Source organism: Pyrus communis, chromosome 17 (genome assembly GCF_041283825.1).
Source record: "Pyrus communis isolate YQ-2024b chromosome 17, ASM4128382v1, whole genome shotgun sequence".
Lineage (NCBI taxonomy): Eukaryota > Viridiplantae > Streptophyta > Magnoliopsida > Rosales > Rosaceae > Pyrus > Pyrus communis.
This window is the reverse complement of record NC_142581.1, coordinates 8426035-8682249: the sequence shown is the minus strand read 5'-3', so window position 1 is coordinate 8682249 and position 256215 is coordinate 8426035. Positions and strand designations below refer to the sequence as shown.

Here is a 256215-nt window from a genome sequence, read left to right as displayed (position 1 = left end):
AAACAGCTTTGACAGATATTGATACGCGAAATGTGATCCACAGCCATCTGAGGGAAACCCGCCATTTTCTCCCCAGCAAATATTAGTATCTCTCCTTTCCTATTTTCAGACATGCAAATGCAATGGTTTCTTTCTTCCTTTCTTTTGTTTTTCTTTCAACTCAATCACTTTAATTTATTCCGTTTTCATAGCAGAAAAAAGGCTGCACCGTTGACACGGACCAATCTCGCCACTCTCAAATTGCCATATTAAGCAGTTTTATTTTATATTTTCTATCAATATACACGATATCTTACATTAACAACTAAAAATTTCTGGCAGAGCCACATAATTAAGCAACCATAATGTTTTGTATTGATCAACTTGTTATTCTTAAGAGTTGAACACATACAACTCACAGATGTAGAAAAATACTATTAAAATGTAATACTATTAACAATTTTAACTTTTCATTTTTCAAGAAAAGTTTATGTACTTCCTAATTGACTATCCATTGTCACCAGCTAGTACTATGGCTAAAATGCAAGTTCCAACTCCAGAGCAAAAAAATGTAGGTTACAACGAATTGAAGATTTGAACTGATATCAGGATTTTTAGTTGTTCGATCTTATTTATACTGGTTCAATAAAATAACTCTTAAACCATTTTCAAAGGAGATGTCAAAAATGCCATATCAACATAATACAGTAACAAATGGCGTACCATTTACTCCAACTGAGATGTCAAAGCTGACATGAAAAATAAAACTAAGCTGACAAAGACAAAGAAATGTCAAAATTGATGTTGCCTTCAAATGTGGTTTTTGTTATTTCCAAAGGCATTCCACTTGTCTTATCTTAACATGTTAGCATATTTAAGTATTATTTTAGTATTTTTAAACCAAAAACAACCCATGTCACATCCCGGCCCGGGCCCCCACCACATCCCGACCTCCCCACAACATCCCGGGCTCGACTCAACTGTAGCACAATATTGTCCGCTTTGGGCCCCGACCATGCTCTCACGATTTTGTTTTTGAGAACTCACACGAGAACTTCCCAAGGGGTCACCCATCCTGGGACTGCTCTCGCACGAACTTGCTTAACTTCCGAGTTCCGATGGAATTCAAAGCTAGTGAGCTCTCAAAAGGCATCGTGCTAGGTAGTGATGGGAATATACATATAAGGCTTACAGGATCCACTCCTCTGGGCGATGTGGGATTTTACAATCCAACCCCCTTAGGGCACCAGCGTCCTCGTCGGCACCCTTGTACCACACGATAGAGTGGCTCTGATACCAAATTGTCACATCTCGGCCCAGGCCCCCACCACATCTTGGGCTTGACTCCACTGTAGCACAATATTGTCTGATTTAGGCCCCGACCACGCCCTCAAGGTTCTGTTTCTGGGAACTCACACGAGAACTTCCCAGTGGGTCACCCATCCTGGGATTGCTCTCGCGTGAACTCGCTTAACTTCGGAGTTTTGATGGAATCTGAAGCCAGTGAGCTCCCAAAATGTCTTGTGCTAGGTAGAGATGGGAATATACATATAAGGCTTATAGGATCCACTCCCCTATGCAATGTGGGATCTTAGAACCCAACTTTTATTATTTTGTTAAAAAAAAAAACATAAATGAAGCAATAAATTTTTGGCATATCAGGTGGAAGGAAATATTGACAATATGTCAAAATACCAAGTCAGCCATCATATTTCAATTTGATGTTTTGAATTTGACATCTCATTTGGAGATGCTCTTATAGAGTTTTATTGTAAGGTTTAAATTGTCTTTTACAAGAGATTCAATTAAATGCATAAAAAACTATGGTCAGTTAAATAGACACAAGGCATGATTCTGGGAGGGTAAGCAACAATGTCTTAAAAACACGTCCGAGGTGTGCCTAGGTGACTTTAGAGGCGGGGCAAAAGTGAAAACGCCTCAGCCCAATGTGCGTAGGCAAAAACTCACCTAGATGTGGTCAAGGCGCACCTTAGGGCCTCCCTTCTCTTATTCGCACGACACCACCAACCGAGCAGCACCGCCACCACCCAACGAAGAGGGAAAGTGAGAGTCATGGAGATTGTACTGAGAGAAAGAGTGTGGGTGGGGATGTAAGTGGACCATATAAATGTCGTAAAATGAGTGGATATTAATGAGAGTGAGAGAGAGTGAGAGAAAGAGAGAGAAAGAAGAGGATAAGTGAGAGTGAGGGAGAGTGTACCAAGAGAGAGTGGGTAAGGGATGTATGTGGACCGTATTAATGTTGTAAAATGAGTGAATATTAATAAAAGAAAGAGAGAAGAGGGAAAGTGAGAGTGAGGGAAAGAGTGGGTGGGGGATGTATGTAGACTATATTAATATGTAAAATAAGTGGATATTAACAAAAGGAGAGAGAAAAAGGAAAGTGAGAGTGAAGGAGAGTGTACCGATAGAAAGAAAGTGAGCAGGGATGTATGGTCGTGTTTGGTACGCGGGACGGGACGGAACAGAGTGGGACAAAGCATTCCGTCCCACGTTTGGTACGCCTAAAATGAGTGGAACGCGCTATTCCACGGAACAAATTTTGGATGTTTTTTTGTTCCATCTCCCCCCCTGGAACGGGTTGTTCCACGCCTGTGGGACAGAAATTTCCAATATTTTTAGACAAAAATGCCCCTGGTCTTTTTCAAAATTTAGAACTTCAAAATCAGTTAACAAACCCTAAAAATTATTTCTCTTCTTCTCAACCGTTTCTCTTCACCTCTGCATCCCTTTCCCCTTCGCAACCTTCTTGCTTATCTTCTTCTGTGCAGCCTCGCAACCTTCCTCCTCGTCCCCTTCGCAACCTTCCTGCTCATCTTCTTCTGTGCTGTGCAGCCTCGCAACCTGCCTCCTCGTCCCCTTCGTAACCTTCATGCTCATCTTCTTCTGTGCAGCCTCGCAACCTTCCTCCTCGTCCCCTTCGCAACCTTCCTCCTCGTCCTCTTCCGTGTAGCAGCTATGCGAACTTGGTGGTCCTTAGGTATCTCTCTCTCTCTCTCTCCTCTGTATTTTTGGGTTACTTGAATGTTTGAATTGGTGATCACAAAATCAAGATTTGTTTGTCAGTTACAGTATTAATAAGTGCCTAATTTCATTTGTAAACTATTTCTGTTTACAATAAATATGGATTGGTAATTATTGGATTTAAATGGATTCGTAGTTTTTGATGAGAGGAATTGTTGAGGTTGTGTGAAGGTTTGTTTTTTCTGGGTTTTATGCTGCAGGGGGTTACAAACACGGAGAGGAGGAGACGAAACATTAGTTTAGATTGTGATTTAAATTTTTTTTTTATATGCTCTTGGTGATATAAACTGTGTGAGTGCAGTTGTTTTAAAATTATTTGCGTGTGGTTTTTTATAGTTTTGCTTTTTTCCAGTTTGGATTAAAATGGATTTTGAATTTTTGAGAAAAAATTAAAAGGGTCGTTGGAATTTTGGAAGCCTTTGTGTTTTTGGTGAACACGCAAACAATCTTGAAAATTTGTGTTAGAAGACTAATGTTTGTATATAAAAATTGCAGCCATGTGGTAAAGAACAATGGTTCATTCTAAATGTCAATGGACTAATCCATGTGTTGACTATGTTGAAAGGCACAAATTTTTTTGACATGTTTGGGTTTGATCTCATGTGGATTATTGGAAAAACAAAATGGTATTGCTCTGACAGATTGTTGGTCGCTTACAGGTCTGAAGACTAATATTACGAATCGTGATTCTAAATCAGCCCAAGATCGTTATTTATCTGTGAGTTTTGCATGTTTATCAGCTTATATGGTTTGGATCTTTTTTTTTTTTGTTGGATCGTTATTGTGCGTGTCTGATGCATTTTGTTTTCCAGATTCGGGAAACCGTCCCTTTCAGATTTTTGGATTTTCGATTCTGATTCTTGGAACTCTCTGTGCTAAAGGTATATAAATGTATTATTTGTTTTCTTTGCAGCTAAATTTTACTTATATAAATTTAGTAATTGATTAGTACAACTAATATAAATTTAGTTGATTTGGTAATTGATTAGTACAACTAATATAAATTTAGTCATTGTCATTATATCTATGTTTATTTGTGTTACTTATGTAATATATGGCTTCTTCGATAGATTATATGGCCACCTCACGTAATTGGATTGATCATGAGGAGGATGTACTACTTACCATCCTCGAGGAGATGGTTGCTGATGGTGTTAGGTGTGAGACCGGCAGTTTTAAGGCTGGTACTTTTGTAACGGTTGCCTCCAAGATGAGGGAACAGATTCCTGGCATTAATATAGAGCCGAAGCATATACAAAACAAATTGAAGCGTCTGAAAGAAAAGTATTCGTCTGCATATGACATGATGAATACATCTGGATTTGGTTGGGATGATGAGAAAAAATGTGTTGTTGTGGATAGTGACGAAATACTATAGGAGTGGGTGAAGGTAAATTTTTTTTTCTTATTCTTTATCAATTAGTTGCTTTGAAAGTCTTAACCTTGATTTCTTTGGGTTCTTATTGTAGAAACATCCCAATGCATCTTGCAAACCAAATAAGCCATTCCCGTTGTATCCACGGCTATGTACGGTGTTTGGGAGAGACCGAGCCACGGGTAGCATTGCTGAATCAGCGGCAGATGCAATTGAAAATATGGGTTTGGAAAGTGAGGATTGTGAGACTTCTGAGATACCTCCGCTTTCACCTACCCCATCTCCTTCTGTTGCTACATCTAGTGCTTCTCAACCTGTTAGGAAGAGGAAGAGGAGCAGGAATGATGGTGATGCAAATATTGTATCTGTTATCAGTGAAGGTTGGAATAAAGCTGTTACTGAAATGAAGAAATTAGGTGAAAGTTTTACTTTTAGAGAAGCAAAAGCTAGACTACCTTCTGAGCTTCAGGCCATGGGTCTCCCATACGATCAGGTGTTAAGAATTTCAATGAAGTTAGTGAAAGATACCGATCTGATGGGTATTTGGACCACCTTAGATGACTCACAGAAGCCAGATTTCATTAAAGTGTTTATGGAGAGCCTTTGAGGTTTTAGTATTTGTGGTTTTAGTATGGGGAACTTTATCAACTTCTAAGTGTTTTCATTATTACTTTAGCAAGACATTATTTGTTTTTTAAGTCAGGATGAATGTTTGATTTCGGATATTTCATGTTTAAGTTATGCATATTTCATTTTCTTTGTTTAAGTTCTAAATGTTTAAACCCTAAAATGTTTACGATATGCATGATCATTAAACTTATATATTTTTCAACATTTGTCATGTGCTCTTATGTGGTTTGCCTTGTTCCTGCAATGGGAAATATTTAGAGGGGTGTCCTTCTAAACAAGGCCAATTCTAATGTTTGTAGAACCTAAACTCCCTGAACAACAACCCACAATTGAAAGGACCAAAATTAGGGACTAAAAATTGAATTGGGGTGTGGGTTTTGCAATTTGCACAATAAAATTTGATGGGTTTGTGGTGAAAATTCGAAGGGAGGTGTAGAAAACGAGAAAAATTACAAATTTTAAAGGGGTTTGCATGTGAGACACAACATATACCTATTAAAATTTGGACCAAGAAAAACAAATAATGGATAATAGTGTTCAAATTTGAACAACTTATTAAAAAAAAAAAAAAAAAAAAAAAAAAAAAGAGTCATGTCCCGTTCCGCCCATAAAATTGTACCAAACAACAGCGAAACATGAGTATTTTAGTCATTTTTATCTTTTGGTTCCGTTCTGTCCATGTGCTACCAAACGCAGGACGGAACAACCGTCTTGTTCCGTCCTGCGCGTACCAAACATAACACATAACATCTGTTCCGTCCCGTCCCGTCCCGTCCCGTCTACGTACCAAACGCTACCTATGTGAACCGTATTAATGTTGTAAAATGAGTGGATATTAACGAGAGAGATGAGGGAAAGTGAGAGTGAGGGCAAGTGTACTGAGGGAAAGAGAGTGGATGGATAATGTTTCTACAACATATTAATGTAATAAAATGAGTAGACATTAACAAGTGAAAGAAACTATTTGTTACTATCTCCTTCCTTTTTTTTTTTTTTTTTTTTTTTAATGTATGTGGACCATATTTGGATGAATGATTTATTTATTGTATGGGAATTAAATTTGTTTATCACTTGTGCACTTTTGAATGACAATGGATATTTGTTTACAAATTATTATATTTTTCATGTGGTAGGCCTATTTGACTGAACTGTATTTAGGACTAGAGAGGGAGAGAGGCCGACGGCAAGAGAGAAAAGAGAGATTTAATTGTGAGATGCTGTTATCCCCCTACGCAATGCCTTTATTTATAGTAATAAGAGGGAGAATAAATCCTTCCCTTCCAAGGAATACAAGTCCTAATAGGGAAGAATAACTATAATCAAATCTAATCTAGGATTTCCACAATCACACTTAAACAAGAAGTTTATAACACTCCCCCTTGAGTGTGTAAATACTCAAGTAGATTCAGCATCATGTAGAGGTTGAGGAAGTGGACTCGTCGACATTGATTCTGGGAAAACTCTATTCTCAATAAGGTAGGAACTTGCATAAGGAAGTGAGTCTCACAAAAAACCATATGGCTATGGTTAAAACCCAAGTAGGGACAAAACCCATAGTCTAAGGAAAAATGCGTGAGTAATGCAAAGTCAAATGAAATGTCTACGGGACATCATCAGGGATATATGATCAACCCAAGGTGGGTGCCTTGTCAAAACCTCGTTAGGTAGCAAAAACCCAGTGGGAAAAATGCTCTTAATCGTAGGAAAAAGAGTGCATTAAGATCAATCATGTATACTTAAGGATACTCCCCCTGAGTTTGACACAATTCCAAAGAGAACTAGAAATGTTATAACTTAGAAAGTTTACGCATACCAGCTCCTTGAACAAGCTTCTGAAACGTAATCTTCGGTAGTGATTTGGCGAAAAGGTTGGCCATATTGTCTTGTGAACGGATTTGCGTGACTTCAATGTTCTGATGCTTTTGCTGTTGATGTGAGAAGAAAAACTTCGGCTCAATGTGTCTGGTGTTGTCTCCTTTGATGTAACTCTTCTTAAGCTGTTTGATGCATGTTACGTTGTCTTCATAAATCATCGTCAAGACAACAGTGACGGGGTAATGATTGCAGGAGCTTTGAATATGGGAGCTTTGAATATGGCCCACAACTGCTCTCAACCAAAAGTATTCCCGAGTTGCTTGGTGTAAGGGAGAATTTCAGCATGGTTAGACGAAGTGGCAACTAAGGTCTGTTTAGTTGACCTCCAAGAGACTGCAGTGCCTCCAACAGTAAAGACATAACCTATTTGAGAGCATAACCAACAAGGCGAGAATTGACATCCGTAGTACCTTTAAGGTAGTAGATTAAACAAGTCCACATCCGTAGTACCCTTAAGGTAGTAGAAGATGTCTTTAACATCAGTCTAGTGTCTGGACGTTGGTGCATTACTGTATTATGCTAAAAGATTAACAACGAAGGAGATGTTGGGTCTAGTGTATTGAGCTAAGTATAATAAAGCACCTATCGTACTTAGATAAGGAACTTCAGGCTCCAAAATCTCTTCATCATCATTCTTCAGACGGAAATGATCTTATTTTGCATCTAGCGATTGAGCGACCATAGGAGTACTCGAAGGATTCGCTTTATCCTCGTTAAAGTAGCGCAACACCTTCTGGGTGTTGTTCGTTTGATGTACTAAGACTCCATCCGAATGGTGCTTTATCTCGAGACCAAGCCAGTATCGAATCTTTCATAGATCTTTCATCTCAAATTCTGACTTCAGGTGCGCGGCAGTTCTCGCAAGTTCTTGAGGAGTTCCAATGAGGTTCATGTCATCGACATATACTACAACTATCGTATTTCGCATAGTTTGTTGTTCACATATCCCTAACTAGTCAAATACTCACTCAAATGATTATACGACATTATTTCAAATTGCTTCAAACCGTAGAGCGAACGCTTCAACCAAATTGAGAGCGTGTTCTGGGGTTTGGAAATATTTGATCCAGTCAATGTAAGTTATTCGGGAACTTTCATATAAATTTTTGTATCAAGATCCCCATAGAGATACACAGTTACTATGTCCATCAATTGCATTCTTAGTTTTTCAGAAACTACCAAACTGATAAGGTAGTGAAAAGTAATCACATCCATAACGGGTGAATAAGTTTCGTCATAGTTAATCTCGGGGTATTATGAGAAGCCTTGCGCAACAAGACGAGCTTTGTAATGCATAATTTCGTTCTTCTCATTACGTTTTCGAATAAAAACCCACTTGGCTACGAGCTTCACATGTGAAGGAATAGGAGCTACATGTCCAAAAACCTTACATTTCGTAAGCGAATTGAGTTCAACTTGGATTGCTTGTTTCCAGTTTAACCAATTAGTTTTACATCAACATTCATTAACGAAAGGGGGTTCAATGTCATCGCTCAACATTATCTCAGTTGCTACTGCATATGCTAATGCATCGTCGACGATCATTTCATTTCTACACCAAACACCAACCAAGCTATCATAATGGATTGAAATCTCACGATTCTCGGGAGGTGGATTCGTCTCTTCAAGGACGTTTTCGTAATCTAGAATTTCCTTATGAGTTGGATAGAATGAGTAGGTGAATTTGGATTCACAGTAGGCTCTTTAGGTGCCTGTTCCGTGGATTTCCTCTTTCGGGGGTATGAATCCTTTAAACCAAGAGGTTTGCCATGCTTTTGTGTAGGGGCAGAAGATTGGCTAACTGATAATGTATGTGGATCGATCAAAGTGGAATCCCAAACTTCCAGGAGGAAAGTTCATCGTACCTTTGGTACATCTATCTTTGCAGGCACATTCGCATCTGGAATATGTGATCTTGTCACTCGCGCTAGATCGGTGAAACATCTAGCATGCTCTAAACTATGATCCGGGGATCTAAATGAGACAAAGTAGGAGTCATCCATGATAATTCGCATTGTTCTTATCTCCCCCTAATGATAGGAAGACTGTCTTATAGAAGTGACAATCCGTGAAACGAATGGTAAACAGATTGCCTGTCAAAGGTTCTAAGTAATGCATGATCAAATGAGAATCGTATTTGACATAAATTCCCATCTTTTGCTAAGGCCCCATTTTTATACGTAAGGACGACGAAATCGACACATAGACAACACAACCAAAAAACACGTAGATGCGATATGTCGGGTTCGTATCCGTTAACCAACTGAAGGGCGATATATGGTTGGGTTGCAACAGGCCTCAAGCGGACCAACATAGCTGCGTGCAATATTGTATGGCCCCAAGCAGCGATCGGGAAGCTTGGTATGTATGACCAATGATCAAGCAATCATTTGTAAGTGCTTAATAAATGCCTCTGCCAGGCTGTTCTAGGTATGAACATGGGGTATTGGATGTTCAAGTTCAACCCCAACTGACATGCAATAGTCATCAAAAGTTTTAGATGTGAATTCTCTAGCATTATCCAATCGAATAGATTTGATAGGATAATTAGGGTAGTGAGTCTTGAGCTTAATAACCTGAGCCAACAGTTTGGAGAATGCAACATTCCTTGTGGACAACAAGTGCACGTGTGACCAACATGTGAAAGTGTAAACCAAAACCATAAAATATCTAAATGGTTCGCAACGAAGGTGAATTAGTCCACAAATGTCCCCCTGAATCCTTTGTAGAACGAATCTTATCATAAGAAGTCTTAATAATAAGATTTCCCATAAAGCAGGTTTAACATGCGATTCCTTGAATTGAACTTGAGCTTTCGGTTAATGGATGCCCGTGTGAAGATTTGGGGATACGACGCATTGCTGTTCGTCCAGAGTGTCCCAAATGATCACGCCAAAGTGTAATTTAGTGCACAGTCCTAAATGTAGGGCCGGCCATAGAGTGGCTTTCTATAGGGCGTATAGTTGTAGTATACAGACCACTCGGGATACGCTTCATCTTCTCTAGAATACGCTTCTAGCCATATTCGTAGGAAATTATGCATATAAATTCAACTTCATTTTCTACATAGGTTTCAGCGTGGTAATTATTATCTCCAATGTCCTCGAAACTCAGCAACGTTCTTTCGAAACGTGGAGAATAAAGTGCCTCATCAATGGTCAAAATTATACCATTGGACAACATTATACGTGTCTTACTGTATCCTTTGATCAAGTTGGATGAGCCTAAGAGGGTTTTCAGAGGTGCATTCTTAGGTATGAAGTTAGTGAAATAGATGTGTTCACGTAAAACGGTGTGTGTGGTTACACTATCTACCAAACAACTAACTTTCCCACTAGTCATACCTAGAATAAAAATTAATTTGAATCTATCACATGCACAAAAGTTCTAAAAACAAATATCCATTCAAAATAATTTAATTATTCAAAGATGGTAATTAATCAACTTAATATCCAAAAACAAATCACCAACAAATAATCCAAATATAAAAGAAAATTGTTCAAAAATTAAACCAAAAAACAAGGAGGGTTCGGCCACTAGGTGGAATTCGGCTCCATTGTCTAAATTTCAACTAGAAAAATAGTTTGTGTCTAAGATTCTAACTTCCATAGGGGTAATAGCCTTTTGAAAGTTAGAAACCTCCATCTTGGTACTCTCCGGTTCATCTACTTGCACAAAGTTTGATTTAAACTTTTTATAACGTGAATGATATTCAGCTACAACCTTCTAGGAAGCACGACAAACACGGGACCAATAGTCCTTTGAACCACAACGATAGCATATGTCTGCATCCATAATTTTAGGTGCATTGCCCTTATTCTTGAAGTATGGGGCCTTATGAGCGAGGTTAGGGCACTTCTGGGCTCGGTCTCCTCCCTTAGATGTGCTTTGGCTTTGCTGACCTTGACGGGATGGCTTATGGCCGCCTCTACCACGCCTATTCTGGTGTTTGTTTGTGTTATAGTGTGTTTCAGGCACAGCAGTCGCCCTAGTAGGTCGAGCTTGATGATTTTTCATCAACAACTGATTCTACTTTTTAGCGAGAAGTAAAACAAAGATCAAATCCGAAAACTTAAAAAACTTATGAGCCCTATATTATTGTTGCATGACAATATTAGTAGCAGAAAAGGTCGTCCAGAAGATCCTCTTCGGTCAAGGTCTTACAAGACTTGAGAAGTGATCGGATTTACCAAAGTTTAGAATTATAGTCATTCACATACTTAAAGTCGTGGAAGCGCAAATGATGCTAGTTATGTCTTGTTTCAAGCAAGAAGATGTCATTTTGGTGATCAAAACAATTAGCCAAAGCGACCTAGAGTTCTCGTGGATTTTCCCTAGCAAGGTACTCGGTTTGCAGTGCGTCATGAATATGTCTTCGGATGAAGATCATGGCAGTGGCTTTCTTAGCTTCGTGAACTGGGTTATCCGTCTCATCTTCAATGGCGAGACGCAAATTCTTTGCAGTGAGGTGGAGCTTCACATCTTGGACCCACTTGAGGTAATTTCTTTCAGAAACCTGCAAAGCTGTAAAGTTGAGTTTGTTCAAATTCGACGTGTTCCTATCACAAAATAATGGACAAGATGTGGTTTGGTAATGGAGAAAAATCAATCCATTCACATAGGAGTAGAACATTCGGGTTCTAATAGACATTTATTGGTTTAAATTCGCATGAAAAAACTTCGGTTTTCATGGGTGTGGTTTTTAAGGAAAACTTTAGGTTTTCAAACAAGGCATGTTTCTAGAAACTTCAGGTTTCAAAATAATTATGAACTTTAGGTTCATATGTTCCTACAAACAAACGCAAATATATATACAGAAATATGCAACAAGAAAATATGCAAAATAGAACTTCAGGTCTATAATTATAATTGAATTAATTATTTGGACTTCAGGCCAAATTTAAAGTGTGGGTGAAAAATTATAAAACCTAAAGTGTCTAAAAATAATAGACAACTAATACTCGAGGTCCAAAAACATGGACCAAAGTCCACGGGTGGGCTGAGCAAAATTGTACTATGGTCTAGGCCCAAAAACTAGGCTTAGATAGACACGGGCTGATAAGCTCCAAACACAATTTAGGCTGCAAGCCCATTAGCAACAACCGGGCTACAAAAACCGGGTCCAAAAAACAATGGCCCAAATGGGCACTGATCAGATGCAGGTACACCAATGTACTAGCTGCAGGCTGGGATCGCGTGTATGCGAAACATGGATACACCAACACGGGGCTGGGATCCGGTGCATCACGGGCATCTGGAATCAAATCTAATCTACAATCACACTTAAACAAGAAGTTTATAACATTTCATATAAAATTATATATAATATATATTTTAAAAAGTTAGGTCTCGTGAGGTTTCACCTCAAGGCTTTCTCCTAGGCGGGGCTATCCATGAAACGCCTTGCCTACGCCTTTGCCTTTTAAAACATTGGTCAACGGTTACCTTGTATTAGGGGGTGAGCAAAAACGTACTCAAAATTCTTAAGCAAGTGCTTAAAAACATTTAACTATGCACTCAAGTTCTTACAATCGATTCTACTCACCCCTAATTTGCATGTAACAGAAAATAATAAAATATCACATCACTCAAAATTTTTACTTAAACATCTTTCAAACAATCCAATGTTTCTTTTTTTTTTTTCAGTGCCTCCAAAAACATTACGTTTTTATAGGGTGAAGTTAATATAATTACCCAGTTTAGGGATAATTTTAAAATGGTGTTAATCTTTTAAAATTTTCCAAATAATTATCTAACATTTTAAAAAATTGAAGCGTTAAGTGAGGAACTTGACAAGTGTTACAGCGAGATTTTACCTTGACGTCATTTATAAAGCTCTAACTCCCCAAATTGATTCCTTTAAACTAGACAAAGTTAGTGTTTAATTTGGCTGAAAGGGCTCAAATTGAGGATTCACAATTCTAAAATATGAAAATTAGCTCAACATTTGTCCATATCATTACTTAAATTTGATGACATTGTCACTTAACAGTAGTGATGTTATCACTTTATGTTGGTGACCTAACGAGTGTCTATATTTATAAATGTTTTGTGGTTATTTGAAATATTTTAGTTATTTGTACTTCCTTGTTTTTTTAACCATAAAGGTTGGGACTAATTTGGAATCACACTAGAGGTTGATTAGTTATTCGTACTTCCCTGTTTTTTAACCATAACAAGCAGTTGCTAGCTATAATTGGTGTATTTGTGTTAAGTTACCAAAAACCGAAAAAAAAAAAAAAAACGAAAAACAAAAAGCAAAAATTGTGTTAATTATGACTGGCCCATCTTTTAGTTTAGAACAAACATAACCCTTAAGAGTAAAATAATGTTGTTAAGAAACAGTAACAATTAAACTCTTATTATTTATTTAAAATATAAATTCATCCGAGTTCATTTTTCATTACATAATAACAGCCAAACTCAATCAAACCAAAGATAACTGATTAATGGACTATACTAATCATTCCATTTATAGCATCTGTCGTAATTGTTGGTGTCCCAGTTCCACAGGCATGGATGGCCTTCAAACACAGCCCAATTACATGTTCCACAATAGTCACCATCTCTAAAGTTATCATATATATCGAACCATTGAAATGCACCTGGCCATTCAAAACTGCAGTAGAATTTTGTTACTGTGATGAAGCTAGGTTTGAAGTGGAATTGAAAGCTGGCGTTCGGTGGAAGCGTTTGGAGACCAAGATCATCGTCCCCGGATTTGCAGTGAAGGTTGAGGGTCTGGCCTTTCTCCAAAGAGTTTGTGATCTTAACATGTTTTCTCTCGACTGCATCACAAATGGTAACTGTGAACAAAACCAGCGTGACTAGCAGCAGTACTGCACTTCCGTTGAACCAACCCATGCTATACATATAGCTTGTTAATTTGAAGAAAATCAAATTTTATTTTGGTGTGAAAACACTAGGATGAACCATGCTTTAATAGTTGCTAGCTAGAGGTACCATCCACAAGGTCTCACATTTGCTTTAGTGCAATTTTTTGGCCGGGTACATTTGCTAGCTAGTTCTTTATTTATAAAATTATGGTAATAGATCGATTCACGTATAAAATTAATTTTGTTAGAATAATTTACAGTTGTGGAAAGACATTTAATTTTTCATAACAATGAATTTAGTTAAAAATGTTGACGAGCTTAGTAGTTGTCATGTAATTGAAGGTCTGAATTCTACTAACAAAATTATCATGCAGTAATTTTTTTTATACAAGCGATATTATTATACTTTAAGCCTATAAAAATTTGATGAATAGAATTCAAACTTAAATGCATACGGTCTAACACATAAGCTCTATGTAATGTGGCTACGCTTAAATATACATTTGGTAATTTAGTAATAGAAGGAGTAATAGTGATTTTGAAAATCATGTACAGCTAGTTGAGAATAATTGGTAATTCTAGGAATGAGGAAATATAAAAGGAAAAATACTAGGTAGATCATCGGTGAACATGTTTGGCAAGGTCCGCTTACATGTAAGAGGTCCTTATTACTGGTAAGGGGATGTCCTATACACCGCTTCATGCCACATCATGTTCTATTCTACTTGGATGTCCCAAGCGTTCGTGGCACAACACGTGTTAGGTGGAGTAAAATTAGTCCAAATGGTACAACTCAACAACAGTGGTAGAGGCACGGATAAGTGCATAACCAATTATTTCTTCCATTAAACAGAAGTAGATTCTACAAGATTGAGGTTCGAGAAAACTATCCCTTATTCTTGTCAACCAAGGAGCTTCAGCCATCAAGGATTTCCTTTTGTACATCACATAGCACCTTTTCACTTCTTGTGTACAAGGTGGGCCGTGAGGATAGCCGAAGTAGGCATCCGCTTAGGGCCTCCACTTCGGAGGCCCTTAATTTATATATAATTTCTTAAAATAGAAACTCAATAAAAATATCAAAAAATAAAATCATAGGGAAATGAAAAAGAATTGGTTGAAAAATTAGATTATGTAAACTTAATTAGCACATTTGCTTCCCAATGACCATCCTAATTAAACTACAATTGAAAAAATGGGTAGACAATTAAAATAATTCTACCGTTTGCATCCCCCAAAGGCCCACGTGATGGCAATTAAATTAATATAATTAATTTAACTGCGTCTTGCTCAGTTTTATTCTAAGGATTTCTCTATAAATGAGTTGGAGATACTTCGGATTCAATTTTAAACTTAACATTGTGGATATGCGATTTAGTATTGAGTTTTCCGGTTTAAAAGGGATTGGATATCTTGCAAAAAAATGGTTCAGTGCAAAAAAGATAAGGTGTATCCGCTAGTTTATTTGCTTGTGACATTAGTACTAACTCTTTCAGTAGCTACTGCCATCGTTGAAATAGCATTTTCAGTCAAGAAATTTTTGAAGAATTAATTAAGAAATCAAATGGGAGATCAATGAATAAATGATAATATAATTATTGTTATAGATAGATATTTGATGGTATTGGTAATAATATTATTATGCAACGTTTTTAAAACTTGAAAATGCGTTAAGATATTGCAATATATTGTATAAAAAATTGTATAAATTAATATATAAGTGTTCAATAAATTCTTAAGTTTTTGAAGTGTAACTTTATTGTTTAATGATACTTTATTCATACAAATCTCTTGACTTCGTCCTTTAACCCTGACAGTGAGAGAAATTCATTATTACTATATGTTTACAAATATCCATTTTGGCATATAGATAACAAAGGAATAGAAATATGTGGAGAATATTCTATCACCAAACCAATGAGTAGGGAAAGGGGCGGATCTATTCGATGGCCAGGGAGGGTGACTGGGGATTGACTGGTTGGGGGAATAAAATGACATACTACCATTGGCTAAATTCCAAATTGTTATGACAACCACAATTTGTATAGACTTGAGTAATATATAAATAGTTTTACAAAGTGCAAGTTGTTGCTTTGCAGTGGACATATTTACTTCCTAGCCATTTTACCGACATCTAAACGTAGATGCTCTTTCATTACCAACTTTTCCACTCAAATTGCAAAAATGGGTCTACTATTTCAGTTGCTATACAGTTAGTATATGTGGGTACATACATCAAATATTCGGTGAGTCATTATATTTTTGGGGTTCATTCTCTGATCTATCAGAGATTTATTTTGTCTCTATATTTATTTTATACTCATTTTATATGGTGATTGTTCCTATTTAAGCACTCCACTTTAGATGTTCTCAGAGCTTCACAAGTTCAAACTAAAAAAATGGATTTGCCTCCTTCCAAACACATAAACCAAACTTTGCATTTATGTTGGGAATATGATACCAATATTCCAGCAGAGGTTGCGTGTCCAGCTGATCCGTAATATTATTCCAGGAAAAGCAGTCCATGCACCTCTTCATTTCTAAGTAGCTTCCCACTTTCCCCCATTTTCTTCTTATTAGTTTGCCAATGCAATCCTTTGTTTTATTTGCATACTTAATAGAGTTTAATAACTAGCTACCTGCAGTTTGTTGGCTTCCATTCCTTCCAATCCGTAAGTAGTAATTAGACTACATTAATTTCATTGCTAAGTTTTTGTTTGTTTAGATACTACATATGATATGCTCCACCGAATCACAGGTGGAACATGGCACAAGGTCTTTGGGAGACCATGGCACAAGGTGTTTCGGCGGCCATGTCACGCGTGTTTCATTCATTAGTGCCCAATACAAGCACAGGTGCGTCTGTCCCTCCTTGCCAAAAGAACAGGGAAAAAATGAAAATCCTTTCCTATTTCATTATCTAATTAAATAATCATCTATACTTTTTTCTTAAGAAAATGCTAAGATACTATGTTTTCATGCCACATTTGTGTGTCATCTAGTATTTAAAATATGGATATAGGTGGAAATATTAAATACAAATTTATAAAAATATTAATATTGGTTGCCTTTAAAGAAAATGTCGAAAATTTGTTAAAAAACGTAAGAATTTAAAATAATACTTTAAGGAATGTCATATCAAATCACAATACATGTATTAATAAAAAAAATTAATGATTACATAACATGTCCATCTTTTGCGCTGATAAGAGATTCAAGGAGTCCTTATCCCACAAATCTTTTTTCTTACCGAATCTTATCCCACTGATGTACAATTCAAACATAATATATAACTTCATTCAAATGAAAACAATATCAATAGAAAAATTCATTCCAACACATTTAATCTTTTTTTGTCAAACAATAGATTTGTTAGATTAGATGTTAGATTATGGAGTCGATGAGGTTCGAACTTACGCCGTAGTGCAAGGGCAACACTCATCTCCACCTCCGTCCGCAGATGTGCGCGATTTTAGTTCCATGTAGAAATATAAATCCTTGAATTAATTTGATACAATGTACAAATCTAACTCCTTGAATTAATTTGGCGATTTTGGTTCTGATTTTGTCTCATTTAGTCTCAGTTCACTCCCATTGATTTCGGTGACCTGAGACTAAATGAGACAAAAAATTGTAGTTTGAGGGGCAAAGCGAGACAAAACCAGTTTCAAAGAGTAAAGTAAGACTAAATGGTAGTTTCAAAGGGGGGGGGGAATCAATTAATAAGCCAATAATTTATTGTTACATATATGGGCTAGCTTTTAGGGATTACGTGACTCTTTTTCCAACGTTACATCTTCAAAATTGGTATGCTCCAATGCTAATGTCGTTTTTTGTATCCATATAACTTTCATTAAGGATATCTAAGTCATTTTATTAAGGGTAAATCTCAGTTTACTACCCTCAAGTTTTGTGGTTTTCAATATTTAGTACATGAAGTTTTTTTCGTCCCAGAGTCATACCTAAAGTGTTAATTTTAGGACAATCTCGTACATCCGTTAGTCTGGTTGTTAAGTCTCCTGTTAACTGATGATGTGGCGCCCATGTGGACAATGACTGACCGTCACGTGTCATTAAGGGGTCCACGTGGAAATTAAAATTTCAAAAAAAAAAATTCTCACCCAAATTTAAAATATTAAAATAATTAATTAAATAAAAGTCTTAAAAAAAAAAAAAAAAAAAAAAAAAAAAAAAAAAAAAAAGAAGAAGAAGAAGAAGAAGAAGAAACCCAGAACCCCTTTCGTCTTCCCCACCCCGTCCATCCCCTCCACCCTGTCCACGGCTCCACCCCTCCATCCCATCCACCCCTCACCCACTGACACCCTTCCCATTCCCTAATACCCACCCTTACCACCAACCCTTTTCTCCTTCCCCAAAAACCTAAAATTCACATCGCCGATATCTCATATCATACGACCTCTAGCGAATGGTAGCACCTACCATATCCTTACTCTCAATCCCTCTAAACCAATCCCAGCTCTTAGATCAGTGATATTCAACACACCTACGCGCAGTTTGCCATCGAGTCTTGGATCTAGATTGGACTGATCCAGATCGGCGTGGGATAACAGTTGCATCGATGGAAAAGGACGACGAGATCTTGTCACTGGCATCACAAAGGCAGAACGGTCGGATTACAGTGACAGTGGTGGTGTCGCCGACTCAGAACAAAACCCTAACCCTAGCTTTCCTGTCATCAGGTAAGCAGCAAGGGCGAAGCAGCGATGGAGGAAGGGAAGATTACTGGAGCAAGGGGCGACAGTGGTGTTGATCAAGGTGTGGGGGGAGAGGTCCTTGGAGCTGAGCGATGAAAGAAGGGAGGGAGGGAGGGGGTCAGGGGTTGAGGTAGGGCCTAAAAACTTTTTTTTTTAATTTTTTAATATTTATGTGGGCCCCTATGACACGTGGCACCTAGTCACTGTCCATGTGAGCGCCAAGTCACCAGTTAATGTTTGATTTAACAACAAACTTAACGGATGTATGAAAGTGTCCAAAATTATGACTTTATATACCACTTTGGGATAACAAAAACTTCATGTATTAAATATTGAAAACAAAAAAAACTCCAAGATAGTAAACTGATATTAACCTTTTTTTTTAAATACACCTTTATTAAGTAATAATCTTCCTATACTTATAAAATTGGTTTTGTCATAACATTTATTTATATCTACTAAAACTCAGCGGATGGGTACTGTTCATTAACAGTGCCCATCCGGTTTTACCCCTTATTCTCTACATGTGTTTTAGGCTTTAGTGGGTTTGTATGATGAATTGGCCACTTTGCCCCTCTCTCATTTTTGTTCCCGTGCGTGCGTTTTGTGTGGGAAGATGCTTCCAGCATCTTTCATTTTTCACTTTCCTCTTTCTTTTCTTCTCTCTGTCTTTCCGTTTCTCTCTATTTCTCCGTTTGTCTTTCGGTTTTGATTCCAATCGGATCGTGTGGAAGGGTGTTTGGCATGTTTTTCTCGCTGTTTTCCACGAACGAATCGCTCTGTTTCAGGTGTGTTTGTTCATGCGTTGCTTTATTTTCTGTTTGGTTAGGAAGAAATTTTTTTAATTGATTGTTCTAAAGTTCGGCTCTTCACCTATTTTGCTCAGCGTTTGTTTCTATTTCTTCGTGTTTTACATCTGGTTCTTTCGTTTGATTTCGTTTTTTGGTTGCAGGAAACATTCGTTTGATTTCGTTTTTTCGTTTGATTTCGTTTATGATTTGATTAAATTGTATTTTTTTTTCCCTGTGTGTTTGTTTTTTAACTTTTGGGTATTTGGTAAAGCTTTCATCTTTTGCGTAGTACACCATTTGTGGACTTAATTTTGGCTATTTGATAATTTCCTTTCCAAAATTCTGATTATGTTTATAGTTCTGTCAGTCATTACATTCTTTATAAGTACACTGAATTCACATTGTATTTCAATAAATTTTAAACGCTTTGTCTACACTCTTTAAAGTTTTTACTTACAATTGTCTTGATATTTGTAATTACTGAATCAAATGATCACCATTCCATTTAGCAGAAAAAAAATGTCCAACATTAATTATTCTTATCATTCACAGATGTGTGTTTCTCAAGCTTTGTTCTATGCAAATTTAAATGTACTTGACACTCACTTCAGGATCATTGGCATTGATCAAATAAGGTGACCAAATTCTTATTATTGGTCATTCAATACCTTTTTTCTTTGCTAAGTTTTTTTTCACCCCTCTTAGAACTTATTAACTTTGATATGCTTCAAATTATTCCTTGCTATAGAACCCACCTCAACTGCTTTCAAAATAATCAGATGCTCTTTTACATAATTATTGAATTTTCACAAGAAATTGATCTATTTATTTTTATATTTAGGCAGGCAAGAGAAAAGGGATTGACAAAGCAGAAAGTTTTAGAGAAAGTTAGAAAGTGTCAAGTAATAATTGTGAATGTATTTTGGGTTATTCTTCTTTTCATAGGCTCAAAATGCAGTGCTTATTTTGTGGTTGATAATTTTTCTGAAAGGTATTAAGATAGCTTCTTTTGTCAAATTTTCCTTCCTTTTTGGTTAATGGTGGGAATAATACGGGTAAAAAAAAACTGCATGTTTCAAAGGAAAAAATACACTAGCGCACACTTGGAAATATCTGGAGGTATTGGCAAATCTCACTTTGTATATAAATGCTTCACAATTCATGGAAAACCACATGACTCCTGAAAATGATAGTAGCAAATATGATGTATTGATACTAATATTTTAATAACATGTTTCTTAGGGTGTAAGAGTTATGCGAGTATGTGTAGTTTACCTTGGGTGTGGGTTGATGGTTGTACACATGTTACGTTTGTGTTACAATACTTAAAAATAACACCTTATTTCGTGGATGAATTTATTTCTACTCTTCATTTAGGCATTGAACCTGGTACAATCTTAACATATTGATAGACTAGAAGTAGATATCTGTTTTGTATTCTCCACACTTCTGTCTAACTTCTTCTTGAGTGATAGTTTAGTTAATTTCTTATTACTTTCTTGCACGTTACATATGGCTCTTATGAAGTAAGAGTTTCTGGTGATAGGAATTATTGGGTATCTGCAATAATGAGAATGCAAAGTAATAGGTTTGTCATTTTTTATTTATATTAATTTCTTATTGTTTTGTAGATTAATAATTATCCATCTGATTATATTTTATTGTGTTAATGTATAGCAAAATAGAGTGAGAGTGAAGAATGAATAAGGGTAAGATTTTCAAACTATCCAAGGGCTTTAGTATAATAAATTGTCTCGACAATTTTACCTTATTTTTTCCTATTTACTTTTAAAAAAATTTAGCCTCTCAAATCCATTTTGTGCATTAGTTTTAAATTTTCACTTTAATCTCATTAGTTTGATTCTAATTCAATAAATTTATGTAACATACAGTTTTCTATTAGAAAAATAATTGACCTTTGAATAGAAGACGTTGTCTTGCTTGATATTACTAGACTAGCAGGTCAAAAGATCAACCTTTTCCTATCTCTAAATGTTGATTCCTCTCTATTCAACAGAGTAATTCCTTTTTATTTTCAAGCCTTGAATTTTATAAACTATTACATTTTAAAAGTGTAAGTTGATGATTACATCTGTCCATTTCTTGAAAAAAATTAAATTATCAAATGATGTCTCATGATACCAACTCCCCTTACTAGGGCATTATGAATCCAGTCAAATGTAACCTTCTCATTCCCTTTTCCCAACATTTAGAATAATTTTTTTATCATGCATATTACCGTTCTTCATTCTAGATTTGATTCGTTTAGTATAAAGCTGATGCAAGGATTAATATCTCATTGTACCACTGCAGCTATTACCACAATTGTCACAATTGCCACAATTGCAGAGATTCTCAAAAACAATAGATTTGCTGTTGAGAAAAGTAAGACATCTACTTTTATTTTCCTCCTTTCAAAATGAGACAATCAAATTAATAAGTGTGGAATATCATGTTTATGACATCTTACTTATTAAGAAAAAACTTTACATGTGCAATTATTAAAAAATATCTAATTGCGTAACAATTAGTTTTTTGGGCTAGAGTTTTTGAGTTATTTCACGATTCTCTCTCTCCTCTTTATTTTTTTTAATTACATGTAATAGTTTATGGTCAATGTGATTCCGTATCTATTTGATTAATTATATTCTTAGATTATGTAGGAAGAGTAGCAAGTAGCAATGATGATGCTTTTTAAGTCAGTTACTCTTCTTATTACAGACAAAGTCATTCGGATAATAGCCTTGCATATAACATCCTTTCAGAAGCAATCCATATGTCCATATTGGTAAGCATCGTTTTCCTATTTTTCTTTTATTATATATTTTCAAAGTGTAGTATTTTGACCAATAATTTGTTATTACAAGGGATTTAGATTTTTTATACGTAAACAATTTTTTTGAAGTGTTAATTAAAATGGTTAATTGATGGGTATTACTTACCTATGCATATTCTTGCTTAGTATTTACTATGCACATGCATATTCATGTTATACTAAGTATAATGTTCACTGTCATTCACTTAATCACTAGATATTTAAAAATATTTTTTTCTTTCCATTTTTTCTTGCTGAAGTGTTAAGCAATATAAACTAATACAAATTTGGTTTTTTCATCGTTAATCTACTCATGCTAGGGATAATTTGAGCTTTTACATTCTTTTGAACATTTTTCATATTTAACTTGCAGGATCAATGTCACTATACACTTTTCTGCAACTGTTTGTTCTGTCTTTCTCCCTTCCTTTGTGTAATTTTAGTCAATTGAATTACTCTTTTTAACTTAAGATTGAACTGAAGTGCTAAGAACTTAGTTAAATAAAAGTTTACATTGGTTTGATGACATTTAGGTGTTCAGTGTTAAGTGCATGATTATTAGCTCCACGACCATTAGATACATGATCTTTCATATGTTTTTACTATAACATATCATAATCCCGCAGCATCGCGCGGGTAGCACTTTCTAGTTATTACTATACAAAGATTTTACTGTAAATGAGTCTCCTGCAATCATATTGGGATCACTTTTCCCTTGCACAATCACACACACTTAATCAATCTTGAGCATTGTAGTAAAATGTAAATGATCTCAAGGACATATAATATCTAATTTTACCATAAATATTATAACCATATTCATATTCATATTCATGTGCATTTAGCATTATTTTTTATTGTTTGAAGGCTTTTTAGCCAAAATGATCTCGGAGATTTGAATGACTCATCACTTTGATCCCTAAGATTTGAAATCGATAGAATTGGTCCCTGAATTTATCTACAAATAATTATTTTGATCATTCCTTGAAAAATCTCCATAAAATAAGGATAAAATGATAAAAATATCCTCAAAATTTGTCAAATCATTTTGGCCTATTATTTATTAAATTGAGGGTATTTTTTTTTTATCATTTTGATCCTTATTTAACATGATTTTTCACCGAATAACCAAAATGATTAATGATGGACAATCTCAGGGACCCACTTTCATTGATTTTAAATCTCAAGGACCAAAGTTTGCAAATCTCAATAACTATTTTGGCTAAAAAGCCTTGTTTGAACATATTTAAACTGTGTATTTAATTAATGGCATGAATGATTTCTTGGTTTTCTTTGTGATTAAATTTCAGTGCTCTATTTTCCTAACACTTTGGAGTGTTAATCACAATGATCCCATATAATTTTTCTAGTTGTCATAATTCCATATAACTTCATTAAAAAGTTAAATAACAAGGAACCCTTAACATTATTATCTTCCATCGTTTCTATGACTGAAGTTTAACTACAGAATAGTTCATGCATCAAAGTAAAGAAGTATGGGGAAATTAACAATAACAAACACGATAAATTTGACAGGATTTGAACGTCAGTGTAAGCCTTTCTTTGAGGCTGTGCAAGCTGGCCGTTGGGAAACTGCAAAGGACTTTTACATCCAACATCCGGAGGCAGTAAGAGTAAGACATACATCTTCTGGGAAGACAGCTCTTCACATTGCAGTTGAAGCTGGGCATGTGGATATTGTGAAAGAATTGGTGTCGTTGATGGAAGAGGGCGACTTGGAAATAAAATCAACACAGGATGGTCGGACAGCTCTTGCTATTGCTGCAATTAAAGGGATTACCGAAATGGCTCAATGCATGGTAACAAAGAACGAAAAATTACTCCGCATTCCCGATTCAAACAACGAACTTCCAATTGTGTTAGCTTATTTGCTTGGGCATTGGCATATGGCTCGATATCTCTACTCCGTCACTCCACTTGAAGATTTAATGCCAGACAAAGGACCTCATAGCGCTACAATAATCTCCAATTGTTTTACATCCAAAGAATTTGGTAAAAGTTTTTAAATATGAGTAATAACATGCTGTTGAGGGTTCGTTTGATAATCATTTTAATTATTTGGTAAACTACTTTCAATTTTCTAAAAAAAAAAAAATGAAAACTGAAATTAAAAGTTTGAAAACTATAAAAAAAATTGCCTTCAATTTTTTTTTTTTTGAAACTTGAAAACTAAATGTAGTTATCAAACAAGTTTTTGGTTTTCAAATTAAAAACGTGATTACAAAAACTAAAAAAGAAATGGTTATCAATTCGCAACTTGAAAAATAAATAGCTTATTCTAGCTACAGTTGACTCTGTTTTCCCATAGCTACAAATTACTATAGCAAACTAATTATTTCTGGAAAATTTGTAACGTTAAAAATCAACAGATATCTCATGGGATTTAATTCATCGTTGCCCAAAATTGGCCGTTACTCGGGACAGCCTACAATTGACCCCTTTAGAATATTTAGCTAGGGACGCTTCTTCATTCCCGAGCAGAGCGAAGCTCAGTTTCTGGCAACAATGGGTTTACAACTGTTAGTGTACCACAGACTCTCTTCTCTTTCTATTAATTATTTTCTTTCACTTTTATATGACATATTTTCTTGTCTTGATAGGTCTATACATACAACCTCCTCCTCGCATCAATCATATCTATGTAACTGTTCAAAATGAAGAAAATCCCCAAGCTAATAACGGAAGGAGTTTAATTCGCTCAGGTCTGCTATCCCCTTCATCTCCCATCATTAACAAGTTAAAAACGTTGTATAAATGGTACGATCTCAAGTATAACTCACATAGATGATAAGTTCAATACTTAATTACTATGACTAATCTCTCCCTACCTTGCTAAATTTGGAGAGATTATTAGGAGAGTTTTCTTCATTTGTGGAGATTAGTGGGAGGATAAGTGCATGTTTGGTAATGTTGCAAAATAATTTTTCATTTTACGGATACAAAACGAGTATAAAATGCGTTTGACATGTTTTTATAGACCCATAAAATGAATAGCATAAAATACAATCATGATTACCCTTTTTGACTTTATAGCACTTACTGACTAGAGAAGATGATTGCATGATTTGGATTCCCCATGCCACAATCATCTTTCGAAAATATTGATCGCACCTGCGACTTTACCAGGTTATATCAATACCTGAGAAGAGAGGCCGATAATAAGCTTCAGGAACCTGTGAAAAAAGGAAAATAACAATAATGAATTTGAATTTACTACAATTTTCTCTAAGACCCTGCTTCCTATAAATAAGTACTCTATTTAAAAATTCAATTCTCATCGTTAGCTGTTTAACCCATTAAAAAAATAACAACACAACAAAACCTTTTCATATTAGGTGGGGTCAGCTGTGGCGTTATGCAACACGATGACTTCCCAGGAGGTCATCATCCTAGTACTATTCTCGTCTAGACTCGCTTAATTTCGGAATTCTTATGAGATCCGATGCATGTGAGTTGGTATGATCGCATCCCAAGGATTCGACATAAGATAGGAGTGCCGGTTGTTAACTACCTGACGCCCTCTTCCTCCTCCTTTATCCGAGCTTGGGACCGGCAAATGTAAGATAAACTTACAGAGGCGGAGTTTAACCCATTGAAAAAATAAAAACTTAAATTAAGAAACAGTTGAAAAGATATGATATCAACACCTTTAGCAAAAGTAAGGCCAAATCCCTTCGAAGAGATATGATATCAACTACCACATATTCCAGTGATGTTCAAGGGCCAAAACAAAAAAAATGCATTACTACCAAAAAAAACTCTATGCATTACTCACAGGCGTTGGACCCCAATTTTTCATGCAATGAAGCTCACTTTACCACATTCCCTTCTTGCCTATAACTTTTAAGTCCCGCAACTTTTTATGAATTGAAAAATAAAGCTTTTACAGGACATATTTGAAAGAAAACGTGATAAGCTAAGAACAATATATTGAAAATAGATAAACAACTTACGTCTCTGTGGAACATCTTTGTTTGCTTTCACCTCCGCTCCACCTGCATATAAATATATATATATATATATATATATATATATATATATGTATGTATGTACACACACACACACACACACAAGCATCAAATCAATGTTCACACTCTTAGCATCTAGGTAGAACAATAATTACACCAAGAAAACTTGACTCTTCAACAATCCAATTGATGTTGTATTGCAATCTATACAACCAGTGACAGATTAAAATAACAAAACAGCAACAAAAAATCCTAATTCAAATTGAAGCAGTGTAAAATCGAGATTGAAAATGCAAAAATACACAAAACTCGCGCTATAACCACCGGCTCGACTTCACCGCCAGCTCCGGCCTCATCACACACGTCGACGCCACTCCAACTGCGTTCTTCGCCGTCCCGCCTATCCCATACCTACAAAACAAACAAAAGCCGATCAAAATCCTTACATTTCTTAGATCTGAAATTGAGGAAATTTGGTTACGAATTTGTAGAAACTAGCCTGGGGTTTGGAAAGTGATATGATCCAAATCTCTAACCCCTTAATCAACCTGCAAGTCACAGAGGATAGAGAGGGATCGAGAGGGAAGGAAGAGAGAGAGAGAGAGCAGAGCTCTTGAATTGTTTTTTGGTTTTGTATTTCTGTTTGTAAATTCTGATCTCCTTACAAGCCAAAGAGCAAGTGCTCTTATACATGAAGTGTGACTACTGCCAGCTGGCATTTCTAATTAATTTCCCTAATAACAAGTAAGACCCTCAATTACAACTAACTTGACTCTTAATTTGTGATTAAGATAATCACAATCCTCAGTTCATAACAGAGAGAGGGCGGGAAAAGGATTCTGGAGGTATAATTTGACGATCATTGGTGACCGGTGGACGACAGCGTTGTTGCATGAAAGAGAAGAGGGAGCTAGGATGCAGGAGGGATTTCTTCGAGGGGGAGAGAGGAGAGAGAGGATTAATAACTTTTTTTCCATAATTTTTTAAAATTTTATTTTGCACAACAGGCACGATATTTTTATACAAAATTTACATAATATTTAAATATACTAAACGCAAGGGCCATGTTTGGTAGCTTCTGTAAAGGCACAAAAGCCATGTTCCGTCAAAAAGTAATCAAGCCAAAGTATACATGTCTCACTTCTCAGTTCTCATGGTTCCCGTGGCCGAGACAATGTACTATCAAGAAATGTAGACTTAAATGTGTGAGGTCTAACGACTCTCATATTTATAACATGTTTACGTATCCATAATTAGAAATAAAATACGAAATTAATTTCTAATTACGAAACACATCTTTGTTTACCAAACATGGAGGAATTAAAATTTATGTGGATCCCATCTAAATTCTGGAATCCAATTCTTGTTTTTGGAGGATTTGGACTCCCTATATGAGGGAGGGATTTTATTGGATGGTTGTTTATTTGAAGTAGGGTTGGAAGTAGGGTTCCTAAGAGTTGGAAGCATCATGGAGTATCATGGAAGAATAGAATAATGGAAAGCTAGCTAATGCATGGATTCAAACTTTCGGCTAAAACTTAAGTGATGCTTTAGTGCATCTTAGTTCAATATCTACTTTAGGCATAATGCAAGCCTTGATGATGTTTAGTTAGGTAGAGTGGAGACCTCATCATCATTGTAAGGATTAATTAGTGGTTTAAGTTAGGTGGAGGTGTCATGGAGGGGTCTTAACTCTCCATTGTTTCCGTAGCTTTCCTCTTAGTTTTCTATAGGTTCCTCTATATATGTTTTGTTGTTCTTGTAACTAAAACAGATGAATGAATGAGATACAATTCATTCCTTGAAAATCAACATGGTATCAGAGCAGGAAAAATAACCTGCTTCTGCTTCATCCAAACGTGATCAATCCTCAAGATGGCTGAAGACAATCCTTTTAGGTCAGATGCTGAAAGTTCACCGGTTCTTTCTTCCGGAAATATATCTGAGGTGGATGTCAATCCAAATCAAAGGTTAAGCTCAGTCTTGTTAAATGAGTTTAATTACTTACCTTGGTCGAGAGCAGTGAGCCTTGCTCTAGGTGGAAGGTCCAAGCTAGGGTTCATAAATGGAAGCATCGAAGTTCCTGATGCTTCCTCACCAACATATGAAAACTGGCTTTGCAAGGATCAGCTAGTTATGTCATGGCTCCTAAATTCCATGGAGCGTAAACTAGCTGAAATATTCAGTTATTCTGAATCATCATTCGAGCTATGGGAGACAGTCAAGGAGATGTATGGCAGTCAAAACAATGCTGCACGTGTGTTTCAACTAAAGAAGGACATTTCCAACCTGCAACAAGAAGGAAAGCCATTTGTTCAACTTCTTGGCAGCATGAAGAGCATGTGGAATGAGTTGGAAATGTATCGGCCTCATACAACTGAAGCGTCCGTGCTACTGAAAAGGGCAGAAGAAGACAAGATATTCCAACTCTTGTCAAGCCTCGATTCAGGATACGAAGACCTACGAAGCCACATACTCATGAACCCCGAACTACCTTCCTTCACCAGTGTATGTGCAACAATCCAACGTGAAGAAGTACGAAGGAAAGTCATGAACATTGGCACAAAGACCAATGTAACTGAAGCAAGGTCTTACCTAACCAACGAAAGAAAATACAAAGTGAAGAATCCACACTCGAAGTGCCAACATTGCAACTATACTGGCCATGTTAAGGAGACATGCTGGATTTTACATCTAGAATTAAAGCCAGAGTTCATGAAAGATAACAAGGGCTCACAAAGACTGAACCGTGCACCACACAGAGCCAACAATGCATCTACCTCAACCTCACATGGGTCTGACGCACTCAAGAGCTTCACAGCAAATCCTGCTGCACTCATAAATGAGTTTGCAGCATATCTTCAAAGCAAGAAAGAAGAGGTTAAGAGTGATCAAACGGTCGTTTTTGAAGATGGAAACTCAACAGCTTTGCTAGGCAAGTTCGCTGGTTTTCTGACAGACACACAACACATGTCCCGAGATGACATGCAAGGTATCATGACTGCTTTCAAAACTGCTCTTAATGTAAATATGATGCATGATTTTTGGATTGTTGATTCGGGTGCCACAGATCATATGACCAATCATGTTTCTAAGTTTCAAAAGTTTGAAAAATTTTCGCAACCTTCTCAAGTCTCAACTGCCAATGGTGAGAGTTCCAAGGTTTTAGGCAAGGGAAATATCCACTTAATGTTGGACAAAATTGAGTCAGTAGCCTTATATGTTCCTTCTTTTCCATTTCAACTTCTATCTGTGGGAAAAATCACCAATACCTTGAATTGTTTAGCCATCTTCTCTCCTCACAATGTCATTTTTCAGGATTGTCTCACCAAGAAGACGATTGGTGAAGGGTTTTATCTAGATGGTCTCTATTACATATCAAAGAGCAGTCCCAGGGGATTTCAAGCCAAGTCCAATCCATCCCAAGATAGTCAATTGTGGCATCAACGTCTAGCTCATCATTCTCAACCTGTTTTGTCATCTTTGTTTCCAAATTTAGGGAATGATTTAATTTCGTGTGAAACCTGTCATTTGTCTAAGGACACTAGATTGCCTTTTAACCCATCCTTATCTAGGACTAGTAAAGTTTTCGAACTAGTTCACTCATATGTATGGGGACCAACGTTTGAATCTTTTGATGGTTATAAGTATTATGTGATCTTTGTTGATGATTTCTCTAGAGCCACTTGGTTGTACCTTTTAAAGTCTAAGAGTGAAGTGATGGAAGTATTTAAGGATTTTCACAACCTTGTTAAAAACCATTTTTCTTCTCAAATTCAAACTTTAAGATCTGACAATGGCACCGAATACACGTCCCATCTCATGTCACAATATTTGAGCAATCATGGTATCATGCATCAAACAAGCTGTGTTGGCACACCTCAACAAAATGGTGTAGCCGAAAGGAAAAATCGTGACATACTGGAAAAAACAAGAGCATTAATGTTACACATGAATGTACCAAAGAGATTTTGGTCCCAAGGAGCCATGGCGGCTGTGTACATCATCAATAGACTTCCTAGCCGAGTCTTGGGGTTTAAATCTCCCTTTGAAGTCATGAAAGGAAGAAAAATCGACCTCTCACATCTTAGAACCTTTGGTTGTGTCTGTTTTGTTCATGTTCAGTCACACCATCGAGATAAATTGGACCCTAGAGCTCTCAAATGCATTTTTCTTGGTTATTCATCAACACAAAAAGGATATAAGTGCTATGATCCCCAACTGAGAAAAATCATTGTATCCAAAGATGTTCGATTCCATGAAGCTAACCCTTTTTTCAGCAAGTCACTTGAAGCCACAGGTCAGGGGGAGTGTATCTTTGATCTGCTTCCTCTACCAAGAATCAGCACTCCAGATGAAATCAGCACTCCAGATGTTTTAAACGAAAGAGGTTCTAACCATGACAACAATGATGAATCTCCTACACCACCACTCACTGAAGTCAACAATGAAGGCACTCATCCTGATGGTTCTGTGGATGATGATAACAGCGGCAACCAAGAAAATCTTCAAAGTGTGGCTGATAATTTGAACGAGGATGAGACAACTCTCCCAGTACCTCGACGCAACCCTCGGCGTGATAGACAACCTCCCACAAGACTTCAAGATTTTGTCACATATAAACCGAGGTATCCAATCTCCAATTGCGTGTCGTATCAAAAGGTGACTCCATCTCATGCTGCTTTTCTTAATACCATTTCAAGTCACAGTGAGCCTCAAAACTTTCATGAGGCTAATAACCAAGTTGTGTGGAAAGAAGCAATGCGAGATGAACTCAAAGCACTGGACCAACATAACACCTGGAGTATCACCAAACTTCCAAAAGGAAAAAGGTCAGTGGGCTGCAAATGGATCTATAAGATCAAGTTTAATTCTGATGGTTCAATTGAAAGACATAAAGCCAGGCTGGTGGCTCGAGGATTCACTCAAACATTTGAGGTAGATTACAAAGAAACATTTGCTCCTGTTGCAAAAATGAACTCAGTTAGGGTCCTATTGTCTGTTACTGTCAATAAGGGTTGGTCCATGTACCAAATGGACGTAAAGAACGCCTTTCTACATGGTGATCTTGAAGAAGAGGTCTATATGAGATTGCCACCAGGACACCCTCAAAGCCAGGAGCCTGATTTGGTGTGTAAGTTGCATAAGTCGATTTATGGATTGAAGCAATCGCCTCGTGCTTGGTATGCAAAACTAAGTTCAGTTCTTCATAGTGTTGGTTTCAAAAGGAGTAATGCAGATTCATCATTATTTGTTCGCACGGGAGCTGCGAGCAAATTAGTTGTGTTGATATACGTGGATGACATAATAATTATAGGTGATAATGCTGCAGAGATCTCCACACTCAAAAAGTCACTTCAACAAAGATTTGCGATTAAAGATCTTAGGGTGCTGAAGTATTTTCTTAGAATCGAAATGACATCTTCTCACAAGGGACTATTTCTTAATCAACGAAAATACGTCATGGACCTACTCAAGGATGCTAATATGAGCGATGCTAAGCCTGCACTTACTCCTCTCGATAGCAAGCTCAAACTTGACTTGGGAGGCACACCACTCTCGGATATCAGCTCCTATCAGAGGCTTGTCGGTAAGCTGATTTACCTAACGATCACCAGACCTGACATCTCATATTCAGTGAGTATAGCCAGTCAATTCATGCATTCCCCCACCATCGAGCATTTGAACCTTGTAAAAAGGATCTTACGTTACTTAAAAGGGTCCGTTGGTCGTGGCATCCTCATGACGAAGAATGACAACACTCAAATCATGGGGTACTGCGATGCAGATTGGGCAGGAAATGCCATCGATCGCAAGTCCACCACTGGTTACTGTACCTTTGTCGGTGGAAATTTGGTCACATGGAATAGCAAAAAACAAACTGTCATCGCAAGATCAAGTGCCGAAGCTGAATATCGTGCAATGGCCTCAACCGCATGTGAGCTGATATGGCTAAAAGGACTTCTATGTGACTTAGGTGTGTTCACGACTCAACCAATGACCTTATTTTGTGACAACCAGGCTGCTATGCACATAGCATCAAATCCAGTCTTTCACGAGAGGACGAAGCACATTGAAGTCGACTGTCACTATATTCGTGAACAAGTACAGTCGCAGGTGATTCAGACACATTATGTAAAAAGCTCCGATCAGCTGGCCGATATATTCACCAAACCTCTGGCCTCTCATCAGTTTCAAAGACTCATCTCCAAGCTTGGATCCATCAACCTTCTGGATCCAGCTTGAGGGGGAGTATTGGATGGTTGTTTATTTGAAGTAGGGTTGGAAGTAGGGTTCCTAAGAGTTGGAAGCATCATGGAGTATCATGGAAGAATAGAATAATGGAAAGCTAGCTAATGCATGGATTCAAACTTTCGGCTAAAACTTAAGTGATGCTTTAGTGCATCTTAGTTTAATATCTACTTTAGGCATAATGCAAGCCTTGATGATGTTTAGTTAGGTAGAGTGGAGACCTCATCATCATTGTAAGGATTAATTAGTGGTTTAAGTTAGGTGGAGGTGTCATGGAGGGGTCTTAACTCTCCATTGTTTCCGTAGCTTTCCTCTTAGTTTTCTATAGGTTCCTCTATATATGTTTTGTTGTTCTTGTAACTAAAACAGATGAATGAATGAGATACAATTCATTCCTTGAAAATCAACAGATTTGGATTTCGAAAGAAGTGGGTAATCGGAATGGACTTGTTTTACCAATTGTGTCATCGGTTGGTTTTTAGTATTCCAACATGGCCCGTCATCTTACCAGAGAGACATTGCTCAGCTCTGCAAATTTTTCATCCCTTCACCACCGCACCCTCCCCCGTCCAGGGCCACATTTCATGCCCACTGCAACCACTCGCAACCATCTCTCTTTGTTTGTCTCTAGAGAATTTTGTAATCAGAACACTGGAAGTGAGTGAAAGAGTTATGGTGTGGTGGTGGCTCAGTTCTTTATCAGGAGTTGCCTGAGATGCATTGGAGATAGAGTGTTACGGTGGGAGAATAGAGAGTGTGGCGGTGGGGAATAGAGAGAGATGGAGAGTGCTACGGTAATAGATAAGTTTGACAAGTTTTTTTTTGTTTTTTATTTTTCTCTTAATAAGAAATTAATTAATGTTTTCTATTAATTAGACTATAAAATAACTTATTTACTAATAAAAAAAGAGTAATAATAATTTATTTGAAATGCATAGGAAAAAATGAATAAAACTAATTAAAGTTTAATTATATGCGAACAATTTAATTAGTATATAAAATAATGGAAAAAAAATAGACCATAAAATAATTTATTATGGAAATGGGCGTTTTAGTAATTATATTAATTTCTATTCCGATTGAGCTAAATTAGTAAACAACTTATATGAACTCAGTTTCAACTTTAGTCTGATTCCACCTAATTTAAGTAAATAGCCTCAACAGGAATCTGATTATGACTTTTTCTCATTCCAACTCCTCATCAATTCAGTTTCTTCTCAATCTGATTCCTTTTATTTTGATTACGGTTACATAAACGAGCCATTAATGGGATCCTAGAATAGGACTTGAGGCATGTTGGTTGAAAAGTCAACTATTGGTCAAAGGGGCACCTCTAGGGTTACGAAACCCTTCTTGGTCTACAAAGTACAAACATTGGATTTCCATTATACAAGTTCCGTTAGGTCGGTCGTACATCTAACAACATGCTCCATAAGTTTCACCAACATTTTTTCCATTGCAGTGGGAGGTTTAGTGGAACAGCTTGTTTCTTATTCAAAAAAACAAGAGGAAGGGCTTGTTTCGAAAATCGTTGAGATACTTGGTATGCTAGTAACAATTTTATTTGTTGTAGATTTGAATTCAAATCAATTATCCAAAACAGTTTATGTCCTCAACATTTGGGTTTTAAATGTCATCTCAGGAATCAAACGTATATATGAAATGAAGATTGTCCATGTCCACTCACTTGCATTTTTAAAGCTCATGTGCGAAGAGATAAATAAAGATTGGGATATGCAACAAATGAGTTCTCCCTATGTGCGTTCAGCAATCTTCCTAGCTATTAGGAGGGGGAACATGGAATTTGTTACTTATATGTGTAAAGCAAATCCTGAACTTCTGTGGGCAACAAATGAGAAGGTAAGGGGCATATTTCACGTTGCCATCGAATGTCGTCAAGAAAAGATTTATAACCTTATATATGGGATCTCTGCGAAAGACTGGGTGACAAATCTTGCCGATAGAGATTTTAATAACAAGCTACATATGGCTGGGTTGTTGTCCCCATCTGCACAAGCACAACTTAATCGTATTCCAGGTGCAGCATTGCAAATGCAGCGTGAACTACAATGGTACAAGGTTAGGATTTCTCACTCGACATAATTCTTGATTACATTGCCTATATGAAATATAAACTGAAAGAATCAAATTAAGTGTTTGGGAGGTTCTGAATTTGTTTTCCCTTTTTGTAATAATCATCCAAATCCATCATCAACTATTAGGTACTGGGGGAGGGAGGGAAGAATTGGACTCGACACTTCGGGAAAATGCTCTTAACCAACTAAACTATAAGTCCCCTTGTCCACGTACCAGATGTCAATCTTAGTTTGTTTTCCTGAAAAGTTTCTTGCATTCAAGGTGCTAGCTGCATTTTGAAAGAGAGTTATTTGCTTTTTCGATTTATTGTAAGCAGATGTTCAACCTAACACAAGTTGTAAAATTAACACAATCTTAAAGCCTTAATGCGTAGAATGTTAAAATTGAACAACGTGATTCGTGGCCAATTGTAGGTGCTCTCATATGTCAGTACAAATGTTTAAATTAACACAACCCAACACAAGTTACAAATCTTGGAATGTAAAATGTAGGTAGTTAATCCTAATATAATAAAGATTATAGAAAATTATATATTATGCTCTCATATTTCAGTACTTGTTCAATGCAATGCAGGAAGTAGCGACTATTTTACCTCCTAAGTGTCGTGAGTATAGGAACAAAGATAAACTTTTGACACCAAGGGAACTATTTACAAAGAATCACAGTGAATTGCTAAAGGAAGGAGAAAAATGGATGAAAGAGACTGCAACTTCTTACACTGTTGTAGGTGCTCTTATTATTACCATTATGTTTGCTGCAGTAATCACAATTCCTGGAGGAAATGGAGATACTGGCTTTCCCACACATTCATCGATGAAAAATTGTTAATGTTATTTATGATTTCAGATGCTATATCACTATTTTCTTCCACGATTGCAACGTTGACGTTTCTCGGAATTCTCACGTCACATTACGCAGAAGATGATTTCCTGAAGTCCTTGCCCACAACGATGATAATTGGTCTTGCCACTCTTTTTTTTGCTATCGCAACCATGATGATTGCATTTTCTGCTGGCCTTCTAATTATAGTTCGTCGAGAGTCCTGGATTGTGATTCCGACCATACTTCTTTCAAGTGTTCCAGTCACTTTATTTGCTTGGATGCAATTCCCCCTCCTAGTTAAAATTACCGTTTCTACTTACGGAAAAGGAATATTTAATAGGAATGTGGAACGTTGGTTGTAAAGTTCTTATTGTATCTGTTTATGTGAGATCCTAAAATTAGGGGTGTAACTGATTCGATGAATTATATATTAAGGAATAAATTGGTGGTTTATGTGAGATCTCTCACTTATAAGTAAAGAGGAACACCACTAGACTGTATTACTAAATGATGTCTTGTTTTAGTGTATTGCCTGATTCGTTTTTATTGTATGATGAATGATTTGATTGTAGTTATTCAAGGAAAGTGGAGATGATGTTGGCAATTAAAATCCACGGTGAAGATTAACCAAGAAAAACTACACCATTCATTTTTTTTTTAAAACAAATAAAAAATGAATTAAATCAGAAAAATTAAAGAACCATGTTGCTGGAACATGTGAGGAGTTGTCCATTTCCTCCAACGTGAAAAAGGGAGTTGATGAAAAACAACCGACTTTCTCACCCCACTCTTCCTGTCACCCTGTCTATAAAAGGGGAGATTGACTGCAAAAGCAGGGGGAGGAATCGACAAAAAAAGACAATAGAGAAGGGCACAGTAGGAGAAGCAAAGCAAGAGAACAAAAGCAAAAGAGAAACAGAGAAAAAAAAGGGAGAGCATATCATGTGCTACACGCAAGAACAAAGAGCAGGAGAAGCTACAGAGCATTTAAAGGTATAAAATCTATCCTTCTAAATCTTTCTTTCTTTGGTTTCTCTCGGCTTTGCAGGAAAACAAAAACACAATTTGTTTCTTCAACCTCTCCCATCCCCGCCGCTGCCGTTAGTCCCATGAATTTCTTCAGGGTGGTCTAAACCACCCCGTGAAGTTCCAATCAATCTAAGTGATCCGCTCCCCACCACTACCGTCAACTCCATGAATTTCTTGTGGGTGGTCTAAACCACCCCGTAAAGTTCCAACCAAGTCTAAGTGATCACTGCACTGCAGCAACCAAACTGCAACACCGCCGCTCTTCAACCGTTGTCTCCGGCAGTCCTCCGGAAGAAGCCCAAGGGCAGTGCAATCCGCAATCCGCAATCCGTGGACGGTGAACCAAGCGATGTAGTTGGGCGCGCGGGTCCAGACCATCAACAAATTCGACGTAAGAAGATGGCAGCGGTGGTCAATGTGAAGAAGTTAAAGAAGGCAAAAAAATGCAACACCAATCATAGCGAGCCATTCCCATCCCATCGACAGTGGCGAGAATAACCCAAAGCCTTCAGAAAATGCGAAAGACATCCGAAGGCAAGAAAGCCGAGAATTTGAGGAAAGAAAAAGTCCCCAGGTCCAAGGATGCTGCGGAAGTGGCTCTAATGTTGCACCGTAAAACAGATTGCAGAAGCTCAAAAGCTCTCTGTGAAGTTCCTGCAGCCATACCCGACAGCCATGCAGTACTATTCAAGACTTCGAAAATTCAAGTCTTCAAATTGGGACAACAAAAGAACAAAGAAAGCTACAGTAGAAAATGGAAAATAGAGAGGGAAAAGAAGAAAACGTATTGTTCATCACGTGGGTGTTGCACCAAGCTTCGGTGGTGAAACCAAAAAGGAAAATGATGTCTTCCTACAATTAGGAAAGTCCCAGCAAAAGCATACTTAAAATAATGAGGCTATTGGCCTACGAAGAAACAAGACAAAAACCTCTGAATTACTACCTCTACGTCTTTTGTCCAAGAAATAAAAAGGATGGAAGGAAGCATCACATGGATAAAAGCAACGGCGAAAAGAGAAGGGGAACAGATGCCAACGTTTTCTTTTCCCTCAAGTACTACTCCAATTTTGACTCTTTGAGTGCATTGTGCAAAGAAAGAAGCTACAGTGGAAAAATAAAAGCACACCTCCATGCCAGTCATGTGGCCTTCATGAATATGGCCTCCATCAAAATTAAAATTATTCATGAAGTCTGAGATGCACGGCACCAAGACAAAGTCAAATACCAAATTATTAGTGGGTTCATCACAAATATAACCATTAATTTTACTTGACGCTCCAATGGCTTAAAGTCCTCGCCCGCACGAGCTAAAACTGCACAAGGCATCAAACACTCCAATGGCTCAAAGTCCTTGCCCGTATGAGCTAAAACTACACAAGGCATCAAATGCTCCTTACCTACACAAGCTGAAACTGTATAAAGCATCAAACCCCAACAAATACATAAGGAACTACGAGTGAAGCATCAAACCCCAACAAATACATAAGGAACTACGAGTGACCTGATCCCTCAATGAGGGTACGTAGGCAACCTAGGGCTCTATCTAGGTGCAGTCACAAAATCAAATAAACACTCAAATCCCCAAGTTACGATTTATTCATATTGGAATCAAAGGGTATTCCTTTTCCAAAAGAAGGGTTGTAATTAATAGGCGTGTAGCCTAGAATGGGTCGAACTCAAATTAATAAAACCCTCTTCGAAAAAATGGACGAGGGTGAAATTGTGTCGAGTGAATTATTTGTTTACATATTGTGTACAATTTTTGCTCAACATATAGGTTCGAATAGGCACCCAACAGGTTAAGCACATGAACTAACCATTCAGATTATCCCATCATCCTTAATATATAATCCATAAATGAAAGTTTAAGCACTATGATGTTGAACATAGATCTACCAATCACAGTATGAACTGAAACTTTTTACAACCTGATGCACCCGATGATAGATCTTGTCTCAACCCTTAATGTCACAGACAGTAGAGGTCTAACCATATAATGCACGCCATGGCTCCCCATCGTCTTTTGATTTTCTTGTTGGATTCCATGTGATCTTGTCTCTTGAAAAGGAAAGGTTCAAAGTGCTTGCTAAAAGTTCTCCAATCTCATAAAGTATCTGAAAAAGAAACCATCTATAGTTAGACGATATACATACACTCGGGAAACAGAAAGATTCATAGAGAACTAAAAGGAAGAGAAAGAAACTGAGCAAACACTAATTTTTTTCCCATTCATTTCTCAAGCAAATCATAGAAATAAAAATTACTATCATATCATGGCCTCCAAACCCAACTTGAATTCAGTCATATGTCACGACAATTCTAGGTAAACTAAATGTTGACAGTTACATTAGATAAAGTAATTAAAAAAAAGAAAAAAACCTGTATACCTGAATCTCTTCTTTATCAGAAATGCGTTGACCTCTTTGCCCGATAAGAACATATGTTGGCAACTTCAAAACACGGACCAACTGAAGAAAGCAAGCCAAAGGTTCATGATGAATTTGCAAGGATGGCGGTGGCTTCTGGGTTTTGGTTGCCATAGCCTTGCTTATGGCTGTTTCTGAACCAATCCCTATACCATAAAGTGAACATTTGCTTTCAAATTTTGTTGCAGATTTACTTTCCCCCTTTAGCTTGGATGACTCTAGGAAAAATGGGGCAACGACTGTAGGAACTGAGGATGAATTCCGCCCTGCTAATTGCGCTAGAACTTCATTAATAGCGCAGGCTAGTATTGGCAGTTCATAGTATTCCATAAGCAGCACAGACACCTGAAAAATACAAAATTGAAGAGAAATTTTTTATAAGGTTCCCCTAATCTGTTATCTTCAAGATATGTTACAATATAAATACAATAGTTATTCACTCTGTCCTAGTAACTCAAGCTGTTGGAAATAGTAATAAACCGACAAACTTCAACATAATATCAGCGCTGTTGGCTCACATCCTAACAACTAAAGCATTTCAGGGCAGTGGTAGATCGATAAACTTTATGAAAAACAGAAAACTGCATAAAAAAATAATGTGGAACCTTCGACTGTTATCGTCACAGCATGAGTTCTGAACCACAAAGGAACAAAACTATTACAAAGTAATTTAATGGGTTTCAACCACTATGGGCATAGAAACCAAACCTACAAGCATTCTTTGAAAAACGCCTGCAATCAAGTCCCTTTAGACCTCACAGATCACTCACAATTCCATAACACCGAGTCGTTTTTATTCCCCACATGGTTTTGAAAAACCAGCATCATGTTCAATTTCAATCACACACAATCTAAACCCCAAATTGTCACAAATTTCACTTTCACCATTAAAAACTAGACACATTCCATTAGAAAATACACGAACCATTTCTCATCACCCAAATCCCACATAGAATCTAATCGATACGAGACAGAATCTATACGAATACAAACCCGTTTCTGGGTCCTAAACAATTCCATGAGAGAGAGAGAGAGGAAGATAGAGAAGGGGAACCTCATATTGGCCCTGGGGATCGAGGAAGTTGTGAAGGATTCCCGAAGCTTTGCAATTTTGGATTCCATAGCGCTCCAATGAAAGCTCGAAACTTTCTTCTCTGCAACAAATTGGCGCATCGAAATAAATCGATATAATATGAATTTGATCTCAAACTTAAAAGGGTTGATAGGAAGAGATCTTACACAGTAGAATTGCTTGGATTTCGGCGGAAAGCAGCTGAGATGGCTTCGCCGAAGCCCTCTGAGTCTCTCAGCAGAAACACTACCTTCGAACCGACCTTCATTTTCTTTCTGCTGTTTCTCCTTGCCAATGTCCGGAGGTGCGCGCACTAGCAATATACAGGAGATCGAGTGCCGCATTTTTTTTTTCTTTTCTTTTTTCTCTGTTTTAATTTTTGGGGATTTTTTTTTTTTTAAGTACCTCGATATTTTTACACGAAAAGAATGAAGAATTCGGCTAAACCACATAACGAGCAGCCTAATTTGGTATCGAATTCGCCATCCACGAGATTCGAATCTAAGACTTCTCACTTCCGAATGAAGAGGAATACCAGCAGACCGTAATACTGACTAGCTAAATCAATGGCATTTGTTTTTTCTTCTTTCTGGGATAAGGTTTATGACATCAAGGTAAAATCTCGCTCTAACATTTTAAAAATTTGTCACTAATCCTTGAAAGTCATAGAACCCAACTTAATTAGATTGTAGATAGAGTAGACGAAAAGAAGACTACATTTCAATTTTAGAAAGTACAATACGATTCAAATCTTGTTTCAAGTGGCAAATGAGTAGAACGGACCAATTTCTCTAACAAATCAAGTGTAGAATTAATGGCACACCTTGTGATATATGCTTGATACTTGAATATTGGCTTGAGAAATTTTTTCCATCTTTTCTTATTCCAAAAAATTAATGGCACACCACGTTTGAACTGATAAATATATTTTGGCCAACCTAGCTTCCTCTGTCCATTGGAGCCAACAAAGAGTACTTCGCTGTGGTGCGGTGATGAGATATGAAAGTACAGTGCTATTTAATATGCATTTTACGATCATACATACATATTTTTATTTTTTAAACAATTTCAAGGAGTAGTTAAATTATACGTTTTTTTTCCCCAAAAAGTGAAAGAATTGTACACTTCTTCAAAGCAACATACAAACGTCACATTATTTATTGATAAAATGAAAATAAGTTAGAATAGGAAATATTCAAATTTAATATAATGGCCGATGTTTTGACATACATCTCTTAAAAATTAAGACAGATGAGGTTTTGTTGAAATTGGAAGCAGCTTAGCTAGTCTGAATTCCAGGTGGTTTCAAAATTTGGATGAACTTTTTGCTAAAATTTCATATATGTAACCCTAATTTGCTAGAATCTCTTGACCATTGATCTTGTTGAACTTTTTCCACTTCAACCAATTTAACACCAGTGAATAAGAAAATCAAAAGTAATTTTACATGACTTTCCTTGGATTAATCTATCGAAACAAGTGTAAAATGAGTCAATTCATCCGTCCTTTTTTCATGGTTTGGGCTACAATTAAATTCTGGAACATGTTCGTTCAATGTCGTAACTTTTGATACTTGAATATTGACTCGAAGCATTTTCTTTTCACTTTCTTATCCTGAAAAATTAACAGCAATATTGGTTCTTAAACCCTAGCCATATCCACATTATACCAACACCCCTCCAATTTTCCACACAGAGAAAATAAAAGTGGCAAGAATATATTATCAATCCACTTGAAAAATTGCAAGAATAAGTAGGAGATCATGGAATAGCATTTCTAGACCTTAATTTTCTTAATTTCCTGCATATATAATCTGAATACAATTATGCATTATTATATATGCCTCCCACCATTCATCATCCTCCAAATACCTGCCCTACCAAAGGCTACCCAGTATAACAGCACTAAACGGGTGACACCAACAATTAAAAAAGTTCAATTTACAAATTATCAAATGAATATTAGAGTACCCTTATATATGAAGTAATGCTACGGCCATAATTTACAATTTTACAACCATTTTCTGTTTTTTTTTCTTTTTTTTCTTTTTTCTATAAGCTAGTTTCCCTTACTCAATCTTAGGCCCTGTTTGGCAGATCGGATAAAGGATCGGATAGGATTAGTTATACGGACTCGGGTGTTTGGCGTTCACTCGTACTAAATAAGCGCCAGATTAATTTAACCGGTCGGATAGGATAACACGGTATACACCCGCTTAATAAAACCAACCAAAACGCCCGGATTATTTAGTCGGGGAAGAAGAATATGGGAGAGAAAGGGAGGGAGTTTGGGGGGTGTGGCGGAGAGAGCTGGGGAACAATTATTTGGGATTCTTCTGCAGTTGAGGAAGAAGAAGGGAGAGAGAGGGAGGGTGTTTGGGGGGTGCGGAGAGATCTGGGAACAAAAAAATGATTTCACTTTTTTAAATTTTTTTTTTTTTAAGTTTGATTCCTCCTATCTAGTATAATACCAAACACAGTATAAATAATACGGTCACTAGTCCGATACTGCACCAAACACCCGACTAATTTAGTCAGTACTATCTAGTGGCTATTTATCCTATCCGACAGAAATAGTCAGTACAGTCCGAACTGCCAAACGAGGCCTTATATGCATGAATAAACGAGCAGAAGTCAGAAGATGTTGAGTTACTAGTCTGAGTTGAATAATAAGGACTGCTATTATCAGTGTCTATGCCGCTGTTGCCATCTCTGACGTGATCGCTCTCTGATTCTAGCGGCCCTGGCTTGAAAATAAGTAGCCCGTGCTAGGCCTAGGCACGAGACGGGCCGGGCCTAATTTTGAAGGAACTGGAACTTAAACGAAATGGGCCGGGGCGGGTACATCATATTTCATTACAGGAATTGAACAGAACCCGGCCCGTTTGAAACGGGCCGGGTCCATGGTTCCCCCTTTTTTTTTTTCTTTTTTTTTTTTTTTGTTTGGGAAAAAACAATTATCGTTTTTTTTAATTTGCTCCAGCAAGTTGCTCATCATATTGTCTGCTTAATTTGTTGTTTATCGTTTTGTTTGCTCTCTACCTGTATCACTATCGACATATTTGGAAAAAAAGAGAGGTGGAGGATGTGTTGATTACTGATTTACTATAGTCGAATCTTAGTAATATATTAGATAAAGAAAAAGATATATCCACTTGGTGAATCTAGTAGAACACGTTCTTGAATGGTTGAAATCATCATTCATTAGCCAAGCTAGGTCTGTGATGACATAAGCAATACGATCATACCATCTTAAAAAAATCTGTTAACACTAAACTATGATAGTAAGTTGAAACAATATTGCAGTAATTGCACATCTGCACAAATTGCAGCAATATTGTAGCAATTGCACAGATTCTATGATTCTACCCTGACACTACCAACGTCCAAAATAACAACATATCCAAATTCCGAGAGTCCAAAATAACAGTATTACATGACATCGTCCAAATACTATTTTGCGTAACAATATTACATGACATCGTCCAAATAACAATATTACATGACATAACAAGCTTACACCTCGCCTTGCAAGAGAGCGAAAGCCCTATACTATTTTGCGTATTAAAACACTGGATGAAACCCACACACTAAAATCTGACTATGAGCAAATAAAATCAGCCAGGTTCACTATCCCACCTATGGCAAGTTTACTTGATTGGAATTGGGTTAGTGAAGAATAGAATGAATCTGGTTGTTTAGGTATGGGATAAACTACCCCCACGTCATATCTGGTTGTGATACACATTACACATAGAATATGTTACGCATTGGAATGATACACATTACACACACATAAGACATACTATATAGCAGAACATCTTCCTCAACCAATAACAGAACATCTTCCATATAATAGAACATCTTCCTCAACCAATTATATATACAAGTATCAACGTATCCTTTCCTCAAGAAAAAGAGGACTGCAACAATATGAGTACGCAAAACTTCGCAAATCTACAGGTAAAATTTCAAAATAAGTGCTTGAAAACTAGGGAGACAGACAAAAACTCCATAACCCCATGAAATTTCTAAAAACAGGGGACAACCCTTTTGACAAAACTGAATTTTGGGGTTTTTCCTGTTCACCTCAGATATCAATACTTGAAAGAATAACCTTACTAACTATTGAGCTGCGCATACAATTCAATCAAAACTCAAACCAAGATATTATACATATCAAATATTTCCAAGTAATCAGCTAGATAATCAAACCCAAATAAAAAATACTAAAAATATAGAGAATACTGAGAGGAAAAAAGAAATAGGAGAAAAAATATCACCTTTCTTGGCTAACAGTGTCCTAAATCTGAGCCTTGATGAGCTTGGAATCAACGGTCAAAGTCATGGTGGCGAACTCGACGCCGATGGTAGACTTGGACTCCAAATTAAACTCGTTCTTGGTGAACCTGGAAAGCATGTTCGACTTTTCCACCCCAGAAAGTCTTGGTTATGTAGATGGTAGTCTTGACGCCAATGGTAGACAGTAGCCGTCGAGGGAGTCGAGTCTCGAGGGAGTGACGGTGGAGACTGGAGAGGTGGGGCGTGGGAGTGAGAGAGTGAGTAGCAGGGTGTATGTGCTTGTCTCTGTGTGTGTGGCTTGTTTGTGGATGGCTAGAGTCATGTCGAAGAAGGTGGACGGAGGAGTGGCGCCGCAGATTTAAGAGAGCTGAGAGAGTTGGGGACTGGGATGTGTTGGAGAGATCGAGATTCGAGAGTTACTGAGACTGATTCATTGAAGTCTGAAACTGATTTGGACTTTGGAAACCTAGGTTACAAATTAACGGTTCAGATTGAATGATAGGTTATCATTCAATCTCCACCGCTGATTATAATTAGAAACAGGCCGGTCAGAGGCCCCATTTTTCTAAGGTTTAGGAACTAGCTTGCCCCGTTTATTCCCAAAAAAGAGAGGACCAGGCCCGTACCCGCGGTTCCTCTACTCGTTTGCCCACCCCTAGCCTGTGCCCTGTCCCAAAAGCCAATTGTGCCCATCCTAGAAAACTTGCATCGGTTGCATGTTCTCTAGCATGGTCTGATTCCTCGTGAATTTCCACTGCTAATTCTTGACATGAATCAACATAATCCCATCTATGCTGATCCACATTTCGGGGTCTTTTGAGCTGGACGTTGAGCTTTCCACGACAATGTCATGCTCTTTTCTAAACTTGTCAAACGTCACGCTTGTGGCAAACACTTTTTCTTTTTTCTAGTATAAAAGTGCCTCCACAAGGGCTGGTCTGGATTTTGTTCTCTTGTATACCTTTTTCTTTTCTTCCTTTTTCTTTTTCTGCCCCTTCTCTTTGCCTTTGGCATAAAGACTTTGAGAGCTTTCAATTATACCATCCAGTTTAGCATATGATTGAAGGGCTTGAATTACGTCTTCATGCTTCAGGGCCTCATTTTCAAAAATTAGAGTTGTTCGAAAGTGCTTGAAAGACAAAGGTGCAAACCTTAGTTAGACGATAGCCATATCATCATCTTTGTATGTTTCTTTGACCTTCTGAAGATTGGCTATACAATTCTAGAACCTGCAATATCACCTCCCTCTTCCAATCAAAGCCCAAATAGTTCATCCTTGAAAAATAGTTTATTGGACACGGTTTTGCCCATATAAATATTCTCCAACTTGTCACATGCTTCCTTAGTAGTCATCTTTTCTATGATGTGGGACCTAACTGATATTGTGAGATGGATCTCGATGGAGTTCTTGGCCTTCTTGAGAACCTTGGCCCAAGCAATGGTTGTAGACTTCTCACCAACGAGTGCATCATCCAAATCATGCTCTATCAATATATTCTTCATCATCCTTTGCCAGTCCGTAAAGTCATATTTGCCATCAAAAGGTTTTAGGTCCTAGGTACGCGGTCGCCTTTCATTTTGACATTGCAAAACACGTTGAACCAAGCTCTTGAATGCCAATTGTCATAAATTTGACTCCCTATGGATCTTGCTTTTTGATGTGTCCAACAATTGACTAAACTTAGGAAATTAGAGAATAACTAGAAACATACAAGATTTATACTAGTTCAGAAGAACTTTTGCATAGGGCCAACTGTGATTTTCCAGGGTAGAGAAATACGACTTCTTTGATTAATAATAGAGTTACAATGCAAAACCCTTAAACTAATTCCTCTTTGTCTCTCTCGGCTGTCTCTAGCTTTTCTCTTTTAATTCCCTAGCCTTGCCGCACCATGCCTATGTAAGGATTAAGTTTCCTATTCTATATGGAATAAGAAAGTAGACTTTCTTTCCTATTCCAATTAGACTTTTAGGATTCCTAATCCATTTGTACGAGGAAACTTTGATTATTTCCTAGTCGTTGCAGGAGAAGAATCGGTGCACCCTTAATTTCCCTAATACAATCCTAAACAAAATAGGACACTATCTTTGACGAGCCAATTCCTAAAAAGCTGCAAGTTTTTCTGAAATTGAAGAGAACACGGGACTAGGATATGACATCATATTGGAACAATTTAGCAAAATGCTGAATTTTTCTATAAAGAGCTTACCTTTATTACACATCCCTCAGACTATCTGTGTTATCAGCATCAAGTATTTTGGATGGAGGTAAATACCGAGGTTGGGTGTAGATTGGGGATGAACGATCATAAAAGCTACAGTATGAAGTTCGAAATGAGGTAGGAATATTAAATTGAGATCAAACTGATAGCATAACATATCAATTGGCCCAACAAAACGGGAATACAAACAAGTTGAAGAATAAAAGGTACATGAAATCTAGAACTGGTTTTTTTTTTTTTTTTTTTTTTTTTTTGGAAAAACTAACGAGAAATCCAAAAAAACTTTAATTTTAATGAAAAATGACAAATAAAGGTGTAGTGAATAGTACTAAGGAAAGGTAAAAATGTGGTTTTTCGTTAAAAGTGAAGTATCAAGAATGTTTCATTAAAACTCCATTTTTTTTGTTATCCCCAAGTTTGCATTGTAGAAAGCCTCAATGGTACCAAATATCAAAATTGCAATTCAACTCGTGAATGAAAATTAATCATCAATCTGAAATCCATGGATCGAACAATTATAAGACTAAAGTAATCATAATTAGGCCTTCCTCTTAACCTTAGCTAAGAGTTTAGAACCCCATGAACAAAGAATTCATAGTAGTCCTACAAAGGAAATTTACATAAAATAAAACAGGAAAAGAGAAACCAAATTGCTGATGCTCTCCCGCAGCCCTGTACCATGCCAGAAGAAGTACTTCTCTGCTGCTTGTATCTTCCCTTTAATATTTGTGCCTCCCGTCCAAGTTTGCTAAAAAATAGGAGTTCCAATCAAATCGATTTGAAATTCTTTCCTAAGATATCTCCACCGCCTCATGTAATCACCTTGTCCATCTTTCTTTAATTCTTTCTTCTTTCCTTTCAATATCAATTGTACATTGCACTATCTCACTTAAAAGCCACTAACTGGAATTTGGTATTGGGCAAGTACATTTCTTGTCCATCATTTCTCAGATGGCTTAATTGGATTATTAGTCCGTGGTGACAAGGTGGTTGAAAGATAGCCCTTGTGGTAAAAAAAATTAGAATTTAAGCCCCTGTGGTAAAGTCTGTTAGGATTTAAGCCTCCGTTAATTGTTATCACATGAGTCTCACATATGAGACTAAAAAGATAAAGTTAGCCTCACATGTAGCCCCACATGCCAACAATTCATGGAGAGTTCCGTTTTATCCTAATATGTGCGACTCGCATGCTAATAATTAACAGATGGCCAAATTTTTTTTCGTGATCCTTGTGGTGACACGCCACTTTCGATGTGAACGTCATGGTGAAAAAGCTTTTAATTAAAACCTCGTGGTGGACCTTGTTAGCAATTAAGATCCAAATCCAAATTTCCGTTAGTCTTTCGTTAAATAAACATACGTGACTATCACATGAAGGGTCAAATTCGTCATTTCAATCCAAATTACATATTATTCAATGGACATCTAGTATAATTTAGGGTTTAACTAAAATTAGATTTTACAGAGAAATAAAAAAAAAAAGAAACTTGAACGCGAAGACTGAAACTAAACCTGTAAAACAATGTCAATGGTTAAGAGAAGAGATGAAGGTGAAGTCGCACCTAATTTCTTAGGTATGATTTAATTTCGATTAGAAATCCTAATACTTCTAATATACTGTATTTTTTTTTTTCCAATGCCAACATGTCTTTGATCATGAGTTAGAGTCTTAGTCTTACTTGAATTTTCATTCTTGTATCAATTTGTACCAATTTGAATGCATACATGCCTTTCAATTTTGTCTTTAATTGGTAATGTGGTTTCATGCAGGCCATGGTCGGCCAGTACACAACCTTTCAATTTTTTTCTTAATCTTCTTTGAATTTTAATTCTTTAACTTTCTTATGCTCTTGAAGTCAGATAATGTATACTCTCCCAGAAAAATAAGGACAAGGCCAGGTCAACCAGGTCCCATGCCAAATTTGTGAAGTAAAAAATAATCAAAAAAATTATAGAGGTGATACATTAATTTTTTGGCAAAAAATATAAAATTACCTTAGAGGCACAACGGGATTCCTACGCACATGCAACGGATAATAACGGCTCAATCAAGTAAGAGTCAAAGGTAATCAAAATGATATTTATTCAAATCCCTACTCATCAAATCCTTATTCAAAAGGTAACTCCCAATTTCCTATTTAATTTAGGATTAATTGCCATGTTAATTGAAAGATATTATTTCACATAATATGTTGCAATTATTCACCCAATTACACCATATATGGCCGGTCACTATTCTCCACATAAGGTCGGCCACTCCCCTATACATAGCTTTATTATCCCACAAAAAAGCGAAGTCATTTGCTATCCACAAACTCCTATACACATTCTTTTTAGAATTCTAACTTTAACATCAGAGATTCTTCGGCCAAAGCCCTCCTCCCGAGGCTTAAACCCAATCCGCGCAAGCCTAGCCCAGCCACAGTCAACATGGGTCAAGTTGACCCGGATCCGTGCTCGCACTCTCATGACTTAGATCCGTGACTCCTTGCACCCATACAAGCCTCTTTTTTGCTATTTCGAACCATTTTTTGACATTTCGGACCCATTGTTGGTGTTTTTTTATTTTTTTATTTTTTTTATGTAGATTTGGCTCATTGAAGCTCAAAATTTTGCATCTAGAGTCTACACCACTTAAGGAGACACACACAGTCCAAGCTCTTCCACCCCAAATGGCGAAAAACACTTGTCTCAACAAGTCAAAGAGTTGACAAGCGCCTTCACACCGCAAACGACCTTGGTTAATCAGCCCTTGCAGCGTACCCCAGATGAGGTGTCCCGATGTAGGACAAGGGTAGACGACGAACCTTTGCAGCAGCATCCTGGTAAACAACTCATCGACCAGCCACGAACTAAGCGCTCTGGCAGTGTATACTCCCCAATTGGACCCCCGAGATAGCGTATACTCTCATCTTATCGTGCAGAGGAATGTGAACTCTCGGTTAGTCCACAAACAAGCATACATTCATGGTTGGGGCCACACTCCGATAATCAACATGAGCAACCTTCCAGGTGAAGTGTTCATTCGCGGCTAGGCCCGCAAGGAGCATTATCCACATCATATCGGAGTAGGAAACATGACAGACGAAGAGAAGCAGTCACTCAATCGACTCAAGTTCAACCGGCAGCCTGTGAATAACCCGCTTGCTTGCTAGGAACGTACCACATGCACCGCAATCGCAACGTAGACGAGCCAAGCACATAAAAAAGTAGTCTAGACCAGCATGTCACGACTGAGGGCAACTAAAAGCTCCGCTACCCCAACAAAGGCAAATTCAGGAAAAAGTAGAGAGGCTCCTGACAGAACGATTGAGCGACTTTGAGTGCAACGAAGCCACTGATGAGGCGCTTTGAAGAGACATGACCAACATAAATATGTCACCATTCACGGAAGGTATCGAAAACCCAAAGAAGTAATAGCAACCCTTTAGCTTCCCTTTAGCACCATAATTAACATTGTTGTAACAAGCCCCATTAGATAGGGAACATTTACCTTGCACACCCATCCTGGGGAAACACCCACCTTACCGCAGCCACCAAAATTCGATGTCACCAACCATGATTGATTTCTTGGGAATGTCCTTAGCCTCTACATATCCCCATCTTCCTTTTTCACGCAACAAAAATCACCTATTTTGAACTAATCATGATTGCTACTTCCAAGTATCTCAAAACAGCAAACACTCAATTCACCCTCAAGCCCTAATTTCCTACTGCACGTGTAACTTAGCTCCAGTTAGAGGAAAGAAAAATTCAAGAAACCACCTAAATGCAATATTAATTGAAGTAATTGGGCAGAACCTTAACCCTAAAAATTTTCCTTTTTTCCCCCTTTTCCCCTTGCCGACTCTCATCCTTTCTCGTTATTGTATTTTAACCGGAGGCCTAATGGCCATTGAAGTCCAACGATTGTCATATTTATTGGTATTCTGGAGTAGGATTGAGGCATGTTGGCAAAAAAAGTCAATTGTTGGTCAAAGTGGCACCTCTAGGATTATGAAACCCTTCTTGGTCTACAAACATTGGATTTCCATTATGCAAGTTCCATTAAGTCGGTCGTACATCTCACGACAGGCACCATAAGTTTCACCAATATTTTTTCCATTGCAGTCGGAGGTTTAGTGGAAAGGCTTGTTGCTCAATCAAAACAAAAAACAAAAGGGCGGGCTTGTTTCGAAAATCATTGAGATACTTGGTATGTTAGTAACAATTTCATTTATTGTAAATTTGAATTCAAATCAATTATTCCAAAGCAGTTTATGTCCTAAACATTGGGTTTTAAATGTCAACTTAGGAATCAAACGCATATATCAAATGACGATTGTCCATGTCCACTCACTTGCATTTCTAAAGCTCATGTGCGAAGAGGTAAATAAAAATTGGGATATGCAACAAATGAGTTTTTGCTCTGTGCGTTCGGCAATCTTCCTTGCTGTTAGGAAGGGGAATGTGGAGCTTATTACTCATATATGTAAAGCAAATCCTGAATTTATGTGGGCAACAAATGATATGACAAGGAGCATATTTGACTTTGCCATCGAATGTCGTCAAGAAAAGATTTATAACCTTATATATGGGATCTCTACGAAAGATTTGATGGCAATTCTTGTCGATTGCAATAATAATAAGAAGCTACATATGGCTGGGTTGTTGTCCGCATCTGCACAACTTAATCGTATTCCATGTGCGCATTGCAGATGCAGCGTGAACTGCAATGATACAAGGTTAGAATTTCTCACTCGACATAATTCTTCTGACAATATAAACTGAAAAAATCAAATTAAGTCTTCGGGAGGTTCTCGATTTGTTTTTCCTTTTTGAAATAATCATCCAAATCCAGTATATATCAACTATTAGTCCACTAGATAGTTTTTTATTGTTTATTCAAACATTACTGGGGGAGGGAAGAATTGGACTCGAAACCTAGGGTGCATGCTTCACTAAGTTACAAGTCCCCTTGTCCACTTACTAGGTTTCAATCTTAGTTTGTTTTCCTAAAAAGTTTCTCGTATTATTGTAAGTAGATGGTCAACCTAACAGAAATTGTAAAATTAACACAACCTTCAAGCCTTAATGCATAAAATTTTAAAATTGAAGCATCGTGACCAATTTTGAATACCATGTCCAAATCTTGGAATGTAAAATGTAGTTAATCCTAATATAATAAAGATTACAGAAAATTATATTTTATGCTCTCATATGTCAGTACTTGTTTGTTCAATGCGAATGAAAATCCTATTCGGATCCTTTTTGTGAGGATCCTGTTCGGATCCTCTTTGTGAGAATCCCGGGAATCCTCCAATCATGTCCGTTCATCGTACATCGTGCTGTCAGAAATCATTGTAAATTTTTTAATTCAAAATTAAATATAAACAATATCTGACGAAAACTGGCCGGTGTACGATGAACGGATGTGATTAAAGGATCCGGAGAGGATCCTTATTCGTTCAATGCAATGTAGGAAGTAGAGGCGATTGTACCTCCTGAGGCTGTTGAGAGTCTGAACAGGAGTGATCGTTTGACACCAAGGGAACTATTCACAAAGAATCATAGTGAATTGCTAAATAAGGGTGGAAAATGGATGAAAGAGACGGCAACTTCTTAGACAATTGTAGGTGCCCTTATTATTACCATCACGTTTGGCGCAATAATCACAGTTCTTGGGGGAAATGGAGATACTGGCTTTCCCGTATTCATCAATGAAAAATTGTTTATGTTGTTTATAGTTTCAGATGCTATATCACTCTTTTCTTCCACAACAGCAACGTTAACGTTTCTCGAAATTCTCACATCATGTTATGCAGAAGATGATTTCCTGAAGTCCTTACCCACAAAGATGATAATTGGTCTTGCCACTCTTTTTTTTCACTATTGCAACCATGATGATTTCATTTTCTGCTGCCCTTCTAATTATAGTTCGTGGACAGTCTTGGATTATGATTCTGGTCATACTTCTATCAAGTGTTCCAGTCACTTTATTTGCTTGGATGCAATTCCCGCTCCTCATTAGAATTATTGTTTCTACTTACGAAAAAGGAATATTTAACAGGAATGTGGGACCTTGGTTGTAAATGTACTTTAGTATGTTATATTTCTTACTATATCTATTTATGTGGGATCCTAAAATTAGTGTTTAAAAAATCGGCCTAAGTGGCCACCTAGGCGCTGGGCGGCGGAGTTTCAACCCGATTTAGACCAAAACGTTCAGTTAGGCGGGGAGGACTTAGGCGGCCGCCTAGGCATTCGCTAGGTGCTTGAGGCTGGCTAGGCATCGGTCTAGGAAATTTGAATCTCACTGCAAATCCCAAACTTGCTGCAACTTTTGCAACGAATCTACAACTTTCGATCTCGTACGTAGCAGCAAAGCCCCAACAAATTCCTCCGGCTCGTCTTTGTGAAGATGAGGGAAGAGAGAGTGCGAAGAGATAGAGAGAGAGATTACTGGCGAATTTATGCAAATCGTCTCTGTGAAGATGAAGGAAGAGAAAGTGCAAAAAGAGACTGAGAGAGAGACAATTAAACATTTCAATCTGTGGTCTGTTCTACAGCTCGTCTGTGAAGATGAGGGAAGAGAGAGTGCAAAGAGAGAAAGAAAGAGAGAGAGAGAGATATATATATATATAGAGAGAGAGAGAGAGACTGAAACATTTCAATATGTGATGGTGAGGACTGGGATCTCAAATCCAAGGAAAAGCTAACGGTTTTAATTATCAAAACCATGGATAGTGATGGTTTTAATTATGAAAACCACCCAATGTGGTGGACGGGTGATGTGAAAAAGGTGAGGTGCTAATGGTTTTAATAATGAAGACCACCCACTATGTGGGCTTTTTATATTTTTAAAAGTTCGGGATATGTATAACATATATATATATATATATGTTATATAAATTATAAATTATTTAGATAATATTTTGTTTGTTTTTTTTCCTAGGCAAGCATATTATACATGTACATAAGACATTCACATATGTATGTTCTTCTATAAGAAATAACATATTATTTAATAATTATTTACATTTGATATAGTAAATTTAATTAATTCATAAAATATATAAGAAATTTACCTAAATCTGCCTAGATCCTGCCTAGCCGTCTAGACGCTAGGCATCAGCCCGCCGCTCGACTAGCGCCTAGCGTTTTTTAGAACTTTGCCTAAAATTGGACGTGTAATTGGTTCGATGGATTGTTATTGTAAAGGTACTACATCATTATCTTTGAGTAACATGTTAATTTAATTATTTCGGTAAATCGTATATTTTGTGCATATGTAATTATTCCAAATGAAATATGGTTTAGGTTGAAGCCTTCAACTCCTTGCAAGGAATTCGTTTTAGTGTAGGTCTTTTCTATAGGACTCGTTTGATAAAATACATCGAATAAGTAGTATTCATATTTGATTCATGAATATTCTAGACTATAAGCTAGTCTCTTCTTTAGATTAACTTGGGGAAAGACCCCACTTTTTAGAGTCTTCTCTCGTGATATATGTTAAGAATTTAATCATTGAGAAATGAATAAAGATAAAAATAGCAAAATAATATGTGTAAATAGTTTGTCATTTAGTATTATGGTTAAGTGGTATTTCTGTTCACTTGTAAGTGAGATTTTAGATTCGATTCTCGGCAGAGTGAATTTGAACCACATCCTCGCGTATATAGGTAAAAGACAGCATGATCCAAGTATAATACCATTAGGATTGGTAAAAGCACAACCCATCAAGTAAGATGTCTATCGTGCAAAGATCCACTGTCAACTACAGTACTATTGACTCTAAAAACTATCTAGCCTATGTGACATGCAGGCCGAGTAACTAATAAGCTAACTACGTCATTCGGTTGAATACGAGGTGTGCCAACTAATCGAACGAGTTCAACCGGGGAGTAAAAATGAATGTTGGTGTGGCATTGGACGCAATATTGACTTCTGCATCTTGCGATTGCGATCGAGGAAAGAACTTGTCTCGGCCTCTGGGTTCTAGAGCCTGAAGACAAGACTGTTAGTTCTACGAAGTTCACGAATCGTTGACGTCGGGTTCGGTCTCAGTAATTATATTTATGCAAATAGAAGTACATCGAACCAGTATCAGATTGTACAGACACAAATACTCAAAAGAGATAAGTGTCTTGATTGTAAACGTGGTTCGGTCGTCTGAATGCCGAGCTCTAAAATGTACTAGCGAGTATCCAATCATAAAATAAACTTAGCTTTCTATGTGCCAAGCCTGGTAACATCTCACTTCGCTGAGAAGGCTGACGAGATAACCTATTCCAACAAGGTCTCAGAAATCCTTGTTAACCAAAACTTGGATAAATAACCAGTCGGTCTCGAAGCAGTGCTCTTTATCCAAACTAGGTGCTCCTCAGTCGGCTGATTCTACAGCTCCAATGCTATTTATTCAAACTGAAGATGTCACCAATTGCCTTCATAGTGCTATTTATCCAAATTGAAGATGTGTTGGCGAAAAAAAAGAAAATAAAAATCTCAAGGTCTTTGAGATGTTGTTTGCCTGGGCAATTATGTGTTGATCTTGGTAGGACCTTTCATATTGCGTGCCGCTTTGTATTTATAGAGCTGAGGTACTTGATTGGCGCGGCCTGGATGATAAACAAAACATTTCAATTGCACCGGAAGACTCTGGAATGGTATATTCTGAGAAATAAAATGTGGTAAATTACATTTTACCTTCTCAGATTTGAGTGCAATTGCAACCTTATACATTTTTAAAACATTTCAATTTCATACCTTAATTATCATTTAATTGCAATTTCATACATCCATTAGCCAAGTGATGATGTGGAAAATATAAGGCCTACATGTTTTTTATGACGTGGAAATTAAAAATAATTAAAATTTTAAAAATCAATTTAAAAATCAAACTAAATTAGTACAAAATTAAAAATTGCAAATCTAACTGCCATTCCTGGCTCGGCTCCGATAACGTAATTTTGGGAGGAGTTGGTAGTTGGACACTGGATCACTTCGGACCTGGAGAACCTATGATGCTAGGTCGGGGTTTGGTGAACCGACTAGGGTGGTTCATAATTGGGCTAATAAAAAGCAGTCTCAAGTAGGGAACCGCGAGATGGAAGGTGAAAAAGGCTTGGCTTTGTTTCACAGAAAAAGACTTGCAAAATGAATCTCTTTATCATAAAGAGATTTGTTGTTCCTGAACCTGCTTCGCCTTAATTTTATTTGAACAAGTAAAAGTTATGTCTTGGTCCGAGTAGGGATATCATTTCTTTATCTTATCTTCCATTTCAGTGGGCTACCCTCTTTCTCCCCACAGCGATCGCAATCTTCTCATCTTCTCTCGATCTCTCTCCGAGAGGAGTGCGGCTTCAATTCCACCATGTGCACATACGTAAGACGATGTCGATGGAAGGGTATGGGGGTTTACAAAGACCATCAACAGAGAAGGTAGGGAATGGAGTTGTGGTGTGATCGACGGAAACCGAAGATCTGAGTCTTTCCGGAGAACTGTCACTGTACAAACTAGGTGAATCGTAAGTGAAGAAGACAATGAATTTTTTTGTCAAGACTTTGAAAGATTCCAATTTCGAGAGCGAAGTGAAACCTGAAGAGACAGCTCCACCGAGGTTAGAAGCAATGCGGACCCCGACAAGAGCACCGCCGCTCTCAACACTCTCACCATCATCAAGAATTTGATGGAAATGAAGCACAAAACTTTCCCCAAATTAAAATTCCTGTGAATTTTGTGGGCGGATGACAAGAATGGAGAACCTTTTACCCTGAAAATTCAAAGGGATCCAAGGCGATGAGACATGCCTAGTTGTTTCCAATTAGGGATTTGACCCCATTTCTTCATCTGGGTTCTGTTTAGAAGACTATTTTCTTATGTGTAGGCTATTCCTAAGCAAAGATAGAGAGAAAGAAAAGCTATTTCAAACCTTTACGCATTGTCAAAGAGTAAGATTCAGACCCTATCCATGTAGCAGGTTATTCTGCAAGAGCAGGGCAAAGTAGGTGAATGTCATTGCCATCTCTCTCCGTGGAGAAGAAGGTGATGGGCCCTTGTAATTTTTAATTTTGTTTTATTTTTAAATGGGCAAATTACATAATACCTCATTAGGTTTGAGGTCTATTATAACCCCATACAACATTTTTAAAACATTTCACTTTCATACCTCATGTACTATTTTATTTCAAAATAATACCTCCGTTAGATTTTCCATCCATTGGCCTGTTAAATGCTGACATGACATTAGTGGACCCCGTTACACGTCAGCCCACTCCCTCCAAAACTTGCACACGTGGATATCCAGCTGCCACGTCATGCCAACTCAGCAAAAGTACCACGTGACCAAAATTTCAAATTTCAAAATTTTCCCGCCATTTTTCTTTTTAATTCCTATTTCTTTATAGGTTTTGGCAGCTAAATTATGAACAATTGCATCAGATGCAATCCAAAATGCAGAAATGCATATTCCCACATAATTGAACCTGGTAATCAATGAATAGGCAAAAATGTATTCCAATATCCAAATAGGCAACTAAAGTAGCAATATATTTCACTTTCTTGGTAGCCAAATAACAAGCATGTTCCATATATTGGCAATCAAAGCTAACATCTAGGGGTTCAACTGGAAATAACAATAAAAAAACCCTAACAAGCTAGCATGTTCCTAGAAGGATATCCAGCCAATAGCAAAATAACAATTCCTAATAAGCTACAAATCCAATTGGGAGCAAAATAACAGTTCCTAGCTAAGCAAAAAAAAGGGTTCCTAGCTGCTCTGCCAACATTCACAAAAAATTCCAGCCACTAGCAAAAAATTCCAACATAAAAAAACCCAGTTTGTTCTTGTAAGGCAACACTTTTCACTTTCTTGGTTGCCTTGTCTTTCTCTTCTTCACTCCTCCATCTGTTTGAACCTCTAAATTACCTTCTCTAGCTGTGCTTTATGCCTACATCCAATGTTCAGTACAACAATATCCAAATCAACAAAAATATAGGCCACAAGTTATCATAAAAGAATATCCACATCCAATGCATACAAAAGAATCCCTAAGTTATCACAATATAGGCCACAAATTCATTTACAAACGCTAACTAAATAAAACAGGTTAAACAATGCTTACCTTAGGTTTCCTTCCCCTCTTCCTTAGTACACCACTTGGATTACTAGATGCTCCATGTGTAGAACTTGATGACTAAAACAAATTAAAAATTTCAGGATTAATAAAGTCTTAAATCAACTTAGAAATCATATACCTTTGTACAAGCTTATACGTCACCGCTTGTCTTATAGGAAGATGCATGTGATGAGTCCTGGTATTGTGGTCATCTTTGTTACATATTCCACATTTGATGGTCCCTTGGCCTTTTTTTGAGAGCTATTGTGGCTGTGGAATATCTCCACTTCTATTAGTGGCCTCATTTTGTGCAGGATTAGTTTTTTTCTCATTTTCTGCAGCCTCTTTGTTTCTCTTCTTCTTGGGTCATCCATGTTGTCTAGTATATAGAGGAGGCTGGATAGGTGGATTTTCAGTGACCTCCCAATTGACATCCCATTCATTGGCTGGATCAAGTGTCCATATATTTCCAAGTATATGACCTTGGAATAACAAACATCCACATAGTATTCTGGCTTCTCCTTCTTGTAATTAATGATAGCAATGACATGGCTGCATGGAAGACCAATGAGGTCAAATCCCCAACATGAACATGTACGTTCAGTCAAGTCAACAACAAATTAGTCACCTCCTCCAGCATCCACTTGTAATTTAGTCCCGCCAGACCATTGAGCAATGCATTGACCACTCTCTATTTTTGCAACCTCCAACTTCTTCTTAATCTTGGGGCACAAATCTCCAGATTGTCTCAGCATAATGTCTCTTCTCATTTGAATCATTCTCATCAACATGGTATGAATGATCTGAAGAATGGTTACAATTGGTTTCAACCTTGCCTTCACTATCACGACATTGAAACTTTCACACAAGTTGTTGAGCAACATTTCACACTTAGTATGCATTTGAAAATAAGACCTACTCCAGTGAATGGCATGTTTCTTCATGAGCCAATCATATACATCTTCGCTTAACAATCTAAGCTCCTTCATGGCTTTTCTAAAGTGTGGAATTGTAGTGGTCTTGGCAACAACCCATAAAGCATCATTCAGTGCCTTACCCTTAAACTGTTCTTTATAGTTTGTGTACAAGTACCGCAAATAAAACCTGTGGTGACAATCGGGAAGAATCGCCAAGAATGCAGGAATTAAACCCTTCTGCTTGTCACTAATGAATGTCCAATGATGCTGATTTATAATCCTAATATCCTTGACCAAAATCTCCAAGAACCAAATCCAGGAATGTTTGTTCTTCATCACGACAACTGCATAAGCTATCACCCAAGTTTTATCATTAGGATTTATCCTCATAGCAACCAACAATTAACCCCCATGCTGAGACTTCAAATGACAACCATCTAAACCAATCAAGGCTCTACAACCATGCTTGAAACCTTCCTTGCATGTACCCAAACACACATACATCCTTTGAAACCTTCATTCATCCAACTTTATCTTCATAGTGCTCCCTGGGTTTGTCTTTTTAATTTCCTTGGCAAAATCCCACAATCTTGTGTATTGCTCAGCATACTTACCCTTTATAATTTTCATAGCAGCAGCCATAGCCTTATAAGCTTTCATCTTAGAGCAACCGTGTTTCCATTCAGCTTCAATGGTGTCCATAAAAGACTCAATAGGTTATGTTGGATTAAGTTGGATCATTTCCAAGTACTACTCAGTTTGCCAAGAATGTTTCATATTCCTATTCATCCATAATCAACCACATGTGTAGTGATCCAAAATCTTCTTTATTTGAATGATATTTGAATTGCACATCTTCCTATACTTGACAAGCCACGAACAACCTTCTTTGCACGCTGCATCAACCTTAAACTTCTCATTTCGTGGAAAATATACATCCTCATACCCATTTATCATAGAATGCATAACTACTGCCTTTTTGAATTGTGCGGCATCCCTAAATATCAACCCTAAAGGAAAGTGTGGGTTCTTCATGTCAATTTTCTCATTAAACTCAGGATAATGCTCATTGTTGCTTGGACCACTGTTTTCATCTTCATGCATACTATGAAGGTCATCCGAATTGTAATCCGGCTCACCAACAAGATCTACATCAATCTCTTCTTCAAATTCTTCCTTTTGTTGCCAAGATCCCTCCCCAGATTGTAGGTTATTTTGTTCCCTAATGCTAGCCAACACTGCATCCTCCTGTGCATCCACATGATCATCTACAAACTTCATAAACTGTATGTGATCTTCATCAGCAAGAAATTCTTCTTCTATGAAGTCACTATCATCTTCTTCTTCCACTCCATTATCCACATCAGCTACTCCTTCATCCTCCGCCCAGTTATCAGTTACTCCTTCATCAGCTACCCTTTCATCAGGCACTCCTTCACCTACTACTCCATCACCAACTACTTGATCACCCATTTCATCAAGCACTTCTTCAATAACTTAAATCACACATTGGGAAGACACACTACATTCACCACCAAGGCCACTAACTGGATATTCTATGGCTAGCTTGGCTTTTCCTCTATTCACTTGCATTAGCCTTTCCTCTATCAAATTGCACTGGTCATCCTTATCACCATCATGTTCTTTAATAATCACCCTCCTCTGAGTAACCGGTTCAAATGACTTTATAAACTTCATTTTTGAGAGACATTCTTTAGGTGTTATCTTCTCAATATACACATCAATAAGAGTGTGGTTTGGCACAAATTTACACATGTTGATAACATCCGAATCTGTCATCAAAGGCTTCAATCCATTTCGAATTTCCATCCCTGGGATCCTATACTGGTAACTCATGAAGACATTCTCATATCCTAGTTCCTCAACCATATTGTCAACATCAAGCAATGACATGAAATCTTTGTCATAGTGGTCAAAGAAATCCACCTTCCCTCCAACATAGAAGTCTTCATTGAGTTGTCCACCGTGATACATTTAGATTGTGAATAGTTCATTGTTCTCTAAAATTACAGCATAAAAAACCCTATTATAAACTGATGAAACCCCAATTTCTGCATAAAAAATTCCTATTTTAAAGTGATGAAACCTAAAATTCAAGACCCAGGACCACAAAACAATTCACAAATAAAGACACACCACAAATGACAATGTGGTGTCCTAGATAAAGGCACAGCTAAAGGCATATATAAAGTCATAAATGAAGCATCATACACACAAGGCACAGATAAAGGTATAAACAAAGCACTGCCAAACATACATAACCCACAAGCTTTTTTCCAACATGATTAAACAAAGACAAAAGTCCTCTATTAACTGACAACACCAAACAATTTTTGGTTCCCCCATCATTTTCGAACAAAGCAATTTAAATTAGGAAATATAGATCCAAAATTACAAAGTACACACAATTTCAGATCCCCAACATTTTCGAACACTTCAACCATTTTCGAACAATCCAAGCATTATTGAACAACACAAAATAAAGGAACCAAAAAGCACTAATCGAATGTTGGGAATGGATTTAATGGATCCTCCCTCATTTCCCAGGTCATTTTCAGTCTTCGACTCCGAATCCTTCACTTCGAAGCACTTGTTTATCGTTGCAATCGGGAGTTGGTTCTGGGTTGTGGATTGTGGGTTGCGGGTCACGGGCTAAGAGTTGTTATGGGTAGTGGGTACGATGCCGATAGGAAATCGACGGATAGAGAGTGATGGAAATAGGGTTTCAGGACAGGGTTTCGCAACAGATTATTACCGAGGCTAGGGTTACCAGAACTTCACCCTTCTCAATTCTAGGTTTGGGAATGGTGGTGTGCTCGATGATAGTGGGGTTGTGTTGGTTACTGGGATGGGAATAGTGGGTTAGAGATTCAAGAAACTTTTTAATTTTAAATTTTCCATGTTGTCAATCCACGTGGCTCCATGTGGACTATAAAATTCCATGTGTGCAAGTTTTGGAGGAAGTGGGCTAACGTGTAATGGGGTCCATTAATGCTACGTTAGCATTTAACGAACCAATGGATGGAAAATCTAACGGAGGTGTTATTTTGAAATAAAATGGTACGAGATGTATGAAGGTGAAATGTTTTAAAGATGTTGAATGAGATTGTAATAGACCTCAAATCTGAGAGGGTATTATGTAATTTACCCTTTTTAAATTGATTTTTAAAAATTTAATTATTTTTGTTTTTCACGTCATCAAAACATGTATGCCTTAGTCATGTCATCATTTAATGGTTAAATTGACAGTTTGATTAACGGATGTATGAAATTGCAAAAAAATGATAATTAAAGTATGAAATTGAAATGTTTTAAAGATATTGTACCTAAATTTAGGAAGATAAAATGTAATTTATCCAATAAAATGGTAACCACATGTGCATCTGGGAGACAAATGGGGACTCTGCATGCTAATCCCATTTTATTCCAACTTTGACTTATCATTTATCCCATTATTGAATTGGTTGTAATATCACACACGGTTCTATTCACTTCCCAAACACAATCACCTTGCTTTTCTCAATGCCCATATGCCCTACATGTTGCAGATGCCTATCTATTTGCTATTGGAGTTCATCCCCTTTGCAAGTTACCTATGCATGCATGAAGACCATGCATCCTAACAATTATGATTAACCCCCATGCTACTCCAATCCGATGACAAGAATCCCAAGCCCATTTGAACCACACTACTTGCTTGGAGATATAATTTGCATCCTATTATCTCGTTTAAATCCTTTATCCAAAGGATAATAATGAATAATGAATAACATCATGTTGGCATGCGTGATCTTAGGCCTGGTTAGGTGATCTTGGCATCACAAATGTGATTGCATTCGAACACCTCTTGATATTTTACTCATGTGACGATCTAGAACTCTGCTCATTCAAAAATTTTGATTACTCGGGTCGATAGTGTAATTTTGGGTCCAAACAAATTACCAACTATGATTCTTCTGACCCACCAAACTACATACTAATTAAACTAATTAGCAAAGTAAAACCATCTTTAGTCTCTAATATCCAAAGCCCGAAAAATGTTGCCCTCCCTTTGTGAACCAAATACAGAAAGAATATAACCCATTTGCTATCAAAATTTTATACAAATATGTACTAACTAAACCAATTATCGAGAGGGTTTAGCTGATGCTAGCATCCAATACTTGATTCACCTATCAATTTAGATGTTTTGCTCTCAATCCTAAAGCATCCGATATCAATGGAGCCCATCACCAATGATGCACATCACACTATAAACTAAAAGGGCGGCAAAGCAAATGACAAAAAAAAATTAATTAAATTAAAATCCCACAAAACCAAAGGAAGAGGCGTGGAGCCTCTCCCCATCTAGAGACTGCAAAATCCAAATTCATCACATATATTTTGCTTCTCACGCATAATAGAATTCTGGCTCTTTGGAATATCTTCACACGAAGAATATGCAACAAATCTACTTAGTTTTAACTTCGAACTCACAGTTGAATTTAAAAGATATTGAATAGAAGGGCAATCAGAAGATCAGAGTAACATGTTGGATTCATCATTTTTGAGAAGAGATAAACCTTTCATTTAAGCTAACACATCAAATTACACTTCACTGGATAAGGAGTACGTTCTAAGAACAGACAGAAAGAAAACAAAAAGAAAGAACACAGAACAAATATAACTATTATACCAAAAAGCCCAAAATATGTTAATCAACAATTAAGTAATAATTCAATTATCAACAACAACATTAATTTGTTTGTAAATTTATTAAAAAAAAATTTAATCTCCCTATTATTATAATTCCATCATTTTTCATGTACTTCTCACTTTTCCCTAAAAATTCCTGACAATTCCAAATCCAACCGAAAAATCCCAGTAACTCCGTCCAAAAGATACCAAAATCATTGGAATGGAATCGGTTTCCATATCTCATTGATCGGTAAATCCCAGAAAGATACCGAAATCTTTATTTTCCTTTAGCAAAGAGCAAAGAGCAAAGAACAAAGAACCCACTAGCAAAAGGTGCCAAAAAAATAAAGGAAAGGCAAGTCATATCTTGTCGGATAAAGCGAAAAGGGGAAAAAAAAATAATAATGAAAAACGATTTGAAACTTTGAATTTTAACAGTAGTGATGTCGTCATTTTGTGCCGGTGGTCAAACGAGTGTCTATATTTACACGTTTTTGGAAGTTACCTTTTGGTCCCTTATCCTAATCTAATCCGGACCCTTTATCTCGATTTCTCTTCTGCCTCACACTGCTACGTGGCAAACACCAACTCCCATTCTCTCTTTTCAAAGAACCCACTAGCAAAAGGCGCCAAAAAATAACGGAAAGGCAAGTCATATCTTGTCGGTTAAAGCGAAAAGGGTAAAAAAATAATAATGAAAAACGATTTGAAACTTTGAATTTTAACAGTAGTGATGTCGTCATTTTGTGCTGGTGGTCAAACGAGTGTCTATATTTACACGTTTTTGGAAGTTACATTTTGGTTCCTTATCCTAATCTAATCCGGACCCTTTATCTCGATTTCTCTTCTGCCTCACGCTGCTACGTGGCAAACACCAACTCCCATTCTCTCTTTTCAAAGAACCCACTAGCAAAAGGCGCCAAAAAATAACGGAAAGGCAAGTCATATCTTGTCGGTTAAAGCGAAAAGGGTAAAAAAATAATAATGAAAAACGATTTGAAACTTTGAATTTTAACAGTAGTGATGTCGTCATTTTGTGCTGGTGGTCAAACGAGTGTCTATATTTACACGTTTTTGGAAGTTACATTTTGGTTCTTTATCCTAATCTAATCCGGACCCTTTATCTCGATTTCTCTTCTACCTCACGCTGCTACGTGGCAAACACCAACTCCCATTCTCTCTTTTCCCGATCTCGCAATCTCTCTCACTCTCGCAGTCTCTCTGTCACTCTCTATCTTAAAGACACACATTATTCTCAGTCAACCCAACAGCCAACAGTGCTAGAGTCCAAGTCATCAATTGCTTAGTCTTTAAGTTTTCTATTGTAACTAATCCATAGATAGCTTAATTAGTTACATTAGTTGTTAACTAAATATTATTAGCTGCTGTGTATAAATACTCCAAATGTAACCAGTTTCATTTAATGAAAATACATTTCTTATATATCTCACCCTCCCTTAACTCTGTCCCTCTCATCCGTGCCCTCCCTCTCTGCAAACCCTCACCTCCCTCACCATCATACCACATAACAACAACTAAACACCATCACCCTTGCGAACTAAGATTCGAAGAAAGAACACCCCAAACCTTATCTTCCTTTCGCCGGTACTGTTCATCATCTTCTCCATCGAGTTTCGTGATTTTCCAACATTGGTAAGCTTCTAAAAACCCTTGGGATGTGTTTTAGGGTTAGATCGAAGCCAATTAACCCCAAAACCCAGCAGCCCAACCAAGGCCTTTGGGCCGAGAAACTAGGGCCCTTAGCCCGCTAAACTCTTAACCCGACCAAAAAGGGCTTCGGCCCATGAGCTTTAAACCCAACCCAAAACCCTTGGAATCTGAACCTTTTGAATTGAGACCTTTGGGCTGTTCACCTAGGGCCTTCGGCCCAATTCACTCAATACCCTTTAAACCCTAAAACCTATTGGACCCAAGACCTGATCAACTGTCAACGTTGACTTTTTCGAGTTTCACCTGGAACCCCTCATAGGCTAATTTCGACGTCCTGAATCCGTTTCTGACATTCATTTTTCCAAATTAAATCATTTGAGTAGAGTTTTATTAATTGTATACTTTATGTGCTTAGGGGCAATTATCTGTGGCGTTTTCATCTTTACTAGTTTGCGTGTCTCTTCGGCAGCAAAGTATCTGTGAGTGGACCCTTTCTAAAAATGCATGTTTTAACAGTAGTAATGCATACATGAAAAACATGATTTACCGATTACGTTTTATGAGACAACATGCTTATTGAGGTTATTTTGAATTATTACTATTTTTCCTATAACTCGTGTTCTTTATAAAATATCTGATGGATGACGATATAATATTTAGAATATGTTTTGAACACCTCTTTATAGTATAGATGATAAATAACTTTATACTATGAAGTTGCTTTTCAAATATCTGTATGTTCAATGGTTTTGTTCTTACCTAGTAAATCCTTTCAATCTGTAAGTAGTAATTAGACTACTTTACTTTGATAGCTAATTTTTTATTTGTTTAAATAATTTATATATGAGATTTGCTACGGACACTCGCTCACAAGTCTCTACCGACTCGCTAGCCACGTAAGGATTGTCTTAGAATGTGTTGTGGTGTATGGGTCCGGAAAAAAATAACACAAGATCTGAAACTTGTGTACTTCAAGTGGAAATGGGAAATTAATGACAAAAAATTAGGAAGAAGAATTTGAGCAATTTGAACTCAAAATTTCTGTATTTTTCAATTCCAATTTCTACCTTAACCAGCATTTTCTAATTTTGCCATCAAGCACGCAAAACAAATCATACTCAAAGACTATATTGAATCTTCATAGGCAGAGCACCCATATTTCTCCCGCTCCAAATGGGGTTTTGAGATGGGTTTGGCAGTGAAGCCTGCCGTAGATGATTTCGCGGTGAAACTGTGAAGAAGATGGAAGAGAGAGGTGTACGTGGCTAGAGAGTCCAGGGAGACTGGCTTTGTATACAAGAGTCAAAATAGGAACAAGAACCCATAGAATTCCATAAACCTAACCCCTCACGTGCGAAATTATAGAAGATCTCCTTTAAGATCAAACAATTCCATCGAATTGAGTATGATTGTATGTGTGATAGCATCTACTATACCAGGAATATCAATGAACCCGATTATTGAAATTGCTCAGGATACCCTTTTTTAGCTTCTAGAATCTATTTCTTAGTTCAAGATCCCTCTTACTAACTGGAATCAAAGAATTTGTAGATCTGTTCCGCCCAAAATGGGAATGGGCTAGGGTTATGAACTTATAATCTATATATTAGAATTAAAAAGTAGTAATTTAATTGGTATAACCCACGGTTTCATTTTATACGTATTATAAAGTCTCACAAATTCTAGTCCTCCTACATATGTGTGTATATGTGATATGCTCCACCGGAATCACAGGTTGAACGTGGCACAAGGTGTGGGTGACCATGGCATCGGCAGGTGTGTCTCTGCTTGCCAAAACAATCATTTATTATTTCTTTATCTAATTAAATAATCGTCTATATCTTTTTAAGAAAATGTTATGATATATTTTTGGGACACTTTGGATGTGATTCCTAATTATTAATATTCTTTGACTGAAATCTTGTTGTTTTCAATTTTTGATCGAAATCTCTAAAATTAATGTGATATCGTATTTCTATGTAGATTACTATATTTTTTAAATTAAAAATTAAAATTTATAGTTTGTATTAATGAGATTTTAAATTAAAAAAACCCATAATTTGTGGATTAAAATTATTAAAATATAAATTATACTATCCAATAGATTGTGTGTGTGTGTGTGTGTGTGTGTATGTATGTATGTAAACATGGGTACATTCATCAAAAATTAACAAAAAAAAATTATTGTACCAAAATATGGGTACATTCTTCAAAACCACACAAAAAAAATAATAGATATTAGGCTGAATAACATTAGTAAATTTCTTTGATTAAAATTGACATGGATACATTCTCAAATCAAGAAAAAGAATGTACCCATATAAGTTTAAAAATGGATTAGAAAAAATTTGAACAGATTTTATATAAAAAAAGGGTACATTTCACTACAACAAATTGGTATATTTAAGAATAGGTACATTTTAAGATTAAAAAATTGAAAAATTACATGAATGGGTACATATAAGATTAAAAAATTGGAAACCTTTTCATAAAAAATTAAGGGGTACAAACTTATTCTAATTTTTTATTTATTTTGGAAATGATTTGAATTGAAAATTAGGTAGAAGTTTAATAAATGTGTGAGTACTAAAATCCTAAATAAATTATTAATTTTTATTTTAAAAATTATGTAACTGATATGGAAATTCATTATTACATTAATGTTAGGGACCTCGATCAAAATCTGAAAACTAATAAGGTTTCAATCAAAGAACATTAGTAACTTAAGGACTGGATACTAATTTTTTCTATATTTTTATACCACAATTGTACAATTGTGTATGGTTTAAAATATCGATATACAAATTTATACAAATATCAATAAATATATCGATATCAGTATAAGTTACCTTAAACGAAGCTCAAAACGTGAAAATTTAAGATGGCACTTTATGGAATGTCATATCAAACTACAATACATATATTGATAAAAAAAAAAAAATTAAATACTAATACTATATATCATTTCAATCTTTTGGGATATGTACAAAACATGCACACAATGTGCACAACAATATGACCAAAATAGGATTTTCTTAATACTTAAAATGACCAAATTCCCTCATATATAAATGGGTTATTTCGATCAATAGGTCTCTCTCTTGTTTCTCCCTCCGGCACTGTTGGCGGTCCAATCGCCCCCAGCTTTACTTTTGCCACCGTGCTACCATACGGTTTCCATCACCCCCTCACCTACCTCCAATCTTGTTTGCCCTCTTTGCGGTCGCGGCTTCCTGGAAGAGATGGAAACCCTTAATCCTAACCCTTAACCCCACCCCAATCCTTTCTTCTCTTTTCCCTCATCTGACGCTCCTCCCTTTGCCTCCAGCAGATGTCCCCTCCTATTCTGTGCCTGCGCGCAAGAATCTCTCAGAATAATCCACTCTTATTTCATTTTTTTTCCTACTATTTTTGATTTGGGTAACCCTTGATTTTAATGGGTAGAGTTGAAGGCAGTTGGGAAGGCAGCTGGGAATAAATTAAGTTGATAAAATGTCATGAGTAGTGAATAAGTGTTTGTTCATCAACTTCAAGCAGATTAATTAAGTCATAACCAATAAGTAATTTTCATTGTTGACACGACATGCACATGATATGATCACAAATCTGAGCTCAACCTCAAAAACCAGAGCTCACTGCCCTTTCTTAGAAATCAATAAAATGATGCTTATGCGCTCTGAGATCATTTCATAGTTTGTCATTTTCTGTGCATGTTCTGTGCATAATGCAAGCATGGTACTAAGTATGTGCATATTATGTGCATGGTAATAGATAAAACTTTCCTTAACTATACCTTTCATTAAAGATAACGAAGTCATTTTCTTAACTATACCTTTATTAAGTAATAACCTTCCTATACTTACAAAATATTTTGGTCATAACATTATTACCATATAGCGATTTTATTGTAAATGAGTCTCCTCCAATCATATTGGATCACTTTTCCCTTGCACAATCACACACTCGTCAACAATCATGAGTATTGTATTAAAATGTAAATTATCTCAAGGACATATATGCTAATTTTATCATATATTTGTAATCATATTCATATTCATGTGCATTTAGCATTATTTTGTTATTATTCGAACAAATTTAAACTGTGTATTTAATAAATGGCATGAATGATTTCTTGGTAGAAATCATGAATGATTTCTAGTTGTCATATAATTCCATATAACTTCATTAAAAAGTTAAATAACAAGGAACCCTTAACATTATCTTCCATCGTTTCTATGATTGAAGTTTAACTACAGAATAGTTCATGCATCAAACTAAACTAGTATGGGGAAATTAACAATAACAAACACGATAAATTTGACAGGATTTGAATATAGTCAGTGTCAACCTTTCTTTGAGGCTGTGCAAGCTGGCCGTTGGGAACCTGCAAAGGACTTTTACATCCAACATCCGGAGGCAGTAAGAGTAAGACATCCATCTTCTGGGAAGACAGCTCTTCACATTGCAGTTGAAGCTGGGCATGTGGATATTGTCAGAAAATTGGTGTCGTTGACAGGATTTGATTATAGTCGGTGTAAACCTTTCTTTGAGGCTGTGCAAGCTGGTCGTTGGGAAACTGCAAGGGACTTTCACATCCAACATCCGGAAGCAGTAAGAGTAAGCCATCCATTCTCCGGGAAGACAGCTCTTCACATTGCAGTTGAGGCTGGGCATGTGGATATTGTCAGAGAATTGGTGTCATTGATGAAAGAGGACGATTTGGAAATAAAATCAACAGAGGATGATCGGACAGCTCTTGATATTGCTGCAATGAAAGGGATTACCGAAATGGCTGAATGCATGGTAACAAAGAACAAAAAATTACTCAGCATTCCCAATGCTTTCAACGAGCTTCCAGTTGAAAACGCTTCTATTTATAATCAATGGCATATGGCTCGATATCTCTACTCCGTCACTCCACTTGAAGATTTAATGCCAGACAAAGCACATCAAGGCGGTCCAATAATCTCCAATTGTTTTTCATCCAAAGAATTTGGTAAAAGTTATTAAATATGAGTACTAACATGCTGTTGAGGACTACAAAAATGAAAATTAAGGGTTATTTTAATAATGATTTCAGTTGTTTAGTAAACTACGTCCAAATTTCCAAATAAAAAAAAAAAAAAAAAAAAAAAACTGAAATTCGAAGTTTGAAAACCGAAAAAATGGCTTTCAGTTTTTTTTTTTTTTTTTTAATGAAACCTGAAAATTAAAAGTATTTATCAAACAAGTTTTTGGTTTTCAAATTAAAATCGTGATTACAAAACTAGCTACAGTTTACTCTTTTTCCCATAGCTACAAATTATTATAGCAAACTAATTATTTTTGAAAAATTCTCAATGTTTAAAATAAACAGATATCTCATGGGATATCTCATGGGATTTAATTAACCGTTGCCCAAAATTGGCCTTTACTTCGAACGACAACATGGCGACCCCCTTAGAAACTTTGGCTCGTATGGCTTCTTCATTCCGGAGTGGAGTGCAGCTCAATTTTTGGCAACAACGGATTTATGACAGTTAGTGTACAACATACTCCCTTCGCTTTCTATTAATTATTTGCTTTCACTTTTATGACATATTTTCTTGTCTTGATAGGCATAGACATACAACCTCCTCGTCGCATCAACCATATTTCTGTAACTGTTCAAAATGAAGAAAATTCCCAAGCTAATAACGGAAGGAGGTCAATTCGCTCAGGTTTGCTATCCCCTTCCTCTCCCATCATTAACAAGTTAGGAAGTGTTGCATAAAAGGTACGATCTAATTTGGGTTATCCACTTCGAATTCCTGATTAACTTTAACCAAGGAAGTACATGATATTTATCTTTACTTGTATGTAGAAGGTCTCAATTATAACTCACATAGATGACAAGTTCGACACTAAATTAGTATCACTAATACCTCCCTACCTTGCTAAATTTGAGAGATTATTAGGAGAGTTTTCTTCATTTGTGGAGATTATTGGGAGCATAAGTGCATGTTTGGTAATGAGAAATACAAAATGCGTTTGTGTTAGTTTTTAAGAATAGACCCATAAAATGAATAACATAAAATACAATATTAGCCTAGATTGTGTAAAACATTAAAGTTATTTTTCATGTGAAATTTAGTAACATAATAAAAAGATAAAAACCACAAACTAAGTATAAAACAAGGTCAGAATTTTAAGAAAAGAGAAAAAATCTTGTACTCCCCCACTACCACCTTACAATGGTCTTCGCAAATAGCATCCATACCGCCATATCTTCACTACCAAGCATCATTGCCACTAGATCCTACACCTATCATCACTAGTATGTCCCATCACCACCCCATCACCGGGCCACCACGATCATAACCACCTCCACCATCTCCGCCATCATCAATCCTACTACCTCATAACCACCATTTCCACCACCCTTATTGTTAACCACACCCTCACCCATGTTACCATCATCATCGCCACTATAGATGCAAATTTCGTATAGTTGAATTGACGAAATTCCACATACAAATCAAGAAACATCGTTAATCTAATTGACAAACACCCAAAAAAGGAGGGAATGTATCCACCAAAGGGCCTCCGATGCCCAAGTCAAAAAAGTAGTTTGAGAGAAACTATGAACTTGAGAGTTCTGAGACGTAAATGACAATTATCATTTTTCCTATTTGACACAACTATTTATAGACATAAACCCTAGTAGGCAACCGGGAGGGAGGTTGTTGTCCATAATAGACAAATCCTAAACCTATCTAAAATAGGACTCCAAGAATATTTATAATTTAGGATATAAGCATTGCTTGAATTCTCGAAAATTCCTTACTTATAAAATTCAAGGTTTGCATAGAGAGTTCACACAATAAAACCCAAGTATGAAAATTTTCCCATATTCTTCTTCCTTCCTCGACCTGGCAGCACTTGGGCTGCTGGCGAATTTATCATGTCATGATTACCCTTTTTGACTTTATAGCACTTACTGACTCGAGAAGATGATTGCACGATTTGGATTCACCATGCCACAATCATCTTTCGAAAATATTGATCGCACATACGACTTTACCAGGTTATGATCCCATTCGTAGTGATCTCTTAATACGAGATCTCTCTTAATGAGATCATGCGGCTGTAATTTAACGAGAAAGAATGGCACGAACAGGAAGGCTGAAACCTGTTTGCCCTCACGAAGGAGAAGAGCGACGTCAGCTCCAACCAGAGCTTCGATCGGTGTTATGTTTTCTTGGTTTTTCTCCCTTCATTCTTGATACATATACCAGTCTTTGATTTTCTTCTTCAAATTAGATTCAAATTTGTAGAATAACCAAGATTTTGAGAAGAAAACAAATCTCAAATTATTGAACCCCAATCTCCAGAACTGTAATTAAAAACAAAAAAAACAAAAAAAAAAAGGAAAAAGAGTTGTGCAATTGAATCAAGGAGGAGGACACTCAAACTGAATCCATTCTCCAAAATGAGACTGAAATTAAACGAATAAGAACTATCAAAACTGAATACATGTCTCACTTCTCATAGTTTCCGTGGCCGAGACAATGTACTATCAAAAAATGAGAACTTAAATGTGTGAGGTCTAATTACTGTCATATTTAGTGGTATCCTAGGATAGGGCTTGAAGCATGTTGGTTAAAAAGTCAACTGTTGGTCAAACTGGCCCCTCTAGGGTTATGAAACCCTTCTTGGTCTACAAACATTGGATTTCCATTATGCAAGTTGCATTAGGTCGGTCGTACATCTAACAACATGCTCCATGAGTTTCACCAACATTTTTTTCCATTGCAGTCGGAGGTTTAGTGGAACAGCTTGTTTCTCATTCAAAAAAGCAGAAGGAAGGGCTTGTTTCAAAAATCGTTGAGATACTTGGTATGCTAGTAACAATTTCATTTGTTGTAAATTGGAATTCAAATCAATTATTCAAAGCAGTTTCAGTTCTAAATATTAGGTTTTAAATGTCGAACTCAGGAATCAAACGCATATATGAAATGAAGATTGTCCACGTCAACTCACTTGCATTTTTAAAGCTCGTGTGCGCAGAGATAAATAAAGATTTGGAAATGCTTCAAATGAGTTATCCCAATGCGAATTATGCAATCTTCGACGCTGTTAGGAATGGGAATGTGGAGTTTATTACTCATATATGTAAAGCAAATCCTCAACTTCTGTGGGCAACAAATGGTGAGGGAAGGGGCATATTTCACTTTGCCATCGAATGTCGTCAAGAAAAGATTTATAACCTTCTATATGGGATCTCTGCGAAAGAGCGGGTGGTGCAGTGTGTCGATAGCAAAAGGAATACCAAGCTACATATGGCTGGGCTGTTGTCCCCATCTGCACAAGCACAACTTAATCGTATTCCAGGGGCAGCATTGCAAATGCAGCGTGAACTGCAATGGTACAAGGTTAGGATTTCTCATTCGACATAATTCTTAATTACGTTGCCTATATGACATATAAACTGAAAGAATCAAATTAAGTATTCGGGAGGTTCTGAATTTGTTTTCCCTTTTTGTAATAATCACCCAAATCAGCATCAACTATTAGGGACTGGGGGAGGGAGGGAAGAATTGGACTCGACGCTTCGGGAAAATGTTCTTAACCAACTGAATTACAAGTCCCCATTATCCACTTCCTAGGTGTCAATCTTAGTTTGTTATCCTAAAACGTTTCTTGCATTAAAGGTGCTGCATTTTGAAAGAGAGTTATTTGCTTTTTCGATTTATTGTAAGCAGATGTTCAACCTAACACAAGTTGTAAATTTAACACAATCTTAAAGCCTTAATGCGTAAAATGTTAAAATTGAACATCGTGACCAATTGTAGGTGCTCTCATATGTCAGTACAAATGTTAAAATTAATACAACCTAACACATGTTACCAACCTTGGAATGTAAAATGTACCTAGTTAATCCTAATATAATAAAGATTATAGAAAATTATGTTTTATGCTCTCATAAGTCAGTACTTCTTGTTCAATGCAATGCAGGAAGTAGAGACTACTGTACCTCCTAGGTTTCTTGAGTGGAGGAACGATGATGAATTTTTGACACCAAGGGAACTATTCACAAAGAGTCACAGTGGATTGCTAAAGGAGGGAGAAAAATGGATGAAAGAGACAGCAACTTCTTACACTGTTGTAGGTGCTCTTATTATTACCATCATGTTTGCTGCAATAATCACAATTCCTGGAGGAAACAAAGATACCGGCTTTCCCGTATTCATCGATGAAAAATTGTTTATGTTATTTATGATTTCAGATGCTATATCACTCTTTTCTTCCACAACTGCTACGCTAACGTTTCTCGGAATTCTCACGTCACGTTACGCAGAAGATGATTTCCTAAAGTCCTTACCCACACAGATGATAATTGGTCTTGCCAGTCTTTTCTTCGCTATTGCAACCATGATGATTGCGTTTTCTGCTGCCCTTCTAATTATAGTTCGTGGACATTCTTGGATTGTGATTCCAACCATACTTCTTTCAAGTGTTCCAGTCAATTTATTTGCTTGGATGCAATTCCCCCTCCTAGTTAGAATTACCATTTCTACTTACGGGAAAGGAATATTTAATAGGAATGCGGAACGTTGGTTGTAAAGCTATTTCATTCTTTTATATTTCTTATTGTATCTGTTTATGTGGGATCCTAAAATTAGAGGTGTAACTGATTTGATGGATTATATATTAAGGAATAAATTGGTGGTTTATGAAGGACCTTTCACTTACAAGTGAAGAGAAACACCACTAGACCGTATTACTAAGTGAAGTCTTTGTTTTTGTGTGTTGACTGATTCGTTTTTGTTGTTTGATGAATGATATGATTGTAGTTACTACATTACAGGTTCGAATAAGAACCCCACAAGGCACCCAACAGGATGAGCACATGAACAACTCATTCAGATTATCGCATCATCTTTAAGACAATAGACCAGTTCACTAATGAAACCAAGAAAGAAAGGAAACGAAAAGCCATAAGTAAATTTAAATTGTAGCAAAAGCTATTTCATTACCTTCATGGCCAGTTCACAAACTGGGAATCCAGATGAAGTAGTTTTACGTCTAAGCACTATGATATTGAACATAGATATATCAATCACAGTAAGAACTGAAAGTTTTTTCAACCTGATGCACCCAACGATAGATCTTGTCCCAACCTCTAATGTTACAGACAGTAGAGGTTTAACCATATAATGCACACCATGGCTCCCGATCGTCTTTTGATTTTCTTATTGGGTTCCATGTGATCTTGTCTCTTGAAAAGGAAAGGTTCAAAGTGCTTGCTAAAAGTTCTTCAATCTCATAAAGTATCTGAAAAAGAAACCATCTAGAGTTAGACAATATACGTACACTCGGGAAACAGACAGATTGATAGAGAACTAAAGGGAAGAGAAAGAAACAAGGCTAAGCGACTTACTTTCAGTAGTGGAACATGGAGAAACTGAGCATACACTATTTTTCCCATTCATCTCTTGAGCAAATCGTAGAAATACAAATTACTATCCTATCATGGCCTCCAAACCCTACTTGAATTCAACCATATGTCACAACAATTCTAGGTAAACTGAATGTTGACAGTTGCATTAGATAAGGTAATAAAAAAGCTGTATACCTGAAACTCTTCTTTATCAGAAATGTGTTGACCTATTTGCCTGATAAGAACATATGTTGGCAACTTCAAAATACGGACCAACTGAAGAAAGCAAGCCAAATGTTCATGATGAATCTGCAAGGATGGCGTTGGCTTCTGGGTTTTGGTTGCCATAGCCTTGCTTATGGCTGTTTCTGAACCAATCTCTATACCATAAAGTGAACATTTGCTTTCAAATTTTGTTGCAGATTTACTTTCCCCCTTTAGCTTGGATGACTCTAGGAAAAACGGGGCAACGACTGTAGAAACTGAGGATGAATTCCGCCCTGCTAATTGTGCTAGAACTTCATTAATACCGCAGGCTAGTATTGGCGGTTCATAGTATTCCATAAGCAGCACAGACACCTGAAAAATATAAAATTGAAGAGAAATTTTTTATAAAGTTCCCCTAATTTGTTATCTTCAAGATATGTTAGAAGATAAATACAATAGTTATTCACTCTGTCCTAGTAACTCAAGCCCAACAGCAATAAATCGACAAACTTCAACACAATATCAAAGCTGTTGGCTCACATCCTAACAACTAAAGCATTTCAGAGCAGTGGTAGATCGATAAACTTTATGAAAAACAGAAAACTGCATAAAAAAATGATGTGGAACCTTCCACTGTTATCGTCACAGCATGAGTTCTGAAACACAAAGGTACAAAACTTTTACAAAGTAATTTAATGGGTTTCTACCAGTATGGGCATAGAAACCAAATCTACAAGCATTCTTTGAAAAACGCCTGCAATCAAGGCCCTTTAGACCTCACAGATCACTCACAATTTCATAAAACCGAGTCGATTTTATACCCCACATTACAGAGCAAACATGTCTGATCCAAGCTGCAGATGAACTATCACTTGTGAGGAACCATTGAAGGAATGAGATCAGAGAAATACCTTGAAGAAAAATCTAGATTAAGTTTGAGAAGAGCAATAATCCCATTGTCATGAAAATTGAAGTAAGCAATGCCTAAACTAGCCTTTCTTGCACCAAATTGCTCCAGGAGAATATTGTTCCTGCTTTTTTGTGGCTAGTCAAGGTCATTGATAGCAATTGAATAAACAACTATTGACTCGGCACCCAAGAGTTGAGGCAAAGTTAGACAAAACTGTAATATCATAGTTTCCAGTGTAGCATTCCAGATTGCTATGAAAATTTTCAATGCATTATCCATGAGCTTAGGATGCTCAGTCTCATTTGGAGGCTGCAACTTTGGAAGAATGATCATCCAATACAAGTTCTCAATCTCAACAAGATTAGGAGAAAAAGAAGAGCAACCAATCTGCTCAGCACCCACTGCTAGAGAAAGAACAATAGAAATCAACATTTGAAAATTAAGAGAAAGTGATTCTGCCATGTTTTTGAGATGATCAGTTATGTATCCACGGATAAGAACTGCAAATGCTTCCTCTTCTTGTCTAAAATTCCCATCAGTATGCCATTTCAAGTTGGCATATTTTTCCAAAAGCCTGATAATGGTTCTAGTAACACCTATGGCAAGTATCACCAGTGGTAGACAAGTAGAATGCACTGCAGGATTGATGGGGTGCAGCTGTGGGATTAATAATTGAGGGTGGTCGTGAAAATGGTTCTCCTGGGACTGGAAACAGAGCTTCACCATTCGTGTTTTAGCTAACCAATCTCCCAGATCCCATCCCGGCCGAAATTCACGCCTAGTAGTGCATAGGTGAATGAATGAAGCATGTAGATCAACATCCAAGGCACCAAAATTGCATTCCAGGTGATTATTGAGAGAACATAAGAAATCCAAATGAGTGTCCAGATTGCCCTCACCACAGCTCTTCAACAATTCATCACACAGGTCAGTTGCACTGAAAATACATTTAAGTAATTTTCCCACAAGATACTTACGAAACCACCCACGGAAATCATTAAAAAAAACAGCACGTGGGAGCCAACGAAGGAAAACCCTCCAAGTTGCAAAACAATCAGGCAAGGGATTAAACACCGTAGGTCCATTTTTCATGGTATCAAGCAAGGACAGCTGACGAAGGCCCATAAGCTGCAACCTGTCATCTGAGATTGTGAGCCAAAAATCCATACACGGTACACCGATGTCGAACCCAATGGGAGAAATATCATGCTTCAGAGACTTACTTAACAAGGAATCACTTGCAATTAAATCACAAGAACTGGGAGCCGGACTAGTGAATACCATCAGTCCTTTGAACTTTAGGATCTCTATGTACAAAGAAGCTCGCAGCAACGATAATGTAGCAAAGAATGAGCATCAGTCCTTTGAAGTAATTAGATGTTCCCTCCGGCAAGTTCAAATGCAATCCATTCATACGCATTATGTATAGGATAAGTAGTCGCTGCAGTGCTGATACAAGGAAACAAATTCATGTCTTTCTATTGCATTTGTGCCACGAAAAGATTTATGGTTTGTTTGAATGACGAACCTGCAGCATGAAGACTACCACCAGAACAGTTATGAAAAGTGTCGCTGTCTCAAACAATTGGAAATCTAAGTCCATAGGGCACCCCATGAACCACCCAACCACCACACAAAACGGAATCTGCAGAAATCCAGGAAAAACGGAAAACTGTTGAGCAAGAAAGAAGAACGGACAAATTATATGAAAGCATGAACAGAATCAACACGACACCACATATATGTACCAAAAAAACAAATCATAGTAAATGTCAGTCTAAATACATATGATATTTGGTACTCACTCCAAACATAGATATCTGGGTTGATGAGCCAATTGCCACTCCTAAAGTTATATCCTGCATGAAACATTGAGGCAAAGTCAACAAGGAATGATAAATCATGAGTGATTCTACCGATTGGACAATCACTTACAAGCTTGTCTTTCATGGCGAACATAACAGCACCAGCATGCTCTGCTGCGTTCCCAACAATTGGGAGCAAAATAACACTAATAAACGCAACTGGGATGCTCATTGCAACAGATGCACCCTGGAAAAAAAAAATATAGAAACACAACACATTCCTCACAACAAACCCCACAAAAATACTATAAAATTTTCAAATCATCTAAAATTGGAGGTATAAATAATAGGATGAAAACTCTAGTACGATAAGACAATGATCTAACAAGATGAATTACCTCTATAGCATTAACTAAATATTCTGAGAGGGCTGAAATCACCACGGTTAGAATTGATAGCCATATTATGGATTCCCACTTAGAGATCTCAGGAGCCTCTTCATCATCTGAATTTTCTTCGGTGTGATTCTCTGACTGGTTTTGTACCAAATTCATATACACCATTAGATCACATATAGGAGAAAGTGCACAAACTCCACTTAATCAAATTCATCACGCACTTGAACAGTGAAAGCAAAAGAATTAGTAACACGGTTTGAGGTCCTTATTGGCAAAGACTTGTACCAACCTGATCAACTGAAATATATAAATTCTGCTGGCTTCTTAATTGAAAAAACAGATATGAAGCATAGGCTACGAGCATAATGCAGCTAGTGAATCTCAAAAGAGATAACTCAGACTTCCCATAGTGCAACTCTGTCCGAGTAGAGTGCAGTACTGCTGGAAAGAGCAGACCCATGACCGCCATCAATAGCAATCCAGAGTTCACTCCAGAAGTTGCCTGAGAATATAGAAACTTTGAACTTCAGTTGCTAGAAAAAGATATGGAAGATCGAATACAAAAAATAAAACCAAATAAACAAAGCACTCTTTTTTCACAGACGAAATATACCTTGTTGAACACTTGCTCCCTCTGTGAATGCACAAGTCCACCAGCAAAGAATGCGCATCCAAGCATGAGCAACATGTTCGATAGGATTGAGCCTAGTAAGGATTGTTGAACAACATGAATCATGCCTCTTTTCAGAGCATAAAATGATATTATCAATTCTGTTGCGTTTCCAAAGGTGGCATTTAAAAGACCTCCAACTGCAGAATTAAGTCATGATTGGAGTTATGGGTAACATTTTTGGATCAACAAAATGGATACTAATTGTAAAGTTAGTGTAACCGCTTTCAAATTTTAGGGTTAAATGTGAAAGGAAACATGTGATGCAGGTGAAGTACCGGTTGGATGAGGAAATTTTAGTGCTCAAACCAAACTTAAAAGCTACATGAAGACTGTGGAATCTGGCATTGATCAGTGACTCAAGCTTCAAGCTTTATGAAGACTTATGAAATGGAAAAAACGGATATTTGCATTAACAACATGCTTACCTGTTAGTCCAGTATAGCAAGCCAGTTGCCTGCACAAAAAGAAGCCAAGCTGTATTAGGAACTCAATAATGCATATTGATTGCAAGGTAAGTTGATATGGACTTCTGTCTCATGTGCTCGCAGATTAAACCCTAATATGCTAAAACACTAACAAATGTTGGATTCCACTCGTAACATTTCTGTTTGTAAACAAAGAGTATACATAGAGAGTGCAAGAAATCTTACTCCGTTGCATATCCTAATCGCTCAGCCAAAGGTATGATTCCCAACAAGCTTGAAAGAAAGACCCAACCCTGAAATGCTTTGAAATAATCAAATAAACTAGGCATACAATCGTGTGATGATCTGAGACCTTCGCACGCAGAAAAAGATAGTGAAAACTCACATGATGGCCGGTTAATTTATCAACCACGATTGCTAAAGGGCCAAAAGGCATGCGCAAAATAATTTTGGCAGAGAAAACTACAATCCTGATGCTATCGACCACACTATTCATGACATGGGGACAACAGTCATTTGCACCACCAGAATAAAGATCCCTGAGGGGAGCCTCATCCAATGAATGTTTCTCACCCCCAACTAGGCTCTGATCCTCGAACTCAAACACTGATTTGGGCTGTGTTGATCCCCATCTGTGGAGCCGAAATCTTGTTACCGAAGATTATCACTGCTACCAAAAGAAAATGCCTTTGATACCATATATAGCTAAAGAATTTATAACTGACCTCAGCATGGGAATTGATTTTTATTGTAGCTGCATCGTTGTTCCTACCATTGTTGTCGTTGTTGTTGTTGTTGTTGTTGTTGTAACGGTTATCAGAATCCATGAGGTGGAAGTAAAAACTCTATGCCAAGAAATCAACAAGAATTCCATCTCCGAACACGGGCATCGCTACTTCATCACATTCTCCACAATCAACACACATACATACAATGATAGAAATCAATTAATTTTATTTTTTTTTTTTTTTATTTTTTGTCAAGAACATGAATTTTACAACCCTAATAAAAAAATATCACGCATCAATATACATACATACATACATACATACATACATACATACATATATATTTGTATATTTATGTATGTATTCTTTACCTGTTTCTAACAAAACCCTAATGAAATTTTGGATAAGAACCCCAACAAACAAAACAAGAACCAGAATTATGGAAAGTAAAGAACTAACCTTGTGGTATAATGGAATTGCATATATAATATATATATTATATATATATATATATATATATATATATATATGCGTGTTTATATATAGATTCTCCAATGTGAACCCTAAAAAATCAGACCCAAAAGAACACATGCATGAGAAATGTACTTTTTGTCTAGAAAAGTTCTGGGATTCCTTCCAAAGTAAACAAAAAGAATGGAAGGCAGAAGATAAAAACAAAGGAGGTAGCTATTAAGTGCAAATTTGCAAATTGATGGTTTTGATAAAAGTGGAAATTAAACAGCTTTGACAGATATTGATACGCGAAATGTGATCCACAAGCATCTGAGGGAAACCCGCCATTTTCTCCCCAGCAAATATTAGTATCTCTCCTTTCCTATTTTCAGACATGCAAATGCAATGGTTTCTTTCTTCCTTTCTTTTGTTTTTCTTTCAACTCAATCACTTTAATTTATTCCGTTTTCATAGCAGAAAAAAGGTTGCACCGTTGACACGGACCAATCTCGCCACTCTCAAATTGCCATATTAAGCAGTTTTATTTTATATTTTCTATCAATATACACGATATCTTACATTAACAGCTAAAAATTTCTGGCAGAGCCACATAATTAAGCAACCATAATGTTTTGTATTGATCAACTCGTTATTCTTAAGAGTCAAACACATACATTTAACTCACAGATGTAAAGAAATACTATTGACAACAATTTTAACTTTTCATTTTTCAAGAAAAGTTTATGTACTTCCTAATTGACTATCCATTGTCACCAGCTAGTACTATGGCTAAAATGCAAGTTCCAACTCCAGATCAAAAAACGTAGGTTACAACGAATTGAAGATTTGAACTGATACATCAAGATTTTTAGTTGTTCGATCTTATTCATACTGGTTCGATAAAAAAACTCTTAAACCATTTTCAAAGGGGATGTCAAAAATGCCATATCGACATAATACAGTAACAAATGGCGTACCATTCACTCCAACTGAGATGTCAAAGCTGACATGAAAAAGAAAACTAAGCTGACAAAGACAAAGAAATGTCAAAATTGATGCTGCCTTCAAATGTGGTTTTTGTTATTTCCAAAGGCATTCCACTTGTCTTATCTTAAAATGTTAGCATATTTAAGTATTATTTTAGTATTTTTAAACTAACAACAACCCATGTCACATCCCGGCCCGGGCCCCCACCACATCCCGGGCTCCTCACCACATTCCGGGCTCGACTCAACTGTAGCACGATATTGTCCGCTTTAGGTCTCGACCATGCCCTCACGATTTTGTTTTTGAGAACTCACACGAGAACTTCTCAGTGGGTCACCCATCCTGGGATTGCTCTCGCACGAACTCGCTTAACTTCGGAGTTCCAATGGAATTCAAAGCTAGTGAGCTCTCAAAATGCCTTGTGCTAGGTAGAGATGGGAATATACATATAAGGCTTACAGGATCCACTCCTCTGGGCGATGCGGGATCTTATAATCCAACCCCTTTAGGGCGTCGACGTCCTCGTCGGCACACTCGCACCACACGACAGAGTTGCTCTGATACCAAATTGTTACATCCCGGCTCGGGCCCCCACCACATCCTGGGCTCGACTCCACTGTAGCACAATATTGTCCGATTTGGGCCCCAACCGCGCCCTCACGGTTTTGTTTCTGGGAACTCACACAAGAACTCCCTAGTGGGTCACCCATCCTGGGATTGATCTTGCGTGAACTCGCTTAACTTCGGAGTTTTGATGGAATCTGAAGCCAGTGAGCTCCCAAAATGCCTCGTGCTAGGTAGAGATGGGAATATACATATAAGGCTTATAGGATCCACTCCCCTGTGCGATGTGGGATGTTACAACCCAAATTTTATTATTTTGTTAAAAAAAAAAAAAACATAAATGAAGCAATAAATTTTTGGCATATCGGGTGGAAGGAAATATTGACAATATGTCAAAATACCAAGTCAGCCATCATATTTCAATTTGATGTTTTGAATTTGACATCTCATTTGGAGATGCTCTTATAGAGTTTTATTGTAAGGTTTAAATTGTCTTTTACAAGAGATTCAATTAAATGCATAAAAAACTATGGTCAGTTAAATAGACACAAGGCATGATTCTGGGAGGGTAAGCAACAATGTCTTAAAAACACGTCTGAGGTGTGCCTCGGCGACTTTAGAGGCTGGGCAGAAGTGAAAACGCCTCAGCCCAGTGTGCGTAGGCAAAAACTCACCTAGATGTGGTCAAGGCGCACCTTAGGGCCTCCATTCTCTTCTTCGCACAACACCACCAACCGAGCAGCACCGCCACCACCCAAAAAAAGGGAAAGTGAGAGTCATGGAGATTGTACTGAGAGAAAGAGAGTGGGTGGGGATGTAAGTGGACCATACAAATGCGATAAAATGAGTGGATATTAATGTGAGAGAGAGAGAGAGAGAAAGGAGAGGGTAAGTGAGAGTAAGGGAGAGTGTACCGAGAGAGAGTGGGTAAGGGATGTATGTGGACCGTATTAATGTCGTAAAATGAGTGAATATTAGTAAAAGAAAGAGAGAAGAGGGAAAGTGAGAGTGAGGGAAAGAGTGGGTGGGGGATGTATGTAGACTATATTAATATGTAAAATAAGTGGATATTAACAAAAGGAGAGAGAAAAGGGAAAGTGAGAGTGTACCGATGGAAAGAAAGTGAGCAGGGATGTATGTGAACCGTATTAATGTTATAAAATGAGTGGATATTAACGAGAGAGAGGAGCGAAAGTGAGAGTGAGGGCAAGTGTACTGAGGGAAAGAGAGTGGATGGATAATGTTTGTACAACATATTAATGTAATAAAATGAGTAGACATTAACAAGTGAAAGAAACTATTTGTTACTATCTCCTTTTTTTTCTTTTTTTTTTTAATTTTTATTTTTTTTTAATGTATGTGGACCATATTTGGATGAATGATTTATTTATTGTATGGGAATTAAATTTGTTTATCACTTGTGCACTTTTGAATGACAATGGATATTTGCTTACAAATTATTATATTTTTCATGTGGTAGGCCTATTTGACTGAACTGTATTTAGGACTAGAGAGGGAGAGAAGCCGACGGCAAGAACGAGAAGAGAGATTTAATTGTGAGATGTTGTTATCCCCCTATGCAATGCCTTTATTTATAGTAATAAGAGGGAGAATAAATCCTTCTTTTCCAAGGAATACAAGTCCTAATAGGGAAGAATAACTAGAATCAAATCTAATCTAGGATTTACACAATCACACTTAAACAAGAAGTTTATAACACTCCCCCTTGAGTGTGTAAATACTCAAGTAGATTCAGCATCATGTAGAGGTTGAGGAAGTTGACTCATCAGCACTGATTCTGGGAACACACTATTCTCAATAAGGTAGGAACTTGCATAAGGAAGTGAGTCTTACAAAAAACCATATGGCTATGGTTAAAACCCAAGTAGGGAAAAAAAACCCATAGTCTAAGGAAAAATGTGTGAGTAATGCAAAGTCAAATGAAATGTCTACGGGACATCATCAGGGATATGATCAACCCAAGGTGGGTGCCTTGTCAAAACCTCGTTAGGTAGCAAAAACCCAGTGGGAAAAATGCTCCTAATCGTAGGAAAAAGAGTACATTAAGATCAATCATGTATACTTAAGGATACTCCCCCTGAATTTGACACAATTCCAAAGAGAACTAGCAATGTTACAACTTAGAAAGTTTACGCATACCAGCTCCTTAAACAAGCTTCTGAAACATAATCTTCGGTAGTGATTTGGTGAAAAGGTTGGCCATATTATCTTGTGAACGGATTTGCATGACTTCAATGTTCTGATGCGTTTGTTGTTGATTTGAGAAAAAGAATTTCGGCTCAATATGCCTGGTGTTGTCTCCTTTGATGTAACTCTTCTTAAGCTGTTTGATGCATGTTGCGTTGTCTTCATAAATCATCGTCAAGACAACAGTGACGGAGTAATGATCGCATGAGCTTTGAATATGGCCCACAACTGCTCTCAACCAAAAGTATTCCCAAGTTGCTTCGTGCAAGGGAGAATTTCAGCATGATTAGACGAAGTGGCAACTAAAGTCTGTTTGGTTGACCTCCAAGAAACTACAGTGCCTCCAACAGTAAAGACATAACCTATTTGAAAGCACGCCTTGTGCGGGTCAGATAAGTATCCTACGTTAGCATAATTAACAAGGCGAGAATCGACATCCGTAGTACCCTTAAGGTAGTAGATTAAACAAGTCCACATCTGTAGCACCCTTAAGGTAGTAGAAGATGTCTTTGACATCAGTCTAATGTCTGGATGTTGGTGCATTACTGTATTATGCTAAAAGATTAACAGCGAATGAGATGTTGGGTCTAGTGTATTGAGCTAAGTATAATAAAACGCCTATCGCACTTAGATAAGGAACTTCAGGCTCCAAAATCTCTTCATCATCCTCATTCAGACAGAAATGATCTTGTTTTGCATCTAGCGATCGAATGACCATATGAGTACTCGAAGGCTTCGCTTTATCCTCATTAAAATGGCACAACACCTTCTGGGTGTTATTCGTTTGATGTACTAAGACTTCATCCGAATGGTGCTTTATCTCGAGACTAAGCCAATATCGAGTTTTTCGTAGATCTTTCATCTCAAATTCTGACTTCAGGTGTGCGGCAGTTCTCACGAGTTCTTGAAGAGTTCCAATGAGGTTCATGTCATCGACATATGCTGCAACTATCGCATTCCGCGTAGTTTGTTGTTCACATATCCCTAACTAGTCAAATACTCACTCAAATGATTATACGACATTCTTTCAAATTGCTTCAAACCGTAGAGTGAACGCTTCAACCGAATTGAGAGCGTGTTCTGGGGTTTGGAAATATTTGATCCAATCAATGTAAGTCATTCGAGAACTTTCATATAAATTTCTGTATCAAGATCCCCATAGAGATACGCAGTTACTACGTCCATCAGTTGCATACTTAGTTTTTCAGAAACTACCAAACTGATAAGGTAGCGAAAAGTAATCACATCCATAACGGGTGAATATGTTCCGTCATAGTCAATCTTGGGGTATTATGAGAAGCCTTGCGCAACAAGACGAGCTTTGTAATGCATAATTTCATTATTCTCATTACGTTTTCAAATGAAAACGCACTTGGCTTATGGGCTACATATGTGAAAGAGTAGGAGCTACATGTCCAAAAACCTTACATTTCGTAAGCGAATCGAGTTTAACTTGGATTGCTTGTTTCCAGTTTAACCAATTAGTTCTACATCGACATTCATTAACGAAAAGGGATTCAATGTCATCGCTCAACATTATCTTAGTAGCTACTGCATATGCTAATGCATCGTCGACGATCATCTCATTTCTACACCAAACATCATCCAAGCTATCATAATGGATTGAAATCTCACGATTCTCGGGAGGTAGATTCGTCTCTTTAAGAACACTTCCATAATCTAGAATTTCCTTATGAGTTGGATAGAATGAGTAGGTGACATTCGGATTCACAGTAGGTTCTTTAGGTGCATGTTCCGTGGATTTCCTCTTTCGGAGGTGTGAATCATTTAAACCAAGAGGTTTGCCACGCTTTTGTGTAAGGGCAGAAGATTGGCTAGCTGATAATGTATGTGGATCAATCAAGGTGGAGTCCCAAGCCTCCAGGAGGAAAGTTCGTCGTACATTTGGTACATCTATCTTTGCAGGCACATTCGCAGCTGGAATATGTGATCTTGTCACTCGCGCTAAATCAGTGAAACATCTGGCATGCTTTAAACTATGATCTGGAGATCTAATATGTGATGCACATAAGTCTCGAACTGAGTGGTGTGGGGATATAAATGAGACAAAGTAGGAGTCATCCACGATAATTCGCATTGTTCTTCAGGAACGTTGACGTTCTTATCTCCCCCTAACGACAGAAAGACTGTCTCATAGAAGTGACAATCCGTGAAACAAATCGTAAACAGATTGCCTGTCAAAGGTTCTAAGTAATGAATGATTGAATGAGAATCGTATCTGACATAAATACCCATCTTTTGCTGAGGCCCCATTTTTGTACGTAAGGACGGCAAAATCGGCACATAGACTGCACAACCAAAAAACAAGTAGATGTGATATGTCGGGTTTGTATCCGTTAACCAACTGAAGGGTGCTATATGGTTGGGTTGCAACAAGCCTTAAGCTGACCAACATAGCTGCGTGCAATATTGTATGGCCCCAAACAGCGATCGGGAAGCTTGGTACGTATGACCAATGATCAAGCAATCATTTGTAAGCACTTAATAAATACCTCTGCCAGGCCGTTTTGGGTATGAACATAGGGTATTGGATGTTCAAGATCAACCCCAACCGACATGCAATAGTCATCAAAAGTTTTAGATGTGAATTCTCTAGCATTATCCAATCGAATAGATTTGATAGGATAATCAGGGTAGTGAGTCATGAGCTTAATAACCTGAGCCAACAGTTTGGAGAATGCAGCATTCCTTGTGGACAACAAGTGCACGTGTGACCAACATGTGAAAGTGTAAACCAAAACCATAAAATATCTAAATGGTCCGCAAGGAGGGTGAATTAGTCCACAAATGTCCCCCTGAATCCTTTGTAGGAAAATATGAGGATTCGAACAAATCTTATCATAAGAAGGCTTAATAATAAGTTTTCCCATAAAGCAGGTTTAACATGCGATTCCTTGAATCGAACTTGAGCTTCCGGTTAATAGATGCCCATGTGAAGATTTGGGGATACGACGCATCGCTGTTCGTCCAGGGGTGTCCCAAATGATCATGCCACAATGTAATTTCATGCGCAGTCCTAAAGGTAGGGCCAGCCATATAATGGCTTTCTATAGGGCGTATAGTTATAGTATACAGACCACTCGGGATATGCTTCATCTTCTCTAGAATACGCTTCTGGCCATATTCGTAGGAAATTATGCATAGAAATTCAACTTCATTTTCTACATAGGTTTCAGCGTGGTAATTATTGTCTCTAATGTCTTTGAAACTCAGCAACGTTCTTTCGAAATGTGGAGAATAAAGTGTCTCATCAATGGTCAAAATTATACCATTGGACAACATTATACGTGTCTTACCGTATCCTTCGATCAAGTTGGATGGGCCTAAGAGGGTTGTCAGAGGTGCATTCTTAGGTATGAAGTTAGTGAAATAGATGCGTTCACGTAAAACGGTGTGTGTGGTTGCACTATCTACCAGACAACTAACTTTCCCACTAGTCATACCTAGAATAAAAATTAATTTGAATCGGTCACATGCATAAAAGTTCTAAAAATAGATATCCATTCAAAATAATTTAAGTATTCAATGATGGTAATTAATAAACTTAATATCCAAAAACAAATCACCAACAAATAATCCAAATATAAAAGAAAATTGTTCAAAAATTAAACCAAAAAACAAGGAGGGTTCGGCCACTAGGTGGAATTCGGCCCCATTCTCTAAATTTCAACTAGAAAAATAGTTTATGTCTAAGATTCTAACTTCCATAGGGGTAATAGCCCCTTGAAAGTTAGAAACCTCCATCTTGGTACTCTCCGGTTCATCCACTTGCACAGAGTTTGATTTAAACTTCTTACAACGTGAATGATATTCAGCTACAACCTTCTGAGAAGCATGACAAACACGGGACCAATAGTCATTTGAACCACAACGATAGCACATGTCCGCATCCATGGTTTCAGGTGCATTGCCCTTATTCTTGAAGTTTGGGGCCTTATGAGCGAGGTTATTGCACTTCTGGGCTCAATCTCCTCCCTTAGATGGGCTTTGGCTCTGCTGACCTTGACAGGATGGCTTCTGGCCGCCTCTACCACACCTATTATGGCGTTTGTTTGTGCTATAGTGTGCTTCAGGAACAGCAGTCGCCCCAGTAGGTCGAGTTTGATGATTTTTCATCAACAACTAATTCTACTTTTTAGCGAGAAGTAAAACAAAGATCAAATCCGAAAACTTAAAGAACTTCTGAGCACTATATTGTTGTTGCATGACAATATTAGTAGCAGAAAAGGTCGTCCAAAAGATCCTCTTCGGTCAAGGTCTTAGAAGACTTGAGAAGTGATCGGATTCAACAAAGTTTAGAATTATATTCATTCACATACTTAAAGTCTTGGAAGCGCAAATGATGCCAGTCATGTCTTGTTTCAAGCAAGAAGATGTCATTTTGGTGATCAAAACAATTAGCCAAAGCGAGCCAGAGTTCTCATGGATCTTCCCTAGCAAGGTACTCGGTTTGCAGTGCATCATGAATATGTCTTCGGATGAAGATCATGGCAGTGGCTTTCTTAGCTTCATGAACTGGGTTATCCATCTCATCCTCAATGGCGGGACACAAATTCTTTGCAATGAGGTGGAGCTTCACATCTTGGACCCATTTGAGGTAATTTCTTTTAGAAACCTCCAAAGCTGTAAAGTTGAGTTTGTTCAAATTCGACATGTTCCTATCACAAAATAATGGACAAGATGTGGTTTGGTAATGGAGAAAAATCAATTCATTCACATAGGAGTAGAACATTCGGGTTCTAATAGACATTTATTGGTTTAAATTCGCATGAAAAAACTTCGGTTTGTCATGGGTGATGTTTTTAAGGAAAACTTTAGGTTTTCAAACAAGGCATGTTTCTAGAAACTTCAGGTTTCGAAATAATTATGAACTTCAGGTTCATATGTTCCTGCAAACAAACGCAAATATATATACAGAAATATGCAACAAGAAAATATGCAAATAGAACTTCAGGTCTATAATTATAATTGAATTAATTATTTGGACTTCGGGCCAAATTTAAAGTGTGGGTGAAAAATTATAAAACCTAAAGTGTCTAAAAATAATAGACAACTAATACTCAGGGTCCAAAAACATGGACCAAAGTCCACGGGTGGGCTGAGCAAAATTGTACTATGGTCTAGGCCCAAAAACTAGGCTTAGATAGACACGGGCTGATCAGGCCCCAAACACAATTTAAGCTGCAAGCCCATTAGCAACAACCGGGCTGCAAAAACCAGGTCCAAAAAACAATGGCCCAAATGGGCACTGATCAGATGCAGGTACACCAATGTACTAGCTGCAGGCTGGGATGGCGTGTATGCGAAACATGGATACACCAGCACGGGACTGGGATCCGGTGCATCGCGGGCATTTGAAATCAAATCTAATCTATGATTTATACAATCACACTTAAACAAGAAGTTTATAACATTTCATATAAAATTATATATAATATATATTTTAAAAATTTAGGTCTCGTGAGGTTTCACCTCAAGGCTTTCTCCTAGGCGGGGCTATCCATGAAACGCCTTGCCTACGCCTTTGCCTTTTAAAACATTGGTCAACGGTTACCTTGTGTTAGGGGGTGAGCAAAAATGTACTCAAAATTCTTAAGCAAGTTCTTAAGAACATTTAACTATGCACTCAAGTTCTTACAATCGATTCTACTCACCCCTAATTTGCATGTAACAGAAAATAATAAAATATCACATCAGCCAAAATTTTTACTTAAACATCTTTCAAACAATCCAATGTTTCATTTTTTTTTTATAGTGCCTCCAAAAACATTACGTTTTTATAGGGTGAAGTTAATATAATTACCCAGTTTAGGGATAATTTAAAATGGTGTTAATCTTTTAAAATTTCCAAATAATTATCTAACATTTTAAAAATTGAAGCGTTAAGTGAGGAACTTGACAAGTGTTACAGTGAGATTTTACCTTGACGTCATTTATAAAGCTCTAACTCCCCAAATTGATTCCTTTAAACTAGACAAAGTTAGCGTTTAATTTGGTTGAAAGGGCTCAAATTGAGGATTCAAAATTCTAAAATATGAAAATTAGCCTCAACATTTGTCCATATCATTACTTAAATTTGATGACATTGTCACTTAACAGTAGTGATGTTATCACTTTACGTTGGTGACCTAACGAGTCTTTATATTTATAAATGTTTTGTGGTTATTTGAAATATTTTAGTTATTCGTACTTCTTTGTTTTTTTAACCATAAAGGTTGGGACTAATTTGAAATCACATTAGAGGTTGGTTAGTTATTCGTACTTCCCTGTTTTTTAACCATAACAAGCAGTTGCTAGCTATAATTGGTGTATTTGTGTTAAGTTACCAAAAACAAAAAACGAAAAACAAAAAACAAAAATTGTGTTAATTATGACTAGCCCATCTTTTAGTTTAGAACAAACATAACCCTTAAGAGTAAAATAATGTTGTTAAGAAACAGTAACAATTAAACTCTTATTATTTATTTAAAATATAAGTTCATCCGAGTTCATTTTTGATTACATAATAACAGCCAAACTCAATCAAACCAAAGATAACTGATTAATGGACTATACTAATCATTCCATTTATAGCATCTGTCGTAATTGTTGGTGTCCCAGTTCCACAGGAATGGATGGCCTTCAAACACAGCCCAATTACATGTTCCACAATAGTCACCATCTCTAAAGTTATCATATATATCGAACCATTGAAATGCACCTGGCCATTCAAAACTGCAGTAGAATTTTGTTACTGTGATGAAGCTAGGTTTGAAGTGGAATTGAAAGCTGGCGTTCGGTGGAAGCGTTTGGAGACCAAGATCATCGTCCCCGGATTTGCAGTGAAGGTTGAGGGTCTGGCCTTTCTCCAAAGAGTTTGTGATCTTAACAGGTTTTGTCTCGACTGCATCACAAATGGTAACTGTGAACAAAACCAGCGTGACTAGCAGCAGTACTGCACTTCCGTTGAACCAACCCATGCTATACATATAGCTTGTTAATTTGAAGAAAATCAAATTTTTTTTGGGTGTGAAAACACTAGGATGAACCATGCTTTAATAGTTGCTAGCTAGAGGTACCATCCACAAGGTCTCACATTTGCTTTAGTGCAATTTTTTGGCCAGGTACATTTGCTAGCTAGTTCTTTATTTATAAAATTATGGTAATAGATCGATTCACGTATAAAATTAATTTTGTTAGACTAATTTACAGTTGTGGAAAGACATTTAGTTTTTCATAACAATGAATTTAGTTAAAAATGTTGACGAGCCTAGTAGTTGTCATGTAATTGAAGGTCTGAATTCTACTAACAAAATTATCTTGCAGTAATTTTTTTTTATACAAGCGATATTATTGTACTTTAAGCCTATATAAATTTGATGAATAGAATTCAAACTCAAATGCATACGATCTAACACATAAGCTCTATGTAATGTGGCTACGATTAAATATACATTTGGTAATTTAGTCATAGGAGTACAAGTGATTTTGAAAATCATGTACAGCTAGCTGAGAATACTTGGTAATTCTAGGAATGAGGAAATATAAAAGGAAAATACTAGGTAGATCATCAGTGAACATGTTTGGCAAGGTCCGCTTACAGGTAAGAGGTCCTTATTGCTGGTAAGGGGATGTCCTATACACCGCTTCATGCCACATCATGTTCTATTCTACTTGGATGTCCCAAGCTTTCGTGGCACAACACGTGTTAAGTGGAGTAAAATTAGTCCAAATGGTACAATTGAACAACATTGGTAGAGGCACGGATAAGTGCATAACCAATGATTTCTTCCATTAAACAGAAGTAGATTCTACAAGATTGAGGTTCGAGAAAACTATCCATTATTCTTGTCAACCAAGAAGCTTTAGCCATCAAGGATTTCCTTTCGTACATCACATTAGCACCTTTTCACTTCTTGTGTACAAGGCGGGCCGTGAGGATAGCCAAAGTAGGCGCCCGCTTAGGGCCTCTACTTCGGAGGCCCTTAATTTATATATAATTTCTTAAAATTGAAACTCAATAAAAATATCAAAAAATAAATCATAGGGAAATGAAAAAGAATTGGTTGAAAAATTAGATTATGTAAACTTAATTAGCACATTGCGTCTAATAATGCAGGTGTGTAATATTGAAGTAACGTTTGTATATATATTTTTTATATTAATTTTTAATAATATTTAATGTAGAAATAGATTTTTTTTCATGTACTTAGCGAATTTTTTAAATATATATCAACGTACAAAGGATCGAGGATCAGAGAACTCTAGTGCCCCACTTCGAAGGCTTGCCTAGGGTCCACAAATTTTCAGGGCTGCTTGTGTAATTTTGTGAAAGGGATGTATCAATGTCATAATCTTGAAGCATGTTAACGTTTCAGATATCGACTCTGTGAACATGGTAAGATGTGAAGTGAACAATTGGCAAAAAAACTTTATTTGAGATAGAAGTTGAGCATCTACAGAGCAAATTCGTCTCTTCCTCATTAACTACATCGTAGTACCGTGAAATGTACATTACATGAACAGTAGACAGAACGGCTCAAAGTACTTGCTAAGTTGCTAGAGCTGCATCTCAGCCCCGTAACTCAAAAGAACCTTCGCTCTTGGCATTAAACGAGTGGAAAAGAAGGAGGCGGCTAGATTACTGTTCCACTAGGAATCAAGGCATCCTTGATCACTGTGACAATCCCGCTCTTTATGAAATATCCGTCTGTTTCTCTTGCTGCTTCTTGCACATTGTCGCTATTGATAATCTGTAGTTCATACTCGTCGATGGTCAGTTTCATAAAGATAAAATGTAAAATGTTTTGAGTGATCAGCTAAGAAGAATAAAGTTCTAATTTGAATGTATGTCGAACCAGACAGTGCATCGAATGTAAGCGGAAAATAGGTAGTACATATAGGAGGCGGTTTTCTGTATCCATTTAAGAAGTTTCAAATTGGCTGTCCATAAAATTTAGACTTAAAATTAATAAAAAAACTGAAAAAAAATCATATTAAGATGATACTATGCTTACCTTAACATTCTCTCCAATTCGCGCATTCTTATCAATCACAACAATTGCATAGAAAGGTCAAACGAACAATGACAGTATTTCTAAGGAAAGTCCATTCATCTCTATAAAACAAACAAAAAATGTTTATACGGTCATGTCTTGACTTGAAATAAAAAGCAGCAAGTGCTAAATCTACAGCAGGTTTTACCTCATAGTAGTCAGCTCCCATCAGTAATGTGTCTTCAATGACAGCACCCTCTGCTATGCAAGACCGAAGTCCAACGACTGAATGGTGAATTTTACAGTTCTGTGTTTATGTAAAAGATAGGATTGGGTTAAAGAGCAGGAATGAAATAGGTTATACTGATCCCCGTTTCTTGCAACGATAGCACATAGATGCAAGTTTTTCTGAAATTGAAGAGAACACGGGACTATGATGTGGCATCATAATGAAACAATTTAGCAAAATGCTGAATGTTTCTACAAAGAACTTACCTTTATTACACATCCCTCGCCAATAACACTATCTGTGACATCAGCATCAAGCATTTTCGATGGAGGTAAATACCGAGGTTGGGTTTAGATAGGGGATGAACGATCATAAAAGCTACAGTATAAAGTTCAAAATTAGGCCAGAATACTAAATCCAGATCAAACTGAGAGCATAACATATGAATTGGCCAAACAAAACAGGAATACAAACAAGTTATAGAATAAAAGGTACCTGAAATATGGAACTGGTTTTTTTGTTATCCCCAAGTTTGCATTGTAGAAAGCCTCAATGGTACCAATATCTTCCCAGTAGCCATCATACAAATAAGCTTGAACCTGTAGGCATTAATAATTAGTATTCCGGGGGCTGAATATCTGGATGAAGGGTAGCAGGGGACAGAAAGTGTGGAACTGGGAAATATTTAGCAGACCATATAAAATCAATTTAGGATACTATCTTTTTCAGTACAAAGGGATTTGTTCAGTTTCGAATGAAAGATATTTGCAATTATGTAATACCAACAACTATTCCAATCTTTTCCACCTCTTTTGATTGATCTTTCGTAGAAATTACAGAACAAAATATATGAATGAAAACTTACTCTCAAACCAATGGAAGTTGCGCCTGGAATAACTTCACTCCGGAAATCATTTGCACCAGGAAACTTGTCTCGAAGTAGATCTAACATGACATTTTTGCTCACAACATATATACCCATGCTGGCAATATAAGGCATCTCTTTAGCTCTCTCATCATCAAGACCCAGGATAGTTGTATCAACCTATATAACAAACAACATTTTGCATCAATAATCAATCACACACCTAAACCCACAAGCGTTTGAAGTTCAAAATGAAACGCATACGTAATGCACTAAATAATGAAAAACAATCTGCAAGTGGATCGTTCACCTTCATAGCTTTGAGTTGCTCCCCTTTTGGTTTCTCAGCAAACTCAATAATCCTTCCCTCTTCATCAATCTTCATCAAACCAAAGGCGGTAGCGCGCTTCTCATCCATGGGCAGAGCAGCCACAGTGATGTCTGCATCAGTTTCTCTATGCGCCTGAATAAACCTCTCATAGTCCATCCTATACAAATGATCCCCAGCAAGAACCAAAAATTCCAACACATTGTGCTCCTCAAACAACCACAAGTACTGTCTCACGGCATCCGCAGTACCCTGTAAAGCACCAAAACCAAATATCCCAACTCAAAAACCAATAAAAACAAAAAATCCAAGCTCAAAAACCAATCAAAACCCGATTTCCAACACAACCCCACATTTGAAACAAGCTTTTTAATCACCTGAAACCAATTGGGATTCTCAGGGCTCTGCTGGGCAGCAAGAACCTCAACAAAGCCTTCATTTTTGTAGCCACCCATATTAGTAGCATAAGCACGAGAAAGATGGCGATTGAGCGAAGCGGAATTGAACTGGGTCAGCACATAGATCTTGGACACGTTGCTGTTGAGGCAATTACTGACTGGGATATCGATCAGCCTGTAGTTTGCTCCCAATGGAACAGCAGGCTTCGCACGCTTCTTGGTCAATGGGTAAAGCCTCGTCCCAGCTCCCCCACCCAGGATAATCCCCAACACACTCTACACATTAACACAAACAAAATTCCCAAAATTTCAATCCAAACAAGAACACATTATGCGAATGCATAGAAACAAAAACACCATATGCGACAGAGAGGGAGAGAAATGAATCACTTACCCGGCTCGCATCGGGATCAAGACACGTCTGGGAGTTCTTGGAATCGGAAACAGCCTTCGGAGAGACAACCAGCGGCGGGACTCTGTGAGTTGGGCATTTCCTCATACAGGTGCTGGGGGCGGGGATTTTGGTCCCGGAGAGATGAGAGCCGCTGAAGGAGAGGCGGCTGATGTTCTGGGTTTGCTTCGAGTTCGGCAATACCGACGATCGCGACGTGAGCACTCCGCTCGCTGCCATTGAAGAGGACGCCATGTAACAAGAAATTTTGAGAGTTGCAGAGGTTGACAGTGGAGTGTTTGGGACTGGCAGCTGAGATTTGATGATATTTCGGGACCCTTTACCCTTTTCATCTTAGTGTTAATTACGCAACCCAACGTCAAATCTGAGAGCATGGGAGTGAGGGTATTATGGACCTTTTACAAGATGTTAAGTTTACTAGTTATTCGACGGTAGTAAAGGAGTAAAAAAAAATCTGCACAAATCGCGAGTATTTAAACAAGTGGACATCATTAAAAGTCAGGTAACGGTGGATGCATCAGCGGAAGTTGCGTGTCCAGCTGATCCGTAATATTATTCCAGGAAAAGCAGCCCATGCACCTCTTCATTTCTAAGTAGCTTCCCACTTTCCCCCATTTTCTTCTTATTAGTTTGCCAATGCAATCCTTTGTTTTATTTGCACACTTAATAGAGTTTAATAACTAGCTACCTGCAGTTTGTTGGCTTCCATTCCTTCCAATCCGTAAGTAGTAATTAGACTACATTAATTTCATTGCTTAGTTTTTGTTTGTTTAGATACTACATATGATATGCTCCACCGAATCACAGGTGGAACATGGCACAAGGTCTTTGGGAGACCATGGCACAAGGTGTTTCGGCGGCCATGTCACGCGTGTTTCATCCATTAGTGCCCAATACAAGCACAGGTGCGTCTGTCCCTCCTTGCCAAAACAACAGGGAAAAAATGAAAAATCCTTTCCTATTTCATTATCTAATTAAATAATTGTCTATACTTTTTTCTTAAGAAAATGCTACGATACTATGTTTTCATGCCACATTTGTGTGTCATCTAGTATTTAAAATATCAATATAGGTGGAAATATTAAATACAAATTTATAAAAATATTAATATCGGTTGCCTTCAAAGAAAATGTCGAAAATTTGTTAAAAAACGTAAGAATTTAAAATAATACTTTAAGGAATGTCATATCAAACCATACTTCGAACTTATAGTGCAAGGGCAACACTCATCTTCACCTCCGTCCGCAGATATGCACGATTTTAGTTCCATGTAGAAATATAAATCCTTGAATTAATTTGATACAATGTACAAATCTAACTCCTTGAATTAATTTGGCGATTTTGGTTCTGATTTTGTCTCATTTAGTCTCAGTTCACTCCCATTGATTTCGATGACCTGAGACTAAATGAGACAAAAAATTGCAATTTCAGGGGCAAAGCGAGACAAAACCAGTTTCAAAGAGTAAAGTAAGACTACATGGTAGTTTCAAAGGGGGGGGGGGGGGGAATTCAATTAATAAGCCAATAATTTATTGTTACATATATGTACTAGCTTTTAGGGATTACGTGACTCTTTGTCCAACGTTACATCTTCAAACTTGGTATGCTCCAATACTAATATCGTTTTTTGTATCCATATAACTTTCATTAAGGATATCTAAGTCATTTTATTAAGGGTAAATCTCAGTTTACTACCCTCAAGTTTTGTGGTTTTCAACATTTAGTACATGAAGTTTTTTTCGTCCCAGAGTCATACCTAAAGTGTTAATTTTAGGACAGTCTCGTACATCCGTTAGTCTGGTTGTTAAGTCTCCTGTTAACTGATGATGTGGCGTCTATGTGGACAATGACTGGCCGTCACGTGTCATTAAGGGGTCCACGTGGAAATTAAATTTTCAAAAAAAAAAATTTTTTTCTCACCCAAATTTAAAATATTAAAATAATTAATTAAATAAAAGTCTTAAAAAAAATAAATAAAAAAAACAAGAAGAAGAAGAAGAAATCCAGAACCCCCTTCGTCTTCCCCACCCCGTCCATCCCCTCCACCCTGTCCACGGCTCCACCCCTCCATCCCATCCACCCCTCCCACCCACTGACACCCTTCCCCTTCCCTAATACCCATCTTTACCACCAAGCCTTTTCTCCTTCCCCAAAAACCTAAAATTTACATCGCTGATATCTCATATCATACGACCTCTAGCGAATGGTAGCACCTACCATATCCTTACTCTCAATCCCTCTAAACCAATCCCAGCTCTTAGATCAATGATATTCAACACACCTCTGCGCAGTTTGCCACCGAGTCTTGGATCTAGATCGAACTGATCCAGATCGGCATGGGATAACAGTTGCATCGATGGAAAAGAACGACGAGATCTTGTCACTGGCATCACAGAGGTAGAACGGTCGGATTACAGTGACAGTGGTGGTGCCGCCGACTCAGAACAAAACCCTAACCCTAGCTTTCCTGTCATCAAGTAAACAGCAAGGGCGAAACAGCGATGGAGGAAGGGAAGATTGCTGGAGCAAGGGGCGACAGTGGTGTTGATCAAGGTGTGGGGGGAGAGGTACTTGGAGCTGAGCGATGAAAGAAGGGAGGGAGGGAGGGACGGGGTCAGGGGTTGAGGTTGGGCCCAAAAACTTTTTTTAAAATTTTTTAATATTTATGTGGGCCCCTATGACACGTGGCACCTAGTCACTGTCCATGTGAGCGCCAAGTCACTAGTTAACGTTTGATTTAACAGTAAACTTAATGGATGTATGAAAGTGTCCAAAATTATGACTTTATATACCACTTTGGGATAACAAAAACTTCATGTATTAAATGTTGAAAACAAAAAAAACTCCAAGGTAGTAAACTGAAATTAACCTTTTTTTTTTAAATACACCTTTATTAAGTAATAATCTTCCTATACTTATAAAATTGGTTTTGTCATAACATTATTACTATACAGAGATTTTACTGTAAATGAGTCTCCTGCAATCATATTGGGATCACTTTTCCCTTGCACAATCCCACACACTTAATCAATCTTGAGCATTGTAGTAAACTGTAAATGATCCCAAGGACATATAATGTGTAATTATACCATAAATTTTATAACCATATTCATATTCATATTCATGTGCATTTAGCATTATTTTTTATTGTTTGAAGGCTTTTTAGCCAAAATAGTCCTGGAGATTTGAATGACTCATCACTTTGGTTCCTAAGATTTGAAATCGATAGATTTGGTCCCTGAATTTATCTACAAATAATTATTTTGATCATTCCTTGAAAAATCTCCATAAAATAAGGATAAAATAAAAAAAATATCCTCAAATTTTGTCAAATCATTTTGGCCTATTATTTATTAAATTGAGGGTATTTTTTTTTTATCATTTTGATTCTTATTTAACATGATTTTTCACCGAATAACCAAAATGATTAATGATGGACAATCTCAGGGACCCACTTCCATTGATTTTAAATCTCAGGGACCAAAGTTTGCAAATCTCAATAACTATTTTGGCTACAAAGCCTTGTTTGAACATATTTAAACTGTGTATTTAATTAATGGCATGAATGATTTCTTGGTTTTCTTTGTGATTAAATTTCAGTGCTCTATTTTCCTAAAACTTTGGAGTGTTAATCACAATGATCCCATATAATTTTTCTAGTTGTCATATAATTCCATATAACTTCATTAAAAAGTTAAATAACAAGGAACCCTTAACATTATCTTCCATCGTTTCTATGATTGAAGTTTAACTACAGAATAGTTCATGCATCAAACTAAACTAGTATGGGGAAATTAACAATAGCAAACACGATAAATTTGACAGGATTTGAACGTCAGTGTAAGCCTTTCTTTGAGGCTGTGCAAGCTGGCCGTTGGGAAACTGCAAAGGACTTTTACATCCAACATCCGGAGGCAGTAAGAGTAAGACATACATCTTCTGAGAAGACAGCTCTTCACATTGCAGTTGAAGCTGGGCATGTGGATATTGTGAAAGAATTGGTGTCGTTGATGGAAGAGGGCGACTTGGAAATAAAATCAACACAGGATGGTCGGACAGCTCTAGCTATTGCTGCAATTAAAGGGATTACCGAAATGGCTCAATGCATGGTAACAAAGAACGAAAAATTACTCCGCATTCCCGATTCAAACAACGAACTTCCAATTGTGTTAGCTTATTTGCTTGGGCATTGGCATATGGCTCGATATCTCTACTCCGTCACTCCACTTGAAGATTTAATGCCAGACAAAGGACCTCATTATTAAGTATACAAGTTAGCAATACAGTTAGTAAGTTGGTTAGAGTAGTTAGGCTCTCCCTTATAAAAACAGTTGTGTAACCTTCATTCTATTAATCAATACAAAAGCATATTTCTCTCTCTAAATCTATCTCTCTGTAAAATTCTCTGTGTTGATCTTTCTTCTCTTCAGCTTTCTTCTTGATTTTCTTTCAATTTCTAAACATTACAATGTAGTTAACACTCATGGCGCTACAATAATCTCCAATTGTTTTACATCCAAAGAATTTGGTAAAAGTTTTTAAATATGAGTAATAACATGCTGTTGAGGGTTCGTTTGATAATCATTTTAATTATTTGGTAAACTACTTTCAATTTTCAAAAAAAAAAATAAAAATGAAAACTGAAATTAAAAGTTTGAAAACTATAAAAAAAATTGCCTTCAATTTTTTTTTTTTTTGAAACTTGAAAACTAAATGTAGTTATCAAACAAGTTTTTGGTTTTCAAATTAAAAACGTGATTACAAAAACTAAAAAAGAAATGGTTATCAATTCGAAACTTGAAAAATAAATAGCTTATTCTAGCTACAGTTGACTCTTTTTTCCCATAGCTACAAATTACTATAGCAAACTAATTATTTCTGGAAAATTTGTAACATTAAAAATCAACAGATATCTCATGGGATTTAATTCATCGTTGCCCAAAATTGGCCGTTACTCGGGACCGCCTACAGTTGACCCCTTTAGAATATTTAGCTAGGGACGCTTCTTCATTCCCGAGCGGAGCGAAGCTCAGTTTCTGGCAACAATGGGTTTACAACTGTTAGTGTACCACAGACTCCCTTCTCTTTCTATTAATTATTTTCTTTCACTTTTATATGACATATTTTCTTGTCTTGATAGGTCTATACATACAACCTCCTCCTCGCATCAATCATATCTATGTAACTGTTCAAAATGAAGAAAATCCCCAAGCTAATAACGGAAGGTGTTTAATTCGCTCAGGTTTGCTATCCCCTTCATCTCCCATCATTAACAAGTTAAAAACGTTGTATAAATGGTACGATCTCAAGTATAACTCACATAGATGATAAGTTCAATACTTAATTACTATGACTAATCTCTCCCTACCTTGCTAAATTTGGAGAGATTATTAGGAGAGTTTTCTTCATTTGTGGAGATTAGTGGGAGGATAAGTGCATGTTTGGTAATGTTGCAAAATAATTTTTCATTTTACGGATACAAAACGAGTATAAAATGCGTTTGACATGTTTTTATAGACCCATAAAATGAATAGCATAAAATACAATCATGATTACCCTTTTTGACTTTATAGCACTTACTGACTAGAGAAGATGATTGCATGATTTGGATTCCCCATGCCACAATCATCTTTCGAAAATATTGATCGCACCTGCGACTTTACCAGGTTATATCAATACCTGAGAAGAGAGGCCGATAATAAGCTTCAGGAACCTGTGAAAAAAGGAAAATAACAATAATGAATTTGAATTTACTACAATTTTCTCTAAGACCCTGCTTCCTATAAATAAGTACTCTATTTAAAAATTCAATTCTCATCGTTAGCTGTTTAACCCATTAAAAAAATAACAACACAACAAAACCTTTTCATATTAGGTGGGGTCAGCTGTGAGGTTATGCAACACGATGACTTCCCAGGAGGTCATCATCCTAGTACTATTCTCGTCTAGACTCGCTTAATATCGGAATTCTTATGAGATCCGATGCATGTGAGTTGGTATGATCGCATCCCAAGGATTCGACATAAGATAGGAGTGCCGGTTGTTAACTACCTGACGCCCTCTTCCTCCTCCTTTATCCGAGCTTGGGACCGGCAAATGTAAGATAAACTTACAGAGGCGGAGTTTAACCCATTGAAAAAATAAAAACTTAAATTAAGAAACAGTTGAAAAGATATGATATCAACACCTTTAGCAAAAGTAAGGCCAAATCCCTTCGAAGAGATATGATATCAACTACCACATATTCCAGTGATGTTCAAGGGCCAAAACAAAAAAAATGCATTACTACCAAAAAAAACTCTATGCATTACTCACAGGCGTTGGACCCCAATTTTTCATGCAATGAAGCTCACTTTACCACATTCCCTTCTTGCCTATAACTTTTAAGTCCCGCAACTTTTTATGAATTGAAAAATAAAGCTTTTACAGGACATATTTGAAAGAAAACGTGATAAGCTAAGAACAATATATTGAAAATAGATAAACAACTTACGTCTCTGTGGAACATCTTTGTTTGCTTTCACCTCCGCTCCACCTGCATATAAATATATATATATATATATATATATATATGTATGTACACACACACACACACACACACAAGCATCAAATCAATGTTCACACTCTTAGCATCTAGGTAGAACAATAATTACACCAAGAAAACTTGACTCTTCAACAATCCAATTGATGTTGTATTGCAATCTATACAACCAGTGACAGATTAAAATAACAAAACAGCAACAAAAAATCCTAATTCAAATTGAAGCAGTGTAAAATCGAGATTGAAAATGCAAAAATACACAAAACGCGCTATAACCACCGGCTCGACTTCACCGCCAGCTCCGGCCTCATCACACACGTCGACGCCACTCCAACTCCGTTCTTCGCCGTCCCGCCTATCCCATACCTACAAAACAAACAAAAGCCGATCAAAATCCTTACATTTCTTAGATCTGAAATTGAGGAAATTTAGTTACGAATTTGTAGAAACTAGCCTGGGGTTTGGAAAGTGATATGATCCAAATCTCTAACCCCTTAATCAACCTGCAAGTCACAGAGGATAGAGAGGGATCGAGAGGGAAGGAAGAGAGAGAGAGAGAGCAGAGCTCTTGAATTGTTTTTTGGTTTTGTATTTCTGTTTGTAAATTCTGATCTCCTTACAAGCCAAAGAGCAAGTGCTCTTATACATGAAGTGTGACTACTGCCAGCTGGCATTTCTAATTAATTTCCCTAATAACAAGTAAGACCCTCAATTACAACTAACTTGACTCTTAATTTGTGATTAAGATAATCACAATCCTCAGTTCATAACAGAGAGAGGGCGGGAAAAGGATTCTGGAGGTATAATTTGACGATCATTGGTGACCGGTGGACGACAGCGTTGTTGCATGAAAGAGAAGAGGGAGCTAGGATGCAGGAGGGATTTCTTCGAGGGGGAGAGAGGAGAGAGAGGATTAATAACTTTTTTTCCATAATTTTTTAAAATTTTATTTTACACAACAGGCACGATATTTTTATGCAAAATTTACATAATATTTAAATATACTAAACGCAAGGGTCATGTTTGGTAGCTTCTGTAAAGGCACAAAAGCCATGTTCCGTCAAAAAGTAATCAAGCCAAAGTATACATGTCTCACTTCTCAGTTCACATGGTTCCCGTGGCCCAGACAATGTACTATCAAGAAATGTAGACTTGAATGTGTGAGGTCTAACGACTCTTATATTTATAACATGTTTACGTACCCATAATCATAAATAAAATACAAAATTAATTTCTAATTACGAAACACTTCTTTGTTGAACAAACATGGAGGAATTAAAATTTATGTGGGTCCCATCTAAATTCTGGAATCCAATTCTTGTTTTTGGAGGATTTGGACTCCCTATATGAGGGAGGGATTTGGATTCCGAAAGAAGTGGGTAATCGGAATGGACTTGTTTTACCAATTGTGTCATCAGTTGGTTTTTAGTATTCCAACATGGCCCGTCATCTCACCAGAGAGACATTGCTCAGCTCTGCAAATTTTTCATCCCTTCACCACCGCACCCTCCCCCGTCCAGGGCCACATCTCATGCCCACTGCAACCACTCGCAACCATCTCTCTTTGTTTGTCTCTAGAGAATTTTGTAATCAGAACACTGGAAGTGAGTGAAAGAGTTATGGTGTGGTGGTGGCTCAGTTCTTTATCAGGAGTTGCCCGAGATGCATTGGAGATAGAGTGTTACGTTGGAAGAATAGAGAGTGTGGCGGTGGGGAATAGAGAGTGATGGAGAGTGCTACGGTAATGGATAAGTTTGACAAGGTTTTTTTTTTGTTTTTTATTTTTCTCTTAATAAGAAATTAATTAATGTTTTCTATTAATTAGACTATAAAATAACTTATTTACTAATAAAAAAAGAGTAATAATAATTTATTTGAAATGCATTTTAGTAATTATATTAATTTCTATTCAGATTGAGGTGAATTCGTAAACAACTTATATGAACTCAGTTTCAACTTTAGTCTGATTCCACCCAATTTAAGTAAATAGCCTCAACAGGAATCTAATTCTGACTTTTTCTCATTCCAACTCCCCATCAATTCAGTTTCTTCTCAATCTGATTCCTTTTATTTTGATTACGGTTACGTAAACGAGCCATTAATGGGATCCTAGAATAGGACTTCAGGCATGTTGGTTGAAAAGTCAACTATTGGTCAAAGGGGCACCTCTAGGGTTATGAAACCCTTCTTGGTCTACAAAGTACAAACATTGGATTTCCATTATACAAGTTCCGTTAGGTCGGTCGTACATCTAACAACATGCTCCATAAGTTTCACCAACATTTTTTCCATTGCAGTGGGAGGTTTAGTGGAACAGCTTGTTTCTTATTCAAAAAAAACAAGAGGAAGGGCTTGTTTCCAAAATCGTTGAGATACTTGGTATGCTAGTAACAATTTTATTTGTTGTAGATTTGAATTCAAATCAATTATCCAAAGCAGTTTACGTCCTCAACATTTGGGTTTTAAATATCATCTCAGGAATCAAACGTATATATGAAATGAAGATTCTCCATGTCCACTCACTTGCATTTTTAAAGCTCATGTGCGAAGAGATAAATAAAGATTGGGATATGCAACAAATGAGTTCTCCCTATGTGCGTTCGGCAATCTTCCTAGTTGTTAGGAGGGGGAACGTGGAATTTGTTACTCATATGTGTAAAGCAAATCCTGAACTTCTGTGGGCAACAAATGAGAAGGTAAGGGGCATATTTCACGTTGCCATCGAATGTCGTCAAGAAAAGATTTATAACCTTATATATGGGATCTCTGCGTAAGACTGGGTGACAAATCTTGCCGACAGAGATTTTAATAACAAGCTACATATGGCTGGGTTGTTGTCCCCATCTGCACAAGCACAACTTAATCGTATTCCAGGTGCAGCATTGCAAATGCAGCGTGAACTACAATGGTACAAGGTTAGGATTTCTCACTCGACATAATTCTTGATTACATTGCCTATATGAAATATAAACTGAAAGAATCAAATTAAGTGTTTGGGAGGTTCTGAATTTGTTTTCCCTTTTTGTAATAATCATCCAAATCCATCATCAACTATTAGGTACTGGGGGAGGGAGGAAAGAATTGGACTCGACACTTCGAGAAAATGCTCTTAACCAACTAAACTATAAGTCCCCTTGTCCACGTACCAGATGTCAATCTTAGTTTGTTTTCCTGAAAAGTTTCTTGCATTCAAGGTGCTAGCTGCATTTTGAAAGAGAGTTACTTGCTTTTTCGATTTATTGTAAGCAGATGTTCAACCTAACACAAGTTGTAAAATTAACACAATCTTAAAGCCTTAATGCGTAGAATGTTAAAATTGAACAACGTGATTCGTGACCAATTGTAGGTGTTCTCATATGTCAGTACAAATGTTTAAATTAACACAACCTAACACAAGTTACAAATCTTGGAATGTAAAATGTAGGTAGTTAATCCTAATATAATAAAGATTATAGAAAATTATATATTATGCTCTCATATGTCAGTACTTGTTTAATGCAATGTAGGAAGTAGCGACTATTTTACCTCCTAAGTGTCGTGAGTATAGGAACAAAGATAAACTTTTGACACCAAGGGAACTATTTACAAAGAATCACAGTGAATTGCTAAAGGAAGGAGAAAAATGGATGAAAGAGACGGCAACTTCTTACACTGTTGTAGGTGCTCTTATTATTACCATCATGTTTGCTGCAGTAATCACAATTCCCGGAGGAAATGGAGATACTGGCTTTCCCACATTCATCGATGAAAAATTGTTAATGTTATTTATGATTTCAGATGCTATATCACTATTTTCTTCCACGACTGCAACGTTGACGTTTCTCGGAATTCTCACGTCACGTTACGAAGAAGATGATTTCCTGAAGTCCTTACCCACAACGATGATAATTGGTCTTGCCACTCTTTTTTTTGCTATCGCAACCATGATGATTGCGTTTTCTGCTGGCCTTCTAATTATAGTTCGTCAAGAGTCCTGGATTGTGATTCCGACCATACTTCTTTCAAGTATTCCAGTCACTTTATTTGCTTGGATGCAATTCCCCCTCCTAGTTAAAATTACCGTTTCTACTTACGGAAAAGGAATATTTAATAGGAATGTGGAACGTTGGTTGTAAAGTTCTTATTGTATCTGTTTATGTGAGATCCTAAAATTAGGGGTGTAACTGATTCGATGAATTATATATTAAGGAATAAATTGGTGGTTTATGTAGGACCTTTCACTTATAAGTAAAGATGAACACCACTACTAAATGATGTCTTGTTTTAGTGTATTGCCTAGTTCGTTTTTATTGTATGATGAATGATTTGATTGTAGTTATTACATTAGAGTGTTGGGGTAAAAAAAATGGTTCCTCAAATCAAGGAAAGTGGAGATGATGTTGGCAATTAAAATCCACGGTGAAGATTAACCAAGAAAATCTACACCATTCATTTTTTTTAAAACAAATAAAAAATGAATTAAATCAGAAAAATTAAAGAACCATGTTGCTGGAACGTGTGAGGAGTTGTCCATTTCCTCCAACGTGCAAAAGGGAGTTGATGAAAAACAACCGACTTTCTCACCCCACTCTTCCTGTGTATAAAAGGGGAGATTGACTGCAAAAGCAGGGGGAGGAATCGACAAAAAAAGACGATAGAGAAGGGCACAGTAGGAGAGGCAAAGCAAGAGAACAAAAGCAAAAGAGAAACAGAGTAAAAAAAGGGACAACATATCATGTGCTACACGCAAGAACAAAGAGCAGGAGAAGCTACAAAGCATTTAAAGGTGTAAAATCTATCCTTCTAAATCTTTCTTTCTTTGGTTTCTCTCGGCTTTGCAGGAAAACAAAAAACACAATTTGTTTCTTCAACCTCTCCCATCCCCGCCGCTGCCGTTAGTCCCATGAATTTCTTCAGGGTGGTCTAAACCACCCCGTGAAGTTCCAATCAATCTAAGTGATCCGCTCCCCGCCACTACCGTCAACTCCATGAATTTCTTGTGGGTGGTCTAAACCACCCCGTAAAGTTCCAACCAAGTCTAAGTGATCACTGCACTGCAGCAACCAAACTGCAACACCGCCGCTCTTCAACCGTTGTCTCCGGCAGTCCTCCGAAAGAAGCCCAAGGGCAGTGCAATCCGCAATCCGCAATCCGAGGACGGTGAACCAAGCGATTTAGTTGGGCGCGCGGGTCCAGACCATCAACAAATACGACTTAAGAAGATGGCAGCGGTGGTCAATGTGAAGAAGTTAAAGAAGGCAAAAAAATGCAACACCAATCATTGCGAGCCATTCCCATCCCATCGACAGTGGCGAGAATAACCCAAAGCCTTCAGAAAATGCGAAAGACATCCGAAGGCAAGAAAGCCGAGAATTTGAGGAAAGAAAAAGTCCCCAGGTCCAAGGATGCTGCGGAAGTGGCTCTAATGTTGCACTGTAAAACAGATTGCAGAAGCTCAAAAGCTCTCTGTGAAGTTCCTGCAGCCATACCCGACAGCCATGCAGTACTATTCGAGACTTGGAAAATTCAAGTCTTCAAAGAGGGGAAAGAAACCACCGACTCTGATGGCTGCAGCAAATGAGAGGAGGGCGACCCCTTACCCACCGTCGTTCATTTATTTTCTTCCCGTGCAAATATGGGAAGTGAAAAGTAATGAAGATGAACAAAGCAATCTCCACTATGATTTCAAGGACCATATCTGCTGGGTTGTTGTATGTCTTTTGTAAGGATCCCATTAAAATTGGGACCACAAAAGAACAAAGAAAGCTACAGTAGAAAATGGAAAATAGCGAGGGAAAAGAAGAAAACGTATTGTTCATCACGTGGGTGTTGCAGCAAGCTTCGGTGGTGAAACCGAAACAGAAAATGATGTCTTCCTACAATTAGGAAAGTCCCAGCAAAAGCATACTTAAAATAATGAGGCTATTGGCCTACGAAGAAACAAAACAAAAACCTCTGAATTACTACCTCTACGTCTTTTGTCCAAGAAATAAAAGGGATGGAAGGAAGCATCACATGGATAAAAGCAACGGCGAAAAGAGAAAGGGAACAGATGCCAATTTTGACTCAGAGTGCATTGTGCCAAGAAAGAAGCTACAGTGGAAAAATAAAAGCACACCTCCATGCCACTCATGTGGCCTTTATGCATATGGCCTCCATCAAAATTAAAATTATTCATGAAGTCTCAGATGCACGGCACCAAGACGAACTCAAATACCAAAGTATTAGTGGGTTCATCACAAATATACCCATTAATTTTACTTGACGCTTCAATAGCTTAAAGTCCTCGCCCGCACGAGCTAAAATTGCACAAGGCATCAAACGCTCCAATGGCTCAAAGTCCTCGCCCGCACGAGCTAAAACTACACAAGGCATCAAATGCTCCTTGCTTGCATGAGCTGAAACTGTATAAGGCATCAAACCGAACAAATACATAAGGAACTACAAGTGACTTGATCCCTCAATGAGGGTACGTAGGCAACCTAGGGCTCTATCTAGGTGCAGTCACAAAATCAAATAAACACCCAAATCCCCAAGTTACGATTTATTCATATTGGAATCAAAGGGTATTCCTTTCCCAAAAGAAGGGTTGTAATTAATAGGCGTGTAGCCTAGAATGGGTCGAACTCAAATTAATAAAACCCTCTTCAAAAAAATGGACAAGGGTGAAATTGTGTCGAGTGAATTATTTGTTTACATATTGTGTACAATTTTTGCTCAACATATAGGTTCGAATAGGCACCCAACAGGATAAGCACATGAACTAATCATTCAAATTATCCCATCATCCTTAATATATAATCCATAAATGAAAGTTTAAGCACTATGATGTTGAACATAGATCTACCAATCATAGTATGAACTGAAACTTTTTTCAACCTGATGCACCCGATGATAGATCTTGTCTCAACCTCTAATGTCACAGACAGTAGAGGTCTAACCATATAATGCACGCCATGGCTCCCCATCGTCTTTTGATTTTCTTGTTGGATTCCATGTGATCTTGTCTCTTGAAAAGGAAAGGTTCAAAGTGCTTGCTAAAAGTTCTCCAATCTCATAAAGTATCTGAAAATAATTATTTTCAGATTATAAAATAACTTATTTACTAATAACAAAAAGAGTAATAATAATTTATTTGAAATGTATAGGAAAAAAATGAATAAAACTAATTAAAGTTTAATTATATACGAACAATTTAATTAGTATATAAAATAATGGATAAAAATTAGACCATAAAATAATTTATTATGGAAATGGGCGTTTTAGTAATTATATTAATTTCTATTCCGATTGAGGTGAATTAGTAAACAACTTATATGAACTCAGTTTCAACTTTAGTCCGATTCCACCCAATTTAAGTAAATAGCATTAACAGGAATCTGATTCTGACTTTTTCTCATTCCAACTCCTCATCAATTTAGTTTCTTCTCAATCTGATTCCTTTTATTTTGATTACGGTTATGTAAACGAGCCATTAATGGGATCCTAGAATAGGACTTGAGGTATGTTGGTTGAAAAGTCAACTATTGGTCAAAGTGGCACCTCTAGGGTTATGAAACCCTTCTTGGTCTACAAAGTACAAACATTGGATTTCCATTATACAAGTTCCGTTTGGTCGGTCGTACATCTAACAACATGCTCCATAAGTTTCACCAACATTTTTTCCATTGCAGTGGGAGGTTTAGTGGAACAGCTTGTTTCTTATTCAAAAAAACAAGAGGAAGGGCTTGTTTCGAAAATCGTTGAGATACTTGGTATGCTAGTAACAATTTTATTTGTTGTAGATTTGAATTCAAATCAATTATCCAAAACAGTTTATGTCCTCAACATTTGGGTTTTAAATGTCATCTCAGGAATCAAACGTATATATGAAATGAAGATTCTCCATGTCCACTCACTTGCATTTTTAAAGCTCATGTGCGAAGAGATAAATAAAGATTGGGATATGCAACAAATGAGTTCTCCCTATGTGCGTTCGGCAATCTTCCTAGCTGTTAGGAGGGGGAACGTGGAATTTGTTACTCATATGTGTAAAGCAAATCCTGAACTTCTGTGGGCAACAAATGAGAAGGTAAGGGGCATATTTCACGTTGCCATCCAATGTCGTCAAGAAAAGATTTATAACCTTATATATGGGATCTCTGCGAAAGACTGGGTGACAAATCTTGCCGATAGAGATTTTAATAACAAGCTACATATGGCTGGGTTGTTGTCCCCATCTGCACAATCACAACTTAATCGTATTCCAGGTGCAGCATTGCAAATGCAGCGTGAACTACAATGGTACAAGGTTAGGATTTCTCACTCGACATAATTCTTGATTACATTGCCTATATGAAATATAAACTGAAAGAATCAAATTAAGTGTTTGGGAGGTTCTGAATTTGTTTTTCCTTTTTGTAATAATCATCCAAATCCATCATCAACTATTAGGTACTGGGGGAGGGAGGGAATAATTGGACTCGACACTTCGGGAAAATGATCTTAACCAACTAAACTATAAGTTCCCTTGTCCACGTACCAGATGTCAATCTTAGTTTGTTTTCCTGAAAAGTTTCTTGCATTCAAGGTGCTAGCTGCATTTTGAAAGAGAGTTACTTGCTTTTTCGATTTATTGTAAGCAGATGTTCAACCTAACACAAGTTGTAAAATTAACACAATCTTAAAGCCTTAATGCGTAGAATGTTAAAATTGAACAACGTGATTCGTGGCCAATTGTAGGTGTTCTCATATGTCAGTACAAATGTTTAAATTAACACAACCTAACACAAGTTACAAATCTTGGAATGTAAAATGTAGGTAGTTAATCCTAATATAATAAAGATTATAGAAAATTATATAGTATGCTCTCATATGTCAGTACTTGTTCAATGCAATGCAGGAAGTAGCGACTATTTTACCTCCTAAGTGTCGTGAGTATAGGAACAAAGATAAACTTTTGACACCAAGGGAACTATTTACAAAGAATCACAGTGAATTGCTAAAGGAAGGAGAAAAATGGATGAAAGAGACGGCAACTTCTTACACTGTTGTAGGTGCTCTTATTATTACCATCATGTTTGCTGCAGTAATCATAATTCCCGGAGGAAATGGAGATACTGGCTTTCCCACATTCATCGATGAAAAATTGTTAATGTTATTTATGATTTCAGATGCTATATCACTATTTTCTTCCACGACTGCAACGTTGACGTTTCTCGAAATTCTCACGTCACGTTACGCAGAAGATGATTTCCTGAAGTCCTTACCCACAACGATGATAATTGGTCTTGCCACTCTTTTTTTTGCTATCGCAACCATGATGATTGCGTTTTCTGCTGGCCTTCTAATTATAGTTCGTCGAGAGTCCTGGATTGTGATTCCGACCATACTTCTTTCAAGTGTTCCAGTCACTTTATTTGCTTGGATGCAATTCCCCCTCCTAGTTAAAATTACCGTTTCTACTTACGGAAAAGGAATATTTAATAGGAATGTGGAACGTTGGTTGTAAAGTTCTTATTGTATCTGTTTATGTGAGATCCTAAAATTAGGGGTGTAACTGATTCGATGAATTATATATTAAGGAATAAATTGGTGGTTTATGTGGGACCTCTCACTTATAAGTAAAGAGGAACACCACTACTAAATGATGTCTTGTTTTAGTGTATTGCCTGGTTCGTTTTTATTGTATGATGAATGATTTGATTGTAGTTATTACATTAGAGTGTTGGGGTTAAAAAAAATGGTTCCTCAATTCAAGGAAAGTGGAGATGATGTTGGCAATTAAAATCTACGGTGAAGATTAACCAAGAAAATCTACACCTTTCATTTTTTTTAAAACAAATAAAAAATGAACTAAATCAGAAAAATTAAAGAACCATGTTGCTGGAACGTGTGAGGAGTTGTCCATTTCCTCCAACGTGCAAATGGGAGTTGATGAAAAACAACCGACTTTCTCACCCCACTCTTCCTGTCACCCTGTCTATAAAAGGGGAGATTGACTGCAAAAGCAGGGGGAGGAATCGACAAAAAAAGACGATAGAGAAGGGCACAGTAGGAGAGGCAAAGCAAGAGAACAAAAGCAAAAGAGAAACAGAGGAAAAAAAGGGACAACATATCATGTGCTACACGCAAGAACAAAGAGCAGGAGAAGCTACAAAGCATTTAAAGGTGTAAAATCTATCCTTCTAAATCTTTCTTTCTTTGGTTTCTCTCGGCTTTGCAGGAAAACAAAAAAACACAATTTGTTTCTTCAACCTCTCCCATCCCCGCCGCTGCCGTTAGTCCCATGAATTTCTTCAGGGTGGTCTAAACCACCCCGTGAAGTTCCAATCAATCTAAGTGATCGGCTCCCCGCCACTACCGTCAACTCCATGAATTTCTTGTGGGTGGTCTAAACCACCCCGTAAAGTTCCAACCAAGTCTACAGTGATCACTGCACTGCAGCAACCAAACTGCAACACCGCCGCTCTTCAACCGTTGTCTCCGGCAGTCCTCCGGAAGAAGCCCAAGGGCAGTGCAATCCGCAATCCGCAATCCGCGGACGGTGAACCAAGCGATGTAGTTGGGCGCGCGGGTCCAGACCATCAACAAATACGACGTAAGAAGATGGCAGCGGTGGTCAATGTGAAGAAGTTAAAGAAGGCAAAAAAATGCAACACCAATCATTGCGAGCCATTCCCATCCCATCGACAGTGGCGAGAATAACCCAAAGCCTTCAGAAAATGCGAAAGACATCCGAAGGCAAGAAAGCCGAGAATTTGAGGAAAGAAAAAGTCCCCAGGTCCAAGGATGCTGCGGAAGTGGCTCTAAAATTGCACTGTAAAACAGATTGCAGAAGCTCAAAAGCTCTCTGTGAAGTTCCTGCAGCCATACCCGACAGCCATGCAGTACTATTCGAGACTTGGAAAATTCAAGTCTTCAAAGAGGGGAAAGAAACCACCGACTCCGATGGCTGCAGCAAATGAGAGGAGGGCGACCCCTTACCCACCGTCGTTCATTTATTTTCTTCCCGTGCAAATATGGGAAGTGAAAAGTAATGAAGATGAACAAAGCAATCTCCACTATGATTTCAAGGACCATATCTGCTGGGTTGTTGTATGTCTTTTGTAAAGATCCCATTAAAATTGGGACAACAAAAGAACAAAGAAAGCTACAGTAGAAAATGGAAAATAGAGAGGGAAAAGAAGAAAACGTATTGTTCATCACGTGGGTGTTGCAGCAAGCTTCGGTGGTGAAACCAAAAAGGAAAATGATGTCTTCCTACAATTAGGAAAGTCCCAGCAAAAGTATACTTAAAATAATGAGGCTATTGGCCTACGAAGAAACAAGACAAAAACCTCTGAATTACTACCTCTACGTCTTTTGTCCAAGAAAGAAAAAGGATGGAAGGAAGCATCACATGGATAAAAGCAACGGCGAAAAGAGAAAGGGAACAGATGCCAACGTTTTCTTTTCCCTCAAGTACTACTCCAATTTTGACTCTTTGAGTGCATTGTGCAAAGAAAGAAGCTACAGTGGAAAAATAAAAGCACACCTCCATGCCAGTCATGTGGCCTTCATGAATATGGCCTCCATCAAAATTAAAATTATTCATGAAGTCTGAGATGCACTGCACCAAGACAAAGTCAAATACCAAATTATTAGTGGGTTCATCACAAATATAACCATTAATTTTACTTGACACTCCAATGGCTTAAAGTTCTCGCCCGCACGAGCTAAAATTGCACAAGGCATCAAACGCTCGAATGACTCAAAGTCCTCGCCCGCACGAGCTAAAACTACACAAGGCATCAAATGCTCCTTGCTTGCATGAGCTGAAACTGTATAAGGCATCAAACCGAACAAATACATAAGGAACTACAAGTGACTCGATCCCTCAATGAGGGTACGTAGGCAACCTAGGGCTCTATCTAGGTGCAGTCACAAAATCAAATAAACACCCAAATCCCCGAGTTACGATTTATTCATATTGGAATCAAAGGGTATTCCTTTCCCAAAAGAAGCGTTGTAATTAATAGGCGCGTAGCCTAGAATGGGTCGAACTCAAATTAATAAAACCCTCTTCAAAAAAATGGACAAGGGTGAAATTGTGTCGAGTGAATTATTTGTTTACATATTATGTACAATTTTTGCTCAACATATAGGTTCGAATAGGCACCCAACAGGATAAGCACATGAACTAATCATTCAGATTATCCCATCATCCTTAATATATAATCCATAAATGAAAGTTTAAGCACTATGATGTTGAACATAGATCTACCAATCACAGTATGAACTGAAACTTTTTTCAACCTGATGCACCCGATGATAGATCTTGTCTCAACCTCTAATGTCACAGACAGTAGAGGTCTAACCATATAATGCACGCCATGGCTCCCCATCGTCTTTTGATTTTCTTGTTGGATTCCATGTGATCTTGTCTCTTGAAAAGGAAAGGTTCAAAGTGCTTGCTAAAAGTTCTCCAATCTCATAAAGTATCTGAAAAAGAAACCATCTATAGTTAGACGATATACATACACTCGGGAAACAGAAAGATTCATAGAGAACTAAAAGGAAGAGAAAGAAACTGAGCAAACACTAATTTTTTTCCCATTCATTTCTCAAGCAAATCATAGAAATAAAAATTACTATCATATCATGGCCTCCAAACCCAACTTGAATTCAGTCATATGTCACGACAATTCTAGGTAAACTGAATGTTGACAGTTACATTAGATAAAGTAATTAAAAAAAAGAAAAAAACCTGTATACCTGAAACTCTTCTTTATCAGAAATGCGTTGACCTCTTTGCCCGATAAGAACATATGTTGGCAACTTCAAAACACAGACCAACTGAAGAAAGCAAGCCAAAGGTTCATGATGAATCTGCAAGGATGGCGGTGGCTTCTGGGTTTTGGTTGCCATAGCCTTGCTTATGGCTGTTTCTGAACCAATCCCTATACCATAAAGTGAACATTTGCTTTCAAATTTTGTTGCAGATTTACTTTCCCCCTTTAGCTTGGATGACTCTAGGAAAAATGGGGCAACGACTGTAGGAACTGAGGATGAATTCCGCCCTGCTAATTGCGCTAGAACTTCATTAATAGCGCAGGCTAGTATTGGCGGTTCATAGTATTCCATAAGCAGCACAGACACCTGAAAAATACAAAATTGAAGAGAAATTTTTTATAAGGTTCCCCTAATCTGTTATCTTCAAGATATGTTACAAGATAAATACAATAGTTATTCACTCTGTCCTAGTAACTCAAGCTGTTGGAAATAGTAATAAACCGACAAACTTCAACACAATATCAGAGCTGTTGGCTCACATCCTAACAACTAAAGCATTTCAGGGCAGTGGTAGATCGATAAACTTTATGAAAAACAGAAAACTGCATAAAAAAATAATGTGGAACCTTCCACTGTTATCGTCACAGCATGAGTTCTGAACCACAAAGGAACAAAACTATTACAAAGTAATTTAATGGGTTTCAACCGCTATGGTCATAGAAACCAAACCTACAAGCATTCTTTGAAAAACGCCTGCAATCAAGTCCCTTTAGACCTCACAGATCACTCACAATTCCATAACACCGAGTCGATTTTATACCCCACATGGTTTTGAAAAACCAGCATCATTTTCAATTTCAATCACACACAATCTAAACCCCAAATTGTCACAAATTTCACTTTCACCATAAAAACTAGAACACATTCCATTAGAAAATACACGAACCATTTCTCAACACCCAAATCCCACATAGAATCTAATCTATACGAGACAGAATCTATACGAATACAAACCCGTTACTGGGTCCTAAACAATTCCATGAGAGAGAGAGGAAGAGAGAGAAGGGGAACCTCATATTGGCCCTGGGGATCGAGGAAGTTGTGAAGGATTCCAGAAGCTTTACAATTTTGGATTCCATAGCGCTCCAATGAAATCTCGAAACTTTCTTCTCTGCAACAAATTGGCGCATCGACATCAATCGATATAATATGAATTTGATCTCAAACTTAAAAGGGTTGATAGGAAGAGATCTTACACAGTAGAATTGCTTGGATTTCGGCGGAAAGCAGCTGAGATGGTTTCGCCGAAGCCCTCTGAGTCTCTCAGCAGAAACACTACCTTCGAACCGACCTTCATTTTCTTTCTGCTGTTTCCCCTAACCAATATCCGGAGGAGCGCGCATTAGCAATATAGGAGGAGATCGAGTGCCGCTTTTTTTTTTTTCTTTCTTTTTTCTCTGTTTTAATTTTTGGGGATTTTTTTGTGTGTGTGTGTGTGTGTGTGGAGTTTAAATAATAAAATCCTACCTAAAAAAAATCAGTGGCATTTTTTTTTTTTTTTGAGTAAATCGATATTTTTACACTAAAGGAAGGGTGAATTCGGTTAAACCACACAACGAGCATGTGACATCCCACATCGCCCAGGGGAGTGATCCTTATATGTATATTCTCATCCCTACCTAGCACGAGGCTTTTTGGGAGCTCATTGGTTTTGGGTTCTGTAGGAACTTCGAAGTTAAGCGAGAAGGGGGCTAGAGCATTCTCAGGATGGGTAGCCCATCAGGAAGTTCTTGTCTGAGTTCCCAGAAACAAAACCGTGAGGGCGTGGTTGGGGCCCAAAGCGGACAATATCGAGCTATGGTGGTGGAGCGGACCCGGGAAGTGATCCGCCCCGGGCCAGGATGTGACAGAGTAGCCTAATTTGGTATCGAATTCGCCATCCACGAGATTCGAATCTAAGACCTCTCACTTTCGAGTTAAGAGGAATACCGACAGACCGTAATACTAACTAACTAAATCAATGGCATTTGTTTTTTCTTCTTTCTGGGATAAGGTTTATGACGTCAAGGTAAAATCTCGCTCTAACATTTTAAAAATTTGTCACTAATCCTTGAAAGTCATAGAACCCAACTTAATTAGATTGTAGATAGAGTAGATGAAAAGAAGACTACTTTTCAATTTTAGAAGGTACAGTACGATTCAAATCTTGCTTCAGGTGGCAAATGAGTAGAACAGGCCAAATTCTCTGACAAATCAAGTGTAGAATTAATGGCACACCTCGTGATATATGCTTGATACTTGAATATTGGCTTGAGAAATTTTTTCCATCTTTTCTTATTCCAAAAAATTAATGGCACACCACGTTTGAACTGATAAATATATTTTGGCCAACCTAGCTTCCTCCGTCCATTGGAGCCAACAAAGAGTACTTCGCTGTGGTGCGGTGATGAGATATGAAAGTACAGTGCTATTTAATACGTATTTTACGATCATACATACATATTTTTATTTTTTCATACAATTTCAAGGAGTAATTAAATTATACTTTTTTTCCCCCAAAAAGCGAAAGAATTGTACACTTTTTCAAAGCAACATACAAACGTCACATATTATTTATTGATAAAATGAAAATAAGTTAGAATAGGAAATATTCAAATTTAATATAATGGCCGATGTTTTGACATACATCTCTTAAAAATTAAGACAGATGAGGTTTTGTTGAAATTGGAAGCAGCTTAGCTAGTCTGAATTCCAGGTGGTTTCAAAATTTGGATGAACTTTTTGCTAAAATTTCATATATGTAACCCTAATTTGCTAGAATCTCTTGACCATTGATCTTGTTGAACTTTTTCCACTTCAACAAATTTAACACCAGTGAATAAGAAAATCAAAAGTAATTTTACATGACTTTCCTTGGATTAATCTATCGAAACTAGTGTAAAATGAGTCAATTCATCCACCCTTTTTTCATGGTTTGGGCTACAATTAAATTCTGGAACATGTTTGTTCAATGTCGTAACTTTTGATACTTGAATATTGACTCAAAGCATTTTCTTTTCACTTTCTTGTCCTGAAAAATTAACAGCAATATTGGTTCTTAAACCCTAGCCATATCCACATTATACCAACACCCCTCCAATTTTCCACACAAAGAAAATAAAAGTGGCAAGAATATAATAATCAATCCACTTGAAAAATTGCAAGAATAAGTAGGAGATCATGGAATAGCATTTCTAGACCTTAATTTTCTTAATTTCCTGCACATATAATCTGAATACAATTTTACATTATTATATATGCCTCCCACCATTCATCATCCTCCAAATACCTGCCCTACCAAAGGCTACCCAGTATAACAGCACTAAACGGGTGACACCAACAATTAAAAAAGTTCAATTTACAAATTATCAAATGAATATTAGAGTACCCTTATATATGAAGTAATGCTACGGCCATAATTTACAATTTTACTACCATTTTCTGTTTTTTTTTTTTTTTCTTTTTTTCTATAAGCTAGTTTCCCTTACTCAATCTTATATGCATGAAGAAACAGGCAGAAGTCAGAAGATGTTGAGTTACTAGTCTGAGTTGAATAATAAGGATTGCTATTATCACTGTCTATGCTGCCGTTGCCATCTCTGACGTGATCGCTCTCTGATTCTGGCGGTCCTGGCTTGAAAATAAGTAGTCCGTGCTAGACACACTATATAGCAGAACATCTTCCTCAACCAATAACAGAACATCTTCCATATAATAGAACATCTTCCTCAACCAATTATATATACAAGTATCAAAGTATCCTTTCCTCAAGAAAAAGAGGACTGCAACAATATGAGTATGCAAAACTTCGCAAATCTACGGGTAAAATTTCAAAATAAGTGCTTGAAAATTAGAGAGACAGACAAAAACTCCATAACTCCACGAAATTTCCAAAAACAGGGGACAACCCTTTTGACAAAACTGAATTTTGGGGTTTTTCCTGTTCACCTCAGATATCAATACTTGAAAGAATAACCCTACTAACTATTAAGATGCGCATACAATTCAATCAAAACTCAAACCAATATATTATATATATCAAATATTTCCAAGTAATCAGCTAGATAATCAAACCCAAATAAAAAAACTAAAAATATAGAGAATACTGAGAGGAAAAAAGAAATAGGAGAAAAAATATCACCTTTCTTGCCCAGCAGTGTCCCAAATCTGAGCCTTGATGACCTTGGAATCAATGGTCAAAGTCTTGGTGGCAAACTCGACGCCGATGGTAGAATTGGACTCCAAATTAAACTCGTTCTTGGTGAACCTAGAAAACAGGTTCGACTTTCCCACCCCAGAAAGTCTTGGTTACGCAGATGGTAGCCTTGACGCCAATGGTAAACAGTAGTCATCGAGGGAGTAGAGGCTCGAGGGATTGACGGTGGAGACTGAAGAGGTGGGGCGTGGGAGTGAGAGAGTGAGTAGCAGGGTGCGTGTGCTTGTCTGTGTCTGTGGCTGGCCAGAGTCATGTCGGAGAAGGTGGATGGAGGAGTGGCGCCGCGGATTCGAGAAAGCTGAGAGGGTTGGGGACTGAGAAGTGTTGGAGAGATCGAGATTCGAGAGTTAATGAGATTGATTCACTGAAGTCTGAAACTGATTTGGATTTTGGAAACCTAGGTTACAAATTAACGGTTCAGATTGAATGATAGGTTATCATTCAATCTCCACCGTTGATTATAATTAGAAACGGTCCGGGGCCCCGTTTTTCTAAGGTTTAGGAACTAGCCTGCCCCGTTTGTTCCTAAAAAAAAAAGGACCCGGTCCGTACTCGCCCCGAACCTACACTAGCCGCCCCTACCCGCGATTCCTCTACTCGTTTGCCCACCCCTAGCCCGTGCCCTGTCCCAAAAGCCAATTGTGCCCATCCTAGAAAGCTTGCACCGGTTGCATGTTCTCCAGCACGATCTGATTCCCCGTGAATTTCCACTACTAATTCTTGACATGAATCAACATAATCCCATCTATGCTGATCCACATTTCGGGGTCTTTTGAGCTGGACGTTGAACTCTCCACGACAATGTCATGCTCTTTTCTATTCTCATCAAACATCACTCTTGTGGCAAACACTTTTTCTTTTTTCTAGTATAAAAGTGCCTCCACAAGGGCTGGTCTGGATTTTGTTCCCTTGTATACCTTTTTCTTTTCTTCCTTTGTCTTTTTCCGCCCCTTCTCTTTGCCTTTGGCATAAAAACTTTAAGAGCTTTCAATTATATCATCTAGTTTAGCATATGACCGAAGGGCTTGAATTACGTCTTCATGCTTCAGGACCTCCTTTTCAAACATTAGAGCTGTTCGAAAGTGCTTGAAAGACAAAGGTACAAACCTTAGTAAAACGATAGCCATATCATCATCTTTGTATGTTTCTTTGACCTTCTGAAGATTGGCTATACAATTCTGGAACCTGCAATATCACCTCCCTCTTCCAATCAAAGCCCAAATAGTTCATCCTTGAAAAATAGTTTATTGGACACGGTTTACCCATATAAATATTCTCTAACTTGTCACATGCTTCCTTAGTAGTCATCTTTTCTGTGATGTGGGACCTAACTGATCTTATGAGATGGATCTCGATGGAGGTCTTGGCCTTTTTAAGAACCTTGGTCCAAGCAATGGTCGTAGACTTCTCACCAATGAGTGCATCAACCAAATCATGCTCTATCAATACATTCTTCATCATCCTTTGCCAGTCCGTGAAGTCATCTTTGCCATCAAAAAGTTTTAGGTCCTAGGTATGCGGTCGCCTTTCATTTTGACATTACAAAACACGTTGAACCAAGCTCTCGAATACCAATTGTCATAAATTTGACTCCCTCTGGATCTTGCTCTTTGATATATCCAACAATTGACTAAACTTAGCAAATTAAAGAATAACTAGAAACATACAAGATTTATACTAGTTCAGAAGAACTTTTGCATATGGCCAGCTGTGATTTTCCTGGGTAGAGAAATCACGACTTCTTTGATTAATAATAGAGTTACAATGCAAAACCCTAAAACTAATTCCTCTTTGTCTCTCTCGGCTGTCTCTGGCTTTTCTCTCTTAATTCCCTAGCCTTGCCGCACCATGCCTATGTATATGGAATAAGAAAGTAAACTTTCTTTCCTATTCCAATTAGGCTTTTAGGATTCCTAATCCATTTGTACGAGGAAACTTTGATTATTTCCTAATTGTTGCAGGAGAAGAATCGGTCCACACTTAATTTCCCTAATACATTCCTAAACAAAATAGGACACTATCTTTGACGAGCCAATTCCTAAAAAGATGCAAGTTTTTTTTTAAATTGAAGAGAACACGGGACTAGGATATGGCATCATATCGGAACAATTTAGCAAAATGCTGAATTTTTCCACAAAGAGCTTACCTTTATTACACATCCCTCAGACTATCTGTGATATCAACATCAAGCATTTTGGATGGAGGTAAATACCGAGGTTGGGTGTAGATTGGGGATGAACGATCATAAAAGCTACAGTATGAAGTTCGAAATTAGGCAGGAATATTAAATTGAGATCAAACTGGTAGCATAACATATCAATTGGCCTAACAAAACAGGAATACAAACAAGTTGAAGAATAAAAGGTACATGAAATCTGGGATTGGTTTTTTTTTTTTTTTTTTTTTTGAAGAAAACTAACGAGAAATCCAAAAAAACTTTAATTTTAATGAAAAATGACAAATAAAGGTGTAGTGAATAGTACTAGGGAAAGGTAAAAATGTGGTTTTTTATTAAAAATGAACAGTACCAAGAATGTTTCGTTAAAACTCCATTTTTTTTGTTATCCCCAAGTTTGCATTTTAGAAAGCCTCAATGGTACCAAATATCAAAATTGCAATTCAACTCGTGAATGAAAATTAATCATCAATCTGAAATCCATGGATTGAACAATTATAAGACCAGAGTAATCATAATTAGGGCTTCCTCTTAGCCTTAGCTAAGAGTTTAGAACCCCATGAACAAAGAATTCATAGTATAAAATAAGACAGGAAAGGAAATTTGCAAAGGAAATTTGCAAATTTGCATAAAATAAAACAGGAAAAGAGAAACCAAATTGCTGATGCTCTCCCACTTCCCTGTACCATGCCAGAAGAAGTACTTCTCTGTTGCTCATATCTTCCCTTTAATATTTGTGCCTCCCGTCCAAGTTTGCTAAAAAATAGGAGTTCCAATCAAATCGATTTGAGATTCTTTCCTAAGATATCTCCACCGCCTCATGTAATCACCTTGTCCATTTTTTTTTAATTCTTTCTTCTTTCCTTTCAATATCAATTGTACATTGCACTATCTCACTTAAAAGCCATTGACTGGAATTTGGTATTGGGCAAGTACATTTCTTGTCCATCATTTCTCAAATGGCTTAATTGGATTATTAGTCCGTTGTGACAAGGTAGTTGGAAGCTAGCCATTGTGGTAAAAAAAAATTAGAATTTAAGTCCCTGTGGTAAAGTTTGTTAGGATTTAGACCCAAAATTAAAAATTTCATCATGTCCGTTAATTGTTATCACATGAGTCTCACATATGAGACTAAAAAGATAAAGTTAGCATCACTTGTAGCCCCACATGCTAACAATTAATGAAGAGTTCCGTTTTATCCTAATATGTGCAGCTCGCATGCTAATAATTAACAGATGGCCAAATTTTTTTGGTGATCCCTGTGTTGACACGCCACTTTCGATGTGAACGTCATGGTGAAAAAGCTTTTAATTAAAACCTCGTGGTGGACCTTGTTAGCAATTAAGATCCAAATCCAAATTTCCGTTAGTCTTTCGTTAAATAAACATACGTGACTATCACATGAAGGGTCAAATTCGTCATTTCAATCCAAATTACATATTATTCAATGGACATCTAGTATAATTTAGGGTTTAACTAAAATTAGATTTTACAGAGAAATAAAAAAAAAAGAAACTTGAACGCGAAGACTGAAACTAAACCTGTAAAACAACGTCAATGGTTAAGAGAAGAGGTGAAGGTGAAGTCGCGCCTAATTTCTTAGGTATGATTTAATTTCGGTTAGAAATCCTAATACTTCTAATATACTGTATTTTTTTTTTCCAATGCCAACATGTCTTTGATCATGAGTTAGAGTCTTAGTCTTACTTGAATTTTCATTCTTGTATCAATTTGTACCAATTTGAATGCATACATGCCTTTCAATTTTGTCTTTAATTGGTAATGTGGTTTCATGCAGGCCTTGGTCGGCCAGTACACAACCTTTCAATTTTTTTCGTAATCTTCTTTGAATTTTAATTCTTTAACTTTCTTATGCTCTTGAAGTCAGATAATGTATACTCTCCCAGAAAAATAAGGACAAGGCCAGGTCAACCAGGTCCCATGCCAAATTTGTGAAGTAAAAAATAATCAAAAAAATTATAGAGGTGATACATGAATTTTTTGGCAAAAAATATAAAATTACCTTAGAGGCACAACAGGATTCCTACGCACATGCAACGGATAATAACGGCTCAATCAAGTAAGAATCAAAGGTGATCAAAATGATATTTATTCAAATCCCTACTCATCAAATCCTTATTCGAAAGGTAACTCCCAATTTCCTATTTAATTTAGGATTAATTGCCATGTTAATTGAAAGATATTATTTCACATAATATGTTGCAATTATTCACCCAATTACACCATATATGGCCGGTCACTATTCTCCACATAAGGTCGGCCACTCCCCTATAAATAGCTTTATTATCCCACAAAAAAGCGAATTCATTTGCTATCCACAAACTCCTATACACATTCTTTTTAGAATTCTAACTTTGGCATCAGAGATTCTTCGGCCAAAGCCCTCCTCCCTAGGCTTAAACCCAATTTGCGCAAGCCTAGCCGAACCGCAGTCAACATGGGTCAAGTTGACCCAGATCCATGCTCACACTCTCATGACTTAGATCTGTGACTCCTTGCACCCATACAAGCCTCTTTTTTGCTATTTCAAACCATTTTTTGACATTTCGAACCCGTTTCGGACCCATTGTTGGTGTTTTTTTTTTTTTTTGTTTTTTTTTTTTTTTTTTTATGCAGATTTGGCTCATTGAAGCTCAAAATTTTGCATCTAGAGTCTACACCACTTAAAGAGACACACACAGTCCAAGCTCTTCCACCCCAAATGGCGAAAAACACTTGTCTCAACAAGTCAAAGAGTTAACAAGCGCCCTCATGCCGTAAACGACCTTGGTTAATCAGCCCTTGCAGCGTACCCCAGATGAGGTGTCCCGATGTAGGACAAGGGCAGACGACGAACCTTTCCAGCAGCATCCTGGTAAACAGCTCATCGACCAGCCACAAACTAAGCGCTCTGGCAGTGTATACTCACCAACTGGACCCTCGAGATAGCATATACTCTCATCTTATCGTGTAGAGGAATGTGAGCTCTCGGTTAGTCCACAAACGAGCATACATTCATGGTTGGGGCCACACTCCGATAATCAACATGAGCAACCTTCCAGGTGAAGTGTTCATTCGCGACTAGGCCCGCAAGGAGCATCATCCACATCATATCGGAGTAGGCAACACGACAGACGAAGAGAAGCAGTCACTCAATCGACTCAAGTTCAACCGGCAGCCTGTGAATAACCTGCTTGCTTGCTAGGAACGTACCACATGCACCGCAATCGCAGCATAGACGAGCCAAGCACATAGAAAAGCAGTCTAGACCAGCATGTCATGACTGAGGGCAACTGAAAGCTCCGCTACCCCAACAAAGGCAAATTCAGGAAAAAGTAGAGAGGCTCCTGACAGAACGATTAAGCGACTTCGAGTGCAACGAAGCCACTGATGAGGCGCTTTGAAGAGACATGACCAACATAAATATGTCACCATTCACGGAAGGTATCGAAAACCCAAACAAGTAATAGCAACCCTTTAGCTTCCCTTTAGCACCATAATTAACATTGTTGTAATAAGCCCCATTAGATAGGGAACACTTACCTTGCACACCCATCCTGGGGAAACACCCACCTTACCGCAGCCATCAAAATTTGATGTCACCAAACATGATTGATTTCTTGGGAATGTCCTCAGCCTCTACATATCCCCATCTTCCTTTTTCACGTGACAAAAATCACCTATTTTGAACTAATCATGATTGCTACTTCCAAGTATCTCAAATCAGCAAACACTCAATTCACCCTCAAGCCCTAATTTCCTACTGCACGTGTAACTTAGCTCCAGTTAGAGGAAAGAAAAATTCAAGAAACCACCTAAATGCAATATTAATTGAAGTAATTGGGCAGAACCTTAAACCTAAAAATTTTCCTTTTTCCCCCCTTTTCCCCTTTTCCCCTTGCCGACTCTCATCCTTTCTCGTTATTGTATTTTAACCGGAGGCCTAATGGCCATTGAAGTCCAACGATTGTCATATTTAATGGTATTCTGGAGTAGGATTGAGGCATGTTGGCAAAAAAAGTCAATTGTTGGTCAAAGTGGCACCTCTAGGATTATGAAACCCTTCTTGGTCTACAAACATTGGATTTCCATTATGCAAGTTCCATTAAGTCGGTCGTACATCTCACGACAGGCACCATAAGTTTCACCAATATTTTTTCCATTGCAGTCGGAGGTTTAGTGGAAGGGCTTGTTTCTCAATCAAAACAAAAAACAAAAGGGCGGGCTTGTTTCGAAAATCGTTGAGATACTTGGTATGTTAGTAACAATTTCATTTATTGTAAATTTGAATTCAAATCAATTATTCCAAAGCAGTTTATGTCCTAAACATTGGGTTTTAAATGTCAACTTAAGAATCAAACGCATATATCAAATGACGATTGTCCATGTCCACTCACTTGCATTTCTAAAGCTCATGTGCGAAGAGGTAAATAAAAATTGGGATATGCAACAAATGAGTTTTTGCTCTGTGCGTTCGGCAATCTTCCTTGCTGTTAGGAAGGGGAATGTGGAGCTTATTACTCATATATGTAAAGAAAATCCTGAATTTATGTGGGCAACAAATGATATGACAAGGAGCATATTTGACTTTGCCATCGAATGTCGTCAAGAAAAGATTTATAACCTTATATATGGGATATCTACGACAGATTTGATGGCAATAATAATAAGAAGCTACATATGGCTGGGTTGTTGTCCCCATCTGCACAACTTAATCGTATTCCATGTGCAGCATTGCAGATGCAGCGTGAACTGCAATGGTACAAGGTTAGAATTTCTCACTCGACATAATTCTTCTGACAATATAAACTGAAAAAATCAAATTAAGTCTTCGGGAGGTTCTCGATTTGTTTTTCCTTTTTGAAATAATCATCCAAATCCAGTATATATCAACTATTAGTCTGCTAAATAGTTTTTTATTGTTTATTCAAACATTATTGGGGGAGGGAAGAATTGGACTCGGAACCTAGGGTGCATGCTCTACTAAGTTACAAGTCCCTTTGTCCACTTACCAGGTTTCAATCTTAGTTTGTTTTCCTAAAAAGTTTCTCGTATTATTGTAAGTAGATGGTCAACCTAACAGAAGTTGTAAAATTAACACAACCTTCAAGCCTTAATGCTTAAAATTTTAAAATTGAAGCATCGTGACCAATTTTGAATACCATGTCCAAATCTTGGAATGTAAAATGTAGTTAATCCTAATATAATAAAGATTACAGAAAATTATATTTTATACTCTCATATGTCAGTACTTGTTTGTTCAATGCGAATGAGAATCCTGTTCGGATCCTCTTTGTGAGAATCCCGGGGATCCTCCAATCATGTCCGTTCATCGTACATCATGTTGTCAGAAATCATTGTAAATTTTTTAATTCAAAATTAAATATAAACAATATCTAACGAAAACTGGCCGGTGTACGATGAACATACGTGATTAAAGGATCCAGAGAGGATCCTCATTCGTTCAATGCAATGTAGGAAGTAGAGGCGATTGTACCTCCTAAGGCTGTTGAGAGTCTGAACAGGAGTGATCGTTTGACACCAAGGGAACTATTCACAAAGAATCATAGTGAATTGCTAAATGAGGGTGGAAAATGGATGAAAGAGACGGCAACTTCTTAGATAGTTGTAGGTGCCCTTATTATTACCATCATGTTTGGTTCAGTAATCACAGTTCTTGGGGGAAATGGAGATACCGGCTTTCCTGTATTCATCAATGAAAAATTGTTTATATTGTTTATAGTTTCAGATGTTATATCACTCTTTTCTTCCACAACAGCAACGTTAACATTTCTCGGAATTCTCACATCACGTTATGCAGAAGACGATTTCTTGAAGTCCTTACCCACAAAGATGATAATTGGTCTTGCTACTCTTTTTTTGGCTATTGCAACCATGATGATTTTTGTTTTCTGCTGCTGTTCTAATTATAGTTCATAGACAGTCTTGGATTGTGATTTTGGTCATACTTCTATCAAGTGTTCCAGTCACTTTATTTGCTGGGATGCAATTCCCGCTCCTCGTTAGAATTATGGTTTCTAGTTACGGAAAAGGAATATATTAACAGGAATGTGGGACCTTGGTTGTAAATGTACTTCAGTATGTTATATTTCTTACTATATCTGTTTATGTGGGATCCTAAAATCAGTGTTTAAAAAATCGGCGTAAGTGACCACCTAGGTGATGAGCGGCAGAGCTTCGACCCGATTTAGACCAAAACGTTCAGTTAGGCGGGGAGGACTTAGGCGGCCGCCTAGGCGCTCGCTAGGCGCCTAAGGCTGGCTATGCATCAGTCTAGGCAATTTGAATCTCACTGCAAATCCCAAACTTGCTACAACTTTCGCAACAGATCTACAACTTCCGATCTGGTACATAGCAGCAGAGCCCTGACAAATTCTTGCAGCTCGTCTCTGTGAAGATGAGGGAAGAGAGAGTGCGAAGAGATAGAGAAAGAAAGATTACCGGTGAATTTCTGCAACTTGTCTCTGTGAAGATGAAGGAAGATAGAGTGCAAAAAGAGACTGAGAGAGAGACAATTAAACATTTCAATATGTGGTCTGTTCTACAGCTCATTTGTGAAGATGAGGGAAGAGAGAGTGCGAAGAGAGAAAGAGAGAGACTGAAACATTTCACTATGTGATGGTGAGGACTGGGATCTCAAATCCAAGGAAAAGCTGATGGTTTTAATTATCAAAACCATGGACAGTGATGGTTTTAATTATGAAAACCACCCAAGGTGGTGGACGGGTGATGTGAAAAAGGTGAGGTGCTAATGGTTTTAATAATGAAGACCACCCACTACTTGGGTTTTTTTATATTTTTAAAAGTTTGGGATATGTATTATATATATATATATATATATGTATGTTATATAAATTATAAATTATTTAGATAATATTTTGTTTTTTTTCCCAGGCAAACATATTATATATGTACAAAAAACATTCACATATATATGTTCTTCTATAAGAAATAAAATATTAGTTAATAATTATTTACATTTGATATAGTAAATTTAATTAATTCATAAAATATATAAGAAATTTACCTAAATCCGCCTAGGCACCTGCCTAGATCCCGCCTAAACGCTAGGCATCAGCCCGCCACCTGACTAGGGCCTAGCGTTTTTTAGAACCTTGCCTAAAATTAGACGTGTAATTGGTTCGATGGATTGTTATTGTAAAGGTACTACATCATTATCTTTGAGTAACATGTTAATTTAATTATTTCGGTAAATCGTATATTTTGTGCATATGTAATTGTTCCAAATGAAATATGGTTTAGGTTGAAGTCTTCAACTCCTTGCAAGGAATTCGTTTTAGTGTAGGTCTTTTCTTTAGGACTCGTTTGATAAAATACATCGAATAAGTAGTATTCATATTTGATTCATGAATATTCTAGACTATAAGCTAGTCTCTTCTTTAGATTAACTTGGGGAAAGACCCCAATTTTTAGAGGCTTCTCTCGTGATATACGTTAAGAATTTAATCATTGGGAAATGAATAAAGATAAAAATAGAAAATAATATGTGTAAATAGTTTGTCATTTAGTATTACGGTCAAGTGGTATTTCTGTTCACTTGTAAGTGAGATTTTAGGTTCAATTATCGGCAGAGTGAATTTTAACCACATTCTTGCGTATATAGGTAAAAGACAGCATGATCCAAGTATAATACCATTAGGATTGGTAAAAGCACAACCCATCAAGCAAGATGTCCATCGTGCAAAGATCCACTGTCGACTATAGTACTATTGACTCTAAAAACTATCTAGCCTACATGACATGCAGGCCGAGTAACTAATAAGCTAACTACGTCATTCGGTTGAATGCGAGGTGTGCCAACTAATCGGACAAGTTCAACCGGGGGAGTAAAAATGAATGTTGGTGTGGTGTTGGACGCAATACTGACTTCTGCATCTTGCGATTGTGGTCGAGGAAAGAACTTGTCTCGGCTTCTGGGTTCTAGAGCCTGAAGACAAGACTGTTAGTTCTACGAAGTTCACGAATCTTTGACGTCGGGTTCGGTCTCAGTAATTATATTTGTGCAAATAGAAGTACACCGAACCAGTATCAGACTGTATAGACACAAATACTCAAAAGAGATAAGTGTCTTGATTGTAAACGTGGTTCGGTCGTCTGAATGCCGAGCTCTAAAATGTACTAGCGAGTATCCAATCATAAAATAAACTTAGCTTTCTATGTGCCGAGCCTGGTAACACCTCACTTCGCCGAGAAGGCTGATGAGATAATCGCTTCCAACAAGGTTTCACAAATCCTTGTTAACCGAAACTTGGATAAATAACCAGTCGGTCTCGAAGCAGTGCTCTTTATCCAAACTAGGTGCTCCTCGGTCGGCTGATTCTACAGCTCCAATGCTATTTATTCAAACTGAAGATATCACCAGTTGCCTCCATAGTGCTATTTATCCAAACTGAAGATGTGTTGACAAAAAAAAAGAAAATAAAAATCTCAAGGTCTTTGAGATGTTGTTTGCTCGGGCAATTGTGTGTTGATTTTGGTGGGACCTTTCACATTGCATGCCGCTTTGTATTTATAGAGCTGAGGTACTTGCTTGGCGCGGCCTGGATGACAAACAAAACATTTCAATTGCACCGGAATACTCTAGAATGGAATATTCTGAGAAATAAAATATGGTAAATTACATTTTACCTTCTCAGATTTGAGTGCAATTGCAACCTTATACATCTTTAAAACATTTCAATTTCATACCTTAATTATCATTTAATTGCAATTTCATACATTCGTTAGCCAAATGTTGACGTGGAAAATATAAGGCCTACATGTTTTTTATGAGGTGGAAATTAAAAATAATTAAAATTTAAAAAAATCAATTTAAAAATCAAACAAAATTAATACGAAATTAAAAATTGCAAATCTAACTGCCATTCTTGGCTCGGCTTCGATAACGTAATTCCGGGAGGAGTTGGTAGTTGGACACTGGATCACTTCGGACCTGGAGAACCTGTGATGTTGGGTCGGGGCTTGGTGAACCGACTGGGGTAGTTCATAATTGGGCTAATAAAAAGCAGTCTCAAGCAAGGAACTACGAGATGGAAGGCAAAAAAGGCTTGGCTTTGTTTCACAGAAAAAGGACTTGCAAAATGAATCTCTGTATCATAAAAAGATTTGTTATTCTTAAACCTGTTTCACCTTAATTGTTATTTGAACAAGTAAAAGTTATGTCTTGGTCCGAGTAGGGATAGTATTTCTCTATCTCATCTTCCATTTCAGTGGGCTGCCCTCTCTCTCCTCACAGCGATCGCGATCTTCTCATCTTTTCTCGCTCTCTCTCCAAGGGGAGCGCGACTTCAATTCCACCATGTGCACATACGTAAGACAATGTCGATGGAAGGGTATATGAGTTTACAAAGACCATCGACAGAGAAGGTAGGGAATGAAGTTGCGGTGTGATCGACGAAAACCGAAGATCTGAGTTTTTCCGGAGAACCGTCAGTGTACAAACTAGGTGAATCGTGCAAGTGAAGAAGACGATGAATTTTTTTGTCAAGACTTCAAAAGATTCCAATTCCGAGAGCGAAGTGAAACCTGAAGAGACAACTCTACTGAGGTTAGAAGCAACGCGGACCCCGACAAGAGCACCGTCGCTCTCAACACTCTCACCACCATCAAGAATTTGATGGAAGTGAAGCATATAACTTTCCCCAAATTAAAATTCCTGTGAATTTCGTGGGCGGATGACGGGAATGGAGAACCCTTTACCCTGAAAATTCAGAGGGATCCAAGGCGATGAGACATGCCTAGTTGTTTCCAATCAGGGATTTGACCCCATTTCTTCATCTGGGTTCTGTTTAGAAGACTATTTTCTTATGTGTAGGCTATTCCTAAGCAAAGACAGAGAGAAAGAAAAGCTGTTTCAAACCTCTACGCATTGTCAAAGAGCAAGATTCAGACCCTTTCCATGGAGCAGGTCATTGTACAAGAGCAGGTCAAAGTGGGTGAATGTCATTGCCATCTCTCTCCGTGGAGAAGAAGGTGGTGGGCCCTTGTAATTTTTAATTTTGTTTTATTTTTAAATGGGTAAATTACATAATACCTTCTTAGGTTTGAGGTCTATTATAACCTCATACAACATCTTTAAAACATTTCACTTTCATACATCATATACTACTTTATTTCAAAATAATACCTCCGTTAGATTTTCCATCTATTGGTTTGTTAAATGCTAACATGGCATTAGTGGACCCCGTTACACGTTAGCCTACTCCCTCCAAAACTTGCACACGTGTATATCCATTTGCCACGTCATGCCAACTCAGCAAAGAGTGCCACGTGGCCAAAATTTCAAATTTCAAAATTTTCCCCCCAATTTTCTTTTTAATTCCTATTTCTTTATGGGTTTTGGACGCTAAATTATGAACATTTGCATCAGATGCAATCCAAAATGCAAAAATGCATATTCCCACATAATTGAACCTAGTAATCAATGAATAGGCAAAAATGTATTCCAATATCCAAATAGGCAACTAAAGTAGCAATATATTCACTTTCTTGGTAACCAAATAACAAGCATGTTCCATATATTGGCAATCAAAGCTAACATCTAGGGGTTCAACTGGAAATAACAATAAAAAAACCCTAACAAGCTAGCATGTTCTCAAAAGGATATCCAGCCAATAGCAAAATAACAGTTCCTAATAAGCTACAAATCCAATTGGGAGCAAAATAACAGTTCCTAGCTAACCAAAAAAACGGTTCCTAGCTGCTGCCAACATTCACAAAAAATTCCAGCCATTAGCAAAAAATTCCAACATAAAAAAACCCAGTTTGTTCTTGTAAGGTAACACTTTTCACTTTCTTGGTTGCCTTGTCTTTCTCTTCTTCACTCCTCCATCTGTTTGAACCTCTGAATTACCTCATCCAGCTGTGCTTTATGCTTACATCCAATGTTCAGTACAACAATATCCAAATCAACAATAATATAGGCCACAAGTTATCATAAAAGAATATCCACATCTAATGCATACAAAAGAATCCCTAAGTTATCACAATATAGGCCACAAATTCATTTACAAACCCTAACTAAATAAAACAAGTGAAACAGTGCTTGCCTTAGGTTTTTTCCCCTCTTCCTTAGTACACCACCTAGATTATTAGATGCTCCATGTGCAGAACTTGATGCCTAAAACAAATTAAAGATTTCAGGATTAATAAAGTGTTAAATCAACTTAGAAATCATTTACCTTTGTACAAGGTTATATGTTACCTCTTGTCTTATAGGAAGATGCCTGTGATGAGTCCTGGTATTGTGGCCCTCTTTGTTACATATTCCACATTTGATGGTCCCTTGGCCTTTTCTTGAGAGCTATTGTGGCTGTGGAATATCTCCACTTCTGTTAGTGGCCTCATTTTGTGAAGGATTAGCTTCTTTCTCATTTTCTGCAGCCTCTTTGTTTCTCTTCTTCTTAGGTCTTCCATGTTGTCTAGTATATAGAGGAGGCTGGATAGGTGGATTTTTAGTGACTTCCCACATTAACATCTCATTCATTGGCTAGATCAAGTGTCTATATATTTCCAAGTATATGACCTTGGAATAACAAACATCCACATAATATTCTGGCTTCTCCCTCTTGTAATTAATGACAGTAATGGCATGGCTGCATAGAAGACCAATGAGGTCAAATCCCCAACATGAACATGTACGTTCAGTCAAGTCAACAACAAATTAGTCACCTCCTTCAGCATCCACTTGTAATTTAGTCCCGCCAGACCATTGAGCAATGCATTGACCACTCTTTATTTTTGCAACCTCCAACTTCTTCTTAATCTTGGGGCACAAATCTCCAGGTTGTCTTAGCACAATGTCTCTTCTTATTTGAATCATTCTTATCAACATGGTATGAATGATTTGAAACATAGTTACAATTGGTTTCAACCTTGCCTTCACTATCACGACATTGAAACTTTCACACAAGTTGTTGAGCAACATTTCACACTTGGTATGCATTTGAAAATGGGACTTACTCTAGTGAATGGCATGTCTTTTCATGAGCCAATCATATGCATCTTCACTCAACAATCTAAGCTCCTTCATGGCTTTTCTAAAGTGTGGAATTGTAGTGGTTTTGGCAACAACCTATAAAGCATCCTTCAATGCCTTACCCTTAAACTGTTCTTTATAGTTTGTGTACAAATGCCGCAAATAAAACCTGTGGTGACAATCGGGAAGAGTCGCCAAGAATGCAGGAATTAAACCCTTCTGCTTGTCACTAATGAATGTCCAACGATGCTGATTTATAATCCCAATATCCTCGACCAGAATCTCCAAGAACCAAATCCAGGAATCTTTGTTCTTTATCTCGACAACTGCATAAGCTATCACCCAAGTTTTATCATTGGGATCTATCCCCACAACAACCAATAATTGACCCCCTTGCTGAGACTTCAAATGATAACCATCTAAACCAATCAAAGCTCTGCAGCCATGCTTGAAACCTTCCTTGCATGCACCCAAACACACATACATCCTTTGAAACCTTAATTCATCCAACTTTATCTTCACAGTGCTCCCCGAATTTGTCTTTTTAATTTCCTCGGCAAAATCCCACAATCTTGAGTATTGCTCAGCATGCTTACCCTCTATAATCTTCATAGCAGCAGTTATAGCCCTATAAGCTTTCATCTTAGAGCAACCGTGTTTCCATTCAGCTTCAATGGTGTCCATAAAAGACTCAACAGGTTATGTTGGATTAAGTTGGATCTTTTCCAAGTATTACGCAGTAAGCCAAAACTGTTTCATATTCCTATTCATCCATAATCAACCACATGTGTGGTGATCTAAAAAATCTTCTTTATTTGAATGTTGTTTGAATTGCACATCTTCCCATACTTGACAAGCCACGAACAACCTTCTTTGCACGTTGCATCAACCTTGAACTTCTCATTTCGTGGAAAATATACATCCTCATACCCATTTATCATAGAGTGCATAACTACTGCCTTTTTGAACTGTGCGGCATCCCTAAATATCAAACCTAAGGACAAGTGTGGGTTCTTCATGTCAATTTTCTCATTAAACTCGGGATCGTGCTCATTGTTGCTTGGACCACTGTCTTCATCTTCATGCACACTGTGAAGGCCATCCGAATTGTAATCCGGCTCACCAATAAGATCTACATCAATCTCTTCTTCAAATTCTTCCTTTTGTTGCAAAGATCCCTCCCCAAATTGTAGGTTATTTTGTTCCCTAATGCTAGCCAACACTGCATCCACCTGTGCATCCACATGATCATCTACAAACTTCATAAACTATAAGTGATCTTCATCAGCAAGAAATTCTTCTTCTATGAAGTCACTGTCATTATCATCTTCTTCTTCCGCTCATTCATCACCTACATCAACCACTCTTTCATCCTCCACCCTTTCATTAGCCACTCATTCACCCACTACTCCATCACCAACTACTTTATCACCCATTTCATCAAACACTTCTTCAATAACTTGAGTCACACATTGGGAAGACACACTACATTCACCACCAGGGCCACTAACTAGATATTCTATGACTAGCTTGGCCTTTCCTCTATTCACTTACAATGGCCTTTCCTCTATCAAATGGCATTGGTCATCCTTATCACCATCATGTTCTTCAATAATCACCCTACTCTGAGTAACCGGTTCAAATGAATTCATAAACTTCATTTTTGAGAGACACATTCTTCAGGTGTTATCTTCTCAATATACATATCAATAAGAGTGTGGTTTGGCACAAATTTACACATGTTGAGAACATCCAAATTTGTCATCAAAGGCTTCAATCCATTTCGAATTTCCATCCCTGGATCCTATACTAGTAACTCATGAAGACATTCCCATATCCCAATTCCTCAACCATATTATCAACATTAAGCAATGACATGAAATCTTTGTCATAGTAGTCAAAGAAATCCACCTTCCCTCCAACATAGAAGTCTTCACTGAGTTGTCCACCGTGATACATTTAGATTGTGAATAGTTCATTGTTCCTTGAAATTACAGAATAAAAAACCCTATTATAAACTAATGAAACCCCAATTTCTGCATAAAAAATTCCTATTTTAAAGTGATGAAACCTAAAATTCAAGACCCAAGACCACAAAACAATTCACAGATAAAAACACACCACAAATGACAATGTGTTGTCCCAGATAAAGGCACAACTAAAGGCATAGATAAAGTCATAAATAAAGCATCATACACACAAGGCACATATAAAGGTATAAACAAAATACTCCCAAACATACATAACCCACAAGCTTTTTTCCAACATGATTAAACAAAGACAAAAGTCCTCCATTAACCGACAACACCAAACAATTTTTAGTTCCCCACCATTTTCGAACAAAGCAATTTAAAATTAGGAAATATAGATCCAAAATTACAAAGTACATACAATTTCAGATCCCCAACATTTTTGAACACTTCAACCATTTTCAAACAATCCAAGCATTATCGAACAACACAAAATAAAGGAACCAAAAAGCACTAATTGTATGTTGGGAATGGATTTAACGGATCCTCCCTCATTTCCCAGGTCATTTTCAGCCTTCGACTTTGAATCCTTCACTTCGAAGCACTTGCTTATCGTTGCAATCGGGAGTTGGTTTTAGGTTGTGGATTGTGGGTTGCGGGTCACGGGCTAAGGGTTGTTATGGGTAGTGGGTACGACGCCGATAGAAAATCGACGGGTAGAGAGTGATGAAAGTAGGGGTTTAGGACAGGGTTTCGCGACGGAAGTAGGGTTTCATTATCAGGGCTAGGGTTACCAGATCTTCATCCTTCTCGATTCTAGGTTTGGGAATGGTGGTGTGCTCGATGATAATGGGGTTGTGTTGGTTACTGGGATGGGAATAGTGGGTTAGAGATTCAAGAAACTTTTTAATTTTAAATTTTCCATGTTGTCAGTCCATGTGGCTCCAAGTGGACTATAAAATTCCACGTGTGCAAGTTTTGGAGGGAGTGGGCTAACGTGTAACGGAGTCCATTAATGCTACGTTAGCATTTAATGAACCAATGGATGGAAAATCTAACGGAGGTTTTATTTTGAAATAAAATGGTACGGGATGTATGAAGGTGAAATGTTTTAAAGATGTTGTATGAGGTTATAATAGACTTCAAACATGAGGGGGTATTATGTAATTTACCCTTTTTAAATTGATTTTAAAAAATTTAATTATTTTTGTTTTTCACGTCATCAAAACATGTATGCCTTAGTCATGTCATCATTTAATGGTTAAATTGACAGTTTGATTAACGGATGTATGAAATTGCAAAAAAATGATAATTGAAGTATGAAATTGAAATGTTTTAAAGATATTGTGTCTAAATTTGGAAGGATAAGATGTAATTTATCCAATAAAATGATAACCACATGTGAATCTGGACGACAAATGGGGACTCTGCATGCTAATCCCATTTTATTCCAACTTTGACTTATCATTTATCCCATTATTGAATTGGTTGGAATATCACACACGGTTCTATTCACTTCCCAAAACAATCACCTTGCCTTTCTCAATGCCCATATGCCCTACACGTTGTAGATGCCTATCTAATTTGCTACTGGAGTTCATCCCCCTTGCAAGTTACCTATGCATGCATGAAGACCATGCATCCTAACAATTATGATTAACCCCCATGCTGCTCCAATCCAATGACAAGAATCCCAAGCCCATTTGAACCGCACCACTTGCTTGGAGATATAATTTGCATCCTATTATCACGTTTAAATCCTTTATCCAAAGGATAATAACGAATAATAAATAAAAGCATTCTGGCATGCGTGATCTTAGGCCTGGTTAGGTGATCTCGACATCACAAATGTGATTGCATTCGAACACCTCTTGATATTTTACTCATGTGATGATCTAGAACTCTGCTCATTCAAAGGTTTTGATTACTTGGGTCGATAGTGTACTTTTAGGTCCAAACAAATTACCAACTGTGATTCTTCTGTCCCACCAAACTACATACTAATTAAACTAATTAGCAAAGTAAAACCATCTTTAGTCTTTAATATCCAAAGCCCGAAAAATGTTGCCCTCCCTTTGTGAACCAAATACAGAAAGAATATAACCCATTTGCTATCAAAATTTTATACAAATATGTACTAACTAAACCAATTATCGAGAGAATTTAGCCGATGCTAGCATCCAATACTTGATTCACCAATCAATTTAGATGTTTTGCCCTCAATCCTAAAGCATCCGATATCATTGGAGCCCATCACCAATGATGCACATCACACTATAAACCAAAAGGGAGGCAAAGTAAATGACCAAAAAAATTAATTAAATTAAAATCCCACAAAACCAAAGGAAGAGGCGTGGAGCCTCTCCTCATCTAGAGACTGCAAAATCCAAATTCATCACATATATTTTGCTTCTCACGCATAATAGAATTCTGGCTCTTTGAAATATCTTCACACGAAGAATATGCAACAAATCTACTTAGTTTTAACTTCAAACTCACAGTTGAATTTAAAAGATATTGAATAGAAGGGCAATCAGAAGATCAGAGTAACATGTTGGATTCATCATTTTTGAGAAGAGATAAACCTTTCATTTAAGCTAACACATCAAATTACACTTCACTGGATAAGGAGTACGTTCTAAGAACAGACAGAAAGAAAACAAAAAGAAAGAACACAGAACAAATATAACTATTATACCAAAAAACCCAAAATATGTTAATCAACAATTAAGTAATAATTCAATTATCAACAACCACATCAATTGGTTTGTAAATTTATTAAAAAAAAAATTAATCTCTCTATTATTATAATTCCATCATTTTTCATGTACTTCTCACTTTTCCCTAAAAATTCCTGACAATTCCAAATCCAACCGAAAAATCCCAGTAACTCCGTCCAAAAGATACCAAAATCATTGGAATGGAATCGGTTTCCATATCTCATTGATCGGTAAATCCCAGAAAGATACCGAAATCTTTATTTTCCTTTAGCAAAGAGCAAAGAGCAAAGAACAAAGAACCCACTAGCAAAAGGCGCCAAAAAATAAAGGAAAGGCAAGTCATATCTTGTTGGATAAAGCGAAAAGGGGAAAAAAATAATAATGAAAAACAATTTGAAACTTTGAATTATAACAGTAGTGATGTCGTCATTTTGTGCCGGTGGTCAAACGAGTGTCTATATTTACACGTTTTTTGAAGTTACCTTTTGGTCCCTTATCCTAATCTAATCCGGACCCTTTATCTCGATTTCTCTTCTGCCTCACGCTGCTACGTGGCAAACACCAACTCCCATTCTCTCTTTTCAAAGAACCCACTAGCAAAAGGCGCCAAAAAATAACGGAAAGGCAAGTCATATCTTGTCGGTTAAAGCGAAAAGGGTAAAAAAATAATAATGAAAAACGATTTGAAACTTTAAATTTTAACAGTAGTGATGTCGTCATTTTGTGCTGGTGGTCAAACGAGTGTCTATATTTACACGTTTTTGGAAGTTACATTTTGGTTCCTTATCCTAATCTAATCCGGACCCTTTATCTCGATTTCTCTTCTGCCTCACGCTGCTACGTGGCAAACACCAACTCCCATTCTCTCTTTTCAAAGAACCCACTAGCAAAAGGCGCCAAAAAATAACGGAAAGGCAAGTCATATCTTGTCAGTTAAAGCGAAAAGGGTAAAAAAATAATAATGTAAAACGATTTGAAACTTTGAATTTTAACAGTAGTGATGTCGTCATTTTGTGCTGGTGGTCAAACGAGTGTCTATATTTACACGTTTTTGGAAGTTACATTTTGGTTCCTTATCCTAATCTAATCCGGACCCTTTATCTCGATTTCTCTTCTGCCTCACGCTGCTACGTGGCAAACACCAACTCCCATTCTCTCTTTTCAAAGAACCCACCAGCAAAAGGCGTCAAAAAATAACGGAAAGGCAAGTCATATCTTGTCGGTTAAAGCGAAAAGGGTAAAAAAATAATAATGAAAAATGATTTGAAACTTTGAATTTTAACAGTAGTGATGTCGTCATTTTGTGCTGGTGGTCAAACGAGTGTCTATATTTACACGTTTTTGGAAGTTACATTTTGGTTGCTTATCCTAATCTAATCCGGACCCTTTATCTCGATTTCTCTTATGCCTCACGCTGCTACGTGGCAAACACCAACTCCCATTCTCTCTTTTCCCGATCTCGCAATCTCTCTCACTCTCGTAGTCTCTCTGTCACTCTCTATCTTAAAGACACACATTATTCTCAGTCAACCCAACAGCCAACAGTGCTAGAGTCCAAGTCATCAATTGCTTAGTCTTTTAAGTTTTCTATTGTAACTAATCCATAGATAGCTTAATTAGTTACATTAGTTGTTAACTAAATATTATTAGCTGCTGTGTATAAATACTCCAAATGTAACCAGTTTCATTTAATGAAAATACATTTCTTATATATCTCACCCTCCCTTAACTCTGTCCCTCTCATCCGTGCCCTCCCTCTCTGCAAACCCTCACCTCCCTCACCATCATACCACATAACAACAACTAAACACCATCACCCCTGCGAACTAAGATTCGAAGAAAGAACACCCCAAACCTTATCTTCCTTTCGCCGGTACTGTTCATCATCTTCTCCATCGAGTTTCGTGATTTTCCAACATTGGTAAGCTTCTAAAAACCCTTGGGATGTGTTTTAGGGTTAGATCGAAGCCAATTAACCCCAAAACCCAGCAGCCCAACCAAGGCCTTTGGGCCGAGAAACTAGGGCCCTTAGCCCGCTAAACTCTTAACCCGACCAAAAAGGGCTTCGGCCCATGAGCTTTAAACCCAACCCAAAACCCTTGGAATCTGAACCTTTTGAATTGAGACCTTTGGGCTGTTCACCTAGGGCCTTCGGCCCAATTCACTCAATACCCTTTAAACCCTAAAACCTATTGGACCCAAGCCCCTTAGGCCCAGACCCGTTGACTTTGACCCGATCAACTGTCAACGTTGACTTTTTCGAGTTTCACCTGGAACCCCTCATAGGCTAATTTCGACGTCCTGAATCCGTTTTTGACATTCATTTTTCCAAATTAAATCATTTGAGTAGAGTTTTATTAATTGTATACTTTATGTGCTTAGGGGCAATTATCTGTGGCGTTTTCATCTTTACTAGTTTGCGTGTCTCTTCGGCAGTAAAGTATCTGTGAGTGGACCCTTTCTAAAAATGCATGTTTTAACAGTAGTAATGCATACATGAAAAACATGATTTACCGATTACGTTTTATGAGACAACATGCTTATTGAGGTTATTTTGAATTATTACTATTTTTCCTATAACTCGTGTTCTTTATAAAATATCTGATGGATGACGATATAATATTTAGAATATGTTTTGAACACCTCTTTATAGTATAGATGATGAATGACTTTATACTATGAAGTTACTTTTCAAATATCTGTATGTTCAATGGTTTTGTTCTTACCTAGTAATTCCTTTCAATCTGTAAGTAGTAATTAGACTACTTTACTTTGATAGCTAATTTTTTATTTGTTTAAATAATTTATATATGAGATTTGCTACGGACACTCGCTCACAAGTCTCTACCGACTCGCTAGCCACGTAAGGATTGTCTTAGAATGTGTTGTGGTGTATGGGTCCGGAAAAAAATAACACAAGATCTGAAACTTGTGTACTTCAAGTGGAAATGGGAAATTAATGACAAAAAATTAGGAAGAAGAATTTGAGCAATTTGAACTCAAAATTTCTGTATTTTTCAATTCCAATTTCTACCTCAACCAGCATTTTCTAATTTTGCCATCAAGCACGCAAAACAAATCATACTCAAAGACTATATTGAATCTTCATAGGCAGAGCACCCATATTTCTCCCGCTCCAAATGGGGTTTTGAGATGGGTTTGGCAGTGAAGCCTGCCGTAGATGATTTCGCGGTGAAACTGTGAAGAAGATGGAAGAGAGAGGTGTACGTGGCTAGAGAGTCCAGGGAGACTGGCTTTGTATACAAGAGTCAAAATAGGAACAAGAACCCATAGAATTCCATAAACCTAACCCCTCACGTGCGAAATTATAGAAGATCCCCTTTAAGATCAAACAATTCCATCGAATTGAGTATGATTGTATGTGTGATAGCATCTACTATACCAGGAATATCAATGAACCCGATTATTGAAATTGCTCAGGATACCCTTTTTTAGCTTCTAGAATCTATTTCTTAGTTCAAGATCCCTCTTACTAACTGGAATCAAAGAATTTGTAGATCTGTTCCGCCCAAAATGGGAATGGGCTAGGGTTATGAACTTATAATCTATATATTAGAATTAAAAAGTAGTAATTTAATTGGTATAACCCACGGTTTCATTTTATACGTATTATAAAGTCTCACAAATTCTAGTCCTCCTACATATGTGTGTATATGTGATATGCTCCACCGGAATCACAGGTTGAACGTGGCACAAGGTGTGGGTGACCATGGCATCGGCAGGTGTGTCTCTGCTTGCCAAAACAATCATTTATTATTTCTTTATCTAATTAAATAATCGTCTATATCTTTTTAAGAAAATGTTATGATATATTTTTGGGACACTTTAGATGCGATTCCTAATTATTAATATTCTTTGATTGAAATCTTGTTGGTTTTCAATTTTTGATCGAAATCTCTAAAATTAATGTGATATCGTATTTCTATGTAGGTTACTATATTTTTTAAATTAAAAATTAAAATTTATAGTTTGTATTAATGAGATTTTAAATTAAAAAAAACCCATAATTTGTGGATTAAAATTATTAAAATATAAATTATACTATCCAATAGATTGTGTGTGTGTGTATGTATGTATGTAAACATGGGTACATTCATCAAAAATTAACAAAAAAAAATTATTGTACCAAAATATGGGTACATTCTTCAAAACCACACAAAAAAAAATAATAGATATTAGGCTGAATAACATTAGTAAATTTCTTTGATTAAAATTGACATGGATACATTCTCAAATCAAGAAAAAGAATGTACCCATATAAGTTTAAAAATGGATTAGAAAAAATTTGAACAGATTTTATATAAAAAAAAAAGGGTACATTTCACTACAACAAATTGGTATATTTAAGAATAGGTACATTTTAAGATTAAAAAATTGAAAAATTACATGAATGGGTACATATAAGATTAAAAAATTGGAAACCTTTTCATAAAAAATTAAGGGGTACAAACTTATTCTAATTTTTTATTTATTTTGGAAATGATTTGAATTGAAAATTAGTTAGAAGTTTAATAAATGTGTGAGTACTAAAATCCTAAATAAATTATTAATTTTTATTTTAAAAATTATGTAACTGATATGGAAATTCATTATTACATTAATGTTAGAGACCTCGATCAAAATCTGAGAGGTTTCAATCAAAGAACATTAGTAACTTAAGGACTGGATACTAATTTTTTCTATATTTTTATACCACAATTGTACAATTGTGTATGGTTTAAAATATCGATATACAAATTTATACAAATATCAATAAATATATCGATATCAGTATAAGTTACCTTAAACGAAGCTCAAAACGTGAAAATTTAAGATGGCACTTTATGGAATGTCATATCAAACTACAATACATATATTGATAAAAAAAAAAATTAAATACTAATACTATATATCATTTCAATCTTTTGGGATATGTACAAAACATGCACACAATGTGCACAACAATATGACCAAAATAGGATTTTCTTAATACTTAAAATGACCAAATTCCCTCATATATAAATGGGTTATTTCGATCAATAGGTCTCTCTCTTGTTTCTCCCTCCGGCACTGTTGGCGGTCCAATCGCCCCCAGCTTTACTTTTGCCACCGTGCTACCGTACGGTTTCCATCACCCCCTCACCTACCTCCAATCTTGTTTGCCCTCTTTGCGGTCGCGGCTTCCTGGAAGAGATGGAAACCCTTAATCCTAACCCTTAACCCCACCCCAATCCTTTCTTCTCTTTTCCCTCATCTGACGCTCCTCCCTTTGCCTCCAGCAGATGTCCCCTCCTATTCTGTGCCTGAGCGCAAGAATCTCTCAGAATAATCCACTCTTATTTCATTTTTTTTCCTACTATTTTTTATTTGGGTAACCCTTGATTTTAATGGGTAGAGTTGAAGACAGCTGGGAATAAATTAAGTTGATAAAATGTCATGAGTAGTGAATAAGTGTTTGTTCACTTTGTTTGTTCATCAACTTCAAGCAGATTAATTAAGTCATAACCAATAAGTAATTTTCATTGCTGACACGACATGCACATGATATGATCACAAATCTGAGCTCAACCTCAAAAACCAGAGCTCACTGCCCTTTCTTAGAAATCAATAAAATGATGCTTATGCGCTCTGAGATCATTTCATAGTTTGTCATTTTCTGTGCATGTTCTGTGCATAATGCAAGCATGGTACTAAGTATGTGCATATTATGTGCATGGTAATAGATAAAACTTTCCTTAACTATACCTTTCATTAAAGATAACTAAGTCATTTTCTTAACTATACCTTTATTAAGTAATAACCTTCCTATACTTACAAAATATTTTGGTCATAACATTATTACCATATAGCGATTTTATTGTAAATGAGTCTCCTCCAATCATATTGGATCACTTTTCCCTTGCACAATCACACACTCGTCAACAATCATGAGTATTGTATTAAAATGTAAATTATCTCAAGGACATATATGCTAATTTTATCATATATTTGTAATCATATTCATATTCATGTGCATTTAGCATTATTTTGTTATTATTCGAACAAATTTAAACTGTGTATTTAATAAATGGCATGAATGATTTCTTGGTAGAAATCATGAATGATTTCTAGTTGTCATATAATTCCATATAACTTCATTAAAAAGTTAAATAACAAGGAACCCTTAACATTATCTTCCATCGTTTCTATGATTGAAGTTTAACTACAGAATAGTTCATGCATCAAACTAAACTAGTATGGGGAAATTAACAATAACAAACACGATAAATTTGACAGGATTTGAATATAGTCGGTGTAAACCTTTCTTTGAGGCTGTGCAAGCTGGCCGTTGGGAAACTGCAAAGGACTTTTACATCCAACATCCGGAGGCAGTAAGAGTAAGACATCCATCTTCTGGGAAGACAGCTCTTCACATTGCAGTTGAAGCTGGGCATGTGGATATTGTCAGAGAATTGGTGTCGTTGACAGGATTTGATTATAGTCGGTGTAAACCTTTCTTTGAGGCTGTGCAAGCTGGTCGTTGGGAAACTGCAAGGGACTTTCACATCCAACATCCGGACGCAGTAAGAGTAAGCCATCCATTCTCCGGGAAGACAGCTCTTCACATTGCAGTTGAGGCTGGGCATGTGGATATTGTGAAAGAATTGGTGTCGTTGATGGAAGAGGGCGACTTGGAAATAAAATCACAGGGTGATCGGACAGCTCTTGCTATTGCTGCAATTAAAGGGATTACCGAAATGGCTCAATGCATGGTAACAAAGAACAAAAAATTACTCAGCATTCCCAATGTTTCAAACGACATTCCACTTGTGCTAGCTTGTTTGTATGGTCATTGGGATGTGGCTCGATATCTCTACTCCGTCACTCCACTTGAAGATTTAATGCCAGACAAAGGACTTCATGGCGCTACAATAATCTCCAATTGTTTTCTATCCAAAGAATTTGGTAAAAGTTATTAAATATGAGTACTAACATGCTGTTGAGGACTACAAAAATGAAAATTAAGGGTTATTTTAATAATGATTTCAGTTGTTTAGTAAACTACTTCCAAATTTCCAAAAAAAAAAAAAAAAAAAAAAAAAAAAAAAAAAAAACAGAAAACTGAAATTCGAAGTTTGAAAACCGAAAAAATAGCTTTCAGTTTTTTTTTTTTTTTTTTTTTTTTTTTAATGAAACCTGAAAATTAAAACTATTTATCAAACAAGTTTTTGGTTTTCAAATTAAAATCGTGATTACAAAACTAGCTACAGTTTACTCTTTTTCCCATAGCTACAAATTATTATAGCAAACTAATTATTTTTGAAAAATTCTTAACATTTAAAATAAACAGATATCTCATGGGATTTAATTAACCGTTGCCCAAAATTGGCCCTTACTTCGAACGACGGATGCGCGACCTCCTTAGAAATTTTGGCTCGTTGGGCTTCTTCATTCCGAAGTGGAGTGGAGCTCAATTTCTGGCAACAACGGATTTATGATAGTTAGTGTACAACATACTCCCTTCGCTTTCTATTAATTATTTGCTTTCACTTTTATGACATATTTTTCTTGTCTTGATAGGCATAGACATACAACCTCCTCGTCGCATCAACCATATTTCTGTAACTGTTCAAAATGAAGAAAATTCCCAAGCTAATAACGGAAGGAGGTCAATTCGCTCAGGTTTGCTATCCCCTTCCTCTCCCATCATTAACAAGTTAGGAAGTGTTGCATAAAAGGTACGATCTAATTTGGGTTATCCACTTCGAATTCCTGATTAACTTTAATCAAGGGCGTACATGATATTTATCTTTACTTGTATGTAGGTCTCAATTATAACTCACATAGATGACAGTTTCGACACTAAATTAGTATCACTAATCCCTCCCTACCTTGCTAAATTTGAGAGATTATTAGGAGAGTTTTCTTCATTTGTGGAGATTATTGGGAGCATAAGTGCATGTTTGGTAATGAGAAATACAAAATCTTCATGCATAGTCATCGCACAATATGGATTTACCAGGTATGATGTCATGTATTTCAATGCTACATGGTGCACACTTACTATCACCCAACCTTGTGACACTATGTTATCGACCCTCTAGCTCTCAATTCACAAACAACTGAAACATGCATAGATATCTCATTTCACTACAAAAAAATATATGGCCACTGCGCACAAAAAGTAATTTGGAACCAACATATGTGCCATATATCTATAGTAACAGTGCAGCAACTAAACTATTATATGTGCCCTCTATGGGTGTGCCCTTTGATGAGAGGCACAATATGGCTATTTGTGCTCAAATAGTTAAGCACAAATAGGTTAACTATTTTCTTCTTCAAATATACAAATGGCTATTTGTATGTAGAAGGTCTCAATTATAACTCACATAGATGACAAGTTCGACACCAAATTAGTATCACTAATACCTCCCTACCTTGCTAAATTTGAGAGATTATTAGGAGAGTTTTCTTCATTTGTGGAGATTATTGGGAGCATAAGTGCATGTTTGGTAATGAGAAATACAAAATGCGTTTGTGTTAGTTTTTAAGAATAGACCCATAAAATGAATAACATAAAATACAATATTAGCCTAGATTGTGTAAAACATTAAAGTTATTTTTCATGTGAAATTTAATAACATAATAAAAAGATAAAAACCACAAACTAAGTATAAAACAAGGTCAGAATTTTAAGAAAAGAGAAAAAATCGGTGTTATGTTTTCTTGGTTTTTCTCCCTTCATTCTTGATACATATACCAGTCTTTGATTTTCTTCTTCAAATTAGATTCAAATTTGTAGAATAACCAAGATTTTGAGAAGAAAACAAATCTCAAATTATTGAACCCCAATCTCCAGAACTGTAATTAAAAACAAAAAAAAAAAAAAAAAAAAAGGAAAAAGAGTTGTGCAATTGAATCAAGGAGGAGGACACTCAAACTGAATCCATTCTCCAAAATGAGACTGAAATTAAACGAATAAGTTTAAATTTAGCAAATTTAATTCTACGAGACCGAAATTCGGTACCAGTGAGGCGCACCTTGGTTTCTGTTGTTGGTAGATCAATCGAATGTGAAACTCAAACAAGAAATCGACATTATAAATTAAAGAAAAATTATTCAGCCCAAACAATCTCTAAGCTTAGTATAGTTTATTAGTGTGGACAGAGAAATTGTTTGGCCAAAACAATCTCTAAACTTAAAGCATCATACTGCATTAAAATGAAGTTATATCAATACCTGAGAAGAGAGGCCGATCATAAGCTTCAGGAACCTGTGAAAAAAGGAAAATAACAATAATGAATAATAAACAAAAAAAATGCATTACTACCAAGAAAACTCAATGCAATACTCGCAGGCGTTGGATGCAATGAAGCTCACTTTACCACATTCCCTTCTTGCCTATAACTTTTAAGAGTCCCACAGCTTTTATGAATTGAAAAATAAAGCTTTTACAGAACATAGTCGAAAGAAAATGCCATGAGCTAAGAACAATATATTGAAAATAGACAAACAACTTACGTCTCTGTGGAAAATCTTCGTCAACTTTCAACTTCGCTCCACCTGCACGCGCGCGCGCGCGCGCGCGCACACACACACACACACATATATATATACAAGCATCAAATCGATGTTCACACTCTTAGCATCTAGTTAGAACAATAATTACACCAAGAAAACTTGACCTTTCAACAACCCAATTGATGTTGTATTGCAATCTATACAACCAGTGACAGATTAAAATAGCAAAACAACACCAAAAAATCCTAAATCAAATTGAAGCAGTGTAAAATCGAGATTGAAAACGCGAAAATACCAAGCTCGACTTCACCGCCAGCTCCGGCCTCATCATACACATCGACGCCACCCCAACTCCGCTCTTCGCCTTCCCGCCGCTCCCATACCTACAAAATACATAAAAGCCGATCAAAATCCTTACGTTTCTTAGATCGAAAATTGAGGAAATTCGATTACGAGTTTGTAGAAACTAACATGGGGTTTGGAAAGAGGACGGGAAGAGGATTATGGAGATATAATTTGACAGTCGTTGGTGACCGGTGGACCGCAGCGCCGTTGCGTGAAAGAGACGAGGGAGCGAGGATGCAGGAGGGAGGAGAGACTTCTCCAAGGGGGTGAGAGGAGAGAGGATTAATAACTTTTTTTTTTCATAATTTTTATAAATTGTATTTTACACAACAGGCACGATATATTTATACAAAATTTACATATTATTTAAATATACTAAACGCTAGGGCCTTGTTAAGTAGCTTCTGTAGAGGCATAAAAGCCTGTTTGTCACACATTATATACTATTTAACAGATCCTATTTTTAGAGACAAAAGTTTTTGTGTCTTATGTTCTGTCAAAAAGTTATCAAGCCAAAGTATACATGTCTCACTTCTCATAGTTTCCGTGGCCGAGACAATGTACTATCAAAAAATGAGATTAAATGTGTGAGGTCTAATTACTGTCATATTTAGTGGTATCCTAGGATAGGGCTTGAAGCATGTTGGTTAAAAAGTCAACTGTTGGTTATGAAACCCTTCTTGGTCTACAAACATTGGATTTCCATTATGCAAGTTCCATTAGGTCGGTCGTACATCTAACAACATGCTCCATGAGTTTCACCAACATTTTTTCCATTGCAGTCGGAGGTTTAGTGGAACAACTTGTTTCTCATTCAAAAAAGCAGAAGGAAGGGCTTGTTTTGAAAATCGTTGAGATACTTGGTATGCTAGTAACAATTTCATTTGTTGTAAATTGGAATTCAAATCAATTATTCAAAGCAGTTTCAGTTCTAAATATTTAGGTTTTAAATGTCGAACTTAGGAATCAAACGCATATATGAAATGAAGATTGTCCACGTCAACTCACTTGCAATTTTAAAGCTCGCGTGCGAAGAGATAAATAAAGATTTGGATATGCATCAAATGAGTTATCCCGATGCGAATTCTGCAATCTTCGAAGCTGTTAGGAATGGGAATGTGGAGTTTATTACTCATATATGTAAAGCAAATCCTGAACTTCTGTGGCGAACAAATGACGAGGGAAGGTGCATATTTTCCTTTGCCATCGAATGTCGTCAAGAAAAGATTTATAACCTTCTATATGGGATCTCTGCGAAAGAGCGGGTGATGCAGAATGCTGATAGCGAACATAATACCAAGCTACATATGGCTGGGCTGTTGTCCCCATCTGCACAAGCACAACTTAATCGTATTCCAGGGGCAGCATTGCAAATGCAGCGTGAACTGCAATGGTACAAGGTTAGAATTTCTCATTTGACATAATTCTTAATTACGTTGCCTATATGACATATAAACTGAAAGAATCAATTAAGTATTCGGGAGGTTCTGAATTTGTTTTCCCTTTTTGTAATAATCACCCAAATCAACATCAACTATTAGGGACTGGGGGAGGGAGGGAAGAATTGGACTCGACACTTCGGGAAAATGTTCTTAACCAACTGAATTACAAGTCCCCATTATCCACTTCCTAGGTGTCAATCTTAGTTTGTTATCCTAAAACGTTTCTTGCATTAAAGGTGCTGCATTTTGAAAGAGAGTTATTTGCGTTTTCGATTTATTGTAAGCAGATGTTCAACCTAACACAAGTTGTAAATTTAACACAATCTTAAAGCCTTAATGCGTAAAATGTTAAAATTGAACATCGTGACCAATTGTAGGTGCTCTCATATGTCAGTACAAATGTTAAAATTAACACAACCTAACACATGTTACCAACCTTGGAATGTAAAATGTACCTAGTTAATCCTAATATAATAAAGATTATAGAAAATTATGTTTTATGCTCTCATAAGTCAGTACTTCTTGTTCAATGCAATGCAGGAAGTAGAGACTATTATACCTCCTAGGTTTCTTGAGTGGAGGAACAATGAAATTTTGACAGCAAGGGAACTATTCACAAAGAGTCACAGTGGATTGCTAAAGGAGGGAGAAAAATGGATGAAAGAGACAGCAACTTCTTACACTGTTGTAGGTGCTCTTATTATTACCATCATGTTTGCTGCAATAATCACAATTCCTGGAGGAAACAAAGATACCGGCTTTCCCGCATTCATCGATGAAAAATTGTTTATGTTATTTATGATTTCAGATGCTATATCACTCTTTTCTTCCACAACTGCTACGCTGACGTTTCTCGGAATTCTCACGTCACGTTACGCAGAAGATGATTTCCTAAAGTCCTTACCCACACAGATGATAATTGGTCTTGCCACTCTTTTCTTCGCTATTGCAACCATGATGATTGCGTTTTCTGCTGCCCTTCTAATTATAGTTCGTGGACATTCTTGGATTGTGATTCCAACCATACTTCTTTCAAGCGTTCCAGTCACTTTATTTGCTTGGATGCAATTCCCCCTCCTAGTTAGAATTACCATTTCTACTTACGGGAAAGGAATATTTAATAGGAATGTGGAACGTTGGTTGTAAAGCTATTTCATTCTTTTATATTTCTTATTGTATCTGTTTATGTGGGATCCTAAAATTAGAGGTGTAACTGATTTGATGGATTATATATTAAGGAATAAATTGGTGGTTTATGAGGGACCTTTCACTTACAAGTGAAGAGAAACACCACTAGACCGTATTACTAAGTGAAGTCTTTGTTTTTGTGTGTTGACTGATTCGTTTTTGTTGTTTGATGAATGATATGATTGTAGTTACTACATTACAGGTTCGAATAAGAACCCCACAAGGCACCCAACATGATGAGCACATGAACTACTCATTCAGATTATCGCATCATCTTTAAGACAATAGACCAATTCACTAATGAAACCAAGAAAGAAAGGAAACGATAGATCTTGTCCCAACCTCTAATGTTACAGACAGTAGAGGTTTAACCACATAATGCACACCATGGCTCCCGATCGTCTTTTGATTTTCTTGTTGGATTCCATGTGATCTTGTCTCTTGAAAAGGAAAGGTTCAAAGTGCTTGCTAAAAGTTCTCCAATCTCATAAAGTATCTGAAAAAGAAACCATCTAGAGTTAGACAATATACGTACACTCGGGAAACAGACAGATTGATAGAGAACTAAAGGGAAGAGAAAGAAACAAGGCTAAGCGACTTACTTTTAGCAGTGGAACATGGAGAAACTGAGCATACACCATTTTTCCCATTCATCTCTTGAGCAAATCGTAGAAATACAAATTACTATCCTATCATGGCCTCCAAACCCTACTTGAATTCAACCATATGTCACAACAATTCTAGGTAAACTGAATGTTGACAGTTGCATTAGATAAAGTAATAAAAAAGCTGTATACCTGAAACTCTTCTTTATCAGAAATGTGTTGACCTATTTGCCTGATAAGAACATATGTTGGCAACTTCAAAATACGGAACAACTGAGGAAAGCAAGCCAAATGTTCATGATGAATCTGCAAGGATGGCGGTGGCTTCTGGGTTTTGGTTGTCATAGCCTTGCTTATGGCTGTTTATGAACCAATCTCTATACCATAAAGTGAACATTTGCTTTCAAATTTTGTTGCAGATTTACTTTCCCCCTTTAGCTTGGATGACTCTAGGAAAAACGGGGCAACGACTGTAGAAACTGAGGATGAATTCCGCCCTGCTAATTGTGCTAGAACTTCATTAATAGCGCAGGCTAGTATTGGCGGTTCATAGTATTCCATAAGCAGCACAGACACCTGAAAAATACAAAATTGAAGAGAAATTTTTTATAAAGTTCCCCTAATTTGTTATCTTCAAGATATGTTAGAAGATAAATACAATAGTTATTCACTCTGTCCTAGTAACTCAAGCCCAACAGCAATAAATCGACAAACTTCAACACAATATCAAAGTTGTTGGCTCACATCCTAACAACTAAAGCATTTCAGAGCAGTGGTAGATCGATAAACTTTATGAAAAACAGAAAACTGCATAAAAAAAATAATGTGGAACCTTCCACTGTTATCGTCACAGCATGAGTTCTGAAACACAAAGGAACAAAACTTTTACAAAGTAATTTAATGGGTTTCTACCACTATGGGCATAGAAACCAAATCTACAAGCATTCTTTGAAAAACGCCTGCAATCAAGGCCCTTTAGACCTCACAGATCACTCACAATTTCATAAAACCGAGTCGATTTTATACCCCACATTACAGAGCAAACATGTCTGATCCAAGCTGCAGATGAACTATCACTTGTGAGGAACCATATTACAGCATACTCATTACTTTGGACTGCGTAGGTGAATAAGTGAATCAGATTAGTATTTCTCTTCCACTCTATCTTGTTTGACCCTTGTCCACCTCGTGAAAGTAATGTTTGTATTCCTTCCCCATAAAGAATATGGATCATGATGATGGAGAACATCCACACTAGCCATTGAAGGAATGAGATCAGAGAAATACCTTGAAGAAAAATCTAGATTAAGTTTGAGAAGAGCAATAATCCCATTGTCATGAAAATTGAAGTAAGCAATGCCTAAACTAGCCTTTCTTGCACCAAATTGCTCCAGGAGAATATTGTTCCTGCTTTTTTGTGACTAGTCAAGGTCATTGATAGCAATTGAATAAACAACTATTGACTCGGCACCCAAGAATTGAGGCAAAGTCAGACAAAACTGTAATATCATAGTTTCCAGTGTAGCATTCCAGATTGCTATGAAAACTTTCAATGCATTATCCATGAGCTTAGGATGCTCAGTCTCATTTGGAGGCTGCAACTTTGGAAGAATGATCATCCAATAGAAGTTCTCAATCTCAACAAGATTAGGAGAAAAAGAAGAGCAACCAATCTGCTCAGCACCCACTGCTAGAGAAAGAACCATAGAAATCAACATTTGAAAATTAACAGAAAGTGATTCTGCCATGTTTTTGAGATGATCAGTTATGTATCCACGGATAAGAACTGCAAATGCTTCCTCTTCTTGTCTAAAATTCCCATCAGTATGCCATTTCAAGTTGGCATATTTTTACAAAAGCCTGATAATGGTTCTAGTAACACCTATGGCAAGTATCACCAGTGGTAGACAAGTAGAATGCACTGCAGGATTGATGGGGTACACCTATGGCAACCTGTCATCTGAGAGCGTGAGCCAAAAATCCATACACGGTACACCGATGTCGAACCCAATGGGAGAAATATCATGCTTCAGAGACTTACTTAACAAGGAATCACTTGCAATTAAATCACAAGAACTGGGAGCCGGACTAGTGAATACCATCAGTCCTTTGAACTTTAGGATCTCTATGTATAAAGAAGCTCGCAGCAACGATAATGTAGCAAAGAATGAGCATCAGTCCTTTGAAGTAATTAGATGTTCCCTCCTGCAAGTTCAAATGCAATCCATTCATACGCATTATGTATAGGATAAGTAGTCGCTGCAGTGCTGATACAAGGAAACAAATTCATGTCTTTCTATTGCATTTGTGCCACGAAAAGATTTATGGTTTGTTTGAATGACGAACCTGCAGCATGAAGGCTACCACCAGAACAGTTATGAAAAGTGTCGCTGTCTCAAACAATTGGAAATCTAAGTCCATAGGGCACCCCATGAACCACCCAACCACCACACAAAACGGAATCTGCAGAAATCCAGGAAAAACGGAAAACTGTTGAGCAAGAAAGAAGAACGGACAAATTATATGAAAGCATGAACAGAATCAACACGACACCACATATATGTACCAAAAAAACAAATCATAGTAAATGTCAGTCTAAATACATATGATATTTGGTACTCACTCCAAACATAGATATCTGGGTTGATGAGCCAATTGCCACTTCTATATTTATATCCTGCACGAAACATTGAGGCAAAGTCAACAAGGAATGATAAATCATGAGTGATTATACCGATAGGACAATCACTTACAAGCTTGTCTTTCATGGCGAACATAACAGCACCAGCATGCTCTGCTGCGTTCCCAACAATTGGGAGCAAAATAACACTAATAAACGCAACTGGGATGCTCATTGCAACAGATGCACCCTGGAAAAAAAAAATACAGAAACACAAGACATTCCTCGCAACAAACCCCACAAAAATACTATAAAATTTTCAAATCATCTAAAATTGGAGGTATAAATAATAGGATGAAAACTCTAGTACGATAAGACAATGATCTAACAAGATGAATTACCTCTATAGCATTAACTAAATATTCTGAGAGGACTGAAATCACCACGGTTAGAATTGATAGCCATATTATGGATTCCCACTTAGAGATCTCAGGAGCCTCTTCATCATCTGAATTTTCTTCGGTGTGATTCTCTGACTGGTTTTGTACCAAATTCATATAAACCATTAGATCACATATAGGAGAAAGTGCACAAACTCCACTTAATCAAATTCATCACACACTTGAACAGTGAAAGCAAAAGAATTAGTAACACAGTTTGAGGTCCTTATTGGCAAAGACTTGTACTAACCTGATCAACTGGAATATATAAATTCTGCTGGCTTCTCAATTGAAAAAACAGATATGAAGCATAGGCGACGAGCATAATGCAGCTAGTGAATCTCGAAAGAGATAACTAGACTTCCCATAGTGCAACTCCGTCCGAGTAGAGTGCAGTACTGCTGGAAAGAGCAGACCCATGACCGCCATCAATAGCAATCCAGAGTTCACTCCAGAAGTTGCTTGAGAATATAGAAACTTTGAACTTTAGTTGCTAGAAAAAGATATGGAAGATCGAATACAAAAATAAAACCAAATAAACAAAGCACTCTTTTTTCACAGACGAAATATACCTTGTTGAACACTTGCTCCCTCTGTGAATGCACAAGTCCACCAGCAAAGAATGCGCATCCAAGCACAAGCAACATGTTCGATAGGATTGAGCCTAGTAAGGATTGTTGAACAACACGAATCATGCCTCTTTTCAGAGCATAAATTGATATTATCAATTCTGTTGCGTTTCCAAAAGTGGCATTTAAAAGACCTCCAACTGCAGAATTAAGTCATGATTGGAGTTATGGGTAACATTTTTGGATCAACAAAATGGATACTAATTGTAAAGTCAGTGCAACCGCTTTCAAATTTTAGGGTTAAATGTGAAAGGAAACATGTGATGCAGGTGAAGTACCGGTTGGATGAGGAAATTTTAGTGCTCAAACCAAACTTAAAAGCTATATGAAGACTTGTGGAATCTGGCATTGATCAGTGACTCAAGCTTCAAGCTTTATGAAGACTTATGAAATGGAAAAAACGGATATTTGCATTAACAACATGCTTACCTGTTGGTCCAGTATAGCAAGCCAGTTGCCTGCATCAAAAGAAGCCAAGCTGTATTAGGAACTCAATAATGCATATTGATTGCAAGGTAAGTTGATATGGACTTCCGTCTCAAGTGCTCGCAGATTAAACCCTAATACGCTAAAACACTAACAAATGTTGTTTTCTAATACATCAAGTTAACTGGATAGCTGTTCAGACATGGCTGTTGGATTCCACTCGTAACATTTCTGTTTGTAAACAAAGAGTATACATAGAGAGTGCAAGAATCTTACTCCGTTGCATATCCTAATCGCTCAGCCAAAGGTATGATTCCCAACAAGCTTAAAAGAAAGACCCAACCCTGAAATGCTTTGAAATAATCAAATAAACTAGGCATACAATCGTGTGATGATCCGAAACCTTCGCACGCAGAAAAAGATAGTGAAAACTCACATGATGGCCGGTTAATTTATCAACCACGATTGCTAAAGGGCCAAAAGGCATGAGCAAATTAATTTGGGCAAAGAAAACTACAATCCTGATGCTATCGACCACACTATTCATGACATGGGGACAACAGTCATTTGCACCACCAGAATAAAGATCCCTGAGGGGAGCCTTGTTGAATAAGAAGAGTATCCAAGATAACTCTAATGATCCCAAAAAGAAGAAAATAGAGCACACTCTTAAAGAAAGCTCACAAAACAAACTAATTAGCAAAGCTTTTCTTATTTAGCTCTAGGCTTTGTTTTTCCTTGGATGATTTACAATGCTTGAGGACTTGGGTATTTATAGCAAACCAAATGAAAGCTACACCACACACTTACTTCACCTACAACATCCACCTACTTCACCTACAACCTCCACTTACTTCACCAACCTCACACACTTACTTCACCTACAACATCCACCTACTTCACCTACAATTGACATTGATTCTCAACATTCCCCCTCAATGTCAGCTCTCATTCTTTGCACTGTGCTGAGCAGACAGCGAAAATTTTCGAGCTTGCCTGTATTTAAACTTTTTGTGAACAAGTCCGCAACTTGATCATTCGTCTTGACGTGTCTCATCTCAATCTCTTCTTGTAGAACCTTTTCTCTGATAAAGTGGTAGTGCACTTCCACTTGTTTAGTTCTTGCATGAAAGACTGGATTTTCCGCCAAGCGAATGGCCGATTGGTTATCACAGTACAATGGTACTGGATAATCTACTGGTTGATGTAGATCACTCATCAACTGTACCAGCCATGCATTCTCTTGAGTTGCCATTGCTGCTGCTTTATACTCTGCTTCTGTGGTTGACAAAGATACCGTTGGCTGTCTCTTGCTAAACCAAGAGATGGTTCCAGAACCAAGCTTAAACACATACCCAGTTGTTGATCTCCTGGTGTCATGATCTCCCGCATAGTCAGCATCACAGTAACCAACTAACTTGCAGTCTTCACCTTTCTTGTACAAAAGACCATAGTCAATTGTACTATTCACATATCTTAGTATTCGTCGAACTGCTTCCAAGTGAGGCTTCTTTGGATTTTGCATGTACCGACTCATCACACCAACTGCATAAGAAATGTCAGGTCGAGTCAAGGTTAAGTAGATCAGACTACCTACCAATTGTCGATACATCGTCGCATCTTCCAAATCTTTTCCTTCATGTGCACTCATTTTGACATTTGGCTCCATCGGCATAGAGATCAGCTTGCATTCGAGCATTCCGAACCTCTTCAATAAATCTTTGGAATACTTCTGTTGACAGAGAAATATTCCTTCTTGTGTGCGATCAACCTCTAGACCAAGGAAATGCTTGAGTTGACCAAGTTCCTTCATCTGGAAACGGACTGATAAATTCTCCTTCGTCTGAAGAATTTCTGCATCATCATCACCGGTTATGATTAAGTCATCCACATACACTAGCACGATAGCTAGCTTTCCTTCATTGGCTTTGACAAACAAGCTGGAATCTGCAGGTGTTACTGAATAACCACTTTGTGTTAGAAATTCAGCAGTCTTACCATACCACGCCCTGGGTACTTGTTTCAATCCGTAGAGTGCTTTCCGCAGTTTACACACATATTTAGGATGATCTTGGTTCTGAAATCCCATTGGTTGGATCATGTAGATCTCCCGATCCAGCTCTCCATGAAGAAAAGCATTCTTCACATCCATCTGCCACAAATTCCAGTCTTTGTTGGCTACAAGTGCAAGTAAGACTCGTACTGTTGTAAGCTTCGCCACTGGACTAAACGTTTCATCATAGTCTAGTCCGTACTGTTGAGAGAAACCACGAGCTACCAATCGTGCCTTGTACCTCTCGATTGACCCATCTGGACGACACTTTATCTTGTAAACCCACTTGCAGGATATGGGTTTCACATCTCTTGACTTTGGCACGAGATCCCAAGTCTGATTTTGCTGAAGTGCATCAAGCTCTTCTTTCATAGATGTCATCCACTCAGAACTCTGCGATGCTTCTTCGAACGTCTCAGGTTCTGTTGCAGTTGTTTCTTCAATTATGGCTGCATTGGCGTATTTGGGATTTGGCCTTCATGTTCTTGTTGACCTTCGGAGTTGAGATTGTGGAGTTGATTCTTCCGTTTCACTCAGCCCACCTTCTTCGTTTGGTTGTTGATACACGCCAGTTTGCCAAGGATTCTGAGCCACTCTTTGTTCGACGTCATCGCCATTTGGATCTCCTGATTCATCTGAACTTGGTTGGATTTGGATAGTATGCTCCCCCATCTTCTGTTGCAGCTTTTCTCCAAATTCTCTGGAGTCTGGTAGCACCTCCTTCTCTGAGGACCACCAAGAAGATGCTTCATCAAACACCACATCTCGTGAAGTGTAACATCTTCCACTTGTTGGATCGCAACATTTCCATCCCTTGTATTCAGATAGATTTTGCAGCTTTTGTTTATCACCCGTCATATGATTTGAGCAGCCCGAATCTACGATCCAATCATTTTTGTAGTCAATGCGTTCTGGTGTTGTTACCGTGAGGGCTAATTCTTCTTTTTCCTCCATAGCGAATAATGCTTCAGCATCCCAGCCATCTTCACTATTCTCCTTCGAACTGGAATTAGCAGTATTACTTTCAACAGGCTCTTTCTTGGTCCAACAATCTTTCGCCATGTGGCCCATCTTCCTGCAGTTGTAACACTTACCACTAAACTTTTTACTATTACCGCGATTCTTCCAAGCTCCCCCAGAACGAGAGCCTCCATTTCCTTGGTGACTTTGCACCTTTTCTCCATCCTTTTTAGATCCACTACCAGTGTACCGCTTGAAGGTGCCTTTGCTTTTGTTGGTGTAGAGCGCTTATTCTTCACTCTTCAGTGAGACTCCTCCCATTTGCTTGGCCATAGCTTCTTGACTTGCAAGCAAATTTTCAAACTCAACAAGCGATGGTTGTGTCGGCCATCCTTGTATAGCGGCAATGAACCCTCGATATTCGGGTCTCAAACCATGGATAATTATTCTCTTCATCCTGGTTTCCCCAATAGGAGCTGTTGGATCTAATTCTGAAATTTCGCGGCATATCGACTTCACCTTGTGAAAGTACTGGGCAATCGTCATGTCGCGTTGTACCATCGATAGCAGCTCATTCTCGAGAAGTTGCAATTTTGTATCGTTCCTCTTCGGAAAGAGTGTAACAAAAGTGTCCCATGCTTCCTTTGGCGTTTTAGCATCCTGAATGTGCTCCAACATTTCTTCTTCTATTGTGGTCTTTAAGGCAAACATTGATTTGCCTGCTTTAATTTTCCACTTCCGCAAGACGCCGTTAACATCTTCCGCTGCCGGTTGTGTAACTTCACTACCACCGACAACCTCCCACAAGTCTTGACCTTGAAGGTAAGACTCTATACACGTTGCCCACGTGTTATAGTTTCGGTTGTTGAGCTTCTTGATTCCTCCAACAACTTGAAGATCACCCATCGTATCGACAAGACTTTGACTACACCGAACAAGCTTGAGTGACTACCGTGCAGAGTAATACACTACTCTCGACACAAAGAAGCTCCCTCTCAAGGTTTGTGATAACCCCAGCAATAATCTCAAGAAATTTTTTCTGATGTGGAAGATCAGTCAAAACTGCAACCATAGAGCATACTTGGAATTTCAAGAGACTTTACAACCAATGCTCTACCAAGAACGATCCCTGACCGACTTGGCTCTGATACCAATTGTTGAATAAGAAGAGTATCCAAGATAACTCTAATGATCCCAAAAAGAAGAAAATAGAGCACACTCTTAAAGAAAGCTCACAAAACAAACTAATTAGCAAAGCTTTTCTTATTTAGCTCTAGGCTTTGTTTTTCCTTGGATGATTTACAATGCTTGAGGACTTGGGTATTTAAAGCAAACCAAATGAAAGCTACACCACACACTTACTTCACCTACAACATCCACCTACTTCACCTACAAACTCCACTTACTTCACCAACCTCACACACTTACTTCACCTACAACATCCACCTACTTCACCTACAATTGACATTGATTCTCAACAAGCCTCATCCAATGAATGTTTCTCACCCCCAACTAGGCTCTGATCCTCGAACTCAAACATTGATTTGGGCTGTGTTGATCCCATCTGTGGAGCCGAAATCTTGTTACCGAAGATTATCACTGCTACCAAAAGAAAATGCCTTTGATACCATATATAGCTAAAGAATTTATAACTGACCTTAGCATGGGAATTGATTTTTATTGTAGCTGCATCATTGTTCCTACCATTGTTGTCGTTGTTGTTGTTGTTGTTGTTGTTGTTGTTGTTGTTGTAACGGTTATCAGAATCCATGAGGTGGAAGTAAAAACTCTATGCCAAGAAATCAACAAGAATTCCATCTCCGAACACGGGCATCGCTACTTCATCACATTCTCCACAATCAACACACATACATACAATGATAGAAATCAATTAACATGAGATCTAAAAAATGTATGTCTATACATACACATAACATCTATGCATATACACCCTACCTGTTTTTAATAAAGCTCATATTGCAGACCTGGGCGTAAGCAAGTTTATTAGTGCAGCGTGCTCCCCTTCAGCACCCAAATTCAACTTCGAATACCCCTCCCCGTTCTTTACTCTAGGTTAAAATATCCCTTCAATCAGAATAAATCCCAAATGATTTTTTTGTTTTTTGTCAAGAACATGAATTTTACAACCCTAATAAAAAAAATATCACGCATCAATATGCATACATACATATATATATATATATTTGTATATTTATGTATGTATTCTTTACCTGTTTCTAACAAAACCCTAATGAAATTTTGGATAAGAACCCCAACAAACAAAACAAGAACCAGAATTATGGAAAGTAAAGAACTAACCTTGTGGTATAATGGAATTGCATATATAATATATATATATATATATATATATATATATATGCGTGTTTATATATAGATTCTCCAATGTGAACCCTAAAAAATCAGACCCAAAAGAACATGCATGAGAAATGTACTTTTTGTCTAGAAAAGTTCTGGGATTCCTTCCAAAGTAAACAAAAAGAATGGAAGGCAGAAGATAAAAACAAAGGAGGTAGCTATTAAGTGCAAATTTGCAAATTGATGGTTTTGATAAAAGTGGAAATTAAACAGCTTTGACAGATATTGATACGCGAAATGTGATCCACAGCCATCTGAGGGAAACCCGCCATTTTTTCCCCAGCAAATATCAGTATCTCTCCTTTCCTATTTTCAGACATGCAAATGCAATGGTTTCTTTCTTCCTTTCTTTTGTTTTTCTTTCAACTCAATCACTTTAATTTATTCCGTTTTCATAGCAGAAAAAACGTTGCACCGTTGACACGGACCAATCTCGCCACTCTCAAATTGCCATATTAAGCAGTTTTATTTTATATTTTCTATCAATATACACGATATCTTACATTAACAGCTAAAAATTTCTGGCAAAGCCACATAATTAAGCAACCATAATGTTTTGTATTGATCAACTCATTATTCTTAAGAGTCGAACACATACATTTAACTCACAGATGTAGAGAAATACTATTAAAATGCAATACTATTGACAACAATTTTAACTTTTCATTTTTCAAGAAAAGTTTATGTACTTCCTAATTGACTATCCATTGTCACCAGCTAGTACTATGGCTAAAATGCAAGTTCCAACTCCAGAGCAAAAAACGTAGGTTACAACGAATTGAAGATTTGAACTGATACATCAGGATTTTTAGTTGTTCGATCTTATTCATACTGGTTCGATAAAAAAACTCTTAAACCATTTTCAAAGGGGATGTCAAAAATGCCATATCGACATAATACAGTAACAAATGGCGTACCATTCACTCCAACTGAGATGTCAAAGCTAACATGAAAAAGAAAACTAAGCTGACAAAGACAAAGAAATGTCAAAATTGATGCTGCCTTCAAATGTGGTTTTTGTTATTTCCAAAGGCATTCCGCTTGTCTTATCTTAAAATGTTAGCATATTTAAGTATTATTTTAGTATTTTTAAACCAACAACAACCCATGTCACATCCCGGCCCGGCCCCCCACCACATCCCGGGCTCCTCACCACATTCCGGCCTCGACTAAACTATAGCACGATATTGTCCGCTTTAGGTCCCGACCATGCCCTCACGATTTTGTTTTTGGGAACTCACATGAGAACTTCTCAGTGGGTCACCCATCCTGGGATTGCTTTCGCACGAACTCGCTTAACTTCGGAGTTCCGATGGAATTCAAAGCTAGTGAGCTCTCAAAATGCCTCGTGCTAGGTAGAGATGAGAATATACACATAAGGCTTACAGGATCCACTCCCCTGGGTGATGTGGGATCTTACAATCCAACCCCCTTAGGGCGTTGACATCCTCGTCGGCACACTCGCACCACACGACAGAGTTGCTCTGATACCAAATTGTTACATCCCGGCTCGGGCCCCCACCACATCCTGGGCTCGACTCCACTGTAGCACAATATTGTCCGATTTGGGCCCCAACCGCCCCCTCACAGTTTTGTTTCTGGGAACTCACACAAGAACTCCCTAGTGGGTCACCCATCCTGGGATTGCTCTCGCGTGAACTCGCTTAACTTCGGAGTTTTGATGGAATCTGAAGCCAGTGAGCTCCCAAAATGCCTCGTGCTAGGTAGAGATGGGAATATACATATAAGGCGTATAGGATCCACTCCCCTGTGCGATGTGGGATGTTACAACCCAACTTTTATTATTTTGTTAAAAAAAAAAAAACATAAATGAAGCAATAAATTTTTGGCATATCGGGTGTTAGGAAATATTGACAATATGTCAAAATACCAAGTCAGCCATCATATTTCAATTTGATGTTTTGAATTTGACATCTCATTTGGAGATGCTCTTATAGAGTTTTATTGTAAGGTTTAAATTGTCTTTTACAAGAGATTCAATTAAATGCATAAAAAACTATGGTCAGTTAAATAGACACAGGGCATGATTCTGGGAGGGTAAGCAACAATGTCTTAAAAACACGTCCGAGGTGTGCCTAGGCGACTTTAAAGGCGGGGCAGAAGTGAAAACGCCTCAGCCCAGTGTGCGTAGGCAAAAACTCACCTAGATGTGGTCAAGGCGCACCTTAGGGCCTCCATTCTCTTCTTCGCACGACACCACCAACCGAGCAGCATCGCCACCACCCAAAAAGAGGGAAAGTGAGAGTCATGGAGATTGTACTGAGAGAAAGAGAGTGGGTGGGGATGTAAGTGGACTACACAAATGCTGTAAAATGAGTGGATATTAATGTGTGTGTGTGTGAGAGAGAGAGAAATAAGAGGGTAAGTGAGAGTGAGGGAGAGTGTATCGAGAGAGAGTGGGTAAGGGATGTATGTGGACCGTATTAATGTTGTAAAATGAGTGAATATTAGTAAAAGAAAAAGAGAAGAGGGAAAGTGAGAGTGAGGGAAAGAGTGGGTGGGGGATGTATGTAGACTATATTAATATGTAAAATAAGTGGATATTAACAAAAGGATAGAGAAAAGGGAAAGTGAGAGTGTACCGATGGAAAGAAAGTGAGCAGGGATGTATGTGAACCTTATTAATGTTATAAAATGAGTGGATATTAACGAGAGAGAGGAGGGAAAGTGAGAGTGAGGGCAAGTGTACTGAGGGAAAGAGAGTGGATGGATAATGTTTGTACAACATATTAATGTAATAAAATGAGTAGACATTAACAAGTGAAAGAAACTATTTGTTACTATCTCCTTTTTTTTTTCTTTTTTTTTTTTAATGTATGTGGACCATATTTGGATGAATGATTTATTTATTGTATGGGAATTAAATTTGTTTATCACTTGTGCACTTTTGAATGACAATGGATATTTGTTTACAAATTATTATATTTTTCATGTGGTAGGTCTATTTGACTGAACTGTATTTAGGACTAGAGAGGGAGAGAAGTCGACGGCAAGAAAGAGAAGAGAGATTTAATTGTGAGATGTTGTTATCCCCCTATGCAATGCCTTTATTCATAGTAAGAAGAGGGAGAATAAATCCTTCTCTTCCAAGGACTACAAGTCCTAATAGGGAAGAATAATTAGAATCAAATCTAATCTAGGATTTACACAATCACACTTAAACAAGAAGTTTATAACACTCCCCCTTGAGTGTGTAAATACTCAAGTAGATTCAGCATCATGTAGAGGTTGAGGAAGTTGACTCGTCAACACTGATTCTGGGAACACGCTATTCTCAATAAGGTAGGAACTTGCATAAGGAAGTGAGTCTCACAAAAAACCATGTGGCTATGGTTAAAACCCAAGTAGGGAAAAAACCCATAGTCTAAGGAAAAATACGTGAGTAATGCACAGTCAAATGAAATGTCTACGGGACATCATCAGGGATATGATCAACCCAAGGTGGGTGCCTTGTCAAAACCTCGTTTGGTAGCAAAAACCCAGTGGGAAAAATGCTCCTAATCGTAGGAAAAAGAGTACATTAAGATCAATCATGTATACTTAAGGATACTCCCCCTAAGTTTGACACAATTCCAAATAGAACTAGCAATGTTACAACTGAGAAAGTTTACGCATACCAGCTCCTTGAACAAGCTTCTGAAACGTAATCTTCGGTAGTGATTTGGTGAAAAGGTTGGCCATATTATCTTGTGAACGGATTTGTGTGACTTCAATGTTCTGATGCTTTTGTTGTTGATGTGAGAAAAAGAATTTCGGCTCAATGTGCCTGGTGTTGTCTCCTTTGATGTAACTCTTCTTAAGCTGTTTGATGCATGTTGCGTTGTCTTCATAAATCATCGTCAAGACAACAGTGACGGGGTAATAATCGCATGAGCTTTGAATATGGGAGCTTTGAATATGGCCCACAACTGCTCTCAACCAAAAGTATTCCCAAGTTGCTTCGTGTAAGGGAGAATTTCAGCATGATTAGATGAAGTGGCAACTAAGGTCTGTTTGGTTGACCTCCAAGAGACTGTAGTGCCTCCAATAGTAAAGACATAACCTATTTGAAAGCGCGCCTTGTGCGGGTCAGATAAGTATCATACGTTAGCATAACCAACAAGGCGAGAATCGACATCCGTAGTACCCTTAAGGTAGTAGATTAAACAAGTCCACATCTGTAGTACCCTTAAGGTAGTAGAAGATGTCTTTGACATCAGTCTAATGTCTGGATGTTGGTGCATTACTGTATTATGCTAAAAGATTAACAGCGAATGAGATGTTGGGTCTAGTGTATTGAGCTAAGTATAATAAAACACCTATCACACTTAGATAAGGAACTTCAGGCTCCAAAATCTCTTCATCATCCTCATTCAGACGGAAATGATCTTATTTTACATCTAGCGATCGAGCGACCATAGGAGTACTCGAAGGCTTCGCTTTATCCTCATTAAAATGACGCAACACCTTCTGGGTGTTATACGTTTGATGTACTAAGACTCCATCCGAATGGTGCTTTATCTCGAGACTAAGCCAATATCGAGTCTTTCGTAGATCTTTCATCTCAAATTCTGACTTCAGGTGTGCGGCAGTTCTCACGAGTTCTTGAAGAGTTCCAATGAGGTTCATGTCATCGACATATGCTACAACTATCGCATTCCGCATAGTTTGTTGTTCACATATCCCTAACTAGTCAAATACTCACTCAAATGATTATACAACATTCTTTCAAATTGCTTCAAACCGTAGAGTGAACGCTTCTGTATCAAGATCCCCATAGAGATATGCAGTTACTACGTCCATCAATTGCATACTTAGTTTTTCAGAAACTACCAAACTGATAAGGTAGCGAAAAGTAATCACATCCATAACGGGTGAATATGTTTTGTCATAGTCAATCTCGGGGTATTATGAGAAGCCTTGCGCAACAAGACGAGCTTTGTAATGCATAATTTCGTTTTTCTCATTACGTTTTCAAATGAAAACCCACTTGGCTTATGAGCTACACATGTCAAAGAGTAGGAGTTGCATGTCCAAAAACCTTACATTTCGTAAGCGAATCGAGTTCAACTTGGATTGCTTGTTTCCAGTTTAACCAATTAGTTCTACATTGACATTCATTAACGAAAGGGGATTCAATGTCATCGCTCAACATTATCTCAGTAGCTACTGCATATGCTAATGCATCGTCGACGATCATCTCATTTCTACACCAAACATCATCCAAGCTATCATAATGGATTGAAATCTCACGATTCTCAGGAGGTGGATTCGTCTCTTTAAGGACACTTCCATAATCTAGAATTTCCTTATGAGTTGGATAGAATGAGTAGGTGACATTTGGATTCACAGTAGGCTCTTTAGGTGCCTGTTCCGTGGATTTCCTCTTTCGGAGGTGTGAATCCTTTAAACCAAGAGGTTTGCCACGCTTTTGTGTAAAGGCAGAAGATTGGCTAGCTGATAATGTATGTGGATCGATCAAGGTGGAGTCCCAAGCCTCCAGGAGGAAAGTTCGTCGTACATTTGGTACATCTATCTTTGCAGGCACATTCGCAGCTAGAATATGTGATCTTGTCACTCGCGCTAAATCGGTGAAACATCTGGCATGCTCTAAACTATGATCTGGAGATCTAATATGTGTTGCACATAAGTCTCGAACTGGGTGGTGTGGGGATATAAATGAGACAAAGTAGGAGTCATCCACGATAATTCGCATTGTTCTTCAGGAACGTTGACGTTCTTATCTCCCCCTAACGACAGGAAGACTGTCTCATAGAAGTGACAATCCGTGAAACGAATGGTAAACAGATTGCCTGTCAAAGGTTCTAAGTAATGAATGATTGAATGAGAATCGTATCTGACATAAATACCCATCTTTTGCTGAGGCCCTATTTTTGTACGTAAGGACGGCAAAATCGGCACATAGACTGCACAACCAAAAAACAAGCAGATGCGATATGTCGGGTTTGTATCCGTTAACCAACTGAAGGGTGCTACATGGTTGGGTTGCAACAGGCCTCAAGCTGACCAACATAGCTACGTGCAATATTGTATGGCCCCAAGCAGCGATCGGGAACCTTGGTACGTATGACCAATGATCAAGCAATCATTTGTAAGCGCTTAATAAATACCTCTGCCAGGCCATTATGGGTATGAACATGGGGTATTGGATGTTCAAGATCAACCCCAACCGACATGCAATAGTCATCAAAAGTTTTAGATATGAATTCTCTAGCATTATCCAATCGAATAAATTTGATAGGATAATCAGGGTAGTGAGTCCTGATCTTAATAACTTGAGCTAACAGTTTGGAGAATGCAGCATTCCTTATGGACAACAAGTGCACGTGTGACCAACATGTGAAAGTGTAAACCAAAACCATAAAATATCTAAATGGTCCGCAAGGAGGGTGAATTAGTCCACAAATGTCCCCCTGAATCCTTTGTAGGAAAATATGAGGATTCGAACAAATCTTATCATAAGAAGGCTTAATAATAAGTTTTCCCATAAAGCAGGTTTAACATGCGATTCCTTGAATCGAACTTGAGCTTCCGGTTAATAGATGCCCATGTGAAGATTTGGGGATACGACGCATCGCTGTTCGTCCAGGGCGTCCCAAATGATCATGCCACAGTGTAATTTCACGCAGTTCTAAAGGTAGGGCCGGCCATATAGTGGCTTTCTATAAGGCGTATAGTTATAGTATACAGACCACTCGGGATACGCTTCATCTTCTCTAGAATATGCTTCTGGCCATATTCGTAGGAAATTATGCATAGAAATTCAACTTCATTTTCTACATAGGTTTCAGCGTGGTAATTATTGTCTCTGATGTCTTTGAAACTCAGCAACGTTCTTTCGAAACGTGGAGAATAAAGTGTCTCATCAATGGTCAAAATTATACCATTGGACAACATTATACGTGTTTTACCGTATCCTTCGATCAAGTTGGATGGGCCTAAGAGGGTTGTCAGAGGTGCATTCTTAGGTATGAAGTTAGTGAAATAGATGTGTTCACGTAAAACGGTGTGTGTGGTTGCACTATCTACCAGACAACTAACTTTCCCACTAGTCATACCTAGAATAAAAATTAATTTGAATCGGTCACATGCATAAAAGTTCTAAAAATAAATATCCATTCAAAATAATTTAAGTATTCAAGGATGGTAATTAATAAACTTAATATCCAAAAACAAATCACCAACAAATAATCCAAATATAAAAGAAAATTGTTCAAAAATTAAACCAAAAAACAAGGAGGGTTCGGCCACTAGGTGGAATTTGGCCCCAGTGTCTAAATTTCAACTAGAAAAATAGTTTATGTCTAAGATTCTAACTTCCATAGGGGTAATAGCCCCTTGAAAGTTAGAAACCTCCATCCTGGTACTCTCCGGTTCATCCACTTGCACAGAGTTTGATTTAAACTTCTTACAACATGAATGATATTCAGCTACAACCTTCTGGGAAGCACGACAAACACAAGACCAATAGTCCTTTGAACCACAACGATAACACATGTCCGCATCCATGGTTTCAGGTGCATTGCCCTTATTCTTGAAGTTTGGGGCCTTATGAGCAAGGTTAGGGCACTTCTGGGCTCAATCTCCTCCCTTAGATGGGCTTTGGCTCTGCTGCCCTTGACGGGATGGCTTCTGGCCGCCTCTACCACACCTATTCTGGCGTTTGTTTGTGCTATAATGTGCTTCAGGCACAGCAGTCGCCCCAGTAGGTCGAGTTTGATGATTTTTCATCAACAACTGATTCTACTTTTTAGCAAGAAGTAAAACAAAGATCAAATCCGAAAACTTAAAGAACTTATGAGCCCTATATTGTTGTTGCATGACAATATTAGTAGCAGAAAAGGTCGTCCAAAAGATCCTCTTCGGTCAAGGTCTTAGAAGACTTGAGAAGTGATCGGATTCAACAAAGTTTAGAATTATATTCATTCACATACTTAAAGTCTTGGAAGTGCAAATGATGCCAGTCATGTCTTGTTTCAAGCAAGAAGATGTCATTTTGGTGATCAAAACAATTAGCCAAAGCAACCCAGAGTTCTCATGGATTTTCCCTAGCAAGGTACTCGGTTTGCAGTGCGTCATGAATATGTCTTCGGATGAAGATCATGGCAGTGGCTTTCTTAGCTTCGTGAACTGGGTTATCCATCTCATCTTCAATGGCGGGACGCAAACTCTTTGCAGTGAGGTGGAGCTTAACATCTTGGACCCACTTGAGGTAATTTCTTTCAGAAACCTCCAAAGCTGTAAAGTTGAGTTTGTTCAAATTTGACATGTTCCTAGCACAAAATAATGGACAAGATGTGGTTTGGTAATGGAGAAAAATCAATTCATTCACATAGGAGTAGAACATTTGGGTTCTAATAGACATTTATTGGTTTAAATTCGCATGAAAAAACTTCGGTTTGTCATGGGTGATGTTTTTAAGGAAAACCTTAGGTTTTCAAACAAGGCATGTTTCTAGAAACTTCAGGTTTCGAAATAATTATGAACTTCAGGTTCATATGTTCCTGCAAACAAACGCAAATATATATACAGAAATATGCAACAAGAAAATATGCAAATAGAACTTCAGGTCTATAATTATAATTGAATTAATTATTTGGACTTCGGGCCAAATTTACAGTGTGGGTGAAAAATTATAAAACCTAAAGTGTCTAAAAATAATAGACAACTAATACTCAGGGTCCAAAAACATGGACCAAAGTCCACGGGTGGGCTGAGCAAAGTTGTACTATGGTCTAGGCCCAAAAACTAGGCTTAGATAGACACGGGCTGATCAGGCCCCAAACACAATTTAAGCTGCAAGCCCATTAGCAATAATCGGGCTGCAAAAACCGGGTCCAAAAAACAATGGCCCAAATGGGCACTGATCAGATGCAGGTATACCAATGTACTAGCTGCAGGCTGGGATGGCGTGTATGCGGAACATGGATACACCAGCACGGGACTGGGATCCGGTGCATTGCGGGCATCTGGAATCAAATCTAATCTATGATTTATACAATCACACTTAAACAAGAAGTTTATAACTTTTCATATAAAATTATATATAATATATATTTTAAAAATTTAGGTCTCGTGAGGTTTCACCTCAAGGCTTTCTCCTAGGCAGGGCTATCCATGAAACGCCTCGCCTACGCCTACGCCTTTGCCTTTTAAAACATTGGTCAACGGTTACCTTGTGTTAGGGGGTGAGCAAAAATGTACTCAAAATTCTTAAGCAAGTGCTTAAGAACATTTAACTATGCACTCAAGTTCTTACAATCAATTCTACTCACCCCTAATCTGCATGTAACAGAAAATAATAAAATATCACATCACTCAAAATTTTTACTTAAACATCTTTCAAACAATCCAATGTTTCATTTTTTTTACAGTGCCTCCAAAAACATTATGTTTTTATAGGGTGAAGTTAATATAATTTCCCAGTTTAGGGATAATTTAAAATGGTGTTAATCTTTTAAAATTTTCCAAATAATTATCTAACATTTTAAAAATTGAAGCGTTAAGTGAGGAACTTGACAAGTGTTACAGCGGGATTTTACCTTGACGTCATTTATAAAGCTCTAACTCCCCAAATTGATTCCTTTAAACTAGACAAAGTTAGCGTTTAATTTGGTTGAAAGGGCTCAAATTGAGGATTCAAAATTCTAAAATATGAAAATTAGCCTCAACATTTGTCCATATCATTACTTAAATTTGATGACATTGTCACTTAACAGTAGTGATGTTATCACTTTACGTTGGTGACCTAACGAGTGTTTATATTTATAAATGTTTTGTGGTTATTTGAAATATTTTAGTTATTCGTACTTCCTTGTTTTTTTAACCATAAAGGTTGGGACTAATTTGGAATCACACTAGAGGTTGGTTAGTTATTCGTACTTCCCTGTTTTTTAACCATAACAAGCAGTTGCTAGCTATAATTGGTGTATTTGTGTTAAGTTACCAAAAACAAAAAAAACAAAAAACGAAAAACAAAAATTGTGTTAATTATGACTAGCCCATCTTTTAGTTTAGAACAAACATAACCCTTAAGAGTAAAATAATGTTGTTAAGAAACAGTAACAATTGAACTCTTATTATTTATCTAAAATATATATTCATCCGAGTTCATTTTTCATTACATATTAACAGCCAAACTCAATCAAACCAAAGATAACTGATTAAGGGACTATACTAATCATTCCATTTATAGCATCTGTCGTAATTGTTGGTGTCCCAGTTCCACAGGCATGGATGGCCTTCAAACACAGCCCAATTACATGTTCCACAATAGTCACCATCTCTAAAGTTATCATATATATCGAACCATTGAAATGCACCTGGCCATTCAAAACTGCAGTAGAATTTTGTTACTGTGATGAAGCTAGGTTTGAAGTGGAATTGAAAGCTGGCGTTCGGGGGAAGCGTTTGGAGACCAAGATCATCGTCCCCGGATTTGCAGTGAAGGTTGAGGGTCTGCCCTTTCTCCAAAGAGTTGGTGATCTTAACATGTTTTCTCTCGACTGCATAACAAATGGTAACTGTGAACAAAACCAGCGTGACTAGCAGCAGTACTGCACTTCCGTTGAACCAACCCATGCTATACATATAGCTTGTTAATTTGAAGAAAATCAAATTTTATTTTGGTGTGAAAACACTAGGATGAACCATGCTTTAATAGTTGCTAGCTAGAGGTACCATCCACAAAGTCTCACATTTGCTTTAGTGCAATTTTTTGGCCGGGTACATTTGCTAGCTAGTTCTTTATTTATAAAATTATGGTAATAGATCGATTCACGTATCAAATTAATTTTGTTAGAATAATTTACAGTTGTGGAAAGACATTTAATTTTTCATAACAATGAATTTAGTTAAAAATGTTGACGAGCTTAGTAGTTGTCATGTAATTGAAGGTCTGAATTCTACTAACAAAATTATCATGCAGTAATTTTTTTTATACAAGCGATATTATTATACTTTAAGCCTATAAAAATTTGATAAATAGAATTCAAACTTAAGTGCATACGGTCTAACACATAAGCTCTATGTAAAGTGGCTACTCTTAAATATACACTTGGTAATTTAGTCATAGGAGTACAAGTGATTTTGAAAATCATGTACAGCTAGCTGAGAATACTTGGTAATTCTAGGAATGAGGAAATATAAAAGGAAAATACTAGGTCGATCATCAGTGAACATGTTTGGCAAGGTCCGCTTACAGGTAAGAGGTCCTTATTGCTGGTAAGGGGATGTCCTATACACCGCTTCATGCCACATCATGTTCTATTCTACTTGGATGTCCCAAGCGTTCGTGGCACAACACGTGTTAAGTGGAGTAAAATTAGTCCAAATGGTACAACTGAACAACATTGGTAGAGGCACGGATAAGTGCATAACCAATGATTTCTTCCATTAAACAGAAGTAGATTCTTCAAGATTGAGGTTCGAGAAAACTATCCCTTATTCTTGTCAACCAAGAAGCTTTAGCCATCAAGGATTTCCTTTCGTACATCACATTAGCACCTTTTCACTTCTTGTGTACAAGGCGGGCCGTGAGGATAGCCGAAGTAGGCGCCCGCTTAGGGCCTCCACTTCGGAGGCCCTTAATTTATATATAATTTCTTAAAATTGAAACTCAATAAAAATATCAAAAAATAAATCATAGGGAAATGAAAAAGAATTGGTTGAAAAATTAGATTATGTAAACTTAATTAGCACATTTACGTCTAATAATGCAGGTGTGTAATATTGAAGTAACGTTTGTATATATATTTTTTATATTAATTTTTAATAATATTTAATGTAGAAATAGATTTTTTTTCATGTACTTAGCGAATTTTTTTAATATATATCAACGTACAAAGGATCGAGGATCAGAGAACTCTAGTGCCCCACTTCGAAGGCTTCCCTAGGGTCCACAAATTTTCAGGGCTGCTTGTGTAATTTTGTGAAAGGGATGTATCAATGTCATAATCTTGAAGCATGTTAACGTTTCAGATATCGACTCTGTGAACATGGTAAGATGCGAAGTGAACAATTGGCAAAAAAACTTTATTTGAGATAGAAGTTGAGCATCTACAGAGCAAATTCGTCTCTTCCTCATTAACTACATCGTAGTACCGTGAAACGTACATTACATGAACAGTAGACAGAACGGCTCAAAGTACTTGCTAAGTTGCTAGAGCTGCATCTCAGCCCAGTAACTCAAAAGAACCTTCGCTCTTGGCATTAAACGAGTGGAAAATAAGGAGGCGGCTAGATTACTGTTCCACTAGGAATCAAGGCATTCTTGATCACTGTGACAATCCCGCTCTTTATGAAATATCCGTCTGTTTCTCTTGCTGCTTCTTGCACATTGTCGCTATTGATAATCTGTAGTTCATACTCGTCGATGGTCAGTTTCATAAAGATAAAATGTAAAATGTTTTGAGTGATCAGCTAAGAAGAATAAAGTTCTAATTTGAATGTATGTCGAACCAGACATTGCATCGAATGTAAGCGGGAAATAGGTAGTACATATAGGAGGCGGTTTTCTGTATCCATTTAAGAAGTTTCAAATTGGCTGTCCATAAAATTTAGACTTAAAATTAATAAAAAACTGAAAAAAAATCATATTAAGATGATACTATGCTTACCTTAACATTCTCTCCAATTCGCGCATTCTTATCAATTATAGCTCTCCTAATGTGGGAATTCTTGCCAATACCAATTGGAATGCTGCCCTTCGCAGAAAGGAACCTCCTGTCAGCATCAGTCTGGGACAATCACAACAATTGCATCAGCATAATCTATCCAACCCATAGAAAGGTCAAACGAACAATGACAGTCTTTCTCAGGAAAGTCCATTCATCTCTATAAAACAAACAAAAAATGTTTATACGGTCATGTCTTGACTTAAAATAAAAAGCAGCAAGTGCTAAATCTACAGCAGGTTTTACCTCATAGTAGTCAGCTCCCATCAGTAATGTGTCTTCAATGACAGCACCCTCTGCTATGCAAGACCGAAGTCCAACGACTGAATGGTGAATTTTACAGTTCTGTGTTTATGTAAAAGATAGGATTGGGTTAAAGAGCAGGAATGAAATAGGTTATACTGATCCCCGTTTCTTGCAACGATAGCACATAGATGCAAGTTTTTCTGAAATTGAAGAACACGGGACTATGATGTGGCATCATAATGAAACAATTTAGCAAAATGCTGAATGTTTCTACAAAGAACTTACCTTTATTACACATCCCTCGCCAATAACACTATCTGTGACATCAGCATCAAGCATTTTCAATGGAGGTAAATACCGAGGTTGGGATTAGATAGGGGATGAACGATCATAAAAGCTACAGTATAAAGTTCAAAATTAGGCCGGAATACTAAATCCAGATCAAACTGAGAGCATAACATATGAATTGGCCAAACAAAACAGGAATACAAACAAGTTATAGAATAAAAGGTACCTGAAATCTGGAACTGGTTTTTTTGTTATCCCCAAGTTTGCATTGTAGAAAGCCTCAATGGTACCAATATCTTCCCAGTAGCCATCATACAAATAAGCTTGAACCTGTAGGCATTAATAATTAGTATTCCGGTGGCTGAATATCTGGATGAAGGGTAGCAGGGGACAGAAAGTGTGGAACTGGGAAATATTTAGCAGACCATATAAAATCAATTTAGGATACTATCTTTTTCAGTACAAAGGGATTTGTTCAGTTTCGAATGAAAGATATTTGCAATTATGTAATACCAACAACTATTCCAATCTTTTCCACCTCTTTTGATTGATCTTTCGTAGAAATTACAGAACAAAATATATGAATGAAAACTTACTCTCAAACCAATGTAAGTTGCGCCGGAATAACTTCACTCCTGAAATCATTTGCACCAGGAAACTTGTCTCTAAGTAGATCTAACATGACATTTTTGCTCACAACATATATACCCATGCTGGCAATATAAGGCATCTCTTTAGCTCTCTCATCATCAAGACCCAGGATAGTTGTATCAACCTATATAACAAACAACATTTTGCATCAATAATCAATCACACACCTAAACCCACAAGCGTTTGAAGTTCAAAATGAAACGCATACGTAATGCACTAAATAATGAAAAACAATCTGCAAGTGGATCGTTCACCTTCATAGCTTTGAGTTGCTCCCCTTTTGGTTTCTCAGCAAACTCAATAATCCTTCCCTCTTCATCGATCTTCATCAAACCAAAGGCGGTAGTGCGCTTCTCATCCATGGGCAGAGCAGCCACAGTGATGTCTGCATCAGTTTCTCTATGCGCCTGAATAAACCTCTCATAGTCCATCCTATACAAATGAACCCCAGCAAGAACCAAAAATTCCAACACATTGTGCTCCTCAAACAACCACGAGTACTGTCTCACGGCATCCGCAGTACCCTGTAAAGCACCAAAACCAAATATCCCAACTCAAAAACCAATAAAAACAAAAAATCCAAGCTCAAAAACCAATCAAAACCCGATTTCCAACACAACCCCACATTTGAAACAAGCTTTTTAATCACCTGAAACCAATTGGGATTCTCAGGGCTCTGCTGGGCAGCAAGAACCTCAACAAAGCCTTCATTTTTGTAGCCACCCATATTAGTAGCATAAGCACGAGAAAGATGGCGATTGAGCTAAGCGGAATTGAACTGGGTCAGCACATAGATCTTGGACACGTTGCTGTTGAGGCAATTACTGACTGGGATATCGATCAGCCTGTAGTTTGCTCCCAATGGAACAGCAGGCTTCGCACGCTTCTTGGTCAATGGGTAAAGCCTCGTCCCAGCTCCCCCACCCAGGATAATCCCCAACACAGGATAATCCCCAACACACTCTACACATTAACACGAACAAAATTCCCAAAATTTCAATCCAAACAAGAACACATTATGCGAATGCATAGAAACAAAAACACCATATGCGACAGAGAGGGAGAGAAATGAATCACTTACCCGGCTCGCATCGGGATCAAGACACGTCTGGGAGTTCTTGGAATCGGAAACAGCCTTCGGAGAGACAACCAGCGGCGGGACTCTGTGAGTTGGGCATTTCCTCTACAAACGATTTTATTTATTTTACCCGAATTTCAGCACAAAACAGTCAGATAATGTATATTCTCCTAGAGAAATAAAGACAGGGCCAGGTCAACCAGATCCCATGCCAAATCAGCAGACTATAGCTCAACTGCAAAATCCTAAATTCTGTTACTTTTGAGTGAAAGCTGGTCAATGTAAATGAAGTTATAAACTAACGAGTCCCCGATCGACCAGCCCATTATTGTAACCAACAAATGTGAAAAAACATTCACATTGACAAGATATGGTGATGATGATTTGTACTACTAGGGCTCCAGGCATCATAAGCCACATAATTAAGCAACATTTTGACGTCCACTAAATTAAAGTTGTTGGGCTGAAATAGCCAACCCAAACCTACAGGCCAGGCAGGGTTTTTTTTGGTCGGGCCGTTCGTTTGACACGTATGCTTTAACTAATACAATGCTAAGTGTAGATCAAACTTTAAATATATTGTTTTAGATAAATCAAAACCTACTGAAAATTGTCTCATGGTCTGACTGCCTGTATAATATGCCATTTCTCATGTGGTGCCTCCAAACTTCAATTTCATGTTCAATTCATGAAAAAAAAAAAAAAACAAGTTTTTATCATTAACGTGTGTGACAGTAGGTTTGGGAGCTTGAAGAACAAGATTCTTGGGATGAAGATTAGCTTTTATCTCACATTTTACTTGGAATACAACTGCAAAATCTTCAAAATCAAATGCGAAAGCAAGACTAGCTCGTTGATACCATCATGATAATAACAGAGAAGAAGAAGAATTACAAAAGAAGAAGAAAGAAATGAAAACTTAGAGTAGAATAAATCATTTGTAGTTCTTAGTAACTGCTTTGTTTTCAACTTAATCAATGGTACAAGATTAACTTAATTGGAGGATTGAATCAAAGTTGTGGGGGAGTATGAGTGAAAAGCTCCAAATCATGGCCAAAATGCCCCAAATCAAATGTGTAAATTAAACCTTGAACAATGAGCATATTTTACACCATTCGTAAAAGGTGGGTTGCTTCACCGTTCCCTAACATGAATTGGGGCCATTGCAGGTGTGGAGAATATATATTACTATATACTAATAAAACTATAAGATATCTGCAATGTACTAGAAAAGTTATACTCATATGGTCATATATGATTCAAGTGCAAAGTCATATTTGACATTTGATATAGCTCTAAACATGGGATTCTCACCATATAAGATACAAAAATTATATTTGTCTCTAAATTTGACTAGACTCCTTCTAATTTACAAGAGTTAAAGTTAAAAGTCAAATTTGATTTCATATGCATTGCATATAAAATAACTTGCAGCACCACATTTAGAGTCAAATATGACTTCATAACTTTTAACCTTCAAGTTTTAGATTGGAAATACAATCTAGTGGTATTCGTTTTCAATTGACTATTGTGAATGTCAATTTCTGTACTAAATCCTTTACTAATCTTAGTTTAAATAAGTCGTTGTTACATAAAAAAAGACAAACTCTACGGGTCAACTTTCAACAAAGAATATATGACATAAGCAAAAATACTGGAATCTCAATTTCTTGGTCACTCTCCTGTGTGATACTAAGAGTAGAGGTTAAAATACTAAAAGCATATCTATTTATTCTTCATTCTTAATATCAAATCTAAAAACAAGTAACCATGCGTTCATTGATCATTGGTTACCGAGATAATATTTTTAAACAAACAGACAAATAGATTGCCAGGAACCCCTAGAATACTAAGGAACAATCGTGAGGGCTCTGGACTCAAGTCACCTCCCTTTTCTTTCTTTCCTGGCTTTCTGAGCGTGGCTATTGCCCCCTTTTTCTTTTTGTTATTTTGTATTTGTTACATTTGATTACTCCTTCGACCTTTAGGTAGGTTTGCTTATTGAATCCTCTTCAGTAAATAACAAGGCTTTGCCCAACTTTGCATTTATGTTAGGAATATGATACCAATATTCCAGCGGAGGTTGCGTGTCCAGCTGATCCGTAATATTATTCCAGGAAAAGCAGCCCATGCACCTCTTCATTTCTAAGTAGCTTCCCACTTTCCCCCATTTTCTTCTTATTAGTTTGCCAATGCAAGCCTTTGTTTTATTTGCATACTTACTAGAGTTTAATAACTAGCTACCTGCAGTTTGTTGGCTTCCATTCCTTCCAATCCGTAAGTAGTAATTAGACTACATTAATTTCATTGCTAAGTTTTTGTTTGTTTAGATACTACATATGATGTGCTCCACCGAATCACAGGTGGAACATGGCACAAGGTCTTTGGGAGACCATGGCACAAGGTGTTTCGGCGGCCATGTCACGCGTGTTTCATCCATTAGTGCCCAATACAAGCACAGGTGCGTCTGTCCCTCCTTGCCAAAAGAACAGGGAAAAAATGAAAATCCTTTCCTATTTCATTATCTAATTAAATAATCATCTATACTTTTTTCTTAAGAAAATGCTAAGATACTATGTTTTCATGCCACATTTGTGTGTCATCTAGTATTTAAAATATCGATATAGGTAGAAATATTAAATACAAATTTATAAAAATATTAATATTGGTTGCCTTTAAAGAAAATGTTGAAAATTTGTTAAAAAACGTAAGAATTTAAAATAATACTTTAAGGAATGTCATATCAAATCACAATACATGTATTAATAAAAAAAATTAATGATTACATAACATGTCCATCTTTTGCGCTGATAAGAGATTCAAGGAGTCCTTATCCCACAAATCTTTTTTCTTACCGAATCTTATCCCACTGATGTACAATTCAAACATAATATATAACTTAATTCAAATGAAAACAATATCAATAGAAAAATTCATTCCAACACATTTAATCTTTTTTTGTCAAACAATAGATTTGTTAGATTAGATATTAGATTACGGAGTCGATGAGGTTCGAACTTACGCCGTAGTGCAAGGGCAACACTCATCTCCACCTCCGTCCGCAGATGTGCGCGATTTTAGTTCCATGTAGAAATATAAATCCTTGAATTAATTTGATACAATGTACAAATCTAACTCCTTGAATTAATTTGGCGATTTTGGTTCTGATTTTGTCTCATTTAGTCTCAGTTCACTCCCATTGATTTCGGTGACCTGAGACTAAATGAGACAAAAAATTGTAGTTTAAGGGGCAAAGCGAGACAAAACCAGTTTCAAAGAGTAAAGTAAGACTAAATGGTAGTTTCAAAGAGGGGGGGGGGGGGAATCAATTAATAAGCCAATAATTTATTGTTACATATATGTACTAGCTTTTAGGGATTACGTGACTCTTTTTCCAACGTTACATCTTCAAAATTGGTATGCTCCAATACTAATGTCGTTTTTTGTATCCATATAACTTTCATTAAGGATATCTAAGTCATTTTATTAAGGGTAAATCTCAGTTTACTACCTTCAAGTTTTGTGGTTTTCAACATTTAGTACATGAAGTTTTTTTCGTCCCAGAGTCATACCTAAAGTGTTAATTTTAGGACAATCTCGTACATCCGTTAGTCTGGTTGTTAAGTCTCCTGTTAACTGATGATGTGGCGCCCATATGGACAATGACTGGCCGTCACGTGTCATTAAGAGGTCCACGTGGAAATTAAAATTTCAAAAAAAAATAAATTCTCACCCAAATTTAAAATATTAAAATAATTAATTAAATAAAAGTCTTAAAAAAAAAAAAAAAAAAAAAAAAAAAAAGAGAAGAAGAAGAAGAAGAAACCCAGAACCCCTTTCGTCTTCCCCACCCCGTCCATCCCCTCCACCCTGTCCACGGCTCCACCCCTCCATCCCATCCACCCCTCACCCACTGACACCCTTCCCATTCCCTAATACCCACCCTTACCACCAAGCCTTTTCTCATTCCCCAAAAACCTAAAATTCACATCGCCGATATCTCATATCATACGACCTCTAGCGAATGGTAGCACCTACCATATCCTTACTCTCAATCCCTCTAAACCAATCCCAGCTCTTAGATCAGTGATATTCAACACACCTATGCGCAGTTTGCCACCGAGTCTTGGATCTAGATTGGACTGATCCAGATCGGCGTGGGATAACAGTTGCATCGATGGAAAAGGACGACGAGATCTTGTCACTGGCGTCACAAAGGCAGAACGGTCGGATTACAGTGACAGTGGTGGTGTCGCCGACTCAGAACAAAACCCTAACCCTAGCTTTCCTGTCATCAGGTAAGCAGCAAGGGCGAAGCAGCGATGGAGGAAGGGAAGATTACTGGAGCAAGGGGCGACAGTGGTGTTGATCAAGGTGTGGGGGGAGAGGTACTTGGAGCTGAGCGATGAAAGAAGGGAGGGAGGGAGGGGGTCAGGGGTTGAGGTAGGGCCTAAAAACTTTTTTTTTTAATTTTTTAATATTTATGTGGGCCCCTATGACACGTGGCACCTAGTCACTGTCCATGTGAGCGCCAAGTCACCAGTTAATGTTTGATTTAACAGCAAACTTAACGGATGTATGAAAGTATCCAAAATTATGACTTTATATACCACTTTGGGATAACAAAAACTTCATGTATTAAATGTTGAAAACAAAAAAAACTCCAGGATAGTAAACTGAGATTAACCTTTTTTTTTAAATACACCTTTATTAAGTAATAATCTTCCTATACTTATAAAATTGGTTTTGTCATAACATTATTACTATACAAAGATTTTACTGTAAATGAGTCTCCTGCAATCATATTGGGATCACTTTTCCCTTGCACAATCACACACACTTAATCAATCTTGAGCATTGTAGTAAAATGTAAATGATCTCAAGGACATATAATATCTAATTTTACCATAAATTTTATAACCATATTCATATTCATATTCATGTGCATTTAGCATTATTTTTTATTGTTTGAAGGCTTTTTAGCCAAAATGATCTCGGAGATTTGAATGACTCATCACTTTGGTCCTTAATATTTGAAATCGATAGAATTGGTCCCTGAATTTATCTACAAATAATTATTTTGATAATTCCTTGAAAAATCTCCATAAAATAAGGATAAAATGACAAAAATATCCTCAAATTTTGTCAAATCATTTTGGCCTATTATTTATTAAATTGAGGGTATTTTTTTTTTAATCATTTTGATCCTTATTTAACATGATTTTTCACTGAATAACCAAAATGATTAATGATGGACAATCTCAGGGACCCACTTTCATTGATTTTAAATCTCAAGGACCAAAGTTTGCAAATCTCAATAACTATTTTGGCTAAAAAGCCTTGTTTGAACATATTTAAACTGTGTATTTAATTAATGGCATGAATGATTTCTTGGTTTTCTTTGTGATTAAATTTCAGTGCTCTATTTTCCTAACACTTTGGAGTGTTAATCACAATGATCCCATATAATTTTTCTAGTTGTCATATAATTCCATATAACTTCATTAAAAAGTTAAATAACAAGGAACCCTTAACATTATCTTCCATCGTTTCTATGACTGAAGTTTAACTACAGAATAGTTCATGCATCAAAGTAAAGAAGTATGGGGAAATTAACAATAACAAAACAAGATAAATTTGACAGGATTTGAATGTCAGTGTAAACCTTTCTTTGAGGCTGTGCAAGCTGGCCGTTGGGAAACTGCAAAGGACTTTTACATCCAACATCCGGAGGCAGTAAGAGTAAGACATCCATCTTCTGGGAAGACAGCTCTTCACATTGCAGTTGAAGCTGGGCATGTGGATATTGTGAAAGAATTGGTGTCGTTGATGGAAAAGGGCGACTTGGAAATAAAATCAACACAGGATGGTCGGACAGCTCTTGCTATTGCTGCAATTAAAGGGATTACCGAAATGGCTCAATGCATGGTAACAAAGAACGAAAAATTACTCAGCATTCCCGATTCAAACAAAGAACTTCCAATTGTGTTAGCTTATTTGCTTGGTCATTGGCATATGGCTCGATATCTCTACTCCGTCACTCCACTTGAAGATTTAATGCCAGACAAAGGACCTCATGGCGCTACAATAATCTCCAATTGTTTTACATCCAAAGAATTTGGTAAAAGTTTTTAAATATGAGTAATAACATGCTGTTGAGGGTTCGTTTGATAATCATTTTAGTTGTTTGGTAAACTACTTTTAATTTTCTAAAAAAAAATGAAAACTGAAATTAAAAGTTTGAAAACTTATAAAAAAATTGCCTTCAATTTTTTTTTTTTTGAAACTTGAAAACTAAATGTAGTTATCAAACAAGTTTTTGGTTTTCAAATTAAAAACATGATTACAAAAACTTAAAAAGAAATGGTTATCAATTCGCAACTTGAAAAATAAATAGCTTGTTCTAGCTACAGTTGACTCCTTTTTCCCATAGCTACAAATTACTATAGCAAACTAATTATTTCTGGAAAATTCATAATGTTAAAAATCAACAGATATCTCATGGAATTTAATTCATCGTTGCCCAAAATTGGCCGTTACTCGGGACCGCCTACTGTTGACCCCTTTAGAATATTTAGCTAGGGACGCTTCTTCATTCCCAAGCGGAGCGGAGCTCAATTTCTGGCAACAATGGGTTTACAACTGTTAGTGTACCACAGACTCCCTTCTCTTTGTATTAATTATTTTCTTTCACTTTTATATGACATATTTTCTTGCCTTGATAGGTCTATACATACAACCTCCTTCTCGCATCAATCATATCTGTGTAACTGTTCAAAATGAAGAAAATCCCCAAGCTAATAACGGAAGGAGTTTAATTCGCTCAGGTTTGTTATTCCCTTCCTCTCCCATCATTAACAAGTTAAAAACGTTGTATAAATGGTACGATCTCAAGTATAACTCACATAGATGACAAGTTCAATACTTAATTACTATGACTAATCCCTCCCTACCTTGCTAAATTTGGAGAGTTTTCTTCATTTGTGGAGATTAGTGGGAGGATAAGTGCATGTTTGGTAATATTGCAAAATAATTTTTCATTTTACGGATACAAAACGAGTATAAAATGCGTTTGACATGTTTTTATAGACCCATAAAATGAATAGCATAAAATACAATCATGATTACCCTTTTTGACTTTATAGCACTTACTGACTAGAGAAGATGATTGTATGATTTGGATTCCCCATGCCACAATCATCTTTCGAAAATATTGATCGCACCTGCTGTTGGAATCAAATGAAAGTTGTTTTTAATCTAATGGCTGACAAGGAAAGGATCAACTGTTAAGTCTTTACTTAGTCTCATAGGACAAGTGTAGGCTTAGATTTCTGTTTATGAATTAAGGGCTAAGATTGCTTGTAACAGAAAGTGTTGTTCTGATATTTTCTAAAATATCTGTGCTGATGTTCTCTGTGCAGAGACCTCTGCACATTCCTAAAAAGAAAACCTTTCCTCTTCCGTGTAACTTTTTCCCTCCTAAAATATCAACTTCAAAACAATTCTAAGATTCTAACATGGCCTCAGAGCTTAGGTTCTGATCAAGAATTCAGAACTGGGCGTTTTCTGTGCTTCGTACTACTGAAAAGGAGGGAAACTCATTTCCAGATTTTTGAAAACTTTACTGTTCTTACAAGTCTCACATGGCTACTTCGAGCAGTGGAGGAGACCTGAGGGCTCCCATCTTCAACGGGTCCAACTACGATTTCTGGTCTATCAAGATGAAGACCATATTCAAATCATATGATCTTTGGAGCTTGGTGGACAAGGGTATCGAAAATGCAGAGTCTGGTGATGATTCCAGTGATGAAGATCAAAAGTCAGTTAAGAGCTCAATGAAGATTAATGAAACCAGAGATGCAAAAGCTCTTGGTATCATTCAAGGGGCAGTTTCTGACGAAATATTTCCTCGAATCTCAAACTTTGAATCATCCAAGGCTGCGTGGGATGTTCTTCAACAAGAATTTCGTGGTGACAAAAAGGTTAGATCTGTCAAACTACAATGTTTAAGGAGAGATTTCGAGTACACTAGAATGAATGATGGCGAATCTCTATCTGTTTATCTAACTAGGATGACTGATATAGTGAATCAAATGAAAACTCTTGGTGAAGAACTATCAAACCAAAGATTAGTGCAAAAGATACTTATAAGCCTGCCTAAATCCTATGATTCCATTGCATCCATTATAGAAGAAACTAAGGATCTTGATTCTATTGAGGTTCAGGAAGTGATTGGTACACTGAAAGGATATGAGCAGAGATTAAACATGCACTCTGAAAGCTTATCTGAAAAAGCTTTTACAAGCCTAAGTGTGACTGACAGAGATAACAGCTACAAGACTCAGGGAAACAACTCAAATCAAAAGAAATTCTGGAAAGGAAAAGGGAAGAAATGGGATAACAAGTTCACTCCACAACCAAGATCAGAATCTAGCAGTGAATCCACTAAAACCAAGTGCAAAATATGTGACAAACTACACTATGGAGTCTGCTGGTATAAGGGAAAGCCCAAATGCACTAAGTGTGAAAGATTTGGTCATATGGCAAAGGACTGTAATCCAAGAAGGAACCAAGCTGTCAACTATGCACATAGAGCAGAAGAAGAGGAAGTAAATGTTTTCTATGCGTGTAGTGTTGCAAGAACTGAAAATAAAAGAGGTATCTGGTACATTGACAGTGGATGCAGTAATCACATGACTGCATATGAATCACTATTGGTCAACATTGACAGAAGCTTCAATTGCAGAGTTAAAATGGGAAATGGTCAACTTGTGGAAGCTACTGGAAAAGGAACTCTTGTTCTAGAGACAAAGGGTGGAAGAAGATTCATCAAGGATGTGATACTAGTACCTGGCCTTGATGAAAATCTCCTTAGTGTGGGACAAATGATTGCACATGGTTACTTCTTACTCTTTGGGGATGACATGGTGGAGATCTTTGATGACAGAAGCCTTCAAAACTTGGTAACACAAGTTGGCATGACTGAAAACAAAAGTTTTCCACTTATGCTGGACTACACTGACTCAGTTGCTCTGAAAGCTAGTGTTGCTGAGAATTCGTGGTTATGGCACAAGAGGTTTGGGCATCTCAACTTTCACAGTTTGAAGAACTTGGAGAAATCACAAATGGTGACTGGACTGCCTGAGATACAGGAAACAAAAGAACCTTGTGAAGGTTGCATACTAGGGAAGCACCACAGGGACTCTTTCGAAACTGGAACTGCATGGAGAGCTAGCCAACCTCTAGAACTCATTCACACAGATGTGTGTGGTCCTATGAAAACACCTACACTCAGTGGGAACAGATATTTTCTGTTATTTATTGATGACTGCACCAGGATGGTTTGGGTTTATCTCATGAGAAACAAGAGTGAAGTCTTTACTATTTTCAAAAAGTTCAAAGTAATGGTTGAACTTCAGAGTGGTTTGAAGATCAAAAGACTGAGAAGTGACAGAGGTGGTGAGTTCACCTCCATGGAGTTCCAAGAATTCTGTGAAGGGGCAGGATTACAGAAGCAACTGACAGTGGCTTACACACCACAGCAGAATGGTGTAGCTGAGAGGAAGAATAGGACTGTGGTTGAAATGACCAAGTCAATGCTGCATGATAAGAAAATGCCACTTTCTTTCTGGGGTGAGGCAGTCAATGCTTCTGTGTATCTTCTAAACAGGTGTCCAACTAAAGCACTCGAGAGGAAAACACCATTTGAGGCATTTAGTGGCAGAAAACCAAGTGCAAAGCACTTGAAGGTGTTTGGATCAATCTGCTATGCACAGATACCATCTCAATTAAGACACAAACTTGAAGTCAACAGTATCAAGTGTGTTCTTGTAGGCTATGGAAGCTGTGAAAAGGGCTATAGGCTCTACAACATTGAGACACATAAAGTTATAATCTCAAGGGATGTGGTGTTCAAAGAAAATGAAGCATGGAATTGGGAAACCAAGAAGATTGACTCCATCTCTTTTCCATTAACTATGGAAAGAACACAAGCAACTGTGCAATCTAGAAATGAACCTGTTACAACAGGTGGAAGTCAAAACGATTTCTCTACACCATCACAAGGATCTCAGTCCACTACTTCAAATGCAGAAGGACAAGAATTACAGGGTTCCTCCCCAGGAACAACTCCATTAAAGTTAAGGAGTTTAGATGAGATCTATGCAGTCTGCAACTACTGTATTGCTGAACCAGAGAGTTTCGAAGAAGCAAAAATGGATCAATCTTGGCAGAAAGCTATGAGTGAAGAAATCACTATGATTGAAAAAAACTCTACTTGGCAATTAGTGGACAGACCAAGTGATAAACCTGTGATAGGTGTGAAATGGATCTACAAGACCAAGCTGAATCTGGATGGATCTATAATGAAGAATAAAGCAAGACTGGTAGCCAAAGGCTACTCACAACAACCAGGGATTGATTTCAATGAAACCTTTGCCCCTGTGGCAAGGTTAGACACCATCAGGACCTTGGTTGCCCTTGCTGCTCAAAAGGGTTGGAAACTTCATCAATTAGATGTTAAATCAGCCTTTCTGAATGGCACACTGGAGGAAGAAGTGTATGTGGATCAACCACAAGGCTTTGAAGTTCCAAATGAAGAAGAGAGAGTGTATAAGTTAAACAAGGCACTATATGGACTCAAGCAAGCCCCCAGGGCTTGGTACAGTGAGATAGACTCCTATTTCAACAGATGTGGATTCAACAAAAGTCCTAGTGAAGCTACATTGTACACAAAAACTGGTGAGAAAACTGATATGCTTATTGTGTCCATATATGTTGATGATGTGGTTTTTACTGGAAATTGTGAAGAATTGATTGAGGAATTCAGAAATGATATGATGAGGCAATATGAGATGACAGATCTTGGGTTGCTGCATCACTTCTTGGGAATTGGAGTAATACAAGATGTTACTGGAATTTTCATACATCAAGAGAAGTATGCACAATCTCTACTTAAAAGATTCAATCTGGAAGGATGCAAATCTGTGGGAACACCATTGATCACAAATGAGAAGCTTTGCAAAATGGATGGTTCTGAACCTGCTGATGAAAATCTCTATAGGAAAATTGTAGGGAGTCTACTCTACTTGACTGCAACTAGGCCTGACATTATGTATGCAGCCAGTCTCTTATCAAGGTTCATGCATAATCCCACAAGAATTCATATGGGAACTGCTAAGAGAGTACTCAGGTATATCTCAGGGACCTTAGACTATGGGATCAAGTATGAGAAGGGAAAAGAAGCAATCCTAGTTGGCTTCTGTGACAGTGATTGGGGAGGCAGTGAAGATGACATGAGAAGTACCTCAGGGTATGCATTTTCGTTTGGTTCTGGAATATTTTCTTGGGCTTCTGTCAAGCAACAAAGTGTTGCACTGTCTACGGCTGAGGCAGAGTATGTGAGTGCTGCAATGGCTACCTCTCAAGCTATATGGTTGAGGTTTGTGTTGAAGGATTTTGGTGAAATGCAAGTGGATGCTACACCACTTATGTGTGACAACACATCAGCAATAGCTATGACTAAGAATCCTATTTTTCACCAGAAAACTAAACATATCAAAAGGAAGTTTCATTTCATAAGGGAAGCATTGCAGGAGAATACCATTGATTTGATCTACTGCAAGTCTCAGGATCAAATGGCAGACATCTTCACCAAAGCTCTACCTAAAGACAGATTTGTTTATCTCAGAGAAATGCTCGGGATCAAAACCAAAATTCATTTGATGGGGAGTGTTGGAATCAAATGAAAGTTGTTTTTAATCTAATGGCTGACAAGGAAAGGATCAACTGTTAAGTCTTTACTTAGTCTCATAGGACAAGTGTAGGCTTAGATTTCTGTTTATGAATTAAGGGCTAAGATTGCTTGTAACAGAAAGTGTTGTTCTGATATTTTCTAAAATATCTGTGCTGATGTTCTCTGTGCAGAGACCTCTGCACATTCCTAAAAAGAAAACCTTTCCTCTTCCGTGTAACTTTTTCCCTCCTAAAATATCAACTTCAAAACAATTCTAAGATTCTAACACCTGCGACTTTACCAGGTTATATCAATACCTGAGAAGAGAGGCCGATCATAAGCTTCAGGAACCTGTGAAAAAAGGAAAATAACAATAATGAATTTGAATTTACTACAATTTTCCCCAAGACCCTGCTTCCTATAAATAAGTACTCTATTTAAAAATTCAATTCTCATCGTTAGCTGTTTAACCCATTAAAAAAATAACAACACAACAAAGCCTTTTCCCATTAGGTGGGGTCGGCTGTGGGGTGATGCAACACGATGACTTCCCAAAAGGTCATCCATCTTAGTACTATTCTCGTCCAGACTCGCTTACCTTCGGAGTTCTTATGAGATCCGGTGCATGTGAGTTGGTATGATCGCATCCCAAGGATTCGACATAAGATAGGAGTACCGGCTGTTAACTACCTGACGCCCTCTTCCTCCTTCTTTATTCGAACTTGGGACCGGCAAATGTAAAATAAACTTACAGAGGTGAAGTTTAACCCATTGAAAAAATAAAAACTTAAATTAAGAAACAGTTGAAAAGATATGATATCAACACCCTTAGCAAAAGTAAGGCCAAATCCCTTCGAAGAGATTTGATATCAACTGCCACATATTCCAGTGATGTTCAAGGGCCAAAACAAAAAAAATGCATTACTACCAAAAAAAACTCAATGCATTACTCACAGGCGTTGGACCCCAATTTTTCATGCAATGAAGCTCACTTTACCACATTCCCTTCTTGCCTATAACTTTTAAGAGTCCCGCAACTTTTTATGAATTGAAAAATAAAGCTTTTACAGGACATATTTGAAAGAAAACGTGATGAGCTAAGAACAATATATTGAAAATAGATAAACAACTTACGTATCTGTGGAACATCTTTGTTTGCTTTCACCTCCGCTCCACCTGCATATAAATATAAATATATATATATATATGTATATATATGTATGTACACACACACACACACACAAGCATCAAATCAATGTTCACACTCTTAGCATCTAGGTAGAACAATAATTACACCAAGAAAACTTGACTCTTCAACAATCCAATTGATGTTGTATTGCAATCTATACAACCAGTGACAGATTAAAATAACAAAACAGCAACAAAAAATCCTAATTCAAATTGAAGCAGTGTAAAATCGAGATTGAAAATGCAAAAATACACAAAACTCGCGCCATAACCACCGGCTCGACTTCACCGCCAGCTCCGGCCTCATCACACACATCGACGCCACTCCAACTCCGTTCTTCGCCGTCCCGCCTATCCCATACCTACAAAACACACAAAAGCCGATCAAAATCCTTACATTTCTTAGATCTGAAATTGAGGAAATTTGGTTACGAATTTGTAGAAACTAGCCTGGGGTTTGGAAAGTGATATGATCCAAATCTCTAACCCCTTAATCAACCTGCAAGTCACAGAGGATAGAGAGGGATCGAGAGGGAAGGAAGAGAGAGAGAGCAGAGCTCTTGAATTGTTTTTTGGTTTTGTATTTCTGTTTGTAAATTCTGATCTCCTTACAAACCAAAGAGCAAGTGCTCTTATACATGAAGTGTGACTACTACCAGCTGGCATTTCTAACTAATTTCCCTAATAACAAGTAAGATCCTCAATTACAACTAACTTGACTCTTAATTTGTGATTAAGATAATCACAATCCTCAGTTCATAACAGAGAGAGGGCGAGAAAAGGATTCTGGATGTATAATTTGACGATCATTGGTGATCGGTGGACAACAGCGCCGTTGCGTGAAAGAGAAAAGGGAGTTAGGATGCAGGAGGGATTTCTTCGAGGGGGAGAGAGGAGAGAGGAGAGAGAGGATTAATAACTTTTTTTCCATAACTTTTTAAAATTTTATTTTACACAACAGGCACCATATTTTTATACAAAATTTACATATTATTTAAATATACTAAACGCAAGGACCATGTTTGGTAGCTTCTGTAAAGGCACAAAAGCCATGTTCCGTCAAAAGTAATCAAGCCAAAGTATACATGTCTCACTTCTCAGTTCTCATGGTTCCCGTGGCCGAGACAATGTACTATCAAGAAATGTAAACTTATATGTGTGAGGTCTAACGACCCTCATATTTATAACATGTTTACGTACCTATAATCAGAAATAAAATACGAAATTAATTTCTAATTACGAAACACTTCTTTGTTTACTTAACATGGAGGAATTAAATTTTATGTGGGTCCCATCTAAATTATGGAATCCAATTCTTGTTTTTGGAGGATTTGGACTCCCTATACGAGGGAGGGATTTGGATTCCGAAAGAAGTTGGTAATTGGAATGGACTTGTTTTACCAATTGTGTCATCAGTTGGTTTTTAGTATTCCAACATGGCCCTTCATCTCACCAGAGAGACATTGCTCAGCTCTGCAAATTTTTCATCCCTTCACCACCGCACCCTCCCCCGTCCAGGGCCACATCTCATGCCCACTGCAACCACTCGCAACCATCTCTCTTTGTTTGTCTCTAGAGAATTTTGTAATCAGAACACTGGAAGTGAGTGAAAGAGTTATGGTGTGGTGGTGGCTCAGTTCTTTATCAGGAGTTGCCTGAGATGCATTGGAGATAGAGTGTTACGGTGGGAGAATAGAGAGTGTGGCGGTGGGGAATAGAGAGAGATGGAGAGTGCTACGGTAATAGATAAGTTTGACAAGGTTTTTTTTGTTTTTTATTTTTCTCTTAATAAGAAATTAATTAATGTTTTCTATTAATTAGACTATAAAATAACTTATTTACTAATAAAAAAAGAGTAATAATAATTTATTTGAAATGCATAGGAAAAAAATGAATAAAACTAATTAAAGTTTAATTATATACGAACAATTTAATTAGTATATAAAATAATGGAAAAAAATTAGACCATAAAATAATTTATTATGGAAATGGGCATTTTAGTAATTATATTAATTTCTATTCCGATTGAGATGAATTAGTAAACAACTTATATGAACTCAGTTTCAACTTTAGTCCGATTCCACCCAATTTAAGTAAATAGCCTCAACAGGAATCTGATTCTGACTTTTTCTCATTCCAACTCCTCATCAATTCAGTTTCTCCTCAATCTGATTCCTTTTATTTTGATTACGGTTACGTAAACGAGCCATTAATGGAATCCTAGAATAGGACTTGAGGGTGTTGGTTGAAAAGTCAACTATTGGTCAAAGAGGCACCCCTAGGGTTATGAAATCCTTCTTGGTCTACAAAGTACAAACATTGGATTTCCATTATACAAGTTCCGTTAGGTTGGTCGTATATCTAACAACATGCTCCATAAGTTTCACCAACATTTTTTCCATTGCAGTGGGAGGTTTAGTGGAACAGCTTGTTTCTTATTCAAAAAAACAAGAGGAAGGGCTTGTTTCGAAAATTGTTGAGATACTTGGTATGCTAGTAACAATTTTATTTGTTGTAGATTTGAATTCAAATCAATTATCCAAAACAGTTTATGCCCTCAACATTTGGGTTTTAAATGTCATCTCAGGAATCAAACGCATATATGAAATGAAGATTGTCCATGTCTACTCACTTGCATTTTTAAAGCTCATGTGCGAAGAGATAAATAAAGATTGGGATATGCAACAAATGAGTTCTCCCTATGTGCGTTCGGCAATCTTCCTAGCTGTTAGGAGGGGGAACGTGGAATTTGTTACTCATATGTGTAAAGCAAATCCTGAACTTCTGTGGGCAACAAATGAGAAGGTAAGGGGGCATATTTCACGTTGCCATCGAATGTCGTCAAGAAAAGATTTATAACCTTATATATGGGATCTCTGCGAAAGACTGGGTGACAAATCTTGCCGATAGAGATTTTAATAACAAGCTACATATGGCTGGGTTGTTGTCCCCATCTGCACAAGCACAACTTAATCGTATTCCAGGTGCAGCATTGCAAATGCAGCGTGAACTACAATGGTACAAGGTTAGGATTTCTCACTCAACATAATTCTTGATTACATTGCCTATATGAAATATAAACTGAAAGAATCAAATTAAGTGTTTGGGAGGTTCTGAATTTGTTTTCCCTTTTTGTAATAATCATCCAAATCCATCATAAACTATTAGGTACTGGGGGAGGGAGGGAAGAATTGGACTCGACACTTCGGGAAAATGCTCTTAACCAACTAAACTATAAGTCCCCTTGTCCACGTACCAGATGTCAATCTTAGTTTGTTTTCCTGAAAAGTTTCTTGCATTCAAGGTGCTAGCTGCATTTTGAAAGAGAGTTATTTGCTTTTTCGATTTATTGTAAGCAGATGTTCAACCTAACACAAGTTGTAAAATTAACACAATCTTAAAGCCTTAATGCATAGAATGTTAAAATTGAACAACATGATTTGTGGCCAATTGTAGGTGCTCTCATATGTTAGTACAAATGTTTAAATTAACACAACCTAACACAAGTTACAAATCTTGGAATGTAAAATGTAGGTAGTTAATCCTAATATAATAAAGATTATAGAAAATTATATATTATGCTCTCATATGTCAGTACTTGTTCAATGCAATGCAGGAAGTAGCGACTATTTTACCTCCTAAGTGTCGTGAGTATAGGAACAAAGATAAACTTTTGACACCAAGGGAACTATTTACAAAGAATCACAGTGAATTGCTAAAGGAAGGAGGAAAAATTGATGAAAGAGACTGCAACTTCTTACACTGTTGTAGGTGCTCTTATTATTACCATCATGTTTGCTGCAGTAATCACAATTCCTGGAGGAAATGGAGATACTGGCTTTCCCACATTCATCGATGAAAAATTGTTAATGTTATTTATGATTTCAGATGCTATATCACTATTTTCTTCCACGACTGCAAAGTTGACGTTTCTCGGAATTCTCACGTCACGTTACGCAGAAGATGATTTCCTGAAGTCCTTGCCCACAACGATGATAATTGGTCTTGCCACTCTTTTTTTCCTATCGCAACCATGATGATTGCATTTTCTGCTGGCTTTCTAATTATAGTTCGTCGAGAGTCCTGGATTGTGATTCCGACCATACTTCTTTCAAGTGTTCCAGTCACTTTATTTGCTTGGATGCAATCCCCCCTCCTAGTTAAAATTACCGTTTCTACTTACGGAAAAGGAATATTTAATAGGAATGTGGAACGTTGGTTGTAAAGTTCTTATTGTATCTATTTATGTGAGATCCTAAAATTAGGGGTGTAACTGAATCGATGAATTATATATTAAGGAATAAATTGGTGGTTTATGTGAGACCTCTCACTTATAAGTAAAGAGGAACACCACTACTAAATGATGTCTTGTTTTAGTGTATTGCCTGGTTCGTTTTTATTGTATGATGAATGATTTGATTGTAGTTATTACATTAGAGTGTTGGGGTAAAAAAAATGGTTCCTCAATTCAAGGAAAGTGGAGATGATGTTGGCAATTAAAATCTAAGGTGAAGATTAACCAAGAAAATCTACACCATTCATTTTTTTAAAACAAATAAAAAATGAATTAAATCAGAAAAATTAAAGAACCATGTTGCTGGAACGTGTGAGGAGTTGTCCATTTCCTCCAACGTGCAAATGGGAGTTGATGAAAAACAACCGACTTTCTCACCCCACTCTTCCTGTCACCCTGTCTATAAAAGGGGAGATTGACTGCAAAAGCAGGGGGAGGAATCGACAAAAAAAGACAATAGAGAAGGGCACAGTAGGAGAGGCAAAGCAAGAGAACAAAAGCAAAAGAGAAACAGAGAAAAAAAAGGGAGAGCATATCATGTGCTACACGCAAGAACAAAGAGCAGGAGAAGCTACAAAGCATTTAAAGGTATAAAATCTATCCTTCTAAATCTTTCTATTCTTTGGTTTCTCTCGGCTTTGCAGGAAAACAAAAACACAATTTGTTTCTTCAACCTCTCCCATCCCCGCCGCTGCCGTTAGTCCCATGAATTTCTTCAGGGTGGTCTAAACCACCCCGTGAAGTTCCAATCAATCTAAGTGATCCGCTCCCCGCCACTACCGTCAACTCCATGAATTTCTTGTGGGTGGTCTAAACCACCCCGTAAAGTTCCAACCAAGTCTAAGTGATCACTGCACTGCAGCAACCAAACTGCAACACCGCCGCTCTTCAACCGTTGTCTCCGGCAGTCCTCCGGAAGAAGCCCAAGGGCAGTGCGATCCGCAATCCGCAATCCGAGGACGGTGAACCAAGCGATGTAGTTGGGCGCGTGGGTCCAGACCATCAACAAATACGACGTAAGAAGATGGCAGCGGTGGTCAATGTGAAGAAGTTAAAGAAGGCAAAAAAATGCAACACCAATCATTGCGAGCCATTCCCATCCCATCGACAGTGGCGAGAATAACCCAAAGCCTTCAGAAAATGCGAAAGACATCCGAAGGCAAGAAAGCCGGGAATTTGAGGAAAGAAAAAGTCCCCAGGTCCAAGGATGCTGCGGAAGTGGCTCTAATGTTGCACTGTAAAACAGATTGCAGAAGCTCAAAAGCTCTCTGTGAAGTTCCTGCAGCCATACCCGACAGCCATGCAGTACTATTCGAGACTTGGAAAATTCAAGTCTTCAAAGAGGGGAAAGAAACCACCGACTCTGATGGCTGCAGCAAATGAGGGGAGGGCGACCCCTTACCCACCGTCGTTCATTTATTTTCTTCCCGTGCAAATATGGGAAGTGAAAAGTAATGAAGATGAACAAAGCAATCTCCACTATGATTTCAAGGACCATATCTGCTGGGTTGTTGTATGTCTTTTGTAAAGATCCCATTAAAATTGGGACAACAAAAGAACAAAGAAAGCTACAGTAGAAAATGGAAAATAGAGAGGGAAAAGAAGAAAACGTATTGTTCATCACGTGGGTGTTGCAGCAAGCTTCGGTGGTGAAACCAAAAAGGAAAATGATGTCTTCCTACAATTAGGAAAGTCCCAGCAAAAGCATACTTAAAATAATGAGGCTATTGGCCTACGAAGAAACAAGACAAAAACCTCTGAATTGCTACCTCTACGTCTTTTGTCCAAGAAATAAAAAGGATGGAAGGAAGCATCACATGGATAAAAGCAACGGCGAAAAGAGAAAGGGAACAGATGCCAACGTTTTCTTTTCCCTTTAAGTCCTACTCCAATTTTGACTCAGAGTGCATTGTGCCAAGAAAGAAGCTACAGTGGAAAAATAAAAGCACACCTCCATGCCACTCATGTGGCCTTTATGAATATGGCCTCCATCAAAATTAAAATTATTCATGAAGTCTCAGATGCACGGCACCAAGACGAACTCAAATACCAAAGTATTAGTGGGTTCATCACAAATATACCCATTAATTTTACTTGACGCTTCAATGGCTTAAAGTCCTCGCCCGCACGAGCTAAAATTGCACAAGGCATCAAACGCTCCAATGGCTCAAAGTCCTCGCCCGCACGAGCTAAAACTACACAAGGCATCAAATGCTCCTTGCTTGCATGAGCTGAAACTGTATAAGGCATCAAACCGAACAAATACATAAGGAACTACAAGTGACTTGATCCCTCAATGAGGTAAGTAGGCAACCTAGGGCTCTATCTAGGTGCAGTCACAAAATCAAATAAACACCCAAATCCCCAAGTTACGATTTATTCATATTGGAATCAAAGGGTATTCCTTTCCCAAAAGAAGGGTTGTAATTAATAGGCGCGTAACCTAGAATGGGTCGAACTCAAATTAATAAAACCCTCTTCAAAAAAATGGACAAGGGTGAAATTGTGTCGAGTGAATTATTTGTTTACATATTGTGTACAATTTTTGCTCAACATATAGGTTTGAATAGGCACCCAACAGGATAAGCACATGAACTAATCATTCAGATTATCCCATCATCCTTAATATATAATCCATAAATGAAAGTTTAAGCACTATGATGTTGAACATAGATCTACCAATCACAGTATGAACTGAAACTTTTTTCAACCTGATGCACCCGATGATAGATCTTTTCTCAACCTCTAATGTCACAGACAGTAGAGGTCTAACCATATAATGCACGCCATGGCTCCCCATCGTCTTTTGATTTTCTTGTTGGATTCCATGTGATCTTGTCTCTTGAAAAGGAAAGGTTCAAAGTGCTTGCTAAAAGTTCTCCAATCTCATTAAGTATCTGAAAAAGAAACCATCTAGAGTTAGGCGATATACATACACTCGGGAAACAGAAAGATTCATAGAGAACTAAAAGGAAGAGAAAGAAACTGAGCAAACACTAATTTTTTTCCCATTCATTTCTCAAGCAAATCATAGAAATAAAAATTACTATCATATCATGGCCTCCAAACCCAACTTGAATTCAGTCATATGTCACGACAATTCTAGGTAAACTGAATGTTGACAGTTACATTAGATAAAGTAATTAAAAAAAAGAAAAAAACCTGTATACCTGAAACTCTTCTTTATCAGAAATGCGTTGACCTCTTTGCCCGATAAGAACATATGTTGGCAACTTCAAAACACGGACCAACTGAAGAAAGCAAGCCAAAGGTTCATGATGAATCTGCAAGGATGGCGGTGGCTTCTGGGTTTTGGTTGCCATAGCCTTGCTTATGGCTGTTTCTGAACCAATCCCTATACCATAAAGTGAACATTTGCTTTCAAATTTTGTTGCAGATTTACTTTCCCCCTTTAGCTTGGATGACTCTAGGAAGAATGGGGCAACGACTGTAGGAACTGAGGATGAATTCTGCCCTGCTAATTGCGCTAGAACTTCATTAATAGCGCAGGCTAGTATTGGCGGTTCATAGTGTTCCATAAGCAGCAGACACCTGAAAAATACAAAATTGAAGGGAAATTTTTTATAAGGTTCCCCTAATCTGTTATCTTCAAGATATGTTAGAAGATAAATACAATAGTTATTCACTCTGTCCTAGTAACTCAAGCTGTTGGAAATAGTAATAAACCGACAAACTTCAACACAATATCAGAGCTGTTGGCTCACATCCTAACAACTCAAGCATTTCAGGGCAGTGGTAGATCGATAAACTTTATGAAAAACAGAAAACTGCATAAAAAAATAATGTGGAACCTTCCACTGTTATCGTCACAGCATGAGTTCTGAACCACAAAGGAACAAAACTATTACAAAGTAATTTAATGGGTTTCAACCACTATGGGCATAGAAACCAAACCTACAAGCATTCTTTGAAAAACGCCTGCAATCAAGTCCCTTTAGACCTCACAGATCACTCACAATTCCATAACACCGAGTCGATTTTATACCCCACATGGTTTTGAAAAACCAGCATCATTTTCAATTTCAATCACACACAATCTAAACCCCAAATTGTCACAAATTTCACTTTCACCATAAAAACTAGAACACATTCCATTAGAAAATACACGAACCATTTCTCAACACCCAAATCCCACATAGAATCTAATCTATACGAATACAAACCCGTTTCTGGGTCCTAAACAATTCCATGAGAGAGAGAGGAAGAGAGAGAAGGGGAACCTCATATTGGCCCTGGGGATCGAGGAAGTTGTGAAGGATTCCAGAAGCTTTACAATTTTGGATTCCATAGCGCTCCAATGAAAGCTCGAAACTTTCTTCTCTGCAACAAATTGGCGCATCGACATCAATCGATATAATATGAATTTGATCTCAAACTTAAAAGGGTTGATAGGAAGAGATCTTACACAGTAGAATTGCTTGGATTTCGGCGGAAAGCAGCTGAGATGGCTTCGCCGAAGCCCTCTGAGTCTCTCAGCAGAAACACTACCTTCGAACCGACCTTCATTTTCTTTCTGCTGTTTCTCCTAACCAATCTCCGGGGGAGCGCGCACTAGCAATATATAGGAGATCGAGTGCCGCTTTTTTTTTCTTTTTTCTTTTTTCTCTGTTTTAATGTTTGGGGATTTTGTTTTTGTGTGTGTGTGTGTGTGTGGAGTTTAAATAATAAAATCCTAGCTAAAAAAATCAGTGGCATTTGTTTTTTTTTTTTTTAAGTAAATCGATATTTTTATACTAAAGGAAGGATGAATTCGGCTAAACCACATAATAAGCAGTCTAATTTGGTATCAAATTCGTCATCCACGAGATTCAAATCTAAGACCTCTCACTTCCGAATGAAGAGGAATAATAGCAAACTGTAATATTAACTAGCTAAATCAAAGGTATTTGTTTTTTCTTCTTTCTGGGATAAGGTTTATGACATCAAGGTAAAATCTCGCTCTAACATTTTAAAAATTTGTCACTAATACTTGAAAGTCATAGAACCCAACTTAATTAGATTGTAGATAGAGTAGACGAAAAGAAGACTACTTTTCAATTTTAGAAAGTACAGTATGATTCAAATCTTGTTTCAAGTGGCAAATGAGTAGAACAGACCAATTTCTCTAACAAATCAAGTGTAGAATTAATGGCACACCTCGTGATATATGCTTGATACTTGAATATTGGCTTGAGAAATTTTTTCCGTCTTTTCTTATTCCAAAAAATTAATGGCACACTACGTTTTAACTGATAAATATATTTTGGCCAACCTAGCTTCCTCCGTCCATTGGAGCCAACAAAGAGTACTTCACTATGGTGCGGTGATGAGATATGAAAGTACTGTGCTATTTAATACGCATTTTACGATCATACATACATATTTTTATTTTTTCATACAATTTCAAGGAGTAGTTAAATTATACGTTTTTTTTTTCCCCAAAAAGTGAAAGAATTGTACACTTTTTCAAAGCAACATACAAACGTCACATATTATTTATTGATAAAATGAAAATAAGTTAGAATAGGAAATATTCAAATTTAATATAATGGCCGATGTTTTGACATACATCTCTTAAAAATTAAGACAGATGAGGTTTTGTTGAAATTGGAAGCAGCTTAGCTAGTCTGAATTCCAGGTGGTTTCAAAATTTGGATGAACTTTTTGCTAAAATTTCATATATGTAACCCTAATTTGCTAGAATCTCTTGACCATTGATCTTGTTGAACTTTTTCCACTTCAACCAATTTAACACCAGTGAATAAGAAAATCAAAAGTAATTTTACTTGACTTTCCTTGGATTAATCTATCGAAACAAGTGTAAAATGAGTCAATTCATCCGTCCTTTTTTCATGGTTTGGGCTACAATTAAATTTTGGAACATGTTCGTTCAATGTCGTAACTTTTGATACTTGAATATTGACTCGAAGCATTTTCTTCACTTTCTTATCCTGAAAAATTAACAGCAATATTGGTTCTTAAACCCTAGCCATATCCACATTATACCAACACCCCTCCAATTTTCCACACAGAGAAAATAAAAGTGGCAAGAATATAATAATCAATCCACTTGAAAAATTGCAAGAATAAGTAGGAGATCATGGAATAGCATTTCTAGACCTTAATTTTCTTAATTTCCTGCATATATAATCTGAATACAATTATGCATTATTATATATGCCTCCCACCATTCATCATCCTCCAAATACCTGCCCTACCAAAGGCTACCCAGTATAACAGCACTAAACGGGTGACACCAACAATTAAAAAAGTTCAATTTACAAATTATCAAATGAATATTAGAGTACCCTTATATATGAAGTAATGCTACGGCCATAATTTACAATTTTACAACCATTTTCTGTTTTTTTTTCTTTTTTTTTCTTTTTTCTATAAGCTAGTTTCCCTTACTCAATCTTAGGCCCTGTTTGGCAGATCGGATAAAGGATCGGATAGGATTAGTTATACGGACTCGGGTGTTTGGCGTTCACTCGTACTAAATAAGCGCCGGATTAATTTAACCGGTCGGATAGGATAACACGGTATACACCCACTTAATAAAACCAACCAAAACGCCGGGATTATTTAGTCGGGGAAGAAGAATATGGGAGAGAAAGGGAGGGAGTTTGGGGGGGTGTGGCGGAGAGAGCTGGGGAACAATTATTTGGGATTCTTCTGCAGTCGAGGAAGAAGAAGGGAGAGAGAGGGAGGGTGTTTGGGGGGTGCGGAGAGATCTGGGAACAAAAAAATGATTTCACTTTTTTAAATTTTTTTTTTTTTAAGTTTGATTCCTCCTATCTAGTATAATACCAAACACAATATAAATAATACGGTCATTAGTCCGATACTGCACCAAACACCCGAATAATTTAGTCAGTACTATCCTGTGGCTATTTATCCTATCCGACAGAAATAGTCAGTACAGTCTGAACTGCCAAACGAGGCCTAATATGCATGAATAAACGGGTAGAAGTCAGAAGATGTTGAGTTACTAGTCTGAGTTGAATAATAAGGACTGCTATTATCACTGTCTATGCCGCCGTTGCCATCTCTGACGTGATCGCTCTCTGATTCTGGCGGCCATGGCTTGAAAATAAGTAGCATGTGCTAGGCCTAGGCACGGGACGGGCCGGGCCTAATTTTGAAGGAACCAGAGCTTAAACGAAACGGGCCGGGCTGGGTACATCATATTTCATTACAGGAATTGAACAGAACCCGGCCCGTTTGAAACAGGCCGGGTCCATGGTTCCCCTTTTTTTTTTCTTTTTTTTTTTTGTTTGGGAAAAAACAATTATCGTTTTTTTTAATTTGCTCCAGCAAGTTGCTCATCATATTGTCTGCTTAATTTGTTGTTTATTGTTTTGTTTGCTCTCTACCTGTATCACTATCGACATATTTGGAAAAAAAAAGAGCTGGAGGATGTGTTGATTACTGATTTACTATAGTCGAATCTTAGTAATATATTAGATAAAGAAAAAGATATATCCACTTGGTGAATCTAGTAGAACACGTTCTTGAATGGTTGAAATCATCATTCATTAGCCAAGCTAGGTCTGTGATGACATAAGCAATACGATCATACCATCTTAAAAAAATATGTTAACACTAAACTATGATAGTAAGTTGAAACAATATTGCATCAATTGCACATCTGCACAAATTGCACCAATATTGTTACAATTGCACAGATTCTATGATTCTACCCTGACACTACCAACGTCCAAAATAACAACATATCCAAATTCCGAGAGTTCAAAATAACAATATTACATGACATCGTCCAAATACTATTTTGCGTAACAATATTACATGACATCGTCCAAAATAACAATATTACATGACATAACAAGCTTACACCTCGCCTTGCAAGAGAGAGAAAGCCCTATACTATTTTGCGTATTAAAACACTGGATGAAACCCACACACTAAAATCTGACTATGAGCAAATAAAATCAGCCAGGTTCACTATCCCACCTATGGCAAGTTTACTTGATTGGAATTGGGTTAGTGAAGAATAGAATGAATCTGGTTGTTTAGGTATGGGATAAACTACCCCCACGTCATATTTGGTTGTGATATACATTACACATAGAATATGTTACGCATTGGAATGATACACATTACACACACATAAGACATACTATATAGCAGAACATCTTCCTCAACCAATAACAGAACATCTTCCTCAACCAATTATGTATACAAGTATCAAAGTATCCTTTCCTCAAGAAAAAAGAGGACTGCAACAATAGGAGTATGCAAAACTTCGCAAATCTACAGGTAAAATTTCAAAATAAGTGCTTGAAAATTAGGGAGACAGACAAAAACTCCATAACCCCATGAAATTTCTAAAAACAGGGGACAACCCTTTTGACAAAACTGAATTTTGGGGTTTTTCCTGTTCACCTTAGATATCAATACTTGAAAGAATAACCCTACTAACTATTGAGTTGCGCATACAATTCAATCAAAACTCAAACCAAGATATTATATATATCAAATATTTCCAAGTAATCAGCTAGATAATCAAACCCAAATCAAAAATACTAAAAATATAGAGAATACTGAGAGGAAAAAAGAAATAGGAGAAAAAATATCACCTTTCTTGGCTAGGAGTGTCCCAAATCTGAGCCTTGATGAGCTTGGAATCAACGGTCAAAGTCATGGTGGCGAACTCGACGCCGATGGTAGACTTGGACTCCAAATTAAACTCGTTCTTGGTGAACCTGGAAAGCAGGTTCGACTTTTCCACCCCAGAAAGTCTTGGTTACGTAGATGGTAGTCTTGACGCCAATGGTAGACAGTAGCCATTGAGGGAGTCGAGGCTCGAGGGAGTGACGGTGGAGACTGGATAGGTGGGGCGTGGGAGTGAGAGAGTGAGTAGCAGGGTGCATGTGCTTGTCTCTGTGTGTGTGGCTTGCTTGTGGATGGCTAGAGTCATGTCGGAGAAGGTGGACGGAGGAATGGCGTCGCAGATTTGAGAAAGCTGAGAGGGTTGCGGATTGGGAAGTGTTGGAGAGATCGAGATTCGAGAGTTACTGAGACTGATTCACTGAAGTCTGAAACTGATTTGGATTTTGGAAACCTAGGTTACAAATTAACGGTTCAGATTGAATGATAGGTTATCATTCAATCTCCACCGCTGATTACAATTAGAAACGGGCCGGTCAGGGGCCCCATTTTTCTAAGGTTTAGGAACTGGCTTGCCCCGTTTGTTCCCAAAAAAAAAAGGACCAGGCCCGTACCCGCGGTTCCTCTACTCGTTTGCCCACCCCTAGCCTGTGCCCTGTCCCAAAAGCCAATTGTGCCCATCCTAGAAAACTTGCACCGGTTGCATGTTCTCTAGCATGGTCTAATTCCTCATGAATTTCCACTGCTAATTCTTGACATGAATCAACATAATCCCATCTATGTTGATCCACATTTCGGGGTCTTTTGAGCTGGACATTGAGCTTTCCACGACAATGTCATGCTCTTTTCTATTCTTGTCAAACATCACTCTTGTGGCAAACACTTTTTCTTTTTTCTAGTATAAAAGTGCCTCCACAAGGGCTGGTCTGGATTTTGTTCTCTTGTATACCTTTTTCTTTTCTTCCTTTTTCTTTTTCTGCCCCTTATCTTTGCCTTTGGTATAAAGACTTTGAGAGCTTTCAATTATACCATCCAGTTTAGCATATGATTGAAGGGCTTGAATTACGTCTTCATGCTTCAAGGCCTCATTTTCAAACATTATAGTTGTTAGAAAGTGCTTGAAAGACAAAGGTGCAAACCTTACTTAGACGATATCCATATCATCATCTTTGTATGTTTCTTTGACCTTCTGAAGATTGGCTATACAATTCTAGAACCTGCAATATCACTTCCCTCTTCCAATCAAAGCCCAAATAGTTCATCCTTGAAAAATAGTTTATTGGACACGGTTTTGCCCATATAAATATTCTCCAACTTGTCACATGCTTCCTTAGTAGTCACCTTTTCTATGATGTGGGACCTAACTGATCTTGTGAGATGGATCTCGATGGAGTTCTTGGCCTTCTTGAGAACCTTGGCCCAAGCAATGGTTGTAGACTTCTCACCAACGAGTGCATCATCCAAATCATGCTCTATCAATACATTCTTCATCATCCTTTGCCAGTCCGTAAAGTCATATTTGCCATCAAAAGGTTTTAGGTCCTAGGTACGCGGTCGCCTTTCATTTTGACATTGCAAAACACGTTGAACCAAGCTAAATTTGACTCCCTCTGGATCTTGCTTTTTGATGTGTCCAACAATTGACTAAACTTAGCAAATTAGAGAATAACTAGAAACATACAAGATTTATACTAGTTCAGAAGAACTTTTGCATATGGCCAACTGTGATTTTCCAGGGTAGAGAAATACGACTTCTTTGATTAATAATAGAGTTACAATGCAAAACCCTAAAACTAATTCCTCTTTGTCTCTCTCGGCTGTCTCTAGCTTTTCTCTCTTGATTCCCTAGCCTTGCCGCACCATGCTTATGTAAGGATTAAGTTTCCTATTCTATATGGAATAAGAAAGTAGACTTTCTTTCCTATTCCAATTAGGCTTTTAGGATTCCTAATCCATTTGTACGAGGAAACTTTGATTATTTCCTAGTCGTTGTAGGAGAAGAATCGGTGCACCCTTAATTTCCCTAATACAATCCTAAACAAAATAGGACACTATCTTTGACGAGCCAATTCCTAAAAAGCTGCAAGTTTTTCTGAAATTGAAGAGAACACGGGACTAGGATATGACATCATATTGGAACAATTTAGCAAAATGCTGAAATTTTCTATAAAGAGCTTACCTTTATTACACATCCCTCAGACTATCTGTGATATCAGCATCAAGCATTTTGGATGGAGGTAAATACCGAGGTTGGGTGTAGATTGGGGATGAACGATCATAAAAACTACAGTATGAAGTTCGAAATTAGGTAGGAATATTAAATTGAGATCAAACTGATAACATATCAATTGGCCCAACAAAACGGGAATACAAACAAGTTGAAGAATACTAACGAGAAATCTAACGAGAAATCCAAAAAAACTTTAATTTTAATGAAAAATGACAAATAAAGGTGTAGTGAATAGTACTAAGGAAAGGTAAAAATGTGGTTTTTCGTTAAAAGTGAATAGTATTAAGAATGTTTCGTTAAAACTCCATTTTTTTTTTGTTATCCCCAAGTTTGCATTGTAGAAAGCCTCAATGGTACCAAATATCAAAATTGCAATTCAACTCGTGAATGAAAATTAATCATCAATCTGAAATCCATGGATTGAACAATTATAAGACTAGAGTAATTATAATTAGGCCTTCCTCTTAACCTTAGCTAAGAGTTTAGAACCCTATGAACAAAGAATTCATAGTAGTCCTACAAAGGAAATTTACATAAAATAAAACAGGAAAAGAGAAACCAAATTGCTGATGCTCTCCCGCAGCCCTGTACCATGCCAGAAGAAGTACTTCTCTGCTGCTTGTATCTCCCCTTTAATATTTGTGCCTCCCGTCCAAGTTTGCTAAAAAATAGGAGTTCCAATCAAATCGATTTGAAATTCTTTCCTAAGATATCTCCACCGCCTCATGTAATCACCTTGTCCATCTTTCTTTAATTCTTTCTTCTTTCCTTTCAATATCAATTGTACATTGCACTATCTCACTTAAAAGCCACTGACTGGAATTTGGTATTGGGCAAGTACATTTCTTGTCCATCATTTCTCAGATGGCTTAATTGGATTATTAGTCCGTGGTGACAAGGTGGTTGAAAGATAGCTCTTGTGGTAAAAAAAATTAGAATTTAAGCCCCTGTGGTAAAGTCTGTTAGGATTTAGACCCAAAATTAAAAATTTCATCATCTCCGTTAATTGTTATCACATGAGTCTCACATATGAGACTAAAAAGATAAAGTTAGCCTCACATGTAGCCCCACATGCCAACAATTCATGGAGAGTTCCGTTTTATCCTAATATGTGTTGCTCGCATGCTAATAATTAACAGATGGCCAAATTTTTTTCGTGATCCTTGTGGTGACACGCCACTTTCGATGTGAACGTCATGGTGAAAAAGCTTTTAATTAAAACCTCGTGGTGGACTTGTTAGCAATTAAGATCCAAATCCAAATTTCCGTTAGTCTTTCGTTAAATAAACATACGTGACTATCACATGAAGGGTCAAATTCATCATTTCAATCCAAATTACATCTTATTCAACGGACATCTAGTATAATTTAGGGTTTAACTAAAATTAGATTTTACAGAGAAAAAAAAAAAAAAACTTGAATGCGAAGATTGAAACTAAACCTGTAAAACAACATCAATGGTTAAGAGAAGAGATGAAGGTGAAGTCGCGCCTAATTTCTTAGGTATGATTTAATTTGGGTTGGAAATCCTAATACTTCTAATATACTGTTTTTTTTTTTTTTTTTTTTTTTCCAATGCCAACATGTCTTTGATCATGAGTTAGAGTCTTAGTCTTACTTGAATTTTCATTCTTGTATCAATTTGTACCAATTTGAATGCATACATGCCTTTCAATTTTGTCTTTAATTGGTAATGTGGTTTCATGCAGGCCTTGGTCAGCCAGTACAAAAACTTTCAATTTTTTTCTTAATTTTCTTTGAATTTTAATTCTTTAACTTTCTTATGCTCTTGAAGTCAGATAATGTATATTCTCCTAGAAAAATAAGGACAAGGCCAGGTCAACTAGGTCCCATGTCAAATTTGTGGAGTAAAAATAATCAAAAAAATTATAGAGGTGACACGTGAATTTTTTGGCAAAAAATATAAAATTACCCTAGATGCACAACGGGATTCCTACGCACATGCAACAGACAATAACGGCTCAATCAAGTAATAGTCAAAGGTGATCAAAATGATATTTATTCAAATCCCTACTCATCAAATCCTTATTCAAAAGGTAACTCCCAATTTCCTATTTAATTTAGGATTAATTGTCATGTTCATTGAAAGATATTATTTCACATAATATGTTGCAATTATTCACCCAATTACACCATATATGGCCGGCCATTATTCTCCACATTAGGTCGGCCACTCCCCTATAAATAGCTCTATTATCCCACAAAAAAACGAAGTCATTTGCTACCCACAAACTCCTATACACATTCTTTTTAGAATTCTAACTTTGGCATTAGAGATTTTTCAGCCAAAGCCCTCCTCCCTAGGCTCAAACCCAATCCGCGCGAGCCAAGCCCAGCCGTAGTCAACATGGGTCAAGTTGACCCGGATCTGCGCTCGCACTCTCATGACTTAGATCCGTGACTCCTTACACCCATACAAGCTTTTTTTTTGCTATTTCGAACCATTTTTCGACGTTTCGGACCCGTTTCAGACCCATTGTTGGTTTTTTTTATTTTTTTTATTTTTTTTTATGCAGATTTGGCTCATTGAAGCTCAAAATTTTGCATCTAGAGTCTACACCACTTAAGGAGACATATACGGTCCAAGCTCTTCCACCCCAAATGACGAAAAACATTTGTCTCAACAAGTCATAGAGTTGACATGCGCCCTCATGCTGCAGACGACCTTAGTCAATCAGCCCTTGCAGCGTACCCCAGATGAGGTGTCCCGATGTAAGACAAGGGTAGACAACGAACCTCTCCAGCAGCATCCTGGCAAACAGCTTATCGACCAGCCACAAACTAAGCGCTCTGGCAGTGTATACACCCGACTAGACCCCTGAGATAGTGTATACTATCATCTTATCGCGCAGAGGAGTGTGAACTCTCGGTTAAGCCCACAAACGAGCATACATTCATGGTTGGGGCCACACTCTAATAATCAACATGAGCAACCTTCCAGATGAAGTGTTCATTCGCGGCTAGGCCCGCAAGAAGCATCATCCACATCACATCGGAGCAGGCAACACGATAGACGAAGAGAAGCAATCACTCAATCGACTCAAGTTCAACCGGCAACCTGTGAATAACCTGCTTGCTTGCTAGGAACGTATCACATGCACCACAATCGTAGCATAGACGAGCCAAGCACATAGAAAAGTAGTCTAGACCAGCATGTCATGACCGAGGGCAACTGAAAGCTCTGCTACCCCAACAAAGGCAAATTCAGGAAAAAGTAAAGAGGCTCCTGACAGAACAATTGAGCGACTTCCAGCGCAACGAAGCCACTAACGAGGCGCTTTGAAGAGACATGACCAACATAAGTATGTCACCATAATTAACATTGTTGTAATAAGCCCCATTAGATAGGGAACACTTACCTTGCACGCCCATCCTGGGGAAACACCCACCTTACAGCAGCCATCAAAATTCGATGTCACCAACCCTGATTGATTTCTTGGGAATGTCCTCAGCCTCTACATATCCCTATCTTCCTTTTTCACGCAACAAAAATCACCTATTTTGAACTAATCATGATTGCTACTTCCAAGTATCTCAAAACAGCAAACACTCAATTCACCCTCAAGCCCTAATTTCTTACTGCACGTGTAACTTAGCTCCAGTTAGAGGAAAGAAAAATTCAAGAAACCACCTAAACGCAATATTAATTGAAGTAATTAGGCAGAACCCTAACCCTAGAAATTTTCCTTTTTTCCCCCTTTTCCCCCTGTCGACTCTCATCCTTTCTCGTTATTGTATTTTAACCGGAGGCCTAATGGCCATTGAAGTCCAACGATTGTCATATTTAATGGTATTCTGGAGTAGGATTGAAGCATGTTGGCAAAAAAGTCAATTGTTGGTCAAAGTGGCACCTCTAGGATTATGAAACCCTTTTTGGTCTACAAACATTGGATTTCCATTATGCAAGTTCCATTAAGTCGGTCACACATCTAACGACAGGCACCATAAGTTTCACCAATATTTTTTCCATTGCTGTCGGAGGTTTAGTGGAAGGGCTTGTTTCTCAATCAAGGAAAAAAAAAAAAAAACAAAAGGACGGGCTTGTTTCGAAAATCGTTGAGATACTTGGTATGTTAATAACAATTTCATTTATTGTAAATTTGAATTCAAATCAATTATTCCAAAGCAGTTTATGTCCTAACATTGTGTTTTAAATGTCAACTTAGATATCAAACGCATATATCAAATGAAGATTGTCCATGTCCACTCACTTGCATTTCTAAAGCTCATGTGCGAAGAGGTAAATAAAAATTGGGATATGCAACAAATGAGTTTTTGCTCTGTGCGTTCGGCAATCTTCCTTGCTGTTAGGAAGGGGAATGTGGAGCTTATTACTCATATATGTAAAGCAAATCCTGAATTTATGTGGGCAACAAATGATATGACAAGGAGCATATTTGACTTTGCCATCGAATGTCGTTAAGAAAAGATTTATAACCTTATATATGGGATCTCTACGAAAGATTTGATGGCAATTCTTGTCGATTGCAATAATAATAAGAAGCTACATATGGCTGGGTTGTTGTCCCCATCTGCACAACTTAATCGTATTCCATGTGCAGCATTGCAGATGCAGCGTGAACTGCAATGGTACAAGGTTAGAATTTCTCACTCGACATAATTCTTCTGATAATATAAACTGAAAAAATCAAATTAAGTCTTCGGGAGGTTCTCGATTTGTTTTTCCTTTTTCAAATAATCATCCAAATCCAGTATATATCAACTATTAGTCTGCTAAATAGTTTTTTATTGTTTATTCAAACATTACTGGGGGAGGGAAGAATTGGACTCGGAACCTAGGGTGCATGCTCTACTAAGTTACAAGTCCCTTTGTCCACTTATCAGGTTTCAATCTTAGTTTGTTTTCCTAAAAAGTTTCTCGTATTATTGTAAGTAGATGGTCAACCTAACAGAAGTTGTAAAATTAACACAACCTTCAAGCCTTAATGCATAAAATTTTATAATTGAAGCATCATGACCAATTTTGAATACCATGTCCAAATCTTGGAATGTAAAACGTAGTTAATCCTAATATAATAAAGACTACAGAAAATTATGTTTTATGCTCTCATATGTCAGTACTTGTTTGTTCAATGCAGGATCCTGTTCGGATCCTCTTTGTGAGGATCCTGGGGATCCTCCAATCATGTCCGTTCATCGTACTTCGTGCTGTCAGAAATTATTGTAAATTTTTTAATTCAAAATTAAATATAAACAATATTTGACAAAAACTGGCCGGTATACGATGAACGGACGTGATTAAAGGATCTGGAGAGGATCCTTATTCGTTCAATGCAATGTAGGAAGTAGAGGCGATTGTACCTCCTAAGGCTGTTGAGAGTCTGAACAAGAGTGATCGTTTGACACCAAGGGAACTATTCACAAAGAATCATAGTGAATTGCTAAATGAGGGTGGAAAATGGATGAAAGAGACGACAACTTCTTAGACAATTTTAGGTGCCCTTATTATTACCATCATGTTTGGTGCAGTAATCACAGTTCTTGGGGGAAATGGAGATACCGGCTTTCCTGTATTCATCAATGAAAAATTGTTTATGTTGTTTATAGTTTCAGATGCTATATCACTCTTTTCTTCCACAACATCAACGTTAACGTTTCTTGGAATTCTCACATCATGTTATGCAGAAGACGATTTCCTGAAGTACTTACCCACAAAGATGATAATTGGTCTTGCCACTCTTTTTTTCGCTATTGCAACCATGATGATTTCGTTTTCTGCTACCCTTCTAATTATAGTTTGTGGACAATCTTGGATTATGATTCTGGTCATACTTCTATCAAGTGTTCCAGTCACTTTATTTGCTTGGATGCAATTCCCGTTCCTCGTTAGAATTATTGTTTCTACTTACAGAAAAGGAATATTTAACAGGAATGTGGGACCTTGGTTGTAAATGTACTTCAGTATGTTATATTTCTTCCTATATCTATTTATGTGGGATCCTAAAATCAGTGTTTAACAAATCAGCCTAAGTGGCCACCTAGGCGCTGGGCTGTGGAGTTTCGACCCGATTTAGACCAAAACGTTCAGTTAGGCGGGGAGGACTTAGGCGGCCGCCTAGGCGCTCGCGAGGTGCCTGAGGCTGGCTAGGCATTAGTCTAGGCAATTTGAGTCTCACTACAAATCCCAAACTTGTTGCAACTTTCACAATGGATCTACAACTTCCGATCTTGTACGTAGCAGCAGAGCCCCGACAAATTCCTCCAGCTCGTCTTTGTGAAGATGAGGGAAGAAAGAGTGCGAAGAGATAGAGAGAGAGAGATTACCAGCGAATTTCTGCAACTCGTCTCTGTGAAGATGAGGGAAGACAGAGTACGAAGAGAGAGAGAGAGAGAGACATTTCAATATGTGATGGTGAGGACTGGGATCTCAAATCCAAGGAAAAGTTGATGGTTTTAATTATCAAAACCATGAACAGTGATGGTTTTAATTATGAAAACCACCCAAGGTGGTGGATGGGTGATGTGAAAAAGGTGAAGTGCTAATGGTTTTAATAATGAAGACCACCCATTATGTGGGCTTTTTATATTTTTAAAAGTTTGGGATATGTATTATATTTATATATATATATATGTTATATAAATTATAAATTATTTAGATAATATTTTATTTTTTTTCCTAGGCAAGCATATTATATATGTACATAAAACATTGACATATGTATGTTCTTCTATAAGAAATAACATATTAGTTAATAATTATTTACATTTGATATAGTAAATTTAATTAATTCATAAAATATATAAGAAATTTACCTAAATCCGCCTAGACACCCGCCTAGATCCCGCCCAGCCGCCTAGACGCTAGGCATCAGGCCGCCGCCAGACTAGCGCCTAGCGTTTTTTAGAACCTTGCCTAAAATTAGACGTGTAATTGGTTCGATGGATTGTTATTGTAAAGGTTCTACATCATTATCTTTGAGTAACATGTTAATTTAATTATTTCGGTGAATCGTATATTTTGTGCATATGTAATTATTCCAAATGAAATATGGTTTAGGTTGAAGCCTTCAACTCCTTGCAAGGAATTCGTTTTAGTGTAGGTCTTTTCTATAGGACTCGTTTGATAAAATACATCGAATAAGTAGTATTCATATTTGATTCATGAATATTCTAGACTATAAGATAGTCTCTTCTTTAGATTAACTTGGGGAAAGAACCCACTTTTTAGAGGCTTCTTTCGTGATATACGTTAAGAATTTAATCATTGGGAAATGAATAAAGATAAAAATAGAAAATAATCTGTGTAAATAGTTTGTCATTTAGTATTACGGTCAAGTGGTATTTTTGTTCACTTGTAAGTGAGATTTTAGGTTCGATTCTCGGCAGAGTGAATTTGAACCACATCCTTGTGTATATAGGTAAAAGACAGCATGATCCAAGTATAATACCATTAGGATTCATAAAAGCACAACCCATCAAGCAAGATGTCTATCATGCAAAGATCCACTGTCAACTATAGTACTATTGACTCTAAAAACTATCTAGCCTACGTGGCATGCAGGCCGAGTAACTAATAAGCTAACTACGTCATTCGGTTGAATGCGAGGTGTGCCAACTAATCGGACGAGTTCAACCGGGGAGTAAAAATGAATGTTGGTGTGGTGTTGGACGCAATACTGACTTTTGCATCTTGGGATTGCGGTCGAGGAAAGAACTTGTCTCAGCCTCTGGGTTCTAGAGTCTGAAGACAAGACTGTTAGTTCTACGAAGTTCACGAATCATTGATGTCGGGTTTGGTCTCAGTAATTATATTTGTGCAAATAGAAGTACACCGAACCAGTATCAGATTGTACAGACATAAATACTCAAAAGAGATAACTGTCTTGATTGTAAACGTGGTTCAATCGTCTGAATGTCGTGCTCTAAAATGTACTAGTGAGTATCCAATCATAAAATAAACTCAGTTTTCTATGTGCCGAGCCTGGTAACACCTCACTTCGCCGAGAAGGCTAACAAGATAACCTCTTCCAACAAGGTCTCAGAAATCCTTGTTAGTCGAAACTGGGATAAATAACTAGTTGGTCTCAAAGGTCTCAGAAATCCTTGTTAACCGAAACTTGGATAAATAACTAGCTGGTCTCGAAGCAGTGCTCTTTATCCAAACTAGGTGCTCCTCGGTCGGCTGATTCTACAGCTCCAATGCTATTTATTCAAACTGAAGATGTCACCAGTTGCCTCCATAGTACTATTTATCCAAACTGAAGATGTGTTGGCGAAAAAATAGAAAATAAAAATCTCAAGGTCTTTGAGATGTTGTTTGCCCGGGCAATTGTGTGTTGGTGGGACCTTTCACATTGTGTGCCGCTTTGTATTCATAGAGCTGAGGTACTTGTTTGGCATGGCCTGGATGATAAACAAAACATTTCAATTGCATCGGAAGACTCTGGAATGGAATATGCTGAGAAATAAAATGTGGTAAATTACATTTTACCTTTTCAGATTTGAGTGCAATTGCAACCTTATACATCTTTAAAACATTTCAATTTCATACCTTAATTATCATTTAATTGCAATTTCATACATCTGTTGGCCAAGTGATGACGTGGAAAATATAAGGCCTACATTTTTTATGACGTGGAAATTAAAAATAATTAAAATTTTAAAAATCAATTTAAAAATCAAACTAAATTAATACAAAATTAAAAATTACAAATCTAACTGCCATTCTTGGCTCGGCTCCGATAACGTAATTCCGGGAAGAGTTGGTAGTTGGACACTGGATCACTTCGGACCTGTGATGCTGGGTCGGGGTTTGGTGAACCGACTGGTGGTTCATAATTGGGCTAATAAAAAGTAGTCTCAAGCAGGGAACAGCGGGATGGAAGGCGAAAAAGGCTTGGCTTTGTTTCACAGAAAAATGACTTGCAAAATGAATCTCTTTACCATAAAGAGATTTGTTGTTCCTGAACTTGCTTTACCTTAATTGTTATTTAAACAAGTAAAAGTTATGTCTTGGTCCGAGTAGGGATAGCATTTCTCTATCTCATCTTCCATTTAAGTGGGCTGCCCTCTTTCTCCCTGCAGCAATCACGATCTTCTCATCTTCTCTCGATCTCTCTCCGAGGGGAGCGCGACTTTAATTCCACCATGTGCACATACGTAAGACGATCTCGATGGAAGGGTATGGGAGTTTACAAAGACCATCGACAGAGAAGGTAGGGAATGGAGTTGCGGTGTGACTGATGGAAACCGAAGATCTGAGTCTTTTCGAAGAACCGTCACTGTACAAACTAGGCGAATCGCAAGTGAAGAAGACGATGATTTTTTTTGTCAAGACTTCGAAAGATTCCAATTTCGAGAGCGAAGTGAAACTTGAAGAGACAACTCCACAGAGGTTAGAATCAACGCAGACCCCGACAAGAGCACCGCCGCTCTCAACACTCTCACCACCATCAAGAATTTGATGGAAGTGAAGCACATAACTTTCCCCAAATTAAAATTCCTATGAATTTTTTGGGCAGATGACGGGAATGGAGAACCTTTTACCCTGAAAATTCAGAGGGATCCAAGGCGATGAGACATGCCTAGTTGTTTCCAATTAGGGATTTGACCCCATTTCTTCATCTGGGTTATGTTTAGAAGACTATTTTCTTATGTGTAGGCTATTCCTAAGCACAGATAGAGAGAAAGAAAAGCTGTTTCAAACCTCTACGCATTGTCAAAGAGCAAGATTCAGACCCTATCCATGGAGCAGGTTATTCTGCAAGAGCAGGGCAAAGTGGGTGAATGTCATTGCCATCTCTCTCCGTGGAGAAGAAGGTGATGGGCCCTTGTAATTTTTAATTTTGTTTTATTTTTAAATGGGTAAATTACATAATACCTCTTTAGGTTTGAGGTTTATTATAACCCTATACAACATCTTTAAAACATTTCACTTTCATACCTCACGTACTATTTTATTTCAAAATAATACCTCCGTTAGAATTTCCATACATTGGTCTGTTAAATGCTGACATGACATTAGTGGACCTTGTTACACGTCAGCCCACTCCCTCCAAAACTTGCACACGTGGATATCCATCTGCCACGTCATGCCAACTTAGCAAAAAGTGCCACGTGGCCAAAATTTCAAATTTCAAAATTTTCCCGCCATTATTCTTTTTAATTCCTATTTCTTTATGGGTTTTGGCAGCTAAATTATGAACAATTGCATCAAATGCAATCCAAAATGCAGAAATGCATATTCCCACATAATTGAACCTAGTAATCAATGAATAGGCAAAAATGTATTCCAATATCCAAATAGGCAACTAAAGTAGCAATATATTTCACTTTCTTGGTAACCAAATAACAAGCATGTTCCATATATTGGCAATCAAAGCTAACATCTAGGGGTTCAACTGGAAATAACAATAAAAAAACCCTAACAAGCTAGCATGTTCCCAAAAGGATATCCAGCCAATAGCAAAATAACAGTTCCTAGCTAAGCAAAAAAACGATTCCTAGCTGCTGCCAACATTCGCAAAAAATTCTAGCCACTAGCAAAAAATTCCAACATAAAAAAACCCAGTTTGTTCTTGTAAGGCAACACTTTTCACTTTCTTGGTTGCCTTGTCTTTCTCTTCTTCACTCCTCCATCTGTTTGAACCTCTGAATTACCTTCTCCAGCTGTGCTTTATGCCTACATCCAATGTTCAGTACAACAATATCCAAATCAACAAAAATATAGGCCACAAGTTATCACAAAAAAATATCCACATCCAATGCATGCAAAAGAATCCCTAAGTTATCACAATATAGGCCACAAATTCATTTACAAACCCTAACTAAATAAAATAGGTGAAACAGTGCTTACCTTAGGTTTCTTTCCCCTCTTCCTTAGTACACCACCTAGATTACTAGATGCTCCATGTGTAGAACTTGATGCCTAAAACAAATTAAAGATTTCAGGATTAATAAAGTCTTAAATCAACTTAGAAATCATATACCTTTGTACAAGGTTATACGTCACCTCTTGTCTTATAGGAAGATGCCTGTGATGAGTCCTAGTATTGTGGCCCTCTTTGTTACATATTCCACATTTGATGGTCCCTTGGCCTTTTCTTGAGAGCTATTATGGCTGTGGAATATCTCCACTTCTGTTAGTGGCCTCATTTTGTGTAGGATTAGCTTCTTTCTCATTTTCTGCAGCCTTTTTGTTTCTCTTCTTCTTGGGTCTTCCATGTTGTCTAGTATATAGAGGAGGCTGGATAAGTGGATTTTCAGTGACCTCCCACATTGACATCCCATTCATTGGCTGGATCAAGTGTCCATATGTTTCCAAGTATATGACATTGGAATAACAAACATCCACATAGTATTCTAGCTTATCCTTCTTATAATTAATGACAGCAATGGCATGGCTGCATGGAAGACCAATGAAGTCAAATCCCCAACATGAACATGTACATTCAGTCAAGTCAACAACAAATTAGTCACCTCCTCCAACATCCACTTGTAATTTAGTCTCGCCAGACCATTGAGCAATGCATTGACCACTCTCTATTTTTGCAACCTCCATCTTCTTCTTAATCTTGGGGCACAAATCTCCAGGTTGTCTCAGCATAATGTCTCTTCTCATTTGAATCATTCTCATCAACATGGTATGAATGATTTAAAACATGGTTACAATTGGTTTCGACCTTGCCTTCACTATCAGGACATTGAAACTTTCACACAAGTTGTTAAGCAACATTTCACACTTGGTATGCATTTGAAAATGGGACCTACTCCAGTGAATGGTATGTCTCTTCATGAGCCAATCATATGCATCTTCGCTCAACAATCTAAGGTCCTTCATGGCTTTTCTAAAGTATGGAATTGTAGTGGTCTTGGCAACAACCCATAAAGCATCCTTCAATGCCTTACCCTTAAACTATTCTTCATAGTTTGTGTACAAGTGTCGCAAATAAAACCTGTGGTGACAATCAGGAAGAATCGCCAAGAATGCAGGAATTAAACCTTTCTGCTTGTCACTAATGAATGTCCAATGATGTTGATTTATAATCCCAATATCCTCAACCAGAATCTCCAAGAACCAAATCCAGGAATCTTTGTTCTTCATCTCGACAACTGCATAAGCTATCACCCAAGTTTTATCATTAGGATCTATCCCCATAGCAACCAACGATTGACCCCCATGCTGAGACTTCAAATGACAACCATCTAAACCAATCAAGGCTCTGCAGCCATGCTTGAAACCTTCCTTGCATGCACCCAAACACACATACATCCTTTGAAACCTTCATTCATCCAACTTTATCTTCATAGTGCTCCTCAGGTTTGTCTTTTTAATTTCCTCGGTAAAATCCCACAATCTTGTGTATTGCTCAGCATGCTTACCCTCTATAATCTTCATAGCAGCAGCCATAGCCCTATGAGCTTTCATCTTATAGCAACCGTGTTTCCATTCAGCTTCAATGGTGTCCATAAAAGACTCAACAAGTTATGTTGGATTAAGTTGGATCATTTCCAAGTACTACTCAGTAAGCCAAGACTGTTTCATATTCCTATTCATCCATAATCAACCACATGTGTGGTGATCCAAAATCTTCTTTATTTGAATGTTGTTTAAACTGCACATCTTCCCATACTTGACAAGCCACGAACAACCGTCTTTGCACGCTACATCAACCTTGAACTTCTCATTTCGTGGAAAATATACATCCTCATACCCATTTATCATAGAATGCATAACTACTGCCTTTTTGAATTGTGCGGCATCCCTAAATATCATCCCTAAAGACAAATGTGGGTTCTTCATGTCAATTTTCTCATTAAACTCGAGATAATGCTCATTGTTGCATGGACCACTGTCTTCATCTTCATGCACACTGTGAAGGCCATCCGAATTGTAATCCGGCTCACCAACAAGATCTACATCAATCTCTTCTTCAAATTCTTCCTTTTGTTGCCAAGATCCCTTCCCAGATTGTAGGTTATTTTGTTCCCTAATGCTAGCCAACACTGCATCCTCCTGTGCATCCACATGATCATCTACAAACTTCATAAACTGTAAGTGATCTTCATCAGCAAGAAATTCTTCTTCTATGAAGTCACTGTCATTTTCATCTTCTTCTTCCGCTTCTTTATCATCCACATCAGCCACTCCTTCATCCTCCACCCCTTCATTAGTCACTCCTTCATCAGCTACCCTTTCGTTAGGCACTCCTTCACCCACTACTCCATCATCAACTACTTTATCACCCCTTTCATCAAGCACTTCTTCAATAACTTGAATCACACATTGGGAAGACACACTACATTCACCACCAAGGCCACTAACTGGATATTCTATGGCTAGCTTGGTCTTTCCTCTATTCACTTGCACTGGCCTTTCCTATATCAAATTGCACTGGTCATCCTTATCACCATCATATTCTTCAATAATCACCCTACTCTTAGTAACCGGTTCAAATGATTTCATAAACTTCATTTTTGAGAGACACATTCTTCAGGTGTTATCTTCTCAATATACACATCAATAAGAGTGTGGTTTAGCACAAATTTACACATGTTGATAACATCCGAATCTGTCATCAAAGGCTTTAATCCATTTCGAATTTCCATCCCTGGGATCCTATACTGGTAACTTATGAAGATATTCTCATATCCCAGTTCCTCAACCATATTGTCAACATCAAGCAATGACATGAAATCTTTGTCACAGTAGTAAAAGAAATCCACCTTCCCTCCAACATAGAAGTCTTCATTGAGTTGTCCACCGTGATACATTTAGATTATGAATAGTTCATTGTTTCCTGAAATTACAGCATAAAAACCCCTATTATAAATTGATGAAACCCCAATTTTTGCATAAAAAATTCCTATTTTAAAGTGATGAAACCTAAAATTCAAGACCTAGGACCACAAAATAATTCACAGATAACGACACACCACAAATGACAATGTGGTGTCCCAGATAAAGGCACAGCTAAAGGCATAGATAAAGTCATAAATAAAGCATCATACACACAAGGCACAGATAAAGGTATAAACAAAGCACTGCCAAACATACATAACCCACAAGCTTTTTTCCAACATGATTAAACAAAGACAAAAGTCCTCCATTAACTGACAACACCAAACAATTTTTAGTTCCCCACCATTTTCGAACAAGGCAATTTAAAATTAGGAAATATAGATCCAAAATTACAAAGTACACACAATTTCAGATCCCCAACATTTTCGAACACTTCAACCATTTTCAAACAATCCAAGCATTATCGAGCAACACAAAATAAAGGAACCAAAAAGCACTAATCATATGTTGGGAATGGATCTAACGGATCCTCCCTCATTTCCCAGGTCATTTTCAGCCTTCGACTTCGAATCCTTCACTTCGAAGCACTTGTTTATCCTTGCAATCGGGAGTTGGTTCTGGGTTGTGGGTCACGGACTAAGGGTTGTTATGGGTAGTGGGTACGACGCCGATAGTAAATCGACAGGTAAAGAGTGATGGAAATAGGGTTTCATGACAGGGTTTCGCGACGGATCATTGTCGGGGCTAGGGTTACTAGAACTTCATCCTTCTCAATTCTAGGTTTGGGAATGGTGGTGTGCTCGATGATAGTGGGGTTGTGTTGGTTACTGGGATGGGAATAATGGGTTAGAGATTCAAGAAACTTTTTAATTTTTAATTTTCCATGTTGTCAATCCACGTGGCTCCACGGGGACTATAAAATTCCACGTGTGCAAATTTTGGAGGGAGTGGGCTAACGTGTAATGGGGTCCACTAATGCTACGTTAGCATTTAACGAACCAATGAATGGAAAATCTAACGGAGGTGTTATTAATAAAATGGTACAGGATGTATGAAGGTGAAATGTTTTAAAGATGTTGTATGAGGTTGTAATAGACCTCAAATCTGAGGGGGTATTATGTAATTTACCCTTTTTAAATTGATTTTTAAAAATTTAATTATTTTTGTTTTTCATGTCATCAAAACATGTATGCCTTAGTCACGTCATCATTTAATGGTTAAATTGACAGTTTGATTAACAGATGTATGAAATTGCAAAAAAATGATCATTAAAGTATGAAATTGAAATGTTTTAAAGATATTGTACCTAAATTTGAGAAGATAAAATGTAATTTATCCAATAAAATGATAACTACATGTGAATCTGGACGACAAATGGGGACTCTGCATGCTAATCCCATTTTATTCCAACTTTGACTTATCATTTATCCCATTATTGAATTGGTTGGAATATCACACACGGTTCTATTCGCTTCCCAAAACAATCACCTTCCTTTTCTCAATGCCCATATGCCCTACACGTTGCAGATGCCTATCTAATTTGCTACTGGAGTTCATCCCCTTTGCAAGTTACCTATGCATGCATGAAGACCATGCATCCTAACAATTATGATTAACCCCCATGCTGCTCCAATCCGATGACAAGAATCCCAAGCCCATTTGAACCACACTACTTGCTTGGAGATATAATTTGCATCCTATTATCTCGTTTAAATCCTTTATCCAAAGGATAATAATGAATAATGAATAACAACATGCTGGCATGCGTGATCTTAGGCCTGGTTAGGTGATCTCGGCATCACAAATGTGATTGCATTCGAACACCTCTTGATATTTTACTCATGTGACGATCTAGAACTCTGCTCATTCAAAGGTTTTGATTACTCGGGTCGATAGTGTAATTTTGGGTCCAAACAAACTGCCAACTATGATTCTTCTGACCCACCAAACTACATACTATTTAAACTAATTAGCAAAGTAAAACCATCTTTAGTCTTTAATATCCAAAGCCCGAAAAATGTTGCCCTCCCTTTGTGAACCAAATACAGAAAGAATATAACCCATTTGCTATCAAAATTTTATACAAATATGTACTAACTAAACCAATTATCGAGAGAATTTAGCCGATGCTAGCATCCAATACTTGATTCACCAATCAATTTAGATGTTTTGCTCTCAATCCTAAAGCATCTGATATCATTGGAGCTCATCACCAATGATGCACATCACACTATAAACTAAAAGGGAGGCAAAGCAAATGACCAAAAAAATTAATTAAATTAAAATCCCACAAAACCAAAGGAAGAGGCGTGGAGCCTCTCCTCCTCTAGAGACTGCAAAATCCAAATTCATCACATATATTTTGCTTCTCACTCATAATAGAATTCTGGCTCTTTGGAATATCTTCACACGAAGAATGTGCAACAAATCTACTTAGTTTTAACTTCGAACACACTGTGGGATTTAAAGGATATTGAATAGAAGGGCAATCACAAGACCAGAGTAACATGTTGGATTCATCATTTTTGAGAAGAGATAAACCTTTCATTTAAGCTAACGCATCAAATTACACATCACTGGATAATGAGTACGTTCTAAGAACAGACGGAAAGGAAACAAAAAGGAAGAACACAGAACAAATATAACTATTATACCAAGAAGCCCCAAAATACGTTAATCAACAATTAAGTAATAGTTCAATTATCAACAACCACATCAATTGATTTGTAAATTTGTTAAAAAAAAATTAATCTCCCTGTTATTATAATTCAATCATTTTTCATGTACTTCTCATTTTTCCCTAAAAATTCCTGACAATTCCAAATCCAACCGAAAAATCCCAGTAACTCTGTCCAAAAGATACCAAAATAATTGGAATGGAATCGGTTTCCATATCTCATTGATCGGTAAATCCCAGAAAGATACCGAAATCTTCATTTTCCTTTAGCAAAGAGCAAAAGAGCAAAGAACAAACAACCTTCCTTTAGCAAAGAGCAAAGGAGCAAAGAACAAACAACCCATTAGCAAAGAGCAAAGAGCAAAGAACAAACAACCTTCCTTTAGCAAAGAGCAAAGGAGCAAAGAACAAACAACCCATTAGGAGCAAAGAGCAAAGAACAAAAACCCACTAGCAAAAGGCGCCAAAAAATAAAGAAAAGGCAAGTCATATCTTGTCGGTTAAAGCGAAAAGAAAAAAAATAATAATGAAAAAGAATTTGAAACTTTAAGTTTTAATGGTAGTGATGTCTTCATTTTGTGCCGATGATCAAACGAGTGTCTATATTTACAAATGTTAGATAGTTATTTGAAATATTTTAAAAGGTTGAGACTAATTTAAAATAACGCTAGAGACCCTTATGATGCAAATGGTTGTAACCGGAGGCATTCCATCATCTCTTATGTTACACCCCATCCCCAATTATTTTGTAAATTTCATAATTTCCCCAAAATGTTTTTGGAAGTTACTTTTTGGTCCCTTATCCTAATCTAATCCGGACCCTTTATCTCGATTTCTCTTCTCCCCCCCCACCACACTGCTACGTGTCAAACACCCAACTCCCATTCTCTCTCTTTTCCCGCTCTCGCAGTCTCTCTCTCGCAGTCAACTCTCTATCTCACCATCCCTTGACTCTCTCCCTCTCATCCGTGCCCTCCCTCTATGCAAACCCTCACCTCCCTCACCATCATACCACATAACAACAACTAAACACCATCACCATCACCCCCGCGAACTAAGATTCGAAGAAAGAACACCCCAAACCCTTATGTTCCTTTCGGACGGTACTGTTCATCGTCTTCTCCGTCGAGTTTCGTGATTTTCCAACATTGGTAAGCTTCTAAAAACCCTTGGGATGTGTTTTAGGGTTAGATCGAAGTTTGTTTTAAGTTGTGTATACATTTGAATCGCAGAAAATAGCCCGGGAAAGCTTTTTCAAATTTTCCGGCGAGCACCGCCCCTTTCGAGGCATTTTCCGGCCAAACCATTGCGAGTTGACCGGCTTGCGAGGTATCAATCTCTTTGTCTCGTCGAGAACTACAACTTTTATTTTTGTTTCACTTGATTTCGTTGAGTAACGAACAAGTTATGAGCGTTTGAAAGTAGCCCAGAACTCGGCCAAAGTGTGGCCTGAAAACCACCCTCAACCCAGGCCTTTGGGCGGGTTACCCGGCCAATTAACCCCAAAACCCAGCAGCCAACCAAGGCCTTTGGGCCGAGAAACATAGGGCCCTTGGCCCGCTAAACTCTTAACCCAAGACCAAAAGGGCTTCGGCCCATGAGCTTTAAACCCAACCCAAAGCCCTTAGAATCTAAATCCTTTGGATTGGGACCTTTGGGCTGTTCACCTAGGGCCTTCGGCCCAATTCACCCAATACCCTTTAAACCCTAAAACCTATTGGACCCAAATCCTTTAGGCGCAGACTCGTTGACTTTGATCTGGTCAACGGTCATTATTGACTTTTTCGAGTTTCATCTGGAATCATTAGGCTAATTTCGACGTCCTAAATTCGTTTTTGACATTCATTTTTTCAAATTAAATCATTTGAGTAGAGTTTTATTAATTGTACACTTTATGTGCTTAGGGGCAATTATCTGTGCCGTTTCCATTTTCACTAGTTTGCGTGGCTCTTCGGCGGCGAAGTATCTGTGAGATGACCCTTTCTAAAAATGCATGTTTTAAGAGTAGTAATGCATACATGAAAATCATGATTTACTGATTACGTTTTATGAGACAAAATGCTTATTGAGGCTATTTTTCAATTATTACTATTTTTCCTATAACTCATGTTCTTTATAGAATATTTGATGGATGACGATATAATATTTAGAACATATTTTGAACACCTCTTTATAGTATAGATGATGAATGACTATATACTATGAAGTTGGTTTTCAAATATATGTATGTTCAATCGTTTTTGTTCTTACCTAGTAATTCCTTTCAATCCGTAAGTAGTAATTAGACTACTTTATGTTGATAGCTAATTTTTTATTTGTTTAAATAATTTATATATGAGATTTGCTACGGACACTCGCTCACAAGTCTCTACCGACTCGCTAGCCACGTAAGGATTGTCTTAGAATGTGTTGTGGTGTATGGGTCCGGAAAAAAATAACACAAGATCTGAAACTTGTGTACTTCAAGTGGAAATGGGAAATTAATGACAAAAAATTAGGAAGAAGAATTTGAGCAATTTGAACTCAAAATTTCTGTATTTTTCAATTCCAATTTCTACCTTAACCAGCATTTTCTAATTTTCCATCAAGCACGCAAAACAAATCATACTCAAAGACTATATTGAATCTTCATAGGCAGAGCACCCATATTTCTCCCGCTCCAAATGGGGTTTTGAGATGGGTTTGGCAGTGAAGCCTGCCGTAGATGATTTGGCGGTGAAACTGTGAAGAAGATGGAAGAGAGAGGTGTACGTGGCTAGAGAGTCCAGGGAGACTGGCTTTGTAAGCGAGTCCTCCTACATATGTGTGTATATGTGATATGCTCCACCGGAATCACAGGTTGAACGTGGCACAAGGTGTGGGTGACCATGGCATTGGCAGGTGTGCCGGAGCTACCATTACATCTATCGGTGCCCAGTACAAGCACAGGTGTGCCGGAGGTGCCCAGTACAAGCACAGGTGTGTCTCCTCCTTGCCAAAACAATCATTTATTATTTCTTTATCTAATTAAATAATCGTCTATATCTTTTTAAGAAAATGTTATGATATATTTTTGGGACACTTTGGATGCGATTCCTAATTATTAATATTCTTTGATTGAAATCTTGTTGGTTTTCAATTTTTTATAGAAATCTCTAAAATTAATGTGATAACGTATTTCTATGTAGGTTACTATATTTTTTAAATTAAAAATTAAAAATTATAGTTGTTTGTATTAATGAGATTTTAAATTAAAAAAAACCCATAATTTGTGGATTAAAATTATTAAAATATAAATTATACTATCCAATAGATTGTGTGTGTGTGTGTGTGTGTGTGTGTGTAAACATGGGTACATTCATAAAAAATTAACAAAAAAAATTATTGTACCAAACTATGGGTACATTCTTCAAAACCACACAAAAAAAATAATAGATATTAGGCTGAATAACATTAGTAAATTTCTTTGATTAAAATTGACATGGATACATTCTCAAATCAAGAAAAAGAATGTACCCATATAAGTTTAAAAATGGATTAGAAAAAATTTGAACAGATTTTATATAAAAAAGGGTACATTTCACTATAACAAATTGGTATATTTAAGAATAGGTACATTTTAAGATTAAAAAATTGAAAAATTACATGAATGGGTACATATAAGATTAAAAAATTGGAAACCTTTTCATAAAAAATTAAGGGGTACAAACTTATTCTAATTTTTTATTTATTTTGGAAATGATTTGAATTGAAAATTAGTTAGAAGTTTAATAACTGTGTGAGTACTAAAATTCTAAATAAATTATTAATATTTATTTTAAAAATTATGTAACAGATATGGAAATTCATTATTACATTAATGCTAGGGACCTCGATCAAAATTTGAAAACTAATAAGGTTTCAATCAAAGAACATTAGTAACTTAAGGACTGTATACTAATTTTTTCTATATTTTTATACCACAATTGTACAATTGTGTATGGTTTAAAATATCGATATACAAATTTATACAAATATCAATAAATATATCGACATCAGTATAAGTTACCTTAAACGAAGCTCAAAACGTGAAAATTTAAGATGGCACTTTATGGAATGTCATATCAAACTACAATACATATATTGATAAAAAAAAAAAAAATTAAATACTAATACTATATATCATTTCAATCTTTTGAGATATGTACAAAACATGCACACAATGTGCACAACAATATGACCAAAATAGAATTTTCTTAATACTTAAAATGACCAAATTCCCTCATATATAAATGGGTTATTTCGATCAATAGTTCTCTCTCTTGTTTCTCCCTCCGGCAGTGTTGGCGGTCCAATCGCCCCCAGCTTTACTTTGGCCACCGTGCTACCGTACGGTTTCCATCACCCCCTCACCTACCTCCAATCTCGTTTGCCCTCTTTGCGGTCGCGGCTTCCTGGAAGAGATGGAAACCCTTAATCCTAACCCTTAACCCCACCCCAATCCTTTCTTCTCTTTTCCCTCATCTGACGCTCCTCCCTTTGCCTCCAGCAGATGTCCCCTCCTATTCTGTGCCTGCGCGCAAGAATCTCTCAGAATAATCCACTCTTATTTCATTTTTTTCCTACTATTTTTGATTTGGGTAACCCTTGATTTTAATGGGTAGAGTTGAAGGCAGCTGGGAATAAATTAAGTTGATAAAATGTCAAGATTAGTGAATAAGTGTTTGTTCACTTTGTTTGTTCATCAACTTCAAGCAGATTAATTAAGTCATAACCAATAAGTAATTTTCATTGCTGACACGACATGCACATGATATGATCACAAATCTGAGCTCAACCTCAAAAACCAGAGCTCACTGCCCTTTCTTAGAAATCAATAAAATGATGCTTATGCGCTCTGAGGTCATTTCATAGTTTGTTATTTTCTGTGCATGTTCTGTGCATAATGCAAGCATGGTACTAAGCATGTGCATATTATGTGCATGGTAAAAGATAAAACTTTCCTTTTCCATTAAACAAGGTAACTGACAAAATTACATGACAACTTCAAGAAAAGTAAAGAAAATGACAGAAATTTAGTCTATATTTAAACCGTTTAACATATCACAAAATATATTAATTTTCTTATGCCATCTGCGCGAATTACAAGCATTGAATCTGTCACGGCGTCAGTAATCTCAATGGGATCGGAGAGTGAAAGAACCATGTTCACTTCGACAGTTGGTGAATGTTGCCGTGGCAGAATTATCATCGTGAAGTTTAATAAACATGCCTCTTACTTCACTGTCCACCCAAATTGACGAAAAAGACCGCGGAGATCTCTCGCTACAATCCATTACGGTCACCAAATTTTGACCGTAGAGAGAATGGAGAAGCTCGAGGCCTTTCTTCTTGGAATCCCATTGTGACACACCAAGATGACACTGTAGAAATATGTTGCTGCTGGATGACCCTTGGAGATCGCCATCTTCAAAGATTGAATTTCAAGTTAGAAATTATTGTATTCGAAGAACCATTGCCATGCCTTGGTTATAGAAGGCCTTAGAATTGCCATAGTCCTTGCACCTTTTAAGGAACTTCGACACTTCATTATCTCTCCTCCATGAAGAAAACGGGTTGTGCCTTTCAAATGTCCTGATGTTGATGTGCTCGACAAGTTTTCATCCACATCATGCTACACTTGTATAAATAGGTTGCTCACACTCGATTGCCAATTTGCCATAACCATTAACCCCATAGCAAAAAAAGCATTCTACTTCTCACGTAGCCAAAATAATTCACATCACATCCATGCCTAAGTTTAGACACGAAATTCAGGGTTTAATGCGAAGTTGCACGGGTGGTACAACATAGAACCTTCTCCACTTCTAGGTTCATCATAGGCAATTCCTACTTCATCGTTTAGCTCTGTTGACTCGGAGATGTAGCTGGAAAATATAGATTAGGTTCGTGGGAGACTCGATTATGAGACGGGCGTCGCCGTGTATTGGAACCACAAGCTAATGAAGGTAGAAAAATAGCTTGTGTACCTCGATGGTAAAGCTAATGAAGCGCTATACTGTGCAAGCAAGTAGAAGATGAAAGCTGACATGTCTGTAGAAAGGATCCCACTCCTAAATTTTGAATTGTGGCAGAGGCGTTGTCGTCGTACGAGTGTTCCCGAGAGGGAAAGGCCGTTGACAAAAACAAATAATGAGTTGTGTTTCAAATCTAATTCAATCCACTTATTGAAACCAATGGTTGCAACTACACCTTATTCGATATGTACGAAACTAGAGAGAATTGAGACTAAACGAGACAAAAAAAAGGCAGTTACAGGGGCAAAACAAGACAAAACGAGTTTCAAGGAGGTAAAGTAAGGCTAAATGGTAGTTTCAGGGGGCTAATCAACTAATAAGCCAATAATTTATTGTTACATAAATGTAGTAGCTTTTAGAGATTAGGTGTTTATTTTTCCAATGTTACATCTTTAAATTGGTATGCTACAGTACTAATGTGGTTTTTCGCATTCATATAACTTTCATTAAGGATAACTAAGTCATTTTCTTAACTATACCCTTATTAAGTAATAACTTTCCTATACTTACAAAATATTTTGGTCATAACATTATTACTATATAGCGATTTTATTGTAAATGAGTCTCCTCCAATCATATTGGATCACTTTTCCCTTGCACAATCACACACTCGTCAACAATCATGAGTATTGTATTAAAATGTAAATTATCTCAAGGACATATATGCTAATTTTATCATAAATTTCATATATTTGTAATCATATTCATATTCATGTGCATTTAGCATTATTTTGTTATTATTCGAACAAATTTAAACTGTGTATTTAATAAATGGCATGAATGATTTCTTGGTAGAAATCATGAATGATTTCTAGTTGTCATATAATTCCATATAACTTCATTAAAAAGTTAAATAACAAGGAACCCTTAACATTATCTTCCATCGTTTCTATGATTGAAGTTTAACTACAGAATAGTTCATGCATCAAACTAAACTAGTATGGGGAAATTAACAATAACAAACACGATAAATTTGACAGGATTTGAATATAGTTGGTTCTTTGAGGCTGTGCGAATTGGTCGTTGGGAAACTGCAAGGGACATTCACATCCAACATCCGGAGGCAGTAAGAGTAAGACATCCATTTTCCGGGAAGACAGCTCTTCACATTGCAGTTGAGGCTGGGCATGTGGATATTGTCAGAGAATTGGTGTCGTTGATGGAAGAGGACGATTTGGAAATAAAATCAACACGGGATGGTCGGACAGCTCTTGCTATTGCTGCAATTAAAGGGAATACCGAAATGGCTGAATGCATGGTAACAAAGAACCAAAATTTACTCAAGATTCCCGATGCTTTCAACGACATTCCACTTGTGCTAGGTTATTTGTATGGTCATTGGCATATGGCTCGATATCTCTACTCCGTCACTCCACTTGAAGATTTAATGCCAGACAAAGGACCTCATGGCGCTGCAATAATCTCCAATTGTTTTCCATCCCAAGAATTTGGTAAAAGTTTTTAAATATGAGTACTAACATGCTGTTGAGGACTACAAAAATGAAAATTAAGGGTTCCTTTAATAATCATTTCAGTTGTTTAGTAAACTACTTCCAAAAAAAAAAAAAAAAAAAAAAAAAAAAAGGAAAACTGAAATTCGAAGTTTGAAAACTGAAAAAATGGCTTTCAGTTTTTTTTTTTTTTTTTTTGGTGAAACCTGAAAATTTTAAGTATTTATCAAACAAGTTTTTGGTTTTCAAATTAAAATCGTGATTACAAAACTAGCTACAGTTTACTCTTTTTCCCACAGCTACAAATTACTATAGCAAACTAATTATTTTTGAAAAATTCTTAACATTTAAAATAAACAGATATCTCATGGAATTTAATTAACCGTTGCCCAATATTGGCCTTTACTTCGAACATCGGAGTGGCGACCCCCTTACAAAATTTGGCTCGTCGGGCTTCTTCATTCCGGAGTGGAGTGCAGCTCAATTTCTGGCAGCAATGGATTTATGACAGTTAGTGTACAACATACTCCCTTCGATTTCTATTAATTATTTGCTTTCACTTTTATGACATATTTTCTTGTCTTGATAGGCATAGACATACAACATCCTCGTCGCATCAACCATATTTTTGAACCTTATGAAATTGAAGAAAATATCCGAGCTAATAACGGAAGGAGGTCAATTTGCTCAGGTTTGCTATCCCCTTCCTCTCCCATCATTAACAAGTTAGGAAGTGTTGCATAAAAGGTACGATCTAATTTGGGTTATCCACTTCGAATTCCTGATTAACTTTAACCAAGGGAGTACATGATATTTATCTTTACTTGTATGTAGAAGGTCTCAATTATAACTCACATAGATGACAAGTTCGACACTAAATTAGTATCACTAATACCTCCCTACCTTGCTAAATTTGAGAGATTATTAGGAGAGTTTTCTTCATTTGTGGAGATTATTGGGAGCATAAGTGCATGTTTGGTAATGAGAAATACAAAATGCGTTTGTGTTAGTTTTTAAGAATAGACCCATAAAATGAATAACATAAAATACAATATTAGCCTAGATTGTGTAAAACATTAAAGTTATTTTTCATGTGAAATTTAATAACATAATAAAAAGGAGGACACTCAAATTGAATTCATTCTCCAAAATGAGACTGAAATTAAACGAATAAGTTTAAATTTAGCAAATTTAATTCTACGAGACCGAAATTCGTTACCAGTGAGGTGCACCTTGGTTTCTGTTGTTGGTAGATCAATCGAATGTGAAACTCAAACAAGAAATCGACATTATAAATTAAAGAAAAATTGTTCAGCCCAAACAATCTCTAAGCTTAGTATAGTTTATTAGTGTGGACAGAGAAATTGTTTGGCCAAAACAATCTCTAAACTTAAAGCATCATACTGCATTAAAATGAAGTTATATCAATACCTGAGAAGAGAGGCCGATCATAAGCTTCAGGAACCTGTGAAAAAAGGAAAATAACAATAATGAATTTGAATTTACTACAATTTTCTCTAAGACCCTGCTTCCTATAAATAAGTACTCTACTTAAAAATTCAATTCTCATCATTAGCTGTTTAACCCATTAAAAACAATACAAACTTAAATTAAGAAACAGTTGAAAAGATATGATATCAACACCCCGAGCAAAAGTAAGGCCAAATGCCTTCGAAGAGATATGATATCAACTACCACATATTCCAGTGATGTTCAAGACCAAAACTTTCAAACATTAAAAACAAAAAAAATGCATTACTACCAAGAAAACTCAATGCAATACTCGCAGGCGTTGGATGCAATGAAGCCCGCTTTACCACATTCCCTTCTTGCCTATAACTTTTAAGAGTCCCACAGCTTTTATGAATTGAAAAATAAAGCTTTTACAGAACATAGTCGAAAGAAAATGCGATGAGCTAAGAACAATATATTGAAAATAGACAAACAACTTACGTCTCTGTGGAAAATCTTCGTCAACTTTCAACTTCGCCTTCCCGCCGCTCCCATACCTACAAAACACATAAAAGCCGATCAAAATCCTTACGTTTCTTAGATCGAAAATTGAGGAAATTCGATTACGAGTTTGTAGAAACTAACATGGGGTTTGGAAAGAGGACGGGAAGAGGATTATGGAGATATAATTTGACAGTCGTTGGTGACCGCTGGACCGTAGCGCCGTTGCGTGAAAGAGAAGAGGGAGCGAGGATGCAGGAGGGAGGAGAGACTTCTCCAAGGGGGTGAGAGGAGAGAGGATTAATAACTTTTTTTTTTCATAATTTTTATAAATTGTATTTTTTTTTTTTTGAATGCCAATAAATTGTATTTTACACAACAGGCACGATATATTTATACAAAATTTACATATTATTTAAATATACTAAACGCTAGGGCCTTGTTAAGTAGCTTCTGTAAAGGCACAAAAGCCTGTTTGTCACACATTATATACTATTTAACAGATCCTATTTTTAGAGACAAAAGTTTTTGTGTCTTATGTTCTGTCAAAAAGTTATCAAGCCAAAGTATACATGTCTCACTTCTCATAGTTTCCGTGGCCGAGACAATGTACTATCAAAAAATGAGAACTTAAATGTGTGAGGTCTAATTACTGTCATATATAGTGGTATCCTAGAATAGGGCTTGAAGCATGTTGGTTAAAAAGTCAACTGTTGGTCAAACTGGCCCCTCTAGGGTTATGAAACCCTTCTTGGTCTACAAACATTGGATTTCCATTATGCAAGTTCCATTAGGTCGGTCGTACATCTAACAACATGCTCCATGAGTTTCACCAACATTTTTTCCATTGCAGTCAGAGGTTTAGTGGAACAGCTTGTTTCTCATTCAAAAAAGCAGAAGGAATGGCTTGTTTCGAAAATCGTTGAGATACCTGGTATGCTAGTAACAATTTCATTTGTTGTAAATTGGAATTCAAATCAATTATTCAAAGCAGTTTCAGTTCTAAATATTTAGGTTTTAAATGTCAAACTCAGGAATCAAACGCATAGGTGAAATGAAGAATGTCCACGTCAACTCACTTGCATTTTTAGAGCTCATGTGCGTAGAGATAAATAGAGGTTTGGATATGTATCAAATAAGTTATACCACTGTGAATCATGCAATCTTCGAAGCTGTTAGTAATGGGAATGTGGAGTTTATTACTCATATATGTGAAGTAAATCCTGAACTTCTGTGGGCAACAAATGACAATTTAAGGTGCATATTTCACTTTGCCATCGAATGTCGTCAAGAAAAGATTTATAACCTTCTATATGGGATCTCTGCGAAAGAGCGGGTGATGCACTGTGTCGATAACAAAAATAATAACAAGCTACACATGGCTGGGCTGTTGTCCCCATCTGCACAAGCACAACTTAATCGTATTCCAGGGGCAGCATTGCAAATGCAGCGTGAACTGCAATGGTACAAGGTTAGGATTTCTCATTCGACATAATTCTTAATTACGTTGCCTATATGACATATAAACTGAAAGAATCAAATTAAGTATTCGGGAGGTTCTGAATTTGTTTTCCCTTTTTGTAATAATCACCCAAATCAGCATCAACTATTAGGGACTAGGGGAGGGAGGGAAGAATTGGACTCGACACTTCGGGAAAATGTTCTTAACCAACTAAATTACAAGTCCCCCTTATCCACTTCCTAGGTGTCAATCTTAGTTTGTTATCCTAAAACGTTTCTTACATTAAGGGTGCTGCATTTTGAAAGAGAGTTATTTGCTTTTTCGATTTATTGTAAGCAGATGTTCAACCTAACACAAGTTGTAAAATTAACACAATCTTAAAGCCTTAATTGTAAAATGTTAAAATTGAACATCGTGACCAATTGTAGATGCTCTCATATGTCAGTACAAATGTTAAAATTAACAACCTAACACATGTTACCAACCTTGGAATGTAAAATGTACTTAGTTAATCCTAATATAATAAAGATTATAGAAAATTATATTTTATGCTCTCATAAGTCAGTACTTCTTGTTCAATGCAATGCAGGAAGTAAAGGATATGATACCTCCTAGGTTTCTTGAGTGGAGGAACGATGATGAATTTTTGACACCAAGGGAACTATTCACAAAGAGTCACAGTGGATTGCTAAAGGAGGGAGAAAAATGGATGAAAGAGACAGCAACTTCTTACACTGTTGTAGGTGCTCTTATTATTACCATCATGTTTGCTGCAATAATCACAATTCCTGGAGGAAACAAAGATACCGGCTTTCCCGCATTCATCGATGAAAAATTGTTTATGTTATTTATGATTTCAGATGCTATATCACTATTTTCTTCCACAACTGCTACGCTGACGTTTCTCGGAATTCTCACGTCACGTTACGCAGAAGATGATTTCCTAAAGTCCTTACCCACACAGATGATAATTGGTCTTGCCACTCTTTTTTTCGCCATTGCAACCATGATGATTGCGTTTTCTGCTGCCCTTCTAATTATAGTTCGTGGACAGTCCTGGATTGTGATTCCAACCATACTTCTTTCAAGTGTTCCAGTCACTTTATTTGCTTGGATGCAATTCCCCCTCCTAGTTAGAATTACCATTTCTACTTACGGGAAAGGAATATTTAATAGGAATGTGGAGCGTTGGTTGTAAAGCTATTTAATTCTTTTATATTTCTTATTGTATCTGTTTATGTGGGATCCTAAAATTAGAGGTGTAACTGATTTGATGGATTATATTTTAAGGAATAAATTGGTGGTTTATGAGGGACCTTTCACTAAGGGAAGTCTTTGTTTTTGTGTGTTGACTGATTCGTTTTTGTTGTTTGATGAATGATATGATTGTAGTTACTACATTACAGGTTCGAATAAGAACCCCACAAGGCACCCAACAGGATGAGCACATGAACTACTCATTCAGATTATCGCATCATCTTTAAGACAATAGACCAGTTCACTAATGAAACCAAGAAAGAAAGGAAACGAAAAGCCATAAGTAAATTTAAATTGTAGCAAAAGCTATTTCATTACCTTCATGGCCAGTTCACAAACTGGGAATCCAGATGAAGTAGTTTTACGTCTAAGCACTATGATGTTGAACATAGATATATCAATCACAGTAAGAACTGAAAGTTTTTTTAACCTGATGCACCCAACGATAGATCTTGTCCCAACCTCTAATGTTACAGACAATAGAGGTTTAACCATATAATGCACACCATGGCTCCCGATCGTCTTTTGATTTTCTTGTTGGATTCCATGTGATCTTGTCTCTTGAAAAGGAAAGGTTCAAAGTGCTTGCTAAAAGTTCTCCAATCTCATAAAGTATCTGAAAAAGAAACCATCTAGAGTTAGACAATATACGTACACTCGGGAAACAGACAGATTGATAGAGAACTAAAGGGAAGAGAAAGAAACAAGGCTAAGCGACTTACTTTCAGCAGTGGAACATGGAGAAACTGAGCATACACTATTTTTCCCATTCATCTCTTGAGCAAATCGTAGAAATACAAATTACTATCCTATCATGGCCTCCAAACCCTACTTGAATTCAACCATATGTCACAACAATTCTAGGTAAACTGAATGTTGACAGTTGCATTAGATAAAGTAATAAAAAAGCTGTATACCTGAAACTCTTCTTTATCAGAAATGTGACCTCTTTGCCCGATAAGAACATATATTGGCAACTTCAAAATACGGACCAACTGAAGAAAGCAAGCCAAATGTTCATGATGGCGGTGGCTTCTGGGTTTTGGTTGCCATAGCCTTGCTTATGGCTGTTTCTGAACCAATCTCTATACCATAAAGTGAACATTTGCTTTCAAATTTTGTTGCAGATTTACTTTCCCCCTTTAGCTTGGATGACTCTAGGAAAAACGGGGCAACGACTGTAGAAACTGAGGATGAATTTCTATAATACCGCAGGCTAGTATTGGCGGTTCATATTCCATAAGCAGCACAGGCACCTGAAAAATAGAAAATTGAAGAGAAATTTATTATAAAGTTCCCCTAATTTGTTATCTTCAAGATATGTTAGAAGATAAATACAATAGTTATTCACTCTGTCCTAGTAACTCAAGCCCAACAGCAATAAATTGACAAACTTCAACGCAATATCAAAGCTGTTGGCTCACATCCTAACAACTAAAGCATTTCAGAGCAGTGGTAGATCGATAAACTTTATGAAAAACAGAAAACTGCATAAAAAAAATAATGTGGAACCTTCCACTGTTAGCGTCACACCATGAGTTCTGAAACACAAAAGGAACAAAACTTTTACAAAGTAATTTAATGGGTTTCTACCTCTATGGGCATAGAAACCAAATCTACAAGCATTCTTTGAAAAACGCCTGCAATAAAGTCCCTTTAGACCTCACAGATCACTCACAATTTCATAAAACTGAGTCGATTTTATACCCCACATGGTTTTGAAAAACTAACATCATTTTCAATTTCAATCACACACAATCCAAACCCCAAATTGTCACAAATTTCACTTTCACCATAAAAACTAGAACACGTTCCATTAGAAAATACACGACCCATTTCTCAACACCCAAATCCCACATAGAATCTAATCTATACTAATACAAACCGGTTTCTGGGTCCTAAACAATTCCATGAGAGACAGAGGGAGAGAGAGAAGGGGAACCTCATATTGGCCCTGGGGATCGAGGAAGTGGCGAAGGATTCCAGAAACTTTGCAATTTTGGATTCCATAGAGCTCCAAAGAAAGCTCGAAACTTTCTTCTCTGCAACAAATTGGCGCATCGAAATCAATCGATATAATATGAATTTGATCTCAAACTTAAAAGGGTTGATAAGAAGAGATCTTACACAGTATAATTGCTTGGACTTGGGCGGAAAGCAGCTGAGATGGCTTCGCCGAAGCCCTCTGAGTATCTCAGCAGAAACACTACCTTCGAACCAACCTTCATTTTCTTCCTGCTCTTCCTTCTAACCAATAGGAGTGCCACTTATTTTTTTTTCTTTTTTTCTCTATTTCAATTTTTTGGTTTTTTTTTTTGTTTTTTTTTATTGTTCCAAAAATGCCATGGCTTTAGGTCGGTTTTGCACATACAATGAAAACCGCCGTCTAAACTATCAATCCGAATGCTGAGGGAATGGTTCATGAGCTTCTTACACCATATGATCGTCACCTTCCCGCCAAAATGTCGCAATATTTGCAAGGTAGGCGCAAGTCACCGTGCTTTGTGCGGTTTTCGTTGTCACAGGGTCGTCTGTGATCTTCTCTGCAAATGGTGGAGGGTCATATAATGATTGACCTCGTATTGATCGACTCAAAGACTGCATCTTTGCAAATGTAGATGCTTTCTCGAAACAATAATGCTAGAGTCGCGAAATTTGTTCACCAAAACCAACGTATACTTCCTATAGGAGTTGATGATCTGAAAAAATTATAATAATATTGCGGATTGAGGATAAGAAAGAGATGTGTAATGTTTAAGGTTTGATCAGTAGTAATTTAATAATTAAATATTTCTTGCCACCTCCATTTTCATGTGCTACAGCAACAAATATGTAAAATTGTTGGGTTAGCAATCATTGAATAGGTTAGGTAAAAAGTTTCACATTGAAATTTTTATTTTTTATTTATTTATTTATTTTTTTTGTTTCAATTCTGGATCTTGAAACCTAATGCTAATGAGAATGAAAGGGGATTGGATATTTGGAACTTACAACTTAACCTCTTGGGATCTTTGGGATTCTTGGTGCCTTTGGATATGGCCTATTGACATGGATGGAGATTGATGAGAAACTGGTTTGACAGAGAGGAGAGAGAGAGAGAGAGGGGTTGGTGAAGAGAGTGACCAGGAAGATGCCTGAGAAAATAGAAACTTTGAACTTAAAGATATGGTGCAACTCTGTCCGAGTAGAGTGCAGTACTGTTGGAAAGAGCAAACCCATGACTGCCATCAATAGCAATCCAGAGTTCACTCCAGAAGTTGCCTGAGAATATAGAAACTTTGAACTTTAGTTGCGAGAAAAATATATGGAAGATCGAATAAAATAAAATAAAAAAAATAAACAAAGCGCTCTTTTTCACAGACGAAATGTACCTTGTTGAACACTTGCTCCCTCTGTGAATGCACAAGTCCACCAGCAAAGATTGCGCATCCAAGCACGAGCAACATGTTCGATAGGATTGAGCCTAGTAAGGATTGTTGAATAACATGAATCATGCCTCTTTTCAGAGCGTAAATTGATATTATCAATTCTGTTGCGTTTCCAAAGGTGGCATTTAAAAGACCTCCAACTGCAGAATTAAGTCATAATTGGAGTTATGGATAACATTTTTGGATCAACAAATGAATACTAATTGTAAAGTTAGTGTGACCGCTTTCAAATTTTAGGGTTAAATGTGAAAGGAAGCATGTGATGCAGGTGAAGTACTGGTCGGATGAAGATAATTTTAGAGTGCTCAAACCAAACTTAAAAGCTTTATGAAGATTTATGGAATCTTGCATTGATCAGTGACTCAAACTGGAAGCTTTATGAAGACTTTATGGAAATAGAAAAAACGGATATTTGCATTTACAACATGCTTACCCGTTGATATGGACGTCCGTCTCATGTGCATGCGGATTAAACCCTAACAAATGTTGTTTTCTAATACATCAAGTTAACTGGATAGTTGTGAACAAAGAATACAAAGAGAACGCAGAAATCTTACTCTGTTGCATATCCTAATCGCTCAGCCAAAGGTATGATTCCCAACAAGCTTAAAAGAAAGACCCAACCCTGAAACGCGTTAAAAAAATCAAACAAACTAGGCATACAATCGTGTCATGATTCGAGAGATTCGCACGCAGAAAAAGATAGTCACATGATGGCCTGTTAATTTATCAACCACGATTGCTCAAGGGCCAAAAGGCATGAGCAAATTAATTTTAGCAGAGGAAACTACAATCCTGATTCTATCGACCACACTATTCTTCATGACATGGGGATTGTTCGGGCGAAGATTTCTCTGGAGAGGGCTTCTCGGCACTCAGCACAGCTCCCCAAGGGATTGACACTTGCGATGTGTAGTCGAGCTCTTGCTTGCTGATGTACTGCAAGAAGAAAACAAAGTTAGTTCTGATATGTGCCTTTGTGGGGCCTTAGGTTTAGGCCTTGAGGCTCGCAATCAAAACTAAGTACTAGGCGTGCCACTGCTATCTCAGTATAGCAGATGTAGAACAAGATAATGTTTAGTCGATTACTTGCGCCCCATGTTACTCGGACTTCTTGTTATAAAATGATTGTCGTGGATGTGTTAAGTCCACATTAAGTTCCTTTTCTTACCTTGTGACAAAGGACTTTTAGTTCATAATCTTGTACGTTCGAATGAAGGGAGTCCATATCCCCTTAAGCCATTTACTTGGTTCCAGATTGGTCTTTAAATGAAAGCATATCCATTAAACTAACTGGATCCAGGTGCAAATCAGGTTCTTAAAGTAAGAAAACTGATGGGTATGATTTGGATACATGATGGAGAATACATTAAGTAGTAGATCTATTAACTTAGAAAACAAACAAAGAGCTTTGATCAAGATTTCACATCATCAGGCAAGGTTGAACCTCTTGCGGTCACTTCTCTTTGAGTTTACAGGGGCTTGTATGCTAAAAAGGGATGGATGGTAAACAAGTTTACACAAGGGAATCGATACGCCACTAGGGGTGATAGCAGAGCTTTAAACTAGACAAAAGATGGCTTTTGTGGGGAATGATCTTGAAAGTGATTGAGATATGGGCTAATTACAGCTTTTAGATACAAATCTGGCTTGAGAGCAGAGTTTGTATGTTTGTTTGTTTGTTTGATTGGTTGAGTGTTCTTGTCTCTGGGGCCTCTTCCTCCTTGTATAGACGAATTAGCCCGACTGTTATGTCTTTGCATTTGCCCGAAAGCAACTTGGAGGGTAGTAAGTCATCAACTTTTTATTTGTATTGCCACTGAATAGTGCTTTCTGGCTGATTGTGAGTTAGTCTCCATCACTTGGTATTTAATGCATAGGTATATGGCCTATGTATTAATGGGGAAACGCTAATTTGTCTCTGGGCTTCGTGCTAGGCTTCGGGCAAGTCTTCTTTTAGTTGGCATCTTTGGGCTTCTTCACACTTGCAGCCCAATGTTCAAATATTAACCCAAACAAGGACAATAGTCATTTGCACCACCAGAATATAGAGCCCTGAGGGGAGCCTCGTCCAATGAATGTTTCTCTTCCCCAACTAGGCTCTGATCCTCGAACTCAAACACTGAGTTGGGCTGTGTTGATCCCATCTGTGGAGCCGAAATCTTTGTTACCAAAGATTATCACTGCTGCCAAAAGAAAATGCCTTTGATACCATATACAGCTAAAGAATTTAAAGCCGACCTCAGCATGGGAATTTATTTTTATTGTGCTGAATCGTTGTTCCTGCTATTGTTGTCGTTGTTGTTGCTATTGTAATGGTTATCAGAATCCATGAGGTGGAAGTAAAAACTCTATGCCAAGAAATCAACAAGAATTCCATCCCCAAACACGCGCATCACTGCTTCATCACATTCTCCACAATCAACACACATACATATAATAATAGAAATCAACGTGAGATCCAATGACAAAAAAAAAAAAAAAAAAAAACACGTGAGATCCAAAAGTTTTATGCCTATACACACACATATAATACACATAACATCTATGCATATACTCTCTACCTGTTTTTAATAAAGACCATATTGTCGACCTGGGCGTAAGCAAGTTCGTTAGTACAGCAATCTCCCCTTTTGCACCCAAATTCGACTTCAAGTACCCGTCTCCATTCTTTACTCTAGATTAAAATATCCCTTGAATCAAAATAAATCCCATATGTTTTTTTTGTCAAGAACATGAATTTAACAACCCGAATAAAAAAATATCACGCATCAACATACATATACATGCATATATATACATAGATATGTATATGAATTCTTTACCTGTTTCTAATAAAAACCTAATGAAATTTTGGAAAAAAAACCCCAACAAATAAAACAAGAACCAGAATAATAGAAAATAAAGAACTAACCTTGTGGTGTAATGGAATTGCATATATATATATATATATATATATATATATATATATGCGTATTTATATATAGATTCTCCAATGTGAACCCTTAAAAATCAGACCCAAAATAACATGCATGAATATGTTAGTAACAGAAATGTAAATTTTGTCTAGAAGAGTTCTGGGATTCCTTCCAAAGTAAACAAAAAGAATGGAAGGCAGAAGATAAAAACAAAGGAGGTAGCTATTAAGTGCAAATTTGCCAATAGATGGTTTTGATAGAGAGAAAATTAAACAGGTTTGACAGATATTGATACGTGAAATGTGATCCAAAGCCATCCGAGGGAAACCGCCATTTTCTCCCCAGCAAATGTCAGTATCTCTCCTTTCCTATTTTCAGACATGGAAATGCAATGATTTCTTTCTTTCCTTTCTTTTCTTTTTCTTTCAATTGAATCACTTTAATTTATTCCGTTTTCATAGCAGAAAAAACGTTGCACCCTTGACACCGACCAATCCCGCCACTCTCAAATTGCCATATTGAGCAGTTTTGTTTTATATATTTTCTATCAATATACAACGATATCTTACATTAACAGCTAAATTTTTTGGCAGAGCCACATAATTAAGCAACCATAATAATTTTGTATCGATCATCTCGTTATTCTTAAAAGTCGAACACATACATTTAATTCACAGATGTAGAGAAATACTACTAAAATGTAATACTATTGACCAAAATATATATATATATATATATAAACCTTATATATAATCTTACCGGGAAAAGGTTTAATGTCACACCACATTCCGTGCTTGACTCCGCCGTAGCATGATATTGTCTGCTTTGAGCCCCGACCACGCTCTCACGATTTTGTTTCTGGGAAGTCGAGCAGAACTTCCCAATGGGTCACCCATCTTGGGAATGCTCTGGCCCCTTTCTCGCTTAACTTCGGAGTTTCTATGGAACCCGAAGCCAGTGAACTCCCAAAAGGCCTCGTGCTAGGTAGAGATGAGAACATAGATATAAGGCTTACAGGATCCACTTCCCTGGACGATGTGGGATGTTACATTTAATCTGTCTTTTATAAAAGATTTAATTAAATGCATAAATCACAATGGTCAGTTACATAGACACAAGGCATGATTTTGGGAAAGTCAGCAACAATGTTTTAAAAAACATGCCTAACATGCCTGAGGTGCGCCTAGGCAGCTTTAGAGGTAGAGTAGAGGTGAAAATGCCTCAGCCTAGTGTGAATAGGCGAAAACTCACCTAGATGTGGGCAAGGCACACCTTAGGGCGTCCTTTCTCTTATTCGTGCCACACCACTAATGGAGCAGCACTGCCACCATCCAGTAAAAGTGAGAGTCATGGAGAATTTATTGAGGGAAATAGAGTGTGTTGGGGATATAGGCAGACCATATAAATGTTGTAAAATGAGTGGATATGAATGAAAGAGAGAGATATAAGAGGGTAAGCAAGAGTGAGGGAGAGTGTACCGAGGGAAAGAGTGGGTAGAGGTGTATGTGGACCATATTAATATTGTGAAATGAGCTAATATGAATGAATGAGAGAGAGAAGAGGGAAAGTGAGAGTGAGGGCAGTGTACTAAGAGAAAGAGTGGGTGTGGAATGTATGTAGACCATATTAATGTTGTAAAATGAGTTCATATTAACGAAAATAGAGAGAAGAGGGAGTGAGAGTGGGGGAGAGTGTACCGATGGCAAGAGAGTACGTGGGGATATATGTGGGCCATATTAATGTTGTAAAATGAGTGGATATTAACGAGAGAGAGAGAGAGAGAAGGGCAAGTGAAAGTGAGGGCGAGTATACTGAGGGAAAGAGAGTGGGTGGAGAATGTATGTAGATCATATTAATGTTGTAAATGAGTGGATATTAACAACGGAAAGAGATTATTTGCTACTATCTTTTTTGTTATTGTTTTTCAATGTATGTGGACCATATTTGATGAATGATTTCTTTTTCTTTTTTTGTATGTATGTGGGTTAAACTTGTTTATCACTTGTGCATTTTTGAATGACAATGGATATTTGTTTACAAAGTATTATATTATATATATATATATATAATTATATATAATATATATTAAAAAATTAGGTCTCATAAGGTTTCATCGCAAAGCTTTCGCCTAAGCGGAGCTATCCATGAAGCGCCTCACCTATGCCGTTGCCTTTTAAAGCATTTGTCAACAGTTACCCTGCATTTGGGGGGTGAGTAAAAACGTAGTCAAATATTTGTCTCAAAATTATGACGCAAGTGCTTAAAAACATTTAACCATGCACTCGAGTTCTTACAATTAATTCTACCCTTCCCTAATTTGTATGTAAAAGAAAATAATAAAATAACAATCAAATATCACATCATTCAAAAATTTTACTTAAACATCTTTTCAACAATTCAATGTTTCATTTTTTTTCAGTGCCTCCAAAAACAATATTTTTTTTAGGGTGAAGTTAATATAATTATCCAATTTAGGGATAATTTTAAAATGGTGTTAATCCTTTAAAATATTCCAAAAAAATATCTAACATTATAAAAATTGAACATATATTAGGTCATAGCGCTAAGTGAGAAACTTGACAAGAATTAGAGCGAGATTTTACCTTGACGTCATTTATAAAGCTCTAACTCCCCAAATTGCTTCCTTTACACTAGACAAAGTGAGCGTTTAATTTGGCTAAAAGGGCTCAAATTGAGGATTCATAACTCTAAAATGTGAAAAATTAATTATCTTCAATATTTGTCCATATCATTACTTAACATTGATGACATCATCACTTAACGGTAATGATGTCGTCACTTTGTGCCGGTGACCAAACGAGTGTCTACATTTACAAATGTTAGATAGTTATTTGAAATATTTTAAAAGGTTGAGACTAATTTGAAATCACACTAGAGGCCCTTATGATGCAAATGGTTGTAACCGGAGGCATTCCATCATCTTTTATGTTACACCCCACCCCCAATTATTTTGTAAATTTCATAATTTCCCCAAAAGGTTTTTGGAAGTTACTTTTTGGTCCCTTATCCTAATCTAATCTGGACCCTTTATCTCGACTTCTCTTATCCCCCACACTGCGATGTGGCAAACACCCAACTCCCATTCTCTTTTTCTTTTCCCGATCTCCCTATCTCTCTCACTCTTGCAGTCTTTCTGTCACTTTCTATCTCACCCCTCCCTTAACACTCCCTGTAATATCCCACATCGCTCAGGGGAGTGAATCCTTTAAGCCTTATATGTATATTCTCATCTCTACCTAGCACGAGGCTTTTTGGGAGCTCACTGGCTTAGGGTTCCGTCGGAACTCCGAAGTTAAGCGAGTAGCGCGCAAGAGCAATCCTATGATGGGTGACCCATTGGGAAGTTCTCACATGAGTTCCCAGAAACAAAACTGTGAGGGTGTGGTAGGGGCCTAAAGGGGACAATGTCATGTTACGATGGAGTTGAGCCTGAGATGAGATGGGGGCTCGAGGCGAGATGTGATAATTTGATATCAGAGCCAATCCCTGTCCGGAAGTGTGCCGACGAGGACGTCGGGCCCCTGAGGGGGGTGGATTATAACATCCCACGTCGCCCAGGGGAGTGGATCTTCTAAGCCTTATATGTATATTCTTATCTCTACCTAGCATGAGGCCTTTTGGGAGCTCACTGGCTTCGGGTTTCATCGGAACTCCGAAGTTAAGCGAGTAGCACGCGAGAGCAATCCCATGATGGGTGACCCACTAGGAAGTTCTCATGTAAGTTCCCAGAAACAAAACCATGAGCATGTGGTAGGGGCCTAAAGTGGACAATATCGTGCTACAGTGGAGTCGAGCCCGAGATGTGATGGGGGCCTGGGCCGGGATGTGACACTCTCCTTCTCATCCGTGCCCTCCCTCTCTGCAAACCCTCACCTCCCTCACCATCATACCACATAACAACAACTAAACACCATCATCACCACCCCTGCGAACTTAAATTCGAAGAAAGAACACCCCAAACCCTTATCTTTCTTTCGGCCGATACTGTTCATTGTCTTCCCTGTCAAGTTTCGTGATTTTCCAACATTGGTAAGCTTCTAAAAACCCTTGGGATGTGTTTTAAGGTTAGATCGAAACTTGTTTTAAGTTGTGTATACATTTGAATTGTAGAAAATAGCTCTGGGAAGCTTTTCCAAATTTTCCAGTGAGCATCGCCCATTTCGAGGCATTTTCAGCCAAAACATTGCGAGTTGACCGGCGTGAGATGTATCAATCTCTTTGTCTCGTCGAGAACTACAACTTTCATTATTTTTCTTTTCACTTGATTTCATCAAGTAACGAAGAAGTTATGAGCATTTGAAAGTAGCCCAGAAACTGGCCAAAGTGTAGCCTGAAAACCACCTTCAACCCAGGCCTTTGGGCCGAGTTACCCAGCCAATTAACCCCAAAACCCAACAGCCCAACCAAGGCCTTTGGGCCGAGAAACCTAGGGCCCTTGGCCCGCTAAACTCTTAACCCAAGACCAAAAAGGGCTTTGGCCCATGAGCTTTAAACCCAACCCAAAACCCTTAGAATCTAAACCCTTTGGATTGAGACCTTCAGGCTATTCACCTAGGGCCTTCGGCCCAATTAACCCAAAACCCTAAACCCAATACCCTTTAAACCCTAAAACCTATTGGACCCAAACCTTTTAGGCCTAGACCCGTTGACTTTGACCCGGTCAACGGTTAGCATTGACTTTTTCGAGTTTCGTCTGGAACCTCTCATAGGCTAATTTCGACGTCCTGAATCCGTTTTTGATGTCCATTTTTCCAAATTAAATCATTTTAGTAGAGTTTTATTAATTGTACCCTTCATGTGCTTAGGGGTAATTATCTGTGGCGTTACCATCTTCGCTAGTTTGCATGGTTCTTCGGCGGCGAAGTATCTGTGAGTGGACCCTTTCTAAAAATGCATGTTTTAACAGTAGTAATGCATACATGAAAAGCATGATTTACTGATTACATTTTATGAGACAACATGCTTATTGAGGCTATTTTGAATTATTACTATTTTTCCTATAACTCGTGTTCTTTATAAAATATCTGATGGATGACGATATAATATTTAGAACCCCTCTTTATAGTATAGATGATGGATGAATTTATATTATGAAGTTACTTTTCAAATATATGTATGTTCAATGGTTTTGTACTTACCTAGTGGTCCCTATTCTGCTACGGGGTGAGTGATATATTCCATCACATGCGAGGTTACGGTGTTGGCATAGGGCCTGAAGAAATAATCTCTAGCTACGGGCTGAGAGACATAGAGTTGGCATAGGGCCTGAAGATGGTTTTCCTCTAGCGTCGGCCTAGGGACGGGGAGCTAGCACAGGGCTTGGAGTGTGATTGGACATTCACTAGCAATTACTATATACGAGATATGTTTTGAGACATTGCACGACATGCTAAGGTTTCGGAAAACCTATTTTATTTATCATGCTATATATGTTTTCATAAAACCTGGGGGTTAGTATGTTGATAATTGTTTTATTATATCTATATCAACTTGGTCCACTCATGTTTGTTTTGCGCCCCTTTCAGGACTAGAATCGAGGCGTACAATCCTGGTGTCAAGGCACTTCCGCATCGGCATCTTCAAGTCCTTTCAGTGTAGGACCCATCCTTTTTTTCATTCAATTTTATATTCTTTTTTTAGTGTTCTAGTTAGTGGTACGCTATGAACACGTTCCTCGATTGCATATTAATTACTTTTAAATTTATAAGTCTTATTTAATTCTTGTTCTCAGCATTTGCATTCAATAAATGGCTTTCGTCGCCCTCAAGTGTCGGCTAGCACATGCCTATCCTGGTATTCGCAGAATATCAGGATCAGAGCGTGTCATCTTAAATATGCTTATGGTTATATTCGTAGTAAGTTACACAAAGGAATCATACTTCATTTTCTATAGTGGTTTTCAGTGGTTTTCAATATGCTCTTCCAATATGTTAAGTGGAGTACAATTAGTCCCACATAAGGATTATGGGAATGGTACAACTCAACAACCTTGGTAAAGGCATGAATAAGTGCATAACCAATGATCTCTTCCATTAAACATAAGCAGATTCTACAGGGTTGATGTAAGATCCCACATCGCCCGGGGGAGAGGAGGTGATGTGCCATATATGTACATGTCCACCTCCGTATAGTGAGGCACGTTTTGGGTGGAAACTCAAGAACAAATCCATAAGGGAGTGGTCCAAAGCGGACAATATCTTACTATGCGGACTGGGATGTGACAATTTGGTATCAGAGTCACTCCCCCGTCGGAAGTGTGCCAACGAGGGTGTCAGGCCCCTAAGGGGGGTGGATTGTAAGATCCCACATCGCCCATGGGAGAGGAGGTGATGTGCCTTATATGTACATGCCCACTTCCCTATAGTGAGATGTGTTTTGGGTGGAAACCCAAGAACAAATCCGTGAAGGCGTGGCCCAAAGTGAACAATATCTTACTATGCGGACTGGGATATGACAGTTGAGGTTCGAGAAAACTGTTCCTTATTCTTATCAGCCAAGGAGCTTCAGTCATCAAGGATTTCCTTTCGTACATCACATTAGGACCTTTTCACTTCTTGTGTACAAGGCGGACCGTGAGGATAGCCGAAGTAGGCGCCCGCTTGTCCACACTTCAGAGGGCCCTTAAATTTTTATTTAAAATAAATATATGTATAATTTCTTACAATTCAAGCTCAATAAAAATATCAAAAAATAAAATAAAATCATAGACAATTGAAATAGAAATGGTTGAAAAATTAGATTATGTAAACTTAATTAGTACATTTGCATCTAATAATCGACATGTATAATATTGAAGTAAAGTTTGTATATTTTTTTATATTAATTTTAATGATAGTTAATGTAGAAATAGATTTTGTTTCTCATGTATTTAGCAATTTTTTTAATACATATCAATGTACGAAGGATCAAGGACAAAAAAACTCTTAAGGCCTCACTTCGAAAGCTCGTCTAGGGTCCCCCAAATTCTTAGGGCTGCTAGTGTAGTTTTGTGGAAGGGGTGTATCAATGTCATAATCTTGAACCATGTTAGCGTTTCAGATATCAACTCTGTGAACATGGTGAGATGTGAGGTGAACAATTTGCAAAAAACTTTATTTGAGAGAGAAGTAGAGAATCTACAGAGCAAATTCCTGAGGTCTCTTCCTCAGTAACTACATCGTAGTACCGTGAAATGTACATTACATGAACATAAGACAGAACGGCTCAAAGTACTTGCTAAGTTGCTAGAGCTGCATCTCAGCCCAGTAACTCGAAAGAACCTTCGCTCTCGGCATTAAACGAGTGGAAAATAAGGAGGCGGCTAGATTACTGTTCCACTAGGAATCAAGGCATCCTTGATCACTGTGACAATCCCGCTCTTTATGAAATATCCCTCTGTTTCTCTTGCTGCTTCTTGCACATTGTCACTATTGACAATCTGCAATTCATACTCGTTGATGGTCAGTTTCACAAAGAATAAAAATGTAAAATGTTTTGAGTGATCGGCTAAGAAGAATCAAAAACTGTAAAAATCATATTAACATGATACAATCCTTACCTTAACATTCTCTCCAATACGCGCATTCCATTATAGCTCTCCTAATGTGGGAATTCTTGCCAATACCAATTGGAACGCTGCCCTTCGCAGCTAGGAACCTCCTGTCAGCATCAGTCTGGGACAGTTACAACAATTGCAACAATATAATCTATCCAACCCATAGAAACGTCAAATGAACAATGACAGTATTTCTAAGGAAAGTCCATTCATCTCTATAAGAGCAGCTCCAGCGAGAGGAGTTGCTGGAGGGACAAGCTGAGGAACAGTGGGTTATTGCCCGAGGGAGGAAGTCCAGCGAGAGCAGGCCCAAGCAAGCGGGCCGTGGATTTGTGCTAGCCCGAGCGCCCCATGGCCATTTGACATGGGCTGACGTCAGAGAGACGTCAGCCGCGCTTTTTTTTTTTTTTTTCTATCAGGCGCATGGACTTCAAGCTCGTGTGGGCGCGCGTAATCCGACATAAAATCAGAAATTGAGGCCCGTGGCGCACTCAAAAATCTTACCGTTGGAGAGCCACGTGGCTTCCCCACGGCCGTTGGATTACAACGGATATAATTTTGGACTACTGGATTTCCAACGGTTAAAAAAAAGAAAAAACTTCATTTAATACCAATCTTTAGATCTGAGATCAACGGTCCACGATATTAGACTTTAAAAATAAAAAATAAAAAGAAAAAACAGTTAAAAAATCAAAAATGTTACCATTGTGCCATGTGGCACAATCTGGAGTGTTGGAATTCAAATTGGTTTAAATCCAATGGTATAGATTAATTAGGTGAATAAAAATTAAAAAAAATGTAAAAAAATTATTAAAAATCTGAAAAAAAAATTGAAAAATTAAAAAAAAATGATTTTACTTTTATATAAATACATTCTTATTATCTTCTACCTTACACCACAAATTTATATCTTCTCAAGGTTTCAATCCAATTTCATATATTGTCAAGTTTGAATCGAATTTCATAGTTTTATATATTTACTTTTCTATAAATTCAACATATATTGTCAAGTTTGAATTCAATTTCATACTTGTATAAATTTACATTTCTATAAATCTAATTTCATATATTGTCAAGTTTCAATCCAAATTTTTTCCAAGAAAATGACTAATGATGTAGGTACGAATTGGACGCTTATTGAAGATGTTACGTTGTGTACTAGCTAGATTGAAGTTACTCATGATCCGATTTCGGGTAATGAGATGCAGTTGAGAGAAATGTGGGGTCTTATTCACACCAATTATCTTGAGAAAATTGCTGGGAAAAGAACCAAAGAATCTTTGTCCAGTTGTTGGAGACTACTGACCACCGCCTCCAAAATGATACATTTTGATCATTTTCTGTCCCCATAAGCGACTTGCCATGCACTTGGACATTTTTTCCAAGTCTAGTGCATACAGTCAATGCTTCCAATCATCCTTGGAAAACCTCGCATCTCCTCTTTCTTCAGAAGCCTTTGCAAGTCTATCTCAGTAGGTTTCTGGAGGTACTCTGCGGTGTAGATAGATTCGATTGCCGAGCAAACCTCATCAGGGACTCAAGAATGGTTGATTTTCCCATCTTCGCTATCTTGTCCACTTGGTCTGCAGATGCTCCATATGCAAGCATCCACAAGGCAGCAGTAATTTTTTGCTCAGGCAGTAGACCCATAGCACCAAAAGCATTCGGCTTTTGCACAAAGTAAGAATCATGGTTGCAAACAGCGCCCATGATTTTTTTGAACCATTCTAAAACGACGTCTAAAGTACGTATTAAGGAATGCACTTTTATGGACAAAATAATCATCCAATAGATCCTGACCTCGCTCTGCCTGCTTCTATCAATGTTTATAGCGCGGCTAGGCCTGCAAATCTGAGCCACAGCTTGGATGACTCGACGGGAATGTGAGGCTCTTGCCATTCTTGATTCGTCGGCTCTCCGTTTATGCTCCTCATCCTCTTCTTTCTCATTTTGGGCCGCATGGCGTTTGAACATTCCTTCTGATTGGTTAAACAATTCTTCCTCTTGTTGATTGATTTCCCACATCATCATTGTAAGAAGGAAGCAAAAACTATGAATAATGATAGACATGTAGGTGAATAAGGAAGCAGAAACTATGAATAATGATAGAGATCTTGAGAAAATTGGTGTGAGATTTATGAGGATGGATGGTGGATTATATGGAGGATTTAGAAAGGATTAGGTTGTAGATAATGTCACGTGGCATGTTGTCATTCATTAAAAATCTGGTGGAAATCTATCATCAAAGATTGTAAACACATTGTGACACGTGGCGCGATGTGATTGATTAAAAATCTTATAAAAAATCCATCACTAATAATTGTCTTTTCGCATAATGACACGTGTCGCAACAAGAACGATTAAAAATCTTATCGGAAATATCAATAATTGTCTTTTCGGATAATGACACGTGGTACAACGAGAACGATTAAAAATCTTATCCTAAATTACTAATAAAATTATTTTGAATTATTTTATAAATAAAAAAAATACTAATATTTTATTGCTATTGTCTTTTCAGATAATGACATGTGGCGCAACGAGAACGATTAAAAATCTTATCTGAAATTACAAATAAAATTATTTTGTATTATTTTATAAATAAAAAAAATATTAATATTTTATTGCCAATTGCCACGGCTATTGAGTGCAGGGGTGGAGATGCAAAAGACGATTACTGTTCATCAAGGGCAGTTACTGTTCACTGAATGAATAACATAGTGAATTGGACAATTGACCACGCTAGAACTGCTCTAAAACAAAAAGTTGTTTATACAGTCATGTCTTGACTTCAAATAAAAAGCAGCAAGTGCTCAATCTACAGCAGGTTTTACCTCATAGTAGTCAGCTCTCATGAGTAATGTGTCTTCAATGACAGCACCCTCTGCTATGCAAGACCGAAGCCCAACGACTGAATGGTGAATTTTACAGTTCTGCATTTATGTAAAAGATAAGGTTAGGTTAAATGAGCAGGACCGCAATAGGTTTTACCGATCCCTGTTTCTTGCAACTATAGCACATAGATGCAAGTTTTTCTGAAACTGAACATGGGACTAGGATATGACACCATAATGGAACAATTTGGCAAAATGCTGAATTTTTCTAGAAAGAACTTACCTTTATTACACATCCCTTGCCAATAACACTATATTTGACATCAGCGTCAAGCATTTTGGGATAGAGGTAAATACCGAGGTTGGGTGTATATTGGGGATGAACAATAAAAAAAGCTACGGTATAAAGTTCAAAATTAGGCCGAATTACTAAATCCACATCAAGCTGATAGCATAACATACGAATTGGCCAAACAAAACAGGAATACAAACAAGTTATAGAAAAAAAGGTACCAAAAATCTGGAACTGGTTTTTTGGTTATCCCCAAGTTTGCATTGTAGAAAGTTGAAAGCCTCAATGGTACCAATATCTTCCCAGTGGCCATCATACAAATAAGCTTGAACCTGTAGGCATTAATAACTAGTATTCCGGGGGGCTGAATATCCGGATGAAGGGTAGTGGGGCACAAAAAGTATGGAACTAGGAAATATTTAGCAGATCATATAAAATCAATTTAGGACATTATCTTTTTCAGTACAAAGGGGTTCGTTTAGTTTCGAATGAAAGATATTTGCAATTATGTAATACCAACAATTATTCCAATCTTTTCCACCTCTTTTGATTGATCTTTCTTAGAAATTACAGAATAAACTATATGAATGAAAACTTACCCTCAAACCTATGGAAGTTGCACTTGGAATAACTTCACTCCCGAAATTATTTGCACCAGGAAACTTGTCTCAAAATAGATCTAACATGACATTTTTGTTCACAACAGATATACCCATGCTGGCAATTTAAGGCATCTCTTTAGCTCTCTCATCATCAAGACCCAGGATAGTAGTATCAACCTATATAACAAAAACAGAAACAAGAACATTTTGCATCACTAATCAATCACACACCTAAACCCATAAGCGATCGAAGTTCACAATGAAACGAATATGTAATGCACTAAATAATGTAAAACAACCTCCATGTGGATTGTTCACCTTCATAGCTTTGAGTTGCTCCCCTTTAGGTTTCTCAGCAAACTTCATCAAACCGAAGGCGGTAGCATGCTTCTCATCCATGGGCAGAGCAGCCACAGTGATGTCTGCATACACCTGAATAAATCTCTCATAGTCCATCCGATACAAGTGGTCCCCAACAAGAACCAAAAACTCCAACACATTGTGCTCCTCAAACAACCACAAGTACTGCCTCACGGCATCAGCGGTACCCTATAAACCACCAAAACCAAATATCCAACTCAAAAACCAATCAAAACCCAATTTCCAACACAACCCCGCAATTTGTAAACAAGCTTTTAATCACCTTAAATCAATTGGGATTCTCAGGGCTCTGCTGGGCAGCAAGAACCTCAACAAAGCCTTCATTTTTGTAGCCACCCATGTTACTAGCATAAGCACGAGAAAGATGGCGATTGGGCGAATCAGAATTGAACTAGGTCAGCACATAGATCTTGGACACATTACTGTTGAGGCAATTACTGACTGGGATATCTTGGACACATTACTGTTGAGGCAATTACTGACTGGGATATCAATCAACCTGTAGTTTGCTCCCAATGGAATAGAATGCTTCGCACGCTTCTTGGTCAATGGGTAAAGCCTCGTCCCAACTCCCCTGTTAAAGTTGTTAGGATTTTCTTAGCCACTAGGGTTAGACTTCCTTGTTTTCAGGTCTACTTACGTAGTTGTTAATAATTGTTGTTTTTAAGGAACAAGTATTGTTGCACGTTTAGTTTAAAGTCTAGTCAAATACCACGATTCTAGGTGTTGTAAAATCGTGGGCTATTGCATTTCCATTCCGTTACTTTGCAAGGTTTTAAGAAGCCATTGCTATCTTTGAATTCAATAAGAAATTCTCCTTGCAAAGCAAGTGCATATCAAACTCCCTTTTACTCAGTCTCTTGTAGATTTTCTGGTTCTAACATCTGGTATTAGAGCCCCACCACGGGGCCTAATCAAAAGTCTTAAAGTAAACACGGTGAAAAGGGGTAACAATATGGCTGGTGAAAGCAATTTTGTGCAGCCAGCCATTCCTAAGTTCGATGGGCACTATGATTATTGGAGCATGCTCATGGAGAATTTTCTGCGATCCAAATAATACTGGGGTTTGGTGGAAACTGGGATCCCTGCAACTGCAGCAGGGGTGGATCCTACAGAGGTACAGAAGAAGACAATTGAGGATCACAGGCTAAATGATTTGAAGGTGAAGAACTATATGTTTCAAGCCATTGATCGATCGATATTGGAGACAATCTTGAAGAAGGATACAATGAAGGATATTTGGGACTCCTTGAAGCAGAAATATCAAGGCACGGCCCAAGTCAAATGTGCACAGCTGCAAGCTCTTTGCAAAGAGTTTAAGGTGCTTCACATGAAGGTGGGAGAGTCGGTGAATGATTACTTTGCACCAACTTTCACTATTGCCAACAAGATGAAAATTCACGGAGAACAGATGGGTGATGTGGTGGTCATTGAGAAGATCTTAAGGTCCATGACTCCAAAATTTGATTACATTGTGTGCTTCATTGAGGAGTAAAATGATATTGACAGTTTGTCCATATACGAACTTCAAAGCAGTTTGCTAGTTCATGAACAAACGAATAAGTAGGAATGTGGTGGATGAACAAGCATTGCAAGTCACGAATGAAGCTCAGCCAGGAGGACGAAGTGAGGGTCATGGCTCTTATCAAGGAAAAGGAAGAGGACGAGGCCAATTTATGTTTAACAAATCCACAGTTGAGTGTTACAGTTGTCATGGGATTGGCCATTTTCAATAGGAGTGCCCTAAAAAGGAAAAGCAAGCAAACTTTGCTGAGACAAGTGAAGAAATACTACTCATGGCTTATGTGGATGACAACAAAGCTAGAAGTGATTGCGTATGGTTCCTGGATTTAGGGTGCAATAACCATATGTGTAGCAAGAAAGAGATTTTCTATGATCTTAATGAAAGCTTCAAGGATTCAATCAAATTGGGAAATGACGTAAGCTTGAAAATACAGGGAAATGGCAGAATTCGAATGGAGATAGATGAGACCATGCACGTGATTACTGAGGTGTTCTATGTGCCAGACTTAAAGAACAACTTACTGAGCATTGGGCAACTACAAGAAAAGGGTCTTGCAATTCTCATGCAACACGGAACTTGCAAGATCTTTCGTCCTAAGAGGGGTTTAATCATGGAAACTGCCATGTCGCACAATAGAACGTTCATTATCATTGCTCGATGTTAGTCAAAGGAACAAACGTGCCTTGTCTCCCTTATCACAGACCAATCCCAACTTTGGCATTGTCGATATGGGCACCTAAGCTGGAATGGTCTCAAAGTTCTTCAACAAAAGAAGATGGTTGAAGGTATGCCACAATTCATAGCCCCTCTTAAAGTTTGTGAAGATTTCTTGGTGGGGAAACAACGAAGGGACTCAATCCCAAAGGAAAGCATATGGAGGGCATATGGAATTCTTCAGTTAGTACATGCCGATATTTACGGGCCAAATCAGTTAGTACATCACCTTTATAGATGACTTTAGTCGAAAGACTTGGGTGTATTTTTTGGTGGAAAAGTCTGAAGCTTTCGTTGTTTATTAAAACTACAAAGCTAGGGTTGAAAAAGAAACAGGAGCATACATAAGGGCCTTTCGCACTGATCGTGGAGGTGAATTTACATCACAAGAATTCACTAATTTTTATGGTGTGAATAGGATTCGAAGACAACTGACAGCTGTATACACTCCCTAGCAAAATGGAGTTGCCGAGAGGAAGAATCAAACAATTATGAACATGGTTCAAAGCATGCTTTATGGAAAGCACATTCCAAAAAAATTTGGCCTGAAGCAGTTAACTGGACTGTGCATATTCTTAATAGAAGCCCCACACTTGCCGTGAGAAGCAAGACACCAGAAGAGGCATGGAATGGAGTCAAATCATCAGTGAGTCATTTTAGAGTTTTTGGATGTATCTCTCACGTCCATATACCTGATAACAGAAGAGTAAAGCTTGACAACAAGAGTCTGAAATGCATTTTCTTTGGGGTGAGTGACGAGTTGAAAGCTTACATATTATTTGACCCGATTTCTTAGAAAATAATTGTGAGCTGAGATGTTGTTTTTGAAGAAGATCAAAGTTGGGATTGGGAGGCTTGTTATAAGAAAGCCATTGTGGCTAACCTTGAGTGAGAAACAGATGAAGGAGAGGGTACAGAAGTTAGTGACAATGAGGAGGAATCGGAAGCTAACAACACTGAAGAAACAGATTATGGTGTTGCCCAAGAAGACTCGTCCCATGATGAAACTGATGAAAACTCACCCCATGAGGCATGAACACGAAGACCACTAGCATGGATGAGAGACTATGAGAGTGGGCAAGGTCTTTCCGAGGAAGAAGACTTAAACATTGCTTACTTGGCTTTGTTCACTGACAGTGATACTATATTCTATGAAGATGCAGTAAAGAATAAGAAATGGAGGCAAGCCATGAACTCAGAGATCGAGGCAATAGAAAGAAATGATACGTGGGAGCTTACAAAGTTACCACTTGGCAACAAAGTTATTAGGGTGAAGTGGGTTTACAAGACAAAACTCAATGAGAATGGAGAAGTAGATAAGTACAAGGTGTGACTCGTTGCAAAAGGGTACAGTCAAAAGTATGGAGTAGACTATGTTGAGGTATTTGCACCTATGGCTAGGCTAGACACCATTCGAGTTGTGATTTTGCTTGCTGCTTAGAAGGGTTGGATGATCTATCAATTAGACGTCAAGTCTGCTGTTTTATATGGAGAGATAAATGAAGAAGTTTTTGTGACTCAAACTCTTGGTTATGAGAAAACAGGACATGAACACAAAGTGTACAAGCTTAAGAAAGCCTTGTACGGTCTTAAACAAGCTCCTCGAGCTTGGTACAGCCGTATAGAGACTTATTTTGCCAATGAAGGTTTCAAGAAGTGTCCATATGAACATACTTTGTTCATCAGAACAGAGGATAGAGCTAAAGTTTTGATTGTTTGTCTTTATGTTGATGATCTCATATTTATTGGAAATGATGAAGTTATGTTCAAAGATTTCAAACGGTCCATGATGATTGAATTTGATATGACTGATCTCGGAAAGATGAAGTATTTTCTTCGTATTGAGGTGTTGCAAAGGCCATATGGTGTTTTCATTGGGCAATGAAAATGTGCATAAGAGGTGCTTGACAGGTTCAATATGGATCAATACAATCCAGTGAATAATCTAGTAGTTCCTGGGTTTAAACTCATGAAGGACGAAGATGGAGTAAGGGTAGACAGTACACTCTACAAACAAATTGTAGGAAGCTTTATGTATCTAACTGCTACATGTCCTGATATGACATTCATAGTTAGTTTGATCAATAGGTACATAGAGCCTCCTACTAAGATGCATCTACAGGCGGCAAAAAGAGTATTAAGGTATGTGAAGGGAACTATTGGCTTCGGGGTGTTTTACAAGAAGGAAGGAAATCAGGAGCTTCTGGGTTACACAGATAGTGATTACGCAGGTGATCAGGATGATAGAAAGAGCATTTCGGGATATGTCTTTCTGATGAGTTCAGGTGCTGTGTCCTAGTTTTCAAAGAAACAGCCAATGGTCACTTTTTCCACCACTGAGGCTGAGTTTATTTATGTAGCATCTAGTGCTTGTCAAGCTGTCTGGTTAAGGAGAATTTTAAAGGAACTTTGTCATGATCAATACAAATCTACAATGTTATATTGTGACAACGTATCAACTATCAAACTCTCAAAGAATCCAGTCTTGCATGGTCGTAGCAAACACATTGATGTTCGCTTTCACTTTCTTCGTGATCTTACGAATGAGGAAATTGTGGAGTTGGTTCAGTGTTCAACACAGGAGCAAGTCGCAGATATTCTTACAAAGCCTTTGAAGCTTAATGTTTTCTTGAAGCTGTGAGGTTTGCTGGGTGTTTGTTCTTATCCAGCAATAAATTGAATGACAATGGCATTCAGTTTAAGGGAGGATGTTAAAGTTGTTAGGATTTTCTTGGCCACTAGGGTTAGACTTCCTTGTTTTCAGGTCTACTTACGTAGTTGTTAATAATTCCTGTTTTTAAGGAACAAGTATTGTTGCATGTTCAGTTTAAAGTCTAGTCAAATACCAAGATTCTAGGTGTTGTAAAATAGTGGGTTATTGCATTTCCATTCAGTTACTCTACAAGGCTTTAAGAAGCCATTAAATTCTCCCTGCAAAACAAGTGCGTATCAAACTCCCTTTTACTCAGTCTCTTGTAGATTTTCTGGTTCTAAGATCCCCCACCCAGGATAATCCCTTACACACTCTACAAATTAGCACAAACAAAATTCCCAAAATTTCAATCCAAACAAGAACACATTATGCGAATGCATAGAAACAAAAGCACCAAATACGATCGGGAGGGAGAGAAATGAAACACTTAACTAGCTCGCATTGGGATCAAGACATGTTTGGGAGTTCTTGGAATCGGAAACAGCCTTCAGAGAGATAACCAGCAGCGGGACTCTATGGGTGGGGCATTTCCTCATACAAGTGCTAAGGGTGGGGATTTTGGTTCCGTAGAGATGAGAGCCGCTGAAGGAGAGGCGGCTAGTGTTTTCGGTCTGCTTCAAGTTCGGCAACACCGACGTTCGCTTCGTGAGCACTTCGCTCATTGCCATTGAAGAGAACGCAATGTAACAAGAAATTTAGAGAGAGGGAAAATTTTTAGTTGTGACAAGAATATGGTGATATACCACATGTTTTTATGTAAGTGGTGAGAAATTTTATTTTTTAAGTTATTAATTTTTTAACACACATATCTCATCGTTTGTATAGGGACACGTGGTATACCATTCCGTGTGACAGATTTCAGAGAGTTGCATAGGGAGACAGTGGAGTGTTTGGGACTGGCAGCTGAGATTTGATGATATTTCGGGATGTGTTAGCCCTTCACATTTTGGGGTGAAT

General features: G+C 37.4%; 15 protein-coding genes, 6 long non-coding RNA genes and 15 pseudogenes across 37 annotated transcripts; 16 read left to right on the top strand and 20 right to left on the bottom strand.

Annotated features, from left to right (window-relative positions):
* The first annotated feature begins 2764 nt into the window (after positions 1–2764).
* LOC148689386 (uncharacterized) lies at positions 2765–5165 on the top strand. Of its 2 annotated transcripts, XR_015958332.1 has the most exons (4): positions 2765–2980; positions 3684–3742; positions 3837–3905; positions 4775–5165. It is a non-coding gene; the product is annotated as an uncharacterized LOC148689386 (long non-coding RNA). The 2 variants fall into 2 exon arrangements; XR_015958331.1 differs by lacking the exon at positions 2765–2980 and having other exon boundaries at positions 3581–3742.
* An 8198-nt stretch (positions 5166–13363) lies between these two features.
* LOC148689385 (S-protein homolog 3-like) lies at positions 13364–13768 on the bottom strand. Its single transcript, XM_088688459.1, has one exon. It carries the CDS (start codon positions 13766–13768, stop codon positions 13364–13366), a length of 405 nt encoding a protein of 134 aa, XP_088544585.1.
* Positions 13769–16487: 2719 nt separating this feature from the next.
* Positions 16488–25014, top strand: LOC137707798 (uncharacterized). The gene is made up of 4 exons (XM_088689165.1): positions 16488–16596; positions 23598–24074; positions 24452–24601; positions 24683–25014. Exons 1-4 carry the CDS (start codon positions 16506–16508, stop codon positions 24868–24870), a joined length of 906 nt encoding a protein of 301 aa, XP_088545291.1. The 5' UTR covers positions 16488–16505; the 3' UTR covers positions 24871–25014.
* LOC148689384 (uncharacterized) lies at positions 18989–22589 on the top strand. 5 transcript variants are annotated; one of them, XR_015958466.1, is made up of 7 exons: positions 18989–19243; positions 19799–19881; positions 20088–20148; positions 20924–20955; positions 21560–21631; positions 21968–22034; positions 22435–22589. It is a non-coding gene; the product is annotated as an uncharacterized LOC148689384 (long non-coding RNA). The 5 variants fall into 5 exon arrangements; XR_015958465.1 differs by having other exon boundaries at positions 20088–20365; XR_015958468.1 differs by lacking the exon at positions 19799–19881.
* A 3193-nt stretch (positions 25015–28207) lies between the features above and the next one.
* LOC148689383 (uncharacterized) lies at positions 28208–32967 on the top strand. Its single transcript, XM_088688458.1, has 5 exons — positions 28208–29042; positions 30249–30882; positions 31039–31988; positions 32088–32167; positions 32785–32967. Exons 1-5 carry the CDS (start codon positions 28208–28210, stop codon positions 32965–32967), a joined length of 2682 nt encoding a protein of 893 aa, XP_088544584.1.
* Positions 32968–33767: 800 nt separating this feature from the next.
* LOC148689382 (uncharacterized) lies at positions 33768–35607 on the top strand (annotated as a pseudogene). Its single transcript, XR_015958460.1, has 3 exons — positions 33768–33845; positions 33945–34381; positions 34973–35607. The product of XR_015958460.1 is annotated as an uncharacterized LOC148689382 (transcript).
* A 2287-nt stretch (positions 35608–37894) lies between these two features.
* Positions 37895–40074, bottom strand: LOC137709437 (uncharacterized). 2 transcript variants are annotated; one of them, XM_088688750.1, is made up of 4 exons: positions 39916–40074; positions 39731–39830; positions 38638–39021; positions 37895–38364 (listed from the first exon to the last, which is right to left on the bottom strand). In XM_088688750.1, the coding sequence occupies exons 1-4, from the start codon at positions 40014–40016 to the stop codon at positions 38236–38238; spliced, it is 714 nt and encodes a 237-aa protein (XP_088544876.1). In that variant the 5' UTR covers positions 40017–40074; the 3' UTR covers positions 37895–38235. The 2 variants fall into 2 exon arrangements, with proteins under 2 accessions (XP_088544876.1, XP_088544877.1); XM_088688751.1 differs by having other exon boundaries at positions 38248–38369; positions 38645–39021.
* Positions 40075–42302: 2228 nt separating this feature from the next.
* On the bottom strand, positions 42303–45555 carry LOC148689381 (uncharacterized; annotated as a pseudogene).
* A 5030-nt stretch (positions 45556–50585) lies between these two features.
* Positions 50586–52342, top strand: LOC148689380 (uncharacterized; annotated as a pseudogene).
* Positions 52343–57988: 5646 nt separating this feature from the next.
* On the bottom strand, positions 57989–58675 carry LOC148689379 (uncharacterized). Its single transcript, XM_088688456.1, has one exon. The coding sequence runs from the start codon at positions 58673–58675 to the stop codon at positions 57989–57991; it is 687 nt and encodes a 228-aa protein (XP_088544582.1).
* A 12-nt stretch (positions 58676–58687) lies between these two features.
* On the bottom strand, positions 58688–59320 carry LOC148689378 (uncharacterized; annotated as a pseudogene).
* A 6972-nt stretch (positions 59321–66292) lies between these two features.
* On the top strand, positions 66293–106298 carry LOC148689375 (uncharacterized; annotated as a pseudogene). The gene is made up of 6 exons (XR_015958126.1): positions 66293–66430; positions 99468–99896; positions 100552–100701; positions 100783–100962; positions 104593–105098; positions 105690–106298. The product of XR_015958126.1 is annotated as an uncharacterized LOC148689375 (transcript).
* Positions 68924–74239, top strand: LOC137709131 (uncharacterized). The gene is made up of 6 exons (XM_068448256.2): positions 68924–69656; positions 70005–70172; positions 70252–70353; positions 72431–72511; positions 72611–73047; positions 73631–74239. The coding sequence occupies exons 1-6, from the start codon at positions 68939–68941 to the stop codon at positions 74237–74239; spliced, it is 2115 nt and encodes a 704-aa protein (XP_068304357.2). The 5' UTR covers positions 68924–68938.
* LOC137707793 (uncharacterized) lies at positions 74521–75895 on the bottom strand. The gene is made up of 2 exons (XM_088689156.1): positions 75252–75895; positions 74521–74950 (listed from the first exon to the last, which is right to left on the bottom strand). Exons 1-2 carry the CDS (start codon positions 75618–75620, stop codon positions 74822–74824), a joined length of 498 nt encoding a protein of 165 aa, XP_088545282.1. The 5' UTR covers positions 75621–75895; the 3' UTR covers positions 74521–74821.
* Positions 76984–77554, bottom strand: LOC148689377 (uncharacterized). Its single transcript, XR_015958642.1, has 2 exons — positions 77397–77554; positions 76984–77308 (listed from the first exon to the last, which is right to left on the bottom strand). It is a non-coding gene; the product is annotated as an uncharacterized LOC148689377 (long non-coding RNA).
* LOC148689376 (vacuolar cation/proton exchanger 3-like) lies at positions 77678–88329 on the bottom strand. Its single transcript, XM_088689384.1, has 11 exons — positions 88174–88329; positions 80200–80319; positions 79860–80090; positions 79700–79767; positions 79475–79503; positions 78990–79186; positions 78666–78878; positions 78377–78511; positions 78109–78225; positions 77979–78032; positions 77678–77818 (listed from the first exon to the last, which is right to left on the bottom strand). The coding sequence occupies exons 1-11, from the start codon at positions 88327–88329 to the stop codon at positions 77678–77680; spliced, it is 1461 nt and encodes a 486-aa protein (XP_088545510.1).
* Positions 92833–95998, bottom strand: LOC137707533 (glucose-1-phosphate adenylyltransferase small subunit, chloroplastic/amyloplastic). Its single transcript, XM_088689155.1, is given in 9 exon segments — positions 92833–93167; positions 93432–93487; positions 93582–93717; positions 93906–94017; positions 94135–94238; positions 94505–94684; positions 94815–95084; positions 95210–95506; positions 95625–95998. Coding segments are annotated over 9 exon segments (1524 nt in total). The 5' UTR covers positions 95877–95998; the 3' UTR covers positions 92833–93050.
* A 1202-nt stretch (positions 106299–107500) lies between the features above and the next one.
* LOC148689374 (uncharacterized) lies at positions 107501–111743 on the top strand. The gene is made up of 4 exons (XM_088688455.1): positions 107501–107597; positions 109836–109916; positions 110016–110452; positions 111044–111743. The coding sequence occupies exons 1-4, from the start codon at positions 107501–107503 to the stop codon at positions 111650–111652; spliced, it is 1224 nt and encodes a 407-aa protein (XP_088544581.1). The 3' UTR covers positions 111653–111743.
* Positions 111744–112202: 459 nt separating this feature from the next.
* On the top strand, positions 112203–194766 carry LOC148689369 (uncharacterized). The gene is made up of 2 exons (XR_015958458.1): positions 112203–112924; positions 194017–194766. It is a non-coding gene; the product is annotated as an uncharacterized LOC148689369 (long non-coding RNA).
* Positions 114311–116367, bottom strand: LOC137707552 (uncharacterized). The gene is made up of 4 exons (XM_068446444.2): positions 116172–116367; positions 115987–116086; positions 114898–115281; positions 114311–114624 (listed from the first exon to the last, which is right to left on the bottom strand). The coding sequence occupies exons 1-4, from the start codon at positions 116270–116272 to the stop codon at positions 114496–114498; spliced, it is 714 nt and encodes a 237-aa protein (XP_068302545.2). The 5' UTR covers positions 116273–116367; the 3' UTR covers positions 114311–114495.
* Positions 118439–120631, bottom strand: LOC148689373 (uncharacterized; annotated as a pseudogene).
* LOC148689372 (uncharacterized) lies at positions 125719–127410 on the top strand (annotated as a pseudogene).
* Positions 139762–150656, top strand: LOC137707791 (uncharacterized). Of its 5 annotated transcripts, none has more exons than XM_088689149.1 (9): positions 139762–139976; positions 140438–140501; positions 141757–141798; positions 144332–145000; positions 145386–145535; positions 145616–145717; positions 148687–148767; positions 148868–149304; positions 149887–150656. In XM_088689149.1, exons 3-9 carry the CDS (start codon positions 141786–141788, stop codon positions 150490–150492), a joined length of 2058 nt encoding a protein of 685 aa, XP_088545275.1. In that variant the 5' UTR covers positions 139762–139976; positions 140438–140501; positions 141757–141785; the 3' UTR covers positions 150493–150656. The 5 variants fall into 5 exon arrangements, with proteins under 5 accessions (XP_088545275.1, XP_088545276.1, XP_088545277.1 ...); XM_088689150.1 differs by lacking the exon at positions 140438–140501 and adding an exon at positions 141099–141323 and having other exon boundaries at positions 139762–140001; positions 141709–141798; XM_088689151.1 differs by lacking the exon at positions 140438–140501.
* On the bottom strand, positions 146606–147848 carry LOC148689371 (uncharacterized). Its single transcript, XR_015958457.1, has 2 exons — positions 147560–147848; positions 146606–147311 (listed from the first exon to the last, which is right to left on the bottom strand). It is a non-coding gene; the product is annotated as an uncharacterized LOC148689371 (long non-coding RNA).
* LOC137709127 (vacuolar cation/proton exchanger 3-like) lies at positions 153279–160338 on the bottom strand (annotated as a pseudogene). Its single transcript, XR_015958455.1, has 11 exons — positions 160224–160338; positions 159925–160118; positions 159751–159831; positions 155691–155855; positions 155531–155598; positions 155258–155286; positions 154772–154968; positions 154450–154676; positions 154161–154295; positions 153486–154009; positions 153279–153344 (listed from the first exon to the last, which is right to left on the bottom strand). The product of XR_015958455.1 is annotated as a vacuolar cation/proton exchanger 3-like (transcript).
* Positions 172684–175755, bottom strand: LOC137709123 (glucose-1-phosphate adenylyltransferase small subunit 1, chloroplastic-like; annotated as a pseudogene). Its single transcript, XR_015958452.1, has 9 exons — positions 175605–175755; positions 175173–175486; positions 174778–175047; positions 174469–174647; positions 174099–174202; positions 173870–173981; positions 173585–173683; positions 173282–173401; positions 172684–173018 (listed from the first exon to the last, which is right to left on the bottom strand). The product of XR_015958452.1 is annotated as a glucose-1-phosphate adenylyltransferase small subunit 1, chloroplastic-like (transcript).
* Positions 177965–182514, top strand: LOC137707789 (uncharacterized). Its single transcript, XM_088689154.1, has 4 exons — positions 177965–178062; positions 181246–181722; positions 182096–182245; positions 182327–182514. The coding sequence occupies exons 1-4, from the start codon at positions 177972–177974 to the stop codon at positions 182512–182514; spliced, it is 906 nt and encodes a 301-aa protein (XP_088545280.1). The 5' UTR covers positions 177965–177971.
* Positions 187866–187984, bottom strand: LOC148689370 (5S ribosomal RNA; annotated as a pseudogene).
* Positions 191127–192560, top strand: LOC137709124 (uncharacterized; annotated as a pseudogene).
* Positions 194767–195295: 529 nt separating the features above from the next.
* Positions 195296–197443, bottom strand: LOC137708711 (uncharacterized). The gene is made up of 5 exons (XM_088688454.1): positions 197244–197443; positions 197059–197158; positions 196630–196658; positions 195988–196369; positions 195296–195714 (listed from the first exon to the last, which is right to left on the bottom strand). The coding sequence occupies exons 1-5, from the start codon at positions 197342–197344 to the stop codon at positions 195586–195588; spliced, it is 741 nt and encodes a 246-aa protein (XP_088544580.1). The 5' UTR covers positions 197345–197443; the 3' UTR covers positions 195296–195585.
* A 10523-nt stretch (positions 197444–207966) lies between these two features.
* Positions 207967–209611, top strand: LOC148689368 (uncharacterized; annotated as a pseudogene).
* A 5162-nt stretch (positions 209612–214773) lies between these two features.
* LOC148689367 (uncharacterized) lies at positions 214774–216462 on the bottom strand (annotated as a pseudogene).
* Positions 216463–220990: 4528 nt separating this feature from the next.
* Positions 220991–232292, top strand: LOC148689365 (uncharacterized). The gene is made up of 10 exons (XM_088689153.1): positions 220991–221289; positions 221371–221467; positions 222043–222106; positions 222977–223066; positions 227154–227624; positions 227985–228134; positions 228214–228315; positions 230431–230511; positions 230612–231048; positions 231629–232292. Exons 4-10 carry the CDS (start codon positions 223006–223008, stop codon positions 232235–232237), a joined length of 1911 nt encoding a protein of 636 aa, XP_088545279.1. The 5' UTR covers positions 220991–221289; positions 221371–221467; positions 222043–222106; positions 222977–223005; the 3' UTR covers positions 232238–232292.
* Positions 228890–229922, bottom strand: LOC148689366 (uncharacterized). The gene is made up of 2 exons (XR_015958456.1): positions 229722–229922; positions 228890–229633 (listed from the first exon to the last, which is right to left on the bottom strand). It is a non-coding gene; the product is annotated as an uncharacterized LOC148689366 (long non-coding RNA).
* A 298-nt stretch (positions 232293–232590) lies between the features above and the next one.
* On the bottom strand, positions 232591–237960 carry LOC137707551 (uncharacterized; annotated as a pseudogene). Its single transcript, XR_015958454.1, has 4 exons — positions 234424–237960; positions 234239–234338; positions 233214–233552; positions 232591–232912 (listed from the first exon to the last, which is right to left on the bottom strand). The product of XR_015958454.1 is annotated as an uncharacterized LOC137707551 (transcript).
* Positions 237961–248859: 10899 nt separating this feature from the next.
* On the bottom strand, positions 248860–251190 carry LOC137707636 (glucose-1-phosphate adenylyltransferase small subunit, chloroplastic-like; annotated as a pseudogene). Its single transcript, XR_015958125.1, has 5 exons — positions 251159–251190; positions 250569–250728; positions 250244–250474; positions 249923–250102; positions 248860–249130 (listed from the first exon to the last, which is right to left on the bottom strand). The product of XR_015958125.1 is annotated as a glucose-1-phosphate adenylyltransferase small subunit, chloroplastic-like (transcript).
* Between the last annotated feature and the right edge of the window lie 5025 nt (positions 251191–256215).

What these genes read in the sequence shown, in the direction of transcription:
- LOC148689385 (XM_088688459.1), bottom strand. Translation starts at nt 13,768, where the DNA reads ATGGGTTGGTTCAACGGAAGTGCAGTACTGCTGCTAGTCACGCTGGTT.
- LOC137707798 (XM_088689165.1), top strand. Translation starts at nt 16,506, where the DNA reads ATGGCACAAGGTCTTTGGGAGACCATGGCACAAGGTGTTTCGGCGGCC. An exon ending in AGTGCCCAATACAAGCACAG is followed by an intron (nt 16,597 to 23,597) that starts GTGCGTCTGTCC and finishes TAAATTTGACAG; the next exon opens with GATTTGAACGTCAGTGTAAG. An exon ending in GCAACAATGGGTTTACAACT is followed by an intron (nt 24,602 to 24,682) that starts GTTAGTGTACCA and finishes TTGTCTTGATAG; the next exon opens with GTCTATACATACAACCTCCT.
- LOC148689383 (XM_088688458.1), top strand. Translation starts at nt 28,208, where the DNA reads ATGGAGCGTAAACTAGCTGAAATATTCAGTTATTCTGAATCATCATTC. An exon ending in GTCCCGAGATGACATGCAAG is followed by an intron (nt 29,043 to 30,248) that starts GTATCATGACTG and finishes CAACACAAAAAG; the next exon opens with GATATAAGTGCTATGATCCC. An exon ending in GTGAACAAGTACAGTCGCAG is followed by an intron (nt 32,168 to 32,784) that starts GTGATTCAGACA and finishes GTTGGTTTTTAG; the next exon opens with TATTCCAACATGGCCCGTCA.
- LOC137709437 (XM_088688750.1), bottom strand. Translation starts at nt 40,016, where the DNA reads ATGAAGGTCGGTTCGAAGGTAGTGTTTCTGCTGAGAGACTCAGAGGGC. An exon ending in AATCCAAGCAATTCTACTGT is followed by an intron (nt 39,831 to 39,915) that starts GTAAGATCTCTT and finishes AATTTGTTGCAG; the next exon opens with AGAAGAAAGTTTCGAGCTTT. An exon ending in ATCCCCAGGGCCAATATGAG is followed by an intron (nt 39,022 to 39,730) that starts GTTCCCCTTCTC and finishes TGTATTTTTCAG; the next exon opens with GTGTCTGTGCTGCTTATGGA.
- LOC148689379 (XM_088688456.1), bottom strand. Translation starts at nt 58,675, where the DNA reads ATGAGGATAAATCCTAATGATAAAACTTGGGTGATAGCTTATGCAGTT.
- LOC137709131 (XM_068448256.2), top strand. Translation starts at nt 68,939, where the DNA reads ATGGGGAAATTAACAATAACAAACACGATAAATTTGACAGGATTTGAA. An exon ending in GCAACAACGGATTTATGACA is followed by an intron (nt 70,173 to 70,251) that starts GTTAGTGTACAA and finishes TTGTCTTGATAG; the next exon opens with GCATAGACATACAACCTCCT. An exon ending in AAAAATCGTTGAGATACTTG is followed by an intron (nt 72,512 to 72,610) that starts GTATGCTAGTAA and finishes TGTCGAACTCAG; the next exon opens with GAATCAAACGCATATATGAA.
- LOC137707793 (XM_088689156.1), bottom strand. Translation starts at nt 75,620, where the DNA reads ATGGAATACTATGAACCGCCAATACTAGCCTGCGGTATTAATGAAGTT. An exon ending in CTGATAAAGAAGAGTTTCAG is followed by an intron (nt 74,951 to 75,251) that starts GTATACAGCTTT and finishes TTTCTTTTTCAG; the next exon opens with ATACTTTATGAGATTGAAGA.
- LOC148689376 (XM_088689384.1), bottom strand. Translation starts at nt 88,329, where the DNA reads ATGGATGCGGACATGTGCTATCGTTGTGGTTCAAATGACTATTGGTCC. An exon ending in GGGAGCAAGTGTTCAACAAG is followed by an intron (nt 78,879 to 78,989) that starts GTATATTTCGTC and finishes CTATATTCTCAG; the next exon opens with GCAACTTCTGGAGTGAACTC. An exon ending in TATATATTTCAGTTGATCAG is followed by an intron (nt 78,512 to 78,665) that starts GTTGGTACAAGT and finishes GTACAAAACCAG; the next exon opens with TCAGAGAATCACACCGAAGA.
- LOC148689374 (XM_088688455.1), top strand. Translation starts at nt 107,501, where the DNA reads ATGCGAAAGACATCCGAAGGCAAGAAAGCCGAGAATTTGAGGAAAGAA. An exon ending in GAAAATCGTTGAGATACTTG is followed by an intron (nt 109,917 to 110,015) that starts GTATGCTAGTAA and finishes ATGTCATCTCAG; the next exon opens with GAATCAAACGTATATATGAA. An exon ending in GTGAACTACAATGGTACAAG is followed by an intron (nt 110,453 to 111,043) that starts GTTAGGATTTCT and finishes AATGCAATGCAG; the next exon opens with GAAGTAGCGACTATTTTACC.
- LOC137707552 (XM_068446444.2), bottom strand. Translation starts at nt 116,272, where the DNA reads ATGAAGGTCGGTTCGAAGGTAGTGTTTCTGCTGAGAGACTCAGAGGGC. An exon ending in AATCCAAGCAATTCTACTGT is followed by an intron (nt 116,087 to 116,171) that starts GTAAGATCTCTT and finishes AATTTGTTGCAG; the next exon opens with AGAAGAAAGTTTCGAGATTT. An exon ending in CTGATAAAGAAGAGTTTCAG is followed by an intron (nt 114,625 to 114,897) that starts GTATACAGGTTT and finishes TTTCTTTTTCAG; the next exon opens with ATACTTTATGAGATTGGAGA.
- LOC137707791 (XM_088689148.1), top strand. Translation starts at nt 144,292, where the DNA reads ATGGGGAAATTAACAATAACAAACACGATAAATTTGACAGGATTTGAA. An exon ending in TTTTCTATCCAAAGAATTTG is followed by an intron (nt 145,001 to 145,385) that starts GTAAAAGTTATT and finishes TAAAATAAACAG; the next exon opens with ATATCTCATGGGATTTAATT. An exon ending in AAGGAGGTCAATTCGCTCAG is followed by an intron (nt 145,718 to 148,686) that starts GTTTGCTATCCC and finishes TTTCCATTGCAG; the next exon opens with TCGGAGGTTTAGTGGAACAA.
- LOC137707789 (XM_088689154.1), top strand. Translation starts at nt 177,972, where the DNA reads ATGGCACAAGGTCTTTGGGAGACCATGGCACAAGGTGTTTCGGCGGCC. An exon ending in TTTTACATCCAAAGAATTTG is followed by an intron (nt 181,723 to 182,095) that starts GTAAAAGTTTTT and finishes AAAAATCAACAG; the next exon opens with ATATCTCATGGAATTTAATT. An exon ending in GCAACAATGGGTTTACAACT is followed by an intron (nt 182,246 to 182,326) that starts GTTAGTGTACCA and finishes TTGCCTTGATAG; the next exon opens with GTCTATACATACAACCTCCT.
- LOC137708711 (XM_088688454.1), bottom strand. Translation starts at nt 197,344, where the DNA reads ATGAAGGTCGGTTCGAAGGTAGTGTTTCTGCTGAGAGACTCAGAGGGC. An exon ending in ATCCCCAGGGCCAATATGAG is followed by an intron (nt 196,659 to 197,058) that starts GTTCCCCTTCTC and finishes TTTGTGGTTCAG; the next exon opens with AACTCATGCTGTGACGATAA. An exon ending in CTGATAAAGAAGAGTTTCAG is followed by an intron (nt 195,715 to 195,987) that starts GTATACAGGTTT and finishes TTTCTTTTTCAG; the next exon opens with ATACTTAATGAGATTGGAGA.
- LOC148689365 (XM_088689153.1), top strand. Translation starts at nt 223,006, where the DNA reads ATGGCATTGGCAGGTGTGCCGGAGCTACCATTACATCTATCGGTGCCC. An exon ending in GGTGCCCAGTACAAGCACAG is followed by an intron (nt 223,067 to 227,153) that starts GTGTGCCGGAGG and finishes TAAATTTGACAG; the next exon opens with GATTTGAATATAGTTGGTTC. An exon ending in GTGAACTGCAATGGTACAAG is followed by an intron (nt 231,049 to 231,628) that starts GTTAGGATTTCT and finishes AATGCAATGCAG; the next exon opens with GAAGTAAAGGATATGATACC.